Source organism: Sorex araneus, chromosome 5 (assembly GCF_027595985.1).
Source record: "Sorex araneus isolate mSorAra2 chromosome 5, mSorAra2.pri, whole genome shotgun sequence".
NCBI classification, from domain to species: domain Eukaryota; kingdom Metazoa; phylum Chordata; class Mammalia; order Eulipotyphla; family Soricidae; genus Sorex; species Sorex araneus.
The window spans coordinates 139438608-139708685 of record NC_073306.1 but is presented as its reverse complement, the minus strand read 5'-3'; the positions used below and the strand labels follow the sequence as shown (position 1 = coordinate 139708685).

The following is a 270078-nucleotide window of genomic DNA, read 5'->3' as shown; positions in this document are numbered from 1 at the left end:
CGGCTGTTGCCTTTTGCCAACAAGACCTGATCTTCCCGGGAGAAGCGGAAGTCTGGATTTGTTTTTAACGTGAATCTTGGGTGAGAAGCTCGCCCCAAGCTCTGTTGAGTGTGGACATCGCTTCGACCCTGGGAGCCAGCTCCCCGCAAGCCTGAACCCCGTTTAAAACTCACACCTGGGCTGGAGTGATAGCAGAGCGCGTAGGGCATTTGCCCTGCACGCGGTCGACCCTGGTTCGAATCCCAGCATCCCATATGGTCCCCTGAGCACCGCCAGGAGTAACCCCTGTGCATCGCCGGTGTGACCCAAAAAGCTCAAAAAAATAAATAAATAAAACTCACACCCTGGGGACGAGGGCTGTGCCTGAGCGCGTCCTAGTGGGAGAGATCCCAGCTCCTACACTGACCCCGTGGGACCGACGGAAGCTTCTAGAAGGAGTCCACTTCACCCTGATGTTGCCTTCTGGTTTCGGAGACAGAGGCTGCCTCTGTTTTCCTTCCCCTCCACGTCCCGCACTGGGGCGGCTCGCTTTGAAGTGCCCAGGGCCTGCCGGGAGCTGTGCTCGCCTCAGGCTCACCTCAGGACCCCACAGGGGCAGGAGCCGGGTGGGTGCAGGCAAGAGGCGGCCCAGGCACACACAGAGAAGTCGCCTCTGCGGCCGGTGGACCTGCCTGGGCACCGTGCCTCTGGCCTGGGTGGGGGGCAGCGGGGAAGAGCTGAGGCTTGGGGCCAGGAGTGTGGTGGGTTGCAGGCAGCATGTTCACAGTGGGGTGGGGCAGGAGGCCGGGGGTGTCCCCCAGTGGGAAATGCCAGGAGGAAACCAGGGCAAAGGCAGCGGCCAGTGCCTGTCCCCTCCTCATCCTGTCCCTCACACTCTCCAGGGCACCGCAGGCTGTGGGCTTCTCAGCGGCGGGTCCCCTCCCAACTCAGGACAGGAACTTGGAGGGACACGGGCCCAGGAGGGACACGGGCCCAGGAGGGACACGGGCTCAGGGAGGGACACGGGCTCAGGAGGGACACGGGCCCAGGAGGGACACGGGCTCAGGGAGGGACACGGGCCCAGGAGGGACACGGGCCCAGGAGGGACACGGGCCCAGGAGGGACACGGGCTCAGGGAGGGACACGGGCCCAGGAGGGACATGGGCCCAGGAGGGACACGGGCTCAGGAGGGACACGGGCTCAGGAGTGACACGGGCTCAGGGAGGGACACGGGCCCTGGAGGGACACGGGCCCAGGAGGGACACGGGCCCTGGAGGGACACGGGCCCAGGAGGGACATGGGCCCAGGAGGGACACGGGCTCAGGAGGGACACGGGCTCAGGAGGGACACGGGCCCAGGAAGGACACGGGCTCAGGAGGGACACGGGCCCAGGAGGGACACGGGCCCAGGAGGGACACTGGCTCAGGAGTGACACGGGCTCAGGGAGGGACACGGGCCCTGGAGGGACACGGGCCCAGGAGGGACACGGGCCCTGGAGGGACATGGGCCCAGGAGGGACACGGGCTCAGGAGGGACACGGGCTCAGGAGGGACACGGGCCCAGGAAGGACACGGGCTCAGGAGGGACACGGGCCCAGGAGGGACACGGGCCCAGGAGGGACACTGGCTCAGGAGTGACACGGGCTCAGGGAGGGACACGGGCCCTGGAGGGACACGGGCCCAGGAGGGACACGGGCCCTGGAGGGACACGGGCCCAGGAGGGACACGGGCTCAGGAGAGACACGGGCCCAGGAGGGACACGGACTCAGGGAGGGACACCGGCCCAGAAGGGACATGGTATGAAGAGAGCCCGGGGCCACGGAAATGGCCCCAACTAGGGTGGGAACGGGGCCTCTAGGGGACTCTTGCCTTGTGCATCACTGAGGTGCCAACTTGTCTTTGGGGGTCTGTCGCCCACTGGAACCCAGTCTGTGGGGCTGCCCTGACTCCCAGGGGGTCCAGAGGTGCTCCCGGGTGCACAGGACAGAAGGGGGAAGAAGAGCGGCCCTCCCGTGCCCCAGGAGCTGGCTGGGCAGGGCCTGTGCTAATTTTAGCCTTTCTCCCTGGGACCCTGGGGCAGGAAGCTGTCAGCACCCAGGGCCTTAATATAGCTCTGGGCACCCCCTTCCTGCGGCCTTCCTCTGCCCGTCGGGACAACAGGATGAGCGGAGGCAGGAGGGGGGCACAGCATCACCTCAACCCCCCCATGCGGCCAGAGAGCCTGGGGTCTGCGCCAGGCCTGCTCCAGCTCACACAGGAGTGTCCCCCCACCCCCGCGCCATCTGCTGCAGACGGGAGGGCTGCCTGGCGCGGGGGTGGGCAGATGGACGGACGGTCAGGGTCTTTGGAGGAGGACGAGGCTCTGATGAAGGCAACGTCCCTCGAGGCCTGGGGCGGGAACAACCCCTGGGATGTGGCAGGTGCAGAAGCGCCTTTGCGGGGGCCCTGGTGCCTCCTGGGGGTCTCTCAGCCTCAGTCCGCCCCGCCCTGCCCAGGCCTGGCACGTGGGGCTCAGTAGCTCTGGCACAGGCACAGGCCAGGCCATGGAGCGCATGGGGGGCGCACAAGGAAGGACACGAGACCTCGGGCCCAGGTTTCGGGGGAGCTCGGTCAGGGCCTGCCCCAGGGTCCTTCCCACCCCTGCAGGCCGCAGCCTCTGCCTGGACCCTGACGCACTGGGCCTGGCCAGACGAGAAGGAGCTGGCAGAGGCCCTGAGGCCCCCTGAACCCCTGCAGGAGACGAGAAACGCAACCAGGCACCCCCGAAGTCCTGGGGGTGCCCCTTCCTGTCCCCCAGACTCCAGCCCCAGAGAGCAGGGTGGGCAGCCCCCCTGCAGTGCCCGCGCCCTCCCAGCGCTGACAAGGACGGCTCCAGCAGCCTTATTTATGATCTGATAAAGCTCCGCAGTGGTGGCTGGCCGTCTGGCCGAGGGGCTGAGGGTGGGGCCGAGCAGCCGGCACTGGACCCTGGAGGCCCCCAGGACTCTGGACTTTCCTTCCTGGGCGACAGCCTCCTCCTCCACACCTGACACAAGGGGCTCCCTGCCTCACCGCGCCCCACCCCCGGACCTGGCCCTGCCACTTCCCTCGGACCCTGCTGCTTGGGGACCCACAGTCAGGGAGCAGGGCCCCCAAGGGGCAGGGAGCAGACTTTCCAGGGGACGAGTCTAGGCCTGTATCTCACCTGAGCTCACTCCATTCCAGCTTGGGCCCGTCTGCCAGCAACCCCAAGGATGGACCCCCAGCTGCAGGGGAGATGCTCCCCACCCTCAGAGAGGCCCCGGGGCAATCGGATGGGGTGGGGGCAACGGAGACTGGCCTGGAGACAGAGACACAGAGACACAGGACGAGCCCTGCAGAGACACCTGTACAGTGCGGGTCCCTCCAGCCCACATGGTCCCCCGGGGTGCCCCCAGGAAGGAATGGTGGCACCATCTCCAAAAGGGAAGATGAGGCAGAAGCCTTGGGGCTTCTCCACCAGCAGCACACCAGCAGCCATGATGGTGGCCGTAACGACCCTGGGTCTGGGGAGGAGACTGGGGGTCTAGAGCGGCCTTTTGCAGGGGGTGGTGTCCGGGCCACAGCTGGGGCACCCAGGGTCTGGCGGCCATGGGACTCCTGCACGCAGCGGAGCATTGAGCACCATGCAGCCCCTTTCTGGAGCCTCGAGACTCAGAAAGCTGCAAAGTCTCCCCAGGCCTGGCTGGGGGCCACATACACGAGGGGAGGAGGCAATTCTCCTCAGCAAGACGCTCCAGCCCGCCTGCCGCTGTTCGAGAGGGACGCCCAGGACCCGCAGCCCCCTGGAGACCTCCCGGGCACAATGGGCTCTAAAAATACCCCCTGGTGAGCAGGATTTCCCAGTCACATCTGTAAGTCCTGTCCCGGAAATTATAAATACTGAGTGATGTGCATTCGGAGTCGTGAGTCAGTGGCAGCCTTTGTGGGGACAAGGGATGTTTTTCCACGTTTGTGATTTACGTTACTTTGCAGCTCAACCCAGCAATGCCAAAAGGATCAAGTGAAGCTTCAGTCCACGACCAGGAGGGGCCGGCCTGGCCCAGTGCCCTCCTTCTGCTCCAGCCCCCAGCCTCACTTGCTCCCCCACCTCCCAACTCTCCTCAGTAGTAGGCCTTGAGGTCGACACCAAACATCCCGCTTGGTCCTGCTCTCTCCGTGGGGCTCCAGGCTCTGTGCAGGCCAGCCCTTGGAGACGGAGACCAGCTCGCATCGTCCCCACCCTAAAGTGTAGGCTCCGCCCCTGCCAAAGGCCCCACCCAACCCACAGGCCCCGCCCCTGACACACAGGCCCCACCCAACCCATAGGCTCCGCCCTGACACACAGGCCCCACCCCAACCCCTATGTAGGCCTCGCCCCTGCCACAAGGCCCCACCCCAACCCCTATGTAGGCTCCGCCCCTGCAACAAAGCCCCACCCAACCATAGGCTCTGCCCCGCCACACAGGCCCTACCTTCAGCCTCATCTTCCTCTTCTCTCTCTCCACCCTGCTTGAGGTGGCCAAGTCTTCTTGTCCTGCCACGTGACTGGGGAGCCTGAGAACTCTCAGAGTTGGCCCCTGCCCAGCTAGATGAGGCCAGTGGCAGTGTCACCAAGTGCCACTGGGCACCACCGAGTGTACATCGGGGTTTCAAGAGGCATGACTGCAGCCCCCTGTAGTGTCCCCAGCCACCTGGCTGCACCCCAGGACCAGCAGCTGGGCAGGCACCTTTCTGCTCAGTGGGGCGGCCCAGCAGCACCTTGGTTGGGGCCCCTGCGGTGGCACGAGCTGCACAGGACAGGGGCAGGGCAGGAGCAGACACGGCCTGATGTACCTCTCTCCCCGAGGGGTGGGGGCTCGGGCAGCCTTGGTTTCCTCTGCGGAAGGCAGAGGCGTAGGGTCAGTCTGGAGGGATGTTCCGGAAGAGAATACCCCACAGGGTAAAGCCCCCACACAGAGGGGCTGGGCAGGCCTCCGGGTGCCCCCTGATTTCAGAGCCCCAACACACACCAGGTCTGTACGAGTCAGGGACTCATGGTCCCTCATATCTGGGCGTGGGGCGCCGGGCTCCCCTCTCCCCTCTCAGCCTCTCCCTGTCTCTGCCTCTGTGTCTTTCCCTGTCTCTGTCTCTATGTGTCTCTGTCTCTGTCTCTCTCCCTATCTCTCTCTCTCTCTGTCCCTAGTTCAGGCTCACCCAGCCTCCTGGGCTGGCGTGGAGGCTGGCCCCTTGCAGAGCTTCCTCTGTCCTCCCCTGTGCAGCCCGGGAAGGTGGGCCTTCGGGCACCGCTGCCCCAACGGGGCCCCACGGGGCCCCACGAGGCCCCTGCTGGACTGTGGGCTTCATTTCCAAATCAGTCTCTGACGGTCACCAGCCCCTGGCCTGATAATCTCCGGAAGAGCATATGAGGCATCTAGGAGGCCATGCCATGTCCACCCCAGTTCCAGCTGTGGCTCCTGGACACCCCCTTCAGGCAGCTGGACACAAGCTGGCACTGACCATGGGGTGCCAGGGAGCCCGCACACCTGTCCTGGGCTGGTACCCTTGGCCTGGCTTCCAGGGGGCGGGAGCTAGTGGGCAGAGACTCTTTCTGCTGTCTGCGCCCCATTATCCCTGCTGGGGGGGGACTGGGCTTGGGGCTCCCCTTGGGGACACCAGCCCTGCATAGCTGACTGTCCCTCAGCCCCCTCAGCGCTTGTCCCAGAGTCAGGGGAGCTGTGCACAGGGAGTTCTCAGGGGCCCGTGGGAAGGAAGGGGGCAGGAGAGCCTGACCCTCACATTAGCTGGGAGCCCACCACCGCTTAGAGCCCCAAGCCGGGTACACTCAGCCCCGGGCCCCCAGACTGGGCTGGGCTGAGGGACAATGGCCGGGTCAGAGGAATTGGGGGATGCAGGGAAGGGCTGGGGTGCTAGGGCAGATCTAGGGTCACTGAGCAAGCACATGAGATGCCCCCCCACCACCACACAGGAGCCCGTGATCTGTGGCCACTGAGAAGAGAAAGGGCAGATCCCCCCGCTGGCCACGCCCTCTCCCCCCCCCCCCCCCCGAGGGCTGAGCTGTGTGGGCAGGTGAGGGACCCGGGAAAGAGCATGGGGAGGGGCTGCCCCACCCCAAGACACGCTCTGGGCGAATGGGGAGAGCCCGTCCCACCCCAGCCCTCCGTGACACTCAGAGGCGCCCCCAGGAGTGGCCCCCAAGGACCAGGCAACCACGTGAGCAGTAGCAGATGGGCTGGATTTTCCACGCGGCCTCCCCGCAGCCCCCCGACCTGCCCGGCCACCCAGGCGCAGGCTGGTACTGGATCTGGCTGCCAGCGGAGCGTCTGCTAACACCTGGGAGAGACTCACATTTTCCATGGAGTCCCCCAGCCTCTCGGGCCTGCTGCCCTCCCCGCGACCATGGCTGGGGGCTCCTGGGGGCGGGGCAGGGGACCCAGCCCAGGATCCAGAGGGCCCTGAGGGAAGGGGGAGCGCGGGCTGCACTGCCTCCAGGGAGCCCCTCGCTGAGCACCAGCCCCGCAGAGGAGGGACTGCAGGGTGCCACCCCGACCGGGCATCCTGCAGGCAGCTCCCTAGTCCAGCCCGGCTGTGCAGGCCGCAGCCCCCACAGAGCCGGGAGCCCCTTTCCCCAGGCCCCTCGGGAGCCCCTGTCCCTCTCACCCTAGCCAGGACAGTGGGGGGCCTGTTCTGCAGTACCCTGGCTCCTTCCCCAGGCTGGCCCTATGGAGGCTCCCCAGGCTGTTTTTAAAAAGGCACTTGGGTCTGAGATGTAGTACAGTGGGGAAGGCACTTGCATTGCACATATATCCAACTCTAGTTCCATCCTGGCATCCCGTAGGGTCCCCCCAGCCCCTCCAGGAGTGATCCCCGAGCACAGCCAGGGTAAGCCCTGAGCACCACCAAAGGCCATTAGCAAAGTGATGAGAAGTACATCCAGGGTTGGAGAGTCAGTTCAGGGGTTAGGGCCCTGCCCTGGTCAGTCCCCAGCTCTCCATATGGTCCCCCAAGCATCACTGGCCACATCCTGAAGACCCCTGATGACCACCCAGAGTCCAGGCTCACGCCTGATACCTTGGGGCTCAAATAGCACCCCACCCTCAGACCCTCATGCTGAACTCAAAAGCCTAGTTGGCTGAGGACCACTGGTCTCCTCTTAAGGGACCCCCAAAAAAAACTAAAGCAAACTCAGAATTGCCTACAAACCCCAAAATTGCTTTACGTGGCAAAATCCCCGCAGTACCTCCTCCAGGACCCGCTGTTCCCACAATTCAGGCCACACCCACAAATCAAGCCATACCCACCGCTCAGGCCACACCCACGGCTCGGGCCACACCTACAGATCAGGCCACACCCACAGGTCAGGCCACTCCCACCGCTCAGGCCACACCCACATATCAGTCCACGCCCACCTCTCAGGACACACTCACAGCTCAAGCCACACCCACGTCTTGGGCCACACCCACCGCCCAGGTCACACACTGCCCAGGTCACACCCACAACTCAAGCCACACCCACAGGTCAGACCACACCCACAGGTCAGGCCACACCCACAGCTCAAGCCACACCCACAGGTCAGGCCACTCCCACCGCTCAGGCCACACCCATCGCCCAAGCCACACCCATTACTCAGGCCACACCCATGGCTCCGGCTGTACCCACGGCTCAGGCCACACCACTTCTCAGCCACAACCACACACCCGTCTACACCCACAGCTTGGGGCACACTCACAGCACCCTCAGTGTTTGGACCAGCTTCCAAAGGCGCTCTGGCCAGGCCCACCCAGTGCCTCTGAAAGCCAGGGAGCTGCTTGTGGCCAGCAAGGACGTTCTGGGGCTCCAGGCACTGGAATCTGGGGACTCTCTGGGGGCTCAGGGGTTGATGCCTGAGCAGGACAGCCGGGAGGCCTGCACCCGGCTTGGGATGGGACCCCCCCCAAGGCCCCTGGCCCGTGGCCTGGGAGCTGGAGCACAACAGGAGTTGGTGACGCCCACTGAGAGGTGTGCTCCAGAGCCGGCTAGAGCAGACGCCTCCCGGCTCCCGGCTGGTGTGACCCCCCACTGCCCCTCTTCCCCAGCCTTCTCAGTGTCACAAAGACCCTGAGGGACCTGAGCCCGGGCCACTCCCCGCTGGGGTCCAGGCCCCGATGTTTCCCATTGGGTGCCCCGGAGAGGGAATACACAAAAGAGAAAAGTGGAAGGCAGCGGGCCTGAGGGGTCTCCTTCTCCAGAGACCTGGGTCCCAGAGGGTGCCCAGTCACGGGCTGGAAGGGGCCACTCAGCCTCTCACAGGCCAGCGCAGAGCTTCAGGCGGGAAGGGTGCCTGCCACCTATGGGCATCAGACCCAAGGACCACAGGGGCAACCTCCAAGTGAGGGTGGCAGGGCAGACTGTCCCCCTCCTCGCTCCCTCCACCTCTCCCTCCCTTCCTCCTTCCCTTCTTCCTCTCTCCCTGCCTCCTTTTCTTCTTCCTTCCTGTTTTCCATCCTTCTTCCCTTCTCTCCCATCCTTCCCAGCAGTGCCTGCACACATTGGGGGCTCAGACCCCGCCCCAAGTATAAGGTCTATCCGCCACCCATTTTGTATCACCTCCACAAATCTCGGCTGACTCTTTTCCTGGCACCCATGCACATGCCCTGCACATCCCACTCAGTGCCCCTTCTGGGTCCTGAGCCCGGGCTACATCTGCCCTGTGCCAGGGATCACCAGCCAGTGAGGCAGGAGGCTGCAGGGATGGACCCTGGATACGGGACAGAGTAGGTGGGGCCTGGGCTGTGCTCTCAGCAGCCACATTCCTCACACAGTCACCCATAACCCTGGCCTTTCATAGTCACTCACACACACTGTCCCTCCTCCCACAGTGTCCCCACACACACTCTATCTCCCCTCATACACTGTCTCACACACACACTGTCACCACACACTGTCCAACTACACTCCCCAACACACTGTCCCCTCACACTGTTCCCTCATACATGTCCCACGCACAAACTATCCCCCGTCACACACTGTCCCACATACACACTATCCCCACACAGTGTCCCCCACACTGTCCCCTCACACACTAACCCCTCACACACTGTCCCTCTCATTGTGCCCTCACACACTGTCCCCTCACAAACTGTCCCCTCACACACTGTCCCTCTCACTGTTCCGTCACACACTGTCCCTCTCACTGTTCCGTCACACACTGTCCCTCACACACTGTCCCTCTCACTGTTCCCTCGAACTGTCCCTCACAGTCCCTCACACATTGTCCCCTCAAAAACTGTTCCCTCACACACTGTCCCTCACACACTGTTCCTTCACACACTGTCCCTTAACACACTCTTCCCTCACACACTGTCCCCTCACACACTGTCCCTCTCACTGTTACCTCACACACTGTTCCCTCACACACTGTTCCCTCATACGTTGTCCCCTCATACACTCTCTCCCTCACACACTGTTCCACTCACTGTCCCCTCACATACTGTCCCTCTCACTGTGCCCTCATACACTGTTCCTTCACACACTGTTTCCTCTCACTGTCCCCTCACACACTGTCCCTCACACACTGTTCCCTCACACACTGTCCCTCTCACTATCCCCTCACACACTGTTCCCTCATACTCTATCCCCTCACAAACTGTCCCCCTCACACACTGTCCCCTAACACACTGTCCCTCTCACTGTCCCCTCACACACTGTATGCTCACACATTGTTCCCTCACACTTTGTTCCCTCATACACTGCTCCCCTCAAACACTTTCCCCTCACACACTGTCCCTCTCAAAGTACCCTCACACACTGCTCCCTCACACACTGTCTCCTCACACACTGTTCCCTCAAACACTGTTCCCTCATACACTGTTCCTCTCACTGTCCCCTCACACACTGTCCCCCTCACACACTGTCCCCTCACACACTGTCCCTCTCACTGTTCCCTCACACAGTGTTCCGTCACACAGTATTCCCGCACACAATGTCCCTCTCACTGTTCCCTCACACACTGTTCCCTCATACACTGTCCCCTCAAAAGTTCCCTCACACACTGTCCCCTCACATATTGTCCCTCTCACTGTCCCCTCACACACTGTCCCTCTCACTGTCCCTTCACACACTGTTCCCTCACACACTGTCCCCTCACACAAGTTACCTCATACACTGTTCCTCTCACTGTCCCCTCACACACTGTTCCCTCACACACTGTTTCCTCACACAATTTCCCTCTCACTGTCCCCTTACACACGGTTCCCTCATACACTGGTCCCCTCACACACTGTCCCATCACACACTGTTCCCTCACACACTGTCCCTCTCACTGTCCCCTCACAAACGGTTCCCTCACACACTGTTCCCTCACACACTGTCCCCTAACACACTGTCCCCTCACACTTTGTTCCCTCATACACTGGTCCCCTCACACACTTTCCCCTCACACACTGTTCCCTCACACACTGTCCCCTCACACACTGTCCCCTCACACACTATCCCCTCATACACTGTTCCTCTCACTGTCCCCTCACACACTGTTCTCTCACACACTGTCCCTCTCACTGTTCCCTCACACACTGTCCCCTCACACACTATACCCTCATACACTGTTCCTCTCACTGTCCCCTCACACACTGTTCCCTCAAACACTGTTCCTCTCACTGTCCCCTCACACACTGTTTCCTCACACACTCTCCCTCTCACTGTCCCCTCACACACGGTTCCCTCATACACCGTCCCCTCACACACTGTGCCCTCATACACTGTTCCCTCACACACTGTCCCTCACACTGTCCCCTCACACACTGTCCCTCTCACTGTCCCCTCACACACTGTCCTCCTCACACACTGTCCCCTCACACAATGTCCCTCTCACTATCCCCTCACACACTGTTCCCACATACTCTATCCCTTCCCAAACTGTCCCCCTCACACACTGTCCCCTCACACACTGTTCCCTCACACACTGTCCCTCTCACTGTCCCCTCACACACTGTTCCCTCACACACTGTCCCCTCACACACTGTTCCTCACATACTGTCTCCCTCACACACTGTCCCCTCACACACTGTTCCCTCATACACTGTCCCCTCACACAGTTCCCTCACAAACTGTCCCCTCACACACTGTCTCTCTCACTGTTCCTTCAAACACTGTTCCCTCACACACTGTCCCCTCACACACTGTTCCTCTCACTGTCCCCTCACACACTGTCCCCTCACACACTGTTTCCTCACAATGTCCTTCTCACTGTCCCCTCACACACGGTTCCCTCATACACTGTTCCCTCACACACTGTCCCCTCACACACTGTCCCCTCACACTTTGTTCCCTTATACACTGGTCCCCTCACACACTTTCCCCTCACACACTGCCCCTCACACACTGTCCCTCTCACCGTCCCTCACACACTGTTCTCTCACACACTGTCCCTCTCACTGTCCCCTCACACACTGTCCCCCTCACAAACTGTCCCCTCACACACTGTTCCCTCACACACTGTCCCCTCACACACTGTCCCCTCATACACTGTTCCCTCACACACTTCCTCTCACTGTCCCTTCACACCCTGTCCACTCACACACTGTTTCCTCACACACTGTCCCTCTCACTGTCCCCTCACACACGGTTCCCTCATACACTGTTCCCTCACACACTGTCCCCTCACACACTGTCCCCTCACACTTTGTTCCCTTATACACTGGTCCCCTCACACACTTTCCCCTCACACACTGTTCCCTCACACACTGTCCCCTCACACACTGTCCCCTCACACACTGTTCCCTCATACACTGTCCCTCTCACCGTCCCTCACACACTGTTCTCTCACACACTGTCCCTCTCACTGTCCCCTCACACACTGTCCCCTCACACACTGTCCCCCTCACACACTGTCCCCTCACACACTGTTCCCTCACACACTGTCCCCTCACACACTGTCCCCTCATACACTGTTCCTCTCACTGTCCCCTCACACACTGTTCCCTCACACAGTTCCTCTCACTGTCCCTTCACACACTGTCCACTCACACACTATTTCCTCACACACTGTCCTTCTCACTGTCCCCTCACACACGGTTCCCTCATACACTGGTCACCTCACACACTTTCCCCTCACACACTGTTCCCTCACACACTGTCCCTCACACTGTCCCCTCACACACTGTCCCTCTCACTGTCCCCTCACACACTGTCCCCTCACACATTGTCCTTCTCACTATCCCCTCACACACTGTTCCCTCATACTCTATCCCCTCACAAACTGTCCCCCTCACACACTGTCCCCTCACACACTGTTCCCTCACACACTGTCCCTCTCACTGTCCCCTCACACACTGTTCCCTCACACACTGTCCACTCACACGATGTTCCCTCACACACTGTCCCTCTCACTATCCCCTCACACACTGTTCCCTCATACTCTATCCCCTCACAAACTGTCCCCGTCACACACTGTCCCCTCACACACTGTCCCTTCACACACTGTCCCCTCATACACTGTTCTCTCACACACTGTACCTCTCACTGTCCCCTCACACACTGTCCCCTCACACACTGTCCCTCTCACTATCCCCTCACACACTGTACCCTCATACTCTATCCCCTCACAAACTGTCCCCCTCACACACTGTCCCCTCACACACTGTTCCCTCACACACTGTCCCTCGCACTGTCCCCTCACACACTGTTCCCTCACACACAGTCCCCTCACACACTGTTCCCTCACACACTGTTCCCTCACACACTGTCCCCTCACACACTGTCCCCTCATACACTGTTCCTCTCACTGTCCCCTCACACACTGTTCCCTCACACAGTTCCTCTCACTGTCCCTTCACACACTATCCACTCACACACTGTCCCTCTCACTGTCCCCTCACACACGGTTCCCTCATACACTGGTCCCCTCACACACTGTCCCCTCACACACTGTTCCCTCATACACTGTCCCCTCACACACTGTCCCTCTCACTGTCCCCTCACACACTGTCCTCCTCACACACTGTCCCCTCACATACTGTCCCTCTCACTATCCCCTCACACACTGTTCCCTCATACTCTATCCCCTCACAAACTGTCCCCGTCACACACTGTCCCCTCACACACTGTCCCTCTCACACACTGTCCCCTCACACACTGTTCTCTCACACACTGTACCTCTCACTGTTCCCTCACACACTGTCCCCTCACACACTGTCCCCTCATACACTGTTCCTCTCACTGTCCCCTCACACACTGTTCCCTCAAACACTGTTCCTCTCACTGTCCCCTCACACACTGTTTCCTCACACACTGTCCCTCTCACTGTCCCCTCACACGCCGTTCCCTCATACACTGGTCCCCTCACACACTGTGCCCTCACACACTGTTCCCTCACACACTATCCCTCACACTGTCCCCTCACACACTGTTCTTCTCACTGTCCCCTCACACACTGTCCTCCTCACACACTGTCCCCTCACACACTGTCCCTCTCACTATCCCCTCACACACTGTTCCCACATACTCTATCCCTTCACAAACTGTCCCCCTCACACACTGTCCCCTCACACACTGTTCCCTCACACACTGTCCCTCTCACTGTCCCCTCAAACACTGTTCCCTCAAACACTGTTCCTCTCACTGTCCCCTCACACACTGTTTCCTCACACACTGTCCCTCTCACTGTCCCCTCACACACCGTTCCCTCATACACTGGTCCCCTCACACACTGTGCCCTCACACACTGTTCCCTCACACACTATCCCTCACACTGTCCCCTCACACACTGTTCTTCTCACTGTCCCCTCACACACTGTCCTCCTTACACACTGTCCCCTCACACACTGTCCCTCTCACTATCCCCTCACACACTGTTCCCACATACTCTATCCCTTCACAAACTGTCCCCCTCACACACTGTCCCCTCACACACTGTTCCCTCACACACTGTCCCTCTCACTGCCCCCTCACACACTGTTCCCTCACACACTGTCCCCTCACACAATGTTCCCTCACACACTGTCCCTCTCACTTTCCCCTCACACACTGTCCCTCTCACTGTCCCCTCACACACTGTTCCCTCATACACTGGTCCCCTCACACACTTTCCCCTCACACACTGTTCCCTCACACACTGTCCCCTCACACACTGTCCCCTCACACACTATTCCCTCATACACTGTCCCTCTCACCGTCCCTCACACACTGTTCTCTCACACACTGTCCTCTCACTGTCCCCTCACACACTGTCCCCTCACACACTGTTCCCTCACACAGTGTCCCCTCACACACTGTCCCTGTTACTGTCCTCTCACACGCTGTCCTCCTCACACACTATCCCTCTCACTATCCCCTCACACACTGTTCCCTCATACTCTATCCCCTCACAAACTGTCCCCCTCACACACTGTCCCCTCACACACTGTCCCCTCACACACTGTCCCCTCACACACTATTCACTCATACACTGTCCCTCTCACCGTCCCTCACACACTGTTCTCTCACACACTGTCCTCTCACTGTCCCCTCACACACTGTCCCCTCACACACTGTCCCCCTCACTGTCCCTTCACACACTGTCCACTCACACACTGTTTCCTCACACACTGTCCTTCTCACTGTCCCCTCACACACGGTTCCCTCATACACTGGTCCCCTCACACACTTTCCCCTCACACACTGTTCCCTCACACACCGTCCCTCACACTGTCCCCTCACACACTGTCCCTCTCACTGTCCTCTCACACACTGTCCCCTCACACACTGTTTCCTCACACACTGTCCCTCTCACTGTCCCCTCACACATGGTTCCCTCATACACTGGTCCCCTCACACACTGTCCCCTCACACACTGTTCCCTCACACAGTGTCCCCTCACACACTGTCCCTGTTACTGTCCTCTCACACACTGTCCTCCTCACACACTATCCCTCTCACTATCCCCTCACACACTGTTCCCTCATACTCTATCCCCTCACAAACTGTCCCCCTCACACACTGTCCCCTCACACACTGTTCCCTCACACACTGTCCCTCTCACTGTCCCCTCACACACTGTTCCCTCACACACTGTCCCCTCACACACTGTTCCCTCATACACTGTCCCTCTCACTGTCCCCTCACACACTGTACGGTCACACACTGTTCCCTCACACACTGTTCCTCTCACTGTTCCCTCACACACTGTCCCTCACACTGTCCCCTCACACACTGTCTCTCTCACTGTCCCCTCACACACTGTTCCCTCATACACTGTCCCCTCACACAGTTCCCTCACACACTGTCCCCTTACACACTGTCCCTCTCACTGTCCCCTCACACACTGTCCCCTCACACACTGTTTCCTCACACACTGTCCCTCTCACTGTCCCCTCACACACGGTTCCCTCATACACTGGTCCCCTCACACACTGTCCCCTCACACACTGTCCCCTCACACACTGTTCCCTCACACACTGTCCCTCTCACTGTCCCCTTACACTTTGTTCCCTCATACACTGGTCCCCTCACACACTTTCCCCTCACACACTGTTTCCTCACACACTGTCCCCTCACACACTGTCCCCTCACACACTGTTCCCTAACACACTGTCCCCTCACACACTGTCCCTTCACACACTGTTCCTCTCACTCTCGCCTCACACACTGTTCCCTCACACACTGTTCCTCTCACTGTCCCTTCACACACTGTCCCCTCACACACTGTTTCCTCACACTGTCCCTTTCACTGTCCCCTCACACACGGTTCCCTCATACACTGGTCCCCTCACACACTGTCCCCTCTCACACTGTTCCCACGCCCATCTCCACACTGGGGCGCAGAAGCCTAGCAGGGCACAGGGCTGGCCAGTGCTGTGATTCCGCGGCCCAGCCGTCTCTGCCCGCGCGTCTTTGATCTTCCATCAAGGCCGGCCCCTGCCCGGCGTCGGGCTGCTGCTGACAACTGTTTATTAGTCTGAACCCGCCAGGCCTCGTGTCCAACATTCCGCATGCTGGGGAATGTTGATGAAGTGTCATCACCGCTCACGGGACGCGCGTGTCTGGGAAAGCGACGGCCAGTGCGTGGACCACACAGGCCTGCAGGTTCCTGACGTAAAGTGCCCCGTGCTGGCTGTCCCCAGGCGGCCTCCTCACGGTGCAGGGTCGAGCTCACCTCAGTTGCTGGGGTGGGGCCCTTCCTGCAGCAAGAAGCGCTCAGGCTGCCTCAGCATGGCCCTGACCGTCCCCCCAACTTGGAAATGTCCAGCAGCTGGGGGCGCCTCTGGGTGTGGCCTCCCCCCACCCAAGGGACAGGCTTGGGCCCCACACGGCCCCGCTCTGGTGCCGTGAGCCCTGGCCTCTGCGCTCTGGCCGGAGCCTGTGTCCCCATCTGGGCGTGTTCCAGGAGGAGGCACCGGGGCCCATTTCTCGGGGCCCAGGACCCCGGTGCCCGCAGGACAGCACTGGCCACCCACGCATTTTCCTCTCTCTTTCCTGTTCTCCTTCAGCCGTTGTGTAGACCATACAACTCTGACTCTTCCTATTCCCCAGTGCCGTTCCTCACAAGACAGCGATACTCGCGTTTCTGGAAAGGCGCACACGGTGCCGTATCTTTATGAAGTGTGCGGGATCCGAGGGGCCTGTCCGAGCTGACAGCGTGGCGGGTCACCCCTCCCTTTGGCAGTCCCCGAAAGCCAGCAGGAGACGCAGTTTTATTATCTGTGAGTGCAGCAGACAGCCCGGCCCAGCGGGGTCACCCCGTCAGCGACACCCCCACCCCCAGCGTCCAGCGCTGGGCCCTGGGCCCAGAGCTCGAGGAAGCCGGAGGCGCTTCTGCGCAGACACGAGGCCCTGGGAGCCTGCCACGGTCCTCGGGCCGCTTAGATCCGGGGACAAACGAGCAGAAAAACAGGTTCCAACTTCCCGGAGCCAGCGAGGCGGCGTGGAGCGGCGGGCTCCAGGCAGAGCTCGCGAGGGCCACCGCCCCAGGCCCCGGCGCCCGGCTCTTCACTCTCCTGGGCCCTCCTGTCCGCCTGCACCGGCCTCTGCCCCTGACATGCCAAGAGTGACCCTGTCTCGAGGGCAGGGGCTGCTCCTGTCTGCGCCGCCTTCCAGGCCAGGGCCTCCGGCCATTCAACTCTGCCTCCCACCGGCCCTAAAGCAAGGCTCGTGCCCGAACTCACGGGGAACATTCCAGAATCAGCCTATTCCGCAAGGGTGTCGTGTCTCCCCATTCTCATTGTTTTAAACAAAGTTACGTGCCCCACCGTTTCAGATGAGCGTGTTACTGGGCTCCTAAGAGAAGCGGCCCACACCCCCTAAGGACCCCAGAGGCGCTACACCCCCTCCCCCAGGCAGCCCCCCGCAGCTCTTCCTGCCGTTACCTGGAATCTCATTATCTCGCGGTTTCTCTGAGGAAGATGAGGATTTAGGCCTTCACTAGCCCTTGGCAGCTGGGAAGAACTGCAGACAGACACGGGCGCTTGGCGGGGAGGCTGGGCGTGAGCGTCGAGGGCCCCGCTGACCGTGCCCCACCAGCATGGAGAACACCCAGGCTTCTGGGTCCACACTGACGCCCTGACAGGGAATCACACCTTGGTGCACCAACAAGAGCAATCACAGCGAATCCTCACGCCGCAGCTCCACCAGACCAGCCCAAGAGGTGCTCCCAGCTGACTCCCAGGCCGGCCTGCTGCTGACTCTGCTCCGAGGGCGCCGTGGCTGCGAGGGGAACCCGGTGGCTCTAGCGCTGAACCCAGGGCTCCTGCAGCCGCGAGGCGCTTGGTTGCTAACTAACAAACCAAATGATCTTTGGGCCACTTCAAGGACGGGCCAAGCCCACACAGAAGGAAAGAAGAAAGGCTAGAAAGCAATCGTCCAGTCTCCACGCTGGAAACTAGAGAAAGAAGAGCAATTTGGGGCCGGAGCGATAGCACAGCGGGTAGGGCGTTTGCCTTGCACGCGGCCGACCTGGGTTCGATCCCCGGCATCCCATATGGTCCCCCAAGCACTGCCAGGAGTGATTCCTGAGTGCAAAGCCAGGAATAACCCTTGAGCATCGCTGGCTGTGACCCAAAAAGCCAAAAAAAAAAAAAAAAAAGAGCAATTTGGACAGGAAGGAAGCGGGAAAAAAGAAAGATTAGGGATTAGAACAGAAACCAGTGAACCTGGGAACAGGAAATCAACGGAGAAAACCCACGAAACAAAAAAACGGTTCTTTGAAAAGACCAACAAACTTGATGGGTTCCCAGGCAGTGGACTCACTGGGTGGAGAGACACGGGCTCGAGCCAGCAACGGCAGAGAGGAACGAGGGGCCACACCATGGGTAGGCAGGGAAAAGACGGAGGCCGGGGTGCTGCCCAGTGAGCAAAAGCTTTGTCTGACATGCAGGAACCTAGCTTTGATCCCCCACACCACACACACTCACAAACTCACACACACACTCTCACACTCATATACTCACACACAGACTCATGCACTCTCACACACTTGTATGCTCTCACCTCTTATACACTCTCACACTCACACTCACACACACTCATATACTTACACACAGACTCACACATTCTCACTCACACTCATACAGTCACACGTTACACACTCACACATTCACACACATACTCATGCACTCTCACACACTTGTACGCTTTCACCTCTTACACACTCTCATACTCACACTCACACACACACTCACTCACACACTTATACATTCTCACCTCATACACACTCACACTCACATACTCACTCTTATGCTCTCACATACTTATAGTCTCACCTCATACACTCATACCACACACTCACACGTTTACACTCTCACTTCATACACACTCACACACTCTCACTCTTACACTCTCACACACTTTTACACTCACCTCATACACAATGTCATGCTCACACTCACACACACTCACATACTCAGATGTTCTCACTCACTCTTACACACATACTTCTACACTCTACCTTCAAACACACTCTCACAAACATGCACACACACTGGGACACTCACACAGAGCTGCTGTGAACATCTCTGTATGATGCAGGTGACATCACCAGCCCCTTGGAATATGCAACTGGGTGCAGTGCACCCCAGACCCGGGGCTGCCGGCTCTCCCGGGGAACACAGCCTAGAGGGACCAGTGTCTCCCAACCTGGGCTGCTCAGTCATGGCTTCCAGAGTTGAGGAGAGAGTTTCCTGCTCCCGTCGGAGTCCGGCCCTCCCCTAGGGCCAACAGACACTGCAGGAAAGCTCTAGAGCACCGTCTCTCCTGAACATGAATGAATGAATCCACAGCAACAGATTAGCTGGTCGGACCCAAAAAGTGGAGTAAGAATTAATACAGTGCAGCCAGGGCCAGAGAGTGCAGGGTTAGGGGCTCGCACGCAGCCAGCCCCAGAGGTCGCTACACCACCAGGCATGATCTCTAAGCTCAGAGCCAGGAGTGGCCCTGAGCACCGCGGGGTGAGGCCCCACACAAGGAGCAGAACATGTACGCAGCCAAGCAAGCCTTTCCCTGGGAGGGTCTGACTGACTCAAAATCTGGAATATTTTAGCTTCGCATCAACAAGTTCAGAAGGAAAAACCACGCGATCGTGGGAGTGGATGGAGCCACTCCACGCTGACTTCCACGCTGACTTCCCTCGAGGCCCTCGAGGCCCCTGGAGACCCCCTGGGTGAAAACAGGCAGGTGAGGGGTGGAAGGAGAGAGGAAGCACCAGCCGAGGCCGTCTGCGTGGGAACAGTGTCCGGGAGGAACCGCGTGGCTGCCACACGCGGCGACGTCTCTCCTTCCTGTGCCAGAGCGAAGGGGCTCCAAACCCCCAGCACACTCTGGTGAGCAAAACTGCCACTCCCACCCATCAGCAGCTGCCATCACAGCCTGGCAAGTCTGAGTGGATGTTGGTGGACCAAATCTAGAGTTTCCGCAGAGAAGCGAGAGACCAGAAGCCCCAAGCTAGCATGGAAGAAGGAGGGAGCACTGAACCCCGAGCACTGCAGGCAGAGCATGTCTGGGCACCCCCACCGCCTGTCACAGACAGACCCAGAGACCTGCCCTGGGGCCTGGGGCCCACCCATGAAAGGAGTGCTGCTCCCAAATGCAGATTTCCACCCTTCGAGGCCGGCGAGGTCACAGGCATGGCCCGCGGGGACAGCCAGCACAGCGAGCCTCAGGCACATGCAACACAAAGCCATGAACTTCCACTTCCACCCGGAGAAGGCCGGCGGGTGTCAGCACAGAGAGAGGATGGGGAGCAAACGGAAAGTCTGGGGACCCCCGGGAAGGGGCCTGAAGCCGGTGAGGCCTGGCTGGCGGGGGTGATGCCCCTGGGTCCTGCCGGCCGGAGCCTTCCCCGGGTGCCGGTCCTGTGTTGTCCCTGCTGGCCAGACTCGGGGGTGACCACGCTGCCCTCGCAGGCGGATGAGGACGCAGCGGTCACCCAAGGCGGGGCTCCAGCCCCGGGAAGGCTCGTGCCGTAGGTCAGCAGGTAAGGCGCTGTCTTGCGTGCAGGGGTCAGTCCCAGCACCACATTAGGGTCCCCAGGCCCCACCAGGAGTGACCCTGAGCTTGCTGGGTGTGGACCGAAAATGACACAAAAGGATTGAGGGTCCAAGAGAAGAACTGGGGATTAGAAAGGGCCCTGGAGGAGGCCTTTTGGGTCCCCGAAAAGGTGGTGATGCCATGTCCCCAGGCGAACAAATTCAGGGGCCTGCACAGATCAGATATATGCATACATGTGCACACATACAGATACACACAGGTGCAGGTAACACATGTGTGCACGCACTCACAGGTACACACATGGGTGCAGGTAACATATGTGTGTACACACTCACAAGTAAACACACAGATGACATAACACATGTGTGCACACCCTCACAAGTACACATGACTGCCAGTAACACGTGCATGCAAACCCTTACAGTTTTACATACAGGTGCAGGTAACATGTGTATGCACACACAGGTACACACATGGATGTAGGTAATGCCTATGTGTACATGGGCATACACATCGGTGCAGGTTAACACATTCGTATACACTAACAGGTACATACATGGGTGCAGGTAACACATGTGTGTTTACACTCACAGGTACATATGGGTGCAGGTAACAGATGTTTACACCTTCATAGGTATATACATGGGTGTAGGTAACATGTGTATGCACACTCAATATACACATGAGTGCATGCAACATGCATGTGTACACACTGACAAGTATACACAGGTATATGTAACACATGTGTGCACACACTCATAGGTATATATGGTGTAGGTAACGTGTGTATACACTAACAGGTACACATGGGTGCAGGTAACCGTAACCCAGCCATCATGAACCTGCCATCAGGGTGGGTCTTCACGTGGGACGCTGGTTTAACCCTGCAGTGCATGGTCTCCTGAGCACCACCAGGAACACCACTGGGGGTGGTAAAAGTAAAAGACCCCACACCCGGGACATCAATGCGGGAGTGAAGAAATGGCAAGGTTGGGGGCTGGAGGAATAGCACAGCGGTAGGGTGTTTGCCTTGCACGCTGCCGACCCGGGTTCGATTCCCAGCATCCCATATGGTCCCCTGAGCATCGCCAGGGGTGATTCCTGAGTGCAGAGCCAGGAGTAACCCCTGTGCATCGCCGGGTGTGACCCAAAAAGCAAAAAAAAAAAAAAAAAAAAAAAAGAAATGGCAAGGTTCTGCTCGCTGCCAGGGCTCTGAGAGCACCATCTGCCCACGGGTGCTCCCGGGAGCTGGGAGACCCCGCAAGCCTGTACTTCCTGCTTCCGCTAAGCCGCCCTCTTACACTGCAAAACAAAAACAAAACCCAACGGTTTCCGCGGCCTAGCTTGGGAAGTTTCTCCCTAGGTGTGTCAGTTAGGGATCCTGCAGGGGAAAGGTGAGTGGAACTTTTGGAACACTTTGCAACATTTTGGAAGTTTGGGAACATTCAAACTTGAGGCTCCCAAGCTGATTGACACAGACACAAGCAGTGAGGAACTGACCCTCCTCGTAGATTCTGGTATTTTCAATAGTTCCGGGTCAAGGTGGCGGCAGCGCAGTGTGTAAAAACACAAAAAAGAAAGAAAGGGGCGAGGAGCACCTCACCACACCGCACAAGACACAGGGCACAGGGCAGCAGCACTGTCTCTCCCGCCGCCCGCGTTCGGTAGTCTCCAGCCACTTCCCCCACCCCGGGGAGGTTGATGGCGATGATGAGGCAGGCGAAGGAAGGAACGGAGCCAGGCTGGTTGGTCTCAATCGCAGTTTATTCCGATCTCCTCTCTATACACTCCCGTCTCTCTCTCTGCTTCTTCCCCGAACCCCCTCATACAGCCACCTTAAATCCCCCCCCCACCAGGGGCCAGGGCTTACACATAGGTGTGGTTACAATCAATAGGGGGTAAAGTTCTATCCCTTAGGGGATGCTTCCACTAGGACAGAATCTTTCAGCAGGACACCTGCCCAAGAGCGGAATCCCATGGGTGTGTTTCTCCTCTCCTTGTCCAACTAACATATAAGTATTCATATTATAAATCATTTTGTATAGACATAGCAAGAGACGCATTAAGCTTATAGAATTGCTCTCCTGGGGTCACCTCGATCTCAGACTACAGTGCTCAGGCCAGATTAGTCTTTCCTAGCCCTAGCAGGGCCCTAGTCTCGTTGTTGCTTTTGGATCATGACATGACATGTCCATGACCAAGCTCTTAACATATAGTTAAGCATTAGGCGCTTTGGCCAGGCCCATCTCGATGCCAGGGTAGCATATAACTCACCGCTTGCCCTGGATCCGTCCCGTCCCTCGTCGGGACCCTGCTTTTGGGGGTGCTAGGAAGTAAGGGCAGCTGACCTTACAAATTATAACAGAGTTTGATTAGAGGAAGAGCAGATAAACTGGTAGAAGTGGTTACAGATAAACAAAGGAATGGGAGTGACTCGGGAGCACTTTGATGGGTATGACTGATATATCTAAGCTCCTAGTGGCAAGGGGAGCAGGACATACCAATGTAGTCTAGAATAGTTTAGAGATTATTACCAGATAAGCCCAAACTCTGTGGCAAGGAGAAAGGACAAACCAATGATATCCAACGGTGCAGGAGCCAGCGGCGGGAGGACGGCAGCTCTCTGAACAGCGATCGGGCCTCCGAGTTCTGCAGCCTGCAACAATTTCCTGGAAGAGTAGTTAAATGGGGTGTGCGCACCCTCCGCCTCTCCAGCATGCCGCCTCCTTCTGGGCTGCTTGTGTGTGCATTCTCAGACCTCCTACCTCTTCTGTGAAGCAGTCGCTGAGGAGATTTCCGGCGTTCGCCATGGCTCATGAAAAACCTAGGAAGGCATCACGACTGAGAACAACGATCATATTAATTTGAAGGTGGCGGGTCAGGATGGTTCTGTGGTGCAGTTTAAGATTAAGAGGCATACACCACTTAGGAAACTAATGAAAGCCTATTGAGGGTAGGGCGTTTGCCTTGCATGCAGCCAACCTGGGTTCAATTCCTCCGCCCCTCTCGGAGAGCCCGGCAAGCTACCGAGAGTATCCCGCCCGCACGGCAGAGCCTGGCAAGCTACCCGAGGCATATTCGATATGCCAAAAACAGTAACAACAAGTCTCACAATGGAGACGTTACTGGTGCCCGCTCGAGCAAATCGATGAACAATGGGATGACTGTGATACAGTGACAGTGATTGTGAACGATAGGGTTTGTCAATGAGGCAGATCAGATTCCTATTTGACGGGCAGCCAATCAACGAAACAGACACACCTGCACAGTTGGAAATGGGGACGAAGACACCGTTGATGTGTCCCAGAGCAGATGGGAGGCGTCTCCTCATGGAGCCTGCTACTCTCCTCTGGACCAAGGAGACGTTTGCAATTCGCAAGCCGCAATCTGGTTCCAGCACATCCTGACTACTACAGTACAGTTTTCTCTATTCTTTCATTCTCCCCTTCCCCATTCCTTTATTGAACAGAAAGTAACTGGTGTGGGGCTGGAGCGATAGCACAGCGGGTAGGGCATTTGCCTTGCACGCGGCTGACCCAGGTTCGAATCCCAGCATCCCATATGGTCCCCTGAGCACCGCCAGGGGTAATTCCTGAGTGCATGAGCCAGGAATGACCCCTGTTCATTGCCAGGTGTGACCCAAAAAGCAAAAAAAAAAAAAAATGTAACTGGTGTATGTGCACAAGCATTACATTTATTTATTTATTTATTTATTTGCTTTTTTTTGGAGGGGGGTCACACCTGGCGATGCACAGGGGTTATTCCTGCTCTGCACTCAGGAACCACTCCTGATGGTGCTCAGGGGACCATATGGGATGCTGGGAATCGAACCTGGGTTGGCTGTGTGCAAGGCAAATGCCCTCCCCGCTGTGCTATTGCTCCAGGCATTACATTTTTTTAACTAAGTGACCAATAGTATGTTTTGATTGACATCAGATGGAGATAGGATGGGGGAAAAATATTGGCTCTGTGAAAAAAAACCTTCTCGGGGTTGGAGAGATAGCACAGCGGGTAGGGCATTTGCCTTGCACGTGGCCGACCCGGGTTCAAATCCCAGCATCCCATATGGTCCCCTGAGCACGGCCAGGGGTAATTCCTGAGTGCAGAGCTAGGAGTAACCCCTGTGCATTGCCAGGTGTGACCCAAAAGGCAAAAAAAAAAAGAAAAAAACCCTTCTCCATTAGTGGCATGGTCAGTCAGCTCTTATCTTTATATTCCAATAAGTTATTTTGCTCTCAATGTTTAACAAAAAAAGAACAACATAAAAATTCTTGCATAGGGCAGGAGCAATAGCACAGCAGGCAGAGCCTTTGCCTTAGGGCGTTTGCCTTGCACGCAGCCAACCAACCGGGGTTCGATTCCCAGCATCCCATATGGTTCCCTGAGCACCGCCAGGGGTAATTCTTGAGTGCAGAGCCAGGAGTAACTCCTTTGCATTGCCAGATGGGACCCAAAAAGCAAAATAAATAAATAATTTTTTTAAAAATTCTTGGATATCTGGACTGAGCATTAAACTACGGCGTCGTGCCACCCCGGGTGGGGAAAGGTGTTTGTTCCTTCCACCTTTTTTCCCCAGCAGCGAGGTGGCTGCCACCTTTTCAGAGCCTTTTGGACAGCCAGGTATGAGACTGCAGTGATGTGACACGCAGGGCCTCACGGGATGGGGGGGAGGAACCAGCCACTATCTCGCCCCAACGAGGTCTCGAGTTGCCGCCCATGAACGGCTCCTGGCTCCTGAGCGGCCATGATCCCAGAGGCACACAAAACAATCTCAGAACCCAGCGGCTTTTGGCAGAAATCTCTCCAGACTTATTACTAGAATATCTAATATCCAAAATGCTCTTCGTATCAGCAATAGAAAACAAATTATCTAATGATGCCTTTTTGGAAGGTCTGAAAATTGGGAAAAATTCCAAATAATTATGATGGATCTTTTGTCAAAATACTGAATGGGATCAAAGCAGAGAGAGAGAAAGGTGGAAATCATCAGCCACGTAGGCAGGGGAAGGGGTGGGATCGGGGGTGTACTGGGGTTCGTGGTGGTGGAGGGGGTGCACTGGTGAGGGACGGGTGTTTTATCATTGCATGACTAAGACTTAGATCGGAGGTTCTGTATCTGTTCTCACGGTGATTCAATAAAAAATTAAAATTTGGGGCTGGAGTGATAGCACAGCGGGTAGGGCGTTTGCCTTGCACTCGGCCAACCCGGGTTCGAATCCAAGCATCCCATATGGTCCCCTGAGCACTGCCAGGAGTAATTCCTGAGTGTAGAACCAGGAGTAACCCCTGTGCATCGCCGGGTGTGACCCCAAAAGCAAAAAAAAAATTAAATAAATAAATAATTTTTTTTTAAATAAAAAAAAAGAAATGGCAAAGTTCTTCAGATTGTGGGGCAGTGGGCTACTGGAGAGAGGAGGGCACTGACCACCCCCACACGGTTCCTACCGGCCTAAACTCAGTGCCCAGCTCACTGCTTTCACCTCCGGCCGTCTGACTCCAGTTTGCTGGCAAGGCCTGAGTGAATCAACCGACCAGGTACCATCTGCGCACCGTCCATCAGTCTATCCATGCACCTGTCTCTTACCATCCTCCCATCCATCCATAGATCCAATTCATCCATCAACGATCTGCCAAGTTATTATGTTATGTCTCCATCCATTCATCCAGCACCGCCTCTCTACATCCCTCTGTCCATCCATTCATCCAGCACCGCCTCTCTACATCCCTCTGTTCATCCATCCATCATCACTGCCTCTCTATATCCCTGTCCATCCATCCATTCATCACCACCTCTCTACATCCCTCTGTTCATCCATCCATCACTGCCTCTCTACATCCCTCTGTCCATCCATTCATCCATCACCACCGCTCTACATCCCTATCCATCCATCCATCCATCCATCCATCACTGCCTCTCTAAATCCCTCTGTCCATCCATCCATCCATCACTGCCTCACATCCCTCTGTCCATCCATCCATCCATCCATCACCGCCTCTCCACATCCCACTGTCCATCCATCCATCCATCACCGCCTCTCCACATCCCACTGTCCATCCATCCATCACTCTCTACATCCCTCTGTCCATCCATCCAATCACTGCCTTTCTATATACATCTGTCCATCCATCCATCTATCACTGCCTCTCTACATCCTTCTGTCCATTCATCCATCCATCACCGCCTCTCTACATCCCTCTGTCCATCCATCCATCACCGCCTCTCTACATCCCTCTGTCCATCCATCCATCCATCACTGCCTCACATCCCTCTGTCCATCCATCCATCCATCCATCACCGCCTCTCCACATCCCACTGTCCATCCATCCATCCATCACCGCCTCTCCACATCCCACTGTCCATCCATCCATCACTCTCTACATCCCTCTGTCCATCCATCCAATCACTGCCTTTCTATATACATCTATCCATCCATCCATCTATCACTGCCTCTCTACATCCTTCTGTCCATTCATCCATCCATCACCGCCTCTCTACATCCCTCTGTCCATCCATCCATCCATCCATCCATCACTGTCTCTCTATATCCCTATCCATCTATCCATCCACCACCTCTCTACATTCCTCTGTCCATCCATCCATCCATCCACCACCGACTCTACATCCCTCTGTCCATCCATCCATCCATCACTGCCTCTACATCCCTCTGTCCATCCATCATCAATCACCACCTCTACATCCCTCTGTCCATCCATCTGCCACTACCTTCCCTCTGTGCATCTGTATATCCACTCATCTGTTCATTCCTCTATTCCCTCAGCCCACCCTCTGTCTCCCTGCAACTCTCTCTCTGCTCCCTCTTGTTTTGCCCGCCTGCGACAACCATGGTAGAGAATTGTAGGGTCCAGGTGAAGGCCCGACCTTTCTCCTCCGCTGCCCATTTGAATCACCTGCAGAGTCCCAAAGCCTGACCCCCTGGGCAGAAGGTTAAGTCAGTCATCCCCCGCGGCCCTGCTTCCTGCAGCTCCTGGGAACTGCACGGCTGGAGCACGGGAGACAGCACCAGCCGGGAGCATGCAAGCTGTGGGGTTCCTCGCCCTTGAGAGGGTCCCGCCAGGCCCTGCTCAGTGGCATCACAGGTGTAGCTGTGCAGGAGTGGGGGCAGCCGCTGGCAGCCACAGAGCGGAGCAGACTCCCCAGGGCCCCTTGGCGCTGATGAAAATGCTCCGGGTGGCGGGGCAGTGGGGCGAACAGAGCTGGGTCCGAGGGGCCGCAGCAAGCACAGGCAGGCGGGCGGCTACATTCCGGAGGAGCCGGGCCACAGTGGGCGGAGCCTTTGGGCTCGGTTGCAGCATTTTAGTGCTGGGCAAGGCGGAGCGTCTGTGCCATGGAAGAGCATGCGGCTCTCCGGCTGTGTGAGGCGGGCTGGGGGGTCCCCTGCCCTCACAGGGGACCCACGTACCTGGGGTCTGAGTCCGCGGGCCTGGCCGGCACTGGCCACAACTGACTCTCCCTCCAGGAGCACAAGCAGCCTTTGTCTGAAGCCTTATCTCGACTCTCTGCGGGGAAGGCCTGTGCCGCCCCAGGCCCCACGCGCTGCTGCCAAGGCGGGCTGTGGGGTCCAGGCTCGAGGGGGCGGGGCGGCGGCCAGCCAGAGCAGCTGAGGGACCCAGAGCTGGCTCGGGCGCTGCTCTGGCCTGCAGCCGAAGGGCAGGGCCAGGGGTGGCTGAGCCCAGGGCACTGCCCATGGCGACCGGTCAAGGCCGAGGCCTGGGGCCAGGGCGTGCCCTGCTCTCCGGCTCCAGTGTAGCTGACTGAGCTGAACGACACCTGGTCGTGTCCACTCAGAGCGGGCTTTGGTGAGGCTTACAGATGAGTAAACTGAGGCAGAGGGACAGGCTGAGGTCGGAACAGGCAGCTGAAGCCCCCAGACTGGAGGGTCCCGGGAACAAGCCGGGACGAGAGGGCAAGCGGCCACAGCCCCGCCACTGCCCCCACCCCCGTGCCCCCTGCACTCCTTTCCGCCTCCTCGGCCACTCGCCCTCCTCTCCAGCGCCTCACCCCTCCAGCTCTCTCTGCCGCCTCCTGCAGGCAGCCCTCCCTTCACTACCTGACCTGGGCGTGCAGCACTGGCCCACGCTCCTCCCCGCTCCTCCCCGGGGCTCTGCCCAGTCACACCCCCGACGTCCTCCAGCACTGGCCATGCAGCCCCCGACTGGCCATCCGCAACCAGGCTGCGCTGCTCCACAGGTGGAGGCCAGGGTGGACTCGGGGTGACCCAGCAGGACCTGGACCACAGGAAGCAGGTCCCGGGGCTGGCTAGGCATGGGTGCCCCAAGCTTCTCCCACCCTGCTGTGCCCTCATAGGCCCCCCACCCCACACCGCCCACCGGAGAGGCTGGGAGCGCCTGTGACTGCCTGTCCCCACAACACACACACACACACACGCACGCACGCACGCACGCACGCACGCACAGCGGGGAACCGCCTCGCTCATGGGCCAGCTCACCCGTCACTCACAAGTGCGCACCCCAAAACAGCGCCCATACTGCAACACACAGCCACATAGGAGTAATGTGCCCACACAGAAACACAAGTGCCCACACAAAAACACATGTGCCTATATAGGAACACACGTGCCTACACAGGAACACAGGGGCCCACACAGGAACACACATGCCCACATGCAGGATTACACGGGTCCACACAGAGGGACACACAAACTCACACAGTAACACATGTGTCCACAAAGGAACACACAGGTCCACACGCAGGGACACACGGGCTCACACGCAGACTGGCACCACCCAGATGCCAGGGAAGGCTGTGAGGGTGTCCCTGACGCCCCATGCCCAGGCCCAGGCCGGGGGCTCCTGGGGACTGTCCCTGAGGGGCACATGGGCTGTGAGTGTAGACAGGGCGGCTGCAGGGAGCAGCTCTTACCTGCCATGGCTGCCCCCGGGCGGAGCACAAGGCTGCGGCCACCACCAGTGTGAGCCCGGCCTGCCCTGAGACCCAGGGTGCCCCCGCCTGCAGGGGAGGGGCAGAGGGCAGGAGGGTGCACGGACACTTCCTGGTCTCCTGAGCCCCCTGAAGCAGCAAGAACGGGCCCTACCGGGGCCCCGCCTGGACTCGCACCCGCCCCCTCCCTCTGGTGGACGTGGACCCTGCAGTGGCCCCGGGCCTGGGGTTGGGCTGCCAGCAGCGTGATTCCAGGGAACAATCCCGTCTCTGTGGGCGCAGCCCAGACCCGTCCTGCCACTCGGTGGGGATGGCAGAACCCGTCGGGCCGCTTCGGGCCTCTCCTGCTCTGGGCGGGAACCTGTCGGGCAGGTCGGGCCGGCCGGGGCTCAGTGCCCTGCAGCCTCCCTGCGCAGAGCAGTCTCCCGCCAGATCCGGGCTCCCGGGGTCCGTGCGGCCGAGCCCGGGACCATGTGAGTCGGGGGCACCCTGGACGGCAGCCCCGCAGCGAGGAGACTCCAGGTGGGTCCCGGGAGGGGCGAGGGTCGGCGGGGGCCAGCGCCAGTCCTGGTCTGGCGGCCGAGTGGGGGAGGGGCTCCTGCCGGGAAGGGTGCAGGGCCCACTGGAGCCCCTGGGCAGAGTCGGGCCGGTACCCGGGTCCAGCAGAGGAACCAGCCCTGGCCGAGAGTGGCCCCACGGCACTGCAGGACAGGGACACAGGGGCCAGGCCCGGGCCCCGGGGGAGGGGAGGCGGCTCAGGCTCTGCCTCTCCGGGCCTCCGGGAGGCGAGTCCGGTTACAGCTCCTGTTACCTGAACCCTAAGCGCCAACTCGGCCTCCTGCCTGGCCTGTGTGTGTGCCGGGACACGGGAGTGCACATGTGTTCGTTCATGTGAGGCTTTCCCCAGGGGGCGCCCGGCAAGTGCAGCAGAGACTGTGCAGAGCACACGTGATGGCATGTTTTCATGTATGTGGAGTGTGCATAGCATGGTGCCTGTGAGATGTGTGTGGCATGTGCACAGGGTTTCATGATGCGTGCACAGCATGTACAGGTGTGTGTGACGTGCACACTGCAGGACTCTGTGACATATGCATGATGTGTGCAGGAAATGAGTGAGGCATGTACAACATGGGTATGGCATGTCTATGACATGTGCATGGCATGTGCAGGGTAGGTACGGCATGTCCGTGGCATGTGGTTTCATGATTCGTGCACAGCATGTAGAGGTGTGCATGTGACATCCATCTGCTCAGCATGTGCAGGGTGGGTGAGGCATGTCCATGGCGATGCAGGGTGGGTGTGGTGTGTACGTGGCATCTGCAGAGCAGAATGGAATGCACAGGGGGATGTGGCATGTGTATGGTGTGTGTAGCGTATGTGTTTGGCGTGTGCGTAGCAGACCAAGGCAGGCATGGGGCCGTGCCCTCGTGCGCTCTGGGCTGTGTCCAGCAGGGGTTGGAAGCAGCACTGACACCACTAGCAGCCGTCTGCCCCTGAGCTGGCTGGCCCGGGGGTGGGAGGGCCAGACAGCCCTGCTCTGAGCCTGTGTCCTCCCTGGGCTGCCCGGTCTCTCCGTGCCGGGGACACCGCGCGGACACTCTCACGGCCCATCAGAGTCCGGAGAGCCCCGCCTACAGGAACCGGAGCAGGATGCTGGCCTCTCCCCGCTCCACGGAAGGGACACTGAGGCATGGCCAAGGCCAGCCGGCTCCAGGGCATGCTGAGCAGCTGTGGTGCTGGGCTCAGTGCTCAGGTGACCTGAGACCGGGACTCTGATGGCCGGGGCCAGCACGGCCACAGCGCCCTGTCACCCTGGACGACCGGGCCGCCCTACTGCAGTGGCTGGTGCCTGGGGACTGACCGGCCGCAGCTGAGGCCTATGCAGCCCCCCTCCCCCCCCGCGCCACTCGGACCCCGGAGTCCGGGTCAGCAGCCGTCACTGGAGTCCAGGTCTCTGGCCTGAATGGACACAGTTCTCTGCAGAGGACGCAGGACACCGGGACCTGGACATGCTGGGTCAGGCTCTGTGTGTCACTGGGCACTAAGGGGACACTGGGGCCTGGGGCAGCTGAGCACTGACCCTGATGGCCCAGGCTGAGCCGCAGCCCTAGACCGTCACTCAGACGGCGTCACCAGACACGTACCACCACCCTTCCACCGGACACGTACCCTCAGACGGTGTCTGGACACGTGTCACCTGGAAACACGCTACCCCGGACGCCACCAGTGTCACCCCGATGGCCACTGGTCAGGATGCGCCCAGTTCCCAGGACAGGGCTGCCTGAGGCTGAGCCCCTCCCAGCCCGCAGGTGGGGCAGACCCCGCGGGCAGCAGCTGGGTGTGGGCGTCGGCCAGGCTCGCCAGGTGCCTCGGAGCTGACTGCTCGGCGGGTCTGGGCGGAATTTCCAGCTCCCAGCACCCGCCCATGGGGCCACGGGCGCCTGCACTCAGGGACGCGCCCAGCGCATCTGGGGGGGCAGCCCAGGGGGCTTCAGAGCCCACTTCCATGCAGGCCACTGTGGAGTGTGACTTCCTGTGAGCCGCTCTCTGACCCCCAACCTTCGAGGACATCCCCCTTCATCGAGTTCCAGCCCCTGGCCCCCAGAGAGGCCCCTCGGCCACCTCATTCCCAGGGTCCCCTCCCCACCCCACTCTGGGGGTTGCCCAGAGAGAGCCCCAAACCCAGGAAGGTCTGAGAGAGGAGTTGGGGAGCTGCCTCCCGCCACCCTCCCTTACACACCCCCGCCGGCCCCACCTCCCAGCCAGAGGCACACACACAGACGCCACACACCACACACGGACACACAGACGCCACACACCACACACGGACACACAGACGCCACACACCACACACGGACACACAGACGCCACACACCGCACACGGACACACAGACGCCACACACCACACATGGACAGACGCCCCCGCACCGCGCACGGCCAGACGCCCACACACACATGGACAGATGCCCACACACTACACATGGACAGATGTCCCACACCTGGGAACACTGCACATAAATGCCATGCACTTGTGCACATGTATGCACAGAGCATAGGCACAGACAGTTCAGTTCACACCATGCACACATAGAACCTACGCATGACATGCTCACATACACACTGCACATACATGCATACATAGCACACAGAGATAATATCTATGCATTGCACATGCATGGCACACAGTTCACACAGAATACTCACACACACTGTACACACACTCACACAAAGCTCACACATGCAAACTCACACACAGCACACACACACTCACACGTGCCCTCACAGTGTACACTCATACGTGCCCTCACACACACTCACATACACACTCACACATGCCCTCACACAATGCACACACACACATACCCTCACAGTGCGCACACACACTCACACGTGCCCTCACACACACCCGTGTGCTCTGTGGAACACAGCCTCCTTCATGGCTGGAGGCCCGAGTAGGCACCTCTCTGGGCACTGCTGGAGCAAGCCGCAAGCCACCAGAATTCCAAGGGCCTGGCAGTGGCCTGGTCTGGACCCCGGGACTCACCGCCCAGCCGTGGGCCTGGCGGCAGGGTGGGGTGGCCGTGCTCAGGCCCCTCAGGGATGTTCAGGGGGGCTGGGCTCAGGGCTCTGGTCACTGCCGAGACCCTGAGGTGTGTGCTGTGAGCACGTGTGTGTGCTGTGTGCATCTGTGTGCTGGGCCTGCCCGTGTGAACCCTTTCGTGTGCCGTGAGTCTGGGAAGGGCCGGGCCGCAGCAGACAAAGGGCCCCGGCTCTGAAGGGCCCAGGGAGGCAGCTGCTCGCGGGGCCGGCCGGCCTTCCCCCCTGAACCCGCACCTGCCACCCGCAGGCCGGCTGGGCCCCCGCGCCGCCATGGAGAGCTTCATCGAGTCTCTGAACAGACTGCGAGACATCCACGAGACGGAGGTCCTCGGTGAGCGTGGGTGCCGCGGCAGCCCGTCCCCTCCTGCCCTGGCCGCCCTGGGGGCTCAGCGTCCAGCCTGGCGTGGGGCTGGGCCAGAGTCCGGGCGGCCGCGCGGACCCACACCGCCGGGCCGCGCCCCCAAGACACTCAAACCAGGGCCAGGCCCCGGGTGTCCCCAGACCAGTCTGCTCCAGTGCCACCCGGGAGCCCCGAACCCCTGCCCGGACCGTGCCAGGGCCTCCCTCTCCATGACCCCAGGACCTCGGGACAGACACAGGGTAGAGGACAGTCACCCGGGGCCCGTGGAGGGGTGAGAGCCGCCTGTCCCTGTGTCCGTCCCTCGCCCAGGCCTGCAGAGCAAACTCCTGGAGCTGAACGCAGAGCGGTGCAGGTGCGTGGGGCAGGGTGGGGCCGGGCCAGAGAAGAGGGGTCCTGGGGGGCGAGCGGCCACCCACCCCCGCACACCCCGCAGGGACGCCCAGAGGGCAGAGGAGCTGAGCGCCAAGAACCAGCAGCTGCGGGAGCAGCAGAGGGCGCTGAAAGAGAATGTGCGGGCGCTGGAGAACAGGTGGGCAGGTGGGCAGGTGGGCAGGTGGGCGGGGCGGGCCGGGGCGGGGGGGGAGGGGCGTGGTGGGGGGCCTGGAAGGCTGGTGGGCGGGGCATGTGGCTGGAGGGCGGGTGGGCGTGGTGTGGGGCTGGAGGGCAGGTGGGCGGGGGCGGGCCGGGACTGGTGCAGGGGGCGGGGCGGGGTGTGGGGGCGGGTGGGGGCTGGAGGCAGTGAGGGGGGTGGGTGGCTGGGGTGCCGGCGGGAGGCGGTTGCGGCCAGGGCTGAGGGGCCGGGGGCAGACGGGCCGGTGAGGGGGGCCGGGCCGGTGGAGAGGGCAGTGGGGGGCTGGAGCTCGCAGGGGACAGCCCCCCCGGGGAGGCTCCCTGCCCCTTCCAGGCCGCACCTGGCCGCGCTGCCCCAGGTGGGCGGAATCTGAGCCCCCGCCCCCCGCAGGCTGCGGGCCGGCCTCTGTGACCGCTGTGTGGTGACGCAGGAGCTGGCCAGGAAGAAGCAGCGCGAGTTCGAGGGGTCCCTCCTGCAGAGTCTGCAGCACGTCTTCATCCTCAGTGAGTCCCGGGCCGGGCCCGTGCGGACGGGGGCACCGCGGGGGGCGGGCGCGGGCGCGCGTGGGTCAGGGCTGCCCAGGGCCGCGGTGCCCAGGCCGCCTGCCCGCCTGTCCCGCTGCCCGCGCGCACTGACCCTGGCCTCTCGCAGCCAACGAGATGAGCCGGCTGCAGGAGGAGAACAACGGCCTGAAGAAGGAGGTGAAGCGGCTGCGGGGCCCGGGGTGAGCAGGGCAGGACCCCCTGCGGGCCGGGACCCCCGCACACCCCCCAGCAGCGGCTGCGGCCAGTGCTGACGTAGCCCCTCCTGCCTCCAGGGACAGGCCGCGGCCCCCCAGCAGGGAGGGCACCTCCAGCCCCCCATCACCGCCCTCCCCCAGCACCTGGAAGACGGGGGCCGAGACGCCGGCCAGGGGCCCCGCGGAGACCCAGGACGAGCACCCAGGTGGGGCCGGAGGGAGGCAGGGGTGCAGATCCCCCAGGCTGCAGGCGCTGATCCGCCTCTCCCCCCGCAGAGAAGCCGGTGGGGTACCGGGTGTCCCCAGGATCCAGGACCTCGCCCGGGGGCAGCGGCCCCGAGCCCCCGCGGCCCTCAGACATGGTGAGTGCGCCCCGGGGCTCTGCCTGCAGGGCCGCCTGCCCAGGTCACCCCAGCTGACCCTCTGCTCGCAGAGCCCCCAACGCATCTCGAACCAGCTGCACGGGACCATCGCCGTGGTGCGCCCTGGCTCCTGGGCACCCCGGCCCGCCTGCAGCGGCCCGCCCAGCCCCCCAGCAGACAGGTGAGGGCCCTGGCCCCAGGCGGGGAAGGGCGCAGGGGACGGGGCAGGCTGCGGCCTCCAGGCCAGGGAGTGACGGGTCCCCCCAACCCACAGCCTCCTGCAGCCCCCCGCTGGGGCCTACGCATCCCTCACCTGTCCCCGGCGGGCCGGCCAGCTGTGCCTCCTGGACCCTCACCTGGCCCTGCGCCTACAGAGCCCCCCGGGCGGCCCCCGGGCCCTGGGCCTGAAGGCGGGGGCAGAAGAGGCCTGGGAGGAGGGTCCCGGCTCCCCTGCCAGCCCGCAGCTGGAGGGGGCCTTGCAGCTGCTTCTGGCCCGGCAGCTGCGGGCGCGGGGGCTGGTGGGCGCCACCAGGCCCAGACGACCCCCCACGCCAGCGCCGACACCCCCCTCCCCGGCAGCCGGGTCTGACTCTGAGGGCCCCGAGGGCGAGGGGCAGACCCCCCGGGCCCCCGGCCCAGACAGCCCCCCGCGGAGGGAGACCTCAGCCGTGGGAGACTGGCTCCCGGACAAGCCCTTGGACCTTTCCGAGTGGGGCCGGGACCGGGGCCGGGGCACCCCCAAGCCCACCAGCACCCCGACGGCCAGCCCCAAGCCCGAGACGCCTGGGCAGCCGGGGGCCCAGAGGGAGGACAGGCCTGAGCAGGACGGGGGCCCCGCACCCCAGGTAAGCCTGGGTTAGCCCCCCCCCCAACCCCCCCTCCGGCCAGGGGCCTCCCCCCGAACGCACTTAGGACGCTGCCTTCCTCCAGGAGGCCCCGCACCCTCTCTGGACGTCCCCGCCGAGCCAGCCCTCTCCAGGCGTGCCCGGGGAGGAGGCCAGAGGCCGGCTGAGAGCACCCCACTGTCCTCAGAGGCCCCATGCTGTCCCCGCAGGTGAGGTGAAGGGAGTGGCCACTGTGGGGGGGACACTTGGGGCTGCCCAGAGCGGGAGAGCCCCAGGCACGGCCCCTGGTGGCGGCTGTGCAGGAGACGTCAGTCAGCTGCCTGGGGCCTCGGTTTCCCCCATGCCCCGGCTGTCCCCAGGCCCACCCCCCTCCCCGGGCTGACACACCCCTGCCCTCACCTTCCAGAACACGGCGAGGGACTGAAGCTCAGGTCGGAGCAGCAGGAGCCGGAGCCCCCGGGCTATGAGGTGGGTCCTCAGCTGCACCCTCCGGGTGGCCCCTGCAAACGGGTGCTGACCCCCACTTCTGCCCAGGGAAGCGCTGAGGAGACCTCAGAGGCGTCCCGGCACTTAAGCGAGGACCTCGGGGCAGGGCCGGCCCCCAAGAGGAAGCGGATCTCAGAAGCCTGGGCTGAAGGTGGGGGCAGCCTGGGGTCAGGGGGGGCAGCCTGGGGTCAGGGGGCAGCCTGGGGGCCCACTCTACCCCACCTTTCTGGTCCTGAGGGGCTATGGTGGGGCCTTCCTGCCCCACCCCCACAGGGTCTGGGACCCCCTCCGGACAGCCCTAGTGGTGCCCACATGTCTGGGGGCCAGCGGGGGGGAGGGGCAGGCTGTTCTCAGCCCCCACCCGACCCTGACCCCACGCTCTCCCTGCAGCCTCCAAGAAGCCAGCTCTGGGCCGGGCTCCCTGCGAGCCCCGGTTGGCCAGTGCCAGCAGCCCCTCCAGGCAGACCTAGGAGGTGGGCAGCATGGCACAGACACAGCCCCCACCAACGGCCTCCGCGCCCAGCGCCACGCCGGACCACGGCGGGAGGAAGACCCAGAGGGAGCCCTGGCCGACTTCCCGGGCTGACCTCCCCCCCCTTTCCCAGACCCCACACCGACTCTGCTGCTGGACTCCCCCGCGGGCCCCACCCCGAGCTCCGGGCGGGCTCGGGCGCCCCCTAGTGCAGGCCCAGAAATAGGCTGCTCCAGCCCGAGGGGAGGGCCCGGCAGGGTCAGGGGTCAGTGGCGGCCCCCACCTGGGCAGGGAACTCCAGAGGCTGTTCTGGGTGGGGGTGAGCCGGGCCTCCTCCTGGAGAAGCACTGGGGGCAGCTCGGGGGTCCAGGAAGGGGAAGGCCGGAGCCAGAGCGGGCCAGGGGCAGAGCACCAGCAGGACCAGAGGCTCGCCGGGTGCAGGAGGGGTGGTCCCGGCACCCCCGGGGCTGAGGCCTCCTGGGCATGACTGGGGCTGCCAGGACAGAGACAGCACCTGCGCCCCACCTGCTGCAGAGACGGGGCCATTCTGTCCACCTGCAGCTTCAGGGCCCTGGGGAGACAGGGCGGGGGCGAGGCAGGAGGGGCCCAGAGCACAGAGAAACCAAGGCCCGGGAGCAGGGTGCAAGCCCCCCCTCCCGGTGCTGGACCCTTCTGGAATGAATAAACCAAAACTGCTGACATGCAGCCCAGGCGTGGCATGTGCGTGTCCCCCGACAGCCAGGGGCCTGTGGCAGATCTCCCAAAGCCTGCGAGGCCGTGCTCCCCATCACGCCCACCACAGCGGGCCCCCCAGCACACACGAAGCCCCCAACACACAGGGCCCCCTTGGCACGGCACGCAGGCCAGCACTGAGATGGGGGGCCAGTGTCCCCTCCACCTCCCCTGACCATACTGCTGCCCATTCCTTGCCTTCTGCCTCTGCCCAGCTCCTCACAGCAGCGCCGGGTCTGAGCGCCCCTCCCTCCAGACCTCGGGGCACAGTCAGCACCCCAAGTCCAGACACTCAGAACCCAGTCAAGTGGCCAGCACGGCCCCTGTCACTGCCAGTGTCCCCCACACACGCACTCGTGCGTGAACACACGTGATGCGCACACACGTACACACACGCTCAGGGAGCAGCACTCCACCCTCACCCTGTCCCCTCCTGATGCTGTTCCCTCCATAAAGTCGGGCCACTGTAAGCTGAGGAGAGAGGACACCTGGACTTCGCAGGTGACTTTGCAGTGCCTGAGGCTGACCCCTTTGCTTGCATCCCAGGCCGACCCTGGGCTCTTCTTCGATGAGGTCGAGCGGCCACTGCAGAAAACCTGGGCCTGCTGGGGACGGGGGAGGGCGGGCGAGGGGGGTCCTAACTTCCCTGCACCCTGCACCCCCGCCAGGCTCAGGCAGGGGCACGCCTCTAGTCCGGGTCAAAGGCCGGTCCTCCTCTGAGGCAGCTCTGGAGAGCCGCCGTCAGCTGGGGAAGCCCGGCGCCGGCGTCCCGAGTGGGACTCGAACTGGCGGAGCGCTCGACACTCGGTCAGGGCCAGGCACTCGGGGCCAGCAGGTGCGCGGCGCACGGCTCCCGGGGGGCGCGTCGAGCCGCCTCTAGGACCCAGGGGAGCCGCCGAGCCCCACGCGCGGGCCAATGGGCGGCCGCCAAGGCGCCTCATTTGCATGGCGGTGCGCCGCAGCCAATGGGCGGCGGGCGCGGGCGCGTGCGCGGGCGGCGCGGCGGGCCGGCGGCCCAGTGCGAGGATGGCCGCGGCCGCGGCGGGAGGAGCCCCGGGCCCCGCGCCCGGCCCCGCCGCCCGCGCCCCACCGCCCGCCGGCCCCGGCCCCGGCCCCGCCGCCCGCGCCCCGGCCCCGCTCGCGCCGCGCCGGCGCGGGGACTCGCGGCGCCGCCAGGCCGCGCTCTTCTTCCTCAACAACATCTCCCTGGACGGGCGCCCCCCCGGCCGCGGCCCCGGCGGGGAGAAGCCGCCGCCCGCGCCCGCCCCGCCGCCCGCCGCCGCCCCGAGCCCCGCGCCGCCGCCGCCGCCGCCCGCGCCCCCCGCCGGCCCGCCCGCGCCCCCCGGCCCGCTGAGCCCCGCGCCCGCCGCGCCCGGGCCCGGGCCCGGCCCCGACGGCCCGCGCCAGCGGTGAGTGCCCGGGCCGCCCCGGGAGGGCGCGGGGCAGGGCGCGGGGTGGTGCCGGACAGGGTCTGCGGGCCCGGGGGCGGGCCGGACCCCGAGGTCTGCGAATAAGGGTCCCGAGGCTCCGGGAGACCCCCTGAGGAACGACCCCCCGAGCAGCTCCTGCCCCGCCTCTCCCCCTCCCAGGCCGCTGGTTCTCCCGGGCTGCCGCAGCCCCGGCCCTTGCGCCCCTAGATGGGCGCAGCTCGGAGGGGCCCCAGGGCGCCCTGCTGGGCCGTGAGCGGGCGGGCGCCGTCGGCACCACCTGACTGTGCCTTCGTGAGGCTCCACTCACCCCTGGACCTGAGCCCCCAGCTGCCCTACCTGGGAGCTTCCCCGGCTGCACACAGGCGTGGGACCCACGTCCCTGCTTCCGGCTGCGGCCTCCCCACACCCCTGCTCAGACTGGCACCAGCCACAAGAGCCTCGCAGAGCGGCCGTCCCTTCTGGGTGCCCACACGCCACCCAGCGTGGCCAGACACAGGCAGAGGCACAGCTAGGCACTCGAGGAGCAGCTCCGACCCCGTCCCAACTGCCCATATCCTCGTGGTCTCCCGCCGTCTGGTCACCTCCACTGTCCGTGGCCATTCTGGTCTGGCCAGCCACAGGCCGTGACATGCATCACAGGGCCCGTCCCCGCAGAGAGCGCGCGTTCCCGCGGGCAGCACCCACTGGGGCTGCAACAGCATCAGCAGCCAAGCCCCGAGCTCCTGGCCCTGCCCTGCGGGTGCCCTGCCCTCCCAGCCTGTCCCCACCCGTCTGAGCCCGCTCGCTCGCCCTCCTTGCAGGCGGCGTGTCGCTTCCCAGCGCTGCTCCCTCGAGTTCCTGGAAGACACGGCGGGATCTGCCCCGGGTCCAAGGTACCAGCCTGGGGGCTGTGCCCTGGCTGCCTACCCGGGACAGGGGGTCCCGGGCGAGAGGGAAGAGTGACTGTTTTGTCCTGCAGAACCAAGCACAGCTCGGGCTCGCCGAGGCACAAGGGCCTGAAGAAGACGCATTTCATCAAGAACATGAGGCAGTATGACACCAGAAGCAGCAGGTGCCACGGGGTCCACAGCCTGGGGGCCTCCTGCTAGCCCCTCCCTGGCCTTCCTCTGTGGAACCCCCCAAGCATGAGTCAGGGCTGCAGGCGCGGCGTGACGTGCCCTGCCTGGGGCCCACGGGGCCCTGGGTGCTCAGAAACGGGGGGAGGGGCGCCTCCCCCAGCACCCCTGTTGTTGGGGTCAGCTGAGGACAGTCACCCTTGCGCCAGTGATCCCGTCACTGCTGCCCTGACCTGTCCCCCAAGACCTGTCCTCTCTGGGCGCCTCTGAGCGCTGGAGGTGGCCGCCTCCATCCTGAGTCAGTTCGTCCCGGCCCAGGATTGTGCTCATCTGCGCCAGGCGGTCCCTGTGTGCGGCCTTCTCAGTCCTGCCCTACGGAGAGGGCCTGCATGTGAGGTGCGGACCACGGGCAGTGCCTACAGGGGGCAGGCCGGTGGGACACCTCCCCCCAGGTGCGGAACCTGCAGCCCCCTGTCCCTGCAGTGACCTGCGGGTGGACAGTCAGAAGCAGCGGCACCCGTCAGGCGGCGTGGCCGTGGCCTCCGAGATGGTGCTGGAGCTGGAAGGCGTGGAACTGGGAGCTGATGGGAAGGCAAGCGCCGGGCGGGCAGGGGCCGGGGCGGGCAGCCACAGCCCCCAGAGGGGCCCCTGGCCTGACAGGTGGGCCACGAGCCCTGCCTCTGCAGGTTGTGTCCTACGCCAGGTTCCTGTACCCGACCAACGCCCTGGTGACACAGAAGGCTGATGGCCACATCCTGCTGCCACCGCCGCGGCCCAGCGTCCCCCGGGCTCTGCCTGGGCCAAGATGCAAGCCTGCCCCCACCAAGGTGGTGCCAGCCGGCACGGAACTCGGTCAGTGGCCTGTGCTGCTCCCCAGGGAGGTGCAGGGGCTCCCCCTCCCCTGGGAAAGACTTGGGTGCCCGCAGCCGGCCCAGCCCAGGGACCTAGGGAGGGTCTGCCCACCGGGACAGCTTCCTTCACCCTGACCTGGGGAGCGGAGCACGCCGGGGGCCCCAGGGCCAGCACTGTCCATTCACAGGGAGCGACGCAGGAGACACGCTGGAGTACAACCCCAACCTCCTGGATGACCCCCAGTGGCCGTGTGGGAAGCACAAGCGTGTGCTCATCTTCGCATCCTACATGGTACGTCCCCGTGACCCCGCCTACCCCCTTCCCGAGGCCCTGGGTCACCACTCTCTGGTCTGTGGCAGACCACGGTCATCGAGTACGTGAAGCCCTCAGACCTCAAGAAGGACATGAACGAGACCTTCCGGGAGAAATTTCCGCACGTCCGGCTGACCCTGAGCAAGATCCGGAGGTAGGACGGGCCCCGCCTGGCTCCTCTCCTGGTGCTCACCCAGCCGTCCTGCCCCTCGGCCCTGGGCATGAGACACATCGCCCAGGCCCCAAGTAGTGTGACCCGAGGGGGCTGCCACTGCGCCCCAGGGCCCCGGGGCAGGCCCCTCCCTCAGGCAGGGCTGCCCGCCCCCCAGTTTGAAGCGGGAGATGCGCAGCCTGTCGGCCGAGTGCAGCCTGGAGCCCGTGACCGTGTCCATGGCCTACGTGTACTTCGAGAAGCTCGTGCTGCAGGGCAAGCTCAACAAGCAGAACCGCAAGCTGTGCGCGGGGGCCTGCGTGCTGCTGGCCGCCAAGATCAGCAGCGACCTCCGCAAGAACGAAGTCAAGCAGCTCATTGATGTGAGTGGCGGCCACGGGGCCCTGTCCCCCCTCACCCACCCGCCCGCCGCTCACACGCCCTCCCTCCGCAGAAGCTGGAAGAGAGGTTCCGCTTCAACCGCCGCGACCTCATCAGCTTCGAGTTCACGGTGCTGGTGGCCTTGGAGCTGGCCCTCTACCTCCCCGAGCCCCAGGTCCTACCTCACTACCGCCGCCTCACCCAGCAGTCCTAGCCCAGGCTGCCTCAGTGTCCCCATCACCAGCCCCTGCTGGGCGCCCGGCTGGCCCAGGCAGAGCCCTGGAAGCAGCTCAGCCTGACTGGTCTGGGCCTATGCCGTGTCACTGTGTGGCCGTCCTGGGCACCCGGGCCCAGCTGCCAGCCCCTAAGCAATACGCAGGAGCCCGCACCTGTGAATCCGGGACTAAGGGAACAAGAGGCGGCTGGCTTCTGCTATGCCAGCACGGGCAGCGGGTGCCAGGCAGGCCCCACCCCTGGTTATTTATCTCCCAGACCTCAGTGCTCCAGCCAAGGCTGGTGCAAGGTCTGGGCCCCTCTGGTTTACAGCTCTGCCCCCCGGAGTGAGGAGTGTCCTATTATGCTGCCCTCCTTCCCTCGCCCAGCTGGTCTGCATGGAGGCCAGCACAAGGACAAGAATGTCTAGTGGCCACCGGACACCTGGGGACAGGACATTTCTGTGTGTAGAAATAAACCCTTGTTCTTTGGGCCTGTGTCCCCATCCGCCGCCACCAGGGGGGCACACAAGAGGCGCACACGGGTGGTGGGTTTGCACCGTTTATTCATGCCGGTCTCCCCCTCCATGCTGCTCCCTCAGAAGTTCCTGGGGGAAAAAAAGGCAGTCAGCAGCCGCGGGCGGGCCGGGCGCCCCCTCCCCGGGGCACGTCTCTTACTTGGACACGATGCTGTCGGCCTTGGCCAGGCGGAGAATGGAATCATCGGACTCGCCCTGCAAAGCAACGTGGGGCGTGACCGGTGGCACCGCGGACGGGCCGGGGTTCGGTTCGGGTTGGGGTTGGGGGCCACCCGACACTCACCATCCTGCGGATGGCCCCGCAGATGGCGTACGTCTTAAACTGCCCGTTGAACCTGCCGGTTACTTTGTCCACCTGGGGGAAAGACGGGGTCGCGGGAGCCCCGGCTGTGGCTGGACTGCCCTGGACCCTGGACCCCCGCCCGGCCCCCGCCCGCCGCGCTCACCTCGGCCACGTTCATCTGGATGGACGCGTGGTCCTTGGCGCCAATGATGCGGTTGCTCGCTGAGCTGGGAGAGAGGCGGGATGAGGGGGGGTGGGGGGAGTGGGGATGGGGCGCGGGCGGGGATGGGGAGTGGGGGGGTGGGGAGGGGGGAGTGGGGACGGGGCGCGGGCGGGCGGGGGGCGCGAGGGGTGCGCTCACCATTTCCGCGGCACGTACAGGTCAACGAACTCGCCGGCGTCGTTCTGCATGGTGGCGGGGCCTGCGGCGGGCGCGGCGTGAGCGACCCCCTCGCCCGCCCGCGCCCCCCGGCCCGACCCCGCCCGACCCCGCGGCCCGGAGCCCGCGGCCCACCTGGTGCGTTCGCGACGTGCTCGAGCGCAGAAAGGAAGCGCCTTGCGGCCGCGCCGCGGTATTGGCGGGCGGGGCGGGGCTCCAGCGACTGCTTCCGGGTCCCGGCGGCGCGCCTGCGCGGAGAGACGCAGCTGCGCGCGCGCCCCTGCGCTCCCCGCGAGGCTCCAGCCCTCCGCCGCCGAGGTCATGCCCCGTCAGGCTCCGCCCCTCCTCTCAGGCTCCGTCCTCAGCCGAGGCCCCGCCCCTCCTCCGGGCTCCGCCCTCAGCCGAGGCCCCGCCCCTCCTCCGGGCTCCGCCCTCAGCCTAGGCTCCGCCCCCGCCGAGGCCCGAGTGCTGCCCCGCTGCAGTTTCCCCCCTCTACTCCCCCCTCCCCCCGCAACCCGATGTGGGCGTGGTAGGGGCAGTGAATGAAGAAGGGGGTTTCGCTGGTCGGAACCCAGTCTAGGCCTGTGTTCAAACTCTAGGTTTTGTGTTTTTGAGCCCAGTACTGTTGGGGGAAGCCTAGTACAGGCTCCATCTCCAGGGCACCCCGGGTGGCAGGGACTGACCAAAGGTTTTGATAGAAGCGTAGACACATATTATAAACACTCTGGTGAAAATACATCGGCTAGGTTGGATTGCAGGTCAGACACTGGAGAAGAAAAAAATATTAGTGAAAGATTTAACAATCAGGGGCTGGAGCAATAGCACAGCAGGTAAAGCGTTTGCCTTGCATGCGGCTGACCCGGGTTCGATTCCCAGCATCCCATATGATCCCCTGAGCACCGCCAGGAGTAATTCCTGAGTGCATGAGCCAGAAATAACCCCTGTGCATCGCCGGGTGTGACCAAAAAAAAGTTTAAAAAAAAACAACTAAAAAAAAAAAGATTTAACAATCACTTGTATCACTTGTCATTTCATTGATCTCCTATTTCCTCAAGCGGGCGCCAGTAACGTCTCCATTCGTCTCTGTCACGTGCTAGTGTAGCCCAATGGTGTCTGCTCGCTCCAGGAACACAAAGAGCCTCAAACCATTCATCCAGTGTTTTGATGAAGAAGTCTGACTATCTCGTAGGTGGGCAGCCACGCAGTCTTTTGACGTCCCGTGGAATCCCGTTGGTAACAGCTCTAGTCCAGTGGTCATCTATAAATCACATTACTTGTCTGACCCATCTGAGTTTTGACGCCTTGGCAAATGAGACAGCATCCCTGATTCTTGATCTTCAACAGAGGTTGTCGGAACTCCGGATTCCTTCTCTCACTTGAGTGAAACGTGATACTCCTAGGGGCTGAAGTGATAGCACAGCGGGTAGGGCATTTGCCTTGCAAACAGCCAACCCCGGTTCGATTCCTAGTATCCCATATGGTCCTCTGAGCACCGCCAGGGATAGTTCCTGAGTGAAGAGCCAGGAGTGTTACCTGTGTATCGCAGGGTGTGACCCCCCCAAAAAAAAAAACACATGATACTCCTAGCATAGCTCTTTCAATTCGTCTTAGGGATACCTGAATAGTGTTCTCATCCTGTTTTTGTAGGGCCCAGGTCTCTGAGGCGTACGTAAGTGCAGGAAGAACGGTGGAGTCGAAAAGATGTGCCTGGAGCCGGAGGTTCTTTGTCCTCTTAACCACTTCTTCCACGCTCTTGAAGGCGTTCCACACTGCTCTCTTCCTCCTGCGCAGTTCTGGCGCCAAGTTGTTCCTCATGTTGAGTTCTTGACCGAGGTACACATAGCTGCTGCACTCGGAGATGTTCGTTCCATTGAGAGCAAATGGAACATCAGGGACTAGCTCATTTTTCATGAACATTGTTTTGATGAGATTCAGCTTCAGTCCGACCTTTCCACACTCGTGGTCGAAGTCGGCCAGCATTTGTGCCGCTTGGTTAATGTTTGGTGTTATTAGAACGATGTCATCAGAGAAGTGGAGGTGGTGTCGTTGCCAAGATGGATATAAAAATATTAGTGAAAGATTTAACAATAGAAACCAGAAACCTACTTCAAATGAAAAAAAAAAAAGAAAACAGGTTTTTGATGGGAAAAGCTTGCCTGTGGGCTGGGAAGTACCTGCTTTGCATAGACGAGGTCATGGGTTTGAGCTCAGGCACCAAAAAAATTTTTTAAAAAGCATGTATGAGATGAAAGCGCTCAGGATCATTTCAAATTGCCCCAGCATAGGAGATGGGGTGGGGCTGGAGGGGAGAAAAAACTGAATGGGCCCGATTTTCCCAAATATGATAACAACTGTAAAGTTTACAGGACACATGTGCAAGGTCACTCCAAGTACCTGGTGCTGGACCTAAGAGATAGCACTGCAGGTGGGCTCTTGCCTTACCCAACGCCAGCCTGACTCCATCGCCAACGTCCCTTACAGTCCCCAGAGCTCACCAGGCGTGATCCCTGAGTGCAGAGACAGCAGTAAACCCTGGGCACCACAGGGTGTGGCCCGAAAGTTTAAAAAACAAGGAGCAGCGTGATGGTACAGCAGGTAGGACGTTGGTCTTGCATGTGGCCAACCCCAGGTTTGATCCTCAGCATCCCCCAAGCATGGCCAGGAGTTATTCCTGAGTGCAGAGCCAGCAGTAACCCCTGAGGATTGCTGGCCGTGGCCCTAAAACCAAGAAAAAAAAAAAGCCACAAAATACCTAATGATGCAATGGCTCAAAACCAGGAATGAAAAAAAATTCTAAAAAACTAGAAGAGGGGCTGGAGAGAGGAGGAAGTAGGAAGGGCGTCTGCCTTGCACACGGTCTACTGTGGCTTCAGCCCCGGCATCCCATATGGTCCCCCAAGGAGTGCCAGGAGGAGTTCCTGAGTGCAGAGCCAGGAGCCAGGAGAAACCCCTGAGCACTGCAGGGTGTGACCCCCCCAAAAAATATCTAGAAGAAATGGGACAAGGATGGTAACAGCAGAACTCTTAATGGAAACCAGGTGAGTGAGATGACTGCGGGTTCCGTCTCCCAAGCGCTGGGAGGGCCACCCCACCCCTCCTCGACCCCAGTCCCCCCGGGCGACCACTGCCGTGTGCAGCAGGAACACGCCTGCCTTCTGCTGTGTCTGGAGGCCCTGCTCTCTCTCGGATCCCTGGGGCCGCAGGCTCCGGCCACACTACAGCCAGGGCACACTTCCCAGTGAGCCCAATAGCTGGAATGAAGGTCTGCAACCTCTGGCTGGAGCAGGCCCCTGGGGAGCACAGCAAGGGTGAGGGAGACTTGGGGAGCACAGCCAGGGTGAGGGAGCCCAGGGGACACGGCCAGGGTGAGGGAGCCCAGGGGAGCACGGCCAGGGTGAGGGAGCCCAGGGGAGCACGGCCAGGGTGAGGGAGCCCAGGGGAGCACGGCCAGGGTGAGGGAACCCAGGGGAGCACCGGCAGGGTGAGGGAACCCAGGGGAGCACGGCCAGGGTGAGGGAACCCAGGGGAGCACCGGCAGGGTGAGGGAACCCAGGGGAGCACGGCCAGGGTGAGGGAACCCAGGGGAGCACCGGCAGGGTGAGGGAGCCCAGGGGAGCACGGGCAGGGTGAGGGAGCCCAGGGGAGCACGGGCAGGGTGAGGGAGCCCAGGGGAGCACGGGCAGGGTGAGGGAGCCCAGGGGAGCACGGGCAGGGTGAGGGAGCCCAGGGGAGCACGGCCAGGGTCAGGGAGCCCAGGGGAGCACGGCCAGGGTCAGGGAGCCCAGGGGAGCACGGCCAGGGTCAGGGAGCCCAGGGGAGCACGGCCAGGGTCAGGGAACCCAGGGGAGCACGGCCAGGGTAAGGGATCCCGGGGGAGCACGGCCAGGGTCAGGGAGCCCGGGGGACACAGCCAGGGTCAGGGAGCCCGGGGAGCACGGCCAGGGCGAGGGAGCCCAGGGGAACACGGCCGCAGAGTTTATCTCCCCGCATGCTTTTGGCAGTTTTTTGTCTCTCTTGGTATTTTAGGACATATCAGCGGGAACAGAGGCCGAGGGGCTGAAGGGTAACAGAGTGAAGGGGAGCTTGCCTTGCAGTTGGTGTAGTTTGTGGGGACCAGGAAGCTGGTGCAGGGCTGAGGGCACGACCCTCGCGTGCAGCTGACCCTGTCCCTTCCCCTGGGCCATGGGGTTCCTTGTGCCCTGTCGGGGCAGCTCCACGGGACGGCCTGGGTAGCCCTGGCACAGCACCACCCCCTCACACTGACTGCCCGCCGGTTGCCTGAGTGACCGTTCTCTGAGCAGCCTTTGGGTGGCCCCAGGTCAGTCTGTGCCAGCCACAGCCCAGAGTGGGAGGGACGGTGAGAGGGCTGTGCACACGTGGCGGCTGCATCGCGCTAGCCAGGTGAGCTCGCTGCAGACACAGGGCGTTCAGCGTGACCCCCAGACTACCAGAAAGAAGTGCCAGAGAGAGAACGGGGTGTGACCCTGCTCCTGGGGGCTCCGGCTTGACCCTGGACTGCAGGACTCCCGCGCATGTAACCCCTGACAGTGGAATAAGAGGGAAGCAGGAAGGCGGCTCAGAGCACAGCCACGTGGAGACTGTGGGGGCCCCACCTTTGACCCTAAGCTGGCACTCAGCCCGGTGGGAATCGCGGGGAGTGGCCCCAGGTGCTGCTTGGGAGCCCCCAGATAAGGCAAAAGAGAAACCCTGGGCCAGAGCAAGAGCGCAGGGGGCGGGCACTCGCCTTGCTCACCCGCTGGCACCTCGAGAGTCCCCCGCGCCCCACAGGGAGGAGGCCCTGAGCACAGCCTACTGTGGCCCCAGCAGAAACTGAGCTCAGAGGGACCGACGGCCTCGATGTAAGCCCTAAAGAGTAGAGATAAGCAAACAGCCAGGCACTGGCCCCGGCCCTCGTCCTGCCCACCTCTTGCTGGTGACCACTAGGGGGCGTCCGAGAGTCGCGCTGGCCCTGCAGACAGCCGGGAGCTTCTCTGAGGGCTGTCTGGGTCGGGGAAGAGCCAGGGCAGGGGCAAGGGGACCAGCGGGGGCAGGGCCCAGTTCTCCACAGCTGTCGTGTGAAGCCTTTCTGCAGAGGCCGGGCACCCCCGGGGTAACAGCCGGCACCATCAAGGCCCCCGAGCTCACACCCCCTGCCACCCTTGGAGGATCAGCCCAGGATGGGCCACTCACTGCTCACGGGGCTGGGTGACCCTCCCGCAACAGGCAGGAGGACACGGCTTCGGGGCTCCGCAGGGAGGCACTGACCACCCCCTCAGGACTATCGTGCTATGGCCCGGGTGGCTCAGCAGAGTGGGACCCAGACACCGCACAGGTCACAGGTCACTGACCTGCCTAGGTCCCCAGCCAGCAGCACTGCCCAGTCCACATTGCTGTCCCCTGGGCCCACCGCACAGGCAGGCCCCCTGGGGAGAGCCCCCTACTCGCAGGGCCGTCCCTGGGCTGCTGCACTGTGCGTGGCCGGGGCCGGCCGGAGCAAGGAAGCCGTCCTTCCGGCCTGGACAGGGCATGACCTGCCCGCGTTGGCCTCTGTGCTCATGGTGCTTCTCGGGCTTGTGGGGACGGAGGCAGACGTGACCCTCCCGATGCGGAGGCCACAGAGAGCTGAGGGGGCCGGACAGCCACTGGACTGCACTTTCCCTCACAGTTGACCTCTCGTGTTTAACATGACTCGAGCCTCTTTCAGCCCTTGGTTGCCCGTGCAGCCTGCTGGCTCCCTGCGGGCCGGGCCGCCCGGTTCCCTGGCTCCCTCCCGCTGCCCCACCTGCACAGAGGGACCACGAAGGAGGCACTTCCGGCCAGCTGGGTTGTCCCAGGATACACCCGAGATCACCGCTGGACCAAGCCCAAAGCAGCCACAGCTCCCCCAGTTCAGGGGAGAAAGAGAGGTGGCCGTCCCCTGGGGCCTGACCTCTGACCCCGGGAACAGACCCCTTTCCCCGCCCTGTGCCCCCTCCTCTGTGCACCCCAGGAAGCAGTGGCCGTCCCTGCTGCTGTCTGGGCTTCCATGCTTCCTGTCTTGGGGAGCGGGTGCCCAGACAGGAGAAACATCACTGCCCACAGCCTCGGGCCCGCGGCTCAGCTCACAGTGCTCCAGAGCAGACAGGGCAGCAGCTCTGTGTTTCGGGCTGGGGAGTCAGTGTGGGGCTGGGACCCCGAGGGAGGCTCGACGTGGAGGGTCCCAGCTTCCAGCCTGCCCTGTCCAGAAAGGGAATCTGAAGAGGTAGCACAGTGGCCAGGCACTGGCCTTGACTAGGATGGCCCGGGTTTGACCCCGGAACCCCATATGGTCCCCCAAGAGCGCCAGGGTGATCCCTGAGTGCAGATCCAGGAGTCAGCCCTGAGCACCGCCAGGTGTGACCCCCAAACACACAACAGAAAAAGAAACTGCTCAGCAACCCCCACAGAGCTGCTTCCGGGAGTGGATGGACAGATGGACGGAGGCCTCGAAGTTTCCAGGGCGGCCTGGGGCAGCTGGGGGCGGGCGTCCCCCCACAGACCCCACAGGGAGGAGTCTGCCGGATGCCCCAGGCCTGGCGGGGGTTCTGGAGTGAAGCCCAGGAGGCCTGTGGGGGCCCGTGGGGGGCCTGGCCTCACCACTTCACCCCGGAATGCGGCCCGGAGAGGCGCGGGCCTGCCAGGAGGGCTGGGGAATTCTGGAAGGCACAGCCCCCGCACCCTGGCCCCCAGGCCTCCGGCACACTCCTCACCCTGGGCGGCAGCTCCGGGTGGGCCGGCGGGGCGGGGCGGCACTGGGCGGGCGGCAGCGAGCAGGTGGGCAGGGGAACCTCAGGCAGGTCAGCCCAGCCAGGAGCTCCAATGGGTACACAGGCAGGGGCTGGGGGGAGGCCATGGGGGTGCCCGACGCGGGCAGCAGCACCTGGCAGAGAAGGTCAAAGGTCAGAGTGGGGTCATGGTCCCCGTGACCCTTCGTCTCCTCCACACGCCGACAGTGGACAGTAAGAGACCCCCTGGAGGGCAGAGTCCGGAGGCGGCGGGCGCCCCTGCACGGGGCCCGTGGGCCTGGCACGGCCCTGCAGGCTGTTGTGCCTGTTTACATTCCTGCAGGAAGCATCTCAGCGCGGGCGGCTTCCTGGAGGTTGAGACACGCAGCGCAGCCGGCTGGCCTGAGCCCGCCCCTCACTCTCAGGGCGGCAGGGGGCCCCAGCTGGGGTGGGCCCCAGGCAGGCTGGGGCCTCCCCGCCCGCCCCCGCCTTCGGTGCTCTCCTGCCGGTCCCCACGGCGGATGCGCCTGGTGGGGTAGGTCGGGGGTGCTGTGACTCAGCCTTCCCACAGCACAGACCCCCAGACCCCTGCTGAGTCAGCACCTATTCAGGATGGACTCGGGGTCGTGTCCCCCATCTGGGGGCCGGTGGGAACCTTGGCCCCCCAGGGACGCCTTCCAGGTCCCCCTTGGAGTTGAGCCCCAGCAAAAGACTCATCTCCTGGGGACAGCTGGGGACAGCTGGTGGCCAAGGGGCCCCCAAACAAACACTGGCGGCAGGGTGTGGGGGTGGCCCAGGTGCAGCTCGGGCTGTGTGGGGTTCCAGGAGGCCGCCTGCTCCTGGCCAGTGAGAACACAGGGAACAGACCAGGGGCACGAGGCACAGGGGAAGGTGGCGCCCAGCCGGCCTCCAGCAGGCGCCCCTGCCTGGGCCAGGCAGGCTGGGCCCTGCGGGCGTTCATTTTGCTGGGGTGGCCATGGCAGGAAGGGGTCCCTCCGCGTGTCCCCGCAGGGCCAGCCGTCTCCTGAGTCTTGGTCCCCCTGGAGGACTGAGTGTCCCTGGGGTGCAGCTCTCGAAGGGGCAGGAGCCCCAAGTCAGAGGGGCTGTGGGAGTCTGCATCGCTCTCTGGAAGAGCAGGGACGCCCTTCGCAGGAGCAATCAGTGCAGACTGCCAGAAGGTGAGCCGGGCCGGAGAGAGGCCAGGCGCCCGCCCCAGGGCGTCCCCTCCACCCCGGGCTGTCAGCCAAGACCCCCGACCCTGTGCTGGCCAGACTCCCTGCCGGGGCTGGTGCAGCAATGACAGACCTGGGCCCTGCAGACTCCCTCCCTGGGCCCTTCAGACCCCCTCCCTGGGCCCCACAGACCCCCTCCCTGGGCCCCGCAGGCCCCCTCCCTGGGCCCTCCAGACCCCCTCCCTGGGCCCCACAGACCCCCTCCCTGGGCCCTCCAGACCCCCTCCCTGGGCCCCGCAGGCCCCCTCCCTGGGCCCTCCAGACCCCCTCCCTGGGCCCCACAGACCCCCTCCCCGGGCCCCGCAGACCCCCTCCCCGGGCCCTCCAGACCCCCTCCCCGGGCCCTCCAGGCCCCCTCCCCGGGCCCTCCAGGCCCCCTCCCTGGGCCCTCCAGACCCCCTCCCCGGGCCCTGCAGGCCCTCCCGTCTGCCCCCTCTCCAGACCCGCTCACTGGGGGGCCCGCCTGGACTCGCTCTCTGGGGGGCCCGTCCAGACTCGCTCTCTAGGGCTCATCCCAAACAAACTCCCAGACACCCCCGCCCCCAGGAGGCCACTCTGAGTCAGACAGGAGCCCAGGGCACAGGCAGGCGGGGAAGGGCAGGCCAGGACCCGGAAGCAGCTCATAGATGAAGTGCCTGCTTGGCGTGAGCCAGAGTCCTGGGGTTGGCCCCCGGCACTGCCCCGCTGAGCCCCACAGCACGCAACAGAGAAGCAGAGACAGAGGAGAGATCTCCATGGACACAGGCAGAGACACAGAGAGGCAGAGACAGACAGAGACAGAGGGAGACAGAGAGACAGGCGGGGCAGAGGCAACCAGGGGAAGGCGGGAAGGACGAGGGCGGCCATCGCGCCACAGCATCAGAGCCAGGAGGGCCACGGCCACCTCTTGGCCATCGCTGCCGGGCCGTGCAGAGACGAGGCGGGGCCCAGGGCAGCGGGTGCCTCTTCACGCCAGATGTCTCAGTGCTGGCCAGGGGTTCTGGCCAGGACAGGGCCCCGCACAGGACGGGACGCTGGGCTCTGGCCGTGCCCCTCCTGGCTCCCAGCCTCCGGCTGCCAGGCCTCTGGCCATATAAGGCCAGCAGTGGGCACCTTCTGAAGCTGCTCCCGCCCAGCCCCTGGGAACCAGCCTGGCGGGGCCCCCAGGGACGGAGGCGGGAGGGGCTGGGCCGAGGCGGGGGAGGGGGCTGGGCCCAGCGCCCAGGGTGGCAGCACCCGCACAGGGTCCCCACCGGCTCCCCCACAGCACAGCTGGGGCTGAAAAGAGGGGTGCGTGGGGCGGGCCCTGGAGAGCCCAGCTGCCAGGCCCTCACCTCTGACTCCCAGATGTGAGCACATTGGCGGGACCCGTCTAGGTGTGGGGGTGCTCAGGTCCTTCCCCTGAGGCTTTCCCCCAGGACTGGGCTCAGGGGGAAGATGGAGGCATGGGTGCCCTCACACAGCCCCCGCAGGGCCAGGGAGGCCAGAGGTCCACTGGACGGGCCCGCGCTGGACCTCCCGCTGAGCCCCCGCGCCCGAGCCGGTGCCATGGTCAAGCCCCTCTCTCTGGGGGACAGCAGGGTGACCCCAGGGGGCTTTGCTGCAGCCTGGGGCGGAGCACAGGCCCCGACACAGGTGGGTGCTCGGCCCTGGGCCCCAGCCTCAGAAGGCGGCTCCTGGGGGGACCCATTGTTGGAGCTGGGAGAGGCGTCAGGAGGGGCATGTCCTGGCACAAGGGGAGGGCCTGCCAGATGCTCCCCCCCGCTCTCTTGCGGACCCTCGTCTGACCCCTTGAACTCCCTGGCTGGGGCCCCTCCATGCCACCCTAGGGCTCTAGGCTGCTTCGTGGGGGTCATGGGCCCCCCACACTGTAAACATGGGGGGAAGGCGGGGAGGATCTGGGACCCCCCAGGGCCAGTCGCCACCTGCTGCAGGGATCACAGGAAGGGGGGTCCTCAGGCCATCGGGGGCGGTGGGTGGGAAATGCGGTGTGTTGTGTGTGTGGGGGACAATGGCGGAGAAGTCGGGGTCACGGCTCCATCCCTGGGCCTCAGCTTCGCCCGTGCTGTCCCCTCTGAGCACATCTGGCAGTGGACACGGCACCTCAAAGCACTTTCTCCTGGGGTGCAGGGCAGCACTGACTCGGGCACCCTGCCAGCCTGCCTTGCCCTGCCCTCCACAGCTGGGGGCAGGGCTGCCCGTGTCCTCCGGCTCCTCAAGGCTGCAGCTCTTCGGGGTGCAGGGTGGGGACAGGTGAAACACCTCCTGGGGCCGTGGCCACCCGGAGCCTGCACTGCGGGCCCTGTGCCCCTTGGGGATGCTTCTGCCCAGTCCGGAGAGAAGGAGGCTCCCAGCACTGTGGGTCCGGGGGAGGGAGGTCAGGGCAGTCTGGATTGTGGCAGCTGCTGTGGGACCCCCGCCAGGACCAAGTGGCTGTGCCCCTTCCCGCAGCAGCCCTGGCCCTGGCATGGGGTGCCTGCACACCTGTCAGCCGGCGGCGCCTGGCGGCCTGGGAGGGGCAAAGCCAGGAGTGCAGGAGGTGCCCTGCGCAAGGGCACCGCGAGAGGGACTTGTCGCTGGTCCCCGGACGCAGCCCGTGCAGACGGCGGGGGCTGCTTGGCGGGCGCGCTGGGCCGCTGACTTGCAGATGCCCGCGCTGGACCTGGCAGCCAGCAGGCATGGGGAGCGCCCAAAGTTGGAGCAACAAAGACGGGGCGGCGCACCGGCGGGTGGCGGCGCGGGGAGCGGGCCCGGCAGGTGCCCCTGGGGGAGGCGGTGTCCGACCGCAGGGGGAGGCGGCCGCGGCCCCCGCCCCGCCCCGTCCCGCCCTCCTCCCGCTTCCCGGGGCGCGGGGCCGGGGCGGGGCCTGACGTCCGCGGGCGGAGCGGGGCGGAGAGCGGCCGGCGCGCACCACAGTGGCCGGGCTCGCGCGGCGCCCGGTGCCGGAGCGAGGGGCGGGCGCGGGCGGCGCGGGACGGGCAGCGGGGAACGGGCAGCGGGCAGTGGGCGCAGGCAGCGGGCGCGGGCAGTGGGCGTGATCGCGGGCAGCGGGCGCGGGCGCGGGGCGCACCATGGCGCGGCGGCTGCTGGCGGGACTAGCGGTGCTGGGCGCGCTGCGGGCGGCCGCGGGGGGCTTCAGCCTGCACCCCCCCTACTTCAACCTGGCCGAGGGCGCCCGCGTCCACGCCTCGGCCACCTGCGGCGAGGAGAGCCCCTCGCGCGGCGCCGCGCGCCCCACCGAGGACCTGTACTGCAAGCTGGTGGGGGGCCCGGTGGCCGGCGGGGACCCCAACCAGACCATCCAGGTGAGCGCGCGCGGGCCGGGCCGGGGGGCGGCGGGGACCCCAGCCCGACCATCCAGGTGAGCGCGCGCGGGCCGGGCCAGGGGGCGGCGGGGACCCCAACCAGACCATCCAGGTGAGCGCGCGCGGGCCGGGGGGGGGGCGGCGGGGACCCCAGCCCTACCATCCAGGTGAGCGCGCGCGGGACAGGACGGGGCCCGCTCGGGCCTGCCGGGGCGCTGGGCGCGGCCCCGATCTGGGCCTGGGCGGGTTCGAGGTGTGGGCGCAGGTGGCCCCGAGGGACCTGGGGCGTCTCCCCAAAATCTGGAGCCCGCGGGAGGGGAGCAAGTTAGGTGGCCTGGGGGCGGCCAGCTGGGGGCCCCGAGCCCCGTGAGGCCCCTCTGCGGAGAGTGGGGGGCGGGGTGGGCCCCCAGGCAGCTGTAACCCGAGCCGCCTCCTGGGACCGGCCCCACCTTCCTGCCGCTGGGGGAGGGGCGAGGCTGGGAATGAGGGGCCTCAGGTGGGGGAGGGCCAGAGCCGGGACCCCTGCAGCCACAACAGGATCTGGGGTCCTGGGGAGGAGCTGGGGGGTCCCCAACACTGCTGAGCCCCCTGAACTGCCCCTTGCAAGTGGCCTCCTGCCCACTGCGGGGACGGATGGAGGGGAGCCCCCAGCAGCCCCCTTCTGCGCCCTGTTGTTCGTGGACCCTCTGTGAGGGCAGTGGCTGGCCCATCCGGTCAGCTCCCAGTGCCTGGTCACTCCTTCCCCCCCCGGCCAGTGTTGGGGGGGCCTGTGGCAGGGGCAGGGCGCTTATAGACCCCCAGCTGGGGAACCTCTCCCTGGCCCCACCTCCTCTTTATTCACTTTTTGGGTCACACCCAGTGATGCTCAGGGGTTCCCCCTGCCGTGCTCAGGGGCCATGCGGGATGCCGGGGATCAAACCCGGGTCTGCCGTGTACGAGGCAAATGCCCTCCCCACTGTACTGTCCGGCCCCCACCCCAACCGTTTTTGTGAGCAGCAGTGGAAGGTCCGGTGGGGTCCCTTGAGGCCTCAGGTGGGCACGGGGAGGCCTGCACCCACCTTGTAGTGACTCACGGGGTCACTTTGCTCTGCCACTTCCTCGCTTTGTTCCTGACAGGACACTCTGGGGAAGTGAGGTGGATCCTGGTGGGGGGTCCCACAGCGCAGGAGATCCCGGCAGTGACCACAGGGCTCGGAATTGCCCGTCTGGGCAGGGCAGATGGGAAACCTTCCTGGGCCCTTGGCCCCTGCCCTTGCCCGTCCCAAGCCCCCGACCACCCCCCTTGAGCCCTCCACTGCAGCACCTGGGGGGGCCGTGTCCTGCATTGTTCCAGGGCCTGTGGGCAGTGGGCTCGGACCCTGATGCTTGGCCGGAGAGGGAGGAGCGTCCATGGCCGGCCATTGGCTTCCCGGGGAGAGTAAATCAGACTTGTGGCAGGCAGGGGCAGGCCGGCACGCTGGGTGGTCTGGAGCTCCAGGGTCCAAGGAGGGGCACTCTGAGCCAGCCGGGGGACATGCCCTGGCAGGGGACAGGAGTGGGCACGCAGGGGGGGTCCCAGGAGCTCGCAGAAGGTGCACCCGGAAGTGGACGCAGGCGGGTGGGGGGCCCTGGCCCCTGGGGGCCAGGAGTGGGGCTCTCCCAGGGTGAGGCCCGCCCGGAGCCGCTTTCCCAGAGGCCTCTCCTGGCCCCAGTCCCTGCCGGAGAGGGCCTTTGTGTGCCCAGGGCTGTCGGGCAGCTCTGCTTTCCGGCGGCGGGGGCGGGGCACTGGGGCCCAGTGCTGCCCCTCCCCCAGGCTGCCGCTGGACTCGGAAGGGCCGGGCCTATCCCTGCGCGCCCCTCCCCCCCGGGACAGGTTCTGGACAGGTGGCTGCAGTGGCATGGGTGGCCCCCACTGGTCAGGGCCCGTGACTTGGCCCAAGGCCAGGGCTTGGAAGTGACGGAGCAGGAGGCTCAGGATGGGCCCCATGCGCCACTCGCTCCTGTCCCTCCAGACTGCAGACCCCCAGGGCTCCGGCAGAGCCAGGTGGGGGCTGCCTCCCTGCTTCCAGGCCATTCTCACATGGCCCTTCCGTGACCCCCGAGGCCTGTGGTAGGGGACAGGCGTGTACGTGACTGCCCAGCGGGAGCAGAGATGCTCCCTGGTCCCGCTTCGCTTCCCTGGGTCCCTGGGGTCTGCAGGTCCTCCTGAGCCCCCGCCCCCTGCCGCCCCGCCCGCAGGGCCAGTACTGTGACATCTGCACGGCGGCCAGCAGCAAGAAGGCGCACCCCGCCAGCCACGCCATCGACGGCACGGAGCGCTGGTGGCAGAGCCCGCCATTGTCCCGCGGCCTGCAGTACAACGAGGTCAACCTGACGCTGGACCTGGGCCAGGTACGGCCGGACCCCGCAGCCCCTGCTGGCCGCTGACCCAGGAATTCCTGCGCTGGGAGCTGCCCGGAGGGAGGGCCTGGAATGCGCGGGTGGGGGTGGCCGGGGCCTGGCTGCTTGCTGGAGCCCAGCTCAGGTGTGACACGCAGGTGTGGCCACGCCTCTGCTTCCCTAGCCCAGGGCAGGAGGGGAGGGGGCCGCCATGGGGGGGGGGGCTGGCCCGCAGGGCTCAGATCCTATCACCTGCCTGGAATTTCCTGGGGGGGCGGGGCAGCCCTGCCTGGACTCCTTGAGCCCCTCCTGAGTCCTGGCCTGGCCTGGCCAGCTGGAGGGGGAGGGGCGGTGCTATGTGGGGCCCAGGCGTGCAGGGGGCAGCTCTCCCTCTCCGCCCCTGAGATGGCCAGAGACACTTCCTACCCCTCCCAGCCTCAGTTTCCCTAGATATAAAGTGAATAAGGGAAAGGCGTCGGTTCACCTCTGCCTTCTGCCCCTGACGCCTGGCAGGGCAGCGGGGTCAGCTCTAGCCCACTGCTTGCTGCAGGGGTCACCGGGTCAGCTCAGCTGGGGGTTGGGCGGGCCCCAGGCAGGCATCACTTCCTGCACGCAGGAACGGTTCCGGAGGAATTTCCCCGCGCATCCTTCGTGAGCTCTGGCCCCAGGGTCCCTGCTCTCCACCCCCAGGGTGGTTGGGAAGTGGCCAGTCTGGGGTCCCCTGGTGTGGCCGAGGGCATGGGCCGAGGGCATGGCCAAAGGGGTAGCACAGGGCTGAGCAGGGCGGACCCCCAGGCTCCCTCCCGGGCTCCGAGCTTCGCTGCTGGGGGCTGGGCGGGCAGGAAGCAGCTCCAGGCCTCCGGGTGCCATTGTCCTGCTCTGGGCGATGCCAGGGAGGGGCGGCCTGGCCCTCAGCCCTCATGAGCCTTCCTGCGTGACCGGCCACTCCCGGCCCGGCTCGCCCAGCGCTGCCTTGTCCAGAGGCCGCCCCCCACCCCCGTCCTGGGGCTTAGCTGAGCTTCCTCCTGATCCAATTGTCTCCGGCGGGTTGGCTGCTTCCTTCCCCTGGCCACTGTGTGCGGGAGGGATGGGCAGGACCCAGGCCTGCCCCACCCGCTGGGGACAGTCTGGGGGGCCCTGTGGGGCTGAGACTCTGGGGGCCCGGGCCCATGCCAGGTCAGGCCGAGCTGGCCCCCTGCAGCTGGACCTGCACAGGGTTAGATGCATGCGGTGCGGGCGGCTGAGGGCGCGCCCCAGAGGGCTCCTGGGGTGACAGGTGCCAGCCCTGCCCCGCCCCTGTCAGCAGGACGCGGGGACAAGCCTCCAGCCCCGGGCCCCGGGAATGCCCTCGCCTCCTGCACACAGGCTCCGCTCCGCTGGGCACACGGCCATGTGGCCAGTGCCCTGGTGAGCCTGGCCCGGCGCGGGCAGGAAGTGAGGCCGAGACTGGCTGGGCTCTGGTTACCAGGACAGGTGGGCGCTGGAGGCTCCTCCTGGCCCGGGGGACGCCAGAGGCCACCACAGCCACCCACCTCAGGGGCCCCCAGGTGTCCCCTGAACCCGGGTGTCCCCACTCCTGTCCCTGTTTCGTAGGCTCCTCCCCACCCCTCACATGGCCCCAAGCTGCCCGGCGGAGACTAAACTGTGGTTTCCGGGCCCTTGGGATAAACTGTGTTTCCTGTGGCCAGATGGCCCGAGGGGGCCTAGGGCCTGGGGGTGCTGACCCCCCAGCCAGCTCCTCAGGGCTCCTGGGCCTCTCAGGGGAGGATCCTCCCCACAGCAGTGCCTGGGGGCTCTGCCTGCCCTGACCCTGTCCCATTCCTGTCCCCACCCAGGCCCTGTCCCTGACCACGACCCCGTCCCCAACCCAATCCTGTCCCTGACCCTGACCCGACCCCGTCACCAACCCAATCCTGACCCTGACCCCGACCCTGTCCCCGACCCCGTCTCCGTCTCCGTCCCCGACCTCCTCCCCAGCCCTGCCCTGTCTCCAGCCTGGGCCCCGCCCCCATCCTTGTCCCTGTCCATCTGGGGGTGGCAGTGGGTCTGGCCGCCCCTCCGCCTGTGCTGGTTGATGTCTTGCCCGGGGACAGGGCAGGGTGGCCGTGAAAGGGCCCTGGGGCTGTGGCACAGGTAGTTTCAGGCCCAGGCCTGGGGGGGCCAGCCAGTCATGGGGGCACCGGGCGCAGGCGCACTCCTGCCCCCACCTCAGCCAGGCCTGTCCACCCTGGGCCTTGGCATGGGGCCGCCTTCCCCCGCTGAGTCACGCCCGCCGTGACTCACTGCCCCTTCCTCCCTCCCGCCCGGGGCTCCCCACGAGCGCTGCCAGCAGGGTCACACCCCCAGCCTCTGGGGGGCCCGGGGCCACGCTTTCCCACGGTTTCCGCTGCGGCCGCTGGCCCTGCTGCTCCTCACCTTCGCAGTGACCGCGCCCGGCCCTGCCCCTCTCACACATCCCCAAGGCCGTGGCCCCCAAGCCCGGCAGGACCTTCTGCTTGGGGCTGGTGTGGGGCCGGGAGGCGGGGCCCACCGCCGTCCTGGAAACGTGCCTACCCCAAAATAACCAGATTTTTAAAAATAACTCGACAGCCTCTTGTTTGGCTTTTGCTTTCAGGGACTTTTCCTCCCTGCCCAGAGCCGTGCGGGAAAGGTCAGCCCATGCTGGCGGCGGGGTGGGGGCTGGGGTCCAAGGGTCAGGCACCCCACCCTGGCCCACGCCTGAAAGCCGCGAGTAGGTCCTCGGCCGGGCCAGCGGGGGGCAGCAGCCTGTGCGTGGCCGCCGCACGCGTGCTCTCAGCGGGCAGGAATGCCCGGCCGCGCGCCTGCCTCGGGACACCCGCCTGGGAAAGGCGAGGGTGGAGCTGGCTGTTCCCCGGCCCCGCAGCCGTGTCCGTCTCCCACCCCACCCGCCTCACACTCCCGACACCCGCTGGGGCCACGGGTCCCCACAGCGGGCAGAGGACCTGCGGTGTTGGGGTCCCGGGGCCTCACCCCCACTGTCCCCGGGCTCGGCCTGACCGCTGCTCTGCCCACAGGTGTTCCACGTGGCTTATGTGCTCGTCAAGTTTGCCAATTCTCCGCGGCCCGACCTGTGGGTGCTGGAACGTTCCACCGACTTTGGCCTCACCTACCAGCCCTGGCAGTTCTTTGCCTGTGAGTGGGGGACGCCCACAGGGGCCTGGGGTCACTGCCAATGTCCTGGCCGCCGGCCTGTCCCACTGTGGCCACAGGGCAGGTCTGTGGGCACCCTGGGCAGGTAGGTTGGGAGTTCCTGTCCTGCCCTGAGCCTGGCCAGTGCCAGTGTCTCCTGGGTGCCTTGGCCAGGCCGCCCTGGCCACACACCACTGGCCCACCCTCTGCTCTGTTAGCTCCGCCCCTCCCCGCTAGCCCCGCCCCTGCTCGGTTAACTCCGCTCTGTTAGCCCCTCCCCTCCCATCTAGCCCCGCCCTCTGATCGGTTAGCCCCGCCCTGCCCGCCCGCCCCTGCTGCTCCGCCAGCCCCGCCCCTTTCCAGCCTCCCGCAGAGACTGTCTGGAGCGCTTTGGGCCCCGGACGCTGGAGCGCGTGGAGCAGGACGACGACGTGGTGTGCAGCACCGAGTACTCGAGGATCGTGCCCCTGGAGAACGGCGAGGTGGGGCGCGCCCTGGGGAGCCCCGGGCCGCGGGCTGGGCGCAGCCTGACCTCCTGCCGCCCGCAGATCGTCGTGTCCCTGGTGAACGGACGCCCGGGCGCCAGGAACTTCTCCTACTCGCCGCGGCTCCGGGACTTCACCAAGGCCACCAACATCCGCCTGCGCTTCCTGCGCACCAACACGCTGCTCGGACACCTCATGGGCAAGGCGCTGCGCGACCCCACAGTCACGCGCCGGGTGAGCGGGCGGGGCGCAGGCGGGGACCCCGGGGCGGGGCGCAGGCGGCCCTGGAGAGCGCGGCGGGCTCGAGCACCTGTGTGCGTTGCAGTACTATTATAGCATCAAGGACATCAGTGTGGGCGGCCGCTGTGTCTGCCACGGCCACGCAGACGCCTGTGACGCCCACGACCCCACGGACCCCTTCAGGTGAGTCCCACACATTGCCCCGTCCACGCAGCCCTGAGTGGCCCCTCCTGTGCCCGAGGGGAGAGCTCTGGGGTCTGGCTGTACCTTTCACTGCATCAGTGACTGTCCCACTGGGCCTCCACCTTGGTCCGGCCCTGCGCCGGGTGGGCGGGTCCCCGTTCCTGCTCTGTGCCCCTCCTGCCCCTGTACAGTTGTGGGGGTGGGGCTCTGCAGGGTGGACCTAGTGGGAGGTGACGCAACCTCGGCCTCCTGCATCCAGCTGTCTCCTGGCCCCCCCCTCCCCCGGCCAGCAGGCGCTGCCGTCCAGGACCCTGGGCACGGCTCCAACTTAGTGTCCGCCCCTGGCTGCAGGAGGAAGCAGCCCTGGCCATCTGCCCAGGGAGCTGCTGGGCATTGGAGCCTCAGGCGGAGTGAGGTCACTGGGCAGTGAGGTCACTGCTCTGGGAGTGACCGCCACTCTCACCCTGCGGAGATCGTGCTCCCGGCACTCTTGGTCCTCACACCCACCATGGTCCGAGTCCTCCCAGGCCCTGGGTCCCCACCTCGTGCCCGTGTCCCCTCAGGCTGCAGTGCGCCTGCCAGCACAACACGTGCGGGAGCTCCTGTGACCGCTGCTGCCCCGGCTTTAACCAGTACCCGTGGAGGCCAGCGACCGTGGACAGTGCCAACGAGTGCCAGTGTGAGTGCCCACACGCATGTGCACACACGTGTACAGTGCAGACCTGAGCTCGCGGTGCAGATGTTCCTTAGCTGCACTCGTGACTCACACCACGGCTGTGCCCACGTGACGTGGCGTGTGCCAGGGTCCCAGCCGCTGACAGCGTGTCCTTACTGTAGCCTGCAACTGCCACGGCCACGCCCACGACTGCTACTATGACCCCGAGGTAGACCGGCTCCACGCCAGCCAGGACCTGGAGCAGGTGTTCCGGGGCGGCGGCGTGTGCATCGACTGCCAGGTGGGTCCCTGCGGCGCTGGGTGGGGGCGTGGGGCTGGCGGATGCTCCGGACTGAGCGCCACCCCCCGCAGCACCACACCACTGGCATCAACTGTGAGCGCTGCTTGCCCGGCTTCTACCGTGACCCCGACCAGCCCCTGGACTCGCCACAGGCCTGTCGCCGTGAGTAGGCCCGGCTGGTCGGAGTGCTGTGGCCAGGCTTGCCCGAGGCCCCCACCCTGCCCGTGCCATGCCCCTGCACCCTCACAGCCCTGGGCTCGGGGCCTCCCCTGCCCCATCCCGCCCAACCTCCCTGTGCCCCACACCATCACCTCTGCCCCTGCCCTAGGCTGCCAGTGCGACTCGGACTTCACTGACGGGACATGTGAGGACCTGACCGGCCACTGCTATTGCCGCCCCAACTTCACGGGCGAGCACTGCGACGCGTGTGCAGATGGTTTCCTGGGCTTCCCCCAGTGCTACCGTGAGTCCCCCCCGGCGGGCTGGCAGCAGGGGCCCTTGGCATGGAAGCTCCTGCTGACTGTGGCCACGTTTCCCCCCCCCAGCCGTGTCCTCCTCCCCCAACGACACTGGAGAGCAGCAGCTGCCGGCCGGGCAGATCGTGAGTAAGTGTCTCCCGGACGGGGCCCAGAGCAAGGCCGGAGGGTGCAGAGGCGGAGCTCGGCCCAGAGCGCTGTCCCTGCTGTGGACAGCTCTGCCCAGCCGCGGCCCCCAGCCGGCATGGTCCCCAGCCGGCATGGCCCCCCCCCAGCCAGCACGACGCCCCAGCTCGCGGCTCCCCAGCCCATGGTGTCGGGGCTCCCTCTGCTCAGCTGTGGTGGGTTCTCTGTGGCAGCCCACCCTGAGCTTGTGAGAGGTTCCCCTGGCTCTGCGAGTTGCTTCTTTCTTTTCTTTTCTTTTTTTTTTTTTTGGGGGTCACACCCGTTGATGCGCAGGGGTTACTCCTGGCTCTGCACTCAGGAATTACTCCTGGCGGTGCTCGGGAGACCCTATGGGATGCTGGGAATCGAACCCAGGTCGGCCGCATGCAAGGCAAACGCCCTCCCCGCTATGCTATTGCTCCAGCCCTGCGAGTTGTTTCTTAGACTGTGGGCTTGGTCTCCCAGGAAGAACTGTGGGAACTTTTTTGTGTGTGGCTGTTTGGGCCACACCCGGCGATGCTCAGGGGTTCCTTCTGGCTCTGTGTTTTGAATCACTCCTGACAGTGCTCAGAGGACCTTAGGGGGTGCTGGGGGGGAGGATTGAACCCAGGTCGGCCGCGTGCCAGGCAAAAGCCCTCCTACTGTCCTACCATTTGTGGGACTTGTCCCTCTTGTCAGGTGACTACTCATGGCCACAGGGAGGAAGCCTGGGTCAGCCCTGCCCCCGGGGAGGCCCTGTGACCCGCCATCGGCCAGTCTGCCCGGCTCTGAGGCCTGCACTCAGCCCCCCTGCGGCCCCGCGTCCACCCATGTGTCCAGCCCAGTGTTGGCCACATGCTTGCCCGGGCGGCCGTGTTGCCTTCTGCCGGCTGCAGGCTGGGAGCGGCCAGGTCCGCCTGTCCAGCGCTCCGGGACCAGGCCCTCGGGCAGCGTCCAGGGGCCTCAGGCACGGGGCCTCTGCCCCGCTTTTGGGCACTGTCTCAGCTGCTCGCCGGGAACGTGCTCTTCTGTGGGGACGGTTGTGTGACAGGCAGGGGCGCGTGCCAGGCGCTGGGTCTTCCTGACCCCCGGGGACTTGGCTCTGACAGCTCCTTCCCGTGGCCCTCGGGGGCTCTCCGGCCTCCGGCCGCACTTGCTGCCCCTCCCCCGCGGGCGGCAGGACTCTGCGAGTTTCCCTGACGTCAGCGCATTTCCCTGACGCAGCTGCTGACTGTCAGGAAGGAGCCAGCGCCCATGCTGGCGGGCCTGGCTGGGGCTGGTGGGCACTTCCTTGGCTGCCCAGGGGCCTCCCCCTCTCCTGTCCCCATAGTTGTCACCCTGCTCTTTGGGCAAATGTCGTGTTGTTTATGTTTGGGGACGCTCGGAGTGCCGTGCTGCTCCTGGCCATGCCCCGGGCCTCGCTGCTGCGCCCCCTCCTGTGCCCACGGGCGGGCGTGCCAGGCTGTGCCAGCTGCCGCCTGCCCTCGCCCACCCAGGCCAGCGCCGGGAGCGTCTGAAGCTGCGGCTTTCTTCCTACTCTCCTGGGGCCCCTCTGGGTGTGGCTCTGTGCCCGGGTGGGGGACGGGGTGCTGGAGGCTTGGGTGGCGGCACCCTGAAACGGTCCCTGTCCCCAGACTGTGACTGCAGCGCTGCCGGGACTGAAGGGAATGCGTGTCGGAAGGACCCACGGCTGGGGCACTGCGTGTGCAAGCCACACTTCCAGGGCGCCCACTGCGAGCTCTGTGCCCCCGGCTTCCACGGCCCTAGCTGCCAGGGTGAGTGTGGCTGGCCCAGTGCCCCGATGTCTGTGGAGCCCGTGTCCCCATCACCCCTGCGCCCGATACCCTCCTTGCCCTTCCCCCGTGGCACTAACGCCGGCCTGGCCCGCAGCGTGCCAGTGCTCCAGCCCCGGAGCGGCCGACGGACTCTGCGACCCGGACTCCGGGCACTGTGTGTGCCGCACAGGCTTCCAGGGCGCGGCATGTGACCGCTGCGCCCCCGGCTACTTCCACTTCCCCCTCTGCCAGCGTGAGTGCCCCCTGCCCGGGACAGAGGCGAGGGGGGCGTCCGGGAGTGCCCCCGCCTGCCCCCGGGCTCAGGCCATCTCGCCCCCGCAGTGTGCGGCTGCAGCCTTGTGGGGACCCTCCCGGAGGGCTGTGACCAGGACGGACACTGCCTGTGCCGGCCCGGCTTCGCTGGCCCCCACTGCGACCGCTGCGCGCCAGGCCACCACGGCTACCCCGAGTGCCAGGGTGAGCAAGGGGATGGCCTCCCCCACCCCCACGCCTCCTCCCCGCGCCCCGCCGTCTGACCCTCAGCTCCGCAGCCTGTAGCTGCGACCCTCAGGGCGCCCTGGACCAGCCCTGCGGCCCCGCGGGCCTGTGCCACTGCCGCCCGGGCTACGGCGGCCCCACCTGCCAGGAGTGCAGCCCCGGCTTCCACGGTTTCCCCGACTGTGCCCGTGAGTGGCCCCCGCCCCGCCCCCCGCCTGCCCCTGCCCCACCTCACCCCTGCCCCGCCCCCAGCCTGCCCTGCCCTCCCCCAGCCTGCCCTGCCCCGGCCTGCACAACCCCCCAGCCTGCCCCGCCCCCCCGCCCGCCGCACCCCCCCCACCCCCGCCTACCCTGCCCCCGACTTGCCCCGCCCCTGCCCCGCCCACCCCACTCCCAGCCTGCCCCGCCCTCCACCTGCCCTCCCCCAGCCTGCCCCGCCCCCAGCCTGCCCCGCCCTCCCCCAGCCTGCCCTGCCCTGCCCACAACCGCTCCCGTGAGTGCCCGGCTACCCCGCCCCCAGCATGCCCCACCCCCGGCCTGCCCCACCCCTGCCCCGCCCCCAGCATGTCCAGCCCTCCCCCCGGCCTGCCCCGCCCCCCACCTGCCCTCCCCCAGCCTGCCCTGCCCTGCCCCGCCCTCCCCAGCATGCCCCGCCCCCGACTGCTCCTGTGAGTGCCCGGCTACCCCGCCCCCAGCCTGACCCGCCCCCAGCCTGCCCAGCCCTCCCCCACCATGCCCTGCCCTCCCCCGCCCCCAGCCTGCCCCAGCATGCCCCGCCCTCCCTGCCATGCCCCGCCCCCGGCATGCCCCGCCCCCAGCATGCCCTGCCTTCCCTGGCCTGCCCCGCCCACCGCCCCCACTTGCCCTCCCCCAGCCTGTCCCGCTCTCCCCGGCATGCCCCGCCCCCGACTGCCCCGTGGTAGGCCCGCGGTGCCCACAGCAGCCTTTCGCCTCTAGCCTGCCACTGCTCCCCTGAGGGTTCCCAGCACGGCTTCTGCGACCCCCAGAGTGGCCAGTGCAGCTGCCGGCCCCATGTGACAGGTCTTCGGTGCGACACGTGTGTGCCGGGTGCCTATGACTTCCCCCTCTGTGAAGGTTGGTGGGGCCTGTGCCCACTGCGTGTTCTGGGATGAGTGTGTGTTCAGGCGTGTGTGTGCGGTTCTCGTTGCGTGTGTCCTGCCGTGTGTGTTGTGTGCATGTCCTAGTGCTGTGCCTTGGGCTGTGTCCCTTTGCTGTGTGCACGTGACCAGAAGTCGTGCATCTCCTGTGTGGAGGGGGACTGTGCGTGGCCAGCCTTGTCCGTTGCCCTCTGGGCATCTCCCCACAGTGGGCTCCTGCCACCCCGCTGGCCTGGACCTGAGCCTCCCCCAGCCTCCTGAGGTGAGTGGGTCAGGCCCCCAAGGGCACCACGCCTCCCGCCACACCGAGGCTGTGTGGGGTGGTGGGCAGGGCCCGCTCCGACCCCCGTCCCTCTCATCCCTGGCGCAGGGCTCCTGCGTGTGCCGGCCTCACGTGGAAGGGCCCAGCTGTGACCGCTGCAAACCGGGCTTCTGGGGACTGAGCGCCGCCAACCCTGAGGGCTGCACGCGTGAGTCCCGGGTGCGGGGTTGCGCAGGGCCTGGTGGGAGGAGGCCAGCCCTGCCCGCCGCCCTGACGCGTCTGTCCCCCAGGCTGCAGCTGTGACGCCAGGGGCACGCTGGGCGGAGGGGCCGACTGCCAGCAGGTGAGTGGGTGGGTGTGGGTGGGCGCAGGGGCTCTGGGGGCTCAGCGGGCCCGTCCTGCCCACACCCCGTTCCCCCACCCCAGGGCAGCGGCCAGTGCTTCTGCAAGGCCCACGTGTGCGGCCAGACGTGCGGGGCTTGCCGGGACGGTTTCTTCGGGTTGGACCGCGCCCACTACTTCGGCTGCCGCAGTGAGTGGCCGCTTGGCTCTGGGGCTCACCCGGATCCCCCAGTGGTGCCATGCCGGGTGCCCCCCAGCCGGGCTGGGAATGCGGGGGGCCCCGACGGGTAGTGGGGGCCGTGACAGAGGGGGTCTGGGCGGCCGGAGGCTGAGCCGTTCCTCCCGCAGGCTGCCACTGTGACGTCGGCGGGGCGCTGGGCCAGGGCTGCGACCCCCAGACGGGCGCCTGCCGCTGCCGCCCCAACACTCAGGGCCTCACCTGCAGCGAGTGCGTGTCTGGGCCCCGCAGGGGGCGTGGGGCGGGCAGGACGGGGGCTCCCGGGGTCTCCTGACAGCCGCCTCTGCCAGGCCCGCGCCGGACCACTTCCTGCCAGACCTGCACCACTTCCGCCTGGAGCTGGAGGAGGCCACCACGCCCGCCGGCCGGCCCGTGCGCTTCGGCTTCAACCCCCTGGAGTTCGAGAGCTTCAGCTGGCGCGGCTACGCCCAGATGACGCCCATCCAGGTGCGCCCTGGCCCGGGCTCAGGCTGGGCGTGCGAGCGGGTGGGCAGGGCCCGAGAGTGACCAGTGCGCTGCCCCCAGCCCCGGGTCGTGGCCAGGGTGAACGTGACCTCCCCCGACCTCTTCTGGCTCATCTTCCGATACGTCAACCGCGGGCCCTCGAGCGTGAGCGGCCGAGTGTCTGTGCGAGAGGAGGGCAAGTTTGCCACCTGTGCCAACTGTGAGTCTGGGCACAGCCCCCACCTGCCCGGGCTGCTCCCGCAACGGCTGCCCCACCCCTCCCCAGTCCCCCTCATCCCGCCCCTCCCTCAGCCCACCCCCTCGCCCTGGCCACGCCCTGCCCCCACACCCCTGGAGGGGGCCCTGGTCAGGCACACAGCGGCCTCCACTGTGACCCCAGGCACGGAGCAGAGCCAGCCGCTGACCTTCCCGCCCAGCACGGAGCCCGCCTACCTCGTTGTGCCCCAGAGGGGCTTTGGGGAGCCCTTTGTGCTGAACCCCGGCACCTGGGCCATGGAGGTGGAGGCCGAAGGGGTCCTGCTGGTGAGGAGGGGCTGCAGGGGGTGGGTGGGCAGCACGGGCCGCAGCGCCTACATGGCCGGCTCTCCCCCAGGACCACGTGGTGCTGCTGCCCAGTGCCCACTACGAGGCAGCCGTGCTGCAGCTGCGGGTCACTGAGCCCTGCACCTACCGGACGTCGGCCCAGCGCCCCGGGGACAGGTGAGACCCCTCTGCCCTGCTCGGGGGTTGGGGAGGCCACCCTGCCTCCCGCTGACCCCGCGTGCTGTCCCCCAGTTGCCTGCTCTACACTCACCTGCCCCTGGACGGCTTCCCCTCGGCCGCAGGGCCCACCGCCCTGTGTCGCCATGGCAACAGCCTGCCTCAGCCCTGCCCCACGGAGCAGCTCAGCCCTTCGCACCCCCCACTGGCGGCCTGTCTGGGCAGTGACGTGAGTGTCTGCGTGCGAGGCCAGGAGGGCTGGGGGGGGGGCTGCCGTGTCCAGGGGGGTTCTCAGCCAGAGCCCGACCGCCGCCCGCAGGTGAGCGTCCAGCTGCAGCTGCGAGTCCCCCAGGCCGGCCGCTATGCCCTGGTGCTGGAGTACGCCAATGAGGACAGCCGTCAGGAGGCAGGCGTGGCTGTGCACAGCCCCCAGCGGGGCCCCCAGCGGGGCATGCTCACCCTGCACCCCTGCGTGTACAGGTGTGCGTGGCAGGCCCGGGCTGGTGCGGAGAGGGGCGGGCAGCCCTGTTCCCTGGTGCTGACTGTCTGCTGCCCTGCCCAGCACCCTGTGTCGGGGCACCGCCCTGGATGCGCACCACCACCACCTGGCCATCTTCCACCTGTCCTCCGAGGCCAGCATCGAGCTCATGGCCGAACAGGCCCGCTTCTTCCTGGTAAGGCCCCAGGCCCTACGTGTGCCCCGTGCCCGCCATGCCAGGCCCTCTGGCAGCGAAGCCGAGTGGACAGGTGGCATTCGCAGGAGTGGGTGCAGGGGGGGCTGCGGTGGACAGTGGGTGTCCTCAAGCCCCAGGGCCGGCAGCCACACCCATGTGCGCCCCTCTGCCGCAGCATGGCGTCACCCTGGTCCCCGTGGGCACCTTCAGCTTGGAGTTCCTGGAGCCGCGCCCTTGGTGCACCAGCAGACACGGTGTCTTCAGCCCCAGCAGGTGGCGGGGTGGCCCGAGAGGGGGCGGGGCTGTTGGCCCGACCTTGGACTCATCCCTGCCCCACCACAGTGCTGCCTGCCTGCCTTCCCGCTTCCCCAAGCCGCCGCAGCCCATCCTGCTCAGGGACTGCCTGGTGCTGCCCCTCCCGCCTGGCCTCCCACTGGCCCGCGCCCAGGACCTGCCCCCAGGCACACCTCCAGCCGGGCCGCAGCCTCGGCCTCCCACCGCTGTGGAGACCGACGCGGCACCCACGCTGCTCCGCCACCCTCAGGTGGGGGCCGGGGCTGGGGCGAGACGGGTGGGTGCCAGGCAGCCCCCCAGGGCCCCTGGGCTTACCGCAGCTTTCGTCCACAGGGCACAGTGGTCTTCAGCACCCATGTGCCCACCCTGGGCCGCTACGCCTTCCTACTGCATGGCTACCAGCCGGCGCACCCCACCTTCTCCGTGGAGGTGCTCATCAGCGGGGGCCGCATCTGGCAGGGTGAGTGCTGACAGGCGCCAGGCGCCCCGCAGTGAGCAGCCGGCCCTGCATTGGCCTGGCCTGCCCTGTCCGCCCTGCCCACCTCTGCCCGCCCTGCCCACCTCTGCCCTGCACCTGCCCTCCTGCGGCACCGCCCTCGCAGCCCCTCTCCCGTGGCCCCGCCCTCCCGGGCCTGCCCCTTCATTGGCCCTGCTCTCCTGTGGCCCCGCCCCCAGGACCTGCCCCTTCATTGGCCCTGCCCTACTGAGGCCCCGCCCTCCAGGGTCACGCCCCTTTATTGGCCCCACCCTCCTGGGCCTTGCCCTTTAATTGCCCCCTCTCGCCCCTCATTGGTCCACTTCATTGGCCCTGCCCTCCTGTGGCCCCGCCCTCAGGCCCGCCCCTTAATTGGCTCCGCCCTCCTGGGCCTTGCCCCTTTATTGCCCTCCCCCCTTCTGCGCCTTGCCCTCCTGGACCCCGCCCCTTCCGTGGCCACACCCTCTTGGACCCCATCCCTTTCATGGCCCAGCCCTCCCGGACCCCACCCTTTAACGACCCCGCCCTCCCTGTGCCCCGTCCCTCCCGCGACTACTCCCTCTGGGGCCTGCCCCTTCATTGGCCCTGCCCTCCTGTGGCCCCGCCCCCAGGGGCCGCTCCTTTATTGGCTCTGTCCTCCTGCAGCCTCTGCAGCCTTGTCCTCCCGGACCCCGCCCCTTCCATCGCCACACCCTACCAGACCCCGGCCCTTCGCAGGTCCCACCCCTTGTGCCTCATTCACCAGTCAGGGACCACTCCCCCCACATCTGCCCGACTTCCCTGGTCTTTGCATTGCCCCGACCAGCCCCGCCTGGGGTGGTGCTGAGGGAGCAGCCTGGCCCTGCAGGAGACTCATGCCCATGCGCAGGCTGCGTGTCACAGCTGTCACTGGCTGGTAGGAAACCTGCTGTGGACACCCGCTGTCTCCAGTGGCCCAGGCTGGGTGGTACCTGGAGTCCACTGTGCCGTCCATTCGTCCTCAGGCCACGCCAATGCCAGCTTCTGCCCCCACGGTTATGGCTGCCGTGCCCTGGTGATGTGTGAGGGCCAGACAGTGCTGGACGTGACGGACAGTGAGCTGACAGTGACTCTCCGCGTGCCTGAGGGCCGCTGGCTCTGGCTGGTGAGTCCATGCTGGCCGTTCTGCTGTGTGACCCCCACCGGCAGGCCAGCACCAGGGACTGCAGGTGTCAGCATTTGTGGCCAGCCCATGAGGGCCCACAGGTCAGGAGGGCCTTCCTGGAGGAGGTGACCTGTGGCAGAGTGGAGAAGCCACGGGTTCAGAGTCCTTGAAGGTCGTAGCTGCCTGGCTGCGTCCTGGCGAGCTGCCGATTCCTGGGTGCTGTAGGCGCGGGCACATTCCTGCTCCGGGTTCTGCTGGGCCCCAGCGGTGACGGGGCCTGTTGTCACAGGACTATGTGCTGGTGGTCCCCGAGGACGCGTACAGCCCCAGCTTTCTCCGGGAGGAGCCCCTGGACCAGTCCTACGACTTCATCAGCCAGTGTACTGCCCGTGGCTACCACATCAGGTGGGCCAGGTGCTGGGGTCGGGCCGGGCAGGCAGCGGGGCCCTGGCCGGGCGCTGGCCTCACGCCGCTTCTCCGCAGCCCCAGCAGCGCGTCCCCGTTCTGCCGTGCTGCAGCCACTTCCTTGTCCCTCTTCTACAACAACGGGGCTCAGCCTTGCGCCTGCCACGAGGTCGGGGCCACGAGCCCCACGTGTGAGCCATTCGGGGGCCAGTGTCCCTGCCGCGCCCACGTCATCGGCCGGGACTGCTCCCGCTGTGCCACCGGCTACTGGGGCTTCCCCCAGTGCAGGCGTGAGTACCCTGAACCCATGGCGACTCGTGGCTGGGACTTCTAGAAGTTTCCGGGGTGGGACGGTGGTTGTGGGCCCCGGGCTGCGGGTGGGCGGACGTGCATGGGTGCCGTGTCCCCCCAGCCTGCGAGTGCGGAGCGCAGCTGTGTGAGGAGCTGACGGGCCGCTGCATCTGCCCGCCGCGCACCGTGCCCCCCGCCTGCGTGGTCTGCCAGCCCCAGAGCTTCGGCTGCCACCCGCTGGTGGGCTGTGAGGAGTGCAACTGCTCGGGGCCCGGTGTGGAGGCACTCACGGGCCCCAGCTGTGACGCGGACAGCGGCCAGTGCAGGTGAGCGGGGCTGGGCCGGCCGGGGCCATTTGGGGAGGGAGGCCCTGCAATCCTGCGCCCCCGCCTGCAGGTGCAGACCTCACGTGGCCGGACGCCGCTGTGACACTTGCACCCCCGGCTTCTACGGCTTCCCCAACTGCCGCCCGTGTGACTGCCACGCGGCAGGGTCGGCACCGGGCACATGCGACCCCCTGACTGGCCAGTGCTACTGCAAGGCAAGGCTGGGGGCAGGGTGGGACCCGGGGCTGCCGGGCCCAGGGAGGCCCCAGGGCTGCACCTGACCCGGCCCTCCTGCCCCAGGAGAACGTGCAGGGCCCGAGGTGTGACCAGTGCCGCCTCGGCACCTTCTCCCTGGACGCCGCCAACCCCAAGGGCTGCACCCGCTGCTTCTGCTTCGGTGCCACGGAGCGCTGCGGCAGCGCGGCTCTCTCCCGCCACGAGGTGCGTGGGGGCAGCCGGGTGCGAGGGCGGGTGCCCGGGGGCCGGGCCTGAGACGCATGTGCCCTGCAGTTCGTGGACATGGCCGGCTGGACGCTGCTGAGCGGGGACCAGCAGGAGGTGCCGCTCAAGGAGCAGGTGGAGGCAGAGCTGCTGACCGCAGACCTGCGGCCGCTGCCGGAGGCCTTCCCCGAGCTCTACTGGCAGGCCCCACCCTCCTACCTGGGGGACCGCGTGAGTGGATGGGGGCGGGGCGCCGGGGTCACGGGGGTCCCAGCCTCTGGGGTGCCTGGGGGCGTCCTGGTCACCCGCCTCCCTCCAGGTGTCGTCCTACGGGGGCACCCTGAGCTACGAGCTGCACTCGGAGACGCAGCGAGGAGACGTGTTCATCCCTGTGGAGAACCGCCCCGACGTGCTGCTGCAGGTGGCGGGGTGGGCGCGCCTGGGGGCGGGCGGGGCTGGCGCCAAGGCGAGGGGGACGCAGCTTCACGCCTGCCGCCTCCCAGGGCAACCAGATGAGCCTGACGTTCCTGGAGCCTGTGTACCCGGCACCTGGGCAGGTGCACCGTGGGCAGCTGCAGCTGGTGGAGGTGAGCGGAGCGCCTGGCCCGGCCCGTGCCCGCGTGGTAGCCAGTGCCCTTGGCCCTCGCTGCTTGTCCCCGCTCCTGCTGTCTCCTGACAGCTGCGTCCGCGTCCCGCGGGTCCCTCCTCAGCTTGGCCGCTGTTTGCACTCGGCCTCGGGCCCGCGTGGGCAGTGGGTGCCGGGTTGGAACCAGGCCTCTGGCCCACAGGGGAACTTCCGGCACACGGAGACCCACAACGCCGTGTCCCGCGAGGAGCTCATGATGGTGCTGGCCGGCCTGGAGCAGCTGCGCATCCGCGCGCTCTTCGCCGCCACCTCCTCGGCCGTGGCTCTGCGCAGGGTGGCCTTGCAGGTGGCCAGCGCCGCGGCTGGGGGACCTCCGGCCAGCACCGTGGAGCAGTGCCTGTGCCCTGCCAGCTACCGCGGGGCCTCCTGCCAGGTGAGGGTGGCCCCCAGCGCCCATCCCTTCCTCCCCGGGGCCCGGGTGTGTGGGCGGGCTGTGACCTGACCGTGCCCCCCGCTTGCTGGCCCCCAGGAGTGCGCACCTGGCCACTACCGGGACACCAAAGGGCCATTCCTGGGCCGCTGTGTGCCCTGTCAGTGCCACGGCCACTCGGACCGCTGTCTCCCCGGCTCCGGCGTCTGCGTGGTGAGCGGGGCCTTCCCTGCGGGTGGGCGGGGCGGACGGTGGGGACGCAGCACCCGGCGGGTGCGGCAGCTCAGACGCACTCGGCCCCAGGGCTGCCAGCACAACACAGCGGGCGACCACTGTGAGCTGTGCTCCCCGAGCTTCCTGCGCGGCCACCCCGAGGACCCGGCGGCACCCTGCGTCAGCTGCCCCTGCCCGCTCTCGGCGCCGTCCAACAAGTAAGCCCAGCCGGCCTGCCGCGGGGCGCGGCCGCGGGGGGGTCAGTGGGGGCTCGCGGGGCCTGACCGCTGCCCGCCTGCAGCTTTGCCACCGGCTGCGTCCTGCGCGGAGGCCGCCCCCAGTGCCTGTGCCGGCCCGGCTACGCGGGCGCCTCGTGTGAGCGGTGAGTTGGGCGGGGCCCGACCGGGCGGGCGGCATGGGAGAAGCGGGGCAGGCAGGCCTCTGACACCGGCCCTGCAGGTGCGCCCCCGGTTTCTTCGGGAACCCGCTGGTGCTGGGCAGCTCGTGCCAGCCTTGTGACTGCAGCGGCAATTCGGACCCCAACATGCTGTTCAGCGACTGTGACCCCCTGACGGGCGCCTGCCGCAGCTGCCTGCACCACACCGCGGGGCCCCGCTGCCAGAGCTGTGCCCCCGGCTTCTACGGCAACGCGCTGCTGCCCGGGAACTGCACCCGTAGGCGGGGCGGGGCGGGGCTTGGCGGGGAGGGGAGGGGCTTGGCTCGGTGGGGCGGGGCGGGGCAGCGCAGGGAAGGGCTTGGTGGGGCGGGGCGCGGTGGGGCGGGGCGCGGCGCGGCCGGGTGGGGAGTGAGGACGAGGGACTGGTGGACTGCTCCACTGCCCCAGGTCCAGGTCGTGCTCAAGCCTTGGGGCCCGGCCCAGCTGCCTCCCATCTCTGAGGACCCCAGGCCCCTGCGGGCAGCTGGGGGTGGGCCGAGGCTAGGGGGCCGGGCGAGGGGCGTCCTTGGAGGGTGGTGTGGTCACATATCCTCCCGCAGGGTGTGACTGTTCGCCGTGCGGGACGGAGGCCTGTGACCCCCACAGTGGACACTGCCTGTGCAAGGCCGGAGTGGGCGGGGCCCGCTGTGAGCGCTGCCAGGTGGGCAGTATTGGGGCGGGTGGGGGAGCCCTCAGGGGCCGTGGGGGCCTGCTGACCCCGGCCCCCTTGCAGGAAGGACACTTCGGCTTTGAGGGCTGCGGGGGCTGCCAGCCATGCTCCTGTGGGCCGGCTGCCAAGAGCCCCGAGTGCCACCCCGAGAGCGGACACTGCACCTGCCGGCCGGGCGCCTGGGGACCCCAGTGCCGCGAGTGCGCCCCCGGGCACTGGGGGCTCCCGGAACAGGGCTGCAGGCGTGAGTCGGGCTGAGGGGATGGGGCCCCCGGGGTCCCCAGAGGAGCCCTGAGCCCACCCCTCACCACCCTTCCCCCACCCCAGGCTGCCAGTGCCAGGGGGGCCACTGTGACCCCCACACGGGTCGCTGCACCTGCCCTCCCGGGCTCAGCGGGGAACGCTGTGACACTTGCAGCCACCAGCACCACGTGCCTGTGCCCAGCGGGCCTGGGGGTCGAGGCGTCCACTGCGAAGGTAATGTCTCTTCCCCTCTCCTCTCCCTGTCGCCCCCACGCCCCCTTCACCCCGCCTTCCACTGACCTGCACCCTCCCCCCCAGTGTGTGACCACTGTGTGGTGCTGCTCCTGGACGAGCTGGAGCAGGCCGGCACCCTCCTCCCGGCCATCCGCGAGCAGCTGCGTGGCCTCAACGCCAGCTCTGCGGCCTGGGCCCGGCTGCATGCGCTGAGCCGATCCATCGCCAGCCTGCAGGTACTGCCCAGCCCTGCCCCTACACCCCAGGGACAGAGCATCTCCCTCACCACCCCCTGCCCACAGAGCCAGCTCCAGGGCCCCCTGGGCCCCCGCCACCATGAGGAAAAGCAGCTGGAGGCGCTGGAGCAGGAGAGCGCCCGGCTGGAGCAGGACGGACAGCGGCTGGATGGGCAGGCAGGACCCCCCAGGACCCCCGCCCTTCCCCAGAATCCGCCCTGGAACCCATCCCCCCCGCCTCAGAGGCATCCTGGGTCAGGGGTCGGGCTCCCACAGGCACTGATGGGGTGGGGTCTTGTCCACAGGCCTCAGAGGCCAAAGCCCGGGCGGGCCAGCTGCTGGACAGCACCACGGCCACACTGAACCGGGCACAGACGCTGCAGACCAGCATCCAGGCTGTGGAGCAGAGCCTGAGGGGTAGGGCTGGCTGGCGCGGCTGGCGTGGGTGGCTGGGCAGCCTAGCCAGGCCCGGGGACTGCCCATGCCTGATGGCTCCCGCCCCGCAGACCTCAAGGCGCAGATGGACCATCTGTTCCCAGCCAACACCTCGGCGCCCTCCGGGGAGCAGCTGCGCCGGGCGCTGGCTGAAGCAGAGCGGCTGCTCGGGCAGATGAGGGCCCGGACCCTGGTGCTCCCGCGGGCTGCTGCGGAGGCTGAGCTGGGCGAAGCCCAGAGACGTGAGTGTCGGGCTGGGGCACGGTGGAGGGGGCGCTGGGGGCACCACCTGACTGCCCCGTCCCCCTCCCGCCCTGCTGGGCAGTGCTGGCCCAGGTGCGGGAGCAGCTGACGAGCCGCTGGGAAGGGAACCAGGCGCTGGCCGCAGGCGCACGGGACCGGCTGGCGCAGCACGAGGCCGGGCTCATGGACCTGCGGGAGGCACTGAACCGGGCCGTGGGCACCACACGGAAGGCCGAGGAGCTCAACAGCCGCAACCTGGCACGCCTGGAGGAGGCCCTGGTGAGCCCTGGCCCCGCCCACGCCGCTAGGCCCTGCCCCTGCTCGGCCCCGCCCTCCCCGCAGATCATGCCCCCCGTCGGACACGCCCTCCCTACAGGCCACGCCCCGGTCGGACACGCCCACCCCGTTCTGCCCCCTTCCCGCCCTGCGCTGCCCGACCCACTGCCCCCTCTCGCCACCTCGCCCTTGCCGCCCACAGCAACGCAAGCAAGATCTGTCCCGGGATAACGCCACGCTGCGAGCCACGCTGCAGTCCGCCCGCAACACGCTGGCCCAGCTCTCGGTGCTGCTCCGGGGCCTGGACCAGGCCAGGGAGGTGAGCTGACCTCGCTCTGCGCCCCGCGAGACCCAGTGGGCAGAGGCGGGGAGCTCACAGATGCGCCCCCCCAGGAGTACGAGCACCTGGCCGCCAACCTGGACGGGGCCCGCACGCCGCTGGCCGAGAAGATCCAGGCCTTCTCCCCCGCCAGCAGCAAGGTGGGGCTGGTGGAGGCGGCCGAGGCCCACGCCTGGCGCCTGGACCAGCTGGCGCGCAACCTGAGCAGGTGCCGTCGGGGGGAGCCCGGGCGCGGGCGGGCGGGCGGGCGGGCAGGCGGGCGGGCCGCCCGTGACCACCCCCCTCCCTCAGCATCATCCGCGGGGTGAACCAGGACCGCTTCATCCAGCGCGCCATCGATGCGGCCAGCGCCTACAGCAGCATCCTGCGGGCCGTGCAGGCGGCCGAGAGCACGGCTGACCAGGCCCTGCGGGAGGCCACGCACACGTGGCAGGTGAGGCTCGGACCCACCGGCCCCCGGGAGCCCCCGCCCCGCCCGGCCCCCGGGTGACACGTCTGTCTCGTTGGCAGACGGTGGTCCAGCGTGGCCTGGCGGCCTGGGCGCGGGAGCTGCTGGCCAATGGCAGCGCCCTGGAAGACGCTGTGGGCGGGGAGCAGCGGAGGCTGGCCCAGGGTGAGCTGGGTCCTCCCCGCCGTCAGCCTGCCGGTGCCGGGTCCTGGGGTGTGGGGGGGGGGCGTGCCCGACGCCTTTCCCAGGGGCCCACTGTCTCTGTGAAGTGGGGGTTGGCTCTGCCTGGGGCCTGGGGCTGGCTGGGGTGCGGGTCCATGTGTCGCCTGGGGCCTGAGCCGTGTCCTCCGTGCAGCACGGGCCACCCTGCAGGTCACAGGGACGAAGCTCCGCGACGCCCAGGCCAAGCAGGAGCAGCTGGTCGCCCGTGTGCAGGAGGCGCAGGCCATGCTGGCCATGGACACGAGTAGGTGGCCCCGGGCCAGACGCTCGCCAGGGGCCGAGGCGAGCGGGGTGAGGGGGGCGGCGCCCACCGAGGGCAGGGCAGGGGCCAGGAGACCCCGCAGGGGAATGGGGTCGTGGATTGTCCTGGGCCTCTCGTGGGGTCCTGGGGGCTGAATGCGGACCCTGCCCCGCAGACGAGACGAGTCAGAAGATCGCCCACGCCAAGGCCGTGGCGGCCCAGAGTCTGGACGCGATGGAGCGCATGAATGCGCAGCTGCGAGACATGCGGGAGAACGTGGAGCAGTGGCAGGGCCAGTACACGGGCCTGCAGGGCCAGGACCTGGGCCAGGCCGTACTGGACGCCGGGCGCTCAGGTGGGCCGGGGCCTGGGCCCTGTGGGGGGGCCGGGCCTGCGTCTTTGCTCACACGCCCCGCCCCACACAGTGTCGGGGCTGGAGAAGACACTGCCCCAGCTGCTGGCCAAGCTGAGTGACCTGGAAAACCGAGGCTCGCCCAACGCCAGCCTGGCCCTGGCCGCCAGCATCGGCCGCGTGCGGGAGCTGATTGCCCAGGCCCGGGGGGCAGCTAGCAAGGTGCGGGTGCGGGTGTCGGGACTGGGGGGATCTGGGCTACTGGACACAGGCAGCGGCTGCTGACTGGTGTCCACACAGGTCAAAGTACCCATGAAGTTCAACGGGACTTCGGGGGTGCGTCTGCGGGCCCCCCGGGACCTCTCCGACCTGGCTGCGTACACTGCCCTCAAGTTCTACCTGCAGAGGCCCGAGCCCGTGGCCGGGGAGCCTGCAGGCAGCCAGTTTGTGCTGTACCTGGGCAGCCGCCAGGTACTGGGCAGGCCGCGGACGGGCGGGCAGTGGGCAGTGCCTCTGCCGGCTGGGTCACGCCCCTGAGTGTCCCCCCACACCCGCCCAGGGCACCGGTGACTACATGGGTGTGGCCCTGCGTGACCAGAAAGTACACTGGGTGTACCGCCTGGGGACAGCGGGTCCGGCCACCCTCAGCATCGACGAGGACATTGGGGAGCAGTTTGCTGCCGTCAGCCTGGACAGGTGGGGACCGTATGCACCGCCCGCCCCCCCATCCTGTGGCTACCCCCTCCATCCCCCTCCCCCGCTGTACATCACCCCTTCCCTCAGGAGCCTGCAGTTCGGCCACATGTCAGTCACTGTGGAGAAGCAGACTCCGCACGAAACCAAGGGGGACACGGTGGCCCCCGGGGCCGAGGGGCTGCTCAGCCTGAACCCAGATGACTTTGTCTTCTACGTGGGGGGGTACCCCAAAAACTTCACGGTGAGACCCGCAGGCCCCTCCCGCCAAGCCCCTGGAGTCGGGCGTCTCCCAGTGGGCAGGGCCCTCACTGGCCTTCTCACAGCCCCCCAAGCCCCTGCACTTGGACCGTTACCGAGGCTGCATCGAGCTGGATACACTCAACGAGCAGGTCGTCAGCCTCTACAACTTCGAGGAGACCTTCCAGCTGGACACGGCGGTGGACAAGCCCTGCGCTCGGTGGGCGCCCTGCCCAGCCCCACCCCTGCCGGTGCCGCCCCGCCTCCGCCCCGCCCCTGCCCCGCCCCCACGCTCGCCCCGCCTTGCCCCGCCCCACCCCAACGACCCCCTCGCACCTGCAGCTCCAAGTTCACCGGGGATCCCTGGCTCACCGACGGCTCCTACCTGGACGGCTCTGGCTTCGCCCGCATCACGCTGGACAATCGCCAGAACTTGGTCACCTACCGCTTCGAGCAGGAGCTGCGGCTCGTTTCCTCCGAGGGCATCATCTTCTTCCTGCAACACCAGGTGCCCTCGGCCACGCCCACTGGCCCCAGGCACTGGCCACACCCACAGCCATGCCCCCCCGGTTCTGTTCACTGGCCCCCCCACCACCTATGCCCAGTGCTGGCCCACGTGCCTACCCACTGACCACACTGCCGACCCCCTAACTGCCCACATCAACTCACACCACTGATCCTACTCCTTGACCACTCCCTGACCCTGCCCACTGATCCCAACCCACCGACCTTTGTACCTTTACTGGCTCCCCACTCCCGCTGACACCCCCCCCCCGCTGTGCCCCTCCCCACAGACTCATCCTTACCTTCCCCTGCTGTCCCCAAGCCCGTTCCCGCTGCCCCTGGCCAAGACTGACCGGTCCTTGTTCCCAGGCCCAGTTTCTGTGCCTGGCCGTGCGGGAAGGCAGCCTGCAGCTGCTCTATGACTTCGGCAAGGGTCTGCAGGTGACCAACGCCACGACCAGTCCCACCCCAGCCCCGACCCCACCGACCCTGACTGTGGCCAGTAAAGCGGTAAGTGCCAGCAGGCGGTGGCCAGGGGGCCATGGGGGTGGGCGTGTGCCAGCCCTGAGCCCCTGCTGTGCGCAGATCCAGGTATACGCGCTATACTCCGGCAACCCGCGAGTGGTGGTGCGCGTGGAGCGGATGGTGGTGTTCAACGTGGAGCACGACAACACGCTCAACCTGGCAGACACCTACTACCTGGGCGGCGTGCCGCCGGGCCAGCTGCCCACCAGGTGGGACGGGGAGAGGGTCGTGCCACCTGGGTGCTGTCCCCAGCTGCGCCCCGGGTGGGGCTGAGAGGGTCATGCCACCTGGGCGCTGTCCCCAGCTGTGCCCCGGGTGGGGCTGGGAGAGGGTCGTGCCACCTGGGCGCTGTCCCCAGCTGTGCCCTGGGTGGGACTGGGAGGGGCTGGGGATGACACCTCCCACACGTGCCCCTGCCTCGTGCCCCCACAGCCTGCGGCGGCTCTTCCCCTCGGGGGGCTCCATCCGGGGCTGCATCAAGGGCATCAAGGCCCTGGGCAAGTATGTGGACCTCAAGAGGCTGAACACCACGGGCATCAGTTTCGGCTGCACAGCGGACCTGCTGGTGAGCCGCCTAGGCCCATCCTTGCCCTCGCCCCTGCCGCCGCTGGGCCCCCGGCCGCGCCCCCAGCCTCAGGTCCCCCCGTCCGCAGGTGGAGCGCGCCGCGACCTTCCACGGACACGGCTTCCTGCCGCTGCCGCTGCCCGACGTGGCGCCACTCTCCGGGAGCGTGTACTCGGGCTTCGGCTTCCGGGGCCGCCAGGACAGCGGGCTGCTCTACCACCGCCAGGAGCCCGTGCGTACCGGCTGGCCGGCCTGGCCCCGCCCCAGCCCCTGGCCCCGCCCCCGGACGGATCGACCCCGCCCCTCGCCCTACCTCGGCCCCGCCCCGGGACCGATCGGCTCCGTCCCTGGCCCTTGTGTCCACCGGGTCCCCTGCAGCTGGGCTCCTGCGGGAGTGCGCAGGGCGGACCCTGGTCTAGCTGACCATGTCCCCCCAGGACGGGCTGTGCGAGGTGTCCCTGCAGCAGGGCCACGTGGCGCTCCGGCTGGCCGGGACCGAGGTGAGGAGCCGCGTGGCCCTGGCCGACGGGGCTGCGCACTACGTGGCCTTCTACAGCAACAGCAGCGGGTGAGCGGCCCGGGCGCTGGAGGCGGGCGGCGGGCGCGGGCGGGCAGCGCGGGGCTGGACACTGCCCTTCCCCCAGGCTCTGGCTCTACGTGGACGACCAGCTGCAGCAGATGAAGCCCCACCAGGAGCCCCACCGCAGGTCCCCATCCCAGCAGCCCCGTATGCTCTTGCTGGGGGGCTTGTCTGAGCCGGGGGCTTCTCGGCACTTCCAGGGGTGCATGAGCAACATCTTCGTGCAGCGGTGAGTGAGGCTGGACCAGGATGGGAGTGCGTCCTGGGCAGCCTGACGCTGACCATGGACACCCCCGCCCCCAGGCTCCAGGGCCCCCAGGGAGTGTTTGACCTGCAGCAGCACCTGGGCAGGGTCAACGTGAGCTTAGGCTGCACCCCCCCGGCCGATATGCAGCCCCCAGCACTGGTGCCCAGAGGACTGCAAGCCCCCCCAGCTCAGAAGGTGGGTCTCGGCGGGCGGCGGGCCAGGGACCTTCCTGGGTAGCCTCACACATCCCACCCCACCTTTCTGTTGCAGGCCTCTCGCCAGAGCCGCCAGCCCAGCCCGGACCCTGCCTGCGCGGTGGCTGCTCTGCCCCGCAGCCCCCCAGATGCCTACCAGTTTGGGGGGGTGCTGCCCGCTCACCTGGAGTTTGGCCTTTCAGGGCACTGGTAGGTGGAGTGCTGGGCTGCGGGCTGGGGTGTGCGGGCCCCCTGCTGACCCGTGACTTCCTCTGCCAGGACCCGCCTGTCCCTGGTGGTCCGGCCTTGGACCCCCGACGGCCTGCTGCTCCTTGCTGCCCCCCAGGTGGCGGGTGGCCCCTCCCTGCTGCTCTCCCTGAACCATGGACGCTTCCTAGTGCAGACAGAGGGGCCCGGGCCCCGGCTGCATGTCAAGAGCCGCCGGCGGATGCGAACAGGCCAGTGGCACAAAGTGAGGACCGCGGAGGGAGTGGGAGCAGGGCGGGCCAACCTGGCATGCTCAGCACGGCCCCACCTGCTGCCTCTCCCCACAGGTGTCCGTGATGTGGGAGAAGACTCGAGTCCAGCTGGTGACAGGCCGGGCCCGCGTGGAGGCCCAGGCAGCACCCGGCCAGCGACTTCAGGGGGCAGAGCTGCCCCGGCCCCACACTCTCTTTGTGGGGGACCTCCCTGCCAGCACTGCCCAGCTCTCAGTGAGAAGCAGCCCGCCCCCCTCCCCCCCAGCCCTGGTCCTGCTCCGTGCCCGCCCTGACTCTGGACCCTTTGTGCCCTACAGATGGTGAGCAGCTCTGCCAGGTTTAGCGGCTGCGTGAGGAAACTGAGGCTGGACGGGCGGCCCCTGGGAACGCCCAGGCGTGTAGTGGGGGTCACACCCTGCTACTCGGGGCCTCTGGAGAAAGGCCTCTTCTTTGCCGCTGGTGGAGGCGTCCTCAGCCTAGGTAGGCCCGGAGCCGGTGGCCCTGCCCAGCCCATGGAGGGGTGTGCCCGCAGCCCCCTCACGGCCTCTCCCCACAGGCCTCCCCAGGTCCCCCCTGCCCTCCCTGGAGCTGGAGCTGGAGCTGCGGCCCCGGACGGCCTTGGGCCTCGTCCTGCACCTGGGCGAAGAGCAGGTGCCACCCTATCTGCAGCTGCAGCTGGTGGGGCGACAGGTGAGCCCTGGGTGTGCGGGAGGGTGGGGGAGTCCCAGTCTCGGCCGTGCCCCTGACCCCTGGCCCCCAGGTCCTGTTGAGGGCTGATGACGGCACAGGTGAGGCCTCCACGTGGGTGACTCGCCCCAAGGCACTGTGTGACGGGCAGTGGCACCGAGTGGCAGGTAAGCTGGGCCCTCGTTGCAGGGGGACCTTGTGGGGGAAGTAGGCCAGCCCTAAGGCTCCACGCCCCCCAGTGTCCAGCAGTGGGCACGAGCTACAGCTGGAAGTGGACACACACACCAACCACACCCTGCGCCCTGGCCCTGTGGTCGCCCAGACCCCAGCCCTGCTGCACCTTGGAAGCCTGCCCGGTAAGTGGCCTCAGGCCAGCGCTGGGCCCACTGGCTGTGACCCTCACGGACCCGAGACCCCCTCTGCTCACTCATCTTCCCTGTACCACAGAGCTCACGTTCACACAGGATGGACTCCTCACCTGGGCACGCCCTCGGCCCCCTGCCTACAGCGGCTGCATGAGGAACCTGGTGGTCAACGGGTCCCCTGTCCCCTGGTCTCACGCTGCCAGCACCCAGGGGGCAGTGGTAGCCGGCAGCTGCCCTGCCGGGTAGCAGGCCCCGCCCCCTCGACTGTCAGTCATTTCCCTACTCCGGATAAAGCTGGTTCTGGAAGAGGCTTGTGTGCGTGCTCTCTCTGGGTGGGGCAGGCAGCCCCCGCCCGCCTGCTGAGCGCCCCCCCCCCGGTCCCCACTGTGGTGCTTGTCCCGGCAAAGACCCGGCATTGGCAGGTAAAGAAAAGATGTTTATTGGAGAGCACACAGGAGGTGGGAGCAAGCTGGCGTGGCGGCGGGGCGGGCGCCGGCTCAGTCCAGGCTCATGTCCTCCTCTTCGTCCTTCTTGTCCTTGCTCTCCTCGGCCTCCTTCTGCTCGGGGCTGGCACCATTCTGCATGGCTTTGGCAAATGCTTCCACATCTGGAAGCAGGGCTGAGCTCAGGGCCCCTTCCTGGGGGTGGGGCCGCCCCTCCCACACCAGGATACTCACCGCCCTTGTTGGCCGCCTCCACTGCCTCGCTGGGCAGGCCGAACTGGCACATGAGGGGTCCCAGCTGCCCCGAGGCCAAGGCCGCGCTGAACATGCCCAGGGCCTGCGTGGAAGCAGCAGCTCGAGTGGGCCCGGGGCCCGGGCCCCGGGGCAGAGGCCCCCCGCCTGGGCGCGGCCTACCTGCTGGAACTGGGGGGAGGTGAGAGTGTTCTGGATCTCCTCGGCTGTCTGGGGCAGCGACTCCCCCGAGGGCAGGTAGGGCAGCAGGCGCTCCTGGACGTCTGCGTTGGCCAGGATGGGCGCCATGATCTCCGGCGTCAGCACACTGGCCAGGTCCACTAGGACGCAGGCATGGGGCCGTGAGGGTCACGCACGGCCTGCGGAGGGCCCACCCGCCAGGACACAGGGACTCTGGGCCTCGGTACCTTGCTGGCCGGCCCCGGGTCCTGGCGGCACATTCATCGTGGCCAGAATGTTCTGGAGGTCACTCAGCTGAATGGCCTGGGTCGGGCTGGCTGCTGCGCTGGCCCCGTTTCCTGAGCTGGGCGCGGGGCTGGGGCTGGTGGCAGAGGCAGCGGCTGGGGCAGAGGGCGCTGGGGTGGCGCGGGCGGAAGAGGCCGTGGAGGATGGGGTGGCAGCGGCCGACTGGCTCCGGGAGCTGAAGAGCAAGAAGACAGCTAGAGAGACAGCTGGACAGACAGCCCCTCCTGTGGGCGCTTCTGCCCTCCCCCCAAGTCCTGGGGACAGCGGGACGGATGCCCGGCCTCACCTGGATGGGGAGCTGCTGGCAGGAGGCCCTCCGCTCCCCAGCAAGCTGGCCAGCCCCGGCCCGGTCAGGGCCCCCAGCCCACCTAGGAGGGGAGGGAGCCGGGCTCAGCCACAGGCCATTCAAAGCAGGGCACCTCCTCACCCCCCACGCCACTCCCGGTGCCCCGGGCCTCACCCAGCCCTCCGAGCCCGGCGGGTCCGATGAGCTGCATCAGCTGGCTGTGGCTCATGTTGCCCAGCAGACTCTGCAGGCCGCCCTCGCCTGCAACACAGTGGCTCAGGCCCAGCTCCCCGCCCCGCGCCCAGACCACCAGCCGCCCCGCCAGGCCACGGGGACCCTACCTCCCAGCGCAGACAGCTCGTGGCCTCCACTTCCGCTGGCCCCCAGCGCCCCAGGCATCGGGGGGTTGTTCAAGTACTCATTGACCTTCCGGCAGTGCTCCTCGTCCTGATCGGTCTTGGGCTCCTGAGGAGGAACGAGAGGTGCTGAGGGGTGGGCTCCCAGCGCCCGACCCCTGGGGGAAGGCCCGGGACATAGGCGATCAGCCTTGGAGCAGCTCACCGCCACTTGTCAATGCAGCGACTCCCGGGCATGCCACACCAACACAGGCGGGCACAGGGAAGAGGTGCAGCCCTGAGGTGCCGGCCTAGAGAGCAGCCAGACCCACCTGCCTGTGTTCGGCCACTGGAGGACGGGGGAGGGGGAAGCGCTCGCTGCATGAGGGCCCGGCACGACCGGCCTCACCCCCGTCAGACAGGGGCCACACACCTGCATCCAGAAGAAGAGCCGCTTGGAGCCGGCCTTGAACTTGAGCACGTAGACCCTCCCGCTGGGGCACTGCGGCACACGCTTGAACTCGCAGTCATCAGGGAAGATGATCAGGTCCTGTGGAGCCAAGGGTCAGCCGTGTCCTCGGCTCCCTCCGGATGGGACGCACAGACTAGGGCTCTCAGGGGAGGGGAGCAGGCAGGGACTGGTGCTCCGGGACCCCCTCAGCCCCCTAGCCCCACTGGTTTTTGCCATCATTTGAGCCGAGCTGAAGAGGTGGGTGGCCTGTCCACCTCATGAGCGGGACACAGCCTGGCCCAGCACCCACTTACATCCTCCACACTGCCTGACGCCCGATCCTTCCAGCAGAAGTGAATGAGGGAGTCGTCCGTCTGCTGGATGTACACGAGCCCCTTCCGCTTGTCGGGGGTGACCGTGGTGCCCTTCAGGGACATCTTGCCGGCTCGGAACTCCACCAAGTACTTGTTAGAGGTGCCCCGGGCGCCGGGCACCAGGCTGGGAAATAAGGCTCCAGAGGCTGCCATCCTGCAGCAGGGGACAAGGGCCGTCAGCGCGGCCCTGCACCGGGCACCCCAGGCTGGCAGCATTGGGCCCCCAGGGAAGGCAGCTCCGGCCCCCCCCACCCCGCCCCGCGTCCCCCAGGCCAGCATCGGGACCCCCGGGAGGCAGCTCCGGCCCCCCCCACCGCGTCCCCCAGGAGGCAGCTCCAGGCGCCCCGCGCCCCCCAGGCCGGCAGCATCGGGACCCCCGGGAGGCAGCTCCGGGCCCCCCCGTGCCCCCCAGGCCGGCAGCATCGGGACCCCCGGGAGGCAGTTCCGGCCCCCCCCACCGCGTCCCCCAGGTCGGCAGCATCGGGACGCCCGGGAGGCAGCTCCGGGCGCCCCGCGCCCCCCAGGCCTGCTGCATTGGGACCCCCGGGAGGCAACATCGGGACCCCCGCGGCCCCCAGGCCGGCAGCTCCGGGCGCCCCGGAACCCCCGCGACCCCCAGGACGGCAGCACCGAGACCTCCAGGCCGGCAGCTCCGGGCCCACCGGAACCCCCGCGGCCCCCAGGACGGCGGCACCGAGACCCCCGGGCCGGCTGCTCCGGGGCCCCCAGGTCACTGCGTCGCCGCCGATGGGGACGCCCGCAAGGCGCGGGCACCGGCCGGACCCCCGCGTTCCCCGCCTTCCCGGGCCGGCCCGCCGGGCTCCGGCCCCCGCCGCCCCCCGCCCAGACGCCTCCGCACCTGTCCGCGCCGAGACTCCGCCGAGAAGCGCCGTCCGGGACCGCTTCCTCCTCCTTCAGCGCCTGCCGGGCCCCGCCGGAAGTCCCCGATCGCCCCGCCCCCCACTGCCCTCGCCGCCGATTGGCTTCCGTCAGGAGCGGGCCCGGCGCCTTCCCTTGAGAGATTGGCGAAGAGGGCCGTCCATCACCCTTCCTCTTCCCACCCCGCACCAGCGGCCCCTTCCGGCGGAAGCGCGGGCCTGTGCGCGCTGGCCAGAGCGGCCCCTATTGTTGCTGTGTCATAGGGGCGCGGCGGCGGCCCCTAGCGGCGGCGCCGGGAACGGCGGGCGGGACGGGGCACACGCGGGCAGGAGGCGGAGACGAGCGGACGCCCCGTCCCACGTCGCGGAAGCGGCCAGCGACCCGGACCCCTGAATAGTGACCGGACCTCAGGCCAGCACGTGGGTGGGTGTGTCTCGGGGACCCTGCGTGCCCTTCTGCCCAGGATTGCAAGACCCTTGGCCCGCTGCAGCCTGGGCATCAGGGACCATGCAGACCCCCCCAGCTAGAGAGCCCAGCGGGGACCCCTCACACGCCCGCCGAGACGTGCACCTGGCTGACCAAGGGGCTCTGGTGGCTTCATCTGTAGCAGGTTCTCTTCGGGGTCGTGTCCTTGCACACAGTTGGCTGGGCAGGGTGGGCGCTGGGTCTGCGATCCCAGAATGGGGCGTGTCCCCTTGGCCCTCCCAGCTCCTCTGATTGTCCATCGCGTGGTCAGTGCTGCGGAGGCCTGCCCAGTGTCTGACCTGGGACTGAGTGGTGTGGCCAGTGGCTGGCACCAGATAGCCCAATACTTGGCCCAGGGGGCGGCCCAGCTTCCTGGGGGCACCTTCCAGCTCCTAGGTGCCCTCTCAGACACCAGAGCACCGCGGAGAAACCTCTGGGGCCTCACACAGAGCCAGGAGTGCAGCACTGACCAGGGCCCCAGGGCTGACCGTAATTACCAAGAGACCAGGACTGGCCAGGAGACCCCCAGGACAGGCCTTCAGGTCCGGATGCTGTCCCAGGGGACACCAAGGAATGTGACGAGCTTGGTTTCCCCTCCGCTCAGCGCTGGGCCCGTGAGGACGCAGCTACCCAGCCTCGTGCCCTCTGTCCTGGCATGGCACGGCTGGGGCCAGTGCCATGGGGCACAGGGGCTGAGCTGTGCCGCTGGCCAGCCTGGGGGCCTCACGCCGCAGCTGCACGCCAGGCCCTGTGCACAGACCCAGCATGGACTCGCAGGGTCCGGCGGCACCATCAAGGAGGCTGAGTTCTGTAGAGGGCAAGTTGGGTCTGGATACTGTGACCCCAGCACCCCTGGGAGGGCCCCAGCATGGTCCCTACCAACTCCTGAGGACTCTGGCACCTGCTTCAATCAGCAGCGGCCAAGGACCAGCTGTCCCTAGGGAAACTGAGCCTTGGGCCCCCTCACGTCTAACCAGCCCCAAGGCATCCCCACCCTTTGAAAAGCCTCTTCTAGGGAGTTTTCTGTGTGTGTGTGTGTGTGGGGCAAGTTGAAGTGCCAGCACCCAGATGCCACAGCTGGCACTTGAGCCCCGCTGCACAGGTAGTGTATGAGCCATGGCGCTCAGGCTCCAGTGCAAGGACCATGGCACAACTGCATGGTGCTCAGGCCACAGTGCTCAGGCCGTGTCTGCATGGCTGCAGCCTCAGAGCCAAAAGGAGCAGAGCCCTCCCCAGCACAGTGGGTCTCGAGGGAGCGTCCCATACAGACTGAGTTAAAGGGTACACACGCCCAGGAACCCACTGACCAGCCCACAGCCTCAGGTGGTCCAGATATGAGCTACTGGGTAGCTTCAGAAGCATCCTAAGACCCACACACACACAGACACCAGCTTGTTTTTGTGACTACATCTGGCTCTGCTCAAGGGCTCCTTCTGGCCCCGTGCCCAGGGTTCACTTGGCTCTGAGCTCAGGGCTAAAACTCCCAGCTCTGTGCTCAGGGCTGACTCCAGGCTCTGTGCTCAGGGCTGACTCCAGGCTCTGTGCTCAGGGCTAAAACTCCAGGCTCTGTGCTCAGGGCTGACTCCAGGCTCTGTGCTCAGGGCTAAAACTCCAGGCTCTGTGCTCAGGGCTGACTCCAGGCTCTGTGCTCAGGGCTGACTCCAGGCTCTGTGCTCGGGGCCACCTCCTGAAGCCCTTCCTGCTGTCCCATCTGCTAGCCCCTGCGGGTTATGTAAATGCGGTTTGGGGCTTACCCTTCCCCGTCTCCCACTGCCCCCCAGGGCCTACCTTCCCCGCCAGCCCTTGAACAGGGGCTGGCACATGCCCCTGGCCGGCACGTGCAGTCAGACTCCAGCAGCTTCCCCAGCGCTTTGGTCACAGGTGTGGCCAGGGGCATGGGGCAGTGTCCCTACACCTCCACGAGACCCGGGGCACAGCACTCAGGGCCAGCTCGGGGCTGCCTGCCAGCAGGGAGGGAGAACCGGGGGCACCTGGGAGTTTCCTTGTGTTCTGGTCACACCCAGCAATGCTAAGGGTCACTCCTGGGTCTGTGCTTGGGAAGGACTCCTGGCGGTGCTGGGGGCGTGGGATGCCGGGAAATGACCCCGGGGGCTGCGTGCCAGGCGGGTGCCCTCCCCGATGTATCAGTGCTCCAGCACCAAATAACTTCCTTTTTACTTTTTTTTTTTTTGGTTTTTGGGCCACACGCGGCAGTGCTCGGGGCTTACTCCTGGCCTCCACTCAGAGATCCCTCCTGACGGGGCCTAAGGGACCATACGGGGTTCCAGGAGTCAGACCCAGGTGGGCCGCGTGCCAGGCAAGCGCCCTCCCGCTGTGCAGGTGCCCTGGCCCTGCTGGACATCTGTCCACAGGCCTCAGTGCGGCGGCAGCCGGGCTGGTGGATGCGTGTCCTGCTCTCCAGCTGCCGTGCCAGCCGGGAGATCTCCGGCCCTTCCCTTCAGACACGCAGCAGCCGTCCACAGGGACATAGGGCCCCCGTCTCCGAGGCGAGGACACTCTGGTCCCGCTGGTCCCGACGAAGCTTTATAGAGAAACGCCTGGCTCGATGGCCTTCTGGGTCCAGCCTCGGGTGGGCCAGTGCCGTGACCACAGTTCCCCTGGGAGTGCCCAGCGGCCAGTGACGGGCCGGCCAGCCGCTCAGTAGATGTCAGGGCAGCCCGAGAAGTCCCGCTCGAAGTAGCGGCCTGTGTACAGCCAGTCGGGAGAGCCAGTGTGTGGGTTCTTGCCCCGGCGGAACCACCTACGGGCAGAGGCACATCAGGGCCCCGGCAGACGCTGCCCATGGCGCCCAGGTCGCTCCCCTCAGCTGCATCCTTGCGACTGTGGCAGCTCTCCTCATCCCTCGGGGTCACTCCGAGGCAGGCCTGGCCCAAAGGGGCCCCGAGAGTCACAGCCCCCAGCCCTGTGTCTGTGTGTATCTGTGCATGTCCCTGTGTATGTGTGTGCACATGTCTGCATCTGTGTATGTCCCTGTGTCTGTGTGTGCATGTCTGCATGTGTGTGTGTATATGTCTGTATCTGTGTATGTCCCTGTGCTTGCGTGTGCATGTCTGTGTGTGTCTGTGCGTGTCTGTATCTGTGCATGTGCTGGTGTGTGACTGTGTATCTGTGTGTGTGTCTGTGTGTGTGTGTGTGTGTCTGGGGCCCCCCTCACCTCGTCTGCCACTCGGTCTCCTCCCTGGCGCGCCCCCTCCGTGCCTCCCGCTGCTTCTCCTCCAGCCGCTCCTTCTCCTGACTGGCCACATCTAGACATGAGCACACACAGGGCGTCGCAGACAAAGGCGAGAGGACGGGGTGCTGGGCCCTCTGCCCCCTGTTCGCCCATGTCCTTCAGGGTGGCCCCCAGCCTGGCCACTGCGCCCCAGGCCCACTGCCACACTCGGGGTCCCCCTGGTGGTTCGCCCGGGCGTACCCATGTCGCCGTTCTCCATGCAGCGGATGTCGGGCCGCAGGCGGCAGTCCGTGGGTGCCAGGCGCTCCTCCATGCCCGCCTCTAGCTCGTTGAGGCTTAGGGCAAAGCTGCTGAAGTTGTACATCTGCAGGGGCGGGCGGTCAGCGGGGGCAGGGTCAGCGCGGGGGTCAGCACGGGGGCTCCCTGCAGCCCTCCCCTCCCGCCCGGGGCTGTCAGGACAGCGGGAGGCGCCCTCTTGGGGCAGCTCAGACAGCCCCGGGCGCCCCATGCTCTGTGCCCGACCCCCCGCCCCCTGAGCCCTCACAGACCTGGGCCGAGTTGGGGGGCCGGCCGCTGGCCCTCCAGAGCAGCTTGCTGCCGGGGATGACCTGCGCGGCCTCCTGCGCCTCAGGCACCATGTCCGCCACGTCCCCGTCCTGGAACGGAGGCCCAGCCTGTCAGGGCCGGCGGGGAGGGGACGCCGAGCGCATGTGTGGACCCAGCCTCTCCACGAGTGACCACTGAGCATGGCCACGTGTGGCCCCGAAACCACAAATGCCGAGAGGTCAGAGGGCCTGAAGCCGGCCGCTGGGCAGGCCTGGCTGCCTCCCACAGGGAGACAAGGGGACCCCGCACCCCACACCGCCGCACCAGGCTGGGCCTCCTTGGGGCGTCCCTGGGAGACAAGGGGACCCAGCACCCCCACACCCCTCACCAGGCTGGGCCTCCTCGGGGCGCCCCTGCGCTCCTGCTTCCGGAAGCTCTCGTAGGCGGCGGGCTCGATGCCCCAGAGACACTCGGTCCACTTGCCGTAGATAATGAACAGCTTCTTCCTGCTGTGGGTCCGGGGGCAGGTCAGCAGCTGCCACAGAAACGCACCCCGAGCCCGCCCCCTCCCGCCTGCCCCGACACTCGGGCCCCGCCCCGTGGCTGTGCCTTGCCGGGGCCTGGGGCGCCCAGCGGCATACACCTCTGGGACCCAACATTCCCGCAGAAAAGAGAGCACGAAGCTCACCCCCACCCAGGGGTCTCAGCCTCCAGTAGCCTCGAGGCCTGAGCCTGCTGCCTCCGGCCAGGACCCACGGGCCATTCCGGAAGCCCTAGGAACGAGGCCTCCTGGGGCCGCTCTGGACGCTGCCGCGTGCCCGTGGCCAGGACGCCAAGCAGCGACACAGGCTCCCAGGAGCAGGGCAGAGGGTCCCCGCCAAGATGGATGCCAACGGCAGGAGCTGCTGCCACCGGGGTCCCAGGGTCATCTCCCTGCTCGCTGCCCCTTTCGGGTGGGTACTGACCCACTGGACAGGTCCTGGCACCCGCTGCCACCGGAGCAAGGCCCAGACAGAACCGAACCCCGAGTCCTCGGGCCGGCCCAGACCTACTTCTTGTCCTGGATGTGGCCCTCCACGCGGTGCAGCTCCCTGCCAAACAGCCCGCAGGGCCGGAAGTGAAGCACGCACTTGTCCCCGGTCCTGTGGGGACAACCCGGGGGGCGCCTGAGAAGGGGCGTAGGGAGGGCGCAGGGAGGGGGACATGCCATCCAGCCAGTCTGAGCCCTGGCCGCATCCGGAGGTCTCTGGGAGGTGAGCCCTCGGCTGCAGGGACGGCCCCCCAGCAGGGCAGGGGACAGAGCCAACAGAGGGGGCCGCCCCAGGCACCTGTGGTTGACGATCTCCACTGTGCCGTACTGCTCGATCCACAGCTTCCCGAGGATGACGTTGTGCACGCAGCACGTGGGGTTGGTCCACGTGTAGGCCTCCTGGTGCCTGCGGGCACCCGGCCAGGGTCAGGGGCAGCTGGACCCCGAGGAGGGCACAGCCCACACCTCCCCTCCCGCCGCCACGGGCCGTGGGGACGCCAGCACACGCGAGGGCAGGGGCGGCACTGGCGAGGGAGCAGGGGAGAGCACGGGCGAGGGAGCAGGGGGGAGCATGGGCAAGGAGGCAGAGGGGGAGCACGGGTGAGGGACCAGAGGCGAGCACTCGAGGGGACAGGGAAGCACGTGTGAGGCCGCCTGTTTGCCACTGGCTACAGCGTCCAGGAGGCTGGACTGGGGCCAGTTGAATTCGAGGGTGCTGGTCACCCAGAGCTGGGCCTCACGGGTCACCCTGCACCAGCCTCACACCCTGGGCCAGCTGGAGGCTGGATCCTGACCGTAACGGCCCTCCTGGGCCAGGGCTGGGGCCGAGGGGAGGAGGCAGGTGGGGCCACTCACGCCAGCAGCTCCAGCGTGATGGTGCCGCGCGGCTCGGCCTCCACGCTCTTGCCCCAGAAGCGCAGCTTCGGGTAGATGGAGCCGTGGAACAGGAAGTCCTGCCGGAGGCCCTCGGAGTGGAAGGCGCTGACGGGCGGGTGGTGGCTGACCTGCTCCGAGATGGACCTGAAGCCCAGGTCTTCCCTGGGGTGAGCACAGGGCCCGCCTGAGTGCCAGGGCGAGGCGGCCTGCCGGCGCCATGCCAGCCTGTGCCCGCCCACCAGGACCCCCAAGTCTGGGATGACATGTCTTCCGCCCCAAGATATTTCTGGCAGGAAATGGGATTTTTAGCGCACTTGCTTTTTCAATAAAAATGTCAGTTTTTAATTGTTCCGGAACCGTGAACACACCTACAGCTGCAGTCATTAAGAATTATAAAGCTAAACCACATAATTACTAACTTAACTGGGACCAGGACGCCACGCGCAGCCGAGGAAGGCGGGCGGCAGAGCGGGATCTGAAAGGTCGCCTGCCAGGTATGTAATCTGGAAAATGAGTGCTCGTCTGCGGGCGCCAGCCCCGTCAGCTCCCGCGAGCGGCAGCCGGGCCTGGGTGGGCTTCCTGGAGACGTGGGAGCGGGGGGGGGGTCGGGGGCACCCCCTTTCCGTCCTACCCACCTTCACCCTCCCGACTGCTTTCGAGACACACCTGCAGCGCCAATCAGGGCTGGTGCCCGGCTCCCCAGAAGCATCTAGAAACGGCCGTCAGCCCGGAGTGGCCCGGGGCAATGCCCTCAGAGCTCTTCTGCCTCGGTCCAATCCCCCTGCTTGGACAGGGCCTTCAGCCCGTCCATGAAGCTAGTAGCCGGGACTAGCCTAACTCCGGCTGCACCCCCCACCCCCTCACCCCTGCCCCACACACCCCTGCCACCCCCCATCACACCATTCCCCTGCCGTCTCCGCAGTGAGGCGGTCACACCTCAGCCTGGGCCGGGCTGCGTGTCACCGCTGCTTGCCAGCACTGAGGCCACACCCGGCCCCCAGGTCTGGAGCTGGGCCCACCCTCGGCTACCAGCACCCGCAGCAACGCTGAGGGCCAGGGGGTCACAGCCTCCAGCGCAAGGGTGGACTCGGACACCAGGAGGCCCACGGGCGATGGCCTCGGCCTGTTTGCGGTCGTGGGGTGTCGGGGCCCTGCGCTGGAGGCAGAATGGGCCCGTCTCCCCCGCCCACCGCGCAAGCCCGCAACAATCCCATGAGCCTGGGATGGGGTGCGGCTGAGGGGGGCAAGGAGGACCCTGGGCCTTCCCACAGCCCCCGTCCAGCCCCGGACCCACCCCGACCCCAGCCAGGCGCGGGCCCTCCCCTCCCCCAGGCCTCCCCACAGCCAAGGGCGAGGCCACAGAAACAGGGCGGCGGGGGGCCTCACCTGACCAGCTCGTACGTCTCTCCCAGCAGAGGGTTGAAGGGTTTGCCGGTTCTCTCCCACTGGGAAGCAACGGCTGACACCGCGAAGGCAGCCACAGACTGGAAGCAGGAAGCAGGGCCTTGAGGGCAGGGTGCGGAGGGAGGGGCGAGGCACAGGGAGGGAGGGGCAGAGCAGGGGAAGGGGAGGGGAGGGAGGGGGGAGGAAAGGATGGGTGTGGGAGGAGCTCGTTCTGATCTCTCCATTCCTGCTGCTTGGCAGCAGGTGCTCAGGCCTGCTCCCAGCACAGTGCTCAAGGCCCCGGAGGGCTGGGGGAGAACCTGGGGCTCCCGCACGCCAAGTTCCACTCAGCCTTCTGAGCCACAGCCCTGTACCGGCCACTCTTGGGGATAGCAGAGGGAAGAGGAACTTCCGGGACCACGTTCCCTCAGCCTGGGCGCACGCCCGATGCACACATCCCCACACACACACCCAGCGCCCGCATTCACACACATAGTGCACGTGTGCTCACACACTCAGCACACATTCACATGCAGTGCACGTGCCCATACACACCTCATATATGTACACACAGTGCACGTGTTCACTGCCCCTATCACACACAGTGCACATGTGCTCACATTTCACGTATTCACACGTGCTCACTCAGCACACATTCACACGCAATGCACATGTACTTACACTCATCGCCATTCACACACACAGTGCACACGTGCTCACATTCAGCACACATATTCATATGCAGTGTACACATGCTCACACCACCCGTATTCACATGCACAGTACCCGTGTACTCACACACAACTCATGCATTCACATGCACTGCACATATGTTCACAAAAAAGGCACACGTCTTGTATGCATGATGTTCAGTCATGCACACACCGACCATGTACGCACATGCACACCCCGTGCACAGATGAGCACACATGAAGCCCATGCTTGCTCACGTGGCACTCTCACACATCCCCTGTGTGCATTCCCATGCATACTGCACACACACAGGCACACACATGCAGAGCACATGTCCACGGTGGGGCTGAGAAGCCCGCCCCACCTGCATCCTCTCCAGGGGCTGGGGCTGGCAGGACGCCCGGCGTATGAGGTACACATGCTCCATGTACTCCGTGATCCGCTGCAGGAAACTCAGGGGCTCGTTGAAGGCGATGGGCATGGTGATCTTGGACAGCTCCTGTGGGGCCCGGAAGGCGACTGTCCCGCCTGTCCCTGCCTGCTGTCACCAGCCCCCCGCGGCTGTCCAGGCTGGCTTCTGTCACCAGTGCCCACCCTCTGCGCCACTCACTGCGCCACTCACGGAGCTGCAGACACCTCATCTTGCCACCAGCGCCAATGCGGAAGGTTGAGCGCAGCCCGTACGGCTCTGAGCCTCACACAGCCCCCCGCCCTGCTCCATATGTGTAGCCATGACACCAACATGCACATGTGTTCTGCCATGGCAAATATGCACACATGTTCTGTGCCCCGCGTCCTGCCCTCTCCAGCGGGGGCCCCAGTGGGAGCGTGGGGACCCCCTCAGACCTCGGCTGTAGGCACCGCAGGGGCTGGCCGCAGCCTGGGCCGCACTCACCAGGCCGATGCACTTCCTCAGGATGCTCCAGACAGTGAAGTCGCTCCTGCTGGACATGGGCGCGGGCAGCGACGTCCTGCACGGACACGGGCAGGCCTTTGCTGGCTGGCCCGGAGCTCAGAGCAAGGGGGCGGGACTGGGCTCTGTGGCCAGCTCAGGGACGGAGACACAGGGTCCCCACAAGCTGGGCAAGGCACGTCCAGGGGAGGGGGAGGGGCACGGGCCGGCCAACTCAGGCAGCTGCAGCCCCGAGGCCCCCGCAGGCCGTGTCCCCTGAGGGTCTCCCCCAGCTCCGGCCACTCCTCACTCGGGCACACACAGGGGGAGGGCAGGGCCCACACCAGCGGAGGCAGCATGGGCAGGGCAGCAGGGAGGGTGCAGGCAGCAGCCGGGCCAGCCCTCTGCAAACGGGGACGAGGGCCCAGGGCAGGGCCGCAGGGGCAGGAGCCCGGAGGCGCTGCAGTTGCAGGCGGTCTCCCGTGCAGTACCCCACTGCCCTGCCGGCACCCCCCCATGAAACTGGGGGGCCGGGAGCGCAGGGGGCCAGAAGCAGCGGGCGGGGCGGGGCGGGAAGGAGCCAGCGCCAGGGGCCCCATACCTGTGCTTCCGGACCCCATTCTCCTGGGGGGGGCTCTCCCCGGCATCCTGGGGGCTTGTCTCGGAAAACTCCCCAGAAGAGCTGGCGGAGTCAAAGCCTGGGAGACGGGCACAGGGGTCTCAGCATGGGCAGCAGCCCCACGGCCACCGTCGCCCCAAGAGTGCAGCAGGCAAGCACTGGCCGGGCCCCCGGGGTGCAGTTTCCGGCCCAGCCGGGACCACTCAGAGCTGAGGCTCCAGGGGGCACCTGGGAGACCCCCAGGGCTGGTCCTGAGCAGTCCATGTGCGCTGGCAGCCCCAGTGAGTGTGTAAGTATATGTGAATGTGAGTGTGTGTCACTGTGCGTGAATGTGAGTGTGCGTGCTAATATGAGTGAGTGTGTGAATGTAAGTGTGTGTGTGTGTGAATGTGAGTGCAAATGTGAGTGTTGTGATTGTGTGTGTGCATGTGTGTGTATGTGTATGGGTGTGAATGTGAGTGTAAGTGAGTGTGTGTGAATGTTGAATGTGTGAGTGTGTATGTCTGAGTGTGAATGTGTAAGTGTGCAGTGTATGTGAATATGTGTGAATGTGTGTGTGAATGTTGAATGTAGTGTGTGAGTGTATGTGTTTGAGTGTGTGTCCCCCCGCCCCTGTGCACTGACCCGTGACGGCGTCAAAGAACTGCTCCTCCCCGTCCATGCTCGGCCGCAGGCCCTCCACCTCACTCCTCAGGCATGGCGAGTCACGTACACGGGCAGTGAATGGCCACGGGCCTCAGGAGTGGCGCGCCCTGGGGAAAGACATCGGGGCTCTCAGAGGCCTACAGACGCCACTGTCCGGCCTTGGTGGCGGTCAGGCACGGCCCCAGTGGCCTCTCCAGCCGCAGAGGTGATTCCCAAGCGCCCACTGGCATGGAGGACGCCGGAAGGGCACGCCTTGGAAGCACTGCCATGTCCACCCAGGAACAGGGAGACACGGACGGGACCGAGGAGGCCACCCCGGGGGGCTCTGGCCGGCCTTCGTGAGGTGCATGGCCAGCTGAGGGGGCACATCCACACCTCAGGCCTTGGCGCCGGGCTGCTGCGGCCAGTGTGCAAGGGCGTGTCTGGCCAGGCCTCAGCCTGGAGCCCAGGGGCCAGGGGATCTCAGGACGGGGACTCACGGGGGACACGCGCCTGCGGTGTGGACACCCGGCTCGCACAGGAGGCAGAGGGCCAGGCACTGTGTCCAGTCCACGCCCACCCGGAGGAGGTTCCAGGGCCCGAGTGGCCGGCGTCCCTGCTGGAGGGGCCTCGGGCCGCTGTGCAGAGTCCAGGGGAGATGGTCGGGCAGGAGCCGGGCTCCCGGCTGGTCTTTGGAGTCACCCTGGGCAGCTCCAGTCTGGCCCGAGGCTGAGGGTCGGGGCCCTGAGGGGCCCTGGGAGGGAGGACGGGGCTGTGGGGGCTGGGGCTGCGAGGGCGGTTTCGAGGGCCCCTCCTCTTCCTCCTGTCCTGAGGCTGCTGATGGGGGGAGGGGGCAGAGCGGGCCGTAGTGGGGGTCCCTCCCAACTCAGGGCCAGCAGCATCGAGACCCTCGGGCCTGTCCCCACCCAGCGAGGGTTCCCGTGCTCCACGAGGGCCCTCCAGACCCGGTCATCTGGGAACAAGCGCCCACCTCCCCCCGACAGCTCTCGCTCACCACCCAGCAAGAGAAGGGCACTGGGACGGGACAGGACCTCTGGGTCAGGCTGGGCAGGATGACCGGCTCCGAATCGATGGTTCAGACAGTTCAGTGCTTAAAAGCTCAGTCCTGGGGCGGGCGGCAGCACGGCGGGAGGGCATCTGCCTAGCCCACGGCCGGTGGTCCCGGGCCCGCCAGGAATGAGCCCAGAGCACCGCTGGGTGTGGTCCAGAAACAAAAACCAAAACAATTCTTGGGCTAGGACGTGTCTGAGGGAGCAGTGCTCACGCCACGGAGACAGAGGCCGTCCTCGGCAAGGGGACGGGCAGGACAAGTGTCCAGGGCCCAGCCCCGCGGGCCGAGTCTCCGTGCTCTCCAACGGCCACGGCCGGGCCAGGCACCTTCACAGCCCAGAGGATGACAAGAATCTAGGCCAGGGTGAAGCCGGGAAACCCGCGTTGCACCAACACGGCACAGTCCAGCCTCCGACGGCCAGCGGGCCCAGGAGGAGCCACTGGAACCAGCAAACACGCGGGCGCGAGCGGACAGGGTGACAGGAGTGCTCATGGCACATGGACCTCAAGCCCAGGACGCAGACAGGACAGAAACGGCAGCTCGGCCGCCTCCACCTGGGGACAGCACTGCGGCCTGAGTCCAGGTGGCCAGTCCCAGAGGCCACTCCAGGGCAAAACTCTGAGGGCTGAGTGAGGGGCCTCTGCCCTGCCCCTCTCTCCGGGCTCCGGGGAACAGGGCTGCCCCAGACTGCCCGGGGGGCGGGCACCGGCCTTGCGCCCCGCCCACAAAGCCCCCAGCTGCGCTGGGCTGGGGCCCCTGCAAAGAAAGGGCAGTGGTGACCCTGCCGCCGGAACGTGATGGGTGACCCAGGCTCTCGGGGGCTGGGGCAGGAGCACCCGGGAGGGAGTCGGTGTGGGCAACGTGGGGGCGGCAGGCCTGGAAGCAGACAGAGCCTCCCTGGGGAGCGAGCACAGGTGCCCCACGCCCACATTCACGAACCCACAGGCGGGGAGCCCTCAGGGCGCAGGCTCCCCCCACCCCGCAGTGCTGGGGGCTACCCCAACTCAGTGCTTGGCTGTCTGGGTTTTTTTTTTTTCTTTTTGGGTCATACCTGGCGATGCACAGGGGTTACTCCTGGCTCTGCTCTCCGGAATTACCCCTGGCGGTTCTCAGGGGACCCTATGGGATGCTAGGATTCGAACCCAGGTTGGCCACGTGCAAGGCAAACGCCCTACCCGCTGTGCTATCGCTCCAGCCCTGTCTGGGGTTTTATTGGGGGGCTTGGGGGCCACAGCTGGTGGTGGCCAGGGCTGACTCCAGGCTCTGCACTCGGGAGTCACCCCTGGCCCGCTCAGAGGACCCGAGGGAAGCCGGGGATGGTACTCTGGTGGGCCGGGTCGGGCACGTGCCCTCCCAGCTTCAGCCCCTGGACTCAGTGCTCGGGACAGGACCAGGAACCCAGCACGGCGTCCTGGCCCTGAACTTCTGGATTTTATCTGGGGAAAGGGGAGCTCAGGAGCTGAGGCCTGGACACACCACGCACTGGCCACGGCCGCCCTGCCCAGCCCGGCCCCCTGGGCGGGACAGGCTACGCCTCCCCTGCAGGTGCCCGGGAACGGCCCGGCCCGGGCGCTGGGGGGCGCTGTGGAGCGGCACTCCCGGGCGGGCGGGAACACCCGGGCCGGCCGCTGGGCGGGGCAGCCCGAGGCTCTCCAGCGCCACCTGGGACCCTCCAGGCCCGGGGCCGGGCGCCCCCGACACGGGTCACGCCCGGGGCGGCCCTCCCAGCCCACCTACGGCCCCCGCCCCGCCAAGACAAAGGCCCGCGGCGCGGAGCCCGGGACACGCCCAGGCCCGGGCCCGGGTCAGCTCGCGGCCGATGGCCGGACTCCGGGGGCAGCGGCCGCCCCGGACACGCCCCGCTGGCCCCCGCCGCCGCCCCGCGGCCCGGCTCCGGCCTCCGCCTCGCGGGCTCGCGAGGCCCCCGGGCCCGGGCGGGCGGGCTGGCCGCGGCGGGGCTGTCCGGCTCGGCCCGTGCCCCCGAGCCCGCCCGGCCCGGCCGCGTCACTCACCCGCACCGCTGCCCGCGCCTGGCCCAGCCCGCCGCGCCGGCCCCGCCACAGGCCCGGACCGACACCGAGGCGGAAGTGCGGCCGACGGCCCCGCGGACGGGCAGCCGGAGCCCGCCAATCGCTGCGCCCGGCGCCGGGGCGGCCGTCGCGCCTCGCCCAATCAGCGTCCGGCCCTTCGTCCGCGGTGGTAGGCGGGACCATGCAAATCACATCGCCGGCACGGACTCTCCCTCCACCCCTCGGGAATCCCGCCCACCCGGAAGAAAGACTACGCTGAGCGCCAATCACAGTGGGAGTGGGCGGGATTATGCAGATACTGCCCCCAAAGGGGCGGGCGGGTGGGCGGAAGGGGCGTGGCCAGGGCGCCGAGTTTACAAACACGAGTCAGGTGGTCCGGGGCGCGGTCGTCCGCCGGGCGGGGCCCGCGCTGCCCTCGGGGCTGGCCCGCGGCGCCGCCCTTGGCTCCAGCCCTCGGGGCGCCCACCCACAGCCCCGCTTGCCCCCCTGTGGCCCTGGGAACTGACCTGTGAGCCAGAAGGGCCCACACCTGGCCGGGGGCCAGGGTCACTCCCGGGCGCTCAGTGCCGGGAACTGAACCCAGCGCCTGCGTGCAAAGCATGAGGTGCTTGGGCTGGGTTTCTCGCGCCGCCAGCCAGGTCGGTGGGGTGGGGGGCGAAGAGACACAGTACAGGCTGGGGGGGAGGCGCGGTGGGGGGTGCAGACTGGCGAGTAAGACCTCCTTTTTTGTCGGGGGTCACAGAGATCAAGCCAGAGGGGATTCAGCGACTGTCCCCTCCGGCACAGAAAGGTGTAAGTCTCTGGGGCTCCTCGAGGTGACCCTGGGCACAAAGCCGGCCCTGGGGAAAGGACGCCAGAAGCCTCAGGAGAAGCGCCTGGTCCTGCTGAGGTCAGCGGCCAGGGGAGCTGGACAGCTCTCAAGGAGGGGCTGCCTCTGTGCAGGCAGGGCCCCAGACACCTGTGCTCCTCCCTGACGGCGCCCCAGAAACGGGGCTCTTGGGCGGGGAGACACACCCAGAGTTGTTCAGGGGTGACTCCTATCTCCGTGCTCTGGGATCACTTCTGGCAGCGAGCGGGGGACCCCACTCAGCACGGCACCCCTGGCCCCATCTGGTCGGCATGGGAGCCCGGGGGCCAGGGAAACTGGGAGAAGCCGGTAACAGCAGCATGTGGGAGCAGGGCTCCACGCCCTTGGGCACCCTGACTTCATGGGTCTCCCGTCTCTGCAGAAGCCGTGTGAACTTCCCTCCTTCCTTGGGGTCTGCTGGAGTGCAGACAAAGCCTGAGTCCTGCGGGCTCTGGAGGGCTCTTGGGGGACCCCCAGCAGGAGGAAGCGACTCTCACTCTCTTCTTCCTCTCCCCAGCTCTTCTCTCTCTCCTATCTGTCTCTCGCTAACTCTCCCTCTGTCTTGCTCCCTCCATCTCCCTCCATCTCCCTCCCTCTCTCTCCCTCCCTCCCTCTCTCCCTCCCTCCCTCCCTCTCCCTCCCTCTCTCTCTCCCTCCCTCCCTCTCTCTCTCTCTCCCCTCTCCTCTCTGTCCCTCCTCCCTCCTCTCCCTCCTTCCTCTCCCTCCCTCCCTCCCTCTCAGCCCTCTCTCTCCCCCCAGCTCCCTAAGCCTCTCACTAGCCACCGAGGGTCCAAGGCTCCCCACTCAGTTCTGCGAGTCCCCAGCCTTCCTCTCTGCCTGCCACCAGTCTGGGACAGCACCCCAGCGGAGTGACTGGTCCCCGCTCCCAAGCACTCCGACGGCCTCACTGCCGTCCCTCGCAAGGGCTTGTCCAGCAGCTCGCCCCTAAAGCACCCTCAGGGGCCTTGAGGTCTAGGCCGCCCTCTGGCCCTGAGCAGAGCCTGCCAATGACTGGGCCCTGGGGTCAGACACCCCAGCCTGGGTTGGGACCGGAAGGAGCCTTAGCCACTGCATAGGGGAACCGGGAGGGAGGCGGCACACAGTGGAAACAAAGGCGTTGCCATGGCTACCGGAGAAGCTGGTTCCAGCAGGCTGGAGGGAAGGGTGCACCCCGCAGCCCCCTCCCCAGCAGGACCAGGACCCTGTGTTGCCATGGAGATGCTGGGCTGGGCCTGAGCTGAGTGGTCACCCTGGCGGACCCCTCCTGCACCCCCCACTCTGAGGAGGGTCCACAGAAGCCCGCCTGGGGCTGGCCGTGGGGTCCCCCAGGAATAGATGGGGAGGCTGGGGGCTGGGGGTCCCTGGAGGCTCTCAGGACCTCACCACGGGCCGTGAGGGAGGCCGGGCATGTCCCCGCCCCAGCCCAGAGCTCCGCAGGGCAGAGGGCACCCACACTCCCCGGGCATGCCCACAGTCCTCGGCTTGTCCCTCCCGGCCGCCTCACGGTGGGTGGGCCCAGGCCCCCCAAGTGTGCTCGACCCTGTGGGAGACGCCGGCGGCAGCGCCCGCCGTGCCAGCCGTGTGGGTAGGCGCCGGCTCTGGCTAGGAAATGCACAGCGCGGCTCCCGCCCGCCACTGCGGGGAGCAGAACACACTGTGCCCTGCACATGGCCGGCCGGCCGGCCTGCGGCCAGGGTCCTCACAGCCCCGCACCCCTCGGCCCCTGTCCTGGCAGGGCGCCCCCGCGCCCCTGAGGAACGCCGGACCCGCACGTGGCCCCGGCTCCTCGTGCTCCCTGAAGCGCCCTGCAACGTGACAGCCGCTCCCCGCCGTCGGAGCGGAGTATTTTTAGTCGAGCCCCACGTGAAGAGAGAGAGTTATCAATAGCAGCGGCAAAAGGGCTTTTCTTTTTTTTCCACGGCTTTGGGACCTGAGCAATCTGCTCGGGAGAATTCTGCCAAGAGGGAAGACAAGGATCCCCGGGACCAGCTCTTGGGCCGCTGGGCAGAAGCTGGGGACTGGACATGAGGGCGGTGGGCGCCCAGGGCCGGGGCGCTGGGGCGCGAGTGCACCCTTGGGGGTCCCGGGGGTGTGGCCTCGAGGCTGGTGAAGGGCAGGAGCTGGGGGGGTCGGGGGGGAGTGAGTGGCTTTGCTGCGTGGGACGCAGGCCCAGCTGCCAGGCCCCAGTTCCGGGGACGGGGCTCCCGTCACCACATGCAGCTGACCGGGAGGGAGGCAGGGCAGGGCACTGCCCGAGGGGTCAGATCCCTTGGAGGTGCTGTCCCTGAAGCTACACCCAGCACTTCCGCTGGCTTGCCGGAGCCTCATGAGCCGCTGGCACAGCTGAGCATGTTGCTGGTGGGCCAGGCACCCCCTGCCCCCACCAGCCACTGCTGTCATGACAGTGGGGTCCCACACAGGCCTCCTGTGCTGCTCACCAGGGTTGGGCTCCCGAGAGTCACAAGTGTGTGTGTATGTGTGTTGTGAGTGTGTGTGTGTGAATGTGTGTGAGTGTATGTGTGTGAATGTGTGTATGTATATGTGTGAGTGAGTGTGTGTATGTTTATGTGTGTATGTATGTGAGTGCAAGTGTGTGTGAATGTGTGAGTGTGCGTATGAGCGTGTATAAGTGTTTATGTGTGTGTATATGTATAGTGCAAGTGTGACTGTGGGTCAATGTGTATGAGTGTGAGCTGTGTGTATGAATGTGTGAGTATATGTGTGAGTATTAACATGTAAGTGTGTGCAAATGTGAATGTGTGAGTGTGTATGTGTGTTAGCATATGAATGTGTGTGAGCCTGTGAGTGTGTGATTGTGTGTGAATGTGTAAATAAGTGTGTGTGCGAGTGTGTGTCTTAGTGTGCGAGTGTGGGGCTAGAGCAATAGCACAGTGGTTAGGGCATTTGCCTTGCATGCAGCTGACCCAGGTTTGATTCCCAGCATCCCATATGGTCTCCTGAGCACCACCAGGAGCGATTCCTGAGTGCAGAGCCAGAAGTAACCCCTATGCATCGCCGGGTGTGATCCAAAAAGCAAAGAAAAAGAAAAAGAAAATGTGCAAGTGTGTATGAGTGTGTGAATGTGTGAATGAGTGTGAGTGTGTGAATGTGTGAATATGTGTGTTAGAGTGTGAATATGTGTGAGTGAATGTGAATGTGTGTGAGTGTGGTGTGTGAATGCGTGTGAGTTGTGTGTAATATGTGCGTGAATGTGAGTGTGTGAGCGTGTGAATGTGTATGTGTGAATGAATGTAAATGTGTAAGTGTGAGAGTGTGAGTGTGGATGAGTGAGTGTGTCAATGTGTGAATGTGTGAGTGTGTGAGTGTGTATGTGTATGTGTATGTGTGAATGAACGTGCATGTGTGAATGTGTGAAGGAGTGTGTGAGTGTATGTGTGAATGAACGTGAGTGTGTGAATGAGTGAGTGTGGGTATGAGTGTGAGTGGGTGTGTGTGAATGTGAGTGTGTGAGTGTGTGAGGTGTGTGTGTGGTGTTTGTGAGTGTGAGTGTGGGTGAGTATGAGTGTGAGTGTGTGAATGTGAGTGTGAGTGTGAATGTGTGTGAGTGTGTGAGTGAGTGTGGGTGAGTATGAGTGTGAGTGTGTGAATGTGAGTGTGAGTGTGAATGTGTGTGAGTGTGTGAGTGAGTGTGGGTGAGTATGAGTGTGAGTGTGTGAATGTGAGTGTGAATGAGTGTGTGATTGTGTGGGTGTGTATGAGTGTGAGTGTGTGAATGTGAGTGTGTGAATGTGAGTGTGTGAGTGTGAATGAGTAAGTGTGAGTGTGTGAGTGTGTGAATGTGAGTGTGTGAATGTGAATGAGTGTGTGAATGTGAGTGTGTGAATGTGAGTGTGTGTGAATGAGTGTGTGATTGTGTGGGTGTGTATGAGTGTGAGTGTGTGAATGTGAGTGTGTGAATGTGTGAATGTGAGTGTGTGAGTGTGTGTGAGTGTGTGTGTGTGTGAGGGTGAGTGTGTGAATGTGAGTGTGTGAGTGTGTGCGTGCACAGTGAGTGGGTGGAGCATCTGCGCAGACCTGAGGAGGAGGCTGGAGGAGGGTGGCCTTCTTTCTGCCGGCTCTGGTCCCAGTCTCTGTCCTGCCAGGGCGCAAGGACTCGCACCCCAGAATCCCCAACCCCCAGCTCTGTCAGCCACAGACCAGACACACACGATTCTTTCTGACTCACCAGACACACAGTCACACAGACACACACAGACATCAGCATGCACACACACTGACTCACCACACGTGAACACGAGTGGACACACACACGAGCCCCTCCCCTCCGGACTTTAACCAGACCTTAACCCTTTAGCCAGACCGTCACCAACCCTGACAAGGGCTTACTCACTGTTTCCCTGACAGGCGGTGGCGGGTCCCGGGGGAAGCCGGGAAGTAAACAGAGGCGTCCCCTGGGGCACCCCAGTGGCGTCTGAGGGGAAGAGGGCGTGTGCCGTGCTGGGGGCCGCGCTCTCGGCCCGGGCAAGTGCCCACGCGAGCCCTCACACGGGCTGGGGCAGGCTCCAGGCTGGCAGCTCTGAGATCAAGGCCGGGAAGCCCTGGGGTGACCCCAGGCTCTGGCAGCTGCGGGAAGGTGCCGGGGCGGAGCCTGGCAGGGAGAATAGGGCAGGGGCGTCGGCGGGAAGGCGGTGGGTGTGGGGGCACAGGCTCCCTGAAGGGCGGGGGCTCCGGAGTGGGCAGGAGGGCGCGGTGGGCTCTGCGGGGGCAGGGGGACCGTCCGCTCCATCAGTGGCAGAGGTCGGGGGGCAGAGGGCAGAGGGCCCTTGCTTGGGAGGGGACCACCTCCAGCCAGGAGGAGACAAAGGTCCTCCCTGGAGCTGGGCAGGGGTGCGGCTATGGGAGACACCAGCACCTCACCTCCCAGCCCCAGCCTGCAGTCACGGGGGCCGGGCCGAGGGCGTAGGGCTGTGACAGTCACACCCCACCCTGCCGCACTCCTGCGAGGGGAACACCTGCCACAGCCACATGGGCTTCCCGAGCTGCTAGTGCCGCCAGACTCGCCCCGGGGACCTCGGGCACTGCCATGGACTGCCAGAGCCTCACGGAGGGACAGAGCCACTGCCTGGACCCCCTCACTGCCTCCCACTCCCCCAGTGTCTAGGCGCTGTGGGCCCCCTGCTGCCCGGCTGACCCGTGGGACCAGCCTCCACGAGAGGCCACACCGGCTCAGGACCAGGTCTGGGCTCCTGGTGGTGGGTGGGAGGCAGGGGCCTTGGGGACACTCTGCTGGGGACCAGGCGAGAGGGAAAGGCAGGTGGGGACGCCGTGGGGTGTGAGCCCCCGGATGCCACCGTACCTGAGGACGCAGCAGGGGCGAGGTCTCCTGGCTTGGCGTCCTGCCCATCACAGGCAGCGGCAGTCGCAGGAGCCTCCTGGTGCTGTTCTGCCGCCAGCCCCTCCCGGGAGGGGGATCAGAACCAGCTTTGATCCCCCGGGAGCCTCTGATCTCTCCGGGCCCTGAGCTCATCAGGACAGGCCCGGGGATGGCTCAGAATGTCACCGGGAGAGCAGACAAGGGACAAAAGAGGAAAGCGCTGTGTCCCCATCCCACGAGGGCTGCGAGGCCAGGCACAGGCCAGGCCAGCAGTGGCCACGCCCGGACTCCTGCGTCTCCAGGCTGAGCGCGGGGCGGAAGTCCACGGCAACAGCGTGGAGCCCTGGGAGCAGGGGCCACCCCACTCCGCCCTGGACCCAGCCAGGTGACAGGGGCGCGGGGCGCAGCTGCGGAGTCTGGCTCTGGACAGCCAGGAAAACTGGACCTCCGCTGGACCCGGTCACTGACCCTTCCGTGGGGCCGAGGGTCCTTCACGGGACATGCCCTGGTGCAGCCTGCAGGGAGGTGCCCAGAGGGGGTGAGCAATGCCATCGCAGCCCCAAGTGACAGAGGCGCCTGTGGGGTCGAGCCTGTCCCTTAGTAGGGGTGAGGCTGGAGAGGGACAAGGCCCGTTCCGGGGACCAGGTGGGGCAGGAGCCTTGCGGGGGGTTTCTTGGGGTGCCTGCCCCCCCCCGCCCTGAGCAGACCTGTCCTGGCCATGCCTGACGCCTGCTTCCTGCCACACTCCGTGGGGCTGGTTTGCACCTCCCGTGTCCCGCAGGCGCTGGGCTGCCGTCGAGGAGACACCAGTGCTTCCCCGTGGCACGGCTGCAGGCGAGCCGTGTCTCCTGACGCCGCCCACCCGCTGACAGTCCCCAGGGACCCACCATGGCCATCGGGCACTGCCCCCGGCGTGGGCTGGAGGAAGCCCAGGGGGGCGGCAGGTTCCTGTGTGGCCAAGGGCAGGTGTAATCCCCGCCCTCAAGGCTGGCCAGGGGCAGACCCAGCAGAAGAAACTCCCCCTGAAACCCCAGGAGGGGTCCCATAAACCCAGTGCTCCCCCCAACACGGTGCTTGCTGACCTGGTGCTTCCTGACACGTTTCTGACAGGATGCTCCCCAACAGTGCTCCCACCAACACAGTGCTCCACACTCAGTACAGTGCTCCCACCGACACAGTGCTTCCACCAACACAGTGTTCCACACTCAAGATAGTGCTCCCCACTCAAGACAGTGCTCCACACTCAAGATAATGCTCCCCACTCAAGACAGTGCTTCACACTCAAGACAGTGCTCCCACCAACACAGTGCTCCCACCACACAGTACCCCACAGTGCTCCCACCACACAGTGCTCCACACTCAACACAGTGCTCCCATCACTACAATGCTCCCACCACTACTGTGCTCCACAGTGCTCCCACCACACAATGCTCCACACTCAACAGTGTTTCCACCACTACAGTGCTCCACACTCAAGACAGTGCTCCGCACTCAACACAGTGCTCCCACCACTACAATGCTCCACAGTGCTCCCACCACACAATGCTCCACACTCAAGACAGTGCTTCCACCAACACAGTGCTCCACATTCAGTACAGTGCTCCCACTACAGTGTTCCACACTCAAGACAGTGCTCCCCACTCAAGACAGTGCTTCACACTCAAGATAGTGCTCCCACCACACAGTGCTCCACACTCAAGATAGTGCTCCCACCAACACAGTGCTCCACATTCAACAGAATGCTGCCGACACGGTGCTCCCCGCTCAGCATGGTGCTGCCACAGCATTCAGGGCAGAATGCTAATGAGGTGTTGGCGCTCGCAGTCAAGGTCATGCACAAACCTCAGGGCCAGCTTGGCCCTTCCGGGGGCTGGGGGCTGAGTCACAGGGTGGACCTGACACTAAGAGAGCCAGGTCGGATGGCCATCCCGCTGGGCCCCAGGGCCGTGTCTGAGTCCTCACATGCGGGGCAAGAGCAGAGCTCCAGACTGTGTCCCTGGCAGAGTGCTCCGTGTGGTCTGCACACAGGGGCGCCACCCCTCCCCGCGCCTGTGTGTCCACGCAGTGCCCGGGCACCCGGCAGGCAGGAGAGGTGTGCAGTGCGGTCCCCTTCCAGGGTGGGGCACCGCGGTCGCCGGCCGGGAGCGAGCGGGGCTGGGGGAGGCAGCCCTGGAGGGGTCTACCGGCCCGGGAGCTGCCGGCTGGGCCTGCGTGACAGACTCCCGAAGGCTTGGCCAGAGTCTGGGGGCGCCGTCTGGGCTGGCGGCAGGATCCCGAGAGCAGGAAGCAGGGGGCTGGGGGAGGAGCACGTTCCTGGCGGCTGGGTTTCCGGGAGGAGGAGTGCCCCCTCCCGCGTGCAGACTGCAGGGAGCCTCAAAATAGAGTGCGCAGCCTGATGTGGGCCGGGGGTGCTCCTTGCACCCCTGAGGACGCCCCGCCGCTCCGCTCCCCAAAGTTTCCAAAGCACCTCTCGGGGGAGGAGCAGGACCTGGACGCAGAAGCAGCTGCTGCCCGTCTGGGGGGTCTGTGCAGCTGCGGGGTTCCCCGCGCGCGCCGGCCCTCCCTGCGCCCGGGGCCCCGGCCCGCCTGTCCTGCCCCCCGCGCCCGCAGTCCCGCTGCCGGGGGCCCAGCCGCCTGCCCCGGCCCGGGGCCCCGCGCCCCGTGTCCCGCTCCCGGCCCGGGCGCCCAGCCCGCCGGTCCCGCTCCGCCCGCAGACGTCCCTCTCCCCGCGGGCGCCGCTCCCGCTGTCTGCGCTGTCGTGTGCCGCCGTTGTAGGTCCCCAGCCTGACGCTGGGTGGCCGCCTCCCCGCTCCGTGGGTGTCTGTGTGTCTGCGGGCGGGCGTGTCTGTCTGTCTCGCAAAGTGTCTGCTGCTAAATCTATCCTTGACCCTGGGGCTCTGCCGCGGGGCAGGGGGAGGGGGCGCTCCTGTCCCCCCCCCTTTCCAAGCGGCCGGCAGCGCGGGCGCCCGCCGCGGCCGTTCAGCTTCCCGGGGCGGTGCCCCAGGTGTCCCTGCAGCACTGACCCCGAAGTGGCGTCCCGGGAGCCTGTGACCCAGGCCCGAGTCACTCGTCGCCGGCTGTTCCCTCCACCGCAGGTCGCCTGAGCTGCGGGCTGGGTCAGCCGCCGGCTCCTGCGCTCCCTTATGTAACTCCGCAGCTGCCCGTGCCCGGCAGGTGCTCGGCCCGGGTCGGGCGCGGCCCTCGGGGATTCGGTCCCCCCCGGCCCGGGCCGGGCGCCGGGGGCCGGGTCGGCCGCCTCGGAGCCCCCGCCCGTCCTGCCCCCCGGGCTGCGCGCCCCCGCGCCCCCGGGGCCCGGCGGGGGCTCGGCGCGGGCCGGGGTCCCGGGGCCGCCCCCGGGGCGCGCTCGCCGGCCCCCGCACGGCCCGCCCCGCCCGCGCCCCCGGCCGGCCCCGGCCCCCGCGGCGGGCACGCGGCGCTGTCCGTGGTGCTGGCGGCGGGGGCGGGGCGGGGGCGGGGCGGGGGCGGGGCGGGGGCGGGGCGCGGGCGGCAGCCAATGGCGGGGGCGCAGCCGGGGCGCGGGGCGCGGGGCGCACTCGGCGCGCGGCGCGGGGCGGGCGCTGCTGGCCGCGGCGGGACCATGCGCCGGGCGCCCCGCGCCGCACCATGGAGCGCGCGCAGCCCGACGGGCCGCTGAACGCGTCGGGGGCGCTGGCGGCCGAGGCGGCGGCGGCGGCGGCGGCGGGCGGCGCGCGCGGCTTCTCGGCCGCCTGGACCGCGGTGCTGGCCGCGCTCATGGCGCTGCTCATCGTGGCCACGGTGCTGGGCAACGCGCTGGTCATGCTCGCCTTCGTGGCCGACTCGAGCCTCCGCACGCAGAACAACTTCTTCCTGCTCAACCTCGCCATCTCCGACTTCCTCGTGGGTAAAGCCGCGGGCCGGGGCGGGCGGCGCAGCCCCGTGCCGGGCCAGACAAAGGCGGCGGCGGGGCGCGGGCGCGGGACGCGCGGAGGGCGCGGGGGGGCGGCGGGCCGGCGGGAGGGGGCGTGGGGCAGGCGCGGGGCGGCGCGGGCGCGCTCACGTGTCCGCGCGCGGCGGCCGCGGGGGGCGGGGCGCCAGACACCTGTTGGGGCTGGAGGTGCGCGTGCCAGACGCCCGGGCGGGCTGGGCGCGGGGGGGGGGGGTGGGGGGGCGGCGGCCCGAGCGAGCGCTGGAGGCTGGGGGGTGGGGGAGGACGCGGGGGGAGCCTGGGGGGACCTCGTGCCCAGAGGTGCCCCCTCCCGCCTGCACCCATGTGCCCGGCACGCGTGGACAGGGACCAGGGCAGTGTCGGGGGAGGCAGGGCAGGTGCGGCCGGGCCTGTGGCTCACTGGGGCCCTTTCCCCGCAGGGGCCTTCTGCATCCCGCTCTACGTTCCCTACGTGCTGACCGGCCGCTGGCCCTTCAGCCGGGGCCTCTGCAAGCTGTGGTTGGTGGTGGATTACTTGCTCTGCACCTCGTCCGTCTTCAACATCGTGCTCATCAGCTATGACCGCTTCCTGTCTGTCACCCGCGCTGTGAGTGCCACGCCCTTGGGCTGCGGGCCACACGCAGGACAGGGCTGTGTCCGTGCCCAGCAGCCTGTGCTGGCCCTCCTCTAGCCAACATGCGGGGCCCCTGCCAGCTCTCTCCCCAGCCACTTGCTGCGGGGGGAGCCAGAGGCGGGCGCTGGACCCGCAGTGGTGGCTCCGGCCGCCTGGCACCGGGACTCAGGCCCTGCCGTTGCGTGCATGGGCTCCCTCCTCTGCCCCCACGCCTGCTCCCCCGCCGGCTCCACCCCACCTGGGCCCAAAGGTTCCCTTTGCCTCTCAGCCCATTTGGCTTTCTGGGGCCACATGTGGCCTAGTCCACGGGCCTGGACAGGGCAGAGTACAACTCCCTGGACCCTGGCCACCTGCACTCTCACCCGCTCCGGAGCCCGGCAAGGTGTGGGTGGGGCCTGTCGAGGGGTCCTGCAGCTGTGTGAGCCCGGGAGTGACTCAGCGGGGGGGCATTGGCCTGGCCTGGAGGAGACCCGGGTTCGAGTCCCATCTCTACCCAATGCTGGGTGTGGCCTGAAGAAGCAGGGGGGCTGCGGGAGGGCTGGGGAGCTGGTGGCTGACGGGGTCCCTCTGCAGGTGTCCTACCGCGCCCAGCAGGGCGACACGCGGCGGGCGGTGCAGAAGATGCTGCTGGTGTGGGTGCTGGCCTTCCTGCTCTACGGGCCGGCCATCCTCAGCTGGGAGCACCTGTCGGGCCGCAGCTCCATCCCCGACGGCCACTGCTACGCCGAGTTCTTCTACAACTGGTACTTCCTCATCACGGCGTCCACGCTGGAGTTCTTCACTCCCTTCCTCAGCGTCACCTTCTTCAACCTCAGCATCTACCTGAACATCCAGCGCCGCACCCGCGTGAGGCTGGATGGCACCCGCGAGCCGGGCGGCCCGGAGCCGCTGCCCGAGGCCCAGCCGTCCCCTCCGCCGGCCGTGCCGGGCTGCTGGGGGTGCTGGCCTCGGGGGCGCGGGGAGGCGGTGCCACTGAACAAGTATGGGGTGGGGGTCGGCGAGGGAGCCCCGGGCCCTGAGGGGGGGGAAGCAGCCCTGGGGGGCGGCAGCGCTGCGGCCGCCTCGCCCACCTCCAGCTCGGGCAGCTCCTCGAGGGGCGCCGAGCGGCCACGCTCCCTCAAGAGGGGCTCCAAGCCCTCGGCGTCCTCGGCGTCCCTGGAGAAGCGCATGAAGATGGTGTCCCAGAGCATCACGCAGCGCTTCCGGCTGTCCCGAGACAAGAAGGTGGCCAAGTCGCTGGCCGTCATCGTGAGCATCTTCGGGCTGTGCTGGGCGCCCTACACGCTCCTGATGATCATCCGCGCCGCCTGCCACGGCCGCTGTGTGCCCGACTACTGGTACGAGGCGTCCTTCTGGCTGCTCTGGGCCAACTCCGCCGTCAACCCCGTGCTCTACCCGCTGTGCCACCACAGCTTCCGCCGCGCCTTCACCAAGCTGCTCTGCCCGCACAAGCTGAAGGTGCAGCCGCACGGCTCCCTGGAGCACTGCTGGAAGTGAGCCCGCGGCCGCCACGGGGGCTGGGCCCCAGGATGGGAGCTGCGGGTACTCCCGCCGCCCTTGCTCTGCCCCGGAAACAGTCCCGGGGCTCTCTCTGTCTCCCAGTGCCGTGACCAGTGGTGTTGCCCCATTGTTATCACACAGGGTCTGCCCAATGCCAGCACTCGCCCGGCACCCCGCCCCCCTGCGCCCCGCCAGCCTCTGGCTTTGCTGCGTCTGTTCCCAGCTTCAGCCCGGGCGCAGCACCGCCCCCCCCCCCCGCTTCCCTCTGGTCTCCCTGCTCCCCACAAAAGTGCCAAGTGCCCTCGGCCGTGCCCTGCTTTCCCGTTCTGGGTGTCTCAGGAAGATGGAGAGACGCAGCCGTGAACTTGATGTTCCTGGATATTTAATCAAGAGACAAAATTGCTGAGGAGCTCGGGGCGAGATTGGCAGCTGGGGCTCCCACGCCCGTCTTCCCGGCTGCACTTCCGGCGGAGCTGCAGTGGCTCTGCTGCCCCCCTCCCCCCAGCCGGTGGGCACTGCGCCCCGGAGGCCCAGGCCTGCCCGCTCGAGTGGCCATCTGCTGGAGAGGCCTGGCCGTCCCCTGGGTCCCGCGCCCACGGGCGGGGGTGCCTCTGGGTCCCGCTCGGCACCTGCGCCCCTTGCATGGCTCCCCGTGCACCCCGAGGCTGGCCTGCAGTAAAGTGTATTTTTCTAACCGGTGCTGGCTCTGGAGGGCTTTGTGGGGTCAGTCCCCGTGCTCAGGCTCCGAGGGGAGCAGCAGTGCTGGCTCTGGGGCACACAGCCGTGGGAGGGGGGTCCCCGGAGTCTGCTGCACGGCCCAGCCAGGCTCTGGTCTCTCCACCCGGCCGTGGGCGAGTGTGCAGGCCCAGCTGAGCAGGCAAGCCTTGGAGGCGGACACAGGGACACACGCTGGCCCTGGTAGGGAGGAGCCAGCCTGACCTTCAGAGCACGCAGCTTGACGGGGTAGATGCCCACCTCCTCCAGGAAGCCTCCCCTGGCTCTGGTCCCCGCCCTCCCGCCCAGACTCACCCATCCCGGGTCTGGGTTCTGCGGCTGCCGTCAGGATGCAGGGGGGACACCCAGCTGCCCGCAGCCACATGAACAAGGGGACGTTTCTCTGCAGTGCTGTCCCCTCCTCCCTCCCCCCGCCACGGGGTCCCGGGGCCAAGAAGGAGGTTCTCCATCCCCCTCAGGACCAGAGCGGGGGTCGGGCCTGGACAGAGGGAGGCCCCGGGCTGGCGCCTGGCAGGAGGTAGTGGGGGCACACTGGCCCTGCGTGAACCAGCCCCGCCCCGGTGTCTGGGAGGACAAAGAGCCTGTCACCGCTGCAGTGGGCACGCGAGCCACAGCACAGCCAGAGCCCTGGCCGCCCCTCGGCCCGGCCATGCTAAATGGCCACAAATTGGGGGATGAAAGCAAAGGCTTTCAAGCAATTTCGCCTTCAATCTCCGAGCACTGCGCTCAGGTTCCCGGGGGCGGGCACGGGGAGGGGCAGGGAAAGACACCGAGTGTCTGCGGCAGGCAGGCCGGGGCCTGGGTGCCGTGCCCAGCTCTGGGGAAGGAACGGCCCCCAGCACCGGGGGTCTAGTGGGGGACATGGGGAAGGGGCAGCCTGGCCTCAGGGCCGGAAGCTCCCCAGAGAAGCGGCCTTTCGTGCCTGGTGCTGGGCTGGGCCTCGGGCCAAGTGCACTGGGGTCACCGCAGCAGAGAAGCACCAGAGGCCAAGGGGAGGGCGGTCTCGCCCCCAAGGCCATCAGGAACGGAGGGGGGGCACCAGGGCCTGCGTACGGTTGGACTGAGTGGAGAGTGGGCCCTGGCCCCGGGAGGACAGGCACAGACCGCAGGGGCACGAGGCTGGGGACTGGCGCCCCGGGAGGGAGGAGGGAGCACCCCCGTGTGGCGGTCCGGAGCAGGCAGCCAGCCTGGCCCACGGTCAGGACCCTGGCCATGCGCAGTGCCTGTTAGGGCCTGGGGCTGCTACTGGCCCGGGTACGCAGCAGACTGAGGTCACAGTTCAGACCTTGTGGGCTCCTTGTGGTTCCCCGAGGGTCCGTGGGGTGGCTTGAACGGGAACCGGGACTCCACAGGGGCTTGAGGGCGACGAGGAGGGCTGCGGGGCTGGTCAGGGAAGGGCGGGAGGGGCCGTCAACGCTCACTCGGGCCGGGCACAGGGCTGCTGGCGGGGGCCGTGGTACCAAGGCTCATCTCACCCACAAATGAAGTCAGCCTCCCCACGTACGGGGAAACCGAGGCACAGAGGTCACACAAGAGCTTCGCTCTGTGACCACGTCTCCCCACCTCACCCACAGCACGGGGTGGGTCCAGCAAGCACTCCTGCCCCCACCCACCTGCACTCTCCCTGCCCCGCCCCACCCCGCCCCGCCCCGCCCCTCCCTGCACCTTCACCTGCACCTTCACTGTGCACCTGCCCCTCACCTTGCGCCCCTTCTCACAGGCCTGATGGAGCCAGAGTGGGGTGTGCAGAAGGGCCCTGTGTTCTCTCCAGCTCAGCACTTCCCTGTGGGCGCGCGCCACCTCCGGGTGAGGCCCGCAAGAAGGGCTTGTGCTGGGGGTGGTGCTCCCCCTTCGGGGCACCCCGTCCTGGCCATGCTGTGGGGAGACCTGCTCAGGGCTGGCAGCGGCTCCTGGCTGCTCCTGTGTCCTGGCAGCAAGGCTCAGCCTGGCCTGAAACTGCACCTGGTCTCGTGAGCGCCCACCCTCTTCCCTCCGAGAGCAGCGGGCTGGCTGGCCCTCACCCTGGGGCACACGGATCACGCCGCGCTGCAGGCTCTGTGTGGTCCGGGGCCGGGAGCAAGGAGTTAGCGACAGTCTTCCCTGCTGGTGCTCGGGAGGGACTGGTCTGTCTCTGCACTGCCTCTGGGGCCACACCCCGGGAAGCTCCAGGCTCACGCCTGCTTCTGCGCTCAGGAGTCACTCCTGGCACTGCTCAGGGACCCTACTGTGTGCCAGGGATGGGGCCTGGGTCGGCAGCACGAGGCAAGTGCCCCTCTGGCCCCGGGAAACACTTTCCACACAAGGTGCCAGGCTCCCAGTCTGCCCACAGAGTGCCAGGCGGGCCCTGACCCGCGCCAGTCTCAGCTTGGAGGGGGCTGTGCAGAGCCTGCCTGCGCCAATCTGGGAGGACCCCAAAATATCCTTCCAAGGAGACGGCGAGGAGACGGGAGAGGTGCCGGGCTGGTGAGGGAGTCACCAGGGCCCCGCCCTGGCGGACCTGCCGATCTTTGACGCTCCTGCGGCACGCAGCCCCCCGCAGCAGAGCGGAGTCGGGCGACGCCCCGCGCCCCCTCCTTCCGGCCTGGCCCACGCGCACCCTTTCCGCCGGGGCCCCCTCTCCCTCCGGACTCTCTGGGGCTGCTCCTCGGAATTCACACCAGAGGGAAGGTGGGCGGGCGGGACTCAGGGCCGAGGGCGCTTCTCCTCCTGGGGAGGCCGCCCCACCCAAAGGTCAGCGCTGACGCAGGAGCAGACATGCTGGGCACGTGGTAAGGCTGGACTGACTGACTTACTCCGGGAGCCCAGAGACAGCGGGGAGGACAGACCCGTGGGCTCTCGGGCACACACACACCACACACACACTCACACACACACAGACACACAGACACACACACACACTGTGCTCGCACACACAGACACACACACGCACACACAAACACGCGCACACAGACGCACGCGCACATACACACGCACACAGACACACGCGCGCGCACAAACATGCGCACACAGACGCACGCGCGCACACACGCATGCACACACAGATGCACGCACAGATGCACACACTCACGCATGCGCATGCACACACACACGCACAGATGCACACGCTCACGCATGTGCACACACGCACACACGCATGCACACGCACGCGCACTTCCTGAAGCTCCGTGGGTCTCTCAAGTGTCCCTGAGGGTCCCAGGATTGTGGGGGATCGGCCCTCTTGTGAAGGGGTTCACTGTCTGGGCAGGGCCAGTCAAGTACAGCAGAGGCAGCTGCTGTGGGGACCTCCCTGGGATGGCCAGGGAGTGGCGTGGCGTGACCAGGGTGTGATGGGCGTGGCCAGGCTATGACGGGGCGTGGCCAGGGAGTGATGGGGCGTGGCCAGGGAGCGTCTGGGCAAGGTTGCTTGGGGCTTTACAGAGAGCAAGCATTGGGGGTGGGTTTGGGGGAAGGGTGTGGTCTCTGTCAGCAGGGGCCTCACTAGGGGACAGTTCGGGCAGCAGCTTGGCAGGTCTGGGGGGGTGTGGGGGGCTCTGGTCCCAGCCGGTGAGGCCTTTGTCTCAGAGGGCAGCTGGAGGGCGCTTCCCAGCCTCTACCGCCCGCAGCCCGGCGATGGCTTCTTGCCTCCTGCTATCCCTGTGTTGGGTCCCTCGTGGGGGCAGGGCAGGCCCTGGGAATGCTGGGACCCCGGCACCTTCCTTGGCTGACCTCCCGGGGGTGAAAGGAGCAGGCTTAGGCCAGCGGTGCCCTTGCAGTGGGCAGTTTCCAGTGCTGGGATAGTGCTGGCCGTTCCCTTCTGACCAACGTCCTCAGGCAGAGGGAGGACGTGTGCATCCTGCAGAGACCCTGGCTCCTTCCTGGGCCTTCCGGGCACCACCAGGTGGGGATTGCTGGGCACTGCTCGCCTCACGGGGAGGAGTGCTCCTGCCAGAACTCGGGCATCTGGGAGCTGTGCCAGTCCCTCTGCCTGCTCTGCCTGTGCCCAGACCCAGGGGCACCTCTGAGCCACGGTGGACCCTGGGATGTCCTGCAGAAGCCCCTGGGCAGTTGCTGTGCCCAGCCCACCCAGGTGGGCTCAGCGAGCACTGGCTACGAACCCAGGCAGGAGCTTGGTATCCTGGTGTGAGACTCCGGGTCGGGCAGCACCTGACACTCAGGTGATGCCCGGGGTTGGTCCCCACCTGCACGGGCACTGCTGGAGGGAATCTGTGACACAGGGCAGCACCAGCTGCCAATGCACGCCCCAAGGGAGCAGGAGGCCAGAGAGCCCCTGGTTTGTCTGGGGGCATTTCCTGGGGTGCCTGGGGCAGGGGATTTGAGCCCACACCCTCAGGAAGGAGGCAGGGGTGTAGCAGTGCCCAGAGTGGGAGTCTCGGCCCTCGGGACTGGAGACAGGACGGGGAAGGCACTGGCCTTACACCCCAGCACAGAGGGTTCCCCGAGCACTGGTGGGGTCACTCCTGAGCTCTGACCATCGCTTACTGTGGCCAAAGTTCACCGTCCATCGAAACTCAACTTCCTTTGGGCTATGGGAGCTGGGACTGACTGAAGACCCCAGGAAGAGGTGATCCTGATGCAGTGTCCCTGAGAGGGAGGGCACGGCCCACTGGCCCAGACGTGGTGCTGCCAGGGTTGGTTGCTGATGCCCCACATGGACCATGAGGCACCGTGCCCGGCCCCCCGCCTGCCGGCCAGACCGCACGTGCTGCAGTCCCAGACCGCTGCACCTGGTGCTCCCTGCCTGCCTGGCGTGGCCCAGGCACCTGCTCGGGCGGCAGGCATGCTGGGAAAGCCTCTGTCTGCACCCGGCTCAGGCCGGCCCCGGGGGCGAGCGTGGCTGAGGCTGCTCTGCCTGGTGCTTTTGCGTCCGCAGAGAGAGCCGGGATGGGAGCCAGGGCTGCCGCAGGAAGGTCCGGCTGCCTCCCCGCCTCCAGGCCACCGGGCAACACTGGGCCTGGCTCCTGAGGCAGGGAGGGGCAGTGGGCAGGCCAAGGGGGGCAGAGGGCAGCGGCTTCCAAGCAGGGGGCACCGTACCCAGGCCCCTCTTGTACCCTTGGGAGTTGGACTCACTTTTTTGGAGCAAAGAATAGAGTCCAGGGAGGAAACCCGGGTCTCACCTCTGCACACTGATGCCCCATGTGGAGCTTCCAGCCAGGCTGTGAGGCAGAGGGGTCAGCGTGGGGTGAGGGTACCTGGGAAGCAGGGGCAGGACGGGGTCAGGGTGCCCCAGACCTGGATGGCAGCTCACCCGGGGCAAGGAGGTCATGGTGTGTCTGGGAAGACGGCTGAGCATGTGGGGGTGCTAAGCAGACGGGGTCACCCAGGACGTGGGGGGCAGCGGCTGGAGTCAGACCTCCCGGAGAGGGTTGGGGGCTGTGAGAAGTGGGGTGTGGTGAGGTGAACCCGCCTGCAGGGCAGAGAGGGGCCATGTGTGCAGAAGACGGGTGCTGGCGTGGAGGGGGGTCACCTTCCCGCCATGCCTCCCACCCTGGCCCCACCTGCTGTCTGCCCCCCGCAGTGCTTAGGGGTCATTCCTGGCAGGGCGCAGGGACCACATGGAGTGCCAGCCCCTCACCCGGCGCTCTCTGCAGCGTCTCCACTGGCCTCTAGCAATGATTCCAAGGGGCCAGGAAAATGGCTTGAGGTGGGGGCACGTGGTGCCTGCGGTGAGGCCCCAGGTTCGACCCAGGCCTCTTTTTAGGGTCACGTCCAGTAATGCTCAAGGGTAACTCCTAGCTCTGCACTCAGGCATTACTCCTGTGGTGCTCAGGGAGACCATCTGGGACGCCAGGGTCAAACCTGGGTCAGGGGCGTGCAAGGCAAGTGCCCTCTCTGCTGTACTATCACTCTGGCCCACCCCAGGCCTCTGGCGTGCCCACCCACCCCGAGCTCCAGGGTATGGCTCCTGAAAAACATTCTCCTGTCTAGCAGAAATGAGACAGTCCGTTCCCAGAAGCTTCCCTGGGCCACTCCAGTGCAAAGGGTGGGAGGTGGGGGGGCTCCGCCGTCGCATGCAGGCGGGAGGCATGGCGTGCACGCCCCCTCTAGACAAAGATGAAAGGCTGGATAATTAAAGCTACTCAGAGCGACTCCAGGAAACCCTTTGTGGCGGCGAGAGGCGAGCAAACAGATGCCCGGCCCCCGTTTCTAGAACGCAAGGGCCTGTGAAATGACGAGACGGAAAACAAAGCTTGGCTGCAAGATTCCTGCTCTGGCTCCAGATCAAAACCGTGCGCTGTGGCACCACCCCCCCGCCCCCCGGGCCCAGGGGAACCTGCGGGACCTTCGTCCCCGCCCCTGCCACCCAGGAGGACGGGACTGCACACGCACATGTAGAGGCTGGGGCTCCGCTCGGGGAGAAGGAACGTTCCAGAGCACTCGGGGCAGGAAGGCGGCAGGCTCTGGCAGAGGGGCCCGCGCAGGTTCCCCGTGAGTGTCCGGAGATGGATGCTGCCCAGTCCAGCCCCAGGGCAGCGTGGCACGGCCCGTCTCCTCACAGCGCCCGGCACCTGCTGTGCAAGTTAATCAGGGCCCGGGCCGGACGCCCGGAGCAGCCCTGCGCCCGCCTCGGATATTGGGTGCACTGGGCTGTGACGCGTCTGGGCTGCGCCGGCGGGTGGATGGCCCCGAGCTGCTGCCGTCCCGAAGGCCGCTACCAGCGCAGGCCCGGTGGGGCGGCCACGTGCCGGCTGTAGAGCTGCTGCAGCCGCTGGAGCAGCTCCTCCAGGTTCTCGCCGGTGCTCGCAGACAGGCCGATGGCCGCATGCCCCAGGCGGGCCTGCAGCACTGGCAGCCGCGCCCGGGCCTGCGGCAGGTCGATCTTGTTGGCGATGACGGCGTGGGGTCTCTGTGACAGGCCCTGGGCGTACTGCTCCAGCTCGGCCCGGAGGTCGGCCAGCTGTGCCCACGGCTCCGGCACAGAGAGGTCCAGGACGAAGAGCAGCATCGCACAGCGCTCGATGTGGCGCAGGAAGGCGCAGCCCAGCCCGCGGTTCCGGTGGGCCCCGCGCACCAGCCCGGGGATGTCGGCCACTGCAGGGGACACGGGGGCCGTGTGGGAGGCTCGTTCACGGAGCAGCCACTCGGGCCGGGGGCAGGACCTGCTGGGGGGCCATCTGGGGGGTGCAGAGCAGTGGGAGGGCCCTCGGCAGCTATGGCAGCTTGACCAGGACAGAGGCTGCCATGGGCCTGCGGACACACGCACCGCGGCACCAGCAGCCTGACTGCGTCTAATGGGCACATTATCTTCTGGAGAGAGTTTCCTTCTCTCGAAACGGCAAGGGAAGCCGTGTAATCGCACAATGTCTGCATGGCGGGGGCCGCTCAGCTCCCCACACACGGGAGGAAGAGCCGTGAGGATCATTTCCTCAGGCCTGAGATTTAAACTAATTCCTGGGTGGAGCCGAGGCTGGGGTGTGTGTGTGGGGGCACAGGACTAGCCAGCTGGGGGCTGGAGGCAGCATGGCGGGTAGAGCAGCCCCAGGCTCAATCCCAGGTACCCCCTAAGGCCCCCAAGGAGCCCTGAGCACCACTGAGTGTGGCCTAAACACACACACGGAGAGGGTGTGGGAGAGAGAGAGAGGGAGAGGGAGGGACAGAGAGAGGGAGAGAGGGAGAGGGATGAGAGGAGAGAAGGAGGGAGAGAGAGAGTGAGGGAGAGGGGAGAGAGGAGAGAGGGAGGGAGAGAGAGGGAGAGAGGGAGGGAGAGGGGAGAGAGGGAGAGCGAGCCGGATGCTGGCCAGAGTGCAGAGCAACCAGGCGGTGCCACGGGGAATCCTACCTGCGACCTGCTGGTGGTCCTCGAAGTGGACAATCCCCACATGGGGCTTGAGCGTGGTGAACGGGTAGGCGGCCACGGCTGGCCGGGCGTTGGAGATGGCCCTGAGGAGCGAGGACTTGCCGGCGTTGGGGAAGCCCACCTGTGGGGGTGAGCGTGAGGCAGCGGCCAGGGACTGTGTCTGCAGGCACTGAGTGACCACCCTGCCCCGTGGGAGGCCACCTACCAGCCCGGCATGCGCCACCATCTTCAGCTCCAGGAAGAGGACTCGCTCCTGGCCGGGCTGCCCGGGGGTGCACGTGACGGGCGCGCGGTTGTCGTTGGCCAGGAAGAAGCGGTTGCCCTTCCCTCCGGCACCGCCCAGAGCAGCGACGTACTCGTCACCCGCGGCCGCCAGGTCAGCGACCACTTCCTCACGCTCCTTCACTAGGGTGCCCACAGGAACCTGGGGGTCAAAGGTGCTGGGGTCAGCGGGAGGGGAACGGAGCCACAGACCTTGCCGCCCTCCCATCTGCCCCGCCAGGGCGGGGTCCCCAGCACGAGCACAGCGGGGGTGGGGCGTCTGCCTCACATGGCGATCCCGGCACCCAGCAGCCCCCAAGCCCCCCAGGAGTGACCGCTGAGCATCGCCGGGTGTGGCTCCAAGACAAACAGCAAAACCCAAACAGATGTCCAGGAGGCCGGGCGGCAGCAGCCACGGCCAGCCCGCCCCCAACAATGCTTCCTGGGGTTCGGACCCCCGCGGCCCCGCCTACCCTGACATAGAGGACGGATCCGCCTCGGCCGAAGCAGTTCTTCCTGCCGCCATGCTCCCCGTCGACACCCTGGTACCGGGACAGCACGGACGCCAGCGACTTGACCTGCCGGTCCGCTGAGGCAGAGTGAGGCGGTGAGCCTTGGCCTGGCCCGCCGGGCAGCGGAGGTCACGCACAGCCCAGGGACAGCTCGGAACGGGGCACCTGCAGGAGCGTAGGGCCACCCCCACCCCACAGACACGTGTGACTGTCTTCGGGCACCATGGGACGGGAAGACGCTTGCTCCCGCTCCCGCTGGAACCGCCGCCCGGCAGCAGCGTGGCCACACTAGCCCCCACGGCTCCGGGCTCTGAAAGTAGCTCTGCAAGAGAAATTCTTCTTTGTTTTTGGGCCATGCCATTCAGTGCTCAGGGGTCATTCCCAGCAGTGTCCGCCGGATTCTGAGGGTCAGACACTGCAGGCGCCTTAGCCACTGTCTGGCCCCGCCAAACGGGAATCCCGTACACAGCACCACGAAAGCTGTGTCACGGCGCCATGACCATTCGCCACGCTGACCAGTAACATGTGGTAGGCTTGCTTGGCTCCAAAGTGCTAAGAGGCTTGGTCCTCGGACCCAGCCACTGTGCTAGCCGTCCCCGCAATCAGCTGCCAGGCTTCTGTTATCGCAAAACAAAACTGGCAAAGTTGGGTTTTGGTACATCATTGAAAGGTGAAAGTTTAGGGGCTGGAGCAACAGCACAGCGGGGAGGGCGTTTGCCTTGCATGTGGCTGACCCGGGTTCGATTCCCAGCATCCCATATGGTCCCCTGAGCACTGCCAGGGGTGATTCCTGAGTTCAGAGCCAGGAGTAACCCCTGTGCATCGCCAGGTGTGACCCAAAAAGAAAAAAAAAAAAGGTGAAAGTTTACTTTGTTAAAAAAAGTTAGCAGTTTTGTTTTTCTGGGGGGCTGGGGCACACGTGGGGTCACGCCTGGCCCTGCACTCGGTATTCAGTGGACCACATGGGACGCCGGGACCAAACAAACCTGGGACACGCCAGGCAAGCGTCTCCCCGCTGGGCCGTCTCCTCAGCCCCAAGTCCATCAGGTTTTAGTTTTAATTCAGATTCTCCTTGGGGCCTTCACGGGCCAAGCCCAGACCATGAGCGCACGAGAGCGGGGCCCAGCTTGAGGCTCCTGCCCCGGACACGCCCTGCACACGCCCCGCACACGCAGGTCTCCCTGGGCACCTGCCTCGAAGGATGACGTGGCCACCACTGCCTCCGTCGCCGCCATCTGGGCCGCCAAACTCTTTCCGGGGCTCGCTGTGGAAGCAGCTCACTCCATTGCCTCCGTGTCCCCCTCGGACGAGCACTCGGCGACAGTCCACAAAATGCTTTTTCTGCAGAGACAGACGCGATCGGTGGTCGCTGCCCTCCGGGACCAGGAGCTAGCAAACATGCCGTCTGCCTTAGAACTAGCCCGCACCACGCTGCAGCTCTCACCTGGGCCGGGGCGCCGGGCAGGGGGTAGAGCACACAGGCACGGCCGGAGCACCAAGCCGTGCTTGGGTGGTTCCACAGATCTGGGGTGCTGGGCCACACCCACCTCCCACAGCTGCCACATAAAGTCACAGCCCGTTTAAGCATGGGTGTCTGGAGCTTGCATGAAACACCTCCAAATTCCACAATCCTGACAGCCCGGCAGGATGGGAGAGTAACTCGGACGCCAAGTGAGCACAGCAGCTCAGTGGCAGCCACAGCTGAGCAAGCCCACGGGTAAGGGTTTAGTGACCCCATGGTCAGATGCAACAATTTTCACAAATCATCTTTTTTTTTGGCAGGAGGGCCACACACGTAATGCCCAAGGGCTACTCCTGGGTGGGCACTCAGAACCTACTCCGAGTGGGGCTCAGGGGAACGGCAGGACTCTGGAACTGGACCCTGGTGGGCTGTGTGTAAGGCAAACGCCCTCCCCGCCGTACTATTGCTCTGGGCCTCACAAATGGCCTTCTACTGGAACATTTTTTTACAATTACATTAGCCATTTAGTTGTAACAAGCAATATAAGACAGATTATCCGTCTTTGTTAAGGGGCAGGCTTAGGGGATGTTCGGGAAAATGGGGACATTGGAGAATGGGGACACTGAAACACTGAATGCCTGTAACAAACCATCGTGAACAACTTGCAAGCCACGGTGCTTAAATAAAGGGCAGAGAGACACCTCAGTTCTGAAAGTAAAATCTTTCCACTAAGGGAAAAAGCAATTTGGGGGCTAGAGAAACGGTGCAGGGTTTGAGGTGTGCTGGCACGTGGCCGCCCCAACTGTACTCCTGCACACACAGGGTCCCCAGCCCAGCAGGGGCCTGAGCACGGTCGGGGGTGGGGTGAGGAACCGCTGGTTTTTAGAGCGCTCCAAAGCACTGTGGTCATGCCATCTGCAGAAGGCTCGGGCTAAACCCCAGCTCCACACGGGCCCCCACGTCAGAACAGGGAACAGCCGCTCAGCACCACAAAGTGTGGTCCCCAAACAAAATCCAACGAGAAAAATACCTATTTTTAAAAAGACGTCTTGGGGCTGGAGTGATAGCACAGCGGGTAGGGCATTTGTCTTGCACGCGACCGACCCGGGTTCGAGTACCAGCATCCCATTCAGTCCCCTGAGCACTGCCAGGAGTAATTCCTGAGTGCAGAGCCAGGAGTAACCCCTGTGCATCACTGGGTGTGACTCAAAAAGAAAAAAAAAGACGTCTTAAGGCAAATTGGGTTGGAGCGATAGCACAGTGGTAGGGCTTTTGTCTTCCACGAGGCCCACCCGGGTTCGGGTCCTCCACCCCTCTCGAAAAGCCCGGCAAGCTACCCGTGGTGTATTTGATATGCCAAAAACAGTAACAACAAGTCTCACAATGGAGACGTTACTGGTGCCCGCTTGAGCAAATCCATGAGCAATGGGATGACAGTGGCAAATTTAAGAAACTGCTCCCACAAGTGACCACTTCCTGTGGGCATGTGTAAATCAACAGGCAGGTGTAGAACCCAGCAGGAAGGATACTCGGGAAAGAGCCCCCTGCCAGCTGCCTCCAGGTCTGCCCAAGCAGAAACAAGCCCGCAGTGGGGCAGCTTGAACAGGGCCAGCAGGCTCCGGGGAAGGGCCGGCCTCACCCTGGGCCTCCATAGTCCAGGGCAGGGCAGCCTCACAGAGAGTCCTGGCCCATGGAGCCCACCCAAATACAGTCCTCGGTGGGGGCCGGGTCTGTTCTCCCATCAACACACACACCCCATTTTAATTTTTGTGCTTTCTTAGAAAATTACGTTTTGGCACCACCCTGTGGCAATGCCGTGAACTACCCCTGAGAAACGCACTCCGCAGTGGCCGGCAGCCCAGAGCCCAGGGCTGGGCAGCTCGCAGGCAATAGCCTGCCCAAAGACGGTGTGGAGAGGAAGCTGGACCCCGTTTCCTTCTGGCTGGGGAGGGACAAACCACACCTGAGCTTGAGAAACTGGCTGTACAGACGACGGCCCACGGGATTCTCCGGAAGCCTGACCTGGGCTAACCCCGGCCTGGCTGCTCTTTTAGGAGAAAAGAGAGGAAAAAAAAAGAAAATAGACTCTTCTTTTCTTTTTGCGTTTCAGGTCACACCTGGCGATGCTCGGGGGTTATTCTTGGAATCACTCCTGGAATCACTCAGGGGACCATACTGGATGCCAGGGATTGAACCTGGGTTGGCCACATGCAAAGCAAAGGCCCTCCCCACTGTATTATCATTCTGGCCCCTAGACCCCTAGTTTCTTGAATTTAATTAAGGAATACATTTTTTAATTTTGATGTTAGGGCGACATTGGCAGTGCTCAGGGGTTATTCCTGGCAGGGTCTGGGGCTGAGACAAAGCACATCACACACACACACACACACACACACACACACACACACACACACACACACACACACACACACACACACACACACACACACACACACACTCTCTCACTCTCTCCCCCTCCAAGGCAAAAAGTGCAAGTTTCTCCTGCATTTTTTCTTTTTTTTTTCTTTTTGGGTCACACCCCGCAATGCTCAGGGGTGACTCCTGGCTCTACACTCAGAAATCACTCCTGGTGGTGCTTGGGGGACCACATGGGATGCTGGGGCTTGAACTTGGATCGGCCGCGTGCAAGGCAAATGCCCTCCCCATTGTGCTATTGCTCTGGCCCCATTCCTGCATTTTTTCTTTTTCGAACCCTACCTGTCTGTGCTCAAGGGTCACTCCTGGCAGTGCTTGGGGGTCTAATGGGATGCTGGGGATGGAAACGGGGTGGGGGGCTCCCACAGGCAATGCAGCACCCTTGCGCGGTGCCTTTTCCCAGCCCGTCCCCACAGCACCCTGCAGCCCAGCAGCCGTGCCGCACCATGTCCCAGGATCTGAGAACGGGGGCTCACCTGCTTCTTCTCCGAGAGCACCTTCTTCCTGGGGGCATCCTGGCGCTGGTCGCAGCAGGGCCGGCTGGCAGAGAGCAGGCGGGCGGCGGCGGGGGGCCTGAGCGCCTGGACAAGCAGAGCGCAGCGCCCCAGGGGCCGGGGGCTCGCTGAGAACAGCCGTGCAGGAACCATGGCCCTGACCAAGTCAGAATGGCCAAGTCGGACGCTGGCTTGTGCCAGAGCTTCCCGCAGGAACTAAGGGCGCGTGTGTGCGGAGCCCTGCCGCTCTCGCCCGCATCTCCCGAGGCCGTGTGCTCTCCCGGCCAATGTTGGCACCTGTGTCGGGCCCGAGCTCTCTCTCCCCCTCCTTCCTCTTCCTAAAACATCCAAATAAAATGTTTTACTTAGAAAAGAAACTACAGGATGTGCCTGGCACCCGGCAGAAGTGAGACCATGTTTTTTTTTTTTTTTTTTTTTTCCTTTTTGGGTCATACCCGGCAATGCTCAGAGCTTACTCCTGGCTCTGCACTCAGAAATTACTCCTGGCAGTGCTTGGGGGACTATACGGGATGCTGGGGATAGAACCCTGGTCAGACGCGTGCAAACGCCCTACCCGCTATGCCATCACTCCAGTCCCAAAGTTAGACATTTTCAGACCAAATGAATGAGACCTCCCTCAGTCCGCCTGACATGGACTCTGAGTGGCCACGGCCCGGCTGTCCCATCAGTCCTGGGCTGCTTGGGAGCCGGCTCCAGCTCCCACACTGCACTGAGGCAAGCTGGGGAGGGGGTCAGGGGACCACTGGGCTTGACACCTGGAGCACCGCAGGGTCTGGCCTAGAACCATGAAGCTGCCCACGAAAAGGCAAGTTCTTTGTCTTGTTTGCATTTTGGGTCACTGTTTTGGCATACTGAATATGCCACGGGTAGCTTGCCAGGCTCTGCTGTGCGGGCGGGGCACTCTCGGTAGCTTGCCGGGCTCTCCAAGAGGCATGTAGGTATCTTTTATGTATATAAAGCAAACGCCCTCCCCACCGTACTATTACTCCAGCTCCGAAAGGGCGAGTTCTTAAACACACAAACACCTGCGCTGGAGAGAGGACAGCGGGGGAGGGGGGCGCCTGCCTGGCACGCAGTCGAACTGGCTTCAGTCCCCAACGCTGCAAACGGTTTGATCTGAGCATGACCAGGAGTGATCCCTGGGCACTGAGCCAGGAGTTAGCCCTGAGCAGGGCCGTGGGACCCAAGAGCAAAGAGCCACACCAGGAGGGCCCAGACGGCGGAGTAGAGCCAAGCACATGTGGAGCCCTGCTGGGTTGAGGCCCCACTAACGCAACCGTTTACCCCCAGGCCCGTGGGCAGCTCCTGCAGTTCTGAGGGGCGAGACTGGAACCCTCTGAGAGACAAGCAAGTGGGCGCTGTGGCTGCAGACACCGGGCGGCGGGCGGGCTCTCCCGGCACCGGGGCCGTGCAGACTGGGAGCCCACCGGAGGGAGGGGTGGGGCGGTGGGGGGGTGGCTGCTGCCGGGACGGTCTCTCCCTGCAGCGCTGGGATGCATGGCGAGTGCTGGGGAAAGTATCGCTGACTTCTGAGCCCTGGCGCTTTGCCCCCCTACGGGGTGGGGCCACGTGCCGCGATGCTCTGGGGTCACCGCGGAGGTGCTCGGACCGCCCCGGGCGTCGGGGGTGGAGGCGGCGTGCGAGGCCAGCAGCCCGCCGTGCCGTCGCTCTGCTTCGGGGTCGCCCCTGCCCCCTCCACCGGCTCCGGGGCACCCAGCCCTCGGGCGCGAGAGGGCAGTGCTTCCCGCCCAGACAGTCGCGAGAACGGCGAGAGGCGGCTTCGAGAACCATCTGCAGGCCGGGGAACCCCGCGCGGCTCATCGGGCGCCCGCGGCCCGGCCCGGAACTCGGGGCGCCCTGCGCCCCGGCCGGCCGGGCCCCTTGAGGAGACGGACACGCTCGGCGCCGGGCTTGGGCGCGCCGCGGCGGGGCGAGGCCAGGGCCGCACCCCCCACCCACCCGGCCGTGTCGCCGGCCACGAGCCGCGCCGCCCCCCCTCCGCGCGCCTCGCGGACGCAGCTCGCGCGACCGCTGACCTCGCAGGCCGGAGGGACGCGGCCCGCCCACCTCACCTGCGCGGGACACGGCAGCGGACGGGGCGGAAGTGACGTCAGAGACACGCGCCGGGCCCGCGCTTCCGGCGCCGTCTCGCGAGCGCGGGCGGGGCGGGGGTCGGGCGCGGGTCAGGAGCGCGGCAGGGGGCGGGCGCGGGGCCCCGCGGGTCCGGCCCGGGCGGGAGGAAGCCAGGCCAGGCGGGTTTGAGGAACCAGTTTATTGGCAGATACACCCGCCGCGCAGGCCCGCGCTGCGCACAGACGCCACGTTAAATAAACGTTCTGTTATTCATCATTAAATATATTAACACCGGGGAGCATGTATAAATTAAGAAATAAATGTATAAACTATCTCACAAAGTGCTTTTTAAAATATATACACAACATTCAAGAAATTCTTAATGTAAGACATTTCAGATTGAAGTTTTGGGATAAGTTTTTTAAGTGTCCTTTTCTTTCAAAAAGTATTATTACAGCACTTACACACACACACATAAAAGGCATATTCCCAGATTGGCAAGGAATAAAAATAAACTATTTTCACAGTTACCTAAAATGTTTAACATTTTCAGTGGGAAAACACAGTCCCCGTTGCATTTGCACGTAAGTTCTAAGAAAGTGGTCAGAAGGGGTCCTGGGGGTCAGCTGAGGAGAAGGCACAGAAGTACCTAAACCCTCACACAATCGAGCACTGGACAGTGAGCACTGACTGGACACGGGCGTGCCTGTAAGCCCTTAGCAGCGTTCCACGTTCTGGAAACCCATTGGCCCACAAAGACATCCCTGTGCCCCCTCGGGTCCAGCGGCTCCCGGAAGAGGGAGAAGCCTGCCACTGGGACTCCGCCCTGTACCGGAAGGTGGGGACAGTCACTGCCTCCACAGTCCCCAGCGTGGACCATCAGGATTTGTTCAAGCAAAAATCCCAAAACACACGAAAATGCCTTGTAAACCTTGAAGAACTTAAAAAATAAAACATAAAACGTACCCATTAAAAAGCATCGAAGTCAACCCATTTTGTCCAAAATTGGCTGTTTAGTTTTGTATTTTCTTGGTTGTCCTTGGATATATCTCAGCACTTAAAAGGATCTGTAGTAAATATGGATATTATTATCCATATAAAAGCAAGTAAAATGCCCATATTTATTACTTTTGGAAAATATAGGGTCTGACTTTTAACCATAATTTTTTAAGTGAGCTGTCTTAAATTTTTTGTATGGAATTTAAGTATGATTTAATGTCCCAGGAATGTAAAACTCAAATTAATCTATCTGAAACTTTTGTTAAGAGGAACAGAGTAATGTCACCAGGATTCTTCCTTGAAAGAAAGAATTGTATATGTCCCTTGAAGAAAAGGAATGCTTGCTTGGAGGGCTGAACATGTCGTTCCTGGAAGAAATAATACACAACACACAAGCTGCCCGGTGACAGGGAAGTGGCGCCAATACTTTAAATTATGAATTTAAAACTGAGATATTCAATATTCAACCCCAAGATGACCATCAGATAAACAAGGGCCAAAGTCAAAGCAGTTCCAGAGAGTGACTCTGCCCGTGTGCGGCTGACCCTTGCTTCACGATTCACAGTTCCTGAAATCAAGTCAGCCAGACTTCCTTTTTTTTTTTTTAAAAAAAAATATGCAAAACAGAGCTTTCTGGGGAAAAGAGGGTGAGAGGCAGCTACCGAGCAAAGCTGTGCAGGCAGGTGCTCAATGCCGCTCTGAATAATGGACACTGACCCGGTCACTCTGGACAGAAACTGACCCCGCTGGCTCCTCAGAGTGCCACGTAGGGGCTGCCACCGGCCGGACGCGGCGTCGCAGGAGGTAAGTTGACAACCCATATACAACTGCCGAGGAGAGTCAGACCCAAGGTCGGCTTCGTGAACACACAGACTATGGCATTTGCAGAAATGTCCCATCTCTGGGCACAGAATACTTGGATGACAAAGGACCCCTAGAGCTAGCTAGAAACACCGAGAAGGGCGGGCAGGAATGGGCGACCTCTCCGTCGCACGGACACAGAACACTATACACAGCACCAAGTCCGCCTCACCAAGTGCCACCTCGTGCCAGCAGCACCCGGCCACGCCGTCCCGCGCGACTGCGGTGTGCCACGTCCACGTGCAGCTGCTGTGCGGCTCGTCTCTGCTGCCACCCTCCAGCCCCGGTGGCACGTGCCACGCCCGGCTCCAAGCAGCCTGCGCCTTCCTTACTGCTGGTAGTTTCCATACTGGCCCTGGAAGAGACCAAGCCTCGGGTCACACCAGGGCGTTCCCAAGGGGAGACCCTGCGGCCGCCCCGGCCACTTGGACACCCCAGAGACCCCTGAAGGTCCCTGGGCGAGTCTCTCCGCCCTGCACATCCCGGGGTGGCCGCCGCCCCACCTCCACCCCTGACGTCCCCGGAGTCCCTTGGCTCTGCCTACCTGTCACTGCACATCTCCCCGCCCACGTCCTCAGCAGCTGGACCATGGACAGGGCTCTGAGTCCCCTCCCCACTCCGGGGCACTCACCAGTGCGGACCCTTTCCTGCTCCAGGGTGCCGCCTTGAGTCAACGGTACCCGCTCAGCACGCCCGGGTGGCGCCCCAGCTCCTTCCCCCTGCTGCTCTCCGGAGGCCCCGTCCTGCCCCCCTGTGGGCACTAGCCTGACCAGGGCAGGGCGGCCTCGGGTGGCCGGAGCAGAGAAGCCGCAGTCGTGTCTCAACCTCAGAAGCCAGAGTCCTGAGGTGAGAAGCGCCCGGAAACTTACCTGCTCGTAGCCGTAAGGCCGCTGCTGCTGGGCGGACGGGCCGCTCTGGGCCGCTCGGTAGCTCCCGTACTGCTGCCCTTGTCCCTGCTGGTAGCTGGGGTACTGCGATGGGGCACCCTGCGCCGGCCCTGAGAACGAGCGAAACATGTCTGCTCCAGTCCGCACGGCCACAGCCCCTCACCCAGCACCGATGAGAAGCACAGCTATGTGCAGGCCAAGGGGCCGCCCACAGGCCCCCTGCTGCTCCACGGACCAGCGACATAGGCGCGCGCCAGAACTGACAGCGCACGCCAGACCTTAGCACGCACCAGATGTCACCAACACACGCCAGATCTCACCAGCACGTGCCAGATCTTACCAGCACGTGCCAGATCTTATGGCATATACCAAGTATCAAGGCACATGCCAGATCTCACCAGCACACGCCAAATCTCACAGCACACAGATCTCACAGCACACAGCAGATCTCACAGCACACAACAGATCTCACAGCACACGGCAGACCTCAGCACAGGCCAGTTCTCAGCAGCACACGCAGTGATGGAGGGCAGGCAAACCCGCTGGGTGAGAGCAGCCCCGGGCAGGAAGCAGGGCGGAGGAGCTGGAAGGCTGAGGGAGAGCCAGGGAAATACTTTCACACGCCGAGGGGGCCAGAGAGACCGTCCGGGAGTAACCTGCCTGCAGGTATCCAGCCCAGGCTGATCCCCGCCCCGCACTGTCTCCTGAGCCCCATCAGGAGGGATTCCTGAGCACAGTGGGGTGTGGCCCCCAACAGTGACAGCACAGGAGTGAGGGGCTCACCTCGTTAACAGCCCGAGTTCAGCTCCCAGCACCGTCTGTGGTCCCCCAAGCCTCGCTAGGAGGGACCCCTGAGCACAGCCAGGTGCGGTCCCAAACCAACACAAAAACCTGCTATTAACGGGGCTAGGGAGACACACGGTGCGCAGGGTGCCTGCCTTGCACCTGGCCAATCTGGGTTTCATCATCACCCCAGATGGTCCCCTGAGCCCGCCAGCCAGGGGCAAGCCCTGAGTATTGGTCCCGGCCCAAACGAACGGCAACAATGAGAAACTACTATTAGTCCTGGGGCTGGAGAGACAGTGCAGCGGGCAAGAGACAGCACCTGCTTGGCATGTGGCCGACACAGGCTCAAACCCTGGCACGACGGGAGCCCTGAGCACTGCCAAGTGTGGCCTCCAAAACCAAAACCCAAAAGCAAACTGCTACTAGCGGCCAGGGAGGTGCTCAAAGGACAGGAGGGCCTTGCACGTAGGAGCTGGTGGCCTGCTGGGAGGCACTGCCCAGGAAGGGGCTGGGGCGATAGTTCGGAGGGGAGGGCATTTGCTTTGCGTGCAGCTGACTGGGTTCAATTCCCAGCATCTTATAAGGTACCCTGAGCACTGCCAGGAATAACCCCTGAGCAATGCCAGGAGTGACCCAAAAAGAAAAAAGCCAGGGAAAAATTGAATCAAATCATCTAAAACGCTACTAGTAACTAACAAGCACAGAAGCCGAAGAGAAATCTCCCAGTGTGCTCCTCCCATAGGCCCTGACACGCTCGGACCCCCCGCACCCAGATTCCCACGGCAGGAGGAGGGAGCCGCCTCAGGGGGCCCCTGACACGCTGTGTGGAAGGGGGGTGGGGCGACGACTACGAAACAGTGCCAGGACACATATGCCAGTACACACACTTACACCACGTATGTACACGTATGCTCCTAGCACTCACATACTCATGCACATGGCACATGCAGGCACACATGCACACATACAGACGCACACATACACATAAGCAGTGACATAGGCAGGACCAGGCTGAGCCTCTGGGCACTTCCTCCCGCTTCCTGGAAGGCGGTCACTGCGGCCCTGGCCTGGACAGCCGTTCACAGGAGGGCAGGGAGGGAGACAGCCACCTGGACCCGAGCCCATGGGCAGACCAGCCTGCCGGGGGTCCTAAAACGGGGCGCCTCAAGGGGGTGGCCCCCAGCAGACGGACACAGAAAGGCAGAAGAGCAGGGCGGGGGCGTGGGCCAGGCCCAGGGCCCCTCACCGGAGGACCCTGTGCCCGCTCAGCACTGGCATTGCCACAGGGGGCCCTCGGAAACCTTCAGCCAAGCCCCCAGAGAGGGCTGCCCCTGGGCCGCTCACCGTAGCCCTGCTGCTGCCCAGGGTAACCCTGCTGGCCAGGGTACTGCTGCTGGTAGCCGGCCTGCTGCGGGGTCGCGCCCTGCTGGTAGCCGGCTTGCTGCTGGCTGTACTGGGAGCTTCCTGCAGAGCCAAGGACAGAGCAGTCAGATGGGGGAGGCGGAGCCCTCCCCAGCAGCCCGAGCACCTCACTCGGTCCCTTCTCAGTCTGTAAGAACGCGGCAGAAGGCCGAAGCGAGGAGGTTGACAGTGAAATTACAACAGGGCCGGGCCAGCCCGCCGGGCCGAGAGCAGGCTTCCCCGTGGGGGCCGGGCTGTACTCTGCTCGCCGAGGAACTGGCCCCAAACCACCAGGACCAGCGCGTAGGACTGTGCCCCCCCCCCCCCAACAGACGCCTCTGCCCCAAGCCTGTGCTGTACCCTGGCGTCATCCCAACTCCCCTGCCGGTGGCGCCAACCCTGCAGTTTGGGTCATGCGCTCTGCCACTTGGGCCCCATCCGTGGGAGAGGTGGCGCCGGGCCGGGCCGAGAATGGTCCCAGAAGCACCCCAGGAGGATCTGTGGCGGACAAGGGCCTGGTGGCCTGGAGCCACGACGGGGGGTGCTGGGCCGTGCTGAAAGCCAAGGGCCCAACCCGAGACATTCCCCGCCCGCAAGCCCGCAGGAACGCGAGTCTACAGGCAGAGCCTGCATGCACGTGGAGCCATGTGTCCGCACACAGAGCCCACCGGCGTGTGGTCAGCGTGTTCACCACCAGAGCACCACCGGCAGCCCCACGAGACCTTCGTGTTTAGACTGGTGTCTCGACACGTTCCCCCACAGCTAATGGCCATGGGCACCGTCCCCGGGGGTACCTGAAACTCGCAGCTGGGAACCACCAACAGTCTTGGCTGGTCAGTGGGACCAAGGGCGAGTAGGTCCCGAGACCCCCATGGGCCGTGAAGCACCCGGTGACGGCACACAGCCAGCAGGCGCCTCCAGAGGGAAGTTCTAGAAATGTTGCCCGCCCTGGGTATGGGCCCCCTGCTCTTACCGCCCTCGTAGTAGTGCTGTGTGGACTCCTCGAAGGAGCGATCGTAGCTCTGCTCCGTGTAGGACGGCTGCTGGTAGGCGTACTCGCTGTGCCCTGTGGGCAGACGGGCGTCAGCGGGGCCACCCTCCCTCTGACTGCAGGAGGCCAGCGTGGGCACGAGCAGCGGGTAAGCGCAGGCCCACACCCTCCACTCAGAGGACTCAGCCCGACAACAGGGCAGTGAGCTCACGGCTAGGCCCAGGGCAGGGCCTCAGTGTCGGGGAGTACCTCCGCAGTGCTGGGTGATGATACTCCACGGTAGCACTCCCCGTCGGGGTAGTACCGCGGCAGTGCCGGGGTGAGGACGCTCCCCGTCGGGGTAGCACCGCGGCAGTGCCGGGGTGAGGATACTCACCGTCGGGGTAGTACTGCTGGCTCATGGGCTCCGAGGCGGCCTGACCGTGGCCATACTGTTCTCCGCTGTAGTATTCCTCCTGGCCCAAGTACTGCTGGGACGAGCCTGCGGGGAGAGGCCGCACCTCTCAGGGCGCTGCTCAGAGAAGCCCTGGCCCCAGGAGTGGACACTGGCCGGCCCGGCCCGCCTTCGGGGAGGCTCGGGCTGAAGGGATGGAGAGCCTGGGGCCTAGCCGGGGCAGTACCTTGCTGTGAGGGCCGGTACGGCGCCAGGGGCCGCTGGCTCATCAGGCTGCTGCCCTGCCCGCCGGGGCCCATCATGGCCAGGGCCGGCTGGTTCTGGTAGTGCTGGCCGCCGCCCTGCGCCGAGCTGTAGTGGGACGAGGCTGCCTGCTGGTGCATCATGGACACTGGGGACGGGACAGGCCCAGGTCAGTGCCTGCAGGCTGAGCCCTGTGATCCCCTCCACCCCAGACACATGGTGACCCCCTGGCACTGCGCTGCTGTCTGGGGGCTGCATTCCAGGTTCCTGGGGCCACAGGCGGAGCCCGTGCGCCAGCCCTGAGCCCTCTCCCTGCACCACCCCGCGAGCTGCTCCCTGTTCAGAAAACGCCAGGCAGTGCCGGGCACCACCTCAGGCCCTGAAATGCGGCCTTCCCTCCGCACAGACCTGCCTGCCTGGGACTTGCCCCCCCCACTGGCCTGTCCCTGCTGGTGGCCTAGCTGGGCCCGAAGTGTCGTCCACACAGCAGGAGATGCAGCGCAGACACGACCACTGGCGCATCTCGTCTGCTGGCCGCGGTGAGGGGCCCGGCAGCTCTCCACGGCTACCTGGGTTGGACTGCATGTTGATGTTGGCCCGGGACACGTAGCTGCCCATGGCGCCCTGGCCCTGCAGGGACACGCTCTGTGAGGGGCCCGCGTGGCTGTAGCCGGGTCCTGAGCCGTGGCCGCTGCCCGACATGCTCATGGAGGTGGTGGGCAGCGTGCTGGGGGCTGTCTGCTGCATGGGCACGTGGTTGGGGCCTGCGGAGGGATGGAGGGCTGTCACGAGGGCGGCAGGCCGCGCTGCGCCAGCCCCTCGACTCCCCTCACATGGGCCCCGCGTGAGGGCACCCTGCCCCCAGGCGTGCGCAGGCCCGGCGGACCCCCGGCGGGGCACGGACACTCACCGTTGCCGATCTGGCCCTGCATGAGTGACGCTGCAGGCAGGCCGGAGCCAATGGCATCGCTGAGGCTGCCCTGGGTGTGTAGGCCCTGGCCGGAGGCGCCCTGGGGCAGTGCCCCAGGACCCAGGTTCATGGTCTGGGTCGGCGGCTGTGGGTGACAGGAAGGGTGTGGGCACCTGGGGAGCCGTCACGTCCACGCCCACGTGGTTGGGGATGCCAGGTGGGCCCCTTCCTCCAGCTCCACAGCCCAGACGTGCCCACCCTGGCCCCAGGGTCTCGACAGCCACAGCCCTTCCCCCTGCTGGTCATATACCACAAGATACAACGTCCCCAGACCTCAGCTCCCCGCAGGGTTGGGCCCACCCGGGCTGGTGCTGCCCCCCACCCTGGACTGCGGGACCCAGGCAGGGTCATCCCCGACATCCCTAGGGGGGGCCCGAGTTTACCAGGAATGAGCCCCAAGCACCACTGGGTGTGGCCCCAAAATTAAAAAAAAAAAAAAGTCAAAGAATGACCGCTTTCTCCAGAGCCCTGCTGCTCTGGGGTCCCGGCCCCCCGACTCACGGCGGGCAGCAGGGACTGCATGTTCTGGTTGGAGTCCGCGATGGTGGCCAGGTAGACCAGGTTCCGGTGCAGGGCCTGCTGGTACCTGCGGGAGGAGTTGGGCGGTTACGGGAGGGGGTCGGGGGGTGGGGGGAGGCCCTGCAGGGGTGGGGGGGCGCTCACTGGGTGCACTCGGCCGTCTTGCCCTTGCTCTGGTACTCCAGGATGCACTGGATCAGGTGGTGGTTCTCGTCCAGCATCTGAAAGAGGACACGGGGGTGACGCAGCCATCTGAGCAGCACCGTGTGAGGTGACATGTGCCCGGCGGGGGCCAGCTCCACGCAGTCACGACAGGGACAGGCCCGGGGAATGGCCTGAGGGGACCGGGGACACGGCAGGAGGGCAGTGGCCTCGGGTGTGGGGGCCCTGGGAGGCAGGGCCGGTTGGGAGGGGCAGTGAAACTGGACTGCCCAGTCATAGACGGGCCCAGTGGGCCTGCCTGTGGCCAGTGCAGCAGGGGGACGCAGGGCGGTGCCAGGCCACTGGGGACCCAGCTCGGGCCTCCACGGGGACCAGGGCTGCTGTCTCCCTGACCCAGCCACGTCCCGGGGGCTGAGGAGGCACCCGCGGGAGGCCAGCAGGGTGCTGTGGGCCTGGTGGAGCAGAGCCCAGGCCAGGCACTGGCCGACCCCAGCAAAGGGCTTCTAGAAGCTTCTCCAGAACCCTAGGGGAGTGTCTCCCTTGTGGCACAGGCTGGAGCAGGCAGCTGTGCGCTCCCCTGGTCTGGATCCTCCAGCCCTGGGGCCTCCCCGTTTCCTGGGTGCCCTGGGGGCAGTCCCTGAGCAGCGGCCGGAGCCAGCCGGGCCAGGAAGGGCACCTCCAGCCCACTCAGGCTGCTCTTCTCTCCCCTTTGCACCCCAAGCTGCTGTTTCAATGGCTGGGTGGGGGGTCCCACATGCCGGTGGCCGCAGGGGTCCAAGTGCACCCTTGCCAGTCCCACCCCGGCTCCTGTCCTTTCCATAGGCAGGATGAAAGGTACGCTGCTGGGCATCTCGAGAAAGCGAGACCCAGCACCCATGAAAAGGTCAGGACAGGACACGCCAGGGCAGCGTGTGGAGCGCCCGGAGGGTTCGAAGAGACGTCCCCTCCCAGGGCAGGGCAGCGGCAGCTGCCGGACAGAGCCTCAGCCGACCCCACCACCAAGGCCTCTGCCCGTCACATGCCGGCCAGCACTGGCCAGGCCTGGGGCAGCACTGCCCGGATGGCCACAGTCATAGGAGCCTGCACGAGGAGGCGGGCAGCGAAGCAGCCGCGGGGGCCACAGCAGAGAAGGAGCAGAGTGTCCCGGGCAGCGCGGGAGGTGGCCAGCTCTTTGAGAACAGGTCAAGGCCAGGGTGGACACGGGGCATGCCAGTACCAAGCAGCCAGGCAGGAGCCACAGAGGCCGGGAGAGAGCAGAGCCCCAGCTGGCAGCTTCAAGGGAGCAAAGGCCCCGAGACAGCGCTCAGAGCCACAAACGCCCGTGGGGAGGACCTCAGGAGAGGGGACGGGCCCTCCAGGACCCTGCAGGCCCCACTCCAGCTGGACAGCTCCTGCAGCCATTGTGAGAATGTTCCAGAGGCACATAGATGGCACAAGGAGGGCACACAGAGAACATGTGGGCACATGTAGAAAGCACATGGTCACATGCAGAGAACATGCGGAGACATGCAGAGAACAGGTGGGAGACATGCAACGATAGGCAGAGAGCACATGGAGAACACACGGAGACATGTAAAAACATGTGGAAAACACGCAGAGACACACACACAGGCACACAGAGGGCACATGGACCCCACTCGGCAGCACCTACGTGGCGCAGAGGGGCCCGCAGGCAGCTCAGACAGAGGTCGCCGCCGGACCCTGCGGCGAGCAGAGGGGAGGCCTGGAGCTCTAAGCCCCCTTCCTGGGGTGCCCCTGAAGCTCCTTACAGAGCCAGGCACTGGCCTTTCCAGGAGCCCCCGCACCGGGGGGACGCTGCAAAGGGCCATGCCAGGGCCCTCCAGCACCACTGGGCAGGAAGCAGCCCCTAAGCCATGGATGTGCCCCAGAAACACCCCCAACAGGCAACGTGACGCAAAGGACAGGGACACAGGCAGAGGACGGCAAAGATGAGCAGGGAGCTATCGGGCCCAGGCGGGCTGCCAGTGTGCCCCCCAGAGAACGAGACGAAGCATGCGGCCCAGACAGTCCCGAGGGAGGGGCGCCGGCTGCGCTCGTGCCCACGTGGGTGTGATCCCTGGTATCCCCGAGTCCGCTGAGCCCCAGTGGTGATGCCAGTGCAGAGATCGGAGAACTCGGGTGTGTCCCCAGAACAAAAAAAGAAACAAGAAGTTGCAAAGAGGTGCTCCCGCCCAGCAGTGACCCACGCCTGCTGGCTGCGCGCTGAGTGTGGCTTCCGGGGACACGGCTTTGCAGCCCATGTGGGTCGTGGGGCATGTACACTGGCATGCCTCCAGCCTGCGCGCTGGGGGCTGGAGGTCAGCAGGAAGGGCACGGCGGCAGGGGGCTGCCCAGGGCCCGACGGAAAGGGATCAGCTGGGCCTTGGCGGGCCCTGAGCGGAGATGGGCAGAGCACAGCCCTGGCACCAGAGTGCCCAGACACTGGCACTGCTCCTTTCTCTGCCTGAGACGAGGTGGGAGGGAACAAAGGGGAAGGCACACTTGGGCACACGCAACAGCAGCCTGATGATGGGCGTGGGGAGGGCTCAGCCCTTGCCAGAGCTGCCAGGGGCCTGCGGCGGCACCCACAGGCAGACCCCCCACGGGACACAAGGCAGTGCAAACGGCCACTGCAGGGGCCGGTCTCAGGGAGCACCCGTGCACGCAAGCACCCGGGACACAAACATACTCAATGCACATGCATGTGAGTGCACACACACGACGCACAGACATCTACTACATGCACACGGTCCCGAGCGTTCTGTGAGAAGACAGGCTGATGTGGCCGCAGCAGCACTCGCCCATGGGGGCCGCCTGCCCGCCCGGGGGTGCCGACAGCACCCGCAGACTTGCTGTGAGGCGCTCCAAGTTCAGAGCTCGAGCTTCTGGCCCTCCGAGTCACCAGGGCCGCCCCTCGGGCACCTCCGCTAACTGTGCTGGGCGCTGCGCCAGGCTGTGGGCTCAGCTCCGGCCCAGTGGCCCTCCAGCAGGACTGGCCTGGGGGCCCCAGGGAGGCGGCATGGAGGGGGCACCAGCGCCGAGCAAGAGCGTTGCCAGGGTGAGGCCAGTGTCCACATCCCACTCCTCACGCCAAGCAGGCTTCTGAGGGCACCAGCTCACCAGCGCGGGGGCCCTGCGGCCCTCTCGGCGGGGGCTTGGGCCCCACAGGAAGCCTGGACGCAGCCAGACCAAAGGGGCCCCGGTCAGGGGGCACGGCCGGCTGGGGCGGCTGGGCTCAAGTGCACAGAGCTTGGCCTGGAGAACTGGGGGAGGGTCTGCAGAGGGCGCGGGAGGGTCCGTGAACAATGGATGCTCCGGGGAGCAGGAGCGGCCGGGCCGGGCGGACTCGGAGCCCCGCCGGCCAGCAGGTCCCAGCAGGTCCCTCGGCCTCGGTGTGCGGCACCTGCCCGCTCTCCACCGCACGTCGGCCCAACCCTCGGGGCGGCGACAGCCCCAGCCCCGGGGGGGCGACAGCAAAGGCGCGGGACCCGAGTCTGGGAGCGAAGCCGCGGGGCTGCCCCGGACCAAGACGCTTTCTTGCGCCCCAGGGAGAAGCCCGAGCAAGCCCGGTTCTGCGGGCTCCTGCCACGGTGCCAAACACGCGTCCCCTGCAAAGAAGGGGCGCCAGCTTCCAGAACCTTCCCGGTGCGCGGCCGCGAGGGGTCACAGCCTCGGGGCGCCCAGGCTCGGCCCCGAGCGCCCCGCACAAGCGCGCGGCCCTTTGTGCCGGGCCCGCACCTGCCCCGCTCGCGCCGCCGCGGGCCGGGTCCCCCGCGGCCGCCGCTTCGGCAGACAGGTGCCCCCGGCGCTCCTCCGAGACCCCCGGCCCGCGCCCCCCCCAGGCGCCCGCGCCCCCCGCGGCCTGCGTCACGCTCCGGCCCCGCGCCCGCGCCCCGAGGGGGGCGGGTCCCCGCCGACCCTGCTGCCCCCGAGGCCCGCCCGCCCCGCCCGCCCCGCGCCCCGACGCCAGCGGGCACCGGCGGGCGTTCCGGGGTCGCGGCCGTCGAGCCGCGCGGCCCCGGCTTTGTTCGCGCCCCGCGCCCGCCCGCCGCCGACCCCGCCCGCCGCCGCCGGCCGCCGCGCCCACCTTCTGGATGGTCTGCTGCGTGACCTCGCCCTTGCCGCGGGGCCGCGCGGACGCGAAGGCCACCGACATGGTCGCGGCGCGAACTCAGCCCCGGAGCGTCGGGGCCGCGGCTCCGGCTCCGCTCGCTCGGCCGCCCCAGGCGCTCATTCTCCGCAGCGGCGGGGGCCGCGCGCGCGGGGGGCGCCGGGCCGTGGGCTCGCCCGGCCCGCGCCGCCGCGCCGCCCCCCGCGCCCGCCGCGCCGCCGCCCCGCGCGCCGCCCGCGCCGCCGCCCGCGCCCCGCGCGCCGCGCCCCGGCGGCCGCCCCCCGCCCCGCGCCCCGCCGCCGCGCCGCCCGCCGCCCCCCGCGCCGCTCCCGCCGGTGGTTCGGCCCGGCCGCGCCCCGCCCCGCGCCCGCCCCGCGCCCCGCCCCGGCGCGCCGCCCGCGACGTCACGGCGCCCGACGTCACGGCGCCCGACGTCACCACGCCGCCTGACGCGGCCGGCGCTGCGGGCCGCGGGGCGGGCAGGCGTCGAGCCGTGAGTGTGCGCTTTTGGCCGCGCCGCCGCCGGCATGAGCTACGACCGCGCCATCACCGTCTTCTCGCCCGACGGCCACCTCTTCCAGGTGGAGTACGCGCAGGAGGCCGTGAAGAAGGGCTCCACCGCGGTGAGCGCCGGCGGGCCGGGCGGGCGCGCGCGGGGCCGGGGCGCGTGCCCGGGGGGCTTGAGGCGGGGGCCGGGCCGGGGGCTCCGGGGGCGCCCCTTGGGCCGGGCGGCGGCGTGGGCGACGGTGAAGGCAGCGGTCGGGGTGGGGCTGCCCGGGGGTCCCGGGCCGCGGCGGGCGCGGGGCGGGAGCCGGAGCGGGAGCCGGAGCGGGCCCGGGCCCCGCGCCCCCGCCGCCCGCTGCTCGCTGCTCGCTGCTCGCCTTTGTCCCCGCCGCGTTGCAGGCCCGAGCGGGCGGGAAGCTGCCGCGCGAGGCCGAGTCCCGGAGGGACCGTGTTCGGTTTTGCTTTTGGTTCTCGCTCTCTGAAAGGGCTGGGCCCGGGGGCCGTCGGCCATCCCGGGAGTCCGGCGGGTGTGGCCGTCGCCCCGTCCCTCGTGCTGCGCTTTGGAGTTAAAAATCCAGTCTGGGCGAGAGGCGGCCCGTTAGAGTCCCCCGAGTACCGCCGCTAGGAATAGGACAAAGGAGGGACCGTGCCCGAGGAGCCCCGGGGCGCCCCGCAGGCCGCGGGCACCGGGTGGCCGTGCGTGCCTGCTGCGGCGCCGCTGGTGCATTCGGGCTCGTCACCGGCGCAGGTGTGCTGGCGGCGGGTCGTGGGGCCGGGCTTGCTTTCGGGCTGCTGAAACCTGTCCCTTTGCACACCGACCCAGGTGCGTTGGACTCGCGGTTGCAGCCCGGGCTGGGGCCACACTTGGCCCTGTGCAAGGGTCATTCCAGGTGAACAGTAGAGGACTTTATGGGTTCTGGGGGTCGGACCCTGGCTGGCCCACTGTGTGCCAGGCAAGTGTTTTCCGGGCCATACTGACTCTCCCGCCTCTGGTTGTTGACTGTGTCCTGGCTCCCGTGGGGTGCTACCCCGGGGGGTGGCGCATCCCGTCAGCCGTTCACCTCTGGTCTTGTCTGCAGGTGGGCGTGCGAGGGAAGGACATCGTAGTCCTTGGGGTGGAGAAGAAGTCAGTGGCCAAGCTGCAGGATGAGCGGACGGTGCGCAAGATCTGCGCGCTGGACGACAACGTGTGCATGGCCTTCGCGGGTGAGTGTGGCGCGAGGTGGCTGCGCAGGTGGCACTTTCCGAGGAAGAGCTCGCGTCCTCAGGAAGGTTGAAATCTGGCTGCAAGTAAGCGCAGACTCTGTCCTGGGGGAACGCAGGCCAGGGGGCAGCTCTGGGCTGGAGCACGGGCACTGGCGGGGCAGCCTGCACGGCCCGGGTGGACGGCAGGTGCAGAGGGCTCAGGCTGCTGGCCTGTGAGTTTGAAGTGGTCAGCGGGGCCCTTCCTGCCACGGCTTCTCCTGAGGCTTGGAGAAGCGCTTCTGCCCGGCGTGGGGGAGGCAGCTGTCAGCACGGCCCCCGCCTCACCGCAGGCCTCACCGCCGATGCCAGGATCGTCATCAACAGGGCCCGGGTGGAGTGCCAGAGCCACCGGCTGACTGTGGAGGATCCGGTCACCGTGGAGTACATCACCCGCTACATTGCCAGCCTCAAGCAGGTGAGTGCCGGCTGCCTGGTCTCGGGGCCTCCCCAGAGCAGCCGTGGGGCGCCGTGTGGAGGCCTGGATGCGTGTTGTCGCTTCGTCCCTCACCTGGACCTTGGGGAGGTGCGGCTCAGGGTCGGCCTTGGCTTTGCGCGCCTGGGGCCCTGGGCTCCTTCTTTGGGCCACCAGAAGCCCAGTGCACGGCTGCTCGGAGCCCAGGAGCCCTGCGCGTCGCGTGGGACTAAGGCCTGGCCCCGCCCTGCAGCGCTACACGCAGAGCAACGGGCGACGACCGTTCGGCATCTCGGCCCTGATCGTGGGCTTCGACTTCGACGGCACCCCGAGACTCTATCAGACCGACCCCTCGGGCACCTACCATGCCTGGAAGGTGAGCGTGGGTGGTCCTCACGGCCTGTCCTGCCCCTTGTGAGGGGCACGGGTGCGCGAGGCCGCAGTGGCCCTGCAGAGTCCACGTGTTTCAGGCCAATGCCATCGGCCGGGGCGCCAAGTCCGTCCGCGAATTCTTGGAGAAGAATTACACAGACGAAGCCATTGAGACAGACGACCTGACCATCAAACTGGTCATCAAGGCCCTTCTGGAAGTGAGTCTGCGAGTGGGATCAGGGGGGCAGTGTTTGCCAGCCGGGGGTTACGAGGGCCTGGGCTGTGCGTGGTCGGTGAGTGGGTGTGGCCAGACCCCACAGCTCGGAGCTTCTCCCTCCAGGTGGTTCAGTCAGGAGGCAAGAACATTGAACTGGCTGTCATGAGGCGGGACCAGCCCCTGAAGGTGACCGGCCCGTGGGTGCTGTGGGGGCCCTGGGTTCTGCCCTGGGATTAGGCTGATTGCAGACTTCTCCTTTACAGATTTTAAATCCGGAAGAGATTGAGAAATACGTGGCTGAAATCGAGAAAGAAAAGGAAGAAAATGAAAAGAAGAAACAGAAAAAGGCTTCGTGAGGCGTCAGTGTGCCTGTGGCAGTTTTTTAAAATTAAATCATGGTTTCACAGAATGACGTGCGGCTGCTGTCCGCCTGGACGTCCAGGGGCCCTCAATAAAGTCCATGTTTTTTAGCCTTGATGCATCTGGTGTGATGGGAGACTGCCTCCCTGGTGGTCTCTGAGCCCAGTGTCCGGGGTCCCAGCAGAGGGGCCGAGCCCAGTTGCTGGCTGCCGTCCGTGGTGTCGGGGCTCAGCTGCAGCTTGACTGATGCCCTTTCTGGCCTTAGTTCGTCGAGTCTCTGGGGGGTGGGAAAGATCCAGCACGCACTGACGCCTATAGCTGCACGACACAATCCCTGATCAGACTCCACAGTGGGTGGGCACAGGCCCCTGAGCCCGGAACCAGGAACTAGCCACTTCCTCCAGAGTCGCTGGCCCAGAGGCTCCTGAGCTGCCATGAGCTGTGCCAGCCAGTGGCGCCTGGGCTGACGTCGGGAGAGGCAGCCTTGGGCTCAGGGTGGGACCTGGTGCTGCTCACAGGGAGTGCAGACTCCCCGAAAGGCGGTCCAGCGATCCATGCCAGCCTTGCCTGTGGCTCATCTGTATTCGAGCCTTCGCACCCGTGTTCCCACGTAGAGCCAGGTGGCACTGTGATGGCTACAGCACCGTCCTGTAAGGACTGTGCAGACTGGTGCTCTGCACACACCCCAGTGCCGATGGCAGGTCCATTTATGACAGCCGGGCCGCGCTGGCCAGGAAACAAGCACCAGGACAGTGGTGGGTGCCGGCTCCATCCCTCGAGCCTCACCAGGGGTCACGCAAGCCCTGCACACCCCACCACCCCCTTTCAAAAAGTTTGGTATTGTGCAGAAAGGTACAAGGGAAAATGAAGGGTGGTGGCTAAGTTGGGTGAAAGGATAATTACATGGACAAAACTGGATTTGGGAGCTTACGACTCGTGGCCCAGGAACGCTGGGAGTCCACTGGGGAACTGCGCTGCCAGAACAGCAGCACCCCCTTCCTCTGCCCTGCCTTCCACCTCACCTGGCGCCCCAGCTTCCTAGTGAGGCATGAAATGTGCCATTAAAAAAAAAAAACGTGCCATTAAAATTGGCGGGTGCATGACTGTCCCTGGCCGGGCTGGGCTGGGCTGGGGGGAGCATGTGGGGTCAGCACTGCCTGCAGCCCACCAACTGTTTCCCTGGCTCCCTCCAGAGGCAGAGACCCAGTCTGAGACCCACGTTTGTTCCAACTCATTATCTGAAGGGCCGTTGGCTGCAGCTGCTGCAGAAACGGGCCTGAGTCGCTGGTCAGCACCCCGCTTCCCGGGGCTGGCAGCCTCACCAGCCGCCGCCGCGTGGGCCTGAGCCAGCCGAGACGTGTGCACCAAGAACATAAATGTACCAGGGACCAGTGTGTGCCTGCGTTTGGGGACACCCTCCCCCCCAGCCCCTGCTGTGAGGTGGCGAAGCAAGTTGGAGACATGGTCCAGGGTCTTGAAGTTTGCGCGTTTATTGTGATGACAGCCCACCCCAGTCCAGCAGCACCCCGCCAGGTTCTAACCTAGCCGTGAAGCCCTACAAAAATAAACCCGAGCCTTTACAGTGACTGAATACCAACAGAAACCTTCATTGCTAGTGGAAGGGGCGTGGTCACCAAGGTGCTTATTTACGTGGGACACAATGCCTGCCAGCAGAGAACGCATGCTCAGCCTCCGGTGGGACCCAGCCGTCTCTCATGCAACGAGCTCCCCCCTCCCGCCACCCCGTCAAACCAAACAGAACTATGTACAACTGAGAAGAGGCTTGGTCAGCCGACCTCGCACCACAGAGACTGGCTCATTTCCAAGTGGACAAGACACTGACCAGGACTCGGCCAGAGTCCAGCACTGAGTGGCCCTGGTGAGGGCCAGCTGGACGGGGGAGGAAGGACAGGGACGCCAGAGCAGGGCCCATCGGGGGCTGGTCTCCCCCCGCCCGTGACTCTTGGGGGAGAGGCACCAGGTGCTGCTCTCCGGCAGGGCCCCTGCCTGCACATCACCAGGCGGGGCCGAGGCTGGAGGGGTCTGGTTCCCTTCTGTGACATGATCCACGGGAAAACCACCTTCCTGGCCACCAGGCGCCGCTGGCTCCCCAGACCCCACGGCAGCAGGGGAGTCGGGCCAGCAGGTTAGAGGCATGCTCGGCCGCCTCTGCCCAGTGCCATTCAGTTCACTTCAAACATGGAGCTGTCAGGGAGTCACAGACGGAGAGTCCAGCTTCCGCTCTGGAGACCTGCAGACCCCAGAGTCAGGTGCGCGCAGCCGGACACCGCAGCACGTGGGTCCGGCCCAGACCACTTCCGAGTCCAGCCAATTCGAAACGTCGAGAGCGGTGTGGAAAGTCTCCGGCTCAGGAGAACGGGTGGGCCAAGCGCCCTCGGTGAGGCCTCGCTGCTGTGCTGCTTCAGCGCGACCCTGTGGGCAGGCGTGACGTGACTGTGACCGTGGCACGCCTCCAACTGCTGTCCCCCGCCCCACCGACAGTCCCGGAAGCCCTAGTCTTCCAGAGGGCAGACTGGCCCCGCAGTGCGCCCCGCACTCCCCCCAGACCCTGGCCACTCACCAGCGGGGGCAGCATCACACCCTGCCAGTCCCCGCCCTGTGGGACGCGGGGTTGCGGCGGGTCGTGCCATTGCCCCTGCCCCCTCGAAATCCACCCCGGAAGCTGCGTCCCCGGAGGAAGCGTCCTGACACCCCGAAGGTCTCCGTGTTGAGCTTCCGCTCCTCGGCCCACGTGGTTCTCCTGGAACTGAAGGGAGACGCGTGAGTGGGAGGGGCGGCAGGGGAGGGCGGGCCGGGCCGAATGGAACTGAGCCAAGCCGCTGGCACCGTCCCCGAGGAGGACCCGTCTGACCACGCTCCTCAAAGGAAGGGCTGTGGCGAGAAAGAGGACCTGAGCGCAGGAGGCCGGGGGCCGACTGGATGCGGGAGGGCGCTCACCTTGGCCCCCGACCCCCTGGCAAGCACAGGCACCCAGAACCTACCAGCAAGCCCACCCTCCCCACCCCACGCTGGGTGCACCTGCTCTTGAGCTCTGAGGAGATGTTGTCGAAGAAGGACTTGGACTTGTCGTAGTAGCAGTTAGGGCCCAGGTGGGCATCCTCCGCAGGGACCTCGTCGCTCTGCGGCACGACTGCTGGGTCCTTCTCTTCTCCCGCCTCGGTCTTGTCATCTGGGGTGGGGGGGAGGAAATCTGAGACTCCAGGAGCAACCAAGTTCCCGGGCCTGGAGGACCCTCCCAGGTTACTCTGCAAGCTGTTCCCTGGGGCTCACAGGGTTAGTGCTCAGGATTTCCCTGGGTGCCAGCAGGCTCGGAGCCCCACTACTCCAGTCCCTGCCCGCGCCCTCTGGCCACCCCGCAGGGCCACGGACCTTTGAAATTCAGCTTCTTCTTGAACTCCTTGTCCAGTTCCTCACGGTTGAACTGGGCGTTTGCGCTCTCGAAGTCAAAGTCGCCCTCAAACCTAATGGTGTTCTCCTTGGCGTTGCTCGGGCGGCTCTGCCCCCTGGAGCGGTTTCGGGTTCGTCTATTCCCTACAGGAGAAAGGCCCGTGGCCGGTGAGCTGGCTCCCGGCACCCAGAGCGCAGCTGGGCACCAGGGGCTGCAGTGCTCACCTGATCTCCTCCTCTGAGGCCTTCTGTTCTCGTCATTCACCTGGCCCTGCCCCTGCGTCTGCACAGCTGCCGGCTGAACGGCATCTAAGGCGCAAAAGGGAGAGTGAGGCCAGCACCCACCTGCCAGGACCTGAGCCTGCCTGGACACAGGCAGCAGAGGGAAGGCTTAGGGCAGCCGGCGGGGCAGTACCAGCGGCGGGCTTGCTGCTGGACTGGGCCGGGCGGCCGTTGAGCTGTGCGGCTGAGGAGCCCTTGGCAGGTGCCAGCTTCTTGGCTGTCAGGTTGTCCACGGAGCCTGTCTGCACAGCCTGCTCCACCATCGGGCTCTTGCCCACGGGAATGGCGGGAAAGCCAGAGCCTGTCGGGGTAGGCAGGTATGAAAGGAGGAGAACGCTGCACCTTGGCATCCCCCCTGCCTGGCAGGACCAACTGCAGAGGGTGGCCCAGCGACCCAGAGCAGCGGTCCTGCCCAGCCACCCTCTGCCTGCTCCAGGGCAGTCAGGCCCTCGGCCCACGGACAGGGAGGGCCACCCCCATCGAGCTGCGCCAGGTGGGGCTGGCCCACACGCTCCCAGCACGAGGGTCCACGCCTACCACCAGAAACAGGTGCTCAGACACGCAGAGTAGCCTTCCTCGTCGGGGCCACCCGGGGTGCGCTCAGGGGAAACCGCGCCCCAGCTGAGCTGTGGGTGGAACCGGGGCGCTCCCCCTCTCCTCACGCTCAGCCCATACTACAAAACCACACCCGCTCTCGGCCCGAAGCTGGAGAGACACCCCGCTGTACTGGATGGACGCCGGCATATGGGGGTGGCAGGGGGAGGGGGTGCAGTGGCACTGTACCCGAAAGCACCCACACTTACGGTCCCTCCGTCACACACAGGAAAAAGCCCACAGTGCTCTGACCAACACAGACCCAGCCGGACGATAAGCACCAGCCTCCCTGCCTGGGGGCCCGCTGGGGAGGCACAGCCTCGCCACCACCAGCAGCCAGGCAGCTGGGAGCACACCCCTCCCCCCTGCAGGTGCTACTACTTGGCAGACCGGGGACGCCCTCCAACACAGAAGCATCAGGCCGCTGTCCACCTGCTGCCAATTGAGGCTTCCTCTGGAAAAACCTGCAGCCCCGAGGCTGTGGGCACCTGGGGCCTGCACGGGGGAGGGGGAGGGGAGGGGGTACTCAGCGAGCTCTGCCATCTGCTGATGCCCGGGAGCTGCTCCCCTGGGGCAAGCTGAGGAGCCCTTGGCAGGTGCCAGCTTCTTGGCTGTCAGAGCTGGCATCACAGCTGGACGCCTGTCCCCTGTCCTGGGATGGCTGGCAGACCGCATGCAGTTCTCCAAAACTGCCGTTACCCTTGCAAGTGAGCGGATGTGGCTCTGAGGACAGGTCAAGCTCTGAAACGGGCTGTGGAGACGGAGAAGAGCTAGGGCTGGAGGCTGCGGCTGAGGCCGGAGGGCTTACCAGCTTCTCTAAAGGAAGACAGGAGAGAAGAGTGAGTGACCAGGTGCTCGGCCTCGGCTGCGAGGAAGAGCCAACACCTGCTCTGCCCACCTCGGGCGGGGGCGGCCCCCCAGGACTGCAACCCAGACCTCAGAACCTCTCACGTGAGTGACCCACAGAACCTGTTGAGGGCCTGGCCCCAGCCCCAGAGGGGAGGTGAGCAAGGCTGTCCACTCCGGGGCACAGCTCCATCAGTGTCCACCCAGCAGGCACTCAGCCTCGGGAAGACTTCATCTCCCAGCAGGGCACTGGCCACGGGATGATCAAAGACCACGAGACGCACGGCAGCTGGTCTGCATCCGCGTCTCACACGTCTAGGCTCAAAGTCACCCGAGAACTCATCCGGTGGTCCCAGAGCCACCTCTGAAACAGACGCCCGCGAGACCTGCGCGCCCAGCCGCGGGCGCCACGCCGTAGGAACTCTCACTGGACTGCACTGCAGCTCGGAGCCCTGGAGCCCTCGACCCAAGCAGGAAGTGCCCGCGCAAGGTTGAGCCGCAGAGGCACGGCCTCTGGGAAACACGCACCCCCCCCCCGCCCCCCAGTACTCACCGAGGCCCAGGGAGGCGGCGTACTGCTGGCTGAGCAGGGAGCTGGCGGCCAGCTGGCTGTAGGGGGGCATCCCGCGAAAGGGGCTGTAAGGCACGTGGGGCTGGAAGGAGGCGGCCGGGGCCGAGCCCAGGGAAGACTGAGCCGGGAGACACGAGGGTGAGTGCTTGGCCCCTGCCCTGCCCGCCCCTTCCCCAGGGAGAGCCCCCCATCCTGCCTGTGGACAGCGCCTCACCCCTCCCTCGGGGCTGAGGCTGGGAAACTGTACAGCCCCCGACCCCTGCTTCTGCGGATCCTGAGCTTCCCACAGATGCCAGGGTGCTGAAGCTGGCTGCTGCTTCTCCCCTCTGGACCCTGGGCCTGGCCCTGGGTTTCACAGGTGCCGAGAACAGCCCCTTCAGAACTCTGGCTGCGGCTCCTCTGCACCTCCCACCTCTACACACACTCAGACACACCCCCCCTCCAACTGGCCCCCAGAAGCGCCCGAGCGGTGGAATGTCCACTCCGAGTCAAGAAAGACGCGACGGTAACCTGGCAAGGCAACAGGCCGGTCTGAAAAGCTGCCAAACCCACTGCCCCCGGCCCTGCAGCTCCTCCTCCCCACGCCACATCCCCGGGGAGCACCAGCCCAAGGAGCCCGTGCCCACGCTGACACCCGTGCGCCCGTCTCCTCACTCACCTGCCCAGTGCCCAGTCTCACGCAACAGCAGCCTCTGCTGCACCTGCCCACAGGCCCTTTGTTCTCCCCCGCACCCGGGCACACGCGCGTCTCTCCCTCCCGCACCCGGGCACACGCGCGTCTCTCCCTCCAGGCCCCGGGTACACCCGGGGCCTCTCCCGCCGGCACCCGGGCACAGCCGGCGTCTCTCCCTCGCGCACCCGGGCACACGCGGGGTGCACACGCGGCGCCTCTCCCTCCCGCACCCGGGCACAGCTGGCGCCTCTCCCGCCCGCCCCCGGGCGCTCGCCCCGGCCCCGGCCCCGGCCCCGGCGGCGGCGGCACGTGACCCCGGCGCGGCCCGGACGGCGCACGCGGGCCCGCGGCCGCTCACCTGCACGATGGCCGGGTCCTGGGGCAGCGCGTGCTGGGCCTTCGGGGGCTCGCACACGGTGATGTCTTTGATGTCGCTACCCCGGAAGATGATGTACTCGTAGATCTCGTCCCGCGGCGGCGCCGGCCGGTCGGTGGGGCGGTCCTCCGTGCCGAAGGACCTCACTGCGGGGGACAGGGCGTGAGGCCGGCCGAAACAAAGGGCCGCGCGGCCTTTGTGCGGGCGGCGGGCGCGCACCTTTGGCGAGCGCCACGGTGGAGTTGTCGGTGTCGATGGTGTACAGGATGCCCTCGTAGCGGATCTGCGCCTTGGAGATGAGGCTGATCTTGCTGCCCAGGTACGGGGTGCCCGACGAGCCGCTCATGGCGGCGGCGCCCGCCCGCCCGTCCGCCCGCCCGTCCTGCTGCCGCCGCCGCCGGCTTCTGCGCGGGGCCCGCGAACGCGGCGGCGCGGCCGGGGGCTCCGGGCGGCGCGGGAGGAGGGGCCGCCGCGGCACATCCGGGGCCTCGCGCCGCGCCGCCCCCGCACGCCCGCCGCCCATTGGCCCGCCGCGCCGGCCGCCCTTTAAAGATGGCCGCGCGCCGCCCTGGGGGCGGGGCCTCCGCGCGCGCCTGCGCACGGGCCGGCGCCTCCCCGCCCCCGCCAGCTCCCGGCGGGCCCCGCGCGGTGCCAGCACGAGACCCAGGGCGCAAGGGGGCGGGGCGGAATCAGGCCCCGGCCCGCCCCGGCCCCGCCCCGCGCGCCTGCGGCGGGCTCACCCCGGCCGGGCCTGGCGTTTCCTCGGGTTCCCGCAGCCGCCTGGGTCGCTGTCCACTCGGCCGGTGCCCGAGGCCCGCAGACGGAGCGGCCAGGGCCCCGACCAGCAGCGCACTGCCGCGCCGGTTCCCCCGCGGGTGTGGGCCGGCAGGGCTCGTCTCGCGTAGGGCCGGGGCTCCCCAGCACGACCTGCGGGGTCGCAGCCCGGAACGTGCGCCCTGGGAGGGTCCGAGAGCGGCACGGAGCCTGCGCGCTGCTGAGCCAGAGTGGGCACGGGGAGTAGCAACAGAAATGTGACTCCGGGGTGCTGGGCCTGGTCTGGCGTCCGGGGGTCCCCCACGCCCCATTCTGGAGCTCCCGGAACCTCTCAGGAGGGTTTGCAGGCCCTGGCGCGGGAGCCGTCCAGCCTCGGGACGCCGAGAGCCCCGGGGGGATGACTGCTGCATGCGGGGTCTCCTTCCTGTCAGGTTGGAGGGCCGGGTCAGGGTCGCCGGGCTGAGGTCCTTCCCTGCAGGCCAGCTTCATGCTGACTCCTCTGGGGAGAGCTGCAGGCACAGGGCTGCAGTCACCGTCGTGTCCCAACACGCCTACACAGACGGGGTCTTTCCCAGCTGGAGCCTGAAGCGGGTTTGAGGAACTGGATGGATCCTGACAGCGTGTCCAACACCCAGCACGTCTGCTACCCAGTGGTCTGCGTGTCCTAGAAGGCCGAGCACTGGGCCCTGGAGTCTCAGGCTGGCCGAGCTCTGGCCGTCATAGGTGAGTGGGAGGCCGCATGTGCACCTGCTCTGGAGGACTGACGGAGTCCCAGGCAGGTACTGTCCTCGGCCACGGTCCGGCCTTCGAGTCTGCAGCCTCTCACCTGCTCCTCCCGAGCAGGTGAGAGGGGGGACCCAGGGCCTGAGAGATGGCACAGCGGATAGTACGCGGCTGCCCTGGGTTTGGTCCCTGGCTCCCCACACGGTCCGGAGCCCTGCCAGGAGTGGTCCCTGAGTGCCTCCCGTGTGTTCCTGAAACTCGCCTGTGGATGACGATGTGCAGCAGTGTCTTAGTGTTAGGAAATAAAAGCAGAGTTTTAGGAAGAGGCTCTTCAAGCCCAGGTTCCTCCTGAACAGGAATCTCGCTTGCCGGTTTGTCTCTGATTGTCCCACGCCAGAGGAGCCCGTGTTCTCTCATCCCCTCACACCTAAGTTTCAATAAAAACAATCTTGCTTCGCTAAAAAAATTAAGCGGAGGGCGGCCAAAGAGCTAGTGTAGTATGGCTCGCCCCGGTATGGCCCCTCGCAGCCCCGTGTGGTACCCCAAGCCCCGCCAGGGGTGGTCCCTGGGCATTGCCAGGCCTGGTTTCCTGCTCCCACAAGATATGACAAGAAAAGAGAAAGGGCCGAGGCCAAAGTTGAGCTGCAGAGCACTTAGGTTGCCTTAGGTTCAATAATGGACATCAACCCCCCAAAAAGTGGGCACATTTTAAGTCCTGTCATCGCAGCTGGTCTTGGGGTTCACCTGGTAGTGTCCCCTCCCACTCTGTCCTGCCCGTTTCCGCCCGTGTCCACCTCACGTGTCCCTTCATTTGTGTGGTGGCCCAGATCTAGCTCTACAGCCCTCTCCCAGTCACACGCCAGCTGAGCCTTGGGGTCCTCTCAGCACGCCCATGGCTTCCTGTGGCTTGGCGGGGGGTCTCAGTGAGTCGCCCCGTCAGGCCTGCTGGCAGGGAGGGACAGAATTCTGCTTGTTTCCGAGCAGGCACTGGGGCCCAGCAGGCAGTGCAGGAGGGCAGGATCTGTGTGAGGGCAGGGCCTTCTCGAAGCTGCTAATGAGTCTCCACAGGCTCAGCTCTCGATTGCCTGTTAATTGCCCTCAGACTATTACTACAGGTTTCTAAATCAATGCCACTTAACTGCCTCCCGCCCCATCCTGGTGCTGGCTGACGCCCGGCACACTCTCTGCACCCACAGCCCCTTTGCAGGGAGTGGCAGGGACGGGCAGGTGCCCTCAGCGAGCCTGGGCCGGCGTTCCCTGCCTGCGTCCCTGACACTCCTAGTCCTTAGGGCAGAGTCTCCCGGAAGGAGGCAGTGTGGGGAGGTGAGTGTCTCGGGAAGTCACAGCTGAGGTGGGACAGGACAGCGGCTGGTCTGGGTGCCCAGAACTGGGGGTTGCTGAGCCAGCCCCCAGGTTGCTCCAGGCACTGGTGGTCTTCCTGCAGCTCCCACGCTGGGAGGGATGGGAGAGCTGGGGCCCAGCTCCCCCTGCTTGCACGAAGCAGGACTCCATCCTTGGAGGGGACAGAGGGACACGTGTCCTTTCCAGGGAGAGCCCAGCATTCCCACTGTCGGGGTTGGCAGAGCTCGCTGTCCCGTGTCCTGCTGAGCGGTCACGGCTATGGTGCCCTCACCTCCCTGGCCGCTGCTAGTGGGACAGGGTGCTGCTAGCAGGAGGACCTCCTTAGGGGAGCAGACCAGTGCATCCTGGGGGTTGGACTGGGGGCTCCTCTCCCCACCTAGTCATCCCTTGGAAGCAGGCAGGTGGGTAGGCAGCCCTGGCAGAGTTCCTGGGGCATAGAAAACTAAGGTGGGCTTTGAAGTTACTGTCGCTAGTCCTAAAGCAGCTAAAGCATTATCGCTGGACCCGCTGTGGACACAGGAACTGAAGCCTGGACCACAGCACAGTGGGTAAGGTGCTTGCCTTGCACATGGCTGACCTGGGTTTGACCCATGACACCACTTATGGTCCCCTGAGCCCTGCTAGGAATGACACCCAAGCATCACTGGGTGGATGACCCAGAAACCAAAAAACATTTTGTAAAGCCAGGCAGTGCATTTCCAGGTTCCGGGGGCGGCCTGCATCTCTGCCGAGATGTGCACTCACAGCTCTTTCCTTTATCACCAAGTAAAACTTTTACATCACCGTTCCTCTCTCTCGAAGCTCTTCTGTGAGTGAAAGGCGACAGATGCCACACAACCTGGTTAAGGTCTAGGACTGACTTTCCCGACTCCGGCCTGGCCCGCAGCTCCGGGAGAAACTGAGGGGTTTCCCCTCCCACACTGGGCAGACAGCGGGCATCAGCGGCAGCTCAGCGGGGCTGGAGAGGTCCTCTGTGCAGGGCTCATCAGTCCTAGATTTCCCAGCCACTTCCTGGGTGACCCCGAAGGCACCTGCAACGGTCATCAGTCCAGCCCACCCCTCTCCACCTACTGCCTCCCCGTTTTTTCCATACTCCACACACACGTCTCATTAGTTGGGCTTTGTTGTGGAGCTAGTCCTGACTGTGCTCAGGGATCACTCCTGGTGGGTTTGGGGCGCCAGGGACCAAACCTGGATCTGATGCATGCAAGGCAAGAAACTTACTTGCTGTACTATCGCTCTGGCATGCTCTACATGTTCCCATGCCAATGTGTCCGTCCATCCATCCACCCACCCACTCACTCACCTATTCAGGTCATTTACCCACGCACTCACCTGTTCACTCACTCTGCTCTTCATTGCATCCCTCATCCTCTGTCCATGTATTGAGTTACCCGATCATCCATGCTTAACCTTTGAACCACCTGCCTGGCCACTGGACTGACGCTTACTGACCACTCGCCTGTTCCTCCACTCCTGTTGCTTGTTTGCACGTGTCTTGCGCCAGCCTTATGCAGGCATTGCTTTGGGTATCGGGGACACAGCAGCGAGCAAGGCTCAGGAGCGCTAAGTCCTTGGTGACACCAGCTGGCTCAGCCTGCCCCAGGGGACAAGGGATGCTCACGTATCAAAGCAAGGGAAAGGGATGTCAGTTGGGCAGAACTGACATGGGAAAGCCTGTGAGGACGGGGAGGATGGGGTGCGGGCTCTCCCAAGCCTGGTGGAGTGTGAGCAGCTGTTCCTGTGCAGTCTGGTGGTGTGAGATGGAAGGCGTGTCCTGGGGACCTTCTTCCCTGCTGCCCGTGGCTCCCTAGCTCCTGGATGGGTGAGGGGTGACCCAGGAAACCTCCCCTTCCCCCTCACACAGCACCTAGCTTGGCAGCAGTCAGTGCCTGGTACAGGTGTGGACCCCACACACAGGGCCCCGGGGCTTCTGGGGCGCTGTGCTCTCCTGGCAGGGTGCTGCCTGGGACCCGTGCTGCGCTCACAGAACAAGGTTTCTGTGTTTTGATGCTGGTGACATTCGGGGGTACTTTGCCTCTGCACCCAGGAACTCACGGAGCTGCCTGGGGGACCGTCTGGGAGCCTGGACGTGCGCGGGCAGAGCAAGCGCCCTACCTGCTGCGCCAACGTGCCAGCCCTACTCGCAGAACAAGCTGAAAGATGAAAAATCATGGACATTCCTCCTCTTTCATGCTTCGGGGCATGTGGTCCCCCCGACTGAATCTGCGGCTCGGTGCCAGGGCTCTGCAGTGCTAGCGGTTCCCGGGGCCAGTTCCTAGAACTGAGGGGCTCTGCCCCTCCCCCACTTTTCCCGTCTCAGAATAACAATGTCACGGAACATTTGGAAATTGCAAAAACACGAAGTAAGCATAAAGACCAGGCTAGGGAGAGCTGACTGCAGCCTGCACTGCCTCTTCCAGGAAGGTAGTCCAGCTTTTCTGAGGGGCTTAGCGGGAGGGGGAGACGGAGACTCCACCGAGTCTGCGGGGCTAGCTGGGGTGCCCGAGCCCTCCACTCTTGTCCACCCGACACCTGATCTCCAGCAGCTCAGAACCGGGAACCTTCCCTGCCTGCTTCATCTAGGGGTCTTTGTCATCAGTGCCCAGGGGATAGGAGCACTACCTGGCCCGAGTGGGAGCAGCCCAGGGGTCTTCTCAACTGTCCTGCGAGGACCCAGCAGCCCCTCGCAGTCCCCAGTGGACAGTCCCCACACTTCCAACCCTTCATGTTTCCCGAGGTGGGGAAGCCTGCAGGGGTAAGCCACGATGCAGATTTGAGGGCTACCTGGGTCATCCAGGGGTTAAAGGCATTTGCCTCACCAATGCCTGACCCTATTTCATCCACGTGATCCCCCTGGGAAAACTGGGGTGTTCCTGGTGGTCCCTGACACCGCAAGGCTGGCTTGCTGAGAATCCCTGGGAGTGGAGATTAGAGAAGTGACACCGGGGTTATGGCGGTCTGGTATGTGGCTGACCCAGTTCAATCCCTGGCACCACGTATGGTCGCCCAACCACTGCCAGGAGTGACCTCTGAGCACGAACCATGAGCACTGCTAGTTGACTGACCCTAAATGAAAATATCATTTTTATTTGAGGGGCTCCATACCTGGTGATGCTCTGGGATTACTCTAGGCTGACTCGGTGGATCACATGCAATGTCAGGGATCGAATCTAGGTTGGCATGCCGCCCGCATATTGGCTGATGGGTTGGTGCTAACACCAGCGCAGGTAATTTCTGGGAAGAAATCGGCTGGCATGGAACGCCTTGTGCTGGGAGTCTTCAGTCGTTTGGGGAGAGAATTTTACAGTAGTGAGTCTTTAGAGTTTTGAACTGGCTCTACTCTCCAGGTAACGCTCCCCTCCCCCGTGCTTAGGTCTCCTGCCTCATCTCACGTTTTCGGGTGGGCGTTCCCTTTCGGTGGGGATGGGGCTCACACCGGGGATGCTCAGGAGCCATTCCTGCTGGGGACCAAACCAGGGCTGGCTGCCCACAGGGCAAGTGCTCTACCCCCTTCCTCTTAAGGTGCGAAGCTGATTTGGGTGTGCGTGGGTGCCCGCGCTCGGCGTGCTCACGGGCTCTCCCGGCGAGCCTGGGGGACCAGACGGGGCGCCGGGGTGCCAGCACCCCAACCGGGCCGACGGCTTACAGGGGCCGCCCACACGCGCCGGCCCAGCCCGACGCGCTGTAAACGGTTTCACTGCAGTTTCAGGTTTTGGGGCGAATTAAAATGGTACATTTTGGAGAGAGCACTTGGCTTGCACGCGGCGGATCTCACGGTGAGGTCTGACACCGCGAACGCCCCCCACGCCCCGCGTCCGGCCGGCGCGGCTGCCCAGCGGAGGCCCCGAGGTCCCGCCGCTGCACGGACGCTCCGCGGGGCCAGCGCCGGCCCGCACGACCCCCGACGCGCCCCACGCGCCCCCGCGGCACAGACACAGACCACACGGGCTCGAAATCCGCCTTTATTGGAGCTGGGGCCCCGCGGCCGCCGCCCGGCGACCCCCGGCCTTACCTGCACGAGCCGCCGGACGGAAGTGAGCGGCAGGAAGGGCCGCGGCGCCCGCCGGAACTGCCGGCCGCAACGGGCCCGCGGCCCGGACCCCCGGCCCGGCCGCGCGCAGGAAGTGACGGCCGCGGGCCCGGCCGCGCGGCGGGGGCGCGGCCCTCGGGGACCCCCGGCGCCCCGCGGCCCCCCGGGAGCCGCCGCCGGCGCCCGTCAGCCCCGTCAGCGGCCGCAGCCATTTTGGAGCGAGCGGAGACAAAGGGCGAGTCTCCGCCGCAGCTCCGCGTCGGGCCGGCAGGCCGCCCCCCACCCCCGCGGCTGGCCCGGCTGACAGGCCGCCCCGTCCCGCCCGCCGCCGCCGCCGCCGCCGCTACCACCGCCGCCCCCAAGCGGGCCGGCCGCCCGGCCTCCGCCAGCGCGGCCCGCCCGCGCCTCGGCCTCTGTCTCTCGCAGCCATTGGCCGCGCCTTTTAAGCGCGCGCCGCGACCAATGGCGAGGCGCCGGGCGGCCGGGCGGGGGGGTGGCCGGGCCAATAGAGAGGCGCCGGGCGGCGGGCGGGGGCGGGCGCGCCGCCGCGCCTGCGCACCGCGCCGCCGCCGCCCTCCCCCCCGCGCCGGCCGCCCGCGCCCCCCGCCCGGCCGCCGCCCCCGCCCCGCCCGGCGCGCGCCGCCCCCCGCCCGCCCCCGCCGCCCGCCCGCGCGGAGCCTCCTCCCCGCCCAGCGCCGGCCCGAGCGGCGGCGGCGGCGGGCCGAGGAGGAAAGATGGCGGCGGGCTCGGATCTGCTGGACGAGGTCTTCTTCAACAGCGAGGTGGACGAGAAAGTGGTGAGCGACCTGGTGGGCTCGCTCGAGTCGCAGCTGGCGGCCAGCGCGGCCCCCCACCACCATCTCGCGCCCCGCGCGCCCGAGGCGCGGGCCGCGGCCGCCGGCGCGCTCGGGAACCATGTTGGAGCCGGAGCCGGGCCGGCCGAGGGCGCGCCCGCAGCGGCGCCGGAGCCGCCCCCCGCAGGTAGAGCGCGGCGCGGCCTGAGCGCGGGCGGGCGGCGCCCGGGCCCGCGTCCTCACCGCGCCGCCCCGCCTGTCCCCGCAGGGCCCGCCGCGAAGCTGAGCGCGCTCGAGGCCGGCGCGGCGCCCGGCGCGGCGGCGACGCCCGCGGCCTGCGCGCCCGCGCCCGGGGCCGGGCCCGCGGCCGCGCCCGAGCCCGCCGCCAAGCCCGCCGCCGGCGCCGCGCAAACTTTGAATGGGAGCGCCGTGCTGGTGAACTCGCACCGCGCCGCCGCCGCACCTGCCGCCAGCCTGCTGCACAACGGGCCCGCACCCGCGCCGCCGCCCAAGCCCGCCGCCGCCGCCACTGTCATCCAGACGCCGCCCTTCCTCGGCGCCCCCGCCGCGCCCCCCGCGCCCCGCGCCCCCTCGCCCCCCGCGCCCGCCGCCGTGCCCGCCGCGCCCCCCGCGCCCGCCGCCGCGCCGCCGCCGCCGCCGCCCGCTGCCGCCAGCCTGGCCCGGCCGCCCGGCCACCCGGCCGCACCCCCGGCGGCGGCGCAGAACGGCGGCAGCGCCGCGCCCCCCGCGCCCCCAGCCGCCGCCGCCGCCGCCGCCGCGGCCCCCGCGCCCCCCGCCGCCGCGGCCCCCGCGCCCGCCGCCAACAGTCAGCCCGGGCCGGCCGCCGCCGCCGCGCCCGCCCCGGGGCCCAAGGCCGAGTCGCCCAAGACGGCCGTGCCGGCGGCGCCGGCGCCCGCGCCCCCGCCGCAGACCCTGGCGGCCGGCTGTCCGGCCGGGGCGGGGGCCGGCATGCTGCTGGGGCCCACGCTGTCCGCCGCTGCCGCCGCCGCCGCCCCCGGCCTCCCGCCGCCCGCCCCCGGCACCCCCACCGGGCTGCCCAAGGGCCCGGCCGGTGCCGTGACCCCCAGCCTGCCCCGGACGCCCACGGCCGCCGCCAGCGGGATCCGGGCCACGCTGACGCCCACCGTCCTCGCCCCCCGCCTGCCGCAGCCGCCGCAGAACCCCACCAACATCCAGAACTTCCAGCTGCCGCCAGGTGAGTGCTGTGCGGGGACGTGGGGGGGGGGGGGGCGCGACGGCGCGCGAGGCAGCCTGGGCTTTGCAAACTTTTGGGTCCGTGTTTTTGCCGGGCAGCGGGAGGGGACCGTGCTGCTGCCCGGGACGGCAGGGACACCTGCTCTGCTGCGCGGGTCTCAGCACCCTGCCCACCACCTGCTCGGGGTCTGCAAGCTCTGACCGGCCTCCCGGCTCCTGACGCCCTGCTGTGCGTGCGGTTGTGAGCAGAGCCACTCTGCCCGCCTGGCCACGCCACCCGCCACCCCGCCACAGTCAGGCTGGAGCAGAGGCCACCCAGTCTCCGGTGGGGAAGAGCTCGTGGGTCGCCCAGAGCACGCAGAGCCACCGGGGCTGCCGGAGGGGCCGGACCCTTCGCTCTGCCATCTCATCTCTGGGACCTGAGGCCGGAGTGTTCTGCTGGCCGTCAGCTGTGTCCTCTGCCCACGAAAGTGGCCTTGGGCCGAGTCAGCGCTCTGCCCCGTGCTGTCCCTCGTTGCCGCTGACGGAGGGGCTCAGGGGGACGGGACCCTGGTCAGCAGCCCACGCAGCCGGGTCTGGAAGGAAGCTCTGGCACTTGTCGGGTGTCCCGGGCTTCCCTGTCCTTCTGTTCCTGTGTCAGCGTCAGGGATGTCATCCTGGTCCGAGCTCTCCGGGGCCCAGAGCGGACACGGCACAGCACAGGGACGTTTGGGTCCTCCAGAGGGGACGCAGGCTTGCCAGAAGCGTGTTCATCGGACTCTTCGCGGCTCCTACGGGTGTCTGCCACTTAGCAGCGGTCGGTCGGGCACTTGGCCTTGCTCAGGACTCTGCCACCTCAGCCGGAGGCCCGGTGAGGTCTGCTCCTTGCTGGGCCGGGCTGGTGGCTTCCTCTGGTCGGTCTCCTGCGACGACGTGCCGGAGAGTAACTCTGAGAGGCACAGGGAGCCCTGGCCGGGCTGCCAGGGCAGTTCTCCTTGGCACTCGGGTGCCCGCCGGCCCGGGAAGGACGGGCTCGAGGGTCAGGGCCGACATGGGTGACGGGAGAGGTTCCCGGTGGGACGAGGGCCCTGGCTGTCATTTCACCTTCCTTGGTGCTGTCACCCTGAGCTGGGTCCCGGTGAGCTCAGCCCGGGTGGCTTGTCGGGACGTTTGGGGACGAGGTGGCGGCCGTGATTTGCTTCTCTGAGGGACCCGGGTCTTCAGGATCCTCCACGGGGTAGCAGGAACGAGGAGTCTGGAGAAACTGCTGCCACGAAGGCACTTGTCCCCGGACCCCCAGGAGCCCCTGTCAGGGCCAGTGTGGCGTAGTTGTAAGTCGGGAGTACCAGGTGCCGGCCGGGAGAGGAAACGGCGCAGGATGCCACAGAGGCCACGTCGGCGCCAGCCAGGGGGTCATGGAGGCATCGGGGCGGGCGCTGAGGGGAAGCCGGGCTTTCCTGACGGGGCCGGGGGCGAGCGGGCACCTCCTGTCCTGTGTGTCTGCATGGCTGTTGCTCTGGGGTCGGACACCAGCGCGGGCTTGGCTTGGGGACGCCTCCGCGTGCTGGACGCTGCCTCCCGTCCTGCCAGGAACCCAGAGCCCTGGGTGGCTCCAGCGTGACCCCGTGGCACTCCCGTGGTGGCCCCGCGATGACCCCCGTGGTGACCCTGGCGTGACCCCGGGGTGACCCTCTGGTGACCCTGGGTGACCCTCTGGTGACCCTGCGATGGCCCCGTTGTGCCCATGGTGGTGTGTGGCGGTCTTGTCGTGGTCCTGTGGTGGTTGTGTAGTGACCCCCGCGGCAGTCCCGGGACAGGCCTGTGATGGTCCTGCGATGGCCCTTGTGGTCCCGGAATGGCCCCGTGGTGGCCCTGTGGTGGCCCTGAAATGGTCCTGTGGCGACTTGCCTGCGCCTTGGGTGGGCTGGCTGAGGTGAGCTGGACTCCTGTGGCCAGCACTGGCCAGGTGTGTGTGGGAAGTTTGGGCACTGTTGCTGGAGTCCTCGCTGCTGCGCCAGGGGGGAGCCCCGCTTTCTGGCAGGGATCGGGGCTTGTGTGGGGACCTGAAGCCCTCAGAGGGGCGCTTCCTGCCACGCTGAGGTCGCGGGAGTGTGGGGTCAGGTCGCTGAGGGGACACGGCCGGTTCAGGCGTGTGGCTGACAGGGTCTCCTCGGGCAACAGGGCCGCCTTGCGTCCCCGCGCTGTCCCGGGTGACTCGGGAGCTATCCGCCTCGGGCACCCCTGCCGGCCGAGGGTGTCCTGTTGTACCGTGTGCGGGGCGTCCCAGACCCCCCTGGTTCCTGCTCCCGTGCCTGTTGGGGCGAGGGTGGCAGGTGCTGTGCTGACCGCGGAAACATCCGGAAACACCTGGAAGTAACCGTGTTGGCCCGAGTCCCTTCCCTTTGCCTGGGCAGGGGCTCTCGGCAGCGCCCTTCGTCCCTGCCGGTTCCTCAGCTGGCAGGGGTGCCCTGTGAGGGTCAGCGTCTGGCGGGTGTGCGGGGACCATACCCTGGCACGCTCCCTCCCCCTCCTGAAGTCAGTCCGGCTGGGGTCACGCCCAGCTGTGCTCCGGGCTTGTCCCGGGACGGAGCCCTGGCCGGCTGCTGGTGTGGGCGTTGCTGCAGCCGGGGGCTCGCCACCCTGGGGAGACCGAAGGGCCTCTCCTTGTCTCTGCGGTGGCACTGCGCTGGGCCGGGACCCCACACGCTCGCCCCGTGCCTGGGTGGGGGCAGCGGCAGGTACTGGCGGGGGCTGTACTTGGGGGGATAAGGTGGCGGAGCTGAGGTCAGACCGGGCGGCCCTCTGGGCTGGCCCCGGTGCTGGGTGGACAGAGCTCCTTCCTCACGCGGTGGCCGCTGCCTCCAGATCTGCCTCAGGTGGGCCGTGCCCGAAGGCGGGAGAGCGACCGCCTGAGCACACGGACACGCTGGGCTTCACGGAGCGAGGGGCGCCGTGTCCCGCCTGCGCGCCAGGCCCGGGAGTGAGCCTCTCGTGCCTGGCTCCCTTCCCCAGGTGGGCCGGCTGTGGCCGGGAGAGACAGGGTGGGGACCCCCGAAGCTGGCCGGGCTCCTGATGGGCAGTGTAGCCCAACAGCGGGGGCCCGGTGGGGCCCCAGGAGGCTGGGCTGTGGCCTGTGGCTTCTGGGTCAGGTCTGTGGCGTGGGGGTGGGGGCGTCACTTCCGGTGTGAAGCTCAAGGGATCAGGTGGTGCGTGAGGGGGTCAAACCAGGCCCCTGCACCCATGTCCTGGGCTCGTGCCCCGGAGCCTCGTCTGGGTCCCGGTGCTGTGCTTCGCGCCTATTCCGGGTGTGCCGAGAAGCCGCTGGCGCCGTGAGTGCTGTGGCCGTGGCGTCTGCATCGTTTGGAGGTCACTGTGCCTGCGCCCTTGGTGGGCAGGGGCAGTCCAGGCACGGAGAGAGGCGGGCAGGGATGAGGTGGGCCAGGATACAGGGTGAGGTGATGGGGCAGGCAGGTAGTAGGAGGGAAGTGGGTCTAGATAGGGTGGCAGCAGGGGAGAAGTGGAAAGGGGCAAGGCAGGATATAGGGGGAGATGATGGGGCCAGGGCAGACAACGGGGGTGAAGTGGGTCCAGGCAGGGAAGGCGGCAGGGCTGGATACAGGGCTGAAGTGGGCTGGGGCAGGGCGGACAGCAGGGGCAAAGTAGGTCGGAAAACTGGGGAAAAAGGTTGGGACAGGTCAGGATACAGGGGTGAGGGGGTCGGGACAGGTTGGGGTATGGGGTGAGAGGGTTGGGACAGGTCAGGGTATGGGGGTGAGGGGATCGGTACAGGTCAGGATACAGGAGTGAGGGGATCAGGACAGGTCGGGGTATGCGGTGAGGGGGTTGGGACAGGTCAGGGTATGGGGTGAGGGGGTTGGACAGGTTGGGGTACAGGGGTGAGGGGGTCGGGACAGGTCGGGGTGCGGGGATTGGGACAGGTTAGGATACAGGGGTGCGGGTGTTGGGACACGTTGGGATACAGGGGTGAGGGGGTTGGGACAGGTCGGGGTGCACGGATTGGGACAGGTTGGGATACAGGGGTGCGGGTGTTGGGACACGTTGGGATACAGGGGTGAGGGGGTCGGGACAGGTCGGGGTGCGGGGATTGGGACAGGTTGGGATACAGGGGTGAGGGGGTTGGGACAGGTCGGGGTGCGGGTGTTGGGACAGGTCGGGATACAGGGGTGTGGGGGCTGGGACAGGGCGGGGTGAGGGGTGAGGTGGGGCGGGCAGGCTGCAGGAGGGCTCTGTGGAGAGTCGGACGGGGGCCTTGGGTGGCGCTGAGGTGTGCTGTGAGGGTGGCAGATCGGGGACTGCAGTGCAGGGCCGAGGATGGAGGGTCCCCTGGGCGGGCAGCGGGAGCTGGCGGTCGGGGATGTCATTTCTGGTGGGGGCTGCGGGATTCCCGGGGGCGTGGCGGCGGGGACCCGGCTGGGGGAGCTTCAGGACAGATGCTGTCCTCTGGGGGACCTGGACAGAGGCCCCGCAGGGGTGTGGGGCGGGCTGGCAGGACACCTGGGGCTTGGCCGCGTGGAGACCGCGCGCCGGGGCTTCTGTGGTGGTGGTGGACGGCTTTGTCGGCATGTGCGTCCTGGCCTGCAGGTTTCCGGAAGGCTCTGGGTGGAGGTGGCGCCCAGGGCCTGGCCGGGGGTGTGCGCGCAGCAGTGGGCCGGGGTGCCGCTTTCTAAGGAGAAGCCGCAGGACGGGGCGCGTGTGCGTGGCGGTGGTGTGCCGAGGCCGGCCCTGCCAGCTCTCCGAGCTCCTCAGGGGCCACCTGGGGCAGGGGTGCAGCGGGCCTGTCTGTGTCAGGGGTCTGCCTGGGGGCTGCTGGCTCTGTGCTGCTCAGAGCCCAGAGGGGGGCTGGGGGCGTGGGGGTCCAGGTGCCCGGGACCCTGTGGACGCCTTGGCTAGAGGGGACCGCGCAGCAGGGGAGGGGCGTGGCCTTCCCGAGAAAGGGGCCGGCCACGCGTCCTCGGCCTGGGTGTGGGGAGGAGGGGCGTCGCGTCTCTGGGCTTCTTGTGTGTGTGGGTGTTTCCCTTTCCCTCTCCTTAGGGGTCCCCACCTTTGGGGGTGGGTGCCTGGGGTCAGGCTCGGGGGCCCCCGGCCAGCCAGGAGAGCCTTTCTCGGGGCCGGTCCCTGCCCCCCAGTCACGGGCACCGTCGCCCGTACCCGAGGCCCAGGACAGTTTTGCCCCAGGCGGGTCCTCCTCGGGCTCTGGGTCTGCTGGCACCAGCCCTGGCCCTGCCCCTCTTCCTGCTCGCCCCCCTTGGCGCCCACTGTCCTCACTGCCCTGTGCCCCTGCTCCCTGGTGCCCAGTGGCCAGCGTGCTGCCCCACCCCTGCGCAGGGTGCCCGCTGGCTGGGGCTGTTCTGGTCCTGACTTCCGGCCTCGGTGGGGGGCCTGGGGCAGCAGGTGACCTGTGTACCCCGGCTGGAGAGCTTGGCCGGCCCCTCCCTGGCCGTGGGTTCTGGGTGCCCTGTGAGAGGAAGCCTGACCGGTGCCCCACGCACGTGCTGCCGGACTCAGTGCTGCGTGCGCCAGTGAGCGTGGGCCTCTGTGCCCTGGGCCCCTGCTTGCCTTGGCTGGGAGAGGCTGCAGACTGGCCAGTGGAAGGTTCTGGAAGCAGGATGTGTGGCTTGCGGTGTGTGAGTGTGGGCTGGAAACAGGGAGACCGAGGGTCCCAGGGAGACGACTGCGCTTCGGGCTGTGGCCGTCCTGGAGTGCTGGGGGTTGAGCCCGGGGCTCACCTGCTTTGCTGTCCTCAGAGCCGGCCAGCGGGGATGGCGCGGGGCCTGGGGTGGGCTCCGCGGGCGGCAGCGGGGGCAGATGTGTGCCGCGCGTGCCCCGAGGTTCTGGGCTCTGCGGAGGGGCCGCAGCCTCGGAGTGGGACTCGCCTTTCTCTCGTTTGGGCCGTCCGGTGGCTCAGGGCTGACTCCTGTGCAGTCAGGGGTCACTCCTGGCAGGGCTTGGGACCATTTGGGGAGCTGCGGATCAGCTGCCCGCAAGGCAGGTGCCTGCCCGCGCAGGCCCCAGTCTCTGCCTACAGCGACTCCGGCTCGGGCTGTGGCGTGGCCGTGCCCCTCCCTCCCGGTGGCCACTGCGGCCACTCCCGGGGCGCTGGGACCAGAGCTCGGGAACAGCCTTTTGTTCCTTGAGGGAGACAGGTTTCAGGGCCGGAGTGGTTGTGCAGCGAGTAGGGTACACGAGTTCTTACCACGCGCGGCCCAGTGAGTGCGGCATCCCACACGATCCCCAAGGTCCAGGTGGGGCCTCAGAACAAAAGAAAACCCTCGGGGCCTGTGCTCTGATCTTTCTCTCCCCGGGCACGCCTGGTGGTGCCTGGGGTCCTGTGGACGCCAGGGCTTAGACTTGGGGCTCTTGCATGCGAGGCTTGTCCTTGGCTCCCAGAACTGGGCCCCGGCTCCATAGGGGTCACAGAATTGACTGCAGGGTCAGGAAGGAGTTACTTTAGTTTATGGCTTACTCCCAGTAAGTGCCTATTCCACCCACCTGGCATCACAGAGACGCTCGTCGGGGATGGGGCCAGAGAGACTGGACGGGGCAGGGTGGCGCCTCCCGTGTGGCTGGTGCGGTTTGATCCCCAGCACCACCAAGAGTGCAGTCAGGAGGGAGCCCCGAGCACCCTCCTGACACCCCCCAAAACTCTTAGGTGAAACGGGCAAGTGCAGAAGGGCCAAAAGCCCTGCCCAGCCTGGGGCAGCTTCTGGCCGCTTGGTTTCTGCGTGGCACACATGAGGCTGGAGGCCTGGGGGGGTCTTTCTCCGTCTGCCGTGACGGGAGGGGTGAGGAGTGACCGCTGAGCCCGCCCCACCCTTCATGTGCGCGGTCCGTGGGTGCTGGGCTGCTCTAATGGGCACTGCCATAGCGGGCTACAGTTCCGGACTTTGGCCTCGTGGGCTCCAGCTCGGACCCGTCATGGCACAGAGGGAATTGCTGTTCTCTCTGTTTGGGGGCCCACCTGGGGATGCTCAGGCACCAGGGAGTGCCAGAGTCACCGTTGGTCCCTGACAGCCCGTCGCTCTGTCTCTCCAGGATCACACTCGGTCCCCGGCAACCTGTCACTGTCCCTCTAGGATCACACTCGGTCCCCGGCAACCTGTCACTGTCCCTCTAGGATCACACTCGGTCCCCGGCAACCTGTCACTGTCCCTCTAGGATCACACTCAGTCCCCAGCAGCCCGTCGCTCTGTCTCTGGGATCACTTGATTCCCGGCAGCCCGTCGCTCTGTCTCTGGGATCACACTTGATTCCCAGCAGCCCGTTGCTCTGTCTCTCCGGGATCATACTCGGTCCCCGGCAACCTGTCACTGTCCCTCTAGGATCACACTCGGTCCCCGGCAACCTGTCACTGTCCCTCTAGGATCACACTCAGTCCCCAGCAGCCCGTCGCTCTGTCTCTGGGATCACTTGATTCCCGGCAGCCCGTCGCTCTGTCTCTGGGATCACACTTGATTCCCAGCAGCCCGTTGCTCTGTCTCTCCGGGATCATACTCGGTCCCCGGCAACCTGTCACTGTCCCTCTAGGATCACACTTGGTCCCCGGCAGCCCATTGCTCTGTCTCTGGGATCACTTGATTCCCAGCAGCCCGTTGCTCTGTCTCTGGGATCACTTGATTCCCGGCAGCCCGTAGCTCTGTCTCTCTGGGATCACACTCGGTCCCCAGCTGCTGGTCGTGCTGTCCCTCGGGATCACACTTGATTCCTGGCAGCCTGTTGCTGTGTCGCCCCGGCCTGATCTCTCCTTTTGGGTCCTGAGTGGCTGTGCTGGTTGTGCTGTTCGTAGTAGGGGCCCTCCACCCCTCCCTGTGCGTTGCCCGTGGGAGACGGGCCATTCCTGTTGGTGGGAGGTTCCACTTTGCATTCCCTGGTCGCTAGAGGTGATGGGCCAGGATGCTCCGAGCTCGTGCACAGGCTCTGTAAGCGGGTGGCCTGGGTCCAGCCCGCTCGTGCCCCGCCCAAGCACTGCTGGGTGTGGCTCAGAAGTTTTTGTTTTTTTTAAAAAGATAAGCAGGTCAGGAGCGGTAGAGCAGCAGTGGGTGGTTGCCTTGCGCTTGTCCTGCCTGGGTCTGACCCCTGGCACTGCATTTGGTGCCCCCAACCTTGCCAGGAGTGAGCATAGAGCCGGGAGTAAGTGCTTAGCCTCTCTGGGTGTGGCCAAAGACCCCCGAAAAACCCTTCCTGTGTCTCTTGGCTCTCTTTAGATAATAACCCTTCCGTTTGGGGAAATGACTGTTCAGGTCCTTTGTCCATTTTCAGTTGACTTTATTTTGCTTTCTTTTTTTTTTGGCCCACACCTGGTGATCCTCAGGGGCAGTTCCTGGCTCTCCACTTAGGACTTACTCCGTACCCAGGATTGAACCTGAGTTGGCTGCATACAAGGCGAGCGCCCTACCCACTGTACTATTTCTGAAATCCTTGTTTTTTTTTTTTGCTTTTTGGGTCACAGCTCAGGGCTGACTCCTGGCTCTGCACTCAGGAATCACTCCTGGCGGTATCGGGGGACCCTGTAGGATGCTGGGAATTGAACCCGGTTGGCCGCGTGCAAGGCAGCGAACGCCCTGCCCGCTGTGCTATCGTTCCAGCCCTGGCAATCCTTGTTTTTTTCTTTAAGTAATAAACGTATTTGCGTGTTGATCCCTTGTTTTCTGTATGGTTTGGAAATATATTCAGTCAGTTGCCTTTTCATTTGGACGGTGGTTTATTTTGCTGTGTCGAACACTTTTCCTTTGGTGGTGTCCTATGTATTTACTTGTTTTTCTCTTTTGGACCACGCCTGGCGATGTTCAGGGATCACTCCTGGCAGTGCTCGGGGAGTGACCCCGTGTGGAGCCTGGGATGGAATCCAGGTCGACGCTTACAGGTGCCCTGCCTGCTGTGCTAGCCTCTGCCCCTGACGAGCACTTGCTTTTGCTTCTGTGTCTCACCGGGTCGGAGGCCCTGAGGACATCTCTGAGACTGGAGTTGGAGGGGTCACCAGGCTGGCTCCTGGCTCTGTGCTCAGGGGTCACGCGGCAGTGCTCGGGGGATGTGGCTGGGATTGGGCAGCAGCGGGCCGTGGGCGAGGCCACTGGGCCACCCTCCTGGCCTTGCTCCCCTCGCTCCCTCCCTCCCTTCATTCCTTCTGCTGTCCTTGGGGGCTGCTCCTCCCTTGGTGCTCAGGGTGCTGGGGAGACTTGTATAGTGCAGACTCGGACCTGGTTCTCTGTGACGTGTGCTTGGGGACCGTCTGGAGCCCGGGAGTGACCTGAAGGACTTGGGCTGTTTCCATGCAGGTGGCCGGCCCGTGGGCGGTCACTGGTTCTGCCTCGTGGCTCCAAACAGGCCACTGTGCCATGTTCCCGTGGTCCCTGCAGGGCGTCTGGGTGGGGCCCGAGGCAGCCTGGCCCATGGATATGCCTTGGCGGGCCCAGGAGGGGCTCCCCCCGCAGGGGGACAGCAGGGGCGTCAGCTCAGGACGGGCTTCCAGGGCCCCGGCTGCTGCCTGGCTGGCCACAGTCCTGGGCGTAGAGTGGCCGCGGCAGGGGACGGGACCCCAGGGACATGCGCGCACCCCAGCGCGGCTCCTGCTCCCCCTTTGTCTCCCACTCCTGGGGTGGGAGCCACGGCTGCCCAGACCGCTGGTCCCCGGCCGGCCTCGGGGACGTGTTGCCGCTGGCCGTGGGTCTGTCCTTCGGGACACGTCCCCAGCCGCTGGGTGGGCTTGGTGGTGAGGGGAGGCCGCGGTGGGTGTCCAGGTGCTGGCCCGCCTGCCGGGGGCTGCCCTCTCTGTGCCCCGGCTGTGTGGCGATTTTCTATCTTGGGGCCACCCCAGGGGTGCGCGGGAGTTACCCCTGGAGGGGACACGTGCTGGGCCCGGGCCCGGGCTGGCTGCTCTGCTCTTGCTCTGGGCCCTGCGCGGGCTTCTGGGGGACAGTGGCCCCGGCGACCCCGGCCTGTGCTCAGGGAACCTTGTGCTGGAGACTCAGCGGGGCTTAGCCAGGCCAGCGCCTGCTCTGGGCCCCTCCCGGCCTCCCTGCGCGGCCGCACTGGGTGATCGGGCTGGGCCTGGGCCTTCAACTCGCGGTGTCCTGGTGGGGCCGTCATGGCACCGCTGCCCTCGCCGGGGGCTGCCCTCGGCAGGGGGCTGTCGTCGCCCCCAGGGCCGCCGGCTCGTGTCTGCCCGGCGCTGCTCGGAGAAAGCGGGTGCCACCGCCCCGTGTCGGCTCCTGTGAGCAGAGGCCGCGGCCTTCGCTCTGAGTCCACCGCTGCCCTGCTGGGGACGCTCGGCGGGCTGTGGGCTGCGGGCTGTGGGCGTGGGGGTGGTCTCGGGAGCTGCCTGGGCGCACGCTGTGCGGGGGCCGAGGCTCGGCAGGCGGCGGGTGCTGCGGGACAGCGGGGTGCAGGGCCTGTCCCGGGGCTCGCGCCCTTGCTCCGGCCGGGGCGGGGCTGAGGGGCGTTTCTGCAGGCAGCTCACGGGAGGGTTGGGCTTCCCGTCCGCGCCTGGAGTGGACGCAGGGCCCGGGCTGTGGGCACGGCCGCTGTGCCAGAGAGCAGGGGGCGCGCAGGGAGCCCCGTCTGATCTTCTCAGCTGCTCCCACCTCTGTGAAGGAGCCTTGGCGCTGCGGAGGGAGGCAGGGGCCGGCCCCCAGCCCCGCGGTCAGCCCCGAGTACCACCAGGTGTGGCCGTGAAAGAGAGCCGTGAGCCCAGGGGCGGCTGGGCACAGACCGTGGGTGCCTGAGGCCCGACTCCGGTGCCCGGAGCCACCTCAAACACCAAACCCAGAGTCCCCCTGAGCACTGCCCCGGGTCCCAAGCCAGAATGGGATGAGGGCCTGTGCGAGTGGTAGAACATTGAGGCGTCCTTTGGCTCCGTGTCTCACGTTGATGGGAAGATTCTTTGTTATCTCACTCGTTTGATGTGCAGAGGAGTTTTGTTACTTTGAAGCACTCGTGTGGGGGGGCACCCCTCATTACTCAAGACTTACTCCCGGCTCTGTGTCCAGTGGTCACTCCTGACAGTGCTCAAGGGACCATATCAGGTGCTCGGACTGAACCTGCTGTACTCACTGTAGCCCCTTTTCAGTATTTTTTAATTTTCAGTTTTTTTGGGTTTTGGCCATCTTGACAGTGCTCAGGGATCCCGCCCTGTGGGGCTCGGGACAGGGCAGGATGCTGGAGGTCGTTTCCAGGTGGGCTGCATGTGCTGACAGCGCCCTGCCCATTACTCCCCTCCCCCTTTGTAGTATCTTTTAATCTTTAAGTATTCGGGGGCCACACCTGGCGGTGCTTAGGACTTAACTCTGGCTCTGCACTCGGGGATTACTACTGGCGGGGCTCGGGTCCCAGTGGGGTGCCGGGGACCAGACCAGCCTGTGCAGATCAGGTACAGCCCTGTCTGCTCGTGCTGTCTCTCAGGCCCCCGCTTGGAAATTCTTTTGGTTTTTGGACCATACCTGGTGGTGCTCAGGGCATTTACTCTCGGCTCTGTGCTCAGGGTCAGTCCTGGCAGGACTTGGATCCATATGGGGTGCCGGGGAGCGGACCCCAGTCAAGCAAGATGTGCAAGGCAGGTGCTTTCTGCACTGTGCGCTCTCTGGCCCTGAGAAATAGCTTCTAAGAAATACTGACTTGCCCTGAGAGCTTCATTAATTCCTGTTTTAGCTTCTGGCTGCGTGAGCTTTGTGAAGTGGCTTTGCAAGTTTTTCAAAGACAACCAGATGTGTGTGCTGAGGAGAGGGTTGCCCCTCCCCCAGATCTGAGCGCTGCCTGCCTGGTGCCCCGCGGGCGCCCCGAGTTAGCACTGGGAGGGACACACTGTGCTCTGTGGGACTGACGGGAGTGGCTGTGGGAACTTGTGCCCCCCTGTGCGGGGGGCGGGGGCGGGGTGCCCTGGGCTCGCTGGTGCTGGAACACAGGAGACCCTCGATGCGTGGCTGTGAGGTGGCAGGCGCCCGTGTCGGACCCGGCGTGGGGGCTGGGCTGGCACCACCGACAGAGCAGTGTTCCCTGCAGCCTTCCCTGGGGGGGGGGCAGGAGGGGCCCCTCGGGGATGCTCAGGGGTCGTTCCTGGTGGTGCTCTGCGGGCAGATGGGATCCCGGGGACCAGGCAGGTCGGCTGCGTATGAGTCAGGCACGTGACTCGCTGTTCCCGCCAGCCCTTTGCCTCTCGTTTTCAAGGGGAGAATTCCGGCTCCCCTGTGACTGTGCTCCGGAGGCTGTTGCTGGGTGCTGGGCCCGCGACCCTCTGAGCACTGGCGGGCCCCCTCCGACCCCCGTGGTGCCCCCACACCTGGTGTAGTGCGGCCGGCACGCAGCAGAGCTGCAGGTGGGGTGTGGGCTTGAGCTCCTGTGCAGCCGTGTGCCAGGCAGGTGCTCCGACGCTGTGCTCGCCCCAGGCCCCTACCTCTGAGGTGCCGTTGAGAAACGATAGAACTTGGCCAGAGAGAGTGCAGTGGGCAGGTGCTCGCCTTGCGCGTGGTCGAGCCAGCTGGAGTCCCCAGCGTGGACTCGGTCCCCTGAGTCCCACCAGCGGTAAGCCCTCACGCCCCGGGTGTGGCCCTGCACCCAGGCACACTAAGACATACGCAGCTGTGTCCTGGGTCACCCTGTGACCTGGCTCCTCCGAGCACGCCCAGGCGTGGTGGCCACGAGGCTGGCCTCATGTTGGCAGACTGGCTGTGCCCGCTGTGCTGTGGCCAGGGCAGCCGGCTGCTGTCTCCAGGGTGGTCGGTGATGGGCTCCAGCCGTGGTGTCGGGGGAGATGGGTGCTGGGGACTGAAGGGTCAGCTGCGTGGAGCCCCCCCAGACTCCAGAGCATCCTCATCTGGCCAGAGCGTAAGAGTTTCTTAAAGGGACCTCGTCCAGACCGGGGCTGTGTGTGTCGGCAGGGTGAGCCTGCGCCTGGCTGGCCGTGGGTCTGGCTGTGTCTGTGGGTCTGTGTCTATGGGTCTGTCTGTGGGTTTGTCTATCTGTTTCTGGGGGTCTGTCTGTCTGTCTCTCTCTGAAGTGCGGTGGGTCTGTTGTGGGTCAGTGAAGTGCATCTGTCTATGGGATTGTGAATCTGTGCGTCTGTGTGTCTGTGTGTCTGCGTCTGTGTGCCTGTGTGTCTGTCTCTGGGTCTGTGAATCTGTGCGTCTGTGCGTCTGTGCGTCTGTCTGTGTGGCGCAGGTGGCCACACAGGCTTCGTTGTGAGGGTCGGGGCAAGGGGTCCCTCTGTCCCCAGCATCTGCATATGTGTGTGTGTGTGTGTGTGCGCGCGCGCGTGTGTGCGTGCGCGCACTGACTCTGTGGTGCCCTCAACCCATGAGGCGTGCACGGTCTTCCGTGTGTCAGAGTAGTCAGAGCACCTGCTGGCTCAGGCTGAGGGTTCCGGGCCACCCCCGCACCTGACGGGCAGTTCCGCTGTCTTCTGCTGTAGTGCTGTGGCTCGCAGGGCTGGGCCACGGTTGACCTGGGATGCCCGAGAGGGTTACCTGTCCCTGGAAGAGCTGGCGTGGCTTCGCAGCACTCTGGACCAGGTGATGTGGTTTTCTTCTGATGCCGGGAGCGTTGTGGGAGCCCCAGCCCTCTCTGCCCGGACAGCTGCAGAGAGACCCCGGCACAGGGCACTTCCCGTGCCTCCGGGCACTCTGGCTTGCTCCCCCTCGGGGCTGCTCCCAGGAAGCCCAGATGTCAGTTCTGTGCCCGCTGGCGGCTGTAGGGGGGTGTTCCCGGTGTGGTGGTTGCGGGGGTCGCAGGAGCCTGGGTGCAGGCTTCCTCGGGGCGGCTCCCCGTGCCGTGGGTGTGGTCTGCGGGCCCGTCCTGTACTCCGGTCACCTGCTTCTCAGTGCTGCCCAGGAGAGCCCTGGCCCGTGCGCCGGGCGGTTCTCGGGCTTTGCTGGGGATGCTGCCCACCACCAGGTGGGGGCACGGGGTCCTGGTGGGCACTTCCCCACCCACTGGGAGCGGACGGGGCTCGGGCCTGTGGCCCCACCGGGCAGTGTGGGTGTGGCCGGGCGCTGCTCCTGAACTTCTGCAGGGTCCCAGCCCGCCCCAGCGTGTGTGGCTGCGTGTCTGAGCCGTCACCGCTGGCTCTGGACTGGGCCTCGGGGCTCACTGCTCGTGAGTGAGTTCTGTGCCCGCCTGTGTGGGGGGGGCGGGAAGCGGCCCTCGCACTGGGCCTCCTGGTTTCTCTCCCCCGCCCCGGGCCCTCCTGAGTACTGTGGCTGTGGGGGCCGGGAGGGACCCGCTGTCTCCCTGCTGTCCACCAGGCCTGGTGTGTGGGACTCCGGGACGTGGCCCCAGCCACACGGCCTGTCCTGCCCAGCCCTGCGGGGACGGGCGGGCACAGGCGGGCGCTCGGCTCCGCTGCTCCTCACCTGCCCTGGCCCCTGGCCTCAGCGGCGCTGCCCTGGGCACTTGTCCGGCTTGTCTGCCCTCTCCCCCGCCGGGTCCACGGGCACGGGGCACTGTGTGGAGGGCGACCTGGAGCCCTGCTGTGCGGGCCGGCCTGGCCTCATCACGCGGGTCACTCCGGGTGGAGCTGGAGCTGGGCTTGGCCATGTGTGAGGCAGAGCCCGAGCCCTAGTGCTCGCTCTGCTACTCTCCGAAAGGGGCATTTGCAGGGAAGCGCCACTCTCCTTTTCCCGAAGCGTCTCGGAGGACCCTGTGCATCTCTGTCTGTCTCCCCCTCTCTGTTTCTGGGCCACACCTGGTGTTGCTCAGGGATCAGTCCCGGTGGAGCATGGAACCACACATGGTGGTGGGGACGGAACCCAGGGGGGCTGCCTGCAGGGCAGTGCCTTCCCCACTGTGCTGTCACTGGACTCCAGGCAGCTCGCTCTGCTCCCCGGGGCTCCCCTTGCTGGGGCATCTGCCTGACGGGTGCTGGCAAGCCTGTGTGGGGGCGGGACGGCCAGTGCGACTTCCCTGTGGCCTGTGTGGCAGTGGGCCGGTCAGCCACCAGGGAGAGCAGGGACCAAGGGCACAGGGTGTGGAAGGCCCGTGGCACCTGGTGGACACGGCTCACTGGGCGACAGATGCGGAAGGAAGGTCCCAGCGGCCCTGGGCAAGGTCCTCCGGCCAGGCCGTCTGAGCTTGTGGAGCTGCCATGTCCGGGCGGGGGCGTGTCCTGACGGCCAGTCCTCCCCCAGGCATGGTCCTCGTGCGGAGCGAGAACGGGCAGTTGCTCATGATCCCTCAGCAGGCCTTGGCCCAGATGCAGGCGCAGGCCCACGCGCAGGCCCAGCCGCAGACCCCCATGGCACCCCGCCCTGCAACCCCCACCAGTGCCCCCCCCGTGCAGATCTCCACGGTACAGGTGAGTCAGGCCACGTCCCTGTGAGCGAGCTGGGCAGGGTCAGGCTGCACCCACCCCCCGCCTGACCCTGGTCCTGGGGTGTCTCCGCTGTCCCCAGTCCCGCTGTCCTGCAGTGGCCCCTGGCCAGTCTGGCCAGCTGGTTCCCTTCCCGGTGGGAGGGGTGGGATGTGCCTGGGAGCTCACCCCCGGCCAGCCCAGTGCCAGGGGCTGCGGAAGCCACAGGCAGCATTTTCGGGCTCAGCATGTGGGCGGAGGAGCTGTCCCTGGCCACGGCACGCAGTCCCTGTCTGGGGTCCACTCCTGGCCCTGGGCTCCTCTACAGCCTGTGGGCATAGGCAGGAGTGGTCACTTGTCCCACTGGACACTGGGGCCCATTGGCCAGAGCCTGCGTGAGGGGCCCGTGAGTCTGGACCCCTAGGACGGCCCGTGTGCCCGCCCCTCTTGCTCCCGGAGGCCCGGGGCCAGGGCTGCCGCTTTGACCTGTCAGATGCCTGGGCCCAGGCTGGGGGGGCCCCAGGTGTCGGGTGATCCCTGGGCTTTGTCCCCCCCTCAGGCTCGGGGCTCCAGGTAGGGGTGAACTCTGACCCTCCCTCCCCGCAGGGCTGGGGGTCCCGGGTGGGGGTGAGTCCTGACCCCACCCTCTTCCCAGGCACCTGGGACCCCCATCATTGCTCGTCAGGTGACCCCTACTACCATCATCAAGCAAGTGTCTCAGGCCCCGACGACGGTGCAGCCCGCCGCCGCTCTGCAGCGCTCCCCTGGCGTGCAGGTGAGGGGTGCGAGTGGCGCGCGTCTCCCTGGGGCCACAGCCACGTCGGGCCGAGGATCCTCCTTCCCCTTTGCGTGGTGCCGGGACGCAGCCTGTGTCCGCACGGGCCTGTGCGGGCGGGCGCTGCTGTCCTGGTGCTGTCCGGCGGGTGGGGCCGGGGGAGAGGCCCAGACAGCCCTTGGCATGAGCCTCCCTCCGTTCCGTGTGGTCTCAGGGCCATGTGCTGGGCCCCGGTTCCCTTCACCTGTGTCTGCTTCTCCCAGCCTCAGTTGGTCTTGGGCGGCACAGCCCAGACCACGGCACTCGGGACGGCAACAGCTGTGCAGACGGGGACCCCTCAGCGAGCAGTACCCGGGCCCACCACCACCTCTGCGGCCGCCACAGTGAGTCTCCTTGAGGCTGGCCTGGCCTCCCCCTGCCCTGGGAACTGTGTGAGCACAGACATCTGCAGGCCCCTCCCAGGCCCCGGGCACGGGGCATGGCCGCCTGTGGGCAAGCAGAAGGTGCAGTCCTGTGCGTGCATGTGTGTGAGTGAGCGTGCGTATGTGCATACATGTGTGTATGTACTTGTGTGTGTAAGTGTGTGCATGTTCACGCACATGAGTGCGTCTGTGTGCATACATGTGTGCATGTATGTGTGCATGTGTGTATGCACTTATGTGTGTAAGTGTGTGCATGTTCATGCACATGAGTGCATCTATGTGCATACATGTGAGTGCATGCATGTGTGCATGTGTGTGCATGCATTTGCATGTGCTCGTGTGAGTGTATTATGTGTGAGTGCATGTTAGTGTGCTTCTGTGTGTGTATGTCTGTGTATGTGCCTGTGCATCTTTGTGTGTGTGTGCCTGCATGTCTGTGTGTTTGCCTGTGTATCTTCTTGTATATATCTAAGTGCATGTAGTGTGCTCCTGTGTGTGTGTGTGCGCGCGCCTGTGTATATCCGCGTGTGTCTTCGTGTGTGTATGCACGTGCCTCTCTGTGAGTGTGTCTGTGTACATATGTGTGTGCCTGTGTATGTCTCTGCGTGTGTGTGCATGTGCCTCTGTCTGCGTGTGTGCCTGTGTGTGTGCGTGTCTGTGCATTCCTCTGCGAGTGTCTGTGTGTGCATATCTGTGTATGTGCCTGTGTGAGCTTGTTTTTGTCTCTGTGTGTATGCGTGTATGTGCGTGTCTGCCAGTGTGCATGCTTGTCTTTGCGTGTGTCTGCGTGCCTGTCTCTGCGTGTGTTTATGCGTGTGTGTGTGTCTGCAGTGTGCATGCTTGTCTTTGTATCTTCGTGCCTGTCTCTGTGTGTCTATGCGTGTGTGTCTGTGTGCATTGATGTGTGTCTGTGTGCGTGTGTGTGTCTGCACGTGTCTTTGTGTGCGCCTGTGCCAGAGGGATGCCTGTTCTTGCCTGGTGACCTGCTGTCCTGGTCTGCCCTGGTGCCCTCTCAGGCTCTCTGGTTGGGGTTTGTCACTGTTGGTCCCATGGGCCGAGAGGCGCTGGGGGGCTGTGCACGCTGTGTGCTGTGCTCGGGTGACCGGGTCAGTGTCCTGCTGGCCTAGTGGGGCTGAGCGGGCTGCAGATTTCCCGCGTGTCAGTTTGGCTCACCTGGCCCTGCAGAGCAGGTGCCGTGGTCTCTGCCTCCCCTCAGGCCGGGACAGACTCCTTGTTTAGGAAGCACTGATGTCCCGGTTCTGTCCCCCGGGCCTGGCACAGGCCCCTGGTGAGGCCCCTGTCCTGCCTCCCGGCCCACGCATTCCACTCTCTGTCTTCCGGGTGCAGGAGACGATGGAGAACGTGAAGAAGTGTAAGAACTTCCTGTCAACGCTGATCAAGCTGGCTTCGTCCGGCAAACAGTCCACGGAGACGGCTGCCAATGTGAAGGAACTCGTTCAGAACTTACTGGTGAGGCACTCTGGGCAGCGCAGGGGCGGGCCCGGCTCAGCGTGGTCTCTGGGGGCGGGGCTTGCATGTGCCTGTCCAGCACCTGCCCGGCTCTGATGGCCCCTGAGGATGCCTGAGGTGGGGGGTGTGCCGGCCGCCCCCTCTCCTGCGGGGGCAGGTGGGCATCGTGTGAGGATGGCCCCAGCTGCCCATCTGCAGGCTCTGCAGGGCCTGCTCCACTGTCCAGGTCAGGGCCTGCTGGGGGGTCTGGCCCCACCTGCCTCGTCTCTCCTGCCCACTTCTCACCTCTGATTCCTTGCCAGGGATGGTCGATGAGAGGGGTGCAGGGCGGGTCGGGTTGGGGGCTGGCAGTGTTGGGCTGCCCCCAGCACTTCGCGTGCCCCTCCCCGGCTGGGGGTGTTGGCGTACGACGGGTGTGGCCCCTCCCGTCTGCGCTGCTCTGTGGCGTGGTGGTGCCCACGGACCACACCCAGGAGCCCTGGCCCGGCTCTCGCCAGGACCCCGTGCCATAGGGCCCTCACCCGGGGTGGGGGGCTCACACCGGGCGCCCGCGGTGCTGGTGGACAGCTGGAAGCCAGCGGCTGCCTCTGAACGCCTGGGCCCAGCTGTGGCAGGGGCTGGAGGTGTGGCGAGAGGCTCTGGGCCGAGGCTGCTCCTCGGGGCTGCGGGTTGGGGCCCACAGCCGCATCTCGGACTCTGCCTTTCAGGACGGGAAGATCGAAGCCGAGGATTTCACGAGTCGGTTATACCGGGAACTTAATTCTTCACCTCAACCTTACCTTGTGCCTTTCCTGAAGGTAATTTCACAGGCCGGGGCCTTCTGCTCCTGGTGGTGGCGGGCGGCAGGGGACTTGTTCTGGGGACACGGGGGCTCGGGGGCAGCGCCAGGAAGAACTTCCTGGGGTGGGGCAGGGCCCCAGAAGAGCTCAGAGGCACCCGGCCCGGTGCTGCCGGTCACCCAGTACCGGCCGTGCCTGGCTGCGGCTCCGCGTGGTCTTGCCCCCGAGGGAGGTGTGGCGCCGCGTGTGCTCAGCTCCCCCCCCGGGGACGGGGCGGCCAGGCCTCTCGCCGCCCTCTGCCCACTTGCCAAGCCCGGTCTGTCTTTGTGCCCAGAGGAGCTTGCCCGCCTTGAGACAGCTGACGCCCGACTCCGCGGCCTTCATCCAGCAGAGCCAGCAGCAGCCGCCGCCCGCCTCGCAGGCCACCACGGCCCTCACGGCCGTGGTGCTCAGCAGCTCCATGCAGCGCACGGCCGGGAAGACCGCGGCCACCGTGACCAGTGCCCTGCAGCCCCCCGTCATCAGCCTCACGCAGCCCACACAGGTGGGCGCTGGCAAGCCCGGGCAGCCCACACCGCTGGTATGAAGGCGAGAGCCGGGCCACCCCCCTACTGGGCCGCGGCTCCGAGCCCACCTGGCAGAGCGGGACACCGATGAGCGTGGTGGGCGTGCGGGCGGGGGCCTGTGTGTGGTTCCACAGAACCAGACACGCCTGCGCTTCCACCCAGTGGCCCGGGACTTCGCCGTGTCTGGGGCGTTGCTGGCCACAGGGGTCACAAGCAGTGGTCCAAGATGCGTGGGCGGAGGGTCCGGCCTACGCCCTGTTCCAGAGTAGTCTGTGCCTCGCCCCGCCACACTCTGCGTGGGCTCACGGCCCAACTTTGGGCCTGCTCTGCAGGAGGGACCGTTGGTGCGTGGTCTGTGGCCGGAGTCTCCATGGGCCAGGTCGGCTCTGAGTGTGAGTGGGAGGGTGCGGCCGTGCGGGCTCCCTGCTCGCCGGTCACGGGTGCAGTGGCAGAGTGTGGCCTGGCCTGTTACCTCCCCTCTCTGTCTTCCTGAGCTCCGGGCGATGTGGAAAGGAGGAGCGGGGCTGGAGTGATAGCACAGCGGGTAGGGTATTTGCCTTGCACGCAACCGACCCGGGTTTGATTCCCAGCATCCCATATGGTCCCCTGAGCACCGCCAGGAGTGATCCCTGAGTGCAGAGCTAGGAGTAACCCCTGTGCATCGCCAGGTGTGACCCAAAAAGCAAAAAAAAAAAGGAGGAGCCCCCTTGCCGGGTTCCTTCCCGACCCAGCCTGGCTGCTGTGTGGCTGTTCGACCTGTGCCTCCGTTTCCCCGGGCCGGGCAGGGAGGTGCGGACAGGGGAGCGAGCAGGTCCAGGGTGCCCAGCGCCGAGGGAAAAGGTCAAGAGCGCCCTGGGAGAGGAAATGAAGGGGGTGACCCTTGACCTGTGCCCTGGCCGCAGTTCCCTCAGGACCGTGAGCGTCGTGCGAGGCCTCCAGCGGGCCACAGGCATGGAGTGCTCACCAGGGCTGTGGCTCTGTCGCAGGTGATCCAGCAGCCGCCGAAGCCGGGGACGCTGCTCCGGCCCCCCCAGGTGACCCTGACGCAGACGCCCATGGTCGCACTCCGGCAGCCCCACAGTCGCATCGTGCTGACGACGCCGCAGCACATCCAGCTGAACCAGCTGCAGCCAGGTGAGGCCGCGCTGGGCAGCCACCACCGGCGTGTCGCCTGCTCTCGTCCCCCGTGGCCGTCCGCACGCAGCCTGTTGCCCGGGCGCCCGCAGGAGGGCCGTGTGGGAGCCTGGCGCTGAGCTGGCACCCCACATCTCGGGCGGACGGGCTGTCAGGTGCCCGTGCCGGGGCCCGGTGGGGTCACCCGTGCCTTCTGCCCTGCAGTCCCCGTGGTGAGGCCTGCGGCGCTGCCTGGAACCAAAGCTCTCTCTGCGGTCTCGGCCCAAGCGGTGGCAGCGCAGAAGAACAGACTCAAGGAGCCCGCGGGTGGCTCTTTCCGGTAAGGACGGGGTGCCGGGCCCCAGGCTGCGGGGCGGGTCGCTGCTCTATCCCCCCCGGTCAGCTGGAAAGCGTGGGGGCCGAAACCTCTGGGCTCAGATGGGCCCTCTGCTCCGGGGTTGACCCTGGGCCGTGCGTGGCCTCTGTTACCCGCAACCTGGCCCTCCAGGAAGCTCTTCCTGCCCCTCGCAGGCCGTGTGGGGTGACGGACGCAGCCGAGGCCCTGCCCTAGTCTTAGTCATAGGCTTGGTCGTGGCTGTGCCAGTGGTGGTGGCCCGAGCTGGGCTCAGTGTCCCAGCAGGACGTGTCCAGGCAGCCGGCTGCGGGGTGTGTGTGCTGTGCCTCAACCCTCAGCCACCGCCTTGTGTGTGGGTGACCCTGGGCCTGAGCCACCCCACTAGACACCAAGATCGGGCCGCGGTGTGCCCGGAGGGCTGGAGCCCTGGGTTTGATCCCGTGCTGTGTGGACCCCCGAGTGCTGCTGGACATGCCCCAGACAGAACAGAAGGCACGTCCATGGGACAGTGGGGGGCCTTGGCTCCGCTTTGTTGCAGAGGGAGCCTGGAGGTGGGGCAAAGGGAAACAAGTGTGCTCGTGCCAGGGCTGCAGTGTGACTCGGGTCCCTGAGCTGGACCAGCGCAGGCAGACTGCAGAGACCCTTCCCGGGCGCCCATGCAGGGTCAGCCGGGGCAGAGGACAGCAGCCCTGAGGGGAGCAGCCGGCGATGCCCCCCGCCTCACGTGGAATTCCATTCCTCATGAGACCTGAGCTCCGGCAGCAGGCGGCACCTGGTTCACTTGGGACCTGTTGGCTGCGGGCTCTCCTGGGACAGTTGGTCACGCCAGAGCTCTGCAGGGTTTCCAGACCCTTTCCAGAGAGAAGGGGACCCTGGGTGGGAGGCCTTGCTCTTCCCCAGGTTGTGAGGGCCGGTACAGTGGTTGGTGTGCCGCCTCTTACTTGGCATGCTCAGGGCGCCCTGCACAGGTCAGCCGACCAGTCTGTCCATCCGTCTGTCCTCCTGCCCCTGCACAGGCCAGGCCCGTCCATCCGTCTGTCCTCCTGCCCCTGCACAGGCCAGGCCCGCCCGTCGTCTGTCCTCCTGCCCCTGCACAGGCCAGGCCTGTCTGTCCATCCGTCCTCCTGCCCCTGCACAGGCCAGGCCCGTCCGTCCATCCGTCCTGCCCCTGCTTGGGCCCATCTCGTCCTGCCCTGGCATAGATCTGTGTTCCGTTCACCCGCCCCATCTCCGTGGCCCTTTCGTCCGTGTGTCCGTGTGTCCCCTTGCCTTTCTGTCTGTGCAGAGCCTCAGGCTCGCTCCTGCTGGTATTTCCTTCGTCCAGAGCGGTCACTTTCTCAGGACACAGCCTGGCTTACTGCTGGGGGCCAGTGCAGTGCCGGGGTCTGAGCCTTCCTCGGTCCCCTCATAGCTCCCGTGGCGGCTGCCCACTGAGCTTGTCTTCCCGTGCTTGTGGGCCGTCTGGACGAGCAGTCTCTCTCTGCAGGGACGATGACGACATCAACGACGTCGCCTCGATGGCCGGGGTCAACCTGTCGGAAGAGAGTGCCAGGATCCTGGCCACCAACTCGGAGCTGGTGGGCACCCTCACTCGGTCGTGCAAGGACGAGACCTTCCTGCTGCCGGCGCCGCTGCAGAGACGGATCTTGGAGATCGGTGGGTGGTGCCTGGCCAAGCCACCGCAGGGACGGTCTCTGGCTGGGTGGCCCGGGGTCAGGTGCGAGCCCTGTAGCCAGGGCTCGGCGGCCTGTGGCAGGACCCCGCCTCCCGGGGCCGCCCCAGGTGCTCAGGGGAGCAGCAGGAGCAGAGCAGCCGCCGCGGCCGTGACGCCATCCCCATCCCGCAGGTAAGAAGCACGGCATCACGGAGCTGCATCCGGACGTGGTGAGCTACGTGTCCCACGCCACGCAGCAGAGGCTCCAGAACCTGGTGGAGAAGATCTCAGAGACGGCGCAGCAGAAGAACTTCTCCTACAAGGTGCCCGGCCCTGGCGGCCCCCGGGAGGCCCTGGGAAGGCCTGTCTGGGCAGGCAGGGGTGGGTCCTCAGGAGGAGGCGTGGAGGGGCCTGCTGGAGGGTGTTGGCTTACCTGGATAGCTCGTGGGGTCCCCTGGATACGCCCAGTGTCCGGTGCTGACGTGGCCTGCCGTGGCTCCCGATGGTGTCGAGACGCGGGCCGTGGGGTTTGCACTGCGGGGGGTGCACAGCAGGGAGTGTCTGTCTCTGAGTCGGACTGAGGGACCCAGGTGGATCGCCAGGTCCAAGTCCCAGCGGCAGCTGTGTGCAGGGGTCAGTCCGCCAGCTTCCAGATGCCTGTGGGCCGGGAACCGCCCTGTGCAGGCCAGGTCATGTGCCTGGCACGGCTGGCAGGGGTGGGAAGGGGCCTCAGGTGCCAGAGTGACTGTCTGGGCCGAGTGTCCTGTGCCCCCGGCAGGGGGAGCTGCCTCTGCTCTCTGCTTTGTGGGCCTGGGGACTGGGGGCACCCACCTATGCGACAGTCACCATCTGCAACCCTGCTGTAGGACGATGACCGATACGAGCAGGCCAGTGACGTCCGGGCTCAGCTCAAGTTCTTCGAACAGCTTGATCAGATCGAGAAACAAAGGAAAGATGAGCAGGAAAGGGAGATCTTGATGCGAGCAGCCAAGGCAAGTGTCCGCCACTCTCGGTCAGCTCATGCTCTGCCTCCTCGGCGGGGCCCAGGGAGCACTCGTGAGACCACGTCCTTGCTCACACGGCCGCTTTGGAAGAGAAACTTCCCTTTCCTGCCCGTGGCGCGCAGTCAGGGCTGCGAGAGGCACGTGGTCGGGGCGGCGTGATTGTACAGCTGCTGGGCGCTGCCTTGCATAGCGCTGACCTGGCTTCCTTCCCAGTGCCACCAGGGTCTCGAGCCCTCCAGGAGTGGTTCCTGAGCACCACTGGGTGTGGTCCCAGACAAGGCATGTGGTTTTGTCGTGGGGCCTGTCTGTCACTCAAACAACGTGCTCACCTGACACGCTGCTTCCTCTTGCTTTGCCAACAGTCTCGATCCAGACAAGAAGATCCAGAGCAGTTAAGGTTGAAACAGAAAGCAAAAGAGGTGCGTGTTCGAGGCCCCTTGGGCAGGGGGGCCCGCACTCGGTCTCGCGGGGAGGCTGTTGTGTGGATTTAAAGATCCTCTTGCTTCTGAACTTGGGAGATGAGTGTGTGTTGCTTTATTACCTTCAGGACTGTGGAATGTTCTTACTGCGTGAAAGGAGCCCATTTGTTAAATGCATCTCCGTTTAGGGATGTGGGGGCCCACTCTGTGGCTCTGCCTGTGCATGAACGACCCTTCTCTTCACTTTCCAAACAAAGATGCAGCAACAGGAGCTGGCACAGATGCGGCAGCGTGATGCCAACCTCACGGCACTGGCGGCCATTGGGCCAAGGAAGAAGAGGAAAGTGGACTCCCCGGGCCCGGGGTCGGGAGCAGAGGTAAGAGGGGCAGGACTCCCCTCCCGTGCTGGCAGACGGGGCCGGGAACCGGCTCTCCTGCCCGGCCCAGGCACTTCACACCTGCGTGTTTAAACTTTGAGCCCCAGTCAGCTTGTTTGAGGCCATCACATGAGCCAAAAGTTTTGTGTCACGGTCGAATATGGTGCTGTTGGGACCAACCCGGAGAGGATTTGGGAAGATTGCAGCGCGTCAGTGCGGGACATGGGTCTGGCTGGCTGGCTCCCTGGAGAAGGAGGCACATTTGCACACAAGTGTTCCCCATATCGGAACTGGGGGCAGACGGGGTGTGTTCAGGGGACAGTGGGGGTCCAGCCTGAAAGCATCGTGCTTTCCCACCTGTTTCTCCAGCCTGCTCGCCTCCTTGCCCCGTCTGTGCATGGCGTCTGCCCGGGAGGCCACAGCGCTCTCCCCTTCCTAGGCCCAGCACGCGGGCAGGTACTTGTCTTTGCTTTCAAGACTTTTGTCTTTACGATTTAATGTCTCTGATGTGCTTGATTTGGGCTGGAGCAATAGTGCAGCAGGTAGGGCGTTTGCCTTGCATGCGGCCGACCCGGGTTCGGTTCCTCCATCCCTCTGGGAGAGCCCGGCAAGCTACCGAGAGTATCCTGCCCCCACGGCAGAGCCTGGCAAGCTACACGTGGCATATTCGATATGTCAAAAACAGTAACAGCAAGTCTCACACTGGAGACGTTACTGGTGCGTGCTCGAGCAAATCGATGAGCAACGGGATGACAGTGACAGTGAGAGTGACAGTGATGTGCTTGATTTGGCTGGGCAAATCCAACTATCTGTTACTCAGCTATAGAACCAGAAACTAGAAAGGGAACTTCGTGAACCCATGAACTAGAGCAGAGCCTTGGGGCTGGAGCACACGCCTGGCACGCAGAGCCTCGGGATTGATCCCTGCGAGCACAGAACCGTCAGGCCCACACTGCGGCCAGAGTCCGAGAGGGGAGGCCCCTGCACTGGACTCGCACGCTCCATCTAAACAGACGCTCCTTGAACTCCCGTCACTGCTGGGCTCTCCCAGGTGCAGGAAATGCCATTCCGGTTGCTGGTACGCACTTTTACATCACGAAAAGATGGGATTTTCCCAATTGCTTTCGCAGGGTTGCAGAGGGCTGTCATGCCTTGGGACCCGCGGGTCAGTGTCCGCCTCACATTCTGAACATTTGGGCGATCTAGATCTCAGAGGTGGTTGTGTGTGTGTGTTAGCCCGGCAAGCTACCGAGAGTTTCCCGCCTGCACGGCAGAGCCTGGCAAGCTCCCCAGGGCGTATTCGATATGCCAACAACAGTAACAAGTCTCACAATGGAGATGTTACTGGTGCCCGCTCGAGCAAACTGATGAGCAACAGGATGACAGCGATACTGTTTTCTACCAGGGCGGTTTCCAGCCACCCGTCTGCTCCGTGCTGTGCTTTGCCATGTCTCGGTCAGGCCACTCTGGCGCTCTTCCTTGAGGACGAGGGCGGTGTCAGGGTGTGCCCACGCCTGCGCCTGCTGCCCTCAGCTCCCTCCGGGGAGTGTCTGCCCGGCGGGTTCTCGTGCCCCGGTGTGCTGCAGCCCAGCTCGTGACGCGGGTGCCCTCAGTTCCGGGCTGTGCGCCTGGCCCGGCCGTGCCTCCGCCTCCCCGCCTAGCCCGGGGCCCCCGACGCCCCTGCCGCCCCAGAGCCGGCAGTCCCGCCTGCCTGCTCGTGGCATTAACAGATAGTCTTGTTAGTTTACCCCGGTGTCGGGAAACGCGGGGAGAGCGGGCCGCCACGACAACTCTGTCCCTTCCACTCCCCCCGGGGCGGTCAGAGTCAGCCGGTACCTTTGCCACCTGCACGCCCACTCAGCATGGGGCCCGCCCCTCACGCGGGCCGCTCCTCCCCATACCTCAGTCCCTGCCCCATCCTGGGGGCCTCCCAGCCCTTCTCAGGTGTAGGCCCACCTGCCTTGCCCAGCCTGCTGGGGAGTGTTGGCGCCTTGGCTGAGACAACACTGGACCCAGCGGCCCCCATCCCAGCCTGCCTGGGCCTGCGGCCTGGCACCTGGCCGTGCCCGAGGTACCCAGGGTTTGCTCAGTGGTGCTTGGGTCATGCAGGGCCAGAGTCGGGTCCATCACATGCCCACTGACTGCCTCCCGTCTGAACCCCGCCTCCGAGGCTGCCTCCTTGCGACCCTCAGCCTTGTGGTCTGGGGCCGGCTCCTGGGCCAGCATCATGCCTGGCGTGACGGGCTCTGTTCATGCCCTGTGGGATTTTGGCCGCAGCAGGAGATGCCGGGGGACACGGCTCCTACCGTTGGGGGTGGTGCCAGCCCCGCCTGGCCTGTGCGCTCGTCTCCCGTGGTCGGTGTGGCTCGTGGTGTGCCTTCTGCGTTGTGCAGGGCCCAGGTGCTCCCCGGCCCCCTCGGCTGCCTCCCTGGCCTTGGGGCTGTGTCCCAGGGTGGACACCGGCCAGGGCCCTGGACAAGCCCTTTGCGCCGCTGCAGCCTCTTCCCTGGACTCAGTGCTGGGTGCCTTCTGCCCCGCGCCCCCTTGGCCCGGCTCTGGCTGGCTGAGTCTGTTGCGCATGCTCCCTGGACTGGGTGACCCTTTCACAGCGTCCTCAGCGCCCTTCTTACGTGTGTACGCCCTGTGCGGGCGCTTTGCTGCCTCACCAGGACGCTGCTAGTTGTGCCCTGCCTGGGTGGGCTCACCCCAGTCTGTCCCTCTGACGCTTTTTGCAGCTTTTGGGTCATACCTGGCGGTGCTCAGGGGTTGTCCTGGCTCTGCACTCAGGAATGACCTCTGGCGGGGCTCGGGCCACGGGACTCGCTGCCGTGTGCTGTGGCTCCGGGGACTGCGCCAGCCTTGTCAGAGTGATGTGCACACAAAGAACCTGGATCCATCACCTTTGCTGGGCCGGTGTGCAGAGCCTGGGAGCTGGGGTGTGGCTGCGGGTGTGTGTGCCACGCGCCCTGCCCGCAGTCCTGTTCCTCGCTCTGAGCAGCCGCGCTCAGGTTTCCTGGCTTCAGGCTGTCTGCGTCCTGGGATGGCCGCCTGGCTCCTTGTCCATTTCCCCATTTCCCTGAGCCACCGCCTCGCTGACCACCTGAGTGTCCCTGCGTCCCTGCCTTTGCTACTGTCCTCCCAGGCCTGGCCAGTCATTGTCCCGGAGTTGACTTGTCATCCCCCCGTTTCCTCTTGAGCTCAGTAGATGTTCCTCATGGTGGAGTTGAGTCAAGGCCCGTGAGGGAAGGCTCTGCCGCGGGTGGCGCCCCCTGCCGCAGCAATCTCCTGTGTGGGTGTGGGTGTGTCTCCGGAGTGTGTGCGACTGTGGTGTGTGCAGGGGTGTGAGGGAGCATATCCTGCCCTCCGGCTGCCTTCCTGCTCCCCCCATTTCCTAGGCCTTTGTGGAAGGTCGCCTGTCCCTGTCTCTTCCTTAGAAACTTTCTGGCTGCCCCTCCCTGACCAGCTCTGTGCTCTGGGCCATTTCCTAGTGCTCTGGCCGAGGGGCAGGTGCACGAGAGCTGCTGTGGGTTGTCCTGTAGTCTGCATGTGCGCATGTCCCTAGGAAGTATGTGCACGTGCCTGTGTATGCTCAGGTGCTGTGTATGTGTGCTTGTGCTTGTGTGTCACGTGCCTTCATATGCATGTTTATGTGTGCACATATCCATTTGCATGTGTATGTGCTGGTGTGCACACATGTGCATGTTCGTATGTTGCATGTGTGCATGTCCTTGCATGTGTGTCCCTATTTGTGCCTTGTGTGTGCATGGGCCCCTGTACATGTGCATATATCTGTGTGTATTCCTGTACGTGCATGTGTTTCTGCAAGTGTATGTATTCCTGTGTGTCCCTGCGTGTGTGCAGGTATCTCTGCATGTTTGCATTCCTGTGGTTAATTCTTGCACGTGCATGTATCCCGTGCCTGTGTGTGTGCGTGTGTGCCGTGTGCCTGCGCCTTCATCTCCCCTCAAGGTTTGGGTCGTGCAGACTGGATCTCCTGTAAATGGCTCACGACTATCCCCACTGCCTGGTCTGTGTGCAGCTGGACTCACGTGTCCTGTACTCAGGTGGAAGAGGCTGACTCAGCTGGGCCTGCCAGTGTGTGTGTGTGTGTGTGTGTGTGTGTGTGTGTGTGTGTGGCCATTGAGCCCCAGGACAGGGCAGCGGGTGGGGACTGGCTGCTCGCTGCATGTGCTGCTGGCCTTGGGATCGGGGCCAGGTTCTTTCTTGGTTGCTTTATGTGGGGCCACACGCCTGCGCCTGCTACGGAGTCTTTGTCTCACGTGTCCAGGCCAGCTGCATGGACCCTGTGAATTCCCTGAGGGTCACCTCGCCTGGTGCAGACGGCAGTGCCTGCCCCCCGCCCCCCCGTCCGGAGCACGTGGCTGCTCAGCCCAGCCCTCCCTCCACTGGGCCGCCCCCCTGGAGAGCAGCCTTCGAGAGCGTGCCGTATGTGGCCGTGGGCTCCTGCTCCCGTAGCCCGGGCAGTGCAGCGCCAAGTGGCACAGCTGTGTGCTCGGGAGCTCCTGGGCAGAGATCGGGCTGTGAGCAGTGTGGACTGTTGCCCCACGTGCCTGCCTCCTCCTGGTTTCTAGCAGAAGTGCCTACCATGTGACCCTTCTGTGATGGGTGGGCCCGGGGGCCGGCGGCCAGGCCCCATCCCCGCAGACGTGCTGGCCCTGACCCCCACCCTGTGGTTCTCTTACTGCCCTTCCCAGGGCTCCTGGGCCCCAACCTAATGGCCTGGGGCAGCTGCCTGGAAAGCCTGATTTGTTTTTCAAACTGGAGACATCTCCCAGCGACTCAGCACCCCCAGTGTCTGGGCGTGAAGAAGCTTCAGGGAGACCCCCTATATGGGAGTGATGTTCCTCTGCCACCTTTGTGGCAGCTGGCCGCTTGCCACACTGCAGCCTGGCTGAGCAGGTGTGTGAGTGATGTGCCTTGTCCGCCACCTGCTGGCCGCTCGCCACACTGCAGCCTGGCTGAGCAGGTGTGTGAGTGATGTGCCTTGTCCGCCACCTGCTGGCCGCTCGCCACACTGCAGCCTGGCTGAGCAGGTGTGTGAGTGATGTGCCTTGTCTGCCACCTGCTGGCCCTTTGCCATACTGCAGCCTGGCTGAGTAGGTGTGTGAATGATGTGCCTTGTCTGCCACCTGCTGGCCACTCGTCACACTACAGCCTGGTCGAGTAGGTGTGTGAATGATGTGCCTTGTCTGCCACCTGCTGGCTGCTGGCTGCACTGCAACCTGGCTGAGTAGGTGCATGAATGAGACTCTTGTCTGCCACCTGCTGGCCCTTCGCCACACTGCAGCCTGGCTGAGCTCTAATACAGCCACGCGGGCCTGAGGTGTCTAGGGTGGTCGAGTCGTGCGTTGCCTGTGTTCCATCCGGTTCCACCCAGCACTGGGCAGCCCCCAGCACTGTCAGGAGTGTGCTGGGTCCGTAGCACCCACCAATGAGTGTGGCTTTGCCAACATCAATAGCTAAATTACTTTCTTTTTGATTTCAAATGCTACACGAACAGCTTTTCACCTGGTGGAACAGGGGTGGGGGTGAGGTGTGGCCAGGGAGGCCCGTGGAGATGGGTCTGAGCGGGTGTGTGGGGCCCTGGTTCTGTGCGGGCCGGCCCTGGCACAGTGCTGCTGCAGTGCCCGTCCCTCTCTCCTGTTCCCAGGTCTCAGTGGGGACTTGCAGGGGTTGTGGTCACACCCTGGGATTGCAGATATCTGCATCCCCTGTCTGTCGTCCCTGGAGCAGCTCTGCCAGCTCTTCCCTCCTCCCTGTGCCTCTGACCCGGCTCTTTCTTCCTCTTGCTTCCAGGGCTCGGGCCCCGGCTCCGCCATCCCAGGCAGCTCCGGTGTTGGAACCCCCAGGCAGTTCACGCGACAAAGGATCACGCGGGTCAACCTCAGGGACCTCATATTCTGTTTAGAAAACGAGCGTGAGACAAGCCATTCGCTGCTGCTCTACAAAGCATTCCTCAAGTAGCACAGTGGCCCAGACGGCACGGCTGGGGACGCTTTTCTATATTTGCAGATCACGCCTTTTTGTAACGAGCAAACGGGATCTTCTTTAAACCGCCGCCTCTTTGCAACGGAACCGTTTTATATTCCTGTTTCTAAGTCAGCTCTTCAGTACAGACGGACACGCACTTCTGTGACAAGACAGAGGCCCGTGGGTCCTGGCAAAGGACAGCGAATCCTGACTCATCTTCGATTGAGTGGCCTTCTTGCCAAACAAGCCATATAAAACTGATGGAATCGTCTAGCAAATAACCCGCTCTCCTCTGTCACCTCGTAGCAGTCCCAATGATTTCCGCGTCTGGTTTAGTTCAACCTGACTTCCCGCGTAGGGTGTGTCTACAGCCAATGACCTCATTTCATTTATTTTATTTTTGTACCAGTCAGTTGGCAAAGCAAACTGATTTTTAGAGTATTTATCTCCCCCTTTGTTCGAATTCTTGAGGGTCCCCATGTCGCGCCTCCCCTGGGGGCTGAGCCCGGGGGCGGGCCTGGGCGCCTTCTGAATGTGGCCCTTGTACAAATGCAGTTTATTTGCTATCGTTTGTAAAGCTGTAAAGTTAAAAGAAATGAAAACCTTTTCAGCATAAATATATTTTACTTGCACTGTGTTTTTTAGCTAAAAGTGAAAACTTAGATGAAATAAAATCAAAGTTGAGAAGAATCATCAAAAGACTGTTTCTCAGTGTGAATCAAGTGTTGGACAATGGTCGTGTATCTTGTCGGTGACTGTACATAATTCTCGGCACATGCAATGGCTGTGGAGCTGGAATTATTTTACTAAGAGACTGCGAGCTGGGGCCGCAGGGCCGCTGCAGGGTCCCTTCTTTGTACCTATTTTTTTATTACAAATATACTAATTGGTTCTTTATATTTTCAGAGGTTATTGTATGAAATTGTCTATTGATAGTACTTTTATGACTGTAAATACCCGGCTTTCTCCGTGGGTGCTCATGGGCTCTCGCCCTCCCGTGAGCTGAATGCTGATCAGTATTTTTTATCGACGCCTGAAAGCTGTTACCCCTTTATTTTGTCTTTTAGGAAATCCCCGTCTTTCCATTTTTTCATGTAAATTTTGCACAGTTACTTGTTCATATGTAAATATTTTACTTTCAAAAATGAAGTTTTTAATTGCTATTGTTTTATATAGGATTGAAAGAAAATTAACTCCTTTATTAAAAACAAATTTATCTGTATCTGTTTTGCCTATTTTTTCCACTTTTCTGAGTCTCGAATCTTGCCCCCGCTCCTGGTGGGGATTGGGGCGCGGCCCTGTGTGGCTGGTGCCCCTCGCCCGGCCCCCCCTGGGCATTCTCGAGCCTGGACATGGGGGCACGTGGGGGGACAGGGCTGCTGCCAGGACTCGCCGTCCCCCGTCTGGTCTCGAGTGTGTGGGGCGCTGCCTCGGGGGTCCCTGTGATGTGCTGGTCCCGCGCCCAGATCCCGCCTCCGGGCCTGGGTAGGCCCTGCTGCACGGAGCGACCTCAGCCGCCCTGTCGGCTGCTCCTGGGCACCAGGCGTGGGCAGGTGAGGGGGCCGCCTGTCCCTGTCTGGCCCCTTGCAGTGGGGAAGGGCCGGTGCGGGCTTGTTCGTGGGCCGCTGTCCGCCCGGGTGTCCCCGTGTGCCCCCGCCCTGGTGCCCGCTGCCCTGCGAGCCCAGCAGGAAGAAGCAGGTTTGGGAGGAGGAGGACGGGGGGGCCTGTCCTGGACCCCCAGGAGTGAGGGGCGAACTGCACCGCTCACGGAGCCCCTCTGGTGGCCTGCCGGACCCTCTCCTCCAGCTCAGAGAAGTCTCGCCCCCGTGTTTGCAGGGGCGTGAGGTGTGTGGCGAGCGGCCCGTGTCACAAGCCCCTCAAGGGCTGGGAGACACGCTCAGCTCTGGCACAGCACTGCCCCCTGCTGGAGGGCTGAGGGTAGGAGCCCTCAGGGTCCCCGGGATGGGCAGGCCGGATGCCAAGCTCGCTGGGAGCACCATGCGGAGCACCATGCTCAGTTGGGGGGTGGTTCTGAGCTGTTGTTGCTCCTGCCTCGGGCTGTCTGGGGCCCAGTGTCGCCTGCTCACTGTCCTCGTGCTGGTGGCAGCAATGCAAGTGCGAGACAAAAGGGGGCCGTGCGCCCTGTCTGCAGCCCCCGGGTGCCACACGCCCATGCGTGCAGTGGGTGCTCTCACGCTAGTGCTCATCATGGAGTGATCCTCAGACTAGTGCTCAGCAGTGAGTGCTCCCTCAGCTGTCTGGCCTCTCCAGGCTCCTCTTAGGACCGAGCACTGTCCCCCTGGCAGCCCAGGCTCTGCCGGGGGTCACAGCTGTGCACATGGGTGCGTGGGGGTGCTGGGTGTCCCTGCGGCTCACTGTGGGAGAGGAGGCTCAGGCAGGGTGTGGGCGGGAACAGGCCTGTGGGCTCACCCAGGAACTCACGGTGCGGCCGCTGACCCCCGTGACCGCGAGGCACACGGGCGCCTCATGCCAGCCGTGCCTGAGCCCCCTGACTTGGCCCACTGTGGGCCACTCCTCCTGCCTGCACCCCTCTAGGCTGCCCCGCGCCCTCCCCGCACTCTCCTTCCTCACCCCTCCCTGCGACCTCCTCACGCCCTCCTCCTCTTGGTCCTTCCTTCCTACATTCTTCCTCCCCGCACCCCTACTTCCCTGCACCCCTTTCCTTCCCCCTTCCTCTGCTCCCTCAGCCTCTTCCCCTGGACAGGCCTGCCCAGCTGACGTGTCAGACCCTTTCACGTCCCAGTCGGGGCCCTGCCGTGCCCGCTGCTGGCACTGGGTGGCAGTGTGGCCCCGCAGGGGTGCAGCCTCCGGCAGGGCGTCTGCAAGGTGGGTGTTCTTGGGGGCTGGGATCGCTCCGGGGTCTCACCTGGCAGGGTGCAGGCAGGTCACACGGGGTGGGGGGTGGCAGCTGCCCCCTTGGGCCCTGGGCCAGCTCCGTCCCACACGCACCCTGCTCATGCCAGCACACGCTAGGGCTGGTGGGGAGAGGCTGGGAGGGGGGGCATCGCAAGCTTGTCACGTTGCTGTGTGGACGTGGGGTCCCTGTGGGGCCCAGGTGTTCGCCCTGGGGCAGAGGGGAGCCTGGGCCGGGCCTGGGGCAGATGCTGACTCCTGGGGGCCGCTGAGCCCTGACTGGGGGCCCGGGCCCTCCACAGGGAGCACTATCGTGTGATCCCTTGTCTCCCATCTTGGGTTCAGGTGTGGGGGGCCCCAGCCGGGCCCCTCCTGGCACAGCGGGCACAAGAGAGCTCGGCTCAGCGCCAGCCTGCAGGTGCCTGGTCGTGCCTGGCCTCCGGCCGCCCCCGTCTCGACTGTCCCCGGCTGCCCCTTAGGGGGCTGTGGGGGGCGCTGAGGCTGCGGGGCAGCAGGCTGGCGCCGGCTTCTCTAGGTTACACGGTGTCGGCCCCCTCTTCCTCGCCCGCCCCCCACCCACCTTGTCCCTGCCTCCATGCCCCCTCCTCTGCCCCTCGGGGGGCCACTGTGGCGTCGGGAGCCTGGCCGGAAGACGGGGACACTGAGGAAAGGTCATGGGGACGGTGGCGGGATGGTCCCCTAGATGCCACCTGGAGTGACCCTGGGCAGAGCCCGGAGGACGCCAGAGGGCTGTTGGGTGTGATGAAGGCGGGGGCAACTTGGGGGGTCGGGCCCGCGGAAGCAGCCGAGGGCATGGGGCCCCGAGAGAGGAGGCGGTGCGGCCACTGTGGGAACGGGGCTTATTAACGGGCTTATTAACGGGTTTATTAAGGGGGTTTATTTGGGCGCCCGGACGGGAACATCACCGCTTGGCCTTTTTTTTTGCCTTTTTTTTTTTGATACAAAATGATACAAACAACGATACAAAATAGTTGTGCTGTTGACGGTTACAAAAGATGTGGAACGTGTGTCGGCGCCCTCCGGGCGCAGCGCGAATGCATCAGACTCCAGAACCTTCCCAGGACGACCACGGGCATGCGAGCTGCTACGTCCGTTTCCGAACAAACATGCAGGGCGGGGCTCGGCGAGCGGGAGGGGGAGGGGCAGGCGCCGCCAGCACGGGGGTCTGCGGAGGCAGCCTGGAGTGGACACACACCGAGGCGCCCCCGGCCCGCGTGGACGAGCTGCTGCGGAGGCCTCCTGCGGCCCCACTGCCCGTGGCGCCTGGGCTGCTGGGTCGGGCAGAGACCCCCGGACCCAGCGGGGGCGTCGGGCTCAGGCTTCAGCGGGAGGCGTGGCCCGCGAGGCTGGACTCTGCGGCCCTCCCAGCTGCCTGACCCCTGCCGGGACATGCGGGTGGAGGCCCCCGGGCTCGGGCGGGGCCCCAGGCGAGACACAGGTCAAGGCTGCCCCTCCCGCCCCGGGGCCTTGGGGGGGGGCAGCCAGGCCGGCCCCTGCCCAGAGCTGGAAATGGGGGTCGGGGGGAGGACCCTGGGTCACCAGCCACCCAGATACGCAGCTGCGCAGGTCCTGCCCGGCCCAACTCGCAGATGAGCTCGGGGCGTACAGGGGCTCAGGGCAGACCCCCGGGGCCTGTCCCCTCCCCCTTCCCTGAAGCAGTGCTGGGGGCTGGACTGGTCATGGTCACGGCACCTTCGCCCTCCTGGGGGCTGGGGAGGGGCGGGCTCAGGACAGAGGCCGTGGGCCCCAGGTCAGCTCCCGGCCGGTCAGGGGTCTGGCCCCTCAGGGTGGGCAGGCGAAGGCAGGTCCAGCGCCGGCCTGCGGGGGGGTGGACTGGGGCCGGGGTGGCCCCAGCACAGGTGGGCAGCACCAGGGTCAGCCCATGTCCGCGGCAGCCGCGCACCCGAGAGCCTGGCTGGACGTGACCGCGGGGGGCAGCCGCCCCTTCTCCTCAGACTGACGCCCGGTGCCCGTCCTCCCTGTGGCCAGCGCTGGCCTGCGGGCGTCACCAGCCAGTCCTGAATGAGGTCGGACACGTGCGCCAAAAGGCACTTTCGTTTCTCGGAGTCGGCGCTCGGCTCCGGGCCCAGGTCTGGCCAGCACCGTGTCCGTCCGTCCGTCCGTCCGTCCGCGTGCCTAGTCCTCGCCGCCGCCGTACATGGCCGCCAGCTTCCGGAAGTGCGGCCCCCACTCGCTCAGGTACTCGTAGTCCTGGTCCCCCGAGCTGGACGAGTCCAGGGAGCTGACGGAGCCGGCCGTGGAGCCGCTGCCCTCGTAGTCGAAGACCAGCAGCGAGTCGTACGGGGGCGCCGTGGGGTCGTTGTCGGCTGCCCGCAGCCCCTGGTCAGCAGAAGTGCGTCAGGGCAGACGGGCAGCGGCTCCCACAGTGCCCACTGCTCCCTGGGGCTGCCGCGGGGAGGGGGGATGCGGGCAGCCCTGGGGGTCGGGGCAACCCTGGGGGTCGGGGCAGCCCTGGGGGTTGGGGCAGCCCTGGGGGTCAGGAGCGGGGTCGGGGGCAGCCCCGGGGGCGGGGGGCAGCCCTGGGGGTCGGGGCAGCCCTGGGGGTTGGGGCAGCCCTGGGGGCCGGGAGCAGCCCTGGGGGCCGGGGGCAGCCCTGGGGGTCGGGGCAGCCTGGGACCCACCTCGCTGATGAACTCGCCTATGTCCCCTGGGCGGGGCACCACTGGCCGGGAGGGGTACTGGGGCTCAGCACCCACCGGCCGCTCATCCACACGCCGGACCCCAGGCCCCTTGCTCAGCACATGCTCCATGGCCTCCGGCTGCTGCAGCTGGCTGAGGTCGTAGTCCTGGGAGGGGCAGGAGGGGCGGGTGGCGGACGGGCAGGGGCACCACTGAAGCACGCGGCTGGTGAGGCCCAGAGTGGCTCCTGCTCAGCAGATGGCCCGCCTTGGCCCCGCCTCAGCCCCGCCTCGGCCCCACAGGCTTCATCCCGTGTTCACGGAGCCCCTCACATGCTCATGCAAGCCTGGAACTCAGCACACAGCACTCAAGACTCTGCACTCAGGATTCAGCACTTGGGACTCAGCACTCAGGACTCAGCACTCAGAACCCAGCACACAGGACCCAGCATCCAGCACTCAGCACTCAGGTCTTAGCACATCAGGACTCAGCACTCAGGACTCAGCACTCAGAACCCAGCACACAGGACCCAGCATCCAGCAGACAGCCGTCAGGACTCAGGACTCAGCACTCAGGACTCAGCACATCAGGACTCAGCACTCAGGACTCAGCACTCAAGACTTAGCACTCGGGAATCAGCACAACAGGACTCAGCACCCAGGACTCAGGACCCAGGACTCGGCACTCAGCACTCAGGACTCAGCACTCAGGGTGCATCATACTTTTCCTCATTCCTCAAAGTGACCTGGAGCGGGGGTCCCTGTGCTCTCCTGGGGGTTGTCTTGCCCTTAGCTGTCCAGCACCAGGCGGTGGACATGGGGTCCCGCCTGCCCTCGCCCCGCCCCAGCCCTCACCGAGGCTCACCTGGTCCTCCTCGCCGCCCCCCTCCTCGTCGTACTTGAGGATGTTGTCCCTCACGTCGTCCTCGGGGTCGATGAGCAGCTGCTTGGTGTGACGCTCTCGCTCGCGCCGCCTCATCCAGGCCACAAACAGCAGCACCAGCACTGCGGGAGCCACGAGACCCAGGCCACGGGTGTGAGTGTCCACGTGCGTGTGTGCGGGCCTGTGTTCATGCGTGTATCTGTGAGAGCATGTGTGCATCATGGCTCCGTATGCTTATATGTGTGCATGCACGTGTCCATGTGTGCATGTGTGACTGAGCATGTGCAAGTGCATGTATCTGTGTCCATGTGTATGTGCCCAGTGCAGATGCATGACCATGCATGCGTCTGCATTGTGTCATGTATCATGCATTGCCCATGTGTCCATGAGTGTCCCATGTGTCCATGTATGTGTGCCCATGTCATGTATGTTCCCATGTGCTGCTTTTCATGTGTGTGCCCGATGTGCATGTGTTGGAGCTGTGGGCTCTGGCCTGGAAGAGGTTCTGGGGTCCCCCCCTCCCCTTCCGGGGCTGCTGTGACTGGCAGGAGGCAGTGGCCGTCTCCTGCCGGCATGGTGGCTCTGAAGTTCGAGCGGGCCGGAAGGGGGCCCCGGCCCAGCCGTGCCAAGGCCAGGGGGCTGGGAAGCTCCTGGGAGGCCGCGGGGTGGGCGCGGTCAGTTTCCTTGCCTCGTGGGGTTTCCAGAAGTTTCCTGGTGGGGGAGGGCCCGGTGCCCGCGGCCGCACTCACCCAGCAGGAGGACGATGCACAGGAGGATGGCCACGATGGCCCCGGTGCCCAGCCCGGCCGCCGCCACAGCGCCCGCGGTGGTACAGTCCCCGTGGTCGTCGCAGGGGCACACCTTGACCTTGATGACCGACGTGTTGGACAGCGGCGGGTTCCCGGAGTCGGTGACCGTGACCGGCACCTCGTACACGCCGGCCTCCAGGAAGAAGACCCGCAGGCGGAGCTGCGCATAGTCGCCTGGCGGGGACACGGCTGTCGGGGGCCACCCGGGAGCACGGGGATGGGACCACCCACTCCCCACACATACGCGCTCCCTGTGGGCACACAGCCATGCCTGCTGTGACATGCACACACACACACACATGAACACAGTGCTCACATACGCGTACACGACATACATGATGGGAACAGAACAGGCTGTAGGTGCACAGGCAAGTTCACACTGCGCAACACGCACATGTGCACATGTATGCACACAACATACACAGGCACACAGCAGACAGAATGTGTAGGGGCACATGTATGTACACACCACAGACACGAGAAAGGCACATGTGTGCTCAGAACACAGCACACTGTTCCTCCAAAGGACACAACACAATGCACACGCACCCCGGGCACACAGCACACACCCCGGGCACACAGCACACACCCCTAAACACGTCACACAATACACGCACGCAGACTCAGAGCACTCGTGCCCAGCACTGCGCACACGCACCCCCAGGCTCACATGGGCACACGTGTGCACCGACACTGCCCCAGGGCTGACACAGCAGCGCTTCCAGGAGCGAGACGGAGCCGTTGGCCGAGACGTCTCCTCCTCTGGAGGCCAGGAGAGCTGACCGCCAGCGCCCAGGACGGGCCCCTCGCAAGGTGCCGCTGTGACCCGGCCTCACTTGCTCACGACCACCTCCGCGGCCAGCCCCGCGGTGCCAGCAGGGAGGGGCCGGGGACCCGAGGCGTGTCCCCGGGCTCACCGCTCAGGCGGGCGATGGTCCAGTTCCTGCGCACGGCGGCGGGGACGAAGGGCAGCTCGAACACGTAGGGCCCCACGTTGGGGTCCATGTCGGCGTCAGCGGCGGTGATGTTGATGGCGCTCAGGCCCGGCCTCTCGCACACCTGCGCCTCCCGGGGCAGCAGCTCGGGCGCGTTGTCGTTGATGTCGATGAGATAGATCTGGAGGGTCCCCGTGCCACTGGCCGGGGGGACTCCTGCAGGACACGGGGCAGGCCATGCTCACGGGCACCACTGGGCACCAGACCAGCCCCCAGCTCGCAGGACAGACCACAGCCCACAGGACAGACCACAGACCACGGGGCAGACCACAGATCACGGGGCAGACCACAGACCACAGGACAGACCACAGACCACGGGGCAGACCACAGACCACGGGGCAGACCACAGATCACGGGGCAGACCACAGACCACAGGACAGACCACAGACCACGGGGCAGACCACAGACCACGTGGAAGACCACAGACCACAGGACAGACCACAGACCACGGGGCAGACCACAGACCACGTGGAAGACCACAGACCACGGGGCAGACCACAGGACAGACCACAGACCACGTGGAAGACTACAGACCACGGGGCAGACCACAGAGCACAGGACAGACCACAGACCACGGGGCAAACCACAGACCACAGGAGAGACCACAGGGCAGACCACAGACCACAGACCACGGGGCAGACCACAGACCACAGGACAGAACGCAGACCATGGGGCAGACCACAGACCACGGGGCAGACCACAGACCACGAAGCAGACCACAGAGCAGAGGAGAGACCACAGACCACGGGGCAGACCACAGACCACAGGACAGCTCACAGGACAGACCACAAACCACAGACCACAGGACAGAACACAGACCACGTGGAAGACTACAGACCACGGGGCAGACCACAGAGCACAGGAGAGACCACAGACCACGGGGCAGACCACAGACCACAGGACAGCTCACAGGACAGACCACAAACCACAGACCACAGGACAGAACACAGACCACGGGGCAGACCAGAGACCATAGGACAGAACACAGACCACGGGACAGACCACAGACCATGGGGCAGACCACAGACCACGGGGCAGACCACAGAGCACGGGGCAGACCACAGCTTGCAGGACACGGCACAGGACAGACCATGGACAGGCCAGGAGACGCTCCCGGGCCCACCCACACCCATGGCCGTCGCCAGCCCAACATCCCAGTACCAAGCCCGGTGCACCTGACCTTGCCTCAGCCACATGCCTGTCCCATACATGCCACACAGCCCTGCACGCACACGCACACCCCACCCCACGCTTGTCACGCATACACCCACCCACACATGACACACGCACTCTCCTGACACAGCACGTGCGTCCCCTCGTCCGGGCGCTCAGAGCGGGGACAGGGGCCTGGGACGGCCATGCCGGGCGCACCGTTGTCGGCCGCGAGGAAGGTGGCCTCATAGACGTTGTTCCTGACGTAGAGGGACTCGCGGTCCAGCACGGCCGCCGTGGTGACCTGCCCGTTGGTGGCGTTGATGAGCAGCCAGCCCGCGGGGTCCGACAGCTTCGAGTACCTGGGGCGGGAGGGGGACCTGCGGGCTGAGCCCAGGGTGGGCCCCGATGGGAGCCGCCGCCCTGACCCACGCGGGACCGGGGCCGTGTGTGGGCTGCGTGTGGGGCCCGCACCTCACGGCCTGCTGCAGGAAGCGGTCAGGGTCCGCCGCGGAGAAGGTGGTCAGCAGCGTGCCCGGGCGCGCGCCCTCCTCCAGGCGGACGAGCTTGTGGTTGGATGGGAAATACGGGGCCTCGTTGACGTCCACCACCGTGATGGTGACCCCGGCCGTGGACTGGAAGGACATCTGGATGCCGCTGGCCAAGGGCGCCTGGTTGGACACCATCACTGTCAGCATGAAGGCACGGTTCAGCTCATAGTCCACGGCCTGGGGCGGGAGGGAGAGAGGAAGGGGGAGAGGGAGGGGGAGGGAGGGAGAGAGGGAGAGAGGGAGGGGGAGGGCAGGAGGGAGGGAGGGGGAGGCAAGAGGGAAGGAGGGGGAGGGCAGGAGGGAGGGAGGAAGGGGAGAGGGAGGGGGAGAGGAAGGGGGAGAGGAAGGGGAGAGGGAGGGAGTGGGAGAGGGAGGGAAAAGGAGGGGGAGAGGGAGGGAGGGCAAGAGGGAGGGAGGGGGAGGGCAGGAGGGAGGGAGGAAGGGGAGAGGGAGGGAGCAGGAGGGCAGGAGGGAGGAAGGGGAGAGGGAGGGAGGGTAAGGGCAAGAGGGAGGGAGGGAGAGGGCAGGAGGGAGGGAGGAAGGGGAGATGCGGGGGAGAGGAAGAGGAGAGGGAGGGGGAGAGGGAGGGAGCGGGAGGGGAGGGAGGGAGGAGGAGAGCAGGAGGGAGGGAGGGAGGGAGGGGAAGGAGAGAGAGATTGGAGAGGGCAGGGCATGAGCCCCAGCAAGTCCAGCCCCTGTGGCCCCTCTCCTGGCTTCTGGTGTCCTGCGGGGTTTGGCCAAGGTGCAGTGGCCGGGGCCGGGGGACCTTGTCGGGGGACCCGGCAGAAGGTCTCAGCCTCTTTGGGCCCCCAGCTGGGGTCAGGAAGGCGGCGCCCACTGCGTCTGGCAGCTGCCCCACACGCTGTTCTCGGAGCCCTGGGGCCGGGGGAGGCGCAGGCTGGGGCCCCGGCGGCGGTGGGCGGCTGCTCAGACAAACCCTCCCGCTGGAACCTGAGCCCAAATGCGGGGCCGGGGGCTGGGGCCCGCGACAGGCAGCTGAGGGCCGCACGCCCGCGTCCTGCGCCGGCCGAAACCGCGGGAGCTCTGGGCAGCAGAAGAGGGTTCTGGGGAGCCTGGGGTGGGGCGGCCCGCTGAGCCAAGGCACGTCCCAAAGGCGGGGCCAGTGCCTCTTCGCCCCTTCACGGCCCTGCCTGGAACGCACTCACAATGGCTGGCGTCCTGCAGCCGTGTGGGACACGAAGTCCAGAGAGCACCTTGGGGCAGAGCAGGAGGAGGCGCTGCTGGCCGCGCCTGCCCTAGGCGCCTCGGACGGCAGCTTCTGGGCCTTCTCAGCCGGGAGAACACTGTGGGGCGGCAGCTGGGGCGGGTGTGTGGGAAACGCAGCTTCTGACAACCCAGTCAGCCGTTCCCTCACCCCACACCCCTCCCTCGCTCCGGACGCCAGTGCTCCCGGGCGAGAGCCGCCGAGGCAGACGGGCCGGGGGCAGCTCCCGCCTCGGCCGAGAAGGAAAATCAGGAAACCGCCCGAGAGACAGACCCGGGGCCACGCCTCTGTCCCAAGCCCCAGCCAAAGCACCAGCGAGAGACAGTGTGCGGACCCCCCGCTCCCCGACGGCCCCGAGACGCCGGACGTGGAGATGGAAGCACCTCCCGACACGGCTGGGGAGCTTTGTGCTGTCACACCTGACTCAGTTCCCCTCTGGGACTCGGAGAATCCCACGTCAGAAAGTGGGGGTGGACAGGGCCAGGCAAGGGGACCCTTACATGCTGTGCATGCGCGAGTGTGTCTGCACGTGTGTGTGAGGGTGTGAATGTGTGGGAGCATGCGGCTGAGGGTGTGTGCACATGTGTGAGGCTGATGTGTGTGTGAGTGTACACAGCATGTGTGAATATGCACGTGTGAGGGTACATGTATGTGAAGGTGTGTGTGCATATGTGCATGTGTGGTGTGTACATGTGTGAGGGCGCATGTGTGAGGGTGTGCATGCATGTATGTGAGGGTAAGTGTATGTATGTGCATGTGTGAGGGTGCACATGTGAGGGTGTGTGCACAATGTGAGGGTGTATGTGCATGTCAATCTGCATGTGTGTGAGGGTGCATGTGCATATGTATGTGTACATGTGAGGATATGTGCACATGCGTGAGGGTGTGTGCCTGTGCTAGCGTGTGTGCCTATGTGAGGGCATGTGCCTATGTGAATGTGACTGAGGATGTGTGCTTATATGAGTGTGTGTGCTTGTGTGAGGGCGTGTGCCTGTGTAAGCGTGTGTGCCTGTGTGAGTGTATGTGCTTGTGTGAGGGCGTGTGCCTGTGTGAGCATGTGTGCCTGTGTGAGCGTGTGTGCCTGTGTGAGCGTGTGTGCTGGTGTGAGGGCGTGTGCCTGTGTGTGAGGGTGTGTGCCTGTGTGAGTGTGTGTGCCTGTGTGAGCGTGTGTGCCGGTGTGAGGGCGTGTGCCTGTGTGAGCGTGTGTGCCTGTGTGAGCGTGTGTGCTTGTGTGAGGGTGTGTGCCTGTGTGAGGGCATGTGCCTATGTTAGTATGTGTGCCTGAGGGTGTGTGCTTGTGTGAGGGCATGTGCCTGTGTGAGTGTGTGTGCCTGTGTGAGTGTATGTGCTTGTGTGAGGGCGTGTGCCTGTGTGAGCGTGTGTGCCTGTGTGAGTGTGTGTGCTGGTGTGAGGGCGTGTGCCTGTGTGAGTGTGTGCTGTGTGAGCATGTGTGCCTGTGTTAGCATGTGCCTGTGTGAGGGCATGTACCTGTGTTAGCGTGTGTGCCTGTGCATGTGTGCACGTGTGAGGGTGTGTGCCCATGCTAGCACGTGTGCCTGTGAGGGTGTGTACGTGTGTGCGTGTGAGGATGAGGCGGTCCTGCTGAGGCCCTCAGGGTGTGTGTGCCACGAGCACCATCTCTGCCCCACGTGCCATGGGCGGGCGGCGCCCACCTTCACCACGGTGACCAGGCCCTCGTTGGTGCTGGGGTCCGTGCGCACGCTGAAGTGGCCTGCGGGGTCTCCGCTGATGATGCGGTACACGGCGTTCCAGTTGGGCGAGTGCGGCTGGTCCCGGTCCAGCACAGTGAGGTTCGCCACCACGGCCTCCATGCGGTTCTCGGGGACCTCCCCAGCGAACTGTGGAGGCAGGGAGGGTGTGACAGCCGGGGGCTGCCCGGTGCCTCGGCCTCACCCCCGTGTGCGGAGCTGGGGGTGTCCCCGGGGTCTCTCATTCCTCCAGCTCAGGCCCATCAATGAGCCAATTTCTCGATATGGCCACTGTCCAAGGAAGCCTTGTCCACACACAGGCATGAACAGACGTGCACACACACGTGCACACACAATAAACAAGTATACATGGCAATAGCACTCATGTACACACATGCATGTACACAGTGCACACAGCATCTACAGGCACACTCACATCGAACGCACAATGCACATTCACGCTCACATGCACATGCCAGAGCATTCCTCACACAATGTTCACACATGAATAATGTACATATATGCAGGTACACATACACATACCATATAAGCCATGTGCAGAGAATCCACACACATGTGTATGCAACGTGAACATACATGTGCACATAGCACCACACACTCATTTGCACATACACATACCACTTCCACCATGCACACAATACCACACACCTGCACACATGTGTAGAAATAGCATACACACATACAACATATGCACACACAATACACACTATGCATGCATAATGTACACACATGTACACATACTACACATATATATGCACTACACACAACACCTCACATAGTATATACCATACACACCATGCATATGCATGCACCACACACAGAATACACACATGGGCACTGTTAGACATATCACCGTTACATATACTATGAACACACAAATCCACATATTTAAATAGTGTCCACATATGCACACATCATATATGCATGCACACAGGCGTGCACGTGCACACACACACACACACTCTCTCTCTCTCTCTCTCTCTCTCTCTCTGGTTTCCCTAGGTTTCTCAGGGCATCCCCGGGTGCGTCACAGCCAGTGCAGGTGGACAGGGGACATGCTTGGGGCAGGCCGGGCCGGGACTGTGGGTGCCGCCTCCCACACATGGTGTCCGGGGCTCTGGGGACACCCGACAAGTGGGGGCTCACACCAAGCAACAATCCTCCTGCCCACATGAGGCCAGGCCAGCGCGGGCACCCGCACCCGGCGCTCAGGGCTGAGCCTGGGGAGGGGGGCGAGAGCCTGGCTGCTGGGGTGAACAGAGTCTGCGGGAGGGTTATTCTCACTAGCCCCCCAGCGGGGTGTCTGACCCGCAGAGAGTCGCCCCTGCCCCAGGGCCTCCGTGCAGTGACCTGGGAAAGGAGCGAGTTGCACAGAACGGGGGGCGGGGGGCTGAGACCAGCCCAGAACCCACCATCACCCCATAGACGGCAACCCAGAATCCATGCACACATTGTCCTGGGGCAGAGGGCAGGTGGGCTGGCAGAGGGTTCGAGCCACACAGACCCAAGTAGGCATGGGACTCATGTGCACACATATGTGCACATACATGCACACTCACACATGCACATAAGCAGTGCACACACAATAACACGATACACACCTCACACATGCATGGGACTTGCGTGCACTCATATGTGCACACATGCACACACAAGCAGTGCACACACAGGAATGCCATACACACAGCTCACACATGCATGTGCACACATGCATTCTGCACACGTGCACACACATGCGCACCCCCCACGTGCACGGCAGCCTCTGAGCCCTGCGGCTCCCGGAAGCAGGATCTCGACAGGGAAAGGGACACGTCTTGGGCAGAGCCCACAAAGGCAGCTTCGGCGGATGAGCGGCCCTGGGGTCACACCCACAGGTGCAGGGGGCACTCCTGGCGGGCTTGGGGGCCCTCTGTGGGGCTGGGGATGAGCCGGTGGGGACAGCAAGCAGCTGCCCCCGCCCTGTTCTGACACTGTTCCCGAAGGTCTCGTTCCCACCCGTCCAGCCCTTTGGGAGGGATGAGGGCAGCTGTTCCCAGCATGTGGCTTCCACCCCAGCCTGGCCTGAGACCCCGCGCCCCAACACCTGCCCCCCACACCCCCACTGCCACGTGGCAGAGGCCCCTGTGGCCCTGCCCTCTGCTCCCCCACCCAGCCCTGCAGGCTCATCCCAGGTTGGCACCCGAAGATCACTGACCATCCCCCAGGCCCCGCCCACCTGGCCCCACCCACCAGACCACGCCGCAGTACGGCCCGCCCACCTGGCCCCAGTCAGCCAGCCCCGCCCACCAGGCCCCGCCCACACACCCGGCCCCGCCCACCTAGCCCCAGCCAGCCCCGCCCACCAGGTCACGCCCACCCCAGCCCACCTGGCCTCAGCCAGCCCCGCCCACCCTGCCCCGCCCACCAGGCCCCAGCCAGCCACGCCTACCAGGCCATGCCCACCCCGCCCACCTGGCCCCAGCCAGCCCCGCCCACCAGGCCCCGCCCCAGTACTCCCCCGCCCACCCGACCCCAGCCAGCTAGCCAACCCTGCCCACCAGGCCACGCCCACCCGCCCCCAGCCCTCCTGGTGAGGCCCTCACCGTGCTGGTCGTGAACTCGGGCGGGTTGTCGTTGACGTCGGTCACTGAAATGATGGCTGTGGCAGTGTTGGAGAGGCCGTAGTTCAGGTTGCCCTCCATGTCCGTGGCCTGGATGATGACCGTGTACTGCTGAACTTTCTGGAAGGGGGTGGTCAGCATGTCAGCCTGGGCTGCGTCCCATCCCTCTGCAGCCGCTCCCCTGGCCAGGCCCGCAGCCTTTCCCGGCGGGGCAGGCGTGGCCCAGGGGCCAACTGGCGCCCACGGCCTGGAGTACATTTGCTGCTGCGCCAGAAAAGCTGGGCGCTGTGGGCCCTGCTGAGGCCGGCGCCCTCTGGTCTGGACCCAGGGCCACGCCGAGAGGCAGGTCTCAGGCGAGAGGCCACCTTGTTTCTTCACGGTTCTCAATGACCCGCTGACGGAGGGCCAACTCCAAAGGCGAGAGGCCGCGGTGCAGCCGCTCTCGTGTCTGCGCGGGCTCGCCAGGGACAGAGCCCCGAGGGGCCGCACAGCCTCGCCAGCTCGGCCTCTGGGCTCGGGCGAGCATGCGGGCAGCAGGGCCCTGCCACACCCTGCCTGCGGGGCCCTGGCCGCAGGGGAAGCTGCTGCAGCTCTTGGGGGACCCCAGGGGAGGGACCCCAGGAAAATCCTTCCCAGCACTGAGCTATCACTCGGGACACCGGGGGAGGGCTCAGAATCGGATCAAACCCAGCGAACGGGACCAGCTCTAGGGACAGGTTTCCTCAGAACTGGAAACTGCAGTTGCGTTGGGTCTCATTTTATCACCGTCCACCCTCACCCACCCACCCACTCACCGTCCACCCACCTCCTTCCACACATCCACTTTCAACCCTCCAGTCACACAACCATAGAGCTAGTCACCTATCCACTCACTGTCTATCCACCCACCCACCCCTCCACCCACCCATCCATCCATCCATCCATCCATCCATCCACCCACCCACCCATCAATCCATCCATCTGTCCATCCATCCATCCATCCATCCACCCACCCACCCATCCACTCCCTGCCCACCCATCCATCCGCCCATCCACCCACCCATCCATCCGTCCATCCACCTGTCCATCCATCCGTCCATCCATCCATCCACCCACCCACCCATCCACTCCCTGCCCACCCATTCATCCGTCCATCCACCCACCCATCCATCCGTCCATCCACCTGTCCATCCATCCGTCCATCCATCCATCCACCCACCCACCCATCCACTCCCTGCCCACCCATTCATCCGTCCATCCACCCACCCATCCATCCGTCCATCCACCCGTCCATCCATCCATCCATCCATCCACCCACCCACCCATCCACCCATCCACTCCCTGCCCACCCATTCATCCGTCCATCCACCCACCCATCCATCCGTCCATCCATCCATCCGTCCATCCACCCGTCCATCCATCCATCCATCCATCCATCCACCCACCCACCCATCCACCCATCCACTCCCTGCCCACCCATTCATCCGTCCATCCACCCACCCATCCATCCGTCCATCCACCCGTCCGTCCATCCATCCATCCGTCGATCCACCCGCCCACCCATCCATCCATCCATCCACCCATCCATCCATATTTCACCTATCCATCTACCCACCCATTGGTCCATTCACCCATCCATCCACTTATCCACACTTTATCCATCCATCCATCCATCTATCCGTCCATCCACCCAGTGATATCCACCCATACCCTCACCCACTCACCCGCCCGCCCACCCAGGGAGGAAAGGGCAGCAAGGGATGGAGCTGGCGTGTGTCTGGCCCAGGGCAGTGCCATGCTGGGCTCTGGGCTCGGGGAATCAGGAGATCCCTGTGGCCCCTCCTAGCTGCCCCCTGGCTCTGCCGCTGTCCCAAGTGGGGGCCTGGTGGCTAGAGCACTGTGCAGCGGCTGGGCCCTGCCCCGTGGCCTGAGCTCTCAGGAGCAACAGTGACTCCCTGGGTATCCCTGCACCCTGGGGTGCCCTGTGCCACCAGTGGACAAGAACGCCTCGGACTCCCACTGGCTGGGACCTTGGCCAAAGGAGGGTCACCATGCATGACCGATGACCCATGCATGATGGTGATGTGTGGACAATGGTGCCTGGACAAAGGGATGGTGAAGGAATGCCAGGGGGTGACGGGTGGTGGTGATGGACGGGCGATGTCGACTCACAACGGGGGACAGTGTGCGGACGGGTGAGTGGGGGTGAGAGGGGACCTGCCCAGCGAGTGGCGGGGAGTCAGGTCGCCCACCCAGGCACAGAATGGGCATGCCAAGGCGGGGGGCAGGAAGGAAGCAGGCACGGACTTTACGGGGGTCAAGGTGTGTGTGTGTGTGTGAGGCTGCCCAGCCTTATGTGTGTGTGTGTAGCTGCCCAGGTATGTGTGTATGTGTGCATGTGTAAGGCTGTCCAGGTGTGTGCGCGCGTGTCTGTGAGGCTGTCCAGGTGTGTGTGCGTGTCTGTGAGGCTGTTCAGATGTGTGTGTGTGTGTGTGTGCGTGTCTGTGAGGCTGTCCAGGTGTGTGTGCGCGTGTCTGTGAGGCTGTCCAGGTGTGTGTGCGCGTGTCTGTGAGGCTGTCCAGGTGTGTGTGTGCGTGTCTGTGAGGCTGTCCAGGTGTGTGTGTGTGTGTGTGTGTCTGTGAGGCTGTCCAGGTGTGTGTGTGCGTGTGTGAGGCTGTTCAGGTGTGTGTGCGTGTGTGAGGCTGTCCAGGCGGAGGTCTGGAGGAAGCCTCGTGCTGAGTAGGGATGCCCAAGGGGTCGGCGGGGCCCCTACACCCCTGGCCCAAGCAGGACTGATGCCCACGGGGCCAGGAGACAGGAAAGGCCTGAGGTCAGGGGACTTGGGCCAACAAGCTCAGCTGCAAGGGGCCAGCGACACAGGCCGGGTCTGGGTGCAGCCACCGGCCCTGAGACAGCACCCCGCTCTTGTCGGGGACATGCACAGACACACATGTGCTCACGTGTGCACAGCCCCCAGCACTCAGGCTCAGCAGTGAGTGGCATCGGGGCCGGGCGGGGTCGGCACTGCAGGCCCCTCGCCCCCAGGCCGGGAGTGGCTCTGCCCCTCCCGCCGCTCACCTCGCGGTCCAGGCCTGCGGCCACGGTCACGATGTCGCCCGTCTCGCTGTTGATGGTGAACATGTTCTGCGAGGGGCTCTGCGGGCTCTGCGCCATGATGCGGTACCGCACCATCCCGTTGGCCGTGGTGTCGTCGTCCGCGTCGTTGGCCGTGACGGTCATCACGTAGGTGCCTGCGGGAGAGTCACTCAGGGGCCGCCTGCCACGGGCCCGCACACAAGCTAACATGCCATGGTCACGCGCTCCTGCGTGGGCCGTGGCGTCATGATTCCCCTCCCGCGGGGAGGGCTGGGGCAGACCCCTGCTCTCTCTGCAGCCCGTGGTCTCGCCCGGACCCCCAGGCCCAGGGGGAGAGTCAGAGGAAGCCCCTGGCAGGCACGTGCTCAGAGCAGCCACGCCGCGGCCTCTGCATCCCGTCCCCCCGGCGCCCGTCCCCAGCGGCTCTCACTGCGGGCAGCGGAGGGTCTGGGCGAAGCCTGGGGGTGGGAGGGGCCCGGGCCATGCCAGGAGCAGCACCAGGGCCTGAGGGACCCGCCTGAGCCTTCCGGCAGCCCAGGCTCACAGGGCCCCGAGGCTCGGCCCGACGCCCCTTGGGCCCGGTACCCGCGTCTGCCTGAGCCCTCCGCTCCGAGGACCCGCTTTCTTGGGGCGCTGGCGGGGTGGGGGGCGCCGCCCAGAGCACATGTTGTGCTGAGGCCCCCACGGGGGCGCCCCACGGCCCGGCCCTCTGCCCCCTCCCACTGCCGTGGGTCTCCCACTGTGAGCACTGGGGACGAGTCCGTGCAGGGGCTGCGGGGGGCGGGGCAGCAGGCACCTCCGTGTCCCTCTCCACGCCGTCCTACCCTCGGAGACGCGCCACACACTCGTGCTGCCCCTCTGGGTGTCGGGGGAGGGGCCTACATGGCTGGGTGTCGCTCTGGCAGGACCCCCGGCCCTCCGCACCGACAGCAGCCCCGAGAGGGGCCGGCAGGGCAGTGAGGGCGGGAGTGGACGGCCGGAGAAGCCTGAGAGGCCGCGGGCAGCCGGGGCACCGCCTTCCTCGGCGCCGGCCATCCAGGCTGGTGGGGAGGGCCCCAGGGGCCCTGCGCGGGGCGGGGGCCGAGGTGCAGCCTGTCTTGGGGTCACCCAGCCTCCCGTGGGTGCTGAGACCGGGGGGCAGCGGCCTCCACTGCCATGGATCACCGCCGTGGGCCGGAGAGGGGAGCAGGTGAGCCCGGGCTGAGGCTGGGCGGGAGGCCACCCCACGGCAGGCCGCCCAGAGCATCTCCGAGTGCCAAGGGGCAGCTCCGCTCCGGCCGGTGCCCGCTGTGCCTGTCGGGAGAGGGCCCTCGCGTGCCCGTGGGGGCCCAGGGAAGGAAGTGCAGCCGGGACCCGAGGGCGGGCGGTGGGTGACCCTGGCAAGGACCCGGGCGGGGAGAAGCGTGAGTGAGGAGGTGGGAGCAGAGTGTGGCCGAGGTGATGCGTGACGGGGTCTCACAGCGGCCCCTGGGCGGAGCGGTGGGCACAGGGCCGCCAGGGTGCAAGAGGGGAGCAAAACAGGGCAGAGCCCGAGGGGAGAGGCTGGCAGGAAAATGTCCCAGTACTCGGGCCAGAGAGAGCACAGAGGTGCTGCAGGCTTGCCTGCAGCTGACTCAGGGCCACCCGACACCCACAGGGTCCCCAGGAGTGAGCCCGGAGCACAGAGCTGGGAGTCAGCCCTGAGCACAGAGCCGGGAGTGAGCACTGAGCACAGAGCCAGGAGTGAGCCCCGAGCACAGAGCCGGGAGTGAGCACTGAGCACAGAGCCAGGAGTGAGCCCTGAGCACAGAGTTGGACTGAACCCCGAGCACAGAGCCAGGAGTGAGCACTGAGCACAGAGCCGGGAGTGAGCTCTGAGCACAGAGCTGGGAGTCAGCCCTGAGCACAGAGTCGGGAGTCAGCCCTGAGCACAGAGCCGGGTGTGAGCCCCGAGCACAGAAGTGGGGGGAAGTCGTGAGCACTGCCAGGAGAGGCCAAACCTTCCTCCGTGTTCTGTCCCTGGGGAGTGTCCGCCTGGGCTGGCCCATCCCCCTCCACCTTAGGATGTCTGAGCTCCAGGTGGGAGATTCTGAGCCTCAGATCCGAGGGTCCTGACGAACGCAGAGCGGGTGACGCTGGGGCCGGGTGGGGGCGAGGGCGGCCCGGGCAGCGGGCGGGGGCCGAGAGTGTCTGGAAGGGAAGTGCCTCCTCGCCATCCCGACGCCCTGGACACCAGACGAGGGCCGAGGACTGAGGCTGGGGGTGATGTGGCCCGAGACCAGCGGCTGCGGGACCCGCCCTGGGGGTTGCGAGCTGCCCCCACCCCAGCCCTCAGGCCGGAGCTGCCGAGGGGCCAACACGCGCGGGTGCGTGACCCAGGACGGGCCACGGGTGCCAGGCTGGCCCTGGTGTCCTGCAGGCCCTGCCCCTGCCCGGTGGCGGGCTCCCCCGGGCGCTGCAGCTCACGGAGGGGGACGCGGGCCGAGGGCCAGTGGGGACACAGGAGGAGGGCGGGGCCTGGGGGGCCACACAGGGGCCGGCCCTGCTCAGGCCTCGCCCACAGCTCCAGGGCGGGAACCCTCAGGGCGCAGCAGCCAGTCTGGCGGCCCTGGGGGGCTCAACTGACCCTCCCACCGCGTGGGGCGGGGAGGGGGCGGGTGCGTGTGTGCAGCCGCCACAGCAGGACACGAGTACCGGCCCCCCTCTGAGCCCACGGCAAGGCTGGTGGTGGACTGAGCTGCACCCGCAAGGCCTAGGGCGGGAAGAGGGTCGTCGGCTCCCTGTGGGGGCTTCCCGGGCGGGGCCGGCTGCTGCGGGGACCCCCGTGTCCCCCAGGGCCCTGCCGAGTTGCCGCTGACCGTGTGGCAGGTGAGGGCGCGAGCTGGGGCTGGGCTGGGCTGGTCGGGATTCGTGTCCACATGCGGCCGGGCGCCTTGAAGGATTAATTTCACAAGCCTTAAATTGCAGTTTAATTTGAAAACTAATTCAGCCCCGTAATTGGCTTTCTGCTCAAATCACTGGAGCTAAAGATTTAAATCCTTAATATTCAGGAGACTCTCAAGTGCCCGCACCACCCGGGCACTCGCCCGCAGCGCTAATCTGGGGCACCTCCTCGGGCACCAAAATAAATAAAAGTCTGGGCCCATGAACGGGGGAACCCGCCCGCCCTGCCTTGGCCACGGCTCCCAGCGCCGGGGCGGGGGGACACAGTGTCACACCCCCAGGAGCTCTGCTGGGGGCCTGGCTGCATCCCTGAGGCCGTTCCGGAAGGCGGGGGTCTGCTCTCGGACCCTGGGCCTGCAGGGCGCTGTCCACACGGCTGGTACTGCCCAGCACTGCGGGGCCCGGGCTGGGAGGCCTCCCGGGTGCGCGTGGCGTCTGGGGAGATGCGCCTCTCCCGGAGGCCCCCACCAGCAGGGCAGCTCTGGGCGGTGGGGCCGTGCACGGGGTTGAAGGGGGAGAAAGACACGAGTGGACAGCTGTCCGCGGCCCGGTGGCCGGTGGTAGACAGCAGGACTACAAAGTGCCCGATCAGCCGGAGTGATGCCACCAACACCCGCGGGCCCCCCTGGCCGAGTGACGTCACCGAATCCCCCGGGACCCGGGTGGAACAGGCTTCCGGGCCTGGACCTGTGCCAGGCTGGCGCTGGGCGCTGCCCGTGTGGCCTCAGGGGCCCCTTGTGCCTCCTTTCCTTCGGCCCCGCGCCCGCTGGTCCCCAGTCCTGGCAGGAGCCCTGGTGGCTGCTCCCCACCCCCACCCCACGTGGAACCAGAGTCCTTCCTGCTTCCTGTATGTCAACCCAGGGGCCCCTATGCAGCGGGGGAGGGGCGCCAGAGCCCTGCCCTCACACCCAGGACCCAGCGCCCAGCCCTGGGTTGAAGCCAGACCCCAAGAGGCGGCCTGCTCTAGGTGGTGTATGCTGGGTGCGGGGACCAGCCTGTCATGTCAGTGGGGCGTGGATGTCACGGTTCAGGGTGCACGTCACGGTCTGGGCACACACGTCACGGTCCTGGCACACGCATCATGGTCCAGACACGCATGTCATGTTCCGGCACATGCATCATGGTCATGGCACGTGCATCACAGTCCCAACACGCACATCACGGTCCTGGCACACATGTCACGGTTCTGGCATATGTATCACAGTCCTGACACGCACATCATGGTCCCGGCACACGTCACAGCCCTGGCATATATATCACAGTCCCGACACGCACATCACGGTCCCGGCACACATGTCACGGTTCTGGCATATGTATCACAGTCCCGGCACGCACATCATGGTCCTGGCACACATCTTGGTCCTGACATGCACATCATGGTCCTGGCACGCGCCTCCGTCCCGGCACGCATGTCACGGCCCTGGCATATGTATCATGGTCTCGGCACGCACGTCATGGTCCTGGCACGCAGGGCTGTCGGGCAGCTCACCTGGCTTGGCGCCCTCGTGCACGGAGCCGTTGTAGACGGGGCTGAGGAAGTCGGGCCGGTTGTCGTTCATGTCGATGACATAGATGTACAGGTCGATGGGGTTCTCCACCTTGTTGCCGTTCATGTCCACGGCGTGGGCTCTGAGCTGGAACGGCCCCGCGCCCCATCAGCCGGCTGCCGTGGGGGGCCCAATGGGGGCCCCGGCAGGGGACACACGGGTGCTCTTGTGGGAGTGTCCTGGGACACTGCGGGCCCGGGCGGCCCCTGTCCTGCACCCGCTCGGCCCCGAGCTGGGCTGCCCGCTGCCCGCTGCTCGGCCTGGAGCAGGGGTGGGGTGGCCGGGTCCTGCGGGCTCAGCCGCCACCAGAGCCCAAAGTGCCCAGGGCGGCCCCCCCTTCCGGCCCCACTCACGTGGTAGGACGCCCGCTCCTCACGGTCCATGGGCCGCGTCACGTACATGCGGCCGGACATGGAGTCGATGCTGAAGACCTCCATGGGCGGCTGGTCGGCGCCCACGCCCGTGACGCTGTAGCGGATGGGGATGTCGTTGTCCTTGTCGGACCGGATCTGAGGGGGGAGAGTGTCGGCTGGGGGTCCCGCTTCTTCCACCCCGACTCGGGGCCGCAGCCGGGCTGCAGGGCAGCTGTGCCAGGCACCGGGGCTGTGTGGAGGGAGGAACCCCATCTGCTTCCCACCCGGGGCCCCTGTGAGCGGCTGCTGCCCGTGGCCAGTGCGACCCATCAGCGCTGTCCAGCACGGGGAGTGACCGGCTGGGCCCGGCCGGGCTCCACAGGGCACTGAGCCATCTCGGGCACAGAAGAGGCACCAGCCACTCAGGAGGGCAGGCGGGGGTCCCTGCGCACCGGGCCAGCCCACCTAGGCCTGCCCAGACATAGGGATGGCCCGTGACCACTAGCCCACGGTGCCGGGGGAGGCACGGCCACGGGTGCTGGTCTGCGCTTCCTTCTCTGCCCGAACCCGGTCGCTCACGCATGGGCGGGGAGTGGTGTGTCTCCGAGCTCCGTCTCCGGCGGGACCACGGGCTGCCCCTCCTGCCGCCGTGGCAAGGAGCAGCAGAGCTGCCGGGGATGCGAGTGGGTGGGCTCGGACGGGGTCTGACTCAGGACTCCCCTGGGCACGGCCCGGGAGGCTGGCACACGCGTGTCCTGGCTGCGTCCTGGCTGCTGACTCCAGGCTCAGGGCAGGGCTCAGGGAATGAAGCTTCTCCCTCGTCTCCTCTCAGCCCGGAACTCGGTGACCCGGGGTCACCGGCGTATGTCTAGTATCGCTGCAGCCAGCTCTGCTCTGACACCGCCACATGTGTGTACACGTGTTCACAGGTAGACATGGTGGTGTGCAGGCATGTGCTCACGTGTGTGCATGTACATGGGTTCCCTGGCACATGCATGTACGGGCACACGTGAGCCGCCTGTGGGCACGGACACGTGTTCATAAGTGTCTATGTCCTGAGGAGAGGCTGACACTTCCCTGCGCACAGGATGTGGCCCGCCAGGAGCCTTGTGGGGTTGGGGGCTCAGCCCCCCCAAGGCTCACGGTGCCCCAGGACTGCAGCTCCGAGAGGGGCAGCCTGGGGCCCAGAGAGCTCGGCCGAGCTGCCAGGCTCCTGCCAGGCTCCTGCCCGCTGGGGTCCGGGCGGGCTGGATGTTGGCCTCAGGCCTATGGGCACAGGCGGGCACGTCCTGACTCCCCGAACAGGGGCTGCGCCCGCTCCTGACAGCCCGGCTGGCCCTGTGCCCGCCCAGTGCTCCCGGGACTCTGGTGCTCCCCATGCCCCAGGGCCCCCGGGCCCCGCACCCAGTGCTCCCAAAAGACCCCAATGCTCCCAGACGCCCAAACCTCCACCCATTACCCTGACACCATGGCCAGGCGCCGGCCCCGACACGGCAGAGACAAGTGTGCAGGTGGGGCGGGGGCTCCGGGACCCCTGGAACAGCCCGTGTGGAGCTCGTGGCCGCCCCAGCCTGTCCCCGGCTCCCCCCACGGTGGGCCCACCGCGTGCCGCAGCACCCAGGGGTGGCGCTTACCCGCACCAGCTGCTGGGGGAAGGGCCCCCTCGAGTTCTCGGGCACGTTGATCGGGGGGATGACCCAGTCCCGCTTCTGCCGCCGGAGCCCGCCGGGGCTGTGCTGGGGGGCCCAAGGCAGCAGGGTGTCCCCGGGGGGCTGCGCGCCCGCTGGCTTCTTCCCTCGCAGAGGCTGCGGGGCGGGAGAGAGGCGGGCTGACGCGTCACGGCCGGCAGGGGAGGCCCCGTCCCCTCCGCCACCCCGCGGCCCGGTCGGGAAGCCACAGAGGGAAGGACACGGTGCACTGCGGGGCCGCGGCCGTGGGCTGGAGAGACGGGGCCGGGGCGGGGCGGGCGTGGCACACGGCCGGCCTGGACTCGGCCCTGCAGCGTCCCCAGGTGCCACGGGGTGAGCCCTGAGCTGGGCCAGGAGAGGATCCCCCCAAAGAGAACCAGACGGGGGAGAGTCGCAGAGAAGAAGCCGAAGTCGCCCGCACAGACAGCAAGAGCAGGCGCGGCTGTGACGGGGCTTCCGGAGCCCAGGAGCCGAGCAGAGTCCCGGGGGCAGCCCCAGACACACAGGACACTCGAGGATGGAGCCTCCCGTGGCGTGACCAGGGCCACGCGGACGGGACGGAGGGTCTTCCAGCACAGGCCGCGGCTGAGTGTGGCCGCGCACGTGGCCACCCTGGGCCGGGCCCCCTGGGGAGCCCAGGACAGCCTGTCTGACCCAGCCCAGAGGCGCGGGTGGACGGTGTCCCCGCGGAGTGGCCCCGCACCCCAGGGAGGTACATGTGCCAAACCCTGGGCCTGAGCAGCAGGACAGTCACCAGGCCCCGGGCCCGCGGAGCTCAGCGCAGGCCGTCCCGCCCGCCCATGTCCCGTGTCCCGCTTGTCACTGCGGCTCTGTCGGCTGGCTGGGAGCTCGGGCCTCGAGGCGCCACAGCCACCCGGGGTCGGGGACGGAGCCCAGTGCTCCCGCCCGCCGGCTGGACCCGGCTGCTCCCGCACGGCCCGCACAGACCAGACGGAGCCTGGCGGGAGCCAGTGTCACGCCTGGGGCCACCCCGGCCTGCAGGCGAGGGGCTGGGGCCCGCTGTGGCCCAGCCAGGGCAGGCGAGCACGACCCAGCCAGGGGCCGCCGGGACTCAGCGGCGTGATGACGCGCTGCACGGAGCCTTCCCAGTGCTCAGGTGATGTGCCCGCAGGGCTGCGGCAGGTGCGCGACGGGCCTGGAGAGGACGGGCGCGGGGAGCAGTGCAGCCTGGGGGCGACGAAGGGGACCCAGGCCCAGGCCCCCCGTGCAAGCCAGCCCCCACGTCCCGGGCCACGGCCGCTGTGCTGGGACGCCCCCTGCAGACGGGCGGCCCAGAACCCCCAGCGTCGCAGGGGCCCGGTCCAGGCTGACCCGGCCACCGGTGCCCACACCCGGGCAGGGCCCCGCAGGCGCCTTCTGTGCTCCCTGCACCACGGCAAGAGGAAGGGCCACCGGGGGCCCCGGCTACGGCAGTGCCCGGCAGGGGCCTGGACGGTGCGGCCGTGGCCAGCGGGGGCCTGGACGGTGCGGCCGTGGCCAGCGGGGGCCTGGACGGTGCGGCCGTGCCCAGCAGGGGACTGGATGGTGCGGCAGTTGGTGTTTCCTGCAGCTCCTGGGGAACGGCTGGGCCAGGAGGAGCCTGCGGGCAACCTCTGAACCCTGGGTTCGACTGACCCCTCCTTTTCTTATTCAAGGGCCCGGGCGTGCAGTGCTGCCAGCAAGTCGACCTGTACCCCTGGGCGAGGGCCACAGCAGCCCGATGGTGCCTCAGGCCCCTGATACCCCAACTTGTCGCTGTGCCTCTGGGTGGGCCCCAGCTCCTCGGAAGCTGATTTCTCGTTTCCCGAGAAGTTAAACGTCCAGAGTTAGGCGGGGGCCATGCCCACAGCCCACCCCGGCCCTGCTGGTCAGGCTCGTTCTCGGGCCTTGACTCAGAGACTCGCAAAGAAGACCCAAAGGGAACCAGAAGCTGCAGTGAGCCTCGGGCTGTGCAAGGCTGACCAGACCCAGCCCAGCCCAGGGACACGCCTAGGCCCCGGGGACGGGCTCAGCGGCGGGAAGGAGCACTGCCAGGGGAGCCTGAGCCTCTGGCCTCACAGCTGGGGCAGCAGGGCCCGGCCCCCAGGGCTAAGCCTCCCGCTGGGGGTCACGAGTCTGTGGAGAAGCCCGAGAGGCGGCAGAAGGCGCGGAAGGTCCGTTGGCGCCGACTCCCCTCCCGCCTGCCCAGCTGCGGGCAGCACTTAGGCCGGTTAACGAGGGACGGGCCACTTCCGGCCGGTTTCCATGGCAGCGTGGACCTGTGGATCAAATGTCTCCAACAAACACAACAAAACAACCGAAGCGTCTCTGCTGCCGGACCCGCCCGGCCTCGGCTGGTTCGAAGAGGCACCCAGCACCTAGCACCCTCGTCGGCATCGCTCCTCTGACCGCTCCTGGGCGCTGGGCAAACTCCTGAGGGAGCCACGAAGCGTCTGCGGAAACCGCCCGGCCTGGGGCCAGCTCAGCAGCCAAGTCATGCATGTCGTGTGCACGCGTGTGCAAGCATGTACATGCTTCGCCACCATACACTGAAGCCCGTCTCCTCCCGTCCCGGGCCGCAGGGCCCCACCCACTGGCTCTCCGCACATGGCCACATTCGGGGCTAACTTGGGGGGCTGCATCTGGGGGCTGCGCGCCCCCCCTGGTCTCCAGTGTCTCTCCAGAAACCGGACTCGGAGCTTGCTCTCGAGCACCGGGAAACTGCCCAGTAAGAAACAGAATTTCCTGTGGTTTTATGGGAAAAACCACCGTAGCTAAAGGAGTTAAATCCAGCCAGTCCGGCCGGTGTAGGATAACATGGGGTTTGTCCTTTTATCCTTGCCTTAGGGAACATAGTTTACCTTAAAGCAATGTCCTTTCTGTATGGACACAGGAAGACAATATTGTGCTTGTAACTTGGGAGTTGATTGATTCCAATAATATTTACTCCTGGGCATCTGCTTTCCTAGCACCCCAAAAGCAGGATCCTGACGAGGGACAGGACGGATCCAGGGCAAGCGGTGAGTTATGTGCTACCCTGGCATCGAAATGGGCCAGGCCAAAGCAGTGCCACAATACTCAACTATAAGTTGAGGGCATGATCATGGACAATGCTGTCATGATCCAAAAGTAACGAGATGAGATTAGGATCCTGCTGGGGTTAGGAAGATTAACCTGGCCTGAGGACTGTGGTCTGGAGATGCCCTCAGGAAAAAACAAACTTTATATCTCTTACTGTGCCCATACAGAATGACATTTCTAGAAATATTAGAAGTAGATTTACTATAACTATTTAAGTAGATTACTAGCTCACACCCTGATACACCCTTGTTTGGACCCCCACCCTTGAGTGGATCTTCTTAGATGAGATTTCCTTAGATGAGATTTTGTTAATCTCCTCGAGAAATAGTCTTACCCTTCTTTGTTGATTTGTTGATGTTAAACTCACCTTTGTGTCACCACCCTATGTAATTTGCTATATAAACTAAGACTGTGGGGCACTGAGGGGAGATAGAAGAGACGGGAAAGGAGAAAGAAGACAAGGGAGACAGAGGAAGAAGGAGACAGAAGAAGAAGACAGAGGAAGAAGACAGAAGACACAGAGAGGCAGAGACAGAGAGGCAGACACAGAGAGACAGGCGCAGAGAGACAGACGCAGAGAGACAGACGCAGAGAGCACAGTGGCACACACATAAGCAGAGCACAAAGTGAAAGAAGTGAGAGCGAGCAGGACAGAAAGGGGAATATTAGAAGATCCAGAGAGAGATCGAGAACGGAGAGAGAAGCAGAGAGAGAGACGGGAGTGTATAGAGAGGAGATTGGAATAAACTGCGATCGAGACCAACCAACTTGCTTCCGTTCCTTCCTTCGCCTGCCTCATCATCACCATCAACCTCCTCGGGGTGGGGAAGCGGCGCGAGACTACCAAACGCAGACAGCGGGAGAGGTAGAGCCCCGCTGGGCCCTCTTCTCTTTTTGTGTTTTTACACAGGCCGGGACGCCTTTCTCTGGGCTGTCGGGTGGTGCCGGGCGGCTGGTCCCGCGGGGCGTTGGCGGGAACACAGCTGCGGGGCCTGTGGCCGTGCTCCTGGGGGGCGGCCGGGAGTGAGGGCCCTGGGAGCCTGCACGGGGGCGGGATGGGGCCAGCAGCAGAGGGCCCACGGGACGCCCCCGTCTGTGTCGTGACCAGCCCACACTGCCACGGCATCTTCAGAAACAAGGTCTGCCTGAACCACGGGCCAGGCGACACGCACACACTCATGTACACACACACGCGTGTACACACACGCATGTACACACGCACACGTGCACAGAGCGGCAGGGCCCAAGGAGAGGCCCCGGCAGACCTGGGCCTGCCTCAGGAGCAGCGGCGGGCTCAGGGCCGACAGGCGAAGGGGGACGAGCCAGCCAGGGGCATCCTCACCCAGCGCTGCCTCTGCGGGGGCCCAGCCCAGTGGGCAGCTGCCCATGGCTGTGAGGGGGCAGTGGGCATGGACAGCGCAGGGGGGACAAGAGAGCAGCCCCTGCTGGACCTGCCCCCCGTCCCGCCTCCCTCCCCCACATCCCTCCCTCTACCGGCTCATCCCTCGGCCTCAGCCTCCAGCTGGCCCCAGCCCCTCCCTGTCCCCACCACCCCCAGCCTGATGGCCCAGGGCGGACATGCAGGATGGGGACTCGCATGGAGCAACAGCAGGGAGGGGGGGTACTGAGGGGCAGTGGCTGGTGCAGGGCAGCGGGGGTCATGGTGAGGGGTCAGTGGGGGGTCAGTGGTGAGGGGTCAGTGGTAAGGGGTCAGTGGCGGGTCAGTGAGGGGTCAGTGGCGGGTCAGTGGGGGGTCAGTGAGGGGTCAGTGGCGGGTCAGTGGGGGGTCAGTGAGGGGTCAGTGGCGGGTCAGTGAGGGGTCAGTGAGGGGTCAGTGGCGGGGCCTGGCAGGTGCACAGCAGCGGTGGGCCCCTGGCGCCTGCCCCGTGTGGCTCTGGCAGGGCCCACGGGAAGCCGGGCCTGAGGCTCTCGGGGACGCAGCAGCTCCCGTCACGGCCACACGGCCCTCCCAGGGGGCCAGAACAGAGACCCCGGCAGGCCCATGCAGGGGCTCAGGAGCTTCTGCCCACAGAGCCGGTGGCCTTCAGGGCAGTGACGCCCACGGCTGTGCCTGACCGTGCAGCCGGCTGGGGTGGGGCGTCATCTGCGCTGAGTGACTGGCTCCCGCTCTCCTGCGAGACGCACAGGGGATTCTGGCCCAGCCGCTGGCACTGGGGGGCCGGCCTGGAGGCCGAGGAGGCGGGGCGGGGCTCGGGCCTCTGCTCACGTCGGGCAGGCCGTCGCGGACCGTCGCAGTGGGGGGGCACTGGTCGCCCTGGGCCCACTACGCGGCTGCCCGCGGATGCCTCCCCTGCACCTCCCCCCGACTCGGCTGCCTGCTTTCTGCTCCCCTCCCCTGCCTTCACGTCCCTTCCTGATGCTGTGTGTGGTCATGGCTTCCCACGCCAACCAGGCATGACGGGCACAGAAGGCCCGATGCCCCAGGACCCTGGCTGCCACTTTACTTCTCAGCTGGTCTCCTCTACCGAGTATGATCCCCCCGCCCCGCCTCCCCCGCCCCGCGTTAGCCCCACCCACAGGCGGCTCCTCTCCCCAGTGCGCAGGGGAAGGGGGATCGGGAAGGCCCCCTCGAGTGCAGCCGTCGAGAATTCGAGACGAGTATATATCCCAGTGTGTCCTCGGCTGCAGAGCGTCCACAGAGGGACACACGTCAGACAGCAGCAGACAGGAGGCGTGTGCACGGCTGAGCCTGAGTGTGCGTGAGCTGAGAAATGTATGTGCATGTGCGTATATGTGTGTACATGTGCATGTGCAAGGGCTAAGACTGAGTGTATGCATGCATATGTGTATATCTGCGTGTGCATGCACATGTATGCATGTGTATCTGCATGTGTGTACATGGTACATGTATGCATGTGCGCATATGCATGTGTATGTTGGTGTGTATGCTTGTGTATGTATGTGTGCATGTGTCTGCACATGTATGTACATGTCTGTGTGTGCATGCATGTGTCTGTGTATGCATGTGTGTCTGTGTAGGCATGTGCACATGCATGTGTGCATTCATATGTGTGTATGTGTGTATACATGTGTGCTCACACATGTCTGTGCATGTGTGCACACGTGTTCATATGTGTGCGTGTGTTCACATGGGCTGGCTGCATTCTGAGCTGGTCGGGGTCAGAGCAGCAGTACGGGCTCTATTGTGGCTGCCCTTGGGCACAGTGCTCTCCCGGCATCTTTCTGGGAGCTCCATGTCTACCACCAGAAGAGGCCCCTGCATGGGACAAGGGTCTGGCTGCCCCCGGGTGGCTGGTCCTGTCCATGGGGCCCTGGGCCTGCGTCTCCTGTGGGCTCTCTGGGTTCCCTTCCTGCTCACACTGAAGGGGCCGACTGACCCCAGAGCACCACGTCTCTCTCCTGCCCGGAAGCACCTCGATTTGTTTAGGACGAGACACAGCGGCCCATTCCCCAAGGTTGGGCCTTGGGGCACCTGCTGTGCAGATGCTCCAGGAGAAGGAGTGGGGGGGGCCTCTCCTCTGTGGCTCACAGAGCCCCTCCGCCACGGGAGCCCCGGGAGCCGGTGAGGGTCCGAGCCCTTGGCCGTGGGAGCCCCGGGAGCTGGTGAGGGTCCGACCCCTCGGCCGCGGGGGCTGGTGAGGGTCTGACCCTTGGCCGAGGGGGCTGGTGAGGGTCCGACCCCTCGGCTGCGGGGGCTGGTGAGGGCCTGACCCTCAGCCGCGGGAGCTCCTGAATAGTGAGAGCTGAGCCCTTTAGCCCTGGGCCTGTCCCGGGGCCTTGGGGAACAGGCTGCACCCTGCTCTGGCCAGCAGCCCACGTGCTTGACGGCCCGAGCTCCCCGCGCCCACGCCCGCCGGTGCTGCCCTGCGGCTGAGGTGGGGTCGGGATCGTGAACGCCCCCTCCTGCTCGCTTCCTGCTTCCCGCCCGCAGGAGCCGGGGGAGGGGGGGGTGGGCTGTGCGGGCAGAGGGCAGGGCCTCTTGCAGCCAGGCCTACCTTGTGTCCGGGGCGTGTCGAGGGGGCGGCCACCAGCAGCCGCACCACCGTGTCCCAGCGCTGGGCTGTCAGGAAGTCCCAGGCCGTCACGGTGAACACCACCTGCCCGGAGGGGACCCGCAGCTCCCGGGCCGCGAAGACCGTCCCGTCCGTCCCGACCTTGAAGTCCTCGCTGCTGGTCTCATACTGCGTCCCCGCGGGCCCCGAGCAGCTGCTGAACTTGACTGCAAGAGAAGGGCCCAGGGTCAGCACGGCTGTGGTGGCGTCCCTGCGGAGTGCCCGGACGGCAGGGCTGCGGGCAGTGCCAGCGTCTCCTGCCGTGTGGCTGCTCCCTGCACCGGCCCTCGAGCTCAGCTGGGCTGCAGCTGGCAGGCTCGCTGCATGCCTCAGGCTCCACACGGCCACCAGGCGGGTCCACGAGCAGTGCTGGCAAGCTCGACCCCCAGCCCCGAGCACCGGACCAGGACCACTCCAGGACCGGGGAGTGGCTCCCCAGAAACAGAGCAACACAAGCCCGAGCCCTCTCCAGCTGTGCCCGGGGCTTCAGGGAGCTCGCAGTGAGCCCCCCGAGTGGCCGTGACCCCGACAAGCCCAGGGAGGTGGTGTCCCGGCCGCCTGGGTCTTGCTCAGCCACAGCAACACAGACCGACACCCGCAGCCCCGGGCCGAGGCCAAGAGGCGTCAAGGTGCCTTCCGGGAGGCTGCAGTGCCAAGACTTGGCAGCCCCCGGCAGCACAGGCAGGCACGAGGCTCTGCTCCGGAACGTTCCACAGGTGTTCGGCGCCCCACGAGGCCTCCCTGGGCTCAGCGGAGATGGCGGGCGGGACCGCGGGTGTCTGACTCAGCTGCTGCCGACACCGTGAGCTGCGGGGTCCTGGCGACCGCGCCCCGCCCGCTGACACACACGGCGGACAGTCGCCCCGTGTGTGTAGAAGCGCGGGTCTCGGCAGGTACGGGGAGGGGCTTCTCAGGCGGTCTCCGTCACGGCGCGCAGGGCGTGGTCACTGCCTATTCTGGGCGCCGAGGAAGCGCCTCCTGGCCGCGAGCACGTGTGCGGCTCACCTGCCGCTGTCGTGCCAGACACCGGGGCAGTCCGTGCGTGGGGCCGGCTGGGGGCCCCCTGGTCCACGCGGCCCGGGGCCAGGGGCTGTGGCCGTTTCCGGGGGAGAGAAAGTTCCGGAACCTGCAGCAACGCGGGCGGGAGGCAGCTTGGACACCGAGTCCTGGACCATGGAGTCGTGGAGGCCCCAGGCACAGCACAGATGGATCTGGGTTCGACCCCGGAGCCCCACCAGGAGCGACTCCTGAGCACAGCGGGTGGGGCCCCCAGCCCCCCACCCAGACCAACCCCTGAGCCTCGGGCCCTGGGGGCGGGCGCAGCACAGCACAGCAGGCAGTGACCACGGTGACCCCGGGTCCAGGGTGGGCCTGGCCCTTCCGGAGTCCTCCTGTCTGTCCTGCTGACACAGAGGGCTGCCCCCAGGACAGGGTGGCCCAATGGCCAGAGGGCGTGGGGGGCCACGCAAGGACTGTGAGGTGCCCCACCCTGAAGATGGGGGGAGAGCAGAGAGAGAACGCAGAGCTGTATGTGCAGTGGGAGGGTGCAGAGGTGAGTACAGGAGTGTATGTGCAGGGGTGAATATAGGGGTGTGTGCACAGGAGTGTGTAGGGGGTGAGTGTGCAGGGATGTATGTGCAGGGGTGAGTGTAGGGGTGTGTGTGCAGGGGTGAGTGTAAGGGTGTGTGCAGGAGGTGAGTACAGGGTGTGCAGGGGTGACTATAAGGTTGTGTGCAGGGGTGAGTGTAGGGGTGTATGTGCAGGGTATGCGTGCAGGGGTGAGCATAGGGGTATGGTGTGGGGTGAATGTAAGGGTGTGTGCAGGGGTGAGCATAGGGGCGTGCGTGCAGGGGTGAATGTAAGGGTGTATGCAGGAGGTGAGTGTAGGGTGTGTGTGCAGGGGTGAGCGTAGGGATGACTGTAAGGGTATGTGCAGGGGGTGAGTATAGGGGTGTGTGTGCAGGGGTGACTATAAGGGTGTATGCAGGAGGTGAATGTAGGGGTGAGTGTGGGGGTGCGTGCAGGGTGAGTGCAGGAAGGGCAGCTGAAGAGAGCCTGGAGCTCTGAGACAGGGCAAAGAAGCCAAGGGACGTGGTGAGAACTTGGAAGGACTGAGAGAAACGAACAGCCAGAGAGTGTGGGTGAGGGCAGGAGGGACGATGGGAGGATCGTCAGTGACCCTGGGGACAGGAGGAGCTTGATGAAGGACGACGAGGTGAAGGGCCCCAGAGAGGAACCTCACGGGGCTGGGGAGCACAGGACCCCAGAGACAGCCGAGACCTGCACACACCCCTACACTCACCCCTGCACACACTCCTACAGTCACCCCTGCACACACCCCCTACACTCACCCCTGCACACACCCTTACAGTCACCCCTGCATACACCCTTACAGTCACCCCTGCACACACACTCCTACACTCACCGCTGCACACACCCTTACAGTCACCCCTGCACACACACCCCTATACTGACCCCTACACTCACCCCTGCACACACTCTACATTCACCCCTGCACACACCCCTACACTCAACCCTGCACAGACCCCTATACTCACCCCTGCACACACCCTTACAGTCCCAGAGGAAACTGCCCCCAACAAAACTCCCAAACACGTTGAGTCCAGAATGGCAGAAGCCAAAGACAGGGACAGAACAGGGGAGCGGCGGGTGGGGGAAGAGGCCATCAGACGCGCACAGCTGCAGATGTGATCCGTGGGGCCGGAGGGCACGGAGGGAGAGAGCAGACTCAGGACAGGCGGCCACCAGGGACGCTCCGTCCAGCCAGACTGTCGCCCGGCCTTGAGGTGAGTGAGAAGCCCACAGGCAGGCGGCGGCCTGGGCACCCACCGCCTTGAGGGCAGCCTCGTTAGTGGCGCTGAAGGAGCACTTTGGCTGAGTCGCCTGACTCCCGGGACCCAGGAAGGAAGGGCGATGCCCCTGCCCCCACAGGGCCCGTCACGGTCCTTCTCCTCACCACGCAGCTGCCTCAGCACCGTCCCAACACAGTGCTTCGGAGCGGAGACCAACGTTCCCTCTGAAGGCAAACGTTTACACCTTCACAGGCTGCTCAGACTTTCCCTCAGACCTTTAAAACTTCCCTCTTCCCACACTTACTAAATCGTCTACCTGCAGGTTTGCCTGTTTCATGTCAGCCTAAAATACAGGAGCACACAACGGTTCGGACTATTAATTCATACCAGAATCACAAACATGCAGTGCTTGAAAGAACTCTGCCACTTCTCTCTGATTGACCATTTCCTGGGGTGTCAGGAGTTTAGCTTTGCCCTGCATGTGCACGGAGCCCCTGCCGCAGTAACGCTCTCGGGCGCGAATATAAAAAGCCACGGTGAGGAGCAGCAAGCGGCAAACACTTTGGCACTGGGGACCTGGTCTGCAGAGCTGAGCTGGGGGCGGGGGCTGGGACACTGGCGGGGGGGGGGCGGCCGGTGGGGGTGCTGGAACCACGTGTTCGGAAAGTGTGGTTAAGGGTTTAACGAATCCTGGCCTTTGAGAGAAACCCCAGAGCCCCAGCAGGTGCAGGATCCCCAGACAGTGCTCAGCTGTTAGAGGGGAAAAGGTAGGGAGAAAAAGAAGTGTGTGCATGCCTGTGTGCATCCGTATGCATGCATGTGCACACACGTGTGCACGTGTATCTCTGTGTATGCATGCATGTGTGTACACATCTGTGCCTGTGTTTGCATGCGTGTGCGCGCACAAGACAGACACAAAGTCAGGGAAGACTCGGCGTGGCCCTTCACCCCACTTGGTCTTTCTCTATGCACGTGGCCCCACATGTGCCCGGCACCCCAGCTGCAGACTCTGTTTCCCTCGACTTGCTGCTACGATGCCTCGGGCCGCCTGCTCCTCCAGCCTCCTCCCCAGGACCCCGCCGCCGACCCCCTTCTCGCCCCCGAGCACCCTGAGGATGGGAGCTGTGGGTACATCAACCCCCCCCACCAGCTGCCAAGACCCTATATGTCTCCGACTGCCTCCCGGGGCCGGGGACCAGAGTACAAGGGCTCCGCCCGAGGACAGCTCAGCGCCCACCTGCCCCACCCCTGCAGACAGCCCGGCAGTCTCCCACTAAGGATGCTCCCAGGCTCGCAGACACGCCTTCACACGTGGACATGCACAGACGTGGGTGCACACACGTGTCTGCACGACACTCCCGGCTGGCCACAGCCCCGCTGCTGTGGCCGGTCCCGGGGCAGCATCTCGGAGGGAAGGCCCTGGCCCTGCCCACCAGGGTCTGCCTCGGCCCCAGGGCACCCCAAAGGGACCACCCGGGGCTCAGCGTGGGGCGTGGGGGAGTGGACTGGGAGAGGCCAGGGTGGGAGCGGGGGTCCGGCCGCTGGGGCACATGTAGGCGGGGCCTCGGGCACATGGGGGGGCGCGGGGGTCACGTGGCCACTGTGACATTCTATCCACAGAAGAAGGAATGTCGGCACGTGTGCCCGTGTGGCTGTGCTGCATGCGTGAACAGAGCTGCCCGTGCGCGGGAATGTGCGGACCAAGGGGATCCCTCGAAACACGAGACGCCGAGCCCCGCCCGGACCAGGGCAGCTCCACGCCAGCCGCCTCTGGGCAGGAGGGAGGCGGGGACACGGGAGGTGGGACACTGCAGGCTGGAAACAACCGTATCGTGAGCAGCCTGGTGAATCACGGCAAAGTCAAGACAATGAAAAACACCAAAAGTGCGTGAGGCGCAGGGGGGCGCTGGGCTTCCTGCCTCATGGCCCCGCACAGGGTCAGGCCTCGGGGCACAGACACGGCGCCTGAGCACTGCACAGGAGCACCGCACATGCAGCAGCAATTCCTCTCCTGGCGACACTGACAGGTGACAAAGATCTCACGGTAACGGTGACAAGTGTCCTCAGACAGATGGCCACATCTGAGGGAGACAGGTGACGCAGGCTTGTACTGTGACAGTGTGTCCTGATGGGTGACTGTCCCATGACTGGACAAGGTGTCTGATGTGACAATTGTGTCATGATGGTGACAATGTGTCTTGTGATGGGTGATTGACTCACGATGGTGACAGTGTGTCTTGTGATGACAAGTGACTCAGGATGGTGACAATGTGTCTTGTGAGGGTGACTGTCTCACGATGATGACAATGTGTCTTGTGATGGGCGATGGCTCACGATGGTGACAATGTGTCTTGTGATGACAAGTGTCTGTCTCAGGACGGTGACAATGTGTCTTGTGATGACAAGTGGCTGTCTCAGGACGGTGACAATGTGTCTTGTGGTGATGGGTGACTGTGGTGCTGGAGACAGTGTCCCAGGAGCTGCCACACTTGGGCTGTGCGAGTCTGGGGTGCCGTGTAAACTCACCTCCACCCCCTCCCAGCCTTCCTTACCCCTTCCCGCTGAGCACTGGGCTCTGCAGGGGTGGGGGGGACAGGCCCACCCTGCTTCCCCCTCTCCCTTTCCTCTCTTTCCCCTTCCCCCTTCCCCTCTGCCCTCCCCCCTCCCCCCTTTCTCTCTCCCTCTCTCCCCATGAGGACAGGAGGGGCCCGAGCAGCTGACTCCGGAATATTCTGAGAGGAGTGTGCAGGGCAGAACAGTGGGACAGGAATGGGACTAGTCATCTGGAGGCCAGGGGGCACACACGTCCTCCACTCCCTGCAAGGGCTCATGGCCACGGTGAGACCAGACCTCAAAATCCAGCTGACTCTGGGAGAGCACTGTACGTGAGCCCACCACACCCGAGACTGCATCTGACCCCTGACCCCACCTCTCCCACTGCATCTGACCGCCTGCATCTGACCCCCCGCATCTGACCCGACCCCACCCTCCTGCATCTAACCCCCCCTGCATCTGACCCCCCGCATCTGACCCGACCCCACCCTCCTGCATCTAACCCCCCCTGCATCTGACCCCCCCGCATCTGACCCGACCCCACCCTCCCTACATCTAACCCCCCCCCCCGCATCTGACCCAACCCCACCCTCCCTACATCTAACCCCCCACCCCCCGCATCTGACCCGACACCACCCCCCTGCATCTAACCCCTGCTGCATCTGACCCCCCCCCCCCGCATCTGACCCCCGCTGTGTCTGGTCTCCATCACCCTGACACAGAGAACACTGAGTTCTGAGACCCTTTTCCAGTTGGCCTCATGTGTCACCCCAACGTGCGACTGGTCAGCGTCCACCCTGCCCCTCTCCTCACTGTTCTGTACTCCCCCTCCCCCGCCTTCTGAAACCCACCAAGCCGGCACATTTGCATGGGATCACAGGAGACAGGACACACTCGAGAACCAGCACCCCGCCCACGGGGGGCCGCAGAGCCCAGTACCCCGCCCACGGGGGGCCGCAGAGCCCAGCACCCCGCCCACGGGGGGCCACAGAGCCCAGACCCGTGCCGTGGGGTTTCCTGAAGCACCGTGCGCAGACCCTCCAGTGAGAAATTCATCTTTGATTCACGTTTTAATCAGGATTCTACAATCATAATGAGGCTGTAATAAAGCAGCATTACCTGAATAATCCGTTTATTACTGGCTTTATTAGGCTCCCACTGATCACAGCCCTCAGCACACCCGAGGCCGGAGGGAACAGCCGCCCAAGGGCAGAGCCCCGCCACCGCCCGTTCCTCTCCCAGAAGCCTCCCCGGGCCTGGCTGACCCTCAGGAAGGTCACTGACTGCGATGGCTTCGGGAGGGTCCGGGGGCCACGCTCGCCCCAGGAGGGTCTCTGGAGCCGAGGGTGGCGTCACTCTCGAAACGCCGCGCCATGCCCTGGGATTCGCACTGAGGCCGTCCTGCCTGGGCGAGTGTGAGGTCATGGGTTAATCTCCGGTGGGAAAACCTGGTTCCGACCCTCTGGGTGGCTCCGGGCCTGCTCTCACGCCCGCATTCTGAACTGACCGGCTCACTAAGACTCTGCGAACCGAGCCAGGACACGCGCGGCCGCAGCTGACGCCTGCCCAGCAGCCCAGCAGAGTCAGGCGCCCAGGGGAGGAGCTGTGGCTGCAGGGAGAGACACGGGCTCAACGCCCATGGGTGCTGCAGCTAATCGGGTATGCCACAAGGAAGCCACAGTGCTGGACACAGCAGGAGGGAACCCAGAGACACAGCAGGGACCCAGAGACACAGCAGGAGGGAACCCACAGACACAGGAGGAGGGAACCCAGAGACACAGCGGGAAACCAGAGACACAGCAGGGACTCAGAGACACACAGGAACCCAGAGACACAGCAGGAGGGAACCCAGAGACACAGCAGGAACCAGAGACACAGCAGGAACCCAGAGACACAGCAGGAATCCAGAGACACAGCAGGAGGGAACCCAGAGACACAGCAGGAACCCAGAGACACAGCAGGAACCCAGAGACACAGCAGGGACCCAGAGACACAGCAGGAGGGAACCCACAGACACAGGAGGAGGGAACCCAGAGACACAGCGGGAAACCAGAGACACAGCAGGAACCCAGAGACACACGGGAACCCAGAGACACAGCAGGAGGGAACCCAGAGACACAGCAGGAACCAGAGACACACAGGAACCCAGAGACACAGCGGGAAACCAGAGACACAGCGGGATATTAGAGACACAGCAGGAACCCAGAGACACAGCAGGAACCAGAGACACAGCGGGAACATAGAGACACAGCAGGAACCCAGAGACACAGCAGGAGGGAACCCAGAGACACAGCAGGAACCCAGAGACACACGGGAACCCAGAGACACAGCAGGAACCCAGAGACACAGCAGGAACCAGAGACACAGCAAGAGCCCAGAGACACAGCAGGAACCAGAGACACAGCGGTTACGTAGAGACACAGCAGGAACCCAGAGACACAGCAGGAGGGAACCCAGAGACACAGCAGGAACCAGAGACACAGCAGGAGGGAACCCAGAGACACAGCAAGAGCCCATAGACACAGCGGGAGGGAACCCAGAGACACAGCAGGAACCCAGAGACACAGCAGGAACCCGGAGACACAGCAGGGACCCAGAGACACAGCAGGAGGGAACCCACAGACACAGGAGGAGGGAACCCAGAGACACAGCGGGAAACCAGAGACACAGCAGGAACCCAGAGACACACGGGAACCCAGAGACACAGCAGGAGGGAACCCAGAGACACAGCAGGAACCAGAGACACACAGGAACCCAGAGACACAGCGGGAAACCAGAGACACAGCGGGATATTAGAGACACAGCAGGAACCCAGAGACACAGCAGGAACCAGAGACACAGCGGGAACATAGAGCCACAGCGGGAACCCAGAGACACAGCAGGAACCCAGAGACACAGCAGGAGGGAACCCAGAGACACAGCAGGAACCCAGAGACACACGGGAACCCAGAGACACAGCAGGAACCCAGAGACACAGCAGGAACCAGAGACACAGCAAGAGCCCAGAGACACAGCAGGAACCAGAGACACAGCGGTTACGTAGAGACACAGCAGGAACCCAGAGACACAGCAGGAACCCAGAGACACAGCAGGAGGGAACCCAGAGACACAGCAGGAACCCAGAGACACAGCAGGAGGGAACCCAGAGACACAGCAAGAGCCCAGAGACACAGCGGGAGGAGCCCACGGAGCTGGACGCGGCCGGAGGGCACGGCGCTAGTAGCGCAGCCTGGCCGCCTGGGGTGGGCGCAGAGCGATGGGCCGGGGAGTCTCGTCACACGAGGAGCAGCCGCCCCCGCGCTCCCTCTCAGTTGCTCGTTGAAACCGACACGCCATTTAATTTTGACAGAAACCTCTTTATCTTGACTTACGGCTGCAGAGTTTCTAAAATAAAGCTATATTTAGGCAGCGCTGAAACACGCCCCGCCACACGCGGCAGCGGGACCCTCTCCGTCACTCTCCCCGACACGGGTGGGTCTTCCTGCCCCGGAACATCCAGTCACGGGGTCTGGAAGGCGCCTTGCAGGGCGCCGTGCGCGGCTCCGCCTCTCAGCCCTGACGCAGGGACACACACTCCCGCCCAAGGACCCTCCTGCTCGGGCACTGCCCGGGGTGGGGTCCGACCCCTGCTCGCACTGATCGCGTGTCTTGGGAAACATGGCTAACACATGTGCCCAGGAACATACGTGCCTGGTGTACACACGTGTCCAGAGAGCACGCGTGCCCAGTGAACACGCACGCCCCGGGAGTGGGGACCCTGAGTAGCAGGTGCCGTGATGGCCTTCCCCTGAGGCGCCCTCCTCTGCCGCGTGTGCTGGGATGGGGGCCTCTGTCCGGAGGGGTGGGCAGGGCCTGTCTGGAGGGCGGGGGCTGGTGGTGAGGGAAGGTCAGCCTGAGGGGGACCCGGACACAGGGACCCGCCCTCCTTGCAGTCCAGGCCCGACCAAGACCACCAAGACTCTCATGGACCAGCCCGGGCTCAGAGCTGAGGCTCCCAGGGAGCGCCGGCAGCTGGGGCAGCCCCTTCCCGGCCGCCTGCTCCCCTCGCCACAGGCTGGGTTGACATGTCCAGGCCCGGCGGGGGGAAGGAGGTGACCAGGGACGGCCACCCCTACCGCAGAGCCCTGAAGGACAGGACCAAGCCCCCAAAGCCAGGGCCCCACAGAAACTCATCCACCTCCAGCTCCCAGATGCCAAGGGAGCCTCCTGCTGGGCGGGGCTGGCGTGACGCCACCAAGGTGCCCCCGCCCTGCCCCCCCTTCCGGCCCAGCCTCTGACAAATGCTCGCCCCGCGGAAGGCGGCGTCCAGGCACGTCCCCGGTGCCCACCCAGGCCACAGCGCACGCAGCAGGGGCAGGAAGCCCTCGGGTCCGGGGCTGCACACGTGCCTTCACGGGGACGCTCCTGCCACCCACAGAACACTGGCACACGCTCAGGCGCACACGCGTGTACCTGCCCCACCCCTGCTTCAAGGCCGCCAGGACTCCAGGAGGGAACGCCGCATCATGGGCGCGGAGTCCCCGCCCTCTCCACCCCTGCACCGCGCCCGCTGTGGGCTCGCACCTGCCCCAGCCCGTCTGCCCCTCTCCGGCCCTCTCCGGCCCTCGGACGCCCGCCTGCTCCTTCCTGTGCCCTCCTCCGTCCCAGGACGGCTCCTGCCGGGTCCTGCCCGTGTGCGTCTCGGGGAGCCCGACTTGCGCCCCGCCTCTCCCCCTCCCGTGAGCCGCCATGTGACGCGCCCACCCCCAGCCGTCTCCATGCAGTCCCCTCTTCCCACCAGGACTAAAAATAAACAGCACCAAGAGGCTCGACTCCCCCGGCATTATCTGGAGACGGCTGTTACAGCCACAGTCCCCGAGAGGCGGCCGGGAGGGCAGCGTCCAGAGCCTGCTGGTTCCAGCGCTAGGACCTGCCTCCCACGGCCAAGCCTGCTCAGAAGACACGGGGTCCGCTCTGTGGCCGGGGGAGTGGGCGCTCAGTGCCTGGCAGGGTGGACGCTCAGTGGTCAGGGTGGACGCTCAGTGACGGGGAAGTGGACGCTCAGTAGCCAGGGAGCTGGACTCTCAATGTCAGGGGTGGTGGACACTCAGTGGCTAGGGTGGACGCTCCGTGGCATGTAGGACGATGGGTCTGTGCTAAGGGAGAGGGAGAAAACATGGGTGTGACGGGCTTGGTGCCCCCATTTCTTTGACCAAATAAACCCACATTCAGTGGCCACTGAGGGCAGCTCCCGGGGGGTCGGCGTGGAGAAGGGAAGATGGTCCAAGTGCTATCTGAGGTCCCATGGCTGGGCCTGGCCGTCCCGTGGCTGGGCCTGGCCGTCCTGTGGCTGGGTCTGACCATCCCGTGGCTGGGTCTGGCCGTCCCGTGGCTGGGCCTGGCCGTCCATGCCCAGGGCTTGCCCACGCAGGGGCCGGGGGCGGGTGGTCTCCTCACTGAGCCCCTCACGCTTGCTCCCGTGGTGGGCTGGGCTGTGCCGTCACCCACATTTGGCACCAGGCTGTGGGCACAGGGCCCGCCCGGCCAGCGGATGGACAGCAGCTGGCGACCACCACACCCCCCCGGCTGGCTGAGACCAGTCAGCCTCGATCTAGCACGGGGGTGGGCCTGGCTTCCTGCATGAGCAGTGACCACTGCAAGTGCAGGTCACCCCCATGCTCCCGTGAGTGTCTAGTCTCGCCGGGCTCGAGGGCCTCAGTCCTGCAGCTGCTGCTCTGGCCACATCTCCGGGCACTGCTGGCCTGGGGGTCGCCAGTCACGGCAGACCCCAGTGGCCTGCAGCTGCCGACAACCAGCTGGGCGTGAACCTTCAAGGGGCAATGGGGGGTGGGGACAGGTGGCCCTCAGTAGCAGGGGAGAAAGTGAGGTGCAGGGGAGAGGGGAGAGGGGGAGAGAGTGCAGGGGAGAGCGGAGAGGGTGCAGGGGAGAGGGGAAGAGAGAGGGTTCAGGGGAGAGATGATGCAGGAGAGAGGGAAAGAGGGGATGTAGGGCAGAGGGGAGAGAGGGTGCAGGGGAAAGAGAGAGGGTGCAGGGGAGAGGAGAGAGGGTGCAGAGGGAGCCGTGTGCAGAGGAGAGCAGGTGCGGGCTCAGGAGCAGGAGGGCGAGTGGGCTTCAGCCTGGCTCAGACCCCGGGCCTGGCCCCAGGACCCTGGCAGGTGTGGTGTGGGGAGCCCCTCGCTGGCACAGGGCCTCCCAGCCGACGGCCCCGGGGCCGGGGCCTGGAGCAGGGGTGAGTGCAGGCGGGGGGAGGGGGGCTTGCGGCACACTGCCGCCGGCTCCGCTGTGACAGGCTGTGCCACTCAGAGCAGCGAGACTGTTTGGACCATTTTGACAAAAAGTCAAATTATTTTGCAGCCTGAGACGAGTGTGTAGAGCTGACACACACCCTGTCAAGTGCCGCCAGCACGGAAGCCGCGTCTCCCCGCGGGAGGCGCCAGCGCTGCACCCAGACCCGGGATGGGGACGGGGCCGGGCAGCTCCTCCCTGTCCAGCAGGCGGCCGCCCAGGAGGGCCCGAGAGTGCACGTGTCCCGCTGGTGGACACGCTGGCAGAGGGGCAGTGCCCAGAGCTGGGCCCTGCTGGGACGACGTCTGTGGACGTGTGTGCTGTGGTCAGGAGCCCCAGGGCCAGCCAGTGGCCAGCCCGCTACCCTCGGCCGCGCCTGGTCCATCCCACTGGCGTGGGGCCCAGCCGGGCGCGGTGGGGGCTACACGAGGCTCCCAGCCCTGGCAGGGGCGTCCGGGGCCCTGGGGGTCTGAGAAGGTCAGCTGTTCTCTCTGGCTCTCGGGGGCCAGCCGTGCCCCCCACGGACTTCAGGGAACCCTCCTGGGGACGAGGACGAGGGGACGGCGCTGGACCGAGGCCGCCAGCCAGCCCCGCTGGGCCACGCGCTGGGCCTGGACACGGGGAGGCCCTGCCAGGACGAGCCCTACAGCCGCCCCCTCTCGCCACTCCCGGCGGGCCCCGGCTGGTCAGTGGCTGCACGTGTCCACCCGCCTGCCGCAAACAGAGCCGCCGCCTGGGCGGGCAGGTCGGAAGCGCGCGGCCCCCAGGAGGGCCAGCGTCTGCGTGCGGAGGGCTGGAGCTGCCCCGAGCCCGGAAGGGCACGGCAGAGCCCACGCCAGCGTCCTTCCTCCCCGCATGCGCCACGGCAGGGCCAGGCTGGGCAGGGCAGGCGTGGGCGCCGGAGGGAGGCCCCGCCCACCCAGCAGGCTGTCGGGGGGGGGGGTCAAGGCAAGTCCACATTAGCTCCCACGGAGCACCAGGCGCGGAGACATGGGCCAGGGAAAAGGGAGCGGCCACGCGGGGACCCCAGATGCCCCCGTAAAACCAAACACGCCCGGAACAGCTCTGCAGCCGCCGAGCCCAGAGTTGGGGCCCGGGAGCCGCTGGGGTCCTGAGGAACCACGGGAGGTGGCGGCTTGGAAGCCACGGGGGACGGGAGACGCTGATACAGACGAACCGGGTGACACTGACACAGACGAGCCGGGTGACGCCGAGGCAGGGGCAGGCCAGGGGCATGGTGCCCGCCCGGGCCCTCTCCTGCAGCCCAGGTCCCCGGCCGTCTGTGGGGCTGGGCTCCGGGCGCTGAGGCGTCCACCAGCTGCCCGGCCAGCTGGCTGTCGGCTGCTGTGCCTGGGGGCGTCTCCGGCTCATTTCCTGCAGTGCTCTCTAGCTCCAACCTGGTGGAGCCCCTGGGAGGCGCCGAGCAGATGGCAGCCCGGCTGAGGGGGCTGCGGGCAGGCGCGTCCCCGTGTCGCAGCCACACTGCTGGCCCCATGGGAACGCCGCCTGCTCGGGAAGGAGGGGGTGGAGGGCCGAGGGTCACCTAGGTCGTGCCAGGGGACCAGCCCGCACGGCCTCTGCGGAGGTGCCAGCAGGGAAGACGCCGGGGACCCCAGAGGAGAGGGGACGTGCTGGGCGTCAGGCTCGGAAATCAGGGGCCCAACAGTGCCCCGGTCACAGACACTGGGGCGGATGGACGGGCGGGCGGATGAGGAGATGCCGCGAGGGTCGGGAGAAGGTGGGTGAATGACAGATGAATGAATGACGGTGAATGAATGACAGACGAGCGGATGGGGGGAGGGAAGATGGCGGTGGGTGGAGGATGGTGGACGGTGGATAGATGAGGGGTGGACGGTGAGAGGGCAGTGGACGGCGGACAGCTGGATGGACATGGCTGCGTGTGTCTGGCGGACAGGTGAGTGCGGGGGGGCAGGTGGGGGCAGTTTCAAGTGGGCCTTCTCCAGCTCAACGTCCACCCGCTGGACGTCCTCGGGACGTGGGCAGCTCTGTCCTGAGCCGGGCCCTGCTGGAAGGTATGGGGCGCGGCTGGGGGGGGCAGGCAGGCAAGCCCCCTCCCCCCGTCACACTCCTCTTTGCAAACGAGGCAGAGCTGCCCGCGCGGTGGACGCTGCTGTTTACTGTAAGCCGCTGGGCGTGTGTGAGCCGGGCCAATTATTTCCGCGCCTCAAACAAGCTCAGAATAATTGTCTACAATTTTCTGCAGTTGCTTTCTCCCAAAGAACGAATTTTTCTCCCTTAAACGCCCGAGCCCAGGCTCCGATTGGGCCCCGGTGACTCATCAGTAAAACAGGCAGCCTCGCACGGTTCCGGCGTCAGCTCGGTCCCTGGGCCTCCCCAGGCCCCCGGGAGGAGGCTTGGGGCACGGCACCGACACACCCTCCCTGGCGGTGCCCTTCTTCACCGCCGGGTCCAGCAGAAACTCGGAGCAAGGCGGGCAGGCGGAGGAAACCTCACCCGACGCTCTCAGGGTGGAGGGCGACTGGGTGTGTGGCCACGGGCAGGGCAAAGGGGCCGGAGAGAGTCTACACCCCCCACCGGGGCTGGGAGCCGCACCTCACAGGCCCAGACTGCCCCGTGGCCAGCGTTGGCCCGGCCCTTCCCCACCCCGGGCCTGCAGTCTGGAGGACAGCTTCTCGTGGGGACAGTGCAGCCTGGGAAAGACGTCACCTTCCCGTCCCGGCAACCGCCAGCAGCATCGAGGGGCTGAGCCCGCGGGGGAGGGGCGCGGGGGTGTCCCCGGGGCAAGGCCGTGGACTGGGAGCGTGCGACCGAGCCACGGAGCAGAATCACGAGGGTCACACCGTGAGCGCGGCCTCCCTGGCCTGGCCGCTCTGCCGAGGGTTCAGCTGGACAATGTTAGGTCAGTGGACAGCGACGGGCGACCACTGCCACCCCCACGGGCCCCCACAGTCACGCGGCTTCCCCGGGCTGAGCTCAGGAAGCTGCGAGCCGGGCCGGGCAGGGAAGGGCAGCAGGACCCAGCGGGTGCCCAAAAGTGGGGCAAGAAGGGGCAGCTGGGGTGGGGACGCACCTTGGGGGGCTGTGGCAGGGGACGGGGGGCCCAAGCCCCCATCGTAGGGATGCCGAGGCCCCCTGCCCACACCCTCTTGGCCCCATGCTGACCGGCTGGGGGACATGCGCAGGCGCCCGACACCCTCCCAGGCCTCCCCGGCCCTGTCTCGGCAGCCCCCCGGGGAGCCACGCGTCTCCCCAACTGCAGAGCGAAGCTTGCAAAACGTGTCACCGGCCGTCCCCTGCACGTCCCGGTTCCCCTGGTAACACAGCCGAATGGCGGAAGCGGCAGGGAGGGGCTCCCAGAGGGCACGGGTGTGAGGCCGGAACAGGCACTACGAGCAGGGGACCGTCCAGGCTCCCTGTCCTTCTGTCCGAAGGACGGCACCACGGCCAGAGGAAGGACAGACAACAGGCGCCGACAAGGAAACAAGAGAGCACGCGGACGGACGGACGGACAGCAGTGCACAGACGGACAGACTGGGACGGGCTGGGCTGGGTGGGGAGCACAGAGCTTCCACGTGGACAGCAGGTGACAGACACACCCGTGGACAGGAGGTCCAGGGACGCAGGGACAGACGTGAGGATGGACGGACAGATGGATGGAAAGGGGTCTCAGATGCGGGCATGGTGGGTGGAGGGGAGGAAGGACATTGGGAGGAGAGGTGGATGGACAGACGGACAGACAGACAGACAGGTGGTGGAGGAGGAAGGTGGGTGGTGCGGGATGGTTGTACGCCGTGTGCTGGACAAGCGACGGGCGGAAGCATGGAAGGAAGGTGGAGGGTGTGAGGTGGGTGGCCGGCCGGAGAGAAGGGCGGTTGCTCGGTGGAAGGGCAGATGGACGGAAGATGGACAGGACAGATGGGCAGCATGAGTGGATGGACGGGAGGAGGGAAGGATGGGAGGAGGGGGGATGGGAGGAGGGAGGGATGCAAGGAGGGAGGGATGGGGGAGGGAGGGACGGGAGGAGGGGAGGGATGGGAGGAGGGAGGGGCGGGGAGGGAGGGACGGGAAGAGGGGGGACGGGAGGAGGGAGGGACGGGGAGGGAGGGACGGGAGGATGGGAGGGATGGGAGGAGGGAGGGATGGGGGAGGGAGGGACGGGAGGAGGGGAGGACGGGAGGAGGGAACGATGGGAGGAGGGAGGGGCGGGGAGGGAGGGACGGGAGGAGGGGGGACGGGGAGGGAGGGATGGGAGGAGGGAGAGGACGGGAGGAGGGGAGGACGGGAGGAGGGAAGGATGGGAGGAGGGAGGGGCAGGGAGGGAGGGACGGGAGGAGGGGGGACGGGGGAGGGAGGGATGGGAGGAGGGAGAGGACGGGAGGAGGGGGGACGGGAGGAGGGAGGGATGGGAGGAGGGAGGGATGGGGAGGGAGGGACGGGAGGAGGGGAGGGATGGGAGGAGGGAGGGGCGGGGAGGGAGGGACGGGAGGAGGGGGGACGGGAGGAGGGAGGGATGGGGGAGGGAGGGACGGGAGGAGGGAGGGATGGGGGAGGGAGGGACGGGAGGAGGGGAGGACGGGAGGAGGGAAGGATGGGGGAGGGAGGGACGGGAGGAGGGGAGGACGGGAGGAGGGAAGGATGGGAGGAGGGAGGGGCGGGGAGGGAGGGACGGGGGAGGGGGGACGGGAGGAGGGGAGGGATGGGAGGAGGGAGGGATGGGGGAGGGAGGGACGGGAGGAGGGGAGGATGGGAGGAGGGAAGGGCGGGGAGGGAGGGACGGGAGGAGGGAGGGACGGGAGGAGGGGGGACGGGGGAGGGAGGGATGGGAGGAGGGAGAGGACGGGAGGAGGGGGGCGGGAGGAGGGGAGGGATGGGAGGAGGGAGAGGACGGGAGGAGGGGGGCGGGAGGAGGGGAGGACGGGAGGAGAGTGGACGGGAGGAGGGAGAGATGGGAGAAGGGAGGGAGGGGGAGGGAGGGACAGGAGGAGGGAGAGGCGGGAGGAGGGGAGGACGGGAGGAGGGGAGGATGGGAGGAGGGGAGGATGGGAGGAGGGAGGGATGGATGAGGGAGGATGGGTGGGAGGGTGGAGTGGCAGGTGCAGGCAGGTGAGCGGGTGCCCTGAGCACTGGCCCCTGACACACGTCCCGCCCAGTGACGCTTACGCAGCCCCCCGGCTTCTCCCCAGACCAGGAGCCAGAGGGGGGCCGTGGGGCTGTGCCGCGGGAGGGGCCGCGGGAGACAGGCACATGCGGCTGCGGCCCTGAGACGCAGGACTGCGGGCGCCCGCGGGTCCCTGCAGGCAGAGCCCCCCTTCCTCCCGCTGCAGGAGAGCGAAGGTGCAATCCCCAGCACCAGGGAAGCCCAGCCCGGGGCGAGTAGGGAGCCTGGACAGACAGACGGACACTGGGCGCTCATAGACCTGCTGGGTGCAGGCGCAGCTGTTGAGGTCTCTCGGCCCTCCCAGGGGGACCATCGGAAGCCAAAGGCACTTCCAGCCGCTCTCAGGAAGGTTTCTAGAAACTTCCCACGGGCACAGCCAGCTCCCAGAGCCTCCTAAAGGCGGGTCCAGGGACACGCGGGGTGGGGCTGACCCTCTGCCGGAGACCAACACGGGGCTGGGGTCCCCATGGCGAGGTGGGACCTGTAGCGGCCAGCGGGGGATGGGGCGGAAGGTCAGGAGAGGGGCTGGGGCCCCTGGACCACAGGCCCCGGCCCCCTGAGCGCTGCAGGGGCGGGGGTGAGGAGCACACGTGGCCCACCGCCCCCGAGGCACACCCACTCCTGGGGGCTCTGGCCCGAGCCCCGTCAGGGAGAGCCGTCATGGACAGCCCCTTCCTCCCAGTGCCCCCGACACCCGAGAAGTGCTGCTCTAGGGGCCTCAGCAGGACCAGTGGGAAGGGTGCAGCTGACAGGATCCCCGTCCTCAGGGGCCTGATCCAACACTTCAGAGCAGCGTGGGCCCACCTGGACAGTGGCTGGGGGGTCCTCCAGTCAGTGCCCAGACACAGCGCCCCCAGATCCCTCCCTGAGACAGGGGTTTCTCACCAGATCCCCGAGACACTGGATTCCCCACCAGATCCCCGAGACACTGGATTTCCCCGCCAGATCCCCGAGACACTGGATTTCCCTGCCAGATCCCCGAGACACTGGATTCCCCGCCAGATCCCCGATACTGGATTCCCCGCCAGATCCCTGAGACACTGGATTCCCCGCCAGATCCCTGAGACTCGGGATTTCCCACTGGATCTCTCCCTAAGACCCAGGACTCCCCACCAGATTCATCCCACAGGTCTGGACACCCAGTCCTGACAGTCACCTTCCAAGTCCTAGACATGTGGCTAGTCCTGCTGACCCCTCTGACCCCTGCGCCCCGTCTTCCTTCTCCCCCAGCCTAGTAGGGGCGTAGATGAGGTTCCCACCCCCCGCCCAGGTCAGCAGGACAGCAGCGTCCTCCTTGTCCACAGCACCACACCTGGACCTGACTCCCCAGGGGCCCAGGAAGGCAGGGGGGTTGCGGCCCCAGGACAGGCCCATGGTGAGGGGAGGCCGATGGGCCCGGAAGCCCTTGGAGTGACTAAGGAGCCGGGCGCGGCCCCTCTCGCCTCAACAGGCCGGGGTGGACGGAGCCATATAGGTGCCCAGGGGTTCAGACTGGGCACATCGCCCTGGCCGCGGCCACGGCTGGATGGGGGCGAGTCTGAGCATCCAAGTCCCGAGCACAGCAGCCCGTGGCTCCCGAGGGCTGGCGCCCAGCGAGAGCTGCTGGCCTGGCCGTGCCCTGACTCCCGGCCCAGCCGAACCCTCCAGAGGAGGCCGGTGGAGACGCTGATCTGAGTCCACAAGCAAAGATAGGTCCGGAATGTGTCAGGGTCCGAGCAGCAGGCCCCATCGCTCTGCTGGTCCGTGATTTCTGGGGTCGACATGGAGCCCATGTGACCAAGGCCCAAGGCCAGTCCCGAGAGGGCCACCTGGAGCCCACGTGGACAGGGCCTGAGGCCAGTCCCGAGAGGGCCAGCATAAGCCTCACAGGGAGAAGGGCTGGGACAGGGTCAGTCGGCGACTGAGAAGACTCAGCAGAAATACCTTCCTGCCAGGACGGCGGCTGAGGGGTCCCACAGTCAGTGCCCAGACACGGCACCCCCAGATCCCTCCCTGAGACAAGGGGTTCCCACCAGATACACACACAGAGAGTGTGTCAGACTTCCCATGTACACACACACACACAGAGTGTGTCAGACTTCCCGTGTACACACACACACACACACACAGAGTGTCAGACTTCCCGTGTACACACACACACACACAGTGTGTCAGACTTCCCGTGTACACACATACACACACACAGAGTGTCAGACTTCCCGTGTACACACACACACACAGAGTGTGTCAGACTTCCCGTGTACACACACACACAGAGTGTGTCAGACTTCCCGTGTACACACACACACATAGAGTGTGTCAGACTTCCCGTGTACATGCACACAAACACACACACACACACACACACACACGGAGCGTGCCAGCCTTCCCATGCACATACATGCACATAAGGCCCAGGAACAGACACGGTGGTGCCCATCCCCTGGCCAGGGCACAGCAAGTGCAGGAAGCGGGTTCAGCACCCAGAACAAACGGGGACCCGGCACTGCCTCCCCCCCTTGCCACGTGAGCCCAACCCGTGTCTGGTCCTGGTGCAGTGGGGGGGACAGTGCTGGGGAGGACGGGGCTGGGGACATAGCCGTGGGAAGGGCACGGGGCCCAGCCTGTCCTCTGTCCCCGGGAACCACCTCCCCTCCCCCACCTCTGCTGTTCTCTCGGTGGCCGTCACCCTCCCTGGCAGACCCCCGACCGGGCCTCCTCGTGCCTCAGCCGCCGCCGAGCTCTCCCGGCCCATCAAGGCAGAGTTTAAACGATGGGATTACACTTACCTGGTTTTTTAATTACGCTGAGAGGCTTTCCGGGAATTATGATTTCTTAATTAACTCATCCTCTTAACCAGGCTAATACTCTCTTATCTTCTGAAAACGAACTGGAGGCGGCCACACGGCACCTCCCCCACGAGCCAGGCCTGGGCCATGGCCGAGTGCCACCTCGGGCTGGTGTGTCGGGAACAGGCTTGGCCCCCAGAGCCCCTCGGAGAGAGCCGGGCTCCGTCACCTGCACAGCTGAGGGTGCCCCGAGAAAATGTGCCACCAGCCCTCAAGTGCTTGGGTCCCCGGGGCCACGTTCAACCCCAGGGTGGGTCCTGCCCCGCCTCCAGCTCAGGGACCCTGGCCGGGGCGGCTCCCACTCGCCCCATCACACAGACCCGCAGCCACACTGCTGGGCCCCGCGGCCTCCGTCCAGCCACCACCACGGCCCAAAGTCTGCTCCAGGATGTCATCACAGTTGTGCATGTGAATGGACAGCAGGGGGTGGGGAGGGCGGGAGGAAGCCACGACACCATGACTGCCCCCCTCACCCCGTACTGCTGTGCCATGACGTCATCACCGCCCACACCTGCTGTGACATGACATCGCCACAGCCCACGGCTGTGCCATGATATCATCACTGCTTGTACCTGCTGTGACATCACCATAGCCCATGGCCGTGCCGTGACGTCATCACTGCTTGTGCCTGCTGTGACATCACCACAGCCCACAGCTGTGCCATGACGTCATCACTGCTTGTACCTGTTGTGACATCAGCACAGCCCACAGCTGTGCCATGATGTCATCACTGCTTACACCTGCTGTGACATCGCCACAGCCCACAGCCGTGCCATGACGTCATCACTGCTTGTACCTGCTGTGACATCACCACAGCCCATGGCCATGCTGTGACGTCATCACTGCTTGTACCTGCTGTGACATCGCCACAGCCCATGGCCATGCTGTGACGTCATCACTGCTTGTGCCTGTGATGTAACACTCCGGGTGTTGCTGCAGACGCGTGTGCTGCTGGTGGATGCAAAACCTGGTCCAACTGCCACAGCTCATAGTATGATTTGGTTTCCGTGTGTCCGCTCTTGCCTGTGGGCACAGGGGCAGTGTCTCCCGTCCCGTGGGCTGTCCTCAGGGCCCACCCCCCAGTGAGAGTCGGGCCTTCGAGGAGACTCTCAGCTCTAAGGAGATTCTGATGATCAATAAAAAGAGAACTTTCTGGAAACCAGAATTTGCATAATCGAGAACCCTGTCTGAGCCAATCAGCTTGGTGCATGCTCCTGCAGTCGCTGGGGGAACGGGAGCCCTCAGCAGGGCCCTGCAGCCGGGGAGGGACGGTTCCAGCAGGCAGAGGGCTGACCCTGGGCTTGTCGCCCCCTCCCTGCCTGGAGCCCCCCTAGCGGCCCCTCCCTCCAGGCAGGGGGGGAGGCCCTTCCCTGGAGGTTTCTCCCGTCTCCTCAGCTTCCTCGGGACGCAGGTGGGCTGCCGAGAGACGTGGATTCTCAGACAAGTCTTACGAGCAGGCGGCTGAGCCGCCTCTAGGACACGGCTGGGTCTCCTTTCCTGGGGAAAGGCCCAGGGCCAGCTGGGGGAACCCTGCTGTGGCCTCATCACTCCCGTCCCGCCCCGCATGCCTGGACCTGCGCTGAGCCCACCCAGAGACCCGCAGGCGCAGGGCTGGCCCCCTGCCAGCTCACAAGGAGCGGAAAATGCTCTTGTCAAAGCACCAAACTCATTAGCCCCCTGCAGGCAAAGAACACTGAAAATCCAGGGCTGAGACCCCCACAACCGGGAGGGACGGAGGCAGGAGGGAGGGGGGGGGTGCCCCAAGGAGTCACATGACCCTGCACGTGGCCAGCAACAGGCACCCTGGACAGCAGTGACGGGGCCCCCCAAAGGGACAGTAGGAGTCGCCACACCATGACAGTCTGTGGGGGGCCCAGTCAGGGCCTCTCCCAGCAGCACCACCTGCTGGACAGAGGCCAGGGCAGAGGCAGCCCTGGGCAGGGCCCAGCTCGCCATGGGGACAGACCCTCTCCGCAGTGCAGGGCTGTGCCGCCCCCGCACTCGGGTCACCTCAGGGAGCCGCCCTGGGCGCCCGCCAGCCTGGCCCTGAGCCCACCGAGGCAACCCTCGTCCCCCGCCCCGCAGACGCCACCAGGCACGAGACGCAACTGGCCTCTGGCCTGGGGGGTGGTCCAGGACCTGGCTGGCAGCCCCCTCCCGTCCCCACCCGAGCCCGAGGCGTCCATGTGCCCGCTTGGGGCCTTCGCACTCGGGGGGGGGGGCAGTGTGCCCAGCAGCCCGGGGTGGGGAGGGACGGACACAGACCTGGCCGTGTTTCCCCCTGCAGGGCACACTGGCACAGGCACGGCACGCGGAGCCAGCTCCGTGCGCACTCGAGGCCCGGTTCCGATGATCCTCTCTGATGCCGCCCGGAACCGGGCACGAGCGACGCAGGGGCTCGGGGTCCTCGGCGTGCCTCCTGGCCCGGGCTCCTGACAGGGCTCCTCTCGCGTGGTGCTGGCTGCCCTGAGCCGCCGACCCCGGCAGGCCCCCGGCCCTCTGCACAGCGGCCGCGCCCCCCACCTGCGTCCTAAGACCCCGGGCCCTCTGCCGTGCGTCTCTGGAGACTCAGGCCCCGAGGAATCCTCCTTCCTGCTGTGCCTCTGGCGGGTCTGGGTCCGAGTGCAGCCTTCCCGCCCCACCCCCATAGAGCCGCCCGCCCCCCAGCCCCGGGGCCACAGGCTGCCGGCATAGGCGGGGGCTCAGGCCACGTGGGGGGTCTGCTCCCGAGCGCCTCTGTCCGGGATGGGGCCCGGCCCTCGGGTCACAGGCCCCAGGACCACTCAGACTCAGAGCGAGTTAGGCAGCGGCGACCCCAAGCCCTCAGGGGGCCTGTGCCCCACCCCCAGCCCTGCATCTCCCGCCCGCCCGCCTGCCGCACCCTCCCCACCTCACTGTGCCTTCTGGGAACACGGGAGACGGAGGCAGCCGCAGCTAACACCCTCACAGGGCAGCGCAGGGCCGGGGCAGGGCCACACGAGAACCAGCACCACGGCTGCATGCCCACTGGGGCCAGGACGCAATGCCACATCCAGCAGGACACACACACACACAACCTGCAGACATACAGGCACACACCTGTACAGCACGCACCTGCACATACACCTCATGCACACACGTACAGACACACCTGCATACACCTCACTCCCTCTCCCCCTCTCTCTCCCCCTCTCCTCACCCCCTCTCCCCCTCTCCCTCCCCCTCTCCTCACTCCCTCTCCCCTCTCTCCCTCCCCTCTCCTCACCCCCTCTCCCCCTCTCCCTCTCTCTCCCTCCCCCTCTCCCCCTCTCTCTACCCCTTTCCTAACCCCCTCTCCCCCTCTCCCTCCCCTCTCCTCACCCCCTCTCCCCCTCTCCCTCTCTCTCCCTCCCCCTCTCCCTCCCCCTCTCCCTCCCCCTCTCCCTCCCCCTCTCCTAATCCCCTCTTCCTCCCCCCTCCCCCTCTCTCTCCCCCTTTCCCCCTCTCCCTCCCCCTCTCCCCCTCTCCCTCCCCCTCTCCCCAGTGGCTGCGATGGTCAGTCTGTGGGTGGGCAGTGCCCATGAAGGAGGGGACAGTGCCCTGCCCTCTGTCCCAGACTGGGCCCTCCCCTGGCCTCCAGCCCCCGAGTCTCCCGCAGCCCCTGTGCAGACACGTGTGGTACCAGTGCCCCACCTGGTGTCACAGCTGAAGCAGCCTTGTGAGCCTGGGGGTCTCTGTCTGGGGGTCTGTCCGGGTGCGGGGCCAGCGGCAGCCCTGGTGTCCAGCCAAGTGTCTGGGCCCCTCCCCAGGTCTACAAACACACGTGCCTGCAGGCCTGGCCCCGTGCCCAGGTACAGCCCTGGGAGAAGCCTTCAGGGGCTCCAGGGACCCCACCACAGCTGCTGGGCTCAGCTCCCGAGAGCATCCACAGTGCTGGGCCTGGCACGACTTGAGAAGGCTGGGTGTGTGGATGAACGAACGAGGGAACGAGGAGTGAACGGCGAGCAGGTGAGCCAGGGAGGAGTGAATGAGTGAATGAGTGAATGAGTGTGTGAGGATGAGTGAATGGACGATGCGTGAACGGGGGAACAGTGAGCGTGAGCGAATGAGGAGTGAATAGTTGAACGAAGGATGAATGAATGAGAGAACAAATGAGCAAACGAATGAACGAGTGATGAATGAGCAATGGCTGAATGAATGAATGAATGGTTACATGAACCACGAATGGGTAAAGGAATGAGGGCTTAGATGACAGAGACAAGGCCAGGAAAACAGACCACACCCCAGTCATGGGCCGCGGGGCTGGAGCAGGGTGTGGGGAGCACCTTGTGGGGAGCACCTCACCGGCCTCAGGGCTGGGGCACGGGGAGCACCTCCTGGGGAGCACCTCACAGGTCTCAGGGCTGGGGCAGGGTGCAAGGAGCACCTCACCGGGAGCACCTCACGGGCTGCGGGGCTGGGGCAGGACATGGGCAGCACCTCCTGGGGAGCAACTCACGGGCCGCAGTGCCAGCCTGGGTGAGCAGCAAAGTCCAGGTGCCGGTGGCTTGGTGTGTGGTGGGACGTGGTGATGTGATGCTGCTCACAGTGACCACACGGTGGCTGGAGTCCAGGCAGCCAGACCCATGTGGGCCTGTCCGCCGGGGCCGGGTGAGCGGCAGCGACCTCACTGATGCCCGCACAGCAGGCGGGAGGGCGAGTCGGCTGGGCAGTCAGAGACCGTGCCGTCACCCCCACACGTGCACACATACAGAGGAACAACCCATACACACGTGTGCACACTCGCAGATGGGCATACAGACCCACACACGAGCACATATGCACACATATACACAACATGCCACAAGGATGCACACGCACATGTCCACACATAACACACATGAGATGAGCACACACATGCATAGGTCACACCCATGCAGACACACACCACACACATGCATATACCTACAAATGCGCGCACACACGTTCACATACCCACACACACGTGTGTGCACATACACACGAGCACACATACCCGCCACACACCGATGGACACGCGCACCATCCACACTCATGTGTGCAAACATCTGCACATAGGCACACCTGCACACATGCCTGCACACACACCTATGGACACACGCACCATTCACACCCACGTGTGCACACACCTGTACATGGGCAGACATGCTGACCCTCACACCCCTCACACACACACACACACACACACACATGTGCTCACATGCCTGCACACTCCACTGCCATCAGGCCCACTTCTGCTCCCGCCCTCCCCACAGCCCAGCTCCCTGCAGCCATTCCCGGGGGCCTCGCAGGGGCCCCGCACCCCCACGAAGCCGTCCCAGCAGCCCCGAGATTCCAGGCGGATGGCAGGGCCGGCCGCTTCCATCTGCTCAGCCAAAGGCCGCGCCTTCTTAGAACACTCCTGCTTGGCTGCTTGGCCCTAATTTGAGGGGACGAGGGGACTTTTAGACTCGTCAGCGCCCTCGAACCCTCAGTGCAGCTCAGCATGGCGTCCATCTGCGCGGCCGGCACCTCCCACCTGCAGCGTGCCCAAATCGATTTCCCTTCCCTCCACTCCCCTGCGAGCTGGGCCCTGAGAAATGCAGATTCATCAAAAAGCCCCTGTGGAGCCCCTCAGGGTGGTCCCTCGGTCACTGCCCTCCCCCGCCCACACACTGCCTGGGCCCCCCCAGGTGGCAGACTCGAGCAGTGGGAGGAAGCAGGTCCGGCACGGTGGCTGGGTGGTGGTGAGGACGGGGAGGACTGGGCAGGGGGGCGGGCGGGGGACTCTGCGTGGACCTGGGGCCCCCATCTCGGCTGGGCGGGTCCGGGACTCCGGCTGCCGCCCCAGGACGCGCTGCAGGACCCAGCTGAGGTCTCAGGGGGTCCAGGGAACGGGGCCCCGGGGGCAGTCCCCCCACACCTGTACTCAGTGCAGCGAGGGCCACGGGCCTCGGCCCGGAGCAGCTGCAACGCCCAGCTCCCGGATTCTACAGCGTGGACAGAGAAGAGGGAAGCCCTCCGCCAGGGTGAGGACCCCACATTCCAGGGGTCTCAGGAGCACACTGGCCTGGGGAGGACAACTCTGCCCAGCACCGGCACCCCCAGACCGCAGGAGGCCGGGGGCCCCTGGGCCGCCCCTGACTCAGGCTCACCTGGAGCCCCAGAAGCCAAGGGTGGCGCGTCCGTAGCACCTGGGGACCGGCTCGCCCCACCCCTGCAGCCCCTTGCCCAGCCCAGGCCCAGCTGTGCCAGGACACTCCTGCCCGCACAGACCCCAGGGCTGGGTGCGGGAGCAGGAAGATCCCGGGACAGAAGGATTCAGGACTCGTGGGGGTGGACGCGGTCTGGTATCTGTCTGGGGCGCCCAGGAGGAACTGTCCAGCCACGAAGTCAGGAGAAAGCCCCCACCCTCCCGTCTCCGGGCCTCACGTCAAGGGGCAGGGGAAGAGCCGGCGACAGGATGGGGGTCGTGGGGCGACAGGATGGGGGTCGTGGGTGCGGGGCGACTTCCTGGCTGTCCGCGTGCAGCTGCCCTGTTGCCGGGGGGAGGGGGGGCTGAGCCCCAGTCGAGGGCCGGGAGGGCAGGAAGGTGCCTCAGACCCACCTGCCTGGAGTTGCCACGACCTCTGACCCGTCTGCCTGGACATGCCTCCTGACCTCTGACCTGACTGCCTGGACACAGCCCTTGACTTCTGCCCTCCTGCAGCACCGGACCTTCAGGCGTGTCCGTCCTGGGGTGGGCCCCGCTCCCACTTCCCGAGGCAGCCCACTCCAGCTCCCGCCACAGAGGTGCTGGTTGGGGTCCTGTACCCCAGCACCCAGGCCACAGACCAGCCCCTTTGTCCCACCCTCCCCTCACCGGGACCAGGGACCCCAGGCCTCCCTTCCCGGCACACAGAGACCTCACATGGCCCCCACGGAGTTGTGGGCTCAGGTCCAAACATGCACATCTGGGGCCCCGCACGGAGCCCCCAGCTCTCAGGCACGGAGACCGGGTGGGCGTGTGCCCTCTGGGAGCCCAGACTCCGAGGGGAGCGGTGGGCCCACGGGGGGGGGGTAAGGGTTCCCGACAGTAAGTGGTGGGCCCACGGGGGTAAGGGTTCCAGACAGGAAGTGGTGGGCCCGCAGGGGTAAGGGTTCCCAACAGAAGTGGTGGGCCCACGGGGGATAAGGGTTCCAGACAGGAAATGGTGGGCCCAGGCGGGGTAAGGGTTCCCGACAGGAAGTGGTGTGCCCACGGGGGATAAGGGTTCCCAACAGGAAGTGGTGTGCCCACAGGAGACAAGGGTTCCCAACAGGAAGTGGTGGGCCCACGGGAGGTAAGGGTTCCCGACAGGAAGTGGTGGGCCCACGGGGGATAAGGGTTCCCGGTAGGAAGTGGTGGGCCCACAGGAGACAAGGGTTCCCGGCAGGAAGTGGTGGGCCCATGGGGAGGGTAAGGGTTCCCGACAGGAAGTGGTGGGCCCACGGGGGGTAAGGGTTCCAGACAGGAAGTGGTGGGCCCGCAGGGGTAAGGGTTCCCAACAGAAGTGGTGGGCCCACGGGGGATAAGGGTTCCAGACAGGAAATGGTGGGCCCAGGCGGGGTAAGAGTTCCCGACAGGAAGTGGTGTGCCCACGGGGGATAAGGGTTCCCAACAGGAAGTGGTGTGCCCACGGGAGACAAGGGTTCCCAACAGGAAGTGGTGGGCCCACGGGAGGTAAGGGTTCCCGACAGGAAGTGGTGGGCCCACGGGGGATAAGGGTTCCCGACAGGAAGTGGTGGGCCCACAGGAGACAAGGGTTCCAGACAGGAAGTGGTGGGCCCACGGGAGATAAGGGTTTCCGACAGGAAGTGGTGGGCCCACAGGAGACAAGGGTTCCCGACAGGAAGTGGTGGGCCCACGGGGGTAAGGGTTCCCGGCAGGAAGTGGTGGGCCCAGGGGAGCCTAGGGTTCCCTGATGCCTACTCCCGCAGAACCATGGAGCACCCCTGATGTCTGGGAATGAAGGTCTGGGCAGGGTCTGAAGTTCCAGGCTTGGGGTCTGGGTCCGAGGTCTGGGACCCGTGGCTGAGGTCTTGAGTCTGGGGTCCGGATTCAGGGGCTCTTGTTCTTGGTCCAGGTTTGGGTCGGGGTTGGAGTCCGGGCTTCAGGGTCTGAGGTCTGGTCTGAAGTCCAGGGTTCAGGATCTGGAGCTCAGGGTCTGGGGTCCGGCTCTGGGTCTAGGGTCCGGGTTTGGGTTTGGATCTGGGTCTGGGTACTGGCTGTGAAGTTCTGGTCTGAATCTGGGTCCAGGTCCAAGGTCCAGATATGGGTCTGGGTCTGGGGTTCAGGTCTGGGCCGGGGCCCAGGGTCCGGGTCCTGCAGCTCTGGTCTGCAGCTGCTGTGTCCCCCCCTCCCCGCCCGGTCACTTGTGCATCCATCTCAGAAAGACCCTCTGCTGGGGTGTGGCCGCAGGGCAGCCTGGGGCCGAGTACCCGCCCAGCCTTGGCTGACGGGAGGTGTGCGGAGGGGAGTGTCCCGGCACCTGGGTCTAGGGTCTCAGGGGCGTGGAGGGTTTCACTGACAACCAGGGGGTGGGGCTGGGGCCGCCCTGGCCGGGCCGCCCCTGCAGAGCGCGCAGCTGTGACCCCCGGGGGAGGCAGCGCAACGGGAGCTGCTTGTAATTTCCAGCCCCTGGTTGTTAATGAAATCCCCAACATTCAGATTTTAATTGAAGCAGAGGGAGATTAAGAGGCTTATGGCAGCAGCTGGCACCGGGCGTCCGTCTGCGGCGGAGTTTTACGCTGTTCTAAATCACGGCTTCTGGATCCGTCCTAAGCAGTCCTTTATCTCCCGGAGGCAGGGCCGCGTCCCGGCTGCCTGCAGGACTTTGATGTGTAAAGTCTTAATAGTAGCTCTGATAACGTGGTGATCCAGACACATGATGTATATTCAATAAAGTTTTACGCTAATTAGAAAAAAAAGGTCGCGGCTCCGCATGACCTATTTGGGGATGAGGTTTTACTGCCTGAGAGTCCTCCTGGCGGTGCTCGAGCTGCCCGGGGTGGACGCGGGCCGGGCCGGCCAGAGGCAGGAGCCCCAGGAGGCCTGACCAGGCTGAGGCCTTCGGACGTGGCTGTGTCCCTAGGAGCAGAGAGCGTCACGCGCGTCCAGCGCCCCCCCCCCCCCGGCTGCTCCCCTCCCGGACAGGGCCGGGGCGAGGCCTGGGCAGTGCCCTCCGTGAGAGCCGGACGCCCGAAGGCGCACACAGCCCGGGGAGCTGCGGCCGCTCCAGGCTGGTTGTCCAAGGGGTGGGGCCTGAGGGGACGGCAGGAGGGCGTGGGGGGGCTGCGGGGGGGGGGGGACACGGGGTCAGGGGGGCAGCAGAGACCTGAGGGTGGGGCTGTCCATCCCCTGGTGTCCTCTGTCCCTCCGACGCCGGGGCAGTTCTGCCCAGCACACAGGGAGTCCGGGAGAGGTGCAGGAGGGTGAGGGGCTCGGGGGGGGGGGCTGGGCCGGCCCAGAAGGAGCAGTCAGGTCTGCCGACCTTGGCCCCAGGGGTGCCCTGAGGGTCTGGCCCGCGAGTCTGGAGTGACCACAGCCGCGACCGGGCCTGAAGGTTCCCTCCTCCCTCCCAGGGGCTCCGGGAGGTGAGTGAGCCCTGAGCAAGTGCTCCTGGGGGCAACAGACGAGCTCCTGAAATCTGCCTGCAAATGGGCAAACGGCTGCGCATGGCCCGCGCTGCCCTCTGTGGACGTGGTGTCCAGGGACCCTGGCCAGCGCAGCTGCCAGGAAGTGGGAAAAACGCTTCTCATGCTGCTGTGCCCAAGTGTGTCCGGGAGAAGCCGAGTCAGACCACTGTGCGCGTGGACACGCCCCGGGACACGCCCCCAGACACGCCCCTGGGACACGCCCCCGGGACAAGCCTCCCAAAGCTCCTGCCCACCGGGACACGCCCACCGGGACACGCAGCTCTCCTGGGACACGCCCTCCCCCTCACCCCCCCACGCCCCCCACAAAACTCCTGCCCACCGGGACACGCCCACCCAGGACACACCTGCTCCTGCCTCCACATGACACGCCTGCCTGTTCATTTAATAAATTTTTTTTTTTTTATTTTTTGGGGCTGGAGCAGTAGCACAGCGGGGAGGGCGTTTGCCTTGAACGCAGTTGACCAGGGCTCAATTCCCAGCATCCCATATGGTCCCCTGAGCACCGCCAGGAGTAATTCCTGAGTACAGAGCCAGGAGTGACCCCTGTGCATCGCCGGGTGTGACCCAAAAAAACAAAAAAAAAAAAATTTTTTTTAATTTTTAAATTTTAAAAATTTTACAAGTAGTTCACAATATTTGGTTACATTTAATACTCAAGCACCCATCCCACCACCATTACACCTTCCCAGCACCGTATCTGGGATGTGTCCATCCCAAACCCCAGTCCTTGTCCCAAAGCAGAACTGAAATTTTGTATTGTTATGAAAAAACGCTGAAAATGCTAAAAAAATCCATAGAGGAAAGAGTGTGAAGATTGTTCTATTTTGGCAGTGGCCATTAGGACCTTCTGTAAGAGATCACTAACATGTTGTTAGAGGTTAGCATGCCTGTTCATGCCTGCACAGGACATGCCTGCTCCCTGTCTGCATGGGAAACGCCTGCTCCCTGTTTGCACAGGACACGCCTGCTCTCTATCTGCACGGGACATGCCTGTTCATGCCTGCACAGGACACGCCTGCTCTCTATCTGCACGGGACATGCCTGTTCATGCCTGCACAGGACACGCCTGCTCCCTGTTTGCACGGGAAACGCCTGTCCCCACCCGCACGCAGAGCATGTGGCAGCTCAGGCACGTGACCCAGGAGGTTCTAGTCGTGACACGCGGCTCAGCAGCTGGTCTGGTGGACAAGTGGGGGCCCAGGACAGCTTCTGTCAGCCCCAGTTCTAGCCGGCCCACAGCACGGACACGGCAGGCTGCCGCCAGGGCAGGTGTCTCTCTCCGACTCCCAGCCCCAGGGGCGGGGGTGTCAGGGAGCCCGGGAGCCCCGAGCATGGACGCTGTCCCCAGTGTGAGCGGGTCCAGCACCACGGACCCCACGCCTCTGGGACCACGGTGGCTGGCGCCAGGCTGGCAGGGCCGCCCCCAGGGCCGGGGCCCAGCTTCTGTATCATCTAACAGGTGCCCGAAGCGTCGTGACACGGTCAGTGCCGGCTCTGAGAGGGGCCTGGCCACACCCGCAGGAGGCAGGATGGGAGAGCGGGCAGGGGCCACAGCCTGTCCACACACGCGCTGCCCCGGGGGCGTCTCTGCATCCACTGCTCCAGCCCAGGCCCTCAGGGATGTGTCCGTGGCCGCGGGGCTGCCAGTCTGGGTGGACTCTGCCTGTCGGGGGACCGTCCCTCCCCAGGCCTGGTGGACCACACGGGCCCGGCCCCCGGAAAGCAGGACACAGGACGCTCTCTCGGAACCACCGGCTCTTCCTGCGGCTCACGGTGCCTGGGGCAGCCTGCACGCCACACCTGCGCCAGGTCCCAGAGTTACAGAAACAACATACGACACCTTGCTGGCAGGACGGGGCAAGGAGGCTGCACACAGCTCTGCACCCGTGACCCAGCACACGCATGGGCTGGGCTCTGTCTCTGCACCCGTGACCCAGCACACGCAGGGGCTGGGCTCTGTCTCTGCACCCGTGACCCAGCACACGCAGGGGCTGGGCTCTGTCTCTGCACCCGTGACTCAGCACACATGTGAGCTGGGCTCAATTCTGTACCCATGACTCAGCACACGTGTGGACCAGGCTTAACTCTGCACCAATGGTTCAGCACATGCATGGGCCGGGCTCGATTCTGCACTCGTGACTCAGCACACACATGACCCGGGCCCTCCCCCCAGTACCTGGTGGTGCTCTCCAAAGGTGCCACCTGCACCCTCTCCTGGGCACAGGGGCCGGCCACAATGGGCACCCACCCTGTGGATTGGGTCGGTGCGGACGTGTGCGGCTGGGTTGGACATGCACGTTCCTTCCAGCCCACCACACCACACGTGTGTGCATGTGTCCCACTGCACACGGACACCACTCAGCACTGGCATGGCCTTCTGCTCACACACTCCACACCCATGCCACGAGCACGTGTGGACTCACGCCTTCATTCCTGCTTAGTGTCACTCACACACGTACACACAGGCACACACCTGCCTCAGCAATACACACGTGCACCTGTGCACACACCTTTATGCCTGCTTCAGTATAGCTCACACATATACACGTGTGTACACACCTTTCCCAGCAAGCACACCTGCCTCAGCACATAACTGCACACATACACATACCTGCCTCAGCACACACCTGTACACACACCTGCCCCAGCACACACACCTACTTCAGTATTGCTCACACATGTACACACCTGCCTCAGCATTGCTCACAAGTGCATATGTGCACATACCTGCCTCAGCAAAGCCCAGACATGCATGCACATGCACACACCGGACTCAGCATAGGCCCACACATGTACACCTGTGCACACACATGCCCCAGCAAGGCCCACACATGTACACCTGTGCACACACATGCCCCAGCAAGGCCCACACATGTACACCTGTGTACACACATGCCCCAGCAAGGCCTATACATGTGCACATGTACACACACATGCCCCAGCAAGGCCCACACATATGCACATGTGCACACACATGCCCCAGCAAGGCCCACACATGTGCACATGTGCACGCACATGTCCCAGCACATGAGGGGTTCCCATCTTCTATTTCTGGCTCTCACTGGTGCCGCTGTGCGCCCGGCTCAGGCTCTTGCCGGCGGCCAGCAGCCTCCACGGCCCGAGGCACAGCCTCGGCTCCCACCGACCTGGCTGACGGCTGACGGGGCCCTGCGGTCTCCAGGGACAGTGTCCCTCCTCTGGCCCTACCGTAACGCAGGCTCTGCGGGGCGGGGAGGCCGGCCAGCCTGCTGCCCCCAGCCTAGGGTGGCCACGCCAGGGCATCAGCCCCCGGCCCAAGGGCCCTGGACCCCACCCCGAGGCCTCTGTCCTCCTGACACGCCGCCACGTGGAGCCTCTGTCTCGTGGGCGTCGGGCAAGCTCAGGGGTTGGAGACACCCCCAGGGGCTGAGAGCCGGGCCCCTCGCAGCTCCCCTGCCGCCCCCAGGCCCCTCCCGCACTCTGCTCCGACCGGCTCCCCCAGTCACGTGTCCCCGCAGGGAACAGGAGTCGGGCTGGGCTCTGCCCTGGCGGCCGGCTCAGTCCCTCTCTCACACACACTCACACTCGTGTCCTCACATGCACCGAGAACACTTACTCAGGGGCTCATGCTCAGGCGCTCACTCAGGTGCTCATACTCAGGTGCTCACTCAGGTGCTCACACTCAGGTGCTCACACTCAGGTGCTCACTCAGCTGCTCACACTCAGGTGCTCACTCAGCTGCTCACACTCAGGTGCTCACACTCAGGTGCTCACACTCAGGTGCTCACTCAGGTGCTCACACTCATGCGCTCACATGCAGGTGCTCACCCAGATGCTCACGTGCTGGTGCTCACGCTCAGGTGCTCATGTGCAGGTGCTCACACTCAGGTGCTCACACTCAGGCGCTCACTCAGATTCTCACGTGCTGGTGCTCACGCTCAGGTGCTCATGAGTAGGTGCTCACGCTCAGGTGCTCATGCTCAGGTGCTCACTCAGGTACTCACACTTAGGCACTCATGCTCAGGTGCTCACACTCAAGTGCTCACTGAAGCACTCACACTCAGGCTCTCACTCAAGCGCTCATGCTCAGGTGCTCACACTCAAGTGCTCACTCAGGCACTCACACTCAGGTGCTCAGTCAGGTGCTCACATGCAGGTGCTCACACTCGCACTCATGCTCAGGCGCTCACACACTCAGATTCTCAGGCTCACACTCATTTGCACACTCAGATTCTCACACGCACACCGAGGTCCCCATACTCACACTCAGGTGCTCATGCTCACTCATGCGCAGGGCCCCTGCCGCAGGGCCTCACGCTGTGAGAGGCAGAGGTCAGCGCCCGCTGCTGTGCGGCAGGAAGGCGGGGGGAGAGGACTCAGTGGGCAGCGGGCACCGGCTCAGAGGCCCAACTGAGCCCAGCGCTGGGGCGAGCTCCGCGGGGGCTGGGCTGGTCACAGCGGGGAGGCCAGTGTGGGGCTGCAGGGGGGTGGGGGACCCACTGTGGGGCTGGACGGGGGGACCTCATTGGGGCAGGGGAGGGGACCCTGTGGGGCCGGCACTCCCGGCGTCTCCCAGGGGCTCCGGGGAAACAGGCTCACACGCTCACACGCCAAGGCCAGGTTGGGGGCCTGCCGCAGGCCCTGTCCAGCCCCAGGCCCACCCCCAGGCCCACCCCAGCTCCGCCTCCCTTTGGCACGTCCGCAGACACACCGGCCCGCGGTGATTGCTTCAGGACCAAGCGTCCAACTGCTGCTCCAGAAAGTAAAAATAGACTCAGCCTCCGAGGGAAGCGCCTCCAGCCGGTGCGCGTGGACGGTCATCTCCCAGCACGGGCCCAGCTCACCCACCCGCGCCCGTCCCGTCCTGGGGGAGCAGTGCCCAGCAGCCCCCGGCCCGCCCACGCCCCGCCCAGCCCGGAGAGATCACCGAGGGGCGGGGCAGGAAGGAGCCGCTGTGGTGCCCGGCACTGTCTCACCCCACGGGACGGACCCATCCGGGACCCTGTGGCCAGCAGGGCTGGCGCCACGTCCTCTGGGCCCACTCTGGTCAAGGAGGCCTGGAAAGGGCCCTCGGGCCGTGTCTGCATGGAAGCACCCGGGCAAGCCCCCCCCACCCCTGCCCACCGGGCTCCCCGCAGGCTTCCCCAGGGGCGGAGCAGGAGGGACTCTGCTGGGCGCCCGGCCCCTGGCCTCGCAGGAGAGCCCTGCTCAGAGGGACGAGGGAAGGGCAGGACCCCACCCGTGTCTGCGTGCTCCCCCCCACACCCCGCTGGGATCCTGACCTAAGGGCAGAGACGACCTCCGTCAGTGCAGGGGCCCCGGCACACATCCCAGCGCACCTGCAGACACACCTGCACATGGCACAGACACACCTGCAGACATGCCTGCACATGGCAGACACACCTGCAGACACACCTGCAGACACGCCTGCACATGGCAGACACACCTGCAGACACACCTGCAGACACACCTGCACATGGCACAGACACACCTGCAGACACACCTGCACATGGCACAGACACACCTGCAGACATGCCTGCACATGGCAGACATACCTGCAGACACACCTGCAGACACGCCTGCACATGGCACACACCTGCAGACACACCTGCAGACACGCCTGCACATGGCAGACACACCTGCAGACACACCTGCAGACACACCTGCAGACAGACACGCCTGCACACGGCACAGACACACCTGCAGACACGCCTGCACGCAGCCTTCGGGGACCCTCTCCCCGTGCAGCGCCACCCGCCTTTCATGCCCCAGGGTGTCTGGGGGAGCTGGGAGGTGCCAACCCTGCGTCCTCCGTGCCTCACTTATGGTCCTCATTTAGCAGGACTGTCGGGGACAATGAACCCCACCAGGCGTGGCCTTGCAGGGCCCCGAGACCTCCAACCTGGCGTGCAGAGCAGTGCCCGTGCCCCCATGCAGGAAGGATCCGGAAGCCGGCCTCGCCACGGGGAAAGGAGAGTTCTGATGGCACAGCTGGGTGCACCATCACCCAGAGGCCAACTCCTCTCAACTGCCTCTGTCTCGAGACGGAAGCCTCTCACGGGGTTCGGCCCAAGCTCACGGGGAGCCCAGGGGAGCCCAAGCTCATGGCTGAACCCTGAAAGTGGTATTGGAGGAGGAGCACCAACAGGGAAGGGAGCACCGAGGGGAAGGGGCACTATTCGGGGAGGGAGCATGGAGGGGAAGGAGCACTACTCGGGAAGGGAGCACCAACAGGGGAGGGAGCACTAATCGGGAAGGGAGCACTGATCGGGAAGGGAGCACTAGCTAACGCAAGGGAGCACTCACTCGGGCAGACACCTGGGTGCTCCTCCTGAACTCCCCACCGTCCTTCACCCAGCATAACCCAGTCAGCGCATGCTGGTTGATGGGCTGGCTCGGCCGGGAGGGGCTCTGCAGAAGCTCCCCCCACTGTCCGGTCCTGCTGAGAGCCTGTGCCCAAAGGTCTGTGGCCGCACAGAAGCCGGTGATGGCCGAGAAGGAAGGTGGTGCCCAGCCCGCACCTGCGGCTCAGACCTGGAGACAGTGCCCCCCTCCCCCGCTGTGCCTGGGAGACATGACCCTCAAAGGGAAAAGCTGGCAGGGACCCACGGCCACAGAGCAGCCGGGCTGGGGGGTGGGGGTGGGCCGGGCCCGGGGAGTGGGGGTGGGCTCTGCCGAGGCTCCAGCACGGGCTGACACGTGATGCTCCACTCACGACGCAGGGCCCTGGCCCCCTCTGGAAACACCCCCGTGACTCGCGGCCAGCTCAGAGCCCCTTGGTCCACTGAGGCCGAGGGCAGGGCGGGCCAGCGTGCTGGGTCCAGCCGCAGGGGCGGCTCCCGGGCAGCGCTGTGGGCTCCCTGGGCCCCATGTAGGCAGGCAGCCGGGGCGCCCGAGCAGGAAGGTGGCAGGGCTGGAGCCGTGTCCCCGGGAGTGGACTGGGGGGAACCAGCCGGGCCAGAGCCAGTGCCCGTGCCCCGCCCCCCAAGCCCTACGCCCGCCCCCCGTCCTGCTGTCCACGGGAGGCCGTGTGGACGCAGTCCAGCCCTGCCAGACTCGGGTCCCAATCCTCGCACCCGGGGAGGGGCCTCAACCTGCCAGGGGGGCAGTGGGGCCAGCTGAAACGGGGCTGCGGCCCCCACCCTGCCTGTGGCCCCTTGGGCACACAGAAGCCTGGGTGCCAGCACCCCATCGCCGGGCCCCCCGGGTGCCCCTGCCCTGTCCCTGGGGCCCAGACGTGCAGCACAGCCCACACGAGGGCCCAGAGGGGAGGGTCCTGGAGCCTGGGGTGCGGGGGGGTGCAGAAGGGAGGGCTGAGACCGGGCGGGGGCACAGGAGCGAGCCTGCTGTGGGGGTCCAGCCCCAGGGCTCGGAGAAAGCCGGCCCCACCCAGGGCTTGAGGTGCACACCTGGAGTGAGGTGCCCCCACCCCGGCCCTCCTGGACAGGGCGTCCCCCACCCCAGCCCTCCCTCGAGGGGGGTATCCAGAGCACCTGGGACCCCACGTGTCCACAGCCTAGCCCAGGCCCCGGGACCCTGCATGTCCAGGGGTCTTTGTGCCCCTCAGGTCCCCCTCACGCTGACAGCGAAGCAAGCCTGGGGCACCGAGGCTGGAGCCTCTGGTATCTGGGGGGTCTGCCTGGATGGTCCCCCAGGCCGGGAGGGGGCACCCTGGGGCGGAGCTGCTGACCACAGCTGGGCAGTCCAGGGCCAGGGCAGGGCAGACGGGCTCCTTAAACGGGAGGGCCGCGAGGGCAGGCCCACTGGGTGGGCACTGACCAGCGCAGGCTGCAGGCCAGGCAGGAAGGGGCAGCCGATTCCAACCCACCTCCACTGGCCAAAGCAGCCGGACTCCACGTGCTCGCCAGGAGCACTGCGCCCATCACGCGCCCGAGCCACCCGTGACTGAGGGCGCAGGGGCCAGGCACTGCCGCCGCCCAGCCCCTGGGCACCGAGCATCAGGGGCCATGCCGAGGCCGCTGCAGACATCATGGGACCCCAGAAGGCCAGCAGACAGTCACAGCCCCTGGGACCCCCCTCTCAGCCTCTCTTAGCCCCAACCCCAAGGAAAGGAGGGGAATGTCCACCACCAGGGCTGGCCGGGCACAGGGTGGGCATCACAGTGCTGGCACTGCCCTCCTCACGGCCGCTCAAGAGTACCTGTGGGGGGCAGCACCCACCACAGTGAGGTCTCACACACACACGTGCGTGCATACACACATATACACACGTACACATACATACACACACAGGCACACACGTGCACACACGCACACAAAGATACACAAGCATACATACACAGGCACACATGTATACACACGCACACACATGCGCACATACACAGGCACACACGTACACACACATACACATGTGCACATACACAGGCACACACACATACGCACATACACAGGCACATAAATGCTCACACGTGCATACAAACACGCACACATGTATACACTCACATGCACACCTACATGCACACACACCCGCCTCATGCACACATATACACATGTGTGCACATGCACACACGCACACATTCACACACATATGCACATGCACACACAAACACACATGCATGCACATATGCACACACAAATATACATGCACGAACGCACATACATGCACTTATGCTTGAGTGACCACAAGCTCCAGGAGTGGCCGCAGGTCAGCGGGGTGATGGCCAGGTCGGGCCACTCCCAACAGAGCCTGAAGGGCAGAAGCCTGGGGGCGCCGAGCCTGGCCGAGCACGGGTCCTCAGCAGCGCCCCCTCAGGGGTGGAGAGCAGCGACACCTGCCTTCGCCCGCACCCCTTCTCCCCTGCCCCATCCCACACAGCCCTGGGCCCAGTCCTCCTGCCCCACGTGCACCCTCTCCGGGCCAGGGTCCATGCTGAGACAAGGACCTGGAGTCCCTGGGGGCCACACTGAGGGTCCCGCAGCTCCTTCACAGACGGCAGGCGTGGGCTCAGAGGTCAGGGGTCAAGTGGGGGAGCTCCGCTGACCCAGAGGAGGTGAGGTGGCCCTGCGGGGCACGGGGACAGTGTCCAGGTCAGTGCGGGGACTGGAAATGGAGTCCCAGGAGCAAGAAGGAGGCTGAGGACTCTGGGCCAGCCCCGTCACGAGCTCCTTGCCCGGCACAGGGCAGCGTCCAGCCGTAGTGGCCAGACACTGCCCTGGGCCCCCTAGGAGGGCCCACACACATGAAGGGGCTCCGACCCAGACTCCGCAGCCGAGTCCCGGCAGGAGGAACGTGTCACGGGAGCTGGAGCCGCAAAGATTCTGCTCGGGGAAGCTGCAGTGTCCGGCAGGGCAGCCGAAGCCGCCCGGGCAAGGGTGCCCCGGGGACCAGCCGGGGGAAAAGGCCCCGAGGGGCTCTGTGATGGGGGGATGCGGCTGCCAAGCATCTCCTGACCGGGACACCCCGACTCTCGGGGACCCCACAGGTCAGGGCTGTGCCACTAGCACCCACCTGCTCGGCGTCCTACGGGTGCTTGGTGACACCCCCAGCACCCCAGGACTGTCCACATGTGTGCAAGGCCAGGATCCCTGGTGACACCACCAGGCCGGCAAGGCCTCAGCGGCGGCCACACTCCACACTGTACGCTCCCCTGTCTAGTGGGCGATCACGTCTGGCTGGCTCCTCTGCCCGGGTAGCGGGGAGACCCAGGGACAGGGACACTGCGAGCTGTGACAGCCGGTGGCAGGGTCTCTCCGTGAGTCTGGGGTAGGGCCCGGGAGCTGAGGGCCCCAGTGCCATGCTATCTGCTGCCCTATTGGGGAAAACTATTTTAAGCCTAATTAGCATGAAATTTCGAGAATGCAAATGCTTTCCATTTAGACATAAAACAAAATGCCACGACATTTCTCCCGTCCATTTATCACAAACAAGTTAATTACTGTGTAACAAATCTTTTCTCTGGAACCCGGGTGTTGGGGCTGCAGGGCGGGTCCCCTAGATGCAGGCTGGCGCTGGCTCTCCGTGCCAGGGACTCGCTCACGGGAGCCGTGAGCTGTGACTTCCCTGCACAGACCGACAGAGGCAGGGACACAGCCGGCGCCGCACCCTCCACGCCTGGCAGCTGGTGGGTCTCTGCAGCGGGCCCCGGCCGGAGCGTGGCACACGGGCTGAGCTGGTCCCACCAGTGTCCCTGAGTGTCACCTCGAGAGAGCTGGGCAGAGCCGGTGCCGAGGCCCCGGAGATGCCCACCTGCCAGGCTTCCCCTGCCCCCAAACCTGAACCCCTCCGGACGAGTGTGTCACAGCCCACCTGGGCACAGAGGCCATGGCGGTGACCATCAGTGGGCGTGGCCTCCCCAGCCACCAGGAGCAGGGCAGCTGGGAGCGGACAGCCCAGCCACCCAGCAGGCATGTGTGGCCAACACTGCAGCCTTCTGCCTCAGTCCCGAGCCCCGTGCTGGACGGTGGGAGACCAGCGCGTCCACGCACACAGGGCCCTGCCCGCCCCACGGGCGCCACGTCCCACTCACCCTCGCACACAGACCCACATGCCAAGGCCGGGGCGACTGGGGGGGGCAGGGTTCGTGAGAAGTGGAACCCCGCATCCCCAGGGAACACACAGAAGGCAGAGAAACCAGACTCGGCACAAAATTCTGCTCATGGTTTCATAACCAGGAGCAAGCGCGGCTGCTCAGCTGCCGGCCACAGGGACAGGCCCCCGGACAGGCAGGGGCAGTGAGCGTCGGGGTGGGCGGCTGGCCCAAAGCCCCGGTCTTGGAAGCTGGCAGCCGAGGCAAGGGAAACGCACATGGGCAGCACCCGTTAGAAACGGGGCCACGTCGTGCCCAGGGTCCTGTGCCTGGCCAGGCCACCTCGCCCGCTTGGCCGGCTCCCGGCACCATGTGCGGACCCCCCAACCCCCGGCACCCCCAGCTGCCTGCACAGACATCCTGGACGCCAAGCCGCTATCTGCTTCTTACCCGGGTGATGTTCATGCAAATTCTGGCTGTTGCCGGGAAACATGCACCAAATGAAAGGGGCGGGAGCCCTCTCCGCGGTGGGCGCCCGCCGTGGGGGGTCTCACGCCTGCCCCCCACCCCACCCAGCCCCGCCACAGGAAGCAGAGCTGGGCCAGCCCTCCAGGCTCCGCCCTACCTTTGAGCAGCTTCTCTCCTTCCAGAAGGCTGGGGGAGATGAAGGCCGTGTAATCCTCTGCCGAGAAGCCCGTCCTGCAGGTGCCCTCCGCGGTGAGACCCCCGGGACGCGCCTGGCAGAAAAGGAGGAGCTAAGAGCCCCGCAGAAAGGCCGAGGGGCCGGCACCCCAACCGCGCGGGAAGGGAAACGCGGCGGGGGGGGGTGGGGGGGACGAGCAGCCTCTGGGGACCTCAAGTTGGGGGGCGGGCACTTGGCACGGAAGCCCGGGCACGGAGGGAGGGCCGGGGCAGCAGCCGGGGGCTCCGGCACTGAAGCCCCCGGAGGGCATCCACCTGTTCGTCACACACGTGGTCCCCGAGGCCCGGGCCCGGCAGGGTGCAGCGGGCGGGGCAGAGAGGAGGCGGCGGCAGGGGGAGGCTGGGGCTCCTGGGGCGCTGCGCCCTGGCCGGTCCCCTCCCCGACGCGCGGCTCCAGGCGAGCGCGGGGCGCACCTGGGCGGGGGCGCGGGGCCGGGCGGAGCACCGGGTGGAGCACCGGGAGGAGCACGGGCGGGAGCACTGGGCGGGAGCACCGGGAGGAGCACGAGGTGGGGGGCCGGCGCAGCCCGCACGGCCCCGCGCCTTCTCCCCCGGGCGCCGGAGCAGACCGCCCGCGCCTGCCGGCTCCCGCCCCGCGCGCGGCCCCCGGAGAGCTCCGAGGGGCGCGGGCAGCCGGGCTCGGCCGCCAAAGTTTCCGCCCGCCCCGAGCCGAGCGCGGCGGGTGCCCCGCGCCCCTCGCCGGGTCCGGCGGGAGACCCCGGCCCCGACAGCGGGTCCCCGCGCCCCCGCGCGATCCGCGCCCGCTGACGCCGGAGCCGGGGCTCGCTCCGGGGGCCCCCGGCCCGCGCCCCCGGCCCCGCACGCCCCGGCCCGCGCCCCCCAAACAGCGCCCCCCGGACAGCGCCCCCGGCCCGCGCCCCCCAAACAGCGCCCCCCGGACAGCGCCCCCGGCCCGCGCCCCCCGCCCCGCGGCCGCGCGCCCCCGGACAGTGACCCCCGCCGCGCCCTGCGGGGCGCCCCCCCGCCCCCGCGGGCGCCGCCGCTTACCCCGAGCGCGCCCAGCAGCGCGAGCAGCACGAGCGGCGCCCGCCCCGCGCCCGAGCCCGCGCGCATCTTCCCGCAGCCGCAGCGCCCGCCGCCGCCGCCGTCCCGCGCGCAACTGCAGGTGCCGCCGCCCGGCCCCGCCCCCGGCCCGCCCCGCGCGCAGCCGCCGCGGCCTTAAAGGCGCCGCGCCCGCCGCCCGCGCCGCCCGCGCCCGCCCCGGCCGCGCCCACACCCGGTGGCTCGGCCCGCCGCCCCGCCGCCCCTCCGCCCGGCAGCCCGGGCCGGGGTCTCTCGGGGCGCCCTCGGGGCTCCCTGCAGAGACCGCGGAGTCCACTGGCCGGGCGGGGGGCGCCGTGCCTCCTGCTCCCGGCGCCCCCGTGGGCGGGTCCGCGGCGCCGGCCCGTTCCGAACTGGGGGCCCTCGCGGGACCGGCCACTGCAAAGGGGACCCGCTCAATGTTTCGGAACGTTTTGGGTGTTTTTTTCCCGCCCCCCTGCCTGGAAGATCGAAAGAAAAGTGATTTTGTTTGCTTAGATATTTCAAATTTTCTTTGTCTTGGCTCTGAGGTCTGTGCCCAGAATACGTTAGTTCTGCCTTGAGCAGAGGGACGGAAAGTTCAGCGCGGCCTCCGCCCGGGCTGCCCCGTCCGGCCTGGGGCCACCCCCTCTTCCCATGCCCAGCCTGGGCGGGGAACTCAAGGGACCTGCCCCTCCACCTGCCCACCCCCCTCGCCCCCGGCCCAACGTGGACAGAGGGTCAGGTCGGCCTTCCTGGGGTCACTGAGCTTTCCTGGACAAACCACCCCAAACCCACGTGGAGTTCGTCCTCCGGACCCTGAGCTCATGGCCCAAACTGTGCCCTCACACCCGGCTGTGCTGGCGGATCCCTTCTGGTGGGGTCCACCTACACGCAGGACGAGCACCCCCAGTGTCCCGCCCAGCACTCAGGGTCTTGGCTCCGAGACTGCGCCTGGGCTGAGCATGACACCAGGGCACTGTCCTGTAATGCCCACACCCTGCTCCCTGAGCAGTGCTCTCCCTGTCCATCCGTGTGTCCCTATCCCTCAGTGCTTGTTTCCGGGTGTATCTGCTGGGCCCCGCTCCTCTGGAAGGGCAGAGAGATGGTGCTGGCTCTCCCCTGCTCCCTGGGGCCGGCAGCCCCTCCACTTGGTGCCCGGGCTCCGCCTCTCTCCCTGCAGGGAGCGAGGGGTCCAGCCTGGGACCTGTGTGTCCACCGCTGTAGCTGTAGCGCTTCACAGCCTGGGGGTCCGTGGGGCCGCGCGGTGGCCAGAGCAGGCCGGGGACAGACAGCCTTGTTCTCGGGCTGTGCAAGGCAGAGGGCGCTGGGGCTCCACCCCGCCTCCCTCAGGCCCCAGAATGCTGGCAGCAAGGGCCACTCTCGGTGCCCTGCACCTGCAGCTGGACGGCTCCTGGACGCTGGTGGCCCGGAGGCTCGGGGGCCCCAGCTCTGCGCGGGCCCTGCTGCCCCTTGCCGGGCGCCTCTGGAGCCCTGGGAAGGCGTGGGACGGACCCGGCCTCTCCCGCCCCCTCTTGGGTGAGGTTCAAAGAGGCGGTGTGCAAAGCGGGGGTCCCGTCAAGACCACTCCCCTCACAAACCAGCTCCTCGGGAAGAAGCCCCGGTGGGGTGGGGTCCCGGCACCCTTGCCCGTAGCTGGAGACGCGGGTCCCCGCCTGCCACAGCTGCGCCCTGATGTTCCCAAGCCGGGCGCCTGCAGGTGGCGCTGGGGACACCCACGCACTGCCGGGCCGCCCCCACCTCTACTGTCCCCCGCCCCTGCGGCACGGGGCGGCTTTGCAGGTGGGCACGGAGGGTCCTCGGGACACTCCAGGAGGGGAGCAGGGCCGGTGCTCCCTCCCCAGGCCCGCATCCCTGCCGTGCTCCGCTCTGCCCACGCGGCAGGGGCAGGGGGTGGCTGGGCCAGGGTCACCGGCAGAGGGCGCCTGCCGCACCGTCCGTCGGGCAGTGTGAAGAGGGGGGCCCAGGGGCTCAGGGATCCCCAGGAGGAGAGGCACCCCCATTCCCTGTTCCCTTGGACCCCAGGAGCCGCCTCCGGCCCGCAGGCGCTTAGCTCCTTCGGCCTCTCGGGGACGGGGATGCAATTGCTGCCTTGGCTTGGGGAGGGGCCCGGCTCGTGCCCCCCAGGCACTGAAGGAGACTTTCTAGCCAGCAGCATGGCTGAAATGTGGAGGGTTTTTGTTATTCTTTCCCCCCCACCCTCCCCCCCCGGAACATTCCAGACATAGGAGGAAGAGAATGCTGGGGCCCAATGTAGTTGCAGCCGCCCTCCAGAGCAGACGGGCCTCCCTGGACCCCCAAGCCTCCGCCCACTTCAGGCATCGGGCCTGGCTTCACTGAGGGGCACGGAGGGAGTCAGCAGGGGACCGGGGACGGAGATGCTGTCGTGTCCAGCCTGGCCCGGTCTCTGCGGGCTCTGCAGTGTCACACACTCACTCAGGGCCACCGGCCACAGGCGCGGGCTGGGCCTGCAGCCGCGCTTCAGGGAGCCCCCAAGGGAGCCCTGTGGGAGCCCCGGGGGTGTCGTGCTCCGAGCCCGAGGGAGCTGCCCTCAGAGCAAGGGGACGGGGGAGCCGAGATCCTGGGTGTGGGATTGGGGTGCCTGACAGCGCAGACCCAGCTGGGAGCACCGTGAGACGGGTCTCTGCTCAAAGGGATGATGGCGTGGGGGTCCCATCCTGGCCTGCCCAGGTTTGTCTCCCCCAGGCAAGCCCAGCGCTGAACTCTCTCGGGAAGCACGCCTCCTCGGCCCCCTCTGCAGGCCGGGGGTGCGGGCGGCAGCTCATCCATGACCGGCGAGGCCGTCGGGGTGACGCGGGTGTGTCCCCCTGTGGAGGACCGAGCCCCTGCCTGCTTCCAGGAGCTCCCCGGGAGCGCTCTGAAGTCCCCAGGCAGGAGACGCCTTCTCGGGCCCAGGGCTGCGGCCAGCAAGGCCAGGAGGGGCCCCCAGGGCCTCAAGTCCTGTCGGGGTCCTGCTTGGCCGGCGGGTCCGGCTGGGGGCTGGAGCACAGCTGCGCCTGGGCTGCTTCCGGGCACAGAGTGAGTGCGGGGAGCTGAGGAGTCTGGGTCCCACGTGGCTGTGCTGGGGCTCCCCTCGAACCCAGACAACTGGAAGGGGTCCGCCCCTCCCCAGCCCCGCGCTCTGCATGCACCCACCGCTCACATCCCGTTAGAGGGGGACGGGAAGGACTCCTGTGTTCCGGCTGGTTTTCCTCGGGCCTAGGAGGCAGGTGTGGGGGAGGCAGCACTTCAGCTGCAGGGCTGACAGCCAGGCTGGGTTCAGGGGAGCAGGTGCCTCTCTGCTCCTCTGACACCCACATCTGCGGGAGCCTGGGGACGCCCAGATGTTCCGGAGGCTGTGCCGAATCCAGGGATCAAACCCAGGATCTAATCCGCACTTGTAATAGACTGGCAGGGCAGAAAACCAACCGGAGGATTTAGAGACGATCTCGAGACTAATGAAAATAAAAGCCTGTTACAGCGAAGGTTAGGGGATTCAGACAAAGCAGCTGGGGGTGGGGAGGGGGGTGATAAGCACCTGCCCGGCAGGCAAAGAACCAGACGCTGCCCGAGTACCTCCGGGCACTGGGACAGGAGCAGCAGATGCTAAGGTCAGAGCAGAAAGAACACGCTGGCAGCAAGCACAACACATGAACGGAACCTAGGGTGGTCTTTCATTATTTTGCTTGAAAGATTAACTGACAAAACTTCAGCGAGACTGACAGAAAGAAACGAAGACTCAACTACGATCAGAAGCAGATGGGGTCATGACCGTCCCAGAGAAGCACCAAGGGTCATGCGCCGACCGATGGGATACCTGGCAGAGTTGGGCAAGCCCTACACACACAGTCCTCCCAGCTGAGCCCAGGGGCGTGCGGGAGCCAACCCGGGATGCTGGCTGAGATCTCCAACGCAGAGCAGCCCGGGACCTTTGACGCCAGGCACTTAGAGCTGCATTCATACCAATCCTGCTCAAAGTCTCCCCAAATCAAAGAAAGCGGGATACTTCCCACTGCCTTTGATGAGGCAACAGGACTCTGATTCCAAAGCGGTAAAAAGACAGACACAACAGAGAAAATTCTTCTCTTGTACCACAAGGCAATGTCCCTGATGAATAGCCACGCAGAGATCCTCAACAAAACACCAGCAAACTCCACTCAGTGCTCCACGCACCGGCTCCTCAGCCACGGCTGAGGAGATTCACAGCAGCTCCGGGGAAGAGTCAGCCGCAACCCCCGCTGCAGCAGCTCCGAGGGCAAAAACACCAGGATCTCAACGGATGTGCCAGAAACACTTGACAGAAACATAAGATTTGATGATAAAAACGTGCAACCAAGTAAGAAAGGAAGGAGCACACGCAGAGAAGACCCAGATGGCCGGGCCCGGCAAGCAACACGCGTGCTCTGGAAGAACCAGAGGAATAATTTCGGTGCAGGTGATCAACCCAAAAGCAGAGCGCCAGCCGCAGGCGTGGCTGCAGCCGGGCGCTCCGCAGCACGCTCTGCCCCGGGCTGAGCTGGCCAGCTGCTTCCTCTCGCCGGGAGGCCAGATGCCACTCCCGCCCTGCGTCAGTTTGCCTTCGAAGCAGCCCACGGCAGAAGCAGCCCACCCGCTCATCGCAGGTCAAGTCTGCAACTGGACCTCCTTGGACCAGCACCACGTGCAGGATGGTTCTGTGTCCTGATTGGCCAGCTTTGGTCACATGAGTCTCTGGGGCGGGATGGTTCTGTGCTCTGATTGGTCAGCTCTGTGGCTGGCGGGATGGTTCTGTGCTCTGATTGGCCAGCCCGGGCTTCTAGGTGTGGGCGTGTTCCTGGAAGCTGCTGGCCCTTGGCCTGCCCTTCTTGTTGCACGGGCAGCGGCACGTAGAGGTGGTGCCCACGCCCGCTGGGCTTCGCCAGAGCAGGATCACGTGATGAAGCAGAGCACCTGCTCTGGGCCCTCTGGCCCACGCCACGCTGATGACCCAGACTGGCCACACTGGATCTTAGGGCAACTTCAGCCTCGCGGGGTGCAGAGGGCGGGGCTGCAGGTGGTGCCAGGGAGGCGCCCACCTAGGCCAGCAGCCTCGGGGGGCCGCGGTGTGGGCTGGCTCGGGTCCTGGGCGTTCCAAGGAGCTGCCCACGTGGACTCGGCGGCCCAGCAGCGGCGCCGCCACCAGAACCGTGTTTACCCAGCATGCTTCAGCAAACTTGCAATCTATTTACAGGTGCGCATGACAGGCCGCCTTGAATGGATGAGTTATTGGTTCCGCTATAAATGAAATTAATAAGATGAGGTGGAGGAGGTGTAATAACACCCGCGGAAGCTGGCGCGGCTCAGACCAAGCTCAGGTTCAAGCCAGGGCACTTTCCAGCCTGCTGCTCAGGCCTGCGTGGGTTCTCCTGGGGGCATGGACCGCAGCCCGCCCTGTGGGAAAGGGGTGCAGGAGTCTGGGCGGCACGGGCTGGCTGGGGAAGAACCTCAGGGACAAAGGAGTCCTGGAGGGCTGCGGGCCAGGAGGGCGTGCCAGCCACCTCCGGCCCCTCACAGGGCTGAGAAGGGGCTCGGGGTGGGCACAACTCCCTGTGGTTCCCATGCTGGTGGGGTGATGGCACAGAGCCCTCCACGCCTGGGGTGTCACCAGCACCCGGCTGCTGCCGCCCGGCGAGCTGGACTCTGCAGACGTGGGCAGGCCTGTCCCTGGGACACTGGCCGTCCGGGCTCCGAGGTGGTTTAGCCGGAGGATTGGCGGGAACTGTCACGGGAGTGAAGGGGGATGCGGCAGGTTACAGTTGGGGCGAGTGACCCTACACTGCACACGGGGCATTCTGTGTCCCCTGTCCCACCCGTCACCCAGAGGAGAAACCGGAAGAGTCTCCCCAAACTCACACCCAGTTTGGTCGGCTGCCCCGCCCGAGATGGGCGTGCGGGATGGAGAGGTGTGGGGGAGGCAGGCCGTGGCTCAGGGTCAGTGGCCAGGGGGACATGCCTGGTGAACACACGTGTGTGGAGTGGGGTCAGGGCAGGCTGGGCGCTGAGTCAGCTCTGCACGGCCAGCATTTATGTGGAAAAGGTGACCTTTTGCAGATACTCTAGAACCTTCCGGACTTGGGTGGAAGGTGGGACCTTGTACAAAGATTCTGGACCCGTCCTCAGGCTCACTGGCCGCATCTCCGCCTTCTTTCTAACTTGGGTCCTAGTGGCCTCTGCGGTAGCCGCCCAGGGAATGAAGCCCAGTCAGCCGAGGCCCTGGACGTCCTGTGACGTGAGTGGACACCGCCCCCAGCTCATGAGGAGTGAGGGTCTTGGCACAGCGCCCGTTGGCTGCCCCCCTCACGCCCCATCTGTCCAGGCCCAGAATCAGGTCCTTGGACGTGGCCCCAGCCCTGAGAGGGTCGATGAGTGGCGCCCAGTTTGGGGAGCTCGACCCGGTGGACAGGGCTGGGCCGTGTCCCCGCTGTCGTGTCTGCTGGACCCAGGCGACGGGACACGTGTGACCCCCTTTCAGCCGTGGTCCAGCCTGCCCGTCTGGAGCCCTGGACAGCTGGACGCAGGCCCTCTCCTCCACGGGAGCTGCCTGGAGACTGACCCCACGGGCTCCCGCCACCGAGGGCACGATCTGTGCCTGGCCTCCTCCAGGCAGGCAGCTGGGCTTGGGGGTGACCGTGGCCCAGGATCGGATCAGGTGAGACAGCTGGCCGCTGTCCTTCCCCAGCTGGGCCAAGGGCAGCAGCGCCAGCGAGAGGGACTGCAGGGGAGGACCGAGAGGGAAGCGGCGCTCAGAGAAGGGTCTCCCCTGGGACGCAAGAGAAGGGTCTCCCCTGGGACGCGAGAGAAGCTGGGCCAGCCCCTCCACCCCGGCTCAGCGCCAGCCGCTCAGAGCCCTCCGGGGCCGAGTCCGGCTGGCTTTTGGGGGTGTCTGTGCCGTTGGCTGGGGAGCAGCATGAGGGGCCTGGGCCAGGCTGGGGCCCCCAGGAGGGGTGCGGGGAGGCCTTGACCAGGCGGGGGTGGGCCCCGGCCTCCATCTCTGGGGGGCTTGGCAGCTCCTCCCCACGTCCCGTGTCCACGTCAGCAGAGCTGCTGCGGCCCAGCTCTGGCCGAGCTGGTCTGCGGGGCCGGGCACTGCCCTTTCCTCTGGTCACGGCAGCTCGTCCCAGCCGTGTGTTGACCACCGGCCGCTCACTCTTGCGGGCCTCCTTTATACGAGACACGTCCTCAGGCCGGCCTGTCTCGGAGGAGGGTCTCGGCTGGCCGCGCCTCAGGCAGCCCCTGGGGCTTGAACCCGGCTTCAAGGAGGTGGGCAGCCTGCCTTGAGGTGGTCATTCTGCCACTGCAGGCCTGGGGTGGTCCGGCAGTGACAGTGGGGGAGGGGATGGTGTGGGCACGGGCAGCCGGACCCTCACAGCGGTGCAGCCAGAGGGTCCGACGCGGAGACGGGCAGCCCCAGGGGTGAGGCAGCTGGGGTCATGGCAAGCAGCCGGGTCTTGCACTCCAGGCCCTGCTCCCGGCCCCCCCCAACCCCCCCTGTGCCCGGCCCCCCCACCCCCCCTGTGCCCAGCCCCCCCCCTGTGCCCGGCCCTCCCTCCCGCCGCAGGGCAGAATCCACAGGACAAGCTCTGCACCAGCCGAGTCCCCAGGCTGCCTCGTTGCCCAGGGGCAGCTGGGAAACCTTGCTGTGGGCATCGGGGAGAAGCCCCGCCCCAGCAGCGAGCACCCCTGGGCCAGGGGTGGGGACACGGCTTGGACGCCGAGGCCTCCCCACCTCGCCGGATTTCCGGTATAAAACAGGGGCTCCCTCTCAGGCGCCCCCAAATTCCGGCAGCTCC

At 65.8% G+C, this 270078-nt stretch overlaps 13 protein-coding genes across 17 annotated transcripts; 6 read left to right on the top strand and 7 right to left on the bottom strand.

Moving 5' to 3' along the window:
• Window positions 1-31018: 31018 nt before the first annotated feature.
• On the top strand, window positions 31019-36762 carry RBBP8NL (RBBP8 N-terminal like). The gene is made up of 14 exons (XM_055139962.1): window positions 31019-31061; window positions 33176-33259; window positions 33599-33641; window positions 33723-33818; window positions 34251-34363; window positions 34512-34584; window positions 34678-34805; window positions 34876-34961; window positions 35033-35142; window positions 35236-35806; window positions 35892-36015; window positions 36213-36274; window positions 36341-36443; window positions 36683-36762. Exons 1-14 carry the CDS (start codon window positions 31019-31021, stop codon window positions 36760-36762), a joined length of 1716 nt encoding a protein of 571 aa, XP_054995937.1.
• Window positions 36763-38522: 1760 nt separating this feature from the next.
• CABLES2 (Cdk5 and Abl enzyme substrate 2) lies at window positions 38523-42382 on the top strand. The gene is made up of 10 exons (XM_055138720.1): window positions 38523-38905; window positions 39727-39798; window positions 39885-39977; window positions 40300-40377; window positions 40465-40573; window positions 40668-40833; window positions 41021-41124; window positions 41193-41299; window positions 41475-41679; window positions 41751-42382. The coding sequence occupies exons 1-10, from the start codon at window positions 38523-38525 to the stop codon at window positions 41889-41891; spliced, it is 1458 nt and encodes a 485-aa protein (XP_054994695.1). The 3' UTR covers window positions 41892-42382.
• A 56-nt stretch (window positions 42383-42438) lies between these two features.
• RPS21 (ribosomal protein S21) lies at window positions 42439-43389 on the bottom strand. Its single transcript, XM_055138721.1, has 6 exons — window positions 43226-43389; window positions 43073-43133; window positions 42875-42938; window positions 42712-42783; window positions 42568-42623; window positions 42439-42497 (listed from the first exon to the last, which is right to left on the bottom strand). Exons 2-6 carry the CDS (start codon window positions 43120-43122, stop codon window positions 42488-42490), a joined length of 252 nt encoding a protein of 83 aa, XP_054994696.1. The 5' UTR covers window positions 43123-43133; window positions 43226-43389; the 3' UTR covers window positions 42439-42487.
• A 10632-nt stretch (window positions 43390-54021) lies between these two features.
• On the top strand, window positions 54022-82750 carry LAMA5 (laminin subunit alpha 5). The gene is made up of 80 exons (XM_055140165.1): window positions 54022-54349; window positions 56567-56719; window positions 59743-59860; window positions 60221-60339; window positions 60406-60576; window positions 60668-60765; window positions 61329-61444; window positions 61603-61721; window positions 61793-61883; window positions 62050-62184; window positions 62267-62326; window positions 63976-64116; window positions 64232-64369; window positions 64459-64593; window positions 64668-64802; window positions 65572-65709; window positions 65942-65994; window positions 66103-66202; window positions 66285-66337; window positions 66421-66526; window positions 66685-66784; window positions 66865-67021; window positions 67100-67238; window positions 67419-67561; window positions 67632-67738; window positions 67814-67967; window positions 68058-68218; window positions 68301-68412; window positions 68588-68685; window positions 68755-68956; window positions 69040-69166; window positions 70165-70304; window positions 70594-70709; window positions 70788-70999; window positions 71122-71326; window positions 71397-71541; window positions 71627-71767; window positions 71837-71998; window positions 72087-72188; window positions 72271-72354; window positions 72556-72786; window positions 72883-72996; window positions 73087-73214; window positions 73298-73378; window positions 73456-73670; window positions 73993-74093; window positions 74166-74346; window positions 74430-74579; window positions 74664-74815; window positions 74882-74992; window positions 75121-75232; window positions 75322-75492; window positions 75576-75772; window positions 75972-76088; window positions 76163-76317; window positions 76401-76542; window positions 76620-76722; window positions 76913-77023; window positions 77196-77375; window positions 77446-77594; window positions 77673-77843; window positions 77932-78068; window positions 78156-78309; window positions 78392-78525; window positions 78648-78813; window positions 79179-79319; window positions 79395-79543; window positions 79767-79899; window positions 79988-80131; window positions 80337-80467; window positions 80544-80708; window positions 80783-80921; window positions 80997-81130; window positions 81200-81392; window positions 81475-81633; window positions 81717-81879; window positions 81956-82089; window positions 82160-82253; window positions 82326-82442; window positions 82534-82750. Exons 1-80 carry the CDS (start codon window positions 54116-54118, stop codon window positions 82695-82697), a joined length of 11043 nt encoding a protein of 3680 aa, XP_054996140.1. The 5' UTR covers window positions 54022-54115; the 3' UTR covers window positions 82698-82750.
• Window positions 82751-82874: 124 nt separating this feature from the next.
• Window positions 82875-86065, bottom strand: ADRM1 (ADRM1 26S proteasome ubiquitin receptor). Its single transcript, XM_004620276.3, has 10 exons — window positions 85917-86065; window positions 84998-85211; window positions 84666-84782; window positions 84239-84362; window positions 84072-84158; window positions 83898-83979; window positions 83554-83786; window positions 83309-83466; window positions 83129-83231; window positions 82875-83058 (listed from the first exon to the last, which is right to left on the bottom strand). The coding sequence occupies exons 2-10, from the start codon at window positions 85208-85210 to the stop codon at window positions 82949-82951; spliced, it is 1227 nt and encodes a 408-aa protein (XP_004620333.1). The 5' UTR covers window position 85211; window positions 85917-86065; the 3' UTR covers window positions 82875-82948.
• Window positions 86066-88558: 2493 nt separating this feature from the next.
• OSBPL2 (oxysterol binding protein like 2) lies at window positions 88559-105672 on the bottom strand. 4 transcript variants are annotated; one of them, XM_055137391.1, is made up of 14 exons: window positions 105524-105672; window positions 96258-96385; window positions 95616-95712; window positions 95018-95093; window positions 94487-94621; window positions 93433-93530; window positions 92026-92208; window positions 91469-91576; window positions 91193-91282; window positions 90529-90649; window positions 90143-90250; window positions 89835-89958; window positions 89577-89667; window positions 88559-89162 (listed from the first exon to the last, which is right to left on the bottom strand). In XM_055137391.1, exons 2-14 carry the CDS (start codon window positions 96292-96294, stop codon window positions 89060-89062), a joined length of 1371 nt encoding a protein of 456 aa, XP_054993366.1. In that variant the 5' UTR covers window positions 96295-96385; window positions 105524-105672; the 3' UTR covers window positions 88559-89059. The 4 variants fall into 4 exon arrangements, with proteins under 4 accessions (XP_054993366.1, XP_054993365.1, XP_054993368.1 ...); XM_055137390.1 differs by lacking the exon at window positions 105524-105672 and adding an exon at window positions 99342-99479; XM_055137393.1 differs by lacking the exon at window positions 105524-105672 and adding an exon at window positions 97273-98436.
• A 3456-nt stretch (window positions 105673-109128) lies between these two features.
• HRH3 (histamine receptor H3) lies at window positions 109129-112276 on the top strand. Its single transcript, XM_055137395.1, has 3 exons — window positions 109129-109424; window positions 109889-110055; window positions 110656-112276. Exons 1-3 carry the CDS (start codon window positions 109166-109168, stop codon window positions 111577-111579), a joined length of 1350 nt encoding a protein of 449 aa, XP_054993370.1. The 5' UTR covers window positions 109129-109165; the 3' UTR covers window positions 111580-112276.
• Window positions 112277-118511: 6235 nt separating this feature from the next.
• On the bottom strand, window positions 118512-127412 carry MTG2 (mitochondrial ribosome associated GTPase 2). 2 transcript variants are annotated; one of them, XM_004620229.2, is made up of 7 exons: window positions 127371-127412; window positions 125260-125615; window positions 122079-122226; window positions 120847-120962; window positions 120318-120536; window positions 120095-120233; window positions 118512-119346 (listed from the first exon to the last, which is right to left on the bottom strand). In XM_004620229.2, the coding sequence occupies exons 2-7, from the start codon at window positions 125428-125430 to the stop codon at window positions 118967-118969; spliced, it is 1173 nt and encodes a 390-aa protein (XP_004620286.2). In that variant the 5' UTR covers window positions 125431-125615; window positions 127371-127412; the 3' UTR covers window positions 118512-118966. The 2 variants fall into 2 exon arrangements, with proteins under 2 accessions (XP_004620286.2, XP_054993384.1); XM_055137409.1 differs by lacking the exon at window positions 127371-127412 and adding an exon at window positions 127335-127355.
• Window positions 127413-129421: 2009 nt separating this feature from the next.
• On the bottom strand, window positions 129422-139878 carry SS18L1 (SS18L1 subunit of BAF chromatin remodeling complex). The gene is made up of 11 exons (XM_055137398.1): window positions 139672-139878; window positions 135567-135643; window positions 135405-135489; window positions 134844-134988; window positions 134503-134697; window positions 133917-134081; window positions 133673-133777; window positions 133279-133371; window positions 132249-132368; window positions 130101-130228; window positions 129422-129586 (listed from the first exon to the last, which is right to left on the bottom strand). Exons 1-11 carry the CDS (start codon window positions 139738-139740, stop codon window positions 129560-129562), a joined length of 1209 nt encoding a protein of 402 aa, XP_054993373.1. The 5' UTR covers window positions 139741-139878; the 3' UTR covers window positions 129422-129559.
• A 256-nt stretch (window positions 139879-140134) lies between these two features.
• PSMA7 (proteasome 20S subunit alpha 7) lies at window positions 140135-142922 on the top strand. Its single transcript, XM_055137420.1, has 7 exons — window positions 140135-140318; window positions 141279-141405; window positions 141735-141859; window positions 142110-142232; window positions 142327-142446; window positions 142569-142631; window positions 142709-142922. Exons 1-7 carry the CDS (start codon window positions 140223-140225, stop codon window positions 142799-142801), a joined length of 747 nt encoding a protein of 248 aa, XP_054993395.1. The 5' UTR covers window positions 140135-140222; the 3' UTR covers window positions 142802-142922.
• Window positions 142923-144270: 1348 nt separating this feature from the next.
• Window positions 144271-150014, bottom strand: LSM14B (LSM family member 14B). The gene is made up of 10 exons (XM_055137396.1): window positions 149775-150014; window positions 149538-149701; window positions 148489-148624; window positions 147789-147905; window positions 146629-146796; window positions 146439-146522; window positions 146196-146357; window positions 145845-145995; window positions 145387-145572; window positions 144271-145238 (listed from the first exon to the last, which is right to left on the bottom strand). Exons 1-9 carry the CDS (start codon window positions 149899-149901, stop codon window positions 145401-145403), a joined length of 1281 nt encoding a protein of 426 aa, XP_054993371.1. The 5' UTR covers window positions 149902-150014; the 3' UTR covers window positions 144271-145238; window positions 145387-145400.
• Window positions 150015-157114: 7100 nt separating this feature from the next.
• TAF4 (TATA-box binding protein associated factor 4) lies at window positions 157115-189874 on the top strand. The gene is made up of 15 exons (XM_055137382.1): window positions 157115-158457; window positions 173567-173733; window positions 174383-174502; window positions 174766-174885; window positions 176272-176394; window positions 177102-177191; window positions 177508-177753; window positions 178726-178873; window positions 179078-179192; window positions 180694-180863; window positions 181054-181184; window positions 181728-181853; window positions 182228-182284; window positions 182542-182661; window positions 188479-189874. The coding sequence occupies exons 1-15, from the start codon at window positions 157182-157184 to the stop codon at window positions 188644-188646; spliced, it is 3177 nt and encodes a 1058-aa protein (XP_054993357.1). The 5' UTR covers window positions 157115-157181; the 3' UTR covers window positions 188647-189874.
• A 2641-nt stretch (window positions 189875-192515) lies between these two features.
• CDH4 (cadherin 4) lies at window positions 192516-262360 on the bottom strand. Its single transcript, XM_055137383.1, has 16 exons — window positions 262238-262360; window positions 261153-261264; window positions 220754-220977; window positions 213663-213833; window positions 212029-212184; window positions 211618-211762; window positions 207189-207361; window positions 204114-204251; window positions 201475-201660; window positions 198500-198753; window positions 198245-198387; window positions 196796-197029; window positions 195819-196052; window positions 195052-195191; window positions 194190-194354; window positions 192516-193887 (listed from the first exon to the last, which is right to left on the bottom strand). Exons 1-16 carry the CDS (start codon window positions 262301-262303, stop codon window positions 193684-193686), a joined length of 2745 nt encoding a protein of 914 aa, XP_054993358.1. The 5' UTR covers window positions 262304-262360; the 3' UTR covers window positions 192516-193683.
• Window positions 262361-270078: the final 7718 nt, after the last annotated feature.

Bases quoted from the DNA above. Each gene is read 5' to 3' on its own strand.
- RBBP8NL (XM_055139962.1), top strand. From the start codon at position 31,019: ATGGCCAAGGCCAGCCGGCTCCAGGGCATGCTGAGCAGCTGTG. The intron at 35,143-35,235 runs GTGAGGGCCCTG...CCCAACCCACAG, and splicing joins CCCAGCCCCCCAGCAGACAG to CCTCCTGCAGCCCCCCGCTG. The intron at 36,016-36,212 runs GTGAGGTGAAGG...CTCACCTTCCAG, and splicing joins GCCCCATGCTGTCCCCGCAG to AACACGGCGAGGGACTGAAG.
- CABLES2 (XM_055138720.1), top strand. From the start codon at position 38,523: ATGGCCGCGGCCGCGGCGGGAGGAGCCCCGGGCCCCGCGCCCGGCCCC. The intron at 39,799-39,884 runs GTACCAGCCTGG...TTTGTCCTGCAG, and splicing joins GGATCTGCCCCGGGTCCAAG to AACCAAGCACAGCTCGGGCT. The intron at 39,978-40,299 runs GTGCCACGGGGT...GTCCCGGCCCAG, and splicing joins TATGACACCAGAAGCAGCAG to GATTGTGCTCATCTGCGCCA.
- RPS21 (XM_055138721.1), bottom strand. From the start codon at position 43,122: ATGCAGAACGACGCCGGCGAGTTCGTTGACCTGTACGTGCCGCGGAAA. The intron at 42,939-43,072 runs GTGAGCGCACCC...CCTCTCTCCCAG, and splicing joins CTGTACGTGCCGCGGAAATG to CTCAGCGAGCAACCGCATCA. The intron at 42,624-42,711 runs GTGAGTGTCGGG...GTTGCTTTGCAG, and splicing joins GCGGGGCCATCCGCAGGATG to GGCGAGTCCGATGATTCCAT.
- LAMA5 (XM_055140165.1), top strand. From the start codon at position 54,116: ATGGCGCGGCGGCTGCTGGCGGGACTAGCGGTGCTGGGCGCGCTGCGG. The intron at 72,189-72,270 runs GTGGCGGGGTGG...GCCGCCTCCCAG, and splicing joins GCCCCGACGTGCTGCTGCAG to GGCAACCAGATGAGCCTGAC. The intron at 81,880-81,955 runs GTAGGCCCGGAG...CTCTCCCCACAG, and splicing joins TGGAGGCGTCCTCAGCCTAG to GCCTCCCCAGGTCCCCCCTG.
- ADRM1 (XM_004620276.3), bottom strand. From the start codon at position 85,210: ATGGCAGCCTCTGGAGCCTTATTTCCCAGCCTGGTGCCCGGCGCCCGG. The intron at 84,783-84,997 runs GTAAGTGGGTGC...TTGGCTCCACAG, and splicing joins CGTCAGGCAGTGTGGAGGAT to GACCTGATCATCTTCCCTGA. The intron at 83,467-83,553 runs GTACCGAGGCCC...CCTGCGTCCTAG, and splicing joins ACCCGGGGCCGGCCAGCAAG to TGGACCTGGCCAGTGTGCTG.
- OSBPL2 (XM_055137391.1), bottom strand. From the start codon at position 96,294: ATGGACGGGGAGGAGCAGTTCTTTGACGCCGTCACGG. The intron at 90,650-91,192 runs GTAGGTCTGGGC...CCGGACCCACAG, and splicing joins GGCCACATCCAGGACAAGAA to CAGGAAGAAGCTGTTCATTA. The intron at 90,251-90,528 runs GTGAGGGGTGTG...CCTCCGTTCCAG, and splicing joins CCCCGAGGAGGCCCAGCCTG to GACGGGGACGTGGCGGACAT.
- HRH3 (XM_055137395.1), top strand. From the start codon at position 109,166: ATGGAGCGCGCGCAGCCCGACGGGCCGCTGAACGCGTCGGGGGCGCTG. The intron at 109,425-109,888 runs GTAAAGCCGCGG...CTTTCCCCGCAG, and splicing joins CATCTCCGACTTCCTCGTGG to GGGCCTTCTGCATCCCGCTC. The intron at 110,056-110,655 runs GTGAGTGCCACG...GTCCCTCTGCAG, and splicing joins TCCTGTCTGTCACCCGCGCT to GTGTCCTACCGCGCCCAGCA.
- MTG2 (XM_004620229.2), bottom strand. From the start codon at position 125,430: ATGGTTCCTGCACGGCTGTTCTCAGCGAGCCCCCGGCCCCTGGGGCGC. The intron at 122,227-125,259 runs GTGAGCCCCCGT...CTGTCTCTGCAG, and splicing joins TGCTCTCGGAGAAGAAGCAG to AAAAAGCATTTTGTGGACTG. The intron at 119,347-120,094 runs GTAGGATTCCCC...TGTCCCCTGCAG, and splicing joins GGACCACCAGCAGGTCGCAG to TGGCCGACATCCCCGGGCTG.
- SS18L1 (XM_055137398.1), bottom strand. From the start codon at position 139,740: ATGTCGGTGGCCTTCGCGTCCGCGCGGCCCCGCGGCAAGGGCGAGGTC. The intron at 134,082-134,502 runs GTAGCCGTGGAG...TCCCGTCCCCAG, and splicing joins CAACATGCAGTCCAACCCAG to TGTCCATGATGCACCAGCAG. The intron at 129,587-130,100 runs GTAAGTTTCCGG...GGTCTCTTCCAG, and splicing joins GGCCTTACGGCTACGAGCAG to GGCCAGTATGGAAACTACCA.
- PSMA7 (XM_055137420.1), top strand. From the start codon at position 140,223: ATGAGCTACGACCGCGCCATCACCGTCTTCTCGCCCGACGGCCACCTC. The intron at 140,319-141,278 runs GTGAGCGCCGGC...TCTTGTCTGCAG, and splicing joins TGAAGAAGGGCTCCACCGCG to GTGGGCGTGCGAGGGAAGGA. The intron at 142,233-142,326 runs GTGAGCGTGGGT...CACGTGTTTCAG, and splicing joins GCACCTACCATGCCTGGAAG to GCCAATGCCATCGGCCGGGG.
- LSM14B (XM_055137396.1), bottom strand. From the start codon at position 149,901: ATGAGCGGCTCGTCGGGCACCCCGTACCTGGGCAGCAAGATCAGCCTC. The intron at 148,625-149,537 runs GTGAGCGGCCGC...CTCCCGGCTCAG, and splicing joins AGGACCCGGCCATCGTGCAG to TCTTCCCTGGGCTCGGCCCC. The intron at 146,358-146,438 runs GTGAGCACTGCA...TTTCTCCTGTAG, and splicing joins GCCTCAGAGGAGGAGATCAG to GGAATAGACGAACCCGAAAC.
- TAF4 (XM_055137382.1), top strand. From the start codon at position 157,182: ATGGCGGCGGGCTCGGATCTGCTGGACGAGGTCTTCTTCAACAGCGAG. The intron at 180,864-181,053 runs GTGGGTGGTGCC...CCCATCCCGCAG, and splicing joins GAGACGGATCTTGGAGATCG to GTAAGAAGCACGGCATCACG. The intron at 181,854-182,227 runs GCAAGTGTCCGC...CTTTGCCAACAG, and splicing joins TCTTGATGCGAGCAGCCAAG to TCTCGATCCAGACAAGAAGA.
- CDH4 (XM_055137383.1), bottom strand. From the start codon at position 262,303: ATGCGCGCGGGCTCGGGCGCGGGGCGGGCGCCGCTCGTGCTGCTCGCG. The intron at 213,834-220,753 runs GTAGGCCTGGCT...CCCGCCCCGCAG, and splicing joins CGACACGCCCCGGACACAAG to CCTCTGCGAGGGAAGAAGCC. The intron at 195,192-195,818 runs GTGAGTGCGGCC...TGGCTCCCGCAG, and splicing joins GTGCATCGTCCTCCTGCTGG to TGCTGGTGCTGCTGTTTGTG.